The sequence below is a fragment of the Eucalyptus grandis genome, chromosome 11 (assembly GCF_016545825.1).
Source record: "Eucalyptus grandis isolate ANBG69807.140 chromosome 11, ASM1654582v1, whole genome shotgun sequence".
Lineage (NCBI taxonomy): Eukaryota > Viridiplantae > Streptophyta > Magnoliopsida > Myrtales > Myrtaceae > Eucalyptus > Eucalyptus grandis.
Window position 1 is genome coordinate 48,942,250 of NC_052622.1, and position 280,780 is coordinate 49,223,029.

At 39.8% G+C, this 280,780-nt stretch overlaps 31 protein-coding genes and 1 long non-coding RNA gene across 41 annotated transcripts; 13 read left to right on the forward strand and 19 right to left on the reverse strand.

Moving 5' to 3' along the window:
• Positions 1-10,141: 10,141 nt before the first annotated feature.
• LOC104426802 lies at positions 10,142-11,108 on the forward strand. Its single transcript, XM_010039964.3, has one exon. It carries the CDS (start codon positions 10,408-10,410, stop codon positions 10,909-10,911), a length of 504 nt encoding a protein of 167 aa, XP_010038266.2. The 5' UTR covers positions 10,142-10,407; the 3' UTR covers positions 10,912-11,108.
• A 1,892-nt stretch (positions 11,109-13,000) lies between these two features.
• LOC104426803 (CTP synthase) lies at positions 13,001-22,310 on the reverse strand. Of its 2 annotated transcripts, XM_010039967.3 has the most exons (23): positions 21,887-22,310; positions 21,301-21,380; positions 21,081-21,167; positions 20,891-20,941; positions 20,683-20,800; positions 20,519-20,575; positions 19,967-20,031; positions 19,765-19,848; positions 18,888-18,938; positions 18,727-18,789; positions 18,599-18,645; positions 17,798-17,867; positions 17,578-17,640; positions 17,060-17,149; positions 16,920-16,958; positions 16,244-16,393; positions 16,089-16,166; positions 15,911-15,996; positions 15,443-15,491; positions 15,274-15,354; positions 14,982-15,075; positions 13,977-14,088; positions 13,001-13,499 (listed from the first exon to the last, which is right to left on the reverse strand). In XM_010039967.3, the coding sequence occupies exons 1-22, from the start codon at positions 22,263-22,265 to the stop codon at positions 14,024-14,026; spliced, it is 1,947 nt and encodes a 648-aa protein (XP_010038269.1). In that variant the 5' UTR covers positions 22,266-22,310; the 3' UTR covers positions 13,001-13,499; positions 13,977-14,023. The 2 variants fall into 2 exon arrangements, with proteins under 2 accessions (XP_010038269.1, XP_039161407.1); XM_039305473.1 differs by lacking the exon at positions 18,888-18,938.
• Positions 22,311-36,239: 13,929 nt separating this feature from the next.
• Positions 36,240-36,707, reverse strand: LOC104427980 (probable calcium-binding protein CML23). Its single transcript, XM_010040985.2, has one exon. It carries the CDS (start codon positions 36,705-36,707, stop codon positions 36,240-36,242), a length of 468 nt encoding a protein of 155 aa, XP_010039287.2.
• A 3,231-nt stretch (positions 36,708-39,938) lies between these two features.
• On the forward strand, positions 39,939-43,638 carry LOC104426805 (putative protein TPRXL). Of its 2 annotated transcripts, XR_005547601.1 has the most exons (4): positions 39,939-40,318; positions 40,712-40,809; positions 41,907-42,671; positions 43,310-43,638. XR_005547601.1 is itself a non-coding variant. In XM_010039969.3 (3 exons), exons 1-3 carry the CDS (start codon positions 40,154-40,156, stop codon positions 42,457-42,459), a joined length of 816 nt encoding a protein of 271 aa, XP_010038271.1. In that variant the 5' UTR covers positions 39,939-40,153; the 3' UTR covers positions 42,460-42,923. The 2 variants fall into 2 exon arrangements, 1 of the variants encoding a protein (XP_010038271.1); XM_010039969.3 differs by lacking the exon at positions 43,310-43,638 and having other exon boundaries at positions 41,907-42,923.
• Positions 43,639-44,109: 471 nt separating this feature from the next.
• On the reverse strand, positions 44,110-48,814 carry LOC104426806 (protein disulfide-isomerase like 2-1). The gene is made up of 11 exons (XM_010039970.3): positions 48,580-48,814; positions 46,894-46,978; positions 46,424-46,521; positions 46,263-46,318; positions 45,813-45,930; positions 45,627-45,654; positions 45,447-45,538; positions 45,190-45,346; positions 44,962-45,086; positions 44,680-44,779; positions 44,110-44,465 (listed from the first exon to the last, which is right to left on the reverse strand). Exons 1-11 carry the CDS (start codon positions 48,729-48,731, stop codon positions 44,400-44,402), a joined length of 1,077 nt encoding a protein of 358 aa, XP_010038272.1. The 5' UTR covers positions 48,732-48,814; the 3' UTR covers positions 44,110-44,399.
• A 1,383-nt stretch (positions 48,815-50,197) lies between these two features.
• LOC104426807 (dnaJ protein ERDJ3B) lies at positions 50,198-54,801 on the forward strand. Its single transcript, XM_010039972.3, has 10 exons — positions 50,198-50,558; positions 50,692-50,840; positions 50,960-51,092; positions 51,724-51,838; positions 52,411-52,527; positions 52,772-52,858; positions 53,683-53,742; positions 53,818-53,895; positions 53,973-54,044; positions 54,163-54,801. The coding sequence occupies exons 1-10, from the start codon at positions 50,488-50,490 to the stop codon at positions 54,319-54,321; spliced, it is 1,041 nt and encodes a 346-aa protein (XP_010038274.1). The 5' UTR covers positions 50,198-50,487; the 3' UTR covers positions 54,322-54,801.
• A 1,102-nt stretch (positions 54,802-55,903) lies between these two features.
• Positions 55,904-58,407, reverse strand: LOC104426808 (transmembrane protein 205). Its single transcript, XM_010039973.3, has 3 exons — positions 58,091-58,407; positions 56,984-57,203; positions 55,904-56,445 (listed from the first exon to the last, which is right to left on the reverse strand). Exons 1-3 carry the CDS (start codon positions 58,294-58,296, stop codon positions 56,230-56,232), a joined length of 642 nt encoding a protein of 213 aa, XP_010038275.2. The 5' UTR covers positions 58,297-58,407; the 3' UTR covers positions 55,904-56,229.
• Positions 58,408-63,184: 4,777 nt separating this feature from the next.
• LOC104426809 (transmembrane protein 205) lies at positions 63,185-68,853 on the reverse strand. The gene is made up of 3 exons (XM_010039974.3): positions 68,534-68,853; positions 63,978-64,197; positions 63,185-63,684 (listed from the first exon to the last, which is right to left on the reverse strand). The coding sequence occupies exons 1-3, from the start codon at positions 68,737-68,739 to the stop codon at positions 63,469-63,471; spliced, it is 642 nt and encodes a 213-aa protein (XP_010038276.2). The 5' UTR covers positions 68,740-68,853; the 3' UTR covers positions 63,185-63,468.
• Positions 68,854-75,681: 6,828 nt separating this feature from the next.
• LOC104426810 (transmembrane protein 205) lies at positions 75,682-77,987 on the reverse strand. The gene is made up of 3 exons (XM_010039975.3): positions 77,526-77,987; positions 76,598-76,817; positions 75,682-76,087 (listed from the first exon to the last, which is right to left on the reverse strand). Exons 1-3 carry the CDS (start codon positions 77,729-77,731, stop codon positions 75,884-75,886), a joined length of 630 nt encoding a protein of 209 aa, XP_010038277.1. The 5' UTR covers positions 77,732-77,987; the 3' UTR covers positions 75,682-75,883.
• Positions 77,988-84,993: 7,006 nt separating this feature from the next.
• Positions 84,994-86,619, reverse strand: LOC120289479. Of its 2 annotated transcripts, XR_005547490.1 has the most exons (3): positions 86,249-86,614; positions 85,326-86,067; positions 84,994-85,226 (listed from the first exon to the last, which is right to left on the reverse strand). It is a non-coding gene; the product is annotated as an uncharacterized LOC120289479 (long non-coding RNA). The 2 variants fall into 2 exon arrangements; XR_005547489.1 differs by having other exon boundaries at positions 84,994-86,067; positions 86,249-86,619.
• A 6,376-nt stretch (positions 86,620-92,995) lies between these two features.
• Positions 92,996-100,814, forward strand: LOC104426812 (BRCT domain-containing protein At4g02110). Its single transcript, XM_010039976.3, has 10 exons — positions 92,996-93,334; positions 93,450-93,539; positions 93,698-93,802; positions 94,800-94,901; positions 95,048-95,132; positions 95,695-95,764; positions 95,906-95,950; positions 96,828-99,146; positions 99,562-99,778; positions 99,953-100,814. Exons 1-10 carry the CDS (start codon positions 93,251-93,253, stop codon positions 100,514-100,516), a joined length of 3,681 nt encoding a protein of 1,226 aa, XP_010038278.2. The 5' UTR covers positions 92,996-93,250; the 3' UTR covers positions 100,517-100,814.
• A 1,644-nt stretch (positions 100,815-102,458) lies between these two features.
• Positions 102,459-105,535, reverse strand: LOC104426813. 2 transcript variants are annotated; one of them, XM_039304971.1, is made up of 4 exons: positions 105,328-105,535; positions 104,985-105,240; positions 104,344-104,750; positions 102,459-103,973 (listed from the first exon to the last, which is right to left on the reverse strand). In XM_039304971.1, the coding sequence occupies exons 2-4, from the start codon at positions 105,126-105,128 to the stop codon at positions 102,719-102,721; spliced, it is 1,806 nt and encodes a 601-aa protein (XP_039160905.1). In that variant the 5' UTR covers positions 105,129-105,240; positions 105,328-105,535; the 3' UTR covers positions 102,459-102,718. The 2 variants fall into 2 exon arrangements, with proteins under 2 accessions (XP_039160905.1, XP_010038279.2); XM_010039977.3 differs by having other exon boundaries at positions 104,985-105,535.
• A 7,652-nt stretch (positions 105,536-113,187) lies between these two features.
• On the reverse strand, positions 113,188-114,335 carry LOC104426815. The gene has a single exon (XM_010039978.3). It carries the CDS (start codon positions 114,115-114,117, stop codon positions 113,419-113,421), a length of 699 nt encoding a protein of 232 aa, XP_010038280.2. The 5' UTR covers positions 114,118-114,335; the 3' UTR covers positions 113,188-113,418.
• An 8,584-nt stretch (positions 114,336-122,919) lies between these two features.
• LOC104426816 (GTP-binding protein SAR1A) lies at positions 122,920-125,831 on the reverse strand. Its single transcript, XM_010039979.3, has 3 exons — positions 125,456-125,831; positions 125,084-125,215; positions 122,920-123,598 (listed from the first exon to the last, which is right to left on the reverse strand). Exons 1-3 carry the CDS (start codon positions 125,582-125,584, stop codon positions 123,278-123,280), a joined length of 582 nt encoding a protein of 193 aa, XP_010038281.1. The 5' UTR covers positions 125,585-125,831; the 3' UTR covers positions 122,920-123,277.
• A 375-nt stretch (positions 125,832-126,206) lies between these two features.
• Positions 126,207-136,859, reverse strand: LOC104426818 (DNA mismatch repair protein MSH6). The gene is made up of 20 exons (XM_010039982.3): positions 135,845-136,859; positions 135,160-135,271; positions 134,755-134,857; positions 134,566-134,619; positions 134,422-134,496; positions 134,208-134,276; positions 134,032-134,115; positions 133,360-133,563; positions 131,871-132,548; positions 131,048-131,139; positions 130,770-130,948; positions 130,497-130,699; positions 130,300-130,401; positions 128,744-128,906; positions 128,254-128,543; positions 128,052-128,189; positions 127,657-127,736; positions 127,416-127,515; positions 127,135-127,264; positions 126,207-126,785 (listed from the first exon to the last, which is right to left on the reverse strand). The coding sequence occupies exons 1-20, from the start codon at positions 136,659-136,661 to the stop codon at positions 126,541-126,543; spliced, it is 3,918 nt and encodes a 1,305-aa protein (XP_010038284.2). The 5' UTR covers positions 136,662-136,859; the 3' UTR covers positions 126,207-126,540.
• Positions 136,860-137,922: 1,063 nt separating this feature from the next.
• On the forward strand, positions 137,923-140,510 carry LOC104426819 (pentatricopeptide repeat-containing protein At3g62470, mitochondrial). Its single transcript, XM_010039983.3, has one exon. It carries the CDS (start codon positions 138,154-138,156, stop codon positions 140,092-140,094), a length of 1,941 nt encoding a protein of 646 aa, XP_010038285.2. The 5' UTR covers positions 137,923-138,153; the 3' UTR covers positions 140,095-140,510.
• A 2,290-nt stretch (positions 140,511-142,800) lies between these two features.
• On the forward strand, positions 142,801-144,101 carry LOC104426820 (bZIP transcription factor 53). Its single transcript, XM_010039984.3, has one exon. The coding sequence runs from the start codon at positions 143,397-143,399 to the stop codon at positions 143,829-143,831; it is 435 nt and encodes a 144-aa protein (XP_010038286.1). The 5' UTR covers positions 142,801-143,396; the 3' UTR covers positions 143,832-144,101.
• A 1,304-nt stretch (positions 144,102-145,405) lies between these two features.
• On the reverse strand, positions 145,406-146,027 carry LOC104426821 (calvin cycle protein CP12-1, chloroplastic). The gene has a single exon (XM_010039985.3). The coding sequence runs from the start codon at positions 145,963-145,965 to the stop codon at positions 145,582-145,584; it is 384 nt and encodes a 127-aa protein (XP_010038287.1). The 5' UTR covers positions 145,966-146,027; the 3' UTR covers positions 145,406-145,581.
• A 1,865-nt stretch (positions 146,028-147,892) lies between these two features.
• Positions 147,893-150,218, reverse strand: LOC104426822 (cytochrome c oxidase subunit 5C-2). Its single transcript, XM_010039986.3, has 2 exons — positions 150,087-150,218; positions 147,893-148,379 (listed from the first exon to the last, which is right to left on the reverse strand). Exon 2 carries the CDS (start codon positions 148,363-148,365, stop codon positions 148,174-148,176), a length of 192 nt encoding a protein of 63 aa, XP_010038288.1. The 5' UTR covers positions 148,366-148,379; positions 150,087-150,218; the 3' UTR covers positions 147,893-148,173.
• A 4,680-nt stretch (positions 150,219-154,898) lies between these two features.
• Positions 154,899-158,634, forward strand: LOC104426823 (protein trichome birefringence-like 6). The gene is made up of 5 exons (XM_010039987.3): positions 154,899-155,985; positions 156,155-156,347; positions 156,433-156,623; positions 157,832-157,990; positions 158,090-158,634. The coding sequence occupies exons 1-5, from the start codon at positions 155,243-155,245 to the stop codon at positions 158,412-158,414; spliced, it is 1,611 nt and encodes a 536-aa protein (XP_010038289.2). The 5' UTR covers positions 154,899-155,242; the 3' UTR covers positions 158,415-158,634.
• A 204-nt stretch (positions 158,635-158,838) lies between these two features.
• LOC104426824 lies at positions 158,839-160,006 on the reverse strand. The gene has a single exon (XM_010039988.3). The coding sequence runs from the start codon at positions 159,855-159,857 to the stop codon at positions 158,922-158,924; it is 936 nt and encodes a 311-aa protein (XP_010038290.2). The 5' UTR covers positions 159,858-160,006; the 3' UTR covers positions 158,839-158,921.
• A 1,104-nt stretch (positions 160,007-161,110) lies between these two features.
• Positions 161,111-164,756, reverse strand: LOC104426826. 3 transcript variants are annotated; one of them, XM_010039990.3, is made up of 7 exons: positions 164,326-164,756; positions 162,919-163,593; positions 162,132-162,771; positions 161,933-162,033; positions 161,753-161,842; positions 161,524-161,651; positions 161,111-161,432 (listed from the first exon to the last, which is right to left on the reverse strand). In XM_010039990.3, the coding sequence occupies exons 2-7, from the start codon at positions 163,558-163,560 to the stop codon at positions 161,288-161,290; spliced, it is 1,746 nt and encodes a 581-aa protein (XP_010038292.1). In that variant the 5' UTR covers positions 163,561-163,593; positions 164,326-164,756; the 3' UTR covers positions 161,111-161,287. The 3 variants fall into 3 exon arrangements, with proteins under 3 accessions (XP_010038292.1, XP_010038291.1, XP_010038293.1); XM_010039989.3 differs by having other exon boundaries at positions 162,919-163,596; XM_010039991.3 differs by having other exon boundaries at positions 162,132-162,768; positions 162,919-163,596; positions 164,326-164,754.
• Positions 164,757-167,197: 2,441 nt separating this feature from the next.
• Positions 167,198-173,454, reverse strand: LOC104426827 (proline-rich receptor-like protein kinase PERK3). Its single transcript, XM_010039993.3, has 8 exons — positions 173,028-173,454; positions 171,643-172,074; positions 171,013-171,384; positions 170,181-170,402; positions 169,008-169,379; positions 168,661-168,904; positions 168,430-168,577; positions 167,198-168,048 (listed from the first exon to the last, which is right to left on the reverse strand). The coding sequence occupies exons 1-8, from the start codon at positions 173,056-173,058 to the stop codon at positions 167,671-167,673; spliced, it is 2,199 nt and encodes a 732-aa protein (XP_010038295.1). The 5' UTR covers positions 173,059-173,454; the 3' UTR covers positions 167,198-167,670.
• A 9,551-nt stretch (positions 173,455-183,005) lies between these two features.
• LOC104426828 lies at positions 183,006-188,579 on the reverse strand. Its single transcript, XM_010039994.3, has 8 exons — positions 188,113-188,579; positions 187,960-188,027; positions 187,268-187,334; positions 186,950-187,104; positions 186,755-186,825; positions 184,448-184,516; positions 184,005-184,105; positions 183,006-183,448 (listed from the first exon to the last, which is right to left on the reverse strand). Exons 1-8 carry the CDS (start codon positions 188,392-188,394, stop codon positions 183,149-183,151), a joined length of 1,113 nt encoding a protein of 370 aa, XP_010038296.1. The 5' UTR covers positions 188,395-188,579; the 3' UTR covers positions 183,006-183,148.
• A 3,486-nt stretch (positions 188,580-192,065) lies between these two features.
• LOC104426829 (stachyose synthase) lies at positions 192,066-195,741 on the forward strand. The gene is made up of 4 exons (XM_010039995.3): positions 192,066-193,877; positions 193,967-194,144; positions 194,265-194,632; positions 194,974-195,741. Exons 1-4 carry the CDS (start codon positions 192,408-192,410, stop codon positions 195,550-195,552), a joined length of 2,595 nt encoding a protein of 864 aa, XP_010038297.2. The 5' UTR covers positions 192,066-192,407; the 3' UTR covers positions 195,553-195,741.
• Positions 195,742-196,498: 757 nt separating this feature from the next.
• Positions 196,499-201,692, forward strand: LOC104426830. Of its 3 annotated transcripts, none has more exons than XM_039304806.1 (7): positions 196,499-196,668; positions 197,528-197,849; positions 198,567-199,014; positions 199,380-199,678; positions 200,454-200,816; positions 201,071-201,121; positions 201,262-201,692. In XM_039304806.1, exons 1-5 carry the CDS (start codon positions 196,505-196,507, stop codon positions 200,790-200,792), a joined length of 1,572 nt encoding a protein of 523 aa, XP_039160740.1. In that variant the 5' UTR covers positions 196,499-196,504; the 3' UTR covers positions 200,793-200,816; positions 201,071-201,121; positions 201,262-201,692. The 3 variants fall into 3 exon arrangements, with proteins under 3 accessions (XP_039160740.1, XP_039160739.1, XP_039160741.1); XM_039304805.1 differs by having other exon boundaries at positions 201,281-201,692; XM_039304807.1 differs by having other exon boundaries at positions 201,312-201,692.
• Positions 201,693-205,089: 3,397 nt separating this feature from the next.
• Positions 205,090-209,037, forward strand: LOC104426831. The gene is made up of 4 exons (XM_010039998.3): positions 205,090-205,250; positions 205,622-206,682; positions 207,756-207,862; positions 208,565-209,037. Exons 2-4 carry the CDS (start codon positions 206,115-206,117, stop codon positions 208,586-208,588), a joined length of 699 nt encoding a protein of 232 aa, XP_010038300.1. The 5' UTR covers positions 205,090-205,250; positions 205,622-206,114; the 3' UTR covers positions 208,589-209,037.
• Positions 209,038-212,365: 3,328 nt separating this feature from the next.
• On the forward strand, positions 212,366-229,836 carry LOC104426832 (cleavage stimulation factor subunit 77). Its single transcript, XM_010039999.3, has 23 exons — positions 212,366-212,579; positions 212,669-212,746; positions 212,851-212,913; positions 214,045-214,154; positions 216,670-216,770; positions 217,087-217,148; positions 217,247-217,387; positions 217,512-217,640; positions 219,056-219,102; positions 219,689-219,752; positions 219,984-220,104; positions 220,641-220,699; positions 220,785-220,853; positions 221,337-221,477; positions 221,872-221,936; positions 223,755-223,851; positions 224,275-224,334; positions 225,170-225,322; positions 226,246-226,312; positions 226,399-226,500; positions 226,989-227,162; positions 228,485-228,697; positions 229,385-229,836. Exons 1-23 carry the CDS (start codon positions 212,538-212,540, stop codon positions 229,543-229,545), a joined length of 2,319 nt encoding a protein of 772 aa, XP_010038301.2. The 5' UTR covers positions 212,366-212,537; the 3' UTR covers positions 229,546-229,836.
• Positions 229,837-236,230: 6,394 nt separating this feature from the next.
• LOC104427981 (probable glycerol-3-phosphate acyltransferase 3) lies at positions 236,231-238,942 on the forward strand. Its single transcript, XM_010040986.3, has 2 exons — positions 236,231-237,230; positions 237,929-238,942. The coding sequence occupies exons 1-2, from the start codon at positions 236,502-236,504 to the stop codon at positions 238,862-238,864; spliced, it is 1,665 nt and encodes a 554-aa protein (XP_010039288.1). The 5' UTR covers positions 236,231-236,501; the 3' UTR covers positions 238,865-238,942.
• A 3,328-nt stretch (positions 238,943-242,270) lies between these two features.
• LOC104426835 lies at positions 242,271-244,100 on the reverse strand. The gene is made up of 5 exons (XM_039304902.1): positions 243,693-244,100; positions 243,485-243,606; positions 243,157-243,345; positions 242,955-243,006; positions 242,271-242,819 (listed from the first exon to the last, which is right to left on the reverse strand). Exons 1-5 carry the CDS (start codon positions 243,993-243,995, stop codon positions 242,703-242,705), a joined length of 783 nt encoding a protein of 260 aa, XP_039160836.1. The 5' UTR covers positions 243,996-244,100; the 3' UTR covers positions 242,271-242,702.
• Positions 244,101-244,907: 807 nt separating this feature from the next.
• Positions 244,908-250,462, reverse strand: LOC104426834 (SWR1-complex protein 4). 2 transcript variants are annotated; one of them, XM_010040000.3, is made up of 16 exons: positions 250,112-250,461; positions 249,904-249,990; positions 249,410-249,475; positions 249,263-249,322; positions 249,044-249,100; positions 248,747-248,876; positions 248,603-248,667; positions 248,387-248,479; positions 248,221-248,268; positions 247,807-247,977; positions 247,530-247,640; positions 247,062-247,157; positions 246,475-246,546; positions 246,250-246,307; positions 246,061-246,095; positions 244,908-245,954 (listed from the first exon to the last, which is right to left on the reverse strand). In XM_010040000.3, the coding sequence occupies exons 1-16, from the start codon at positions 250,223-250,225 to the stop codon at positions 245,874-245,876; spliced, it is 1,344 nt and encodes a 447-aa protein (XP_010038302.1). In that variant the 5' UTR covers positions 250,226-250,461; the 3' UTR covers positions 244,908-245,873. The 2 variants fall into 2 exon arrangements, with proteins under 2 accessions (XP_010038302.1, XP_010038303.1); XM_010040001.3 differs by lacking the exon at positions 249,044-249,100 and having other exon boundaries at positions 250,112-250,462.
• A 19,842-nt stretch (positions 250,463-270,304) lies between these two features.
• On the forward strand, positions 270,305-274,304 carry LOC104426836 (gibberellin 2-beta-dioxygenase 2). Its single transcript, XM_010040004.3, has 3 exons — positions 270,305-270,906; positions 273,161-273,548; positions 273,681-274,304. Exons 1-3 carry the CDS (start codon positions 270,527-270,529, stop codon positions 273,951-273,953), a joined length of 1,041 nt encoding a protein of 346 aa, XP_010038306.2. The 5' UTR covers positions 270,305-270,526; the 3' UTR covers positions 273,954-274,304.
• Positions 274,305-280,780: the final 6,476 nt, after the last annotated feature.

Sequence of the window (280,780 nt, forward strand, 5' to 3'; positions counted from 1 at the left end):
TGCTTTCGTGAACCTTACAAACTAAGCTCTTGGGGACTATTTGAGACCATATAGAGCATTTTTAAGTCGACACACCTAATTGTTTCCAAAATCCTTATCAAAACCTAGCGGAGGCTCCATAAAGACTTCCTCCTCCAAAGCTCCATTCTTCACATCAAATTGTTGCAAAGACTAACCAAAATTAGCTGCAAGAGAAAGTAATATCTGTACTGTATTCATTTTGCTACTGGTGCGAAGGTCTCTTGATAATCCACCCCATATGTTTGGGTATATGTCGCGACCAAATTTTCAGATGAACCACCTAGGGTTTGGCTAATGGATTGTTAAGCCTAGATAACTTGGGCTCTCCCAAGCCCATACTAATTCGCGACTTAGGTTCAAGTTCTTAACATGCAATTGATTTTCAATTAGGAGTCACCACTAATCTATTCTATTTTTGGTGGGTTGATTAGAAACCTAAGTAAAGTAACGGGAGATTTACTTTACTTCTACAAACCAGAGATTTATTCGTTCGGGGACTTGGTTACGCTAGATTTCTCTAACACCCTTTCGATACCTTTCTCTTTTATTTTGAAAAATGTTTGGCAATCAACTTGAATTGATTTTAATTTACCTCCCTAACATGTGAGGTTATTATACGGGTACGCAAACCATCAATTTAACATCCATAAAAAAAAAAAGCAATAAATAAATTGTAAACTTACCTCGTAGCAACGAAAACATCTGCAATATTAGCTCAAAATTCACATCAAAAGTCATAGATATGATTTCTAATTAGCCCACAATTTCTTTTTATTTTCATTTAATTAATGAGAATCATGTTTTATGCAATGTAATATAATTAAATGACCTAATTCTAATGACAGACGATTTCTAATTAAATAGACCTAGCAACAATCACTAAATGACATGCATTTCATGAATCTAATTCTAAATGGCATGCAAAGACATTTTATTTATTTATTTATTTTTAAAAGAATGCAATCTATCCTAGGAATTGAAACTAATTTATCCTAAGACATTTTTTATATTTTTTTATGAAAATTCGTAATTAAAATCACTAAAACTAAAGATCTAACTAAAGTGAAAACTAAAGGAAATGTTATCTATTCTAAATACCTTCTAAACATGCATTTAAAAGAAAAATCTATCTAACCTATCATGCAATCAATTCTAACCTACATGGAATGCAAATGCAATCTTTTTTCTTTTTTTTTGTATTTTCGGGATAAATAAAGCAGTTAAAAGATAAGCACCAAATCATCCACCGTCATCAAAGATATTATCCATCGTTCAAATTTGGAAACGATATCTAATCAAACTTGATTATTTCGCTAATAAAATCGATAAATTGATCTTAAGCCTTAAAGATCAAGATATCAATTTTATTCTCGCGTGATTAATTACTCCATCTAAAGCCTTATAGATAGAATAAAAAATCCGTGTGCGGTTGCGAATTAGGTAATAAATCCTAATCGGAAATAGGTTCATGATTCAAATATGCATGTAAGATTATTTTTTTTTTTTTTAGCAAGATGCACGTGAGATATTGAAAAGCATGTATTAGGCAATAAAATATCCAAACTAAATTTAGATAAAATAATTACCTAATTTCGCAAATAATGCTATCAAATTTGAATCGAACGGAATATGCTCAAGAGGTGACAGTGGTGCATGGTAGTGCTTGGCTAGATGCTCCACGGCGGTGTGGTTGGCGGGGGTGCTTGGCAACGTATCATCTATTCTTCCCTCAAAATCTGTAGCCGCCACCCTTCCAACCTCTTCTCGGTCTACTCGCCAGAAACTATTCTTTTGCTTGCATAAAATTATAACACCTGTAATGTTATTAGCAAATCTGGAAAAACACCTAAAAGAATAAAAATCCACCGAAATTCTTATGACTCCTCTTTGACCGTAGACTTCGGGGCGAGTGGTGATGTCCAGAGAGCACACTTGCGCATGAGTTGTCTTTTGTGGATGAGCCTGGTCAACCATAAACTCCACTGTCCCTCTGCTACGTCCACATATATGTGTCCGTGTCTTGTAGAATGCAAAAGCGGAGAAGACGTCAATATGGTGATGATCAAAATGTGGAATCATTCATGAGACTATGCTTAAATAAATAAACAAAAGACATATGGCGAGATTTTAATCAAAGAAGAAGCCAAGCGTGAATCGCGTATCCCGTTCTGCATGTGTCGTGTTCCCTTCACGTCTCTGTGCTGAGTGGGGTTTCATCAGGAAGCAGCAAGCGTCTCAGGGGAAAATTGCTGGCGCCAATGTGCTTGGTTCGTCTCAAGGAACACCAAGCTTTGTCAATGGGGGTTAGATCAGATCGGATTTCGCCGAGGAGGGATGCGGCAGCTCTTCGCGTTGTTGATGTTGTGGGAGTTCGGAATCAAAACATACGTCTTCCACTTGAAGCGGCTTTGAAACTGGCATGTGGCAGCAACAAGGGCACAGCAGCAATCGTGGGGAGAATGATGGCTAATCCAAATATTGGTTTCCAAACTTGAATCTACAAACATTGGCTTGCGGATCAAAATCGGGGCTCAGCGTGGTAGTGCACGGCTTGCGGTCTACGCTATCGGCAATGGCGGGCGTCTCGGCACAGTGCCACGGATGGCGTTGGGAAGCAGCGTAGTCACCGAACAGGGGGGTCGGAACGGCAGCGATGCAGGGCTTTCTTGGTGCAAGAAGTTGTTGTCTCCGTTGGTCAACGTGAGTGCCTCAATGAATCTTGAGGTGCTCCCTGCCTCTCACGATTTTCAATGAGCCAACCCTGCACCTCACAAATTTTCCTCCTCCATTCTCTCTCTATTCACGTATGTTCATGCTTTTCTCAGGTTTGTGGCCGTGTCTCAATTTTTGGCGGGCCCCTTTAAACCCTACGCGAAAAACCTTTTTATAGGCCAAAGATTAGGGTTTTAATTTTCTTTTCAAATCAGCATCTGCGAATATTTCTTTTTCGCACACAATATCACTTTTTTATTTTCCACATCTCCTGATTTTATCACCTAAAGATAAAATTGCAACCCGATTTTATTAAATTCCAAAAATCTACCGTAATGTCATTTCAAATCTCCATTTAAGTAATTCTTGTCATTAAAAGAAAACGAGCTCGGGCCAATTTACTTACTTTGTGGGCTTAGTCCGGCCTACCAAATCAAAACTTAGAACCACTAATTCAAATCCATTCACCGCCGATCCAATAAAATGCAAAAAATATAAATTAAAAAAAATGCACTTGAATCCATATGCAATTAATATTTTTTCAGGGATGGAGAGAATTGATCAATTTTGTCTTTATCAAAAAAATCCCACCCTTTATCTTCATATAGCATCTTTATCCAGCTTCAAATCACATCAGTTTTGACCAACTATCAAATTTGGAAATGTTGATTGCACACGATTTAGTATGATAAATGGCTAAATTGAAGAGTATGTGCATCTCACCGAGCGGCACATAAAAGGCACAAAAGTAGCTCTAATGACAAAGCATACATGTGCGATCAAAAAAAAAAAAAAAACAAAGCATACATGCATGTGTCACGGGTCGATTGATTATGATCGATCGAAACACCGTGTGGCCTTAGGATTATCAATCCTAAGTCAGCCTTACGCACACGCTCAAACGCAAGAGTCGAACGGGCAAAGAGAGTGTACATTCACTTGTGAACGAACTAATTACAATGATGGAGAGGGATCCCTATTTATACAAATGCGGGTCACATCTCAGCCGTTGATCGTCCCTCCGATCTAACAGTCCATTTTGAATTCATATCATGATTACAGGGCTACACGGCAGGCTACTCGATGGTTGTACACGGCAAGCCTTTGGGAAGACCATGGGCGTGTATCAGAAGCAAGATCGGGGTTTGCAGGTCCGTCTGACACGAGAGCAGCTGAACGGTCACGGGCTGCTCATGGGCTGGTCAAGCCTTGTTCACAGGTCACTCATGGGTCGTGCATGGGCCTTTGCTCATACCGCTCATGGGTTGATCGTGGGTCGGTCGTGGGCTGCTCTTGGGTAACCCTTTGTGCGTGACACGGCCGATCATGGATGGTCTTGAATCATGCTCCATCTGTGGGCCATGTCACATGCATGTTAAAAAGTTTAAAAGATAAACATGTACTACTCTAAGAGGAGCGAATGGGGTAATGGCGACAGTGGTGAAGATGATAATAGGTGATGAGCATAAGAGGGTTCGTGCCATCATCCATGACGAGCTTGGATGTGAAGCCCATTCCCGTGTATGCCCTTTGCACCATCACCATTGCCTAGAATGGCATCGCATCAAGTTTCGCTATTAGTTTTATATTCTCTCTCCATCTCGAGCTATGTTGATATGAGGCCTAACGTAGGAGGAAACAGAAAGATTTTAATTAGTATCCACCCTCATAACATTATTTTGCTTTAAGACCAATTTTCTGCTAAAACAACATATTAAATATTTGGACATAAAACTTGAGGTGCCATCTTGTCGTTGTTATTATCTTATCAAGTGCTTAAGAACATCACATCAAGTTGTCAAACCGCCAAAAACATAAATAAAAGAACACTGCACATGGATCATCAAATCAGAGAGAGCTAACTTAGGGAAGATCTATTAGCTTAACTCCACATAAAATACCAGCATTACCATAATAGACACATAGATCATGAGAAAATAAAAGCAAATTGACACAATCATCATCTTCATCATGCTGTTAGGTAATTCAGGGAGCTCAATTCACTAACTCCACACCCATTGCCAACAGTTTCAATAATAGTACGCACTACATCACCTTCGTTGGAAAAAGGAAAAGTAGATTAATGAGTCAAACTGTGGAAGAGGCAAATTGTTGCAACCTAATCTCGGGTGCATTACCTAGGGTTTGGCTAATGGACTACTAAATCTAGACTTAGCTCGGACTCTCCCAAACCCATACCAATTCACGACTTAGGTTCAAGTTTTTAGCATGCAAATGAATTTTATCTAGGAGTCGCCACTAATTTATTTTTGGTGGGTTAATAGTAATAGGAAATTTACTTTACTTCTACGAACCAGAGATTGTAAGTTCGGAGACTTAATTATACTAGATTTCTTTAACGTCCTTTCAGTACATTTTCTCTTTTATTCCAAAAAAAAAATGTTTTGCAGGCAGCTTAGATTGATTTTAAGCTAATTCATTAACATACAATGAGGTGATCATATGAATGTGCAACCATTATTGAACACTCAACTAATCAAATAAATTGAACCAAAAGAATTAAACGCACCAATGCAAGATATCATTTTTTGGATTTCTCTTATTTAATGAAACCTAATTTATGTGCAATGCAGTGCAATGATGTATGAAAATATATCTATACTAACACAACATGCAACGTGCAACCTAATAGGCAAATTATATGTCATGCGATGTTATTCACGTGACTAAAGCTAATGATGGGCAAATATTAATGCAACTATCCTAGTATACCACACATTTAAATGATCCTAAACATGCAATAACTAAATGATGTGTAAAGGATTACTAATTTTACATGACACATGCATGATATTTTTTGTGCTTTCTTTTTTAATTTGAAATTAAAATTACCTAATAATTAAAGAAAATGAAATCTAACATCCTAAAGCAATGTTTTTGGCACTTTTATTTATTAAAGCTAGCATTCAAGATATCGATCAAGATTCAAATAAAAGATTACGATATTGAAAAAAATAATTTGTGTCTCATGTCTTAGATTAATGGATATCGTAATCTTGATAAGGCACTTACTCAGAATCAAACATAATAAAAAAAATGATCCGTTGTCTCACGGCTCAAATTATAGATTATCGCAATCTTAGACAACGCAATTATCCAATAATAAGTCGAAATAATTTTTAAAAAAAATGATCCAATATCTTTACTGATCAAATTAGTAATGAAATCAACTTTATCAATTAGTCCCAATTGGATATGCCTAATATTAGGTGTCAGATAATAATCAATCCCGATTTGAGGAATGAAATATTCTAATTGAATTGGATAAAGATTGTTACCTAATTCGAACACGTGTAATCTGGATTTGAATCAGATCTGGTCACGGTTTGTGGATGATGCTCGGGGTATCACTGCAAGGAAGAATTACGAAGCTTAGTGTTATCTATTCTTGCTCTAAAAGATCCGCACGTTCCCCAACTCTTCACGATCTCCTTCAAAAAAAAATGTCATTTTGCATGCATTAAAGGAAGATCACAAAACCCGAAATATTATTGTCAAGTTTGGACAAAATCCAAAAGAAAACAAATCCACCTCTTGGACTTGTGACTTTGACCAAAGATCTGCCCCTTCTTGCTCACGGCAACGTTGGTTTTTGCAAGACGGGGCACGCCAAGGAACCTGCAAAACAGAGTAGTTCGAGTACGACGAGGATGACGGCCCGTGATCTTTTGCTGCTGTGATGCGTTGTCCGTGACTGGGTTCAACGGGGGCCAATGCCCAAGCTGCTTGGCTCGTCACCGCCACAACCATGGGGACGGAAGGAGATTGGCCCAGTGAACAGCGACAAAACTCGTGGGACTTTCAGCGTGACGGACAGCGAGCAACCCAGTGACTGACGTACGGCAGTGATCTGGAGCTGTGGTGATCAAGCTTGGATTGATTGGGGTCAAAGCTCGCTGCTGGCGAGGAACCAAGCTGCAGCGTGCAGTTTGCACCGAGCCTTCACGGCTGAGGATGGTGGGAAGGCGTTGTGAAGCGAGACCCGAGCGAGTCACGTGTTTTCCTCTCTCTTTTACGATGCCGTGGGTCCCCTTCAATGGACGCCCTCTCTCTCTCTCAATCTCAATATGTGCAGTCCTACTTTCCTCTCTCCTTCTTTTCACGCTCTTTCTCTCCATGGTGGCTCTCTTTATCAATTGCATGGACCTTTTTAGCCTCTTTGTTCACTCTCACTTTCATGAGCACTCTCTACAGAAGCTTCCCCTCACGATTTTTCCCTCAATTCAGTGTATGGCCATGTATTCAATCTTGAGTGGCCCCCTCGGACAAGAAGAGACTCCCTTTTTATATGCAAAATAAAGAGGTCCATAAGGAAAGAAACAAAATTTCTTTCCTCTCTCCAATATTGCACGAGTAATGCTACATCTCCTTTCCTATATTTTGTTTCCCTCCTAAACTAATTGCATGCGGATTTCTTATGCATTTCTTTCCCTGTGTTATACTTTTTTGAGTATCACCGAATATATTCCTCTCACATGTAATATTCTTTCTTATTATTTCAATATATCTTCCGAAACCTTCCATTCTACTGCAAAATATATTATATTACATGAATATATGAAAGATTTACCAAATATATCAAATCATCATTCCTCATACGTCAATTTTCGGTCATTAGAGAATAGCAGGCTTGGGCCAATTTCCTCTCACCACGGGCTTAATCCAACTCGTCTAATTAAAGTTTAGAACCATCAAATTAAACTCATCCATCACTAGTCCAATGCAAATGCAATAAAAAAAAATGCTCCTACAACTATATGTTATGCAAATTAATTCTAATAGTTTTGTTTTGGGGTTAAAATTAATCCCTAATTTTAAATGCAATAAGTGAATGATTGGATTACCAAAATTTAGGTGTCAACACGAATAAAGATCACCTGATTCAGATAAGAATTAGTCTTGACTTTGCAATTCAAAAGATGGCAAAAAAGCTATCTAGTCGTCAATCGAGGGGTCATCAAATGATGCAATTGATATCTTTTCTTAGTGTCATGAGTATTCAAAAACTAAACTGTCCTTATTTATGCTAACTCGGAATTTAAGATAAAAATGCCAATGACATAGCAGTAAAATTGCACACTTAAAAAAGATCCTTTTTACTTAATATGCACATTCCCTTGTACACTTAAGCGTCACTAATGTAAAAGACTATATTGTATTTCTCAAATCATATAGACCTGAAACACTTATATATTCAATGAACCGATTATATTTATATTTCTCAAATTGTATAGACTACATTTTATTTCTCAAATCAAAACGACCTGAAACAATTGTGGAAAATCAAATTTAAAATATTTTGGATTTTATATTCAACGGGCCTTATTAACGAGAAGTACCTTGTTATATATAATACCCACTTTTATTAATATGTCTTTCCAAGAGTTAATTAATACAAGGCATTTGTCTATGTGAGACCCTTGTGGTAAAGCTCGGAGGGATAGCTATATTGATTGGCCCTCCCCAACCTTTTCACATACAAATAGAAATGCTTAAGATAAGGATAGCAAGAGTACCACAACTATGACATTCCCAATAAATCATCCAACATGGATTTTTTTATTAATTTTTCATTTTGATGTGTATTTTTTAATTTTTTATTTATTGTTTGCTTCAGCACTAACGAAGCCACATAGGATGACCTATATCCACATTGGATTTTTTGATGAGACAAATCATTAATGACACTAAAATGAGAAATTTTTCAAAATTATAGCATTCAAGTGAGCGAAAAAAAAAAAATATGGTACTCTAACGAACGCTATATGAAAAGTTAGGACATTTGCGCTATACTTACCCTTGTTTAGCATATTTAGAAGTCTTCAATATTCAATGCACTGATTACATATGTCACAAGGATGATTGGTACATTACAGCTAATGAGAACGCTTTGGAAGGAAATCCATTTTCAGCCCGCTGTCAATGATATGAAAGATACTTTTGTCTTAAAAGTAAGGAGTCATGGCAAGTCACCTTTAAATTTGCGTATCAAATTGTTTCCGTGTTGAAAGCTTTTGGAAGATGTTTTGTCGCGTTTCAGTGGGAACATTAAGGTGAAAGTAAGGAGTGATGGCAAGTCACTTTTAAATTTGCGTATCAAATTGTTTCCGTGTTGAAAGCTTCTGGAAGATGTTTTGTCGCGTTTCAGTGGGAACATTAAGGTGAAAACATAAGTGACATGCCAAACCCAAAGCAAACGAAGCTTCCGAAGCTTGACCCAGAGTGTTTACTTCCATACATGTTGTAAAATTCAATACCGTACAGGCGTGGTCCAGTGTATGCACTCGGACCTCAAATGATATCAATACAGATGGATCCTGATATAGAACAACGGGCAAATACTTAAATGGAAAATTCAAACATAAAAAAGGCGGACAATCTCATAAATAAAAAAGGATTGCAGAATCTTTGAAGTTACAAACAGGCTACACCAATTAGGATAATGTTAGATCTCAAATTTATGTGTTTTCCTTGATTTCCCAACCATCAAAGATTTTGGATGTATTTTGCAGATTTTCAAGACACGATTTGAAGACTTTATCCTTTATCAATATTTTTCCGTAATCTTGTTTTATGATTTTAGTTATTTAATTATTTTCCTAAAGGGTGACCTACCTATTAATAGTCACCCAAGACAATGTAAACTCACTTTATTATTCAGAATAAATATCGTCTTTTGATCATTTTTCTAAGCATATCTTTTTCCACGTCTAATCCCCAAGTGCTGTGTGCACATCGATCCATCACATTAGCCATAGAATTCAAATGACCCAATCACATGTTAAAATTAGCCACCCAAACACAACAAAATAAAGAGTATAAGCAAAAAAGAAAATCGAGATATAGGATTATCGCAATTTGAACTTAAATTAGAATTACATCCAATAGAGAATTCCATTATAATTAGCACTATGTACATCTATGTTACAACCCTTAGTTACAAGAAATAGAGATTATAAATACATGTATATATATATGTATATATATGTATATATATGCAAAAACTCAAAGTACCAATAAAATATGAGCTCAAATTATAAAAGTCCTATGTCGAGTCGGGGACGCTGTCCCAACCCCATCGACAAGCGCTAGACCCTCGCCGGCTCTTCAGAGAGCGGGACCCTCTACCTCCTTATCAAAGGGAGTACAAGACACAGCTCAACATCACATAAGTTCCTGTTGCCCAGACCAGAGTGAAGTAAAACGAGACACCAGTCTCTCCTGAAAATCAGGCAAGCCTCACACGATTTCACAGCTAATGATGTGAGAAAACTCAAGGTAACTCCAGGGGATGGGGTCCAGGCTTAGGGAAAAACGTGGGAGGCCACTGCCAGTATGGTAAACTCCAGCTTCTAAATCCGCGTAATGCCGCGTTCGCTTCCTTGACTTTCAAGGTCATTATATAACAACGGCATCGCACGCCTGCCATTTCCCAAGATGAAAAGATCAAAAGAAGCTAACACCTGCTCTTTCGTCTCGCAACTCCACTCGTCGCTACGGCTACCACGGATACTTCCCCATCTCCTCCTTCCCATCTCGCATTTGCTTGTGTAGGCCTTTGCCGAGAGAGCATCTTCTCCGCCGTTGGGCTTGCGCCCGCTTGCGATTCGCCAATCCTCACCGTCTCCGTAGCACGTGGTCCGCCCAGCTCTGATGTGGCCGAGGAGAGGCGGCGTGTTCAGGCGGCTCCTCGCGGTCAAGTTCCGTCTCACCGTGGCTAGATTCGTCGAGAGCATCGGCAGCAGGTGCGGCTACCGCAGCTCGATGCCTCTCCGCTACGGGGAGCGCGAGCTCTCGTTCGACGAGACTCCGGTCTTCCGCGTCAAGATGCACCGTCCCGGAGGATCCACGAGGTCCCGCTTCCGCCTCCCTCGCATCCCCTGCATCAGGCCGGACGTCGATTTCGAGCACGGCTTCTTCGTAGGCGACTGGGAGAGGAAGAGCCTGGTTGCCGTCGGAGACGGAGGAGAATGCGTGTACAGTGAGAAGGCGACGGGATTGTCCGAAGAAGAAGAAGAAGAAGGAGAAGGAGGAGGAGGAGGAGGGATTGATGAGAGGGCAGAGGAGTTCATAGCGAAGTTCCATGAGCAGATGAAGCTGCAGAGGCAGGTTTCGTACTTACAGTACACTGAGATGCTCAACAGAGCCACGAGCTGAATCAATAGTCCCCAATCTCTCTCTGTCTCGACAGTAATAATTTCCCACTCCGCACCTCGGTTGCAGGACACTTATGTAGACACTGGAGCTTCAACGCATATTGATTATCGAGTTTGAATATTCACGATTTTTCCTTTTCCTCGTTTACGTCAATGTATTTAATTTCCGATTTTCAACTATCCATCCTTATGTGCTTATTATTTAATCATACCATACATTATGTTATTAAATATAAGGAAATTCCAAATAATAATCCGAAGTACTCTCATTTTCTCAATAAATACCATATTTTATTTTAAATAAGAGTTTAAATTGACTATGTCAGTCTTAAAAAGATTTGATCTCACTCACTGATTAAGGGCATTTTCGTCATTTTAAATATCTTTTCATTCTTTTTTTTCTTTCTATAAAAGATACAAACTCAAAACAAAAAATGCTAAGCCCAAAAAAAGAAACACACAACTATCTCCTAAGGCCACCGCCCCATCAATTAACAATGGCCGGCAAGGTTGCCAATACTCCGGCGAGAGCTTGGCCCTCCTCCCAAAATTGCGAGAGGGTTCACCCTGAGCAAGGGTTTTGCGCCGGTGATGGGGCAGTGCCTACCCTCCCACCTATATTTTTGCTTTCTATAAGAAAAAAACACTTTCGTCTTTTTTAAATTTTTAATATAATTAAAATTGTCTTTAGATGAAGCTACCCTTAATCAACGAAAATATTTAGTAGACCAACGAGCTAATGATGTCAAGCCCTTATTTAAAACAACCATAACAATTTTAAACCCTTATTTGATAAAATGAGGTCATTTCGAACCATTATAAAACAACGTTTACTTCAAAACTTTATTTAAGAAAATAATGACACTTCAAATTCTTATTTGAAATTTTTCCTTAGATACATATCATGTACCGATGTCACATATCATGTTAACATGATATCACCAAATCAATCGTATCATCCATGTTTTAAAATTCATAAACTTTAAAATTCATAAACTTTGCAATTATCATGTCATTGAAATGAAAAGCTTATCGACTAAGTAATACCCGCTTCAACGTGACATCCATTACATGAATAGAAGAAATACTCTCGAGATGCATACCCAAGGCAAGTCCTAGGCTACCTTGGGCTTTCAGCATTCTCGGAAGGAAGCCTCATGTCTATTGTTCATCGTCTTCTTCTCCAGCGGCGTGATTGATCAGAGACGAGCTTGAGAGGCCAACGAGGTCACAGTTGAGATCGGTGAGATCGCAGCGATCATCACCGGCGAGTCGCACAACCCGGCGAGTCGCAGCGACCGCTCGCGAGTCCCAGCAACCACCCGCAAGTTGCGTTGCCGCGACCCAGCTTTGGGTCACGCAACCTCAAGCGCAACCTAGATCTAGGTCGCAGGTCGCCAGAGGTCACATGACCTCGCGACGACCGACGCGACCCAAATCCGGTCGCTGTAAGGTCACACGACCTTTGACGACCAGATCTAGGTCGCACTGGTCATCGCGAGGTCTTGCAACCTCCGACGGACCCTGATCTGGTTGCCGCAACCCTCGCCGAACTACCTTCTACCAAACAACTTGCATCAAACTGCCTGCCCTTCATCGAACCGCCAACTCCTTGCTACTTGTTCTTAACTAGCCAACTTTTTTTTTTAATAACAAAAATCTTTTGCAAATATAATTCTTCCAAATACCATTTTACTCAAAAATACTTCGCAATGAACTTTTACAATATAATTTACCAAACACAATTTACATTTTAAAAAAACACCTCTAACTCAATGGCGTTTGCATTTCTCCAAAACTTTCCCCAAAGCCTTTTCAAATGCACCCTAGGAAACCAATATGGGCTTCCGTACAATTTTTGACGAACTGTGTTACATTTTTTTCTGCCACACGGGTGATGAGACTTCCCTTCGATATCAACTTCACTCGACCCGAGGAATTTCACTTCATGCATTATGTAGAAAGCATCAAAGGGAATTTGGTACTAAAAAGAATCTGATGCGCACCCATGGTGCGTCCGATTGCAGATCAGAAGTTCAATACGTGGGCAATGATCTGATATGAATGTATGTGAGGACACAGTAGAAATCTTAAGCATGGAATCAACACCTGATAAGAAAAGGGAAAATGCATCAAAACAAAGAATTTGCCGAGAAAAGAAGCTCACATGGATTGCATCCACAGCAATGCCTCTGTAATGTTCATACTCTATTTGCCAGGACCTAAAAACAGTCATCACTCCGCATTTCTCCAACAAAATCTACATACTGCCTAAGTTCCGGCCATTACTTCTCTTACAATCACACAAATTATGCAGAAAGTGCTAAACTCACATAGTCCCGGCATTTTAGCATCCACTGAATTTCAGTGTCTAAATCTCCACAACATTTTGATTTAACAGTAAGATCTGGGCTGAGAACCCAACTGAGGCAACTATGGAGCACTTTGATGTGACAAACTCACATAGTTAAATAGGTTTCCCCAGCTTGAGCTACAAAATTGTGGGTTGAATATCTCCTTGATGTTCGCTGCTGCTGGTCCAAGAACCATTAAAGCCACATTCTACAATGAGGTATTGTATTCGACATCCTATCCAGGACAAGACCAACGTTTAGGATTTCTAAATGAAAATGAAATGCAACATTAGTAAAGAGCAAATATTTTTGGGCAAACAAACACAGCAACCAGAGCATGCAAAAGACTTCAGCTCCACGCATCTTTTATGAAATTTTAGAATCTAAATCAAGCCAAAATCTGTCCAACATCAATTTGTGAACAAGATCTAGATAAGGACAATATACCAAATAGTCAAGATGAATGCAAATGCCACAACCCATTAAGGGTAAGAGAGGCATTCTCATAGCAATCAAAAGATGTGCCATGTTACTACAAGAAGCAATTAAGCAGACGCAAACAATGTGAGGATCAGATATGATCTGCATGACCATTCAAAATCTTAAACTTAGCCAAAGAGATGCATGCATGACTACAAAGCCCATTCAACTGGACAAAGCCAAAATTTTCTTCTATATGGTGAATACCTCAACAATTTTACTAATTGCCTACCTCATAAAAAACTTTTGGGTGTTCAGGCATGGGGACCAACAGATGGATCAATTTCCATTTTGCTGTCGGCTGAGATATGCTTTCAACTGCCCAGTTGCCGCCAAGATAAATCCTGAGTCACAGAGTAACAGAAGTAAAGATCCATTGTCCCAGCAAAGCACTAGGAACATGCGTAAGATATTATTCAATTCAAAACCTGCAAACAAAATCAGACAGCCCAGCTTTCAACAAACTCAAAAATATACTTTCGAGACTATTCAGGTGGTTCTGCCCATTTTGCTCTAGCAACAACAAATCCACACACATTGCATTCTAACCTATACAACTTTCTGAAAGACAGATAAAGTGTTGAAAAAGGTCCGACTTATAACAACTATAGTGGCATACTGCTCAAATCCCAAACTCTTAGTTATGACTACATACATTCAGTATCTGCATGAATTATAACTCCTACTAATAATGAAGTCTCAAGTCAACTTCTTTTATTACTTTCCTCAACAATAAGTCTCTTAGAAAGAATAGAAAATGCAGCTAATTTCTTATATAAATTGAACTAGATAAAGAAAAATAGATAATCGGTTGATGAGAATAATCAACACATAAGTAAACAATACATTAAACCAGATTAAAGCCAAGTCAATCTTTACCCTGAAAATCAAGCCAAACAAGATTTATACAAACCAAGAGAGAGAAAAAAGTGCATTAAGTGGCTAAGAAATTCAATCATCACTCATGAATTCCCAAAATTTTTATTTCTTTAAGACATACTATCGATCGCAAGCCCATGCATAGCATGGTATGCTGCTAGTGAAACAAATGAACCTTGAACCTATCCACACAAAAAGCAAGTCGTAGAATGTATATAAGTAAAGAACAGCCACAGGTCCTGATTCTTCATTGTTCTTCAGTAGATAACAAGAATGCAGCTGAAAACTTATATGCTAAATAGTTCCCAATGAGAACAAGGGAATTTTTTTTATTAAAATGCTTGCTCATTCAAGATACCTAGAAATAGAGCTGAGGGCCTCCCAGGTCGTGACTTAAATTCAGGGTGGAACTGGACACCTACATAAAATTGATGAGTTGGAAGCTCCAAAATCTGCACGCAAAAACCAAGTAAAACTGTTCATTTTACAGTCTCCAAACCAAGCCCACTCTAACAAGAGATCTTAAGAAAATGAATTTAAGATTCTCTAAATGCCAAAAAAATCCTAGCTCCAACAAAAAGCAATTCATATGTCGAAAAGCCAGAGATGAGACATCCTTTAACAAATATATCATTTGGCATAAAACTCACCTCCATTCTTCTACCCGTTTCGTCCCTCCCAACAAATTTTAATCCAGCTTCTTCTAGAATTCCAATCACATCAGGGTTTACCTGCATCATTCCATGATCATCACAAAAGTAACTTTATATCTTCATGACATTTCAATTATTGCAAATTCAACACTAGCTTCCAGCTAACCTCATATCTATGTCGGTGTCTTTCATCAACATATTCTGAGTTGCAATACCTATAAATAAGCAAGCAAAATTGCAAAAACATGAGACAATCCCATTTACAACCTTATAACACTTCAAATAACAGTCTACCATTCTGCCATTATTCGCAAATCACTAGGAAGGCCAAATACCAATGATTACCCAGTATTTCAATATTGACCATCATATTTAGCAAAAATTGCACTTTTAATATCAATCCCAATGCCTCAGCTTCTAGAAACTAAACATCAATGTCTAAGCCTCAACTCAAGCGACCCAAAGAAATGTTCTCTGGATGTTTACTAGACAGAATGCTTGATCTTTTTTCTTCTAGAAATTCAGTCCCCAGCTCCCGCAATTTCAAGATGCATAATAGCTCTTTTTCCACTTGAAGACCACATGGGCAAATAGTACCACAGACGAAGATAAAGTGGAAAAATGTATCACGTACAGGTTTGAAGTGATGCAATCTGGTGTCTGGAACAATGTTCTACGGGAACCCAGTCTCATGGTACTTCCCATGTGCGTTCTTGATCCCTACATGCACATAACAGCATATTAGGACCACAGACCAAATGCCACACTTGCACAATCTTTGTTAGAATTAAAATGAAAAAATAAAGCCACACCTCAGGCATGAAAATTACAACAGCATTGGGCGTCTCAGCATCAAACTCTGTGCTGTTTGCTGTATCCAAGCCCAGAACCTAAATAAGAGACAAACATTAGTAAAAATCTGTATGCACACAAGAAGGGATGATCAAGGCTAAAATAATGTACTTACAGATCTGGCAAACTCAATAACAGAAATTTGCATGCCCAAACAAATCCCAAGATAAGGGACATTATTTTCCCTTGCGTACTTAGCAGCTAATATCATTCCTCTCACACCACGATCTCCAAATCCACCTGGAACTATGACACATGATGCATTCTGCACATTTATGCAAAAAAGGACATACAGGTATTATTTATTCAGTCTACAGAAGAAAATGTGCCTTGCCTCAGCAAAACATCAATAGCATTCAATTGACTTAATAGTCACATGATAATAAAATGACGGGTTCTTGTATAAAGCCATAAGCAATTTGCTGAAAGACTTCTAACTACCAGACCTAATAAGCCATATCAACATAGAGAGAGAAAAATGACCCCAAAAAAAAAAGTCTGTAACTGAAAATCATGGTGATATCAACATTATCACTGCAGAAAAAGCCAGGAAGTTTCTCTGCAACAAAGAGTTTTTTCTATTATTTCAGCTGCACTGCAAGCACACGAAATGCCTTTTGTTATATAATAGCATGCGCCTCTGTCATGAGAGCACACACTAAAAGTTGAAAGAAAAAAACATTAGCTCTTCATCCATTGGAATGGCAATAATGTTCATGTGACGCTAGTGAAAAATTCCACAACGGACGGACAGAGAGAGAACAAGTTTGACAAGAGCTAGTGATTAATACCTTCAGAGTTTCCCATGCTGCTGCATGCGCTTGCGGCGTCTGCATCAAGCAATAGCACATAAGGAAGACAAATACCATAGAGAAACATTTGGAGAGACCCTTCATCATTGTAATTTTGAATGGAGATATATAGTACAAACCAATTTTGCACTATCCTCTTCAAGGTCAGAAGCTGCAATCCAATCAATCAATGGCTTCATAGAACAAGCAATGCAAGCATGCAACAGGGCCTGTAAACAAATTAGCATGGAAGATTGATTAAATCCCAGATGTTATTAAGACTCTAAATTGGTAGTGGTTATAGTTTTGACCGCTTGAAGCAAAAAATAAAAAGTTGAATAGATATATTCTGCTTAGGGATTAACCTCCTTCCAACCTTTAACCAAAAAGTAAAAGGTTGAATAGATTTTTTCTGCTTAGGGATTAACCTCCTTCCAACCTTTTTTATGTTCAAAATGAAACCATGACCATTATTATTAAATTTGTAACTGTATATAAGGGTTCAACATGCGTACCTAAAAGTTTGCAAAATGAAAATCAGGCCACCACATTATGGGATATTTTTTATACATGTCAAAGGCATCCAAATTAATTAAGAGTCAGTTTCAGATATTATCATCTTAGTGAACCAAATAAGTCACAGAAATTGAAATCACACCTTCACTACGGAAAGATATGAATCTGTCAGGCCAACATATTTTCCAACTAATGCAATCCTCACCTGCACATTTCAGTATTTTCTGATCTCAGAATCTCCCAAATAGAAATACCAAACAGATCTGAGAGTCTAGCTCTAACCACTAATTAGTCAAATTAACTGGCATGACTGATAGCATAAAATTCAGACAGAGATTCCATAAAGAAACTATAATACTAACTGAATTGGTGAGATTATCAAAATTTTCGGCTCTCCTCGTCCAATCTTGCAAATTCGGAGGGCTAGCAAGGCTGAATACACAGTTCAAAAAAGCTGTTAATAAGGTCATCAATAAATTGATATATCTGGATGAGAATTCTATGGCTATCAATGATACTAGAATTAGCACCTGAAGAACAAGACAGTAAAGACTGACCGATGAGTTCAGACTATGAAAATCTAGCACATTAATGCGTATATCGGTGGTGGGAAAAAAGAGACAGGAGACAAGATAGCTAGTTAGTCCAGGGGTCTAGAGAAAACAAAAATGAAAAATGAGTCCGTTCCAATAAGACAAATCTTTTGCCTGGCACCAGAAATGATCAAGAGCAATGCACTCGTCATGTTACACCTTCGACTTTCTATATAGACAGCATATCCATCCATCCAAAACTAAAAGTACCCTTATTATTGAGATGACAACACACTTCTTGTGTTATTAGAAGTGTCAGAGGAAAAGATTCCCCAGCTCAGACAATTTCATAATAAAAAGATGTCTATTAGCATTCCTATGCGCTCTAAAACAAAAACAAAAAAACAAAAAAAAAAAAAAAAGAAGAAAAAGAAAGAAATAAAATTACATGAGGCAAAATAAACTTAATTGGCTTAAAATACATGAACAAGCCGCCTTCACACACATCCCACCACCCCCCAACCCACACACACACACACACACACACAAGTCTTTGGCAGATTTAAAGTGAATATGGCTCTATGCCAAAGTATCATGCTTATCAGGTTGACTATTTCGAAAGGAACTCACCTAACCAAGCCTAGCTGATTCAGGACTGAGATATGAGCATTTTGGTTCTACAAACAAGACAGAGATGATAAGGAGACTTCAAAAGATATTTGCTAAAACTCAGAAAAATCAATAGCATCTGAACCCACCCTAAGTAAAAGAGGAACGTGCCAGATGTTAGGAACATCATGGATGTTGAGAATATTACCAATCTGAAAAAGATCAAATTGCACATAAAAGCTTAGTATTAACAGAGGTGCTCAATGGGCCAAATTAAGAAAACCTACAAAAACAAGAATGAACCAGTTACCGGAACATGACAAAACTGTGAAAGCTTCTCCTTTGTATTTTCCAGTAAGGGCTACAATATGGAGGGTGAGACATGATTCAACATTGACTCAAATTAAGCAACTCATGAATTGTTGCTCATGTATATGCTAGAAAAGCTGTGAGACAACCATAAAATCTCTTTGAAGTACCAACATTTGTGGCATTAGTATAATGTTCCAATGAGTACAACAGCAATAAACCAGTCTTATCCCACTAAGTGGGCTCCGCAATATGAATCCTAATACGTCATTGTACTCAATCATGTACTAAATCCTCCTTAAGCTCTAAATGCCCCATACTTTCCATATCATCCTTTTTCATGTCCTTTTAGGTCTTTCCATGCCCCTTCTAACCAGTGTTTCCATCCCCTGCTCATATCTCCTCACTAGGTGTCTGAAGGTCCTTCTCTAACATGACTAAACTATCTCAAACGACCTTCTCTCATCTTATCCTCAATGGATGCAACACAGCTACCTTGTTCCAGATAGACTCATTTCTAGTCATATCTTTTCTTGTTTGTCCATGCATCCAACATAGCATTCTCATCTATGCCACTGTCATGAACTCTGGCTCAAAATGGCTTGTGGTAGCAAAGGATATTAAGGCCAAATAATTATCCCATCGAAACAATTATTCTATTTGCTCCCGATATATATTTTGACAAAATTCACTAAAGACATTCATGCAACATCTGTACCACACCAAAATCATGAACTAATGCAGAAGTGAGTCCAATAAAGGAGCAAATGACAACAAAGAGAATCTGCATGCAGCCTCTAGATCCAGAAGAAATAAATCTTTGACCAAAACATTTCACTGAGTAATATCGCAGTGTTTTACATATGAAAATCTTATACCTGAGCAGAGCGGCAAGCTAGAAGATGAGGAGTCAAGCCTAGAGCCCTCAATTCTCTGACGCTATGTTGTGTTGGCTTTGTTTTCTGAGAGAGGGAGAGGGAGAGAGAGAGGATCCCATACTCTGAGTCAATGAAAAATTTAGAAAGACGTTGAAATTCTTTAGATCCGGTGGGATTAAAATTAGGTGAAAGAAATGTGTACTTGCTCTCCCACAACACCTAGCACTGGTATCAGGCTCACGTGGATAAGGCAGAAGTTATCTGGGCCTGAAGAAATTGAAGATTAACATCAGAAAGCTCTCCATGTTTCAGAATGATGAAATAAGGAAAACATAAAAGCATCACGGCACAGGCAAGAACACATTAGAAGCAGCTTGTCTAACCTAGGAATACAACGACACTAGTTGAGTTATGAAATGCACAAATGTCTTAATTTCATCATTTTGTGGGCATCATATGCACATGCTTCCACAAGTGATACATTGACCCACCAAGTAAAATGCAGATATCATACCATAAAAATGCTAAGTATTCAACTGTATAAAAAGAGGATGACTGTCTGTCAGATCACAGCATGGATAATGTATGGTCCAAACTGTATCGAATTAAGTACAATGAACAACCATAATAATAATAATAATAATAATAATAATAATAATAATAATAATTAGCAAAAAAAAGAAATGCCATGAACAGATAGGGAGATAACATCATCCTAACTCCTTAAAGCAGATTGAGAAGTCAAAGAGTATACCAACTGAAAAGGATAATTGTCGCAGAGCCTCAATAAATGGCATGGATTCGATGTCGCCTGGGCAAAGCACGTCTATCAGCTCTACCCCAGAAAGGGAAAATTGTAATGCATAATAAACAAGGTCTTTTTGGGGAAAAAGAACTTTATCCTCTTTTGACTCTTACCTACAGTCCCTCCTAGCTCTATAACACAAACATCGGCAGGGCCTTCTTTTCCATCCACAGGAATAGTAGAGACAGATTGAATCCAATTCTTAATTGCATCCGTCACATGTGGAACCACCTAGAGAAATGTAGACATGTGAAGAGCCTAACTCTGAGTCTGTAATCTCATGTCAGAAAGCAGACAAGTCATTTAGACCACAGGGATTACCTGGACCGTCTTTCCAAGGTAATCACCTCTCCTTTCCTTCTCAAGGACAGACTGATAAAAAGTGGGGATGTATCAATATATCATAAGCATAACATAATTTCACATATACATGAAAAAAATACAATATGGAGAAGCAGAACTACAGTAAGTCACTGTAGATATTAAACAAGAACAAAGAAAATTAGAACACCTGATATATTTTTCCCGTGGTGATGTTGTTGTCCTTGGTGAGAGTTATATCTAGGAATCTTTCATAGTTTCCCAAATCCAGATCAACCTAATAAAAGAAGGCAAGTTGCAAAGGCATAAAATGGCATATTACAACATACTATTGAGAAAACAAACAATCTCAGACAACGGTCTTTCGCCAAAGAAAATTGAAGTACAGAGTAAATGAACATTCATGCAACCTCTCCACCATCATCGAGGACAAAAACCTCCCCATGCTCAAAGGGAGACATTGTACCAGCATCCGTGTTCAAATATGGATCTGCAAGTCATGAAATTGTCAAAAACAATTGAGTCTATAAGGTATGAAAAGGGGAACAAAACTAACAATAACAATACCCAGTAAAGCCAAAAAAATTTGTCAGAAGGTGCTGTCTGCATCAGCACGGTGGCATACTCTGTCTAATCTAAAACAAGTGAGATAAACCAAGGAAAAAAAGCAACCTCTTTCTTAACTTAAAACAAAATAAAAAGAGGTTCTTTAAGACCAAAAAACTTCACTGCTACTCATGAACGACAACAAGCAATCAACCAAAGCACCAGCTTTCCTTCTTCCTGTGGTATCGAGAACTCACTCTCTCTCTCCCCCTCTCTGTCACTCTCTCCCTGAAAACATTTCGCTCACCACAAACCAAAGTAGGCAGCACGACCAAAACATCGGCGGCGACCCAACCCAAACACCCAGCCGACTAAAGAAGCAACCCAAAAGAATTACAGAACTGCTCATCAAAGACGATGCTCAGCAAGCATCATCGCGCGCTCGCGGACCTATTTTGATGGAGGTGACGCGGAGGCCGCAAGCCTTGAGCACGACCCCGATGCTGCTCGCCGTCACGCCCTTCCCGAGGCCGCTGACGACCCCGCCGGTCACGAGCACGTACTTCATCCTCCTCTCCTCCCTCGCCGCCGCTTCCCCGCCCCGAACCGAAGCCCGACCGATCGTCGTAGTCGCCGCCATCGCCGCCGCCCGCTCGTGCTGCGCGCAAGGAGTTCGACGAAATGCGCGAGCGGGAAATGGAGGGCGGAGAGGGACGAAGGAGGCGGGACGCGCCTTGTGGAGCGAGAACGTGACGCGACGCTGCGGGGGAGGGGTCCGGGGGAGGAGCGAGGAAGCCCTCGGAATCGAGAGAAATTTCAACCGTGCCATTGGTAAAATTCTCGGCAGGAGAGAGCCGGGGACGACCGGTCGAAGATTGAAATGTCAAAAGTTGGTGCGCTTTTCATTTAGTTTATATGCGGGCGGGGCGGCCTTTTTTTCAAACACGTCTTGTCGTCTCTTTAATATTTACGAGTAGGGTTAAGCATGGGAAGGACATATTTAGAACTTCACGCATGAACGATGGTGACCGGACGCAAGTCGTTTGACGCGTGCGATGCTTATGTCGACTGGGGAATACGACGTGCGTTAGCTTTTCTTGAGGACCCGGTCTAAAGGGTGGATTCTTGGAAGTGGCCTTGAAAAGCACACGACGAGAGGTTGTCTGTTCCAACACTAAGAAAGGTCCAACCCAAAAAAAAAAAAAATAATAATTACAAACTTCGACAATTATGAAATTTAATTATGAATTGTTTCAAGATTTGTATATCACAGAATATTCTTTTCTTTTGGCCAAAAAGTTCACAACATTTGACATAAGAATAATGTCAAAATGCGTGCACCCTAAGATTTTAAGTAAGTCAAAAGTGAAGATTTGTCTAGATATATGCCTTTAAGCTTTAGTTCGTTTACTTAGATTTATTAATTTAAATCTAGGCTAAGTGAGTGGATTAAGATTCTCAATCCCATGTATGCTCTCGGTCAATACTTCACTTCAGGTTTTTCCTAACAGTTGATGCACTTTTAGAATAGATTTCTTTCACGCAAATTAGTGACTAAAATGATTGAGGTATTGAATAGCAGCAAAAACAGAAGTAGAAGATCATTTGATTCAAGTTGATGTGTTCACTGAAGCCGCCAAAGGTACGATGAGGGATAACTTTCTAATACCACAAGCTATCCGTCGATACGTGTGTCTAAGAAACCCAAACACAAAGACCCACGATCAAACCTTGAGCAATGAGATTCCCTAACGCTAGTAGTTTGCTCAAGCTTTCTGAGTAGGATTTGAAGTCAAATGAAAGTTTGACAGAAAAAAGAGTCAAAGAAAATGGATTAGCTTCTTTTTGTTTTTCCCCCTAGAAACATAATTAGTCATTATAAAGGAAACACAATAAATAAATACGTTCCTATTAGAGTTATATTCTACGAAAATGGAAATTACACATTGAAAATACATTGGCAACTAGCAGTACCAGACATGTATATTAAATGAATTCGTGACATCAGTTATGGCTTTAATAAAATTTGTTTGGAACACATGGAATCGGTCATCGAAGATATGATGCTCCGGGGATAGCGAAAGTGGCATTATCCTCCGCTTATTCCTCAGATGAAAGCTTTTGCGCTTGCTTTTTATAACTTTGATCTCCTCCATCCTTTCAGATCAATTTTTAATTTATCACGTACAATCGCATCTTTTGTCATAATCACTCTATAAAATTCTAGTCCTGTGGGTTGTTTACACGTGTCAGGTAGCTTGAGGAAACAATAGTTAGTGTTGAACACAGGCACTTTTAAAACCAAACAGACGTAAAAAAAAAAATTATGTGGAGGAATTGACAAGGTAATTACCATTTTGTTAGATAGTTTTGGAAGAAAAAAATAATATCAACAAAAATTTGGCAGCTACATATTAAATGGGCCGATTTCCGGACTCTCAATTGCACTTGTTTTCTATAAGAAATACGATGCTTTTATTTTTTTTTATACTTGCTTGATAAAAATGATTAATTGTTCAGAACTCACGGACTTTAACTCCATAATATAGTAATTCCAATACTCTGCAAATTTATAGACTCCTCCGCCCAACTTTAGCAACGTTGTTGTACGAATAACTTCCGAACCTTGAGAAGATATAGATGATGGCCTCGAACTTTAACACTTTTCCAATTTGAAAAGTTACAAATTCCTCCCCTCGACTTTAGCATTGTTGCATAGTAACCCTCTAACTTTGAGAGATACAAATTAGGCCACGGGTTAGATTTTTGTGATAATCACTTGTTTTTCTATCTACAAAGCCGTTGAGTGTAGATTAAAAAATAGATTAGACTCATTTTTTTTCAAAACAAAAATCGCCAATCTAAACCCTAGTTTAGCTGCCTCATTCTCAAGGCTACAACAAGGGACACTAGATGTCTATTTAGAGTGACTCTATTATTTTGTTTAGATGTAATGAATAAGTTGGTTGAGAAAGGGGAATTGGGTGACGGCGGGGTGGGGATGTTTAATTTTAGATGTAAGGTTTAACTTTCGCGACTTACAAAGAAGTAAAGAAAAGTCTAAGAGATGGAAGAGTTGGAATAGGATAGATTAAAAAAAAAAAATGTAGGCACCTGGCAAAATAAAAGCCAATGTAGGCAATTTCAGCTATTTCATGTTTGTATGTCCATAAGTGGCTTTATTATTTTTCGGGAAATGAGAGGGTGACCATGCTGTTACTTGTAGGAGAGTAACGGTAGATTATACACCACATATTTTCCCAAGGCAACCGGGTAACTTGGAAGGCCATTCTTCCAACTTGGAAGGGGGAGGTGAAGGATTCAAATCCCCATCTTCTCAGGGGGGATTGGAGTGGGGACGATTTCATTTCAGGAGTAGATTTCGACTCCCACGCCCTGCAATGAGGCGGGGCAAAAGTCTGAGAGTGAGTGTTAGAATAGGATTAGAGTAGGACCAACCAAAAAAAAAAAAAAAAACTTGGTAACTTGGGCTCCATTTGGTAATGTTCAAATTTTTCTACCTTTTGGTTCTTTTATTCCCTAGGATAGAAAAAGAATATAAATCTATTTGATAAGGTCGGTTAATTTTTCTATTCCTCGGAATAAAAAAATGGACAAAGAATAGATTTGGAATAAAAAGAAATAAAAAAAATGATTTCTTGTTCCTAAGAACAATTTCTAAAAATAAGTTTCTTTCCTTTTTTTTTTCTTTTCTTCTTCTTCCTCTTCTAATCAATCGCTAGAGCCTTGCTACCCGCCACCATCGGTTGCCGCCACCTCTACTCATCACCATTTGTCATTGCTACCCAACGACCAACCAGAGGAGGAAGAAGAAGAAGAGAGGGAAAAAATAATATATATATATATATATATATTAAAAATTAAAATAAATTCTACATCATACAAAATTTTGTGGGTCATACCAAATGCATTTTTATTCTTTTTTATTTTTGGAATAGAAACCCTGTACAGTTACCAAACGAGCTATTTTACTTAAAAACTCTTATAGGAAATAAAAATATTAAAAAAAAAACTATTTCTAAAAAGAATTTGTTTCCGAAAATAAAAATGTTATCAAACGCACTCTTATTTAACCAGTTCTCCAGATTTTTCGTAATAATATTTATGTAATATTGGGAATTTTTTTATGTCCAATGATTATATTTAGGTTATAAGGCTAAGGACAATGTAGCTTAAAAATTATGTGGACACGTAGAAATAGTAATTTAGTTGTAAATTTAGTGAGGCGCGGAGAATGACTTTTCAACAAATGTAATCATCTTGAGTCCGACATTTTGAATGAGATTGATAAATGTTGATGTGTGCTTTAATAGTAGAATAGATTAATTAACTTACCGTCAACTTAGTTGTTAATGAGTAGCATTATTGGTTTAAAATCTAGTTAATTAGAGATAATGGTTAATTAATTTCATTAATGGTGCCGAAGGTAGGAGAATTATGTTTTCATTATGGTTATTTTAAAAATTCTTTTGGTTGAGACACCTAACACATCACGTGTCTTTTCAAGAATAAGTGCATAGCCATGCATCATCTTCAAAATTCAAACTTTAGCACTCATTTTGACACCTACCCTGAAGTCGACAACTCATTCCTCCACTTGGCCATAAGCCAAGTGAAATCATGCCACATATAGCCACTTGTCATTGTATCGTTTCATGCATGCCCAAGTGTCCTCCCAAGAAGAGGTTTCATGTCTAAGCTTGACACCTTAAATTTGAGCCATAATTTATTCTCAAATGAGTCATTATTTCTTGCAACTTCTTTGGCCACATATAAGATGGAATATTGTAAGTAAGACAACTCCCATAATCATCACTATATTTTGGTTAGTCATCGCCGTTACATGTAAACTCCATGACACTTGTTTATCTCTCAAGTTTAGACATGCCACATGGAAGAAGGAAGAGCCAACATCCTTGTCACGACCAAATTTTCGTTTTGAACTACCTAAAATTTGGCTAATGGATTGTTAAGCCTAGACCTAACTCAGGCTCACCCCATAAGAGCTGCGGCAGCACTCTCCTTTGCTCTGCTCTGAACACACTCTCTCCAAGTGAAGCTCTGAATTATGGCCGCTCTCTCATTTTCTTATTCTCCTCTTGGCTCTCATCTCTCAATGTGTTGTGGCCCCCCCGAAACCCTACACGTATTAATCTATTTATAGGCCACGAATTAGGATTTTTAATTTTCCAAAACCATATCCACAAAAATTTCTTTTTCAAACGCAATCTTTGCTTTTGAATTGAAATCTCATAAAGATAAATTCATAAAATCTCCCCAAAGATAACAACTTTGGCCAATTTGCTCTTTTCGTGAGCTTAGCCCGACTCATCAAATTAAAGTTTCTGAAGCATCAATTTTAACCCATCCATCACCGGCCCAATGTAAATGCAAATTAAAAATAAATGCACTTAAAAATATATGCAATTAACTAATTTTTTTGGGATAAAATTAACCCATTAACCACCGCCTTGGTGGCCGCGATGGTTTGGGCTCTCTCCCCCTCACGAAGGGGAGGAGTTCGAATCCTCTTACGATCGCTTGGGGTCTTAAGTGGGACACCGAAGGTGGTGGGTCCTCCCGCTTACGTGTTCCCCCAGGTTTACTCGCCAGTTGCCGACTGTACGGAGTTCCTAGGTCACAAAAAAAAAAAAAGCAACCCCTTAATTTTTTAATGCAATAAATAGTTAAACGGGTCATCAAAATTTATGTGTCAACAGCTGCCCATTTTTGAAGGTAAGCTCGCAAAGGTTGCCTTTAAAGATAAATTGAGACCTAAATTTTGATCATGCACATACAATGAATAATTTTTTGTTGGAACATGAATTCCATTTTTTAATGAAATTTATATGATGCATGGAAACACTAATGCAAATGCATGTCGCGAAAGAAAGGAACATACCTATAGTTACTTACCAATCAGTGCGGTAGAACATCTTAAGGTACATGATAAATCCCCATTTACTCTGCAAGTACCTAACTCTCACTCGAGTTCCTTGAAGAGTCTAACAGGTAATAAATTGAGACATCAAGACTAAGAAAAACATTCACATCCAAAGTGAAATGTTCAACGAAAAGAATTGAGACATCCAGATCCAAACTGAGATGTTAAGATTTGTGCTCGAAATACCTAGATCTAGACTAAGGTATAACGAGAAAGGTCAAAAAACATTCGCATCCAGAGTGAAATGTTTAGACAAAAATAAATTAAGACATCCAGATCCAAACTAAGATGTCAAAGGAACCTACTTGGAATAACTTACCTTCAAGGAGGGTAGAATAATTCGAGATAGTTGATGTTACATGTCCAGGACCCGTACCATTCTACAGTCGCCCGGAATAGTAATATGGCTTTGCAAAGAGACTGCTTTCCCAGGACCCGTACCATTTTACGGTCACTCAGTATTATAGTGTCTGGTTGTGTCTAGGACCTGTACTATTCTACAGTCGCCTAAACGGAGATTCATTTTCCAGGACCCGTACCATTCTACAGTCGCCTAAACGGGGATTCACTTTCCAGAACTCATATCATTCTACGGTCACTTGAATAAGGAATAGATGTTGTCGAGGAACTATACCATTCTACGGTCGCCTTGATAGAAAATTGATTTTTTAGGACCCATACCATTTTACGGTTGCCTGAATGGGGAAATTGTTTTTCCAGGATCCATACCATTTTACAGTCGCCTATTAGAGCAATAAATGTTATTTAGGACCCGTACCATTCTACGGTCGTCTAAACGGAGATTTTGCTTGGCTAGGACCCGAACCATTCTTCGGTTGCCCAACGTTGCAACACAGATCATCTGACCAGGACCCGAACCATTCTTCGATCGCCTTAATCAGACTAAATCTAGAGAAAAATCTTTAGGAGACAACTTAATCAAGTGTCGGTGTAAAGGACTCTAGGCTACGAAAACACGCCAGGTTAATAAAAGAAAAGCAAGCTACAGAAGCACGCCGATTCAACAAAAGAGACTCTGGGCTACAAAAGCACGCCAGGTTAATAAAAGAAAATCGAGCTATAGAAGCACGCCGGTTCGACAAAAGAGACTCTGGGCTACGAAAACACGCCCAAGTCAATCATGAGAGACATCGGGCTACAAAAGCACGCCGAGTCGATGAAATGGACTTTGGGCTACGAAAGCACGCCAGGTCAATATAAAGGACACCGGGCTACAGAAGCACACCAGGTCGATAAAGAGGGACTCTGGGCTACAAAAGCACGCCGGGTCAATATAAGTTGACAGCTTGATCGAGTCAAGTGTCGATGCACTTGAGAGAGAATACTTGTGCAATGATAAATATTTAGAGTATGGGTAGAGATATACTTACCTTGTGATATCTCTGATTCTTTGGGATATGTCTTCTAGAATTTAGATGTCCTGTGGAGGTCTTTCACCTATTGGTAGAAATAAACTTTGGAACATCAAGGATGCACCTTGGATGTTCGTGAAGGTTTCTCATCTTCTAATATCATGAGGCATTCTGAAAGGAACCTAAATGTCAGGAGCTCTTGGGTCTTTGAGAAAACATTATCTGTCAGACATGATTATAGCAAAAACTGATATGCATTCATCAAAGAGGTAGACAATTCGAGCTACTCTAGAATGCACATTTCAAAGTTCAATGGGTTTTCTTCAATTCAATCAAGGTTTATGCATAATGACTTTACTATATTTGCATCACCCAAATTTTCACATGAAAGAATTGTTGTTCAAGACAATGGCATGGATTTTTTAAGAATGCTAAATGAGAGACTTTCAGTTAGAAATGACTTTTACTCACTCTAATTCAAAATGGGTATTTTATAAGAATCACTCAATCTCACCATCATCATATTGGCAATGGTCTGAGTATTCTCGCAAGCGGTACGACCTTACCAATCTGAGAGGTCTTTAATAAGGACCGTAATAAGGGCTTGGCCAATGGTTTAACAATTGGACTCTTTGAGTCAAGGCTATTGAAAGAACAGCTTCGCAATCATCTCCGAGTTTACAAGTTAAGAACCCTACAAAATGAGAAAGAAATAATCTTACTCGCACTTTTTCGAGCGATGCTTATAAACATATGAATTACCATGTTAATTTAAGTGCCTTAATCTGAAGAGACTTTGTAAGGGACGTAACATAGGCCAGGTTCATGGGTTGAGAAACGAAATGATCATTAAGCTCAAAATATGTGTGAATGGTGAGAGTCGATGATCATCTTGGTATTGCCACCAATTTTCTTTTTCATCATCGGTGATTGTCTTCATGAAATGTCCCATTGATTGTAAAAACTCAACATTTTAGTTTTTTTAGTATTGCTCCATCGAGATTCAATTCTTGCAATTGACAGTCACCTTATCTTGACTCTCTTTTTTCATCTATTGGCATTGGCCTTGCTTTTACCAGGCACACCGCTTTTTCATGCCCTTAGTTCTTATTAATTTTTTTTCACTTTTTTTCATGGGCATTGGCCTTGCTTTTACCAAGCACACTGCTTTTTCATGCCCCTTAGTTCTATTTTGATTTCTATGCATGTGTCAAGCAATTACACTTTGAATGACATTCAAACTTTCAAAGGTCTTCATCCACATTTTGCCTTGCCCCGGTATGGGAGATGATCACCAATTGGGTTTGAAGAAATGAAATTTCAAGCTCAAGTGGGTTATGCAAAGGATATAACTGTATATAATAGAGAAAGAAATGCTCTTCATCATCCTAAGGCACTTAAATTACCACATAAATTTAATGTAATAGCACGACTTGAAGATTGATGTAAGTGAAAGTAAGAAAATTTCTTTTCATTTTCATCACCTCATGATGCCATCTTACCTCCCATTTGCTCCAATGTGAGGTGGTTCTTGACAGGGGTAATTTGAAAGAATCTCCACAAGTGTATAAAGCTTAAAAGGAGTTAACCAATGGATCTCCTATAGTGTTTAAGATAGAGAAATGAATTGCCCCTCATCATTTTAGTCATCGTACCTTTCACGAGAGAACTCTTTACCTTACAGATATGAAACTTCCTACACTCATCTCACAAGTGTATAAATAAGAGATTGTGTTTAGGATAAGGGTTACATTTCATCATCCTGATACGTCTCATGCAACATGCTCAATCCATTTGGATTGTCCATCCTGACAAATCTCTACATGAAATTGGTGAGTTAAGTAGGCAAAATCACTATGAAAATTCTCTTTTTCAAAAGGGTTCAGCAACTTTAAACATGAAAAGCTTTTGTGACTTCAAACAAACAATTTACTACACTCAAAAATGCTCTTATAAGTATGAAAAACATGATTTCAAGCATTCATTCAAGGAATTGTCCCACGAAGGGACTGTCTCAGCAATGGGTGTCCTTGGATTGCTCCTATCGAAAGGGAACAAACACACAAATTGATCAATCGAGGATGAAAATCCAATCTTGCTTTTGCCCCTGCACAAAACAACGTGCATGAATAGGATACTATGCAACATCAAAGAAAATTCAAATTGCACAACCATTTTGGCTCGGAAGATTTTGTCTCAGTCATGTCACTACTAGAATTTATAGTGCCCCCAATCCGTCATCCGCAAGGAAAAGAATTAAACGTCATCTCCCAAAATTATTTATGTTCAACGATGAGATGTACCTCTTTCACCAAAGATGGAAGATCCTCTTTTAACTTGCCCCTCATTTAATGGGCAAGAATGAAAATTCCGTCAAGCACGAAAGTGGAACACACTTTGTTTGGCTCTTCAAGATGGATATTTCAAGTAGTATTGAGATGTGACCGACATTAATTCTTTAGAAACTTGTTAAGTAACGGTTGAACCAAAAGCAGCCCGATGTGTCTTTTTTAGATGCTTTCTTATCAGGTCAAGAAAGTAATGCTCTGAAACATGAAGTAAATGAGTCAGAAAATTAAACAAGGCTAACCTAATGCATGCTTTTGGAAATAGCTTGAAAAATGTTTTTTTTTAATTCTGTTTTTTTTGGAATTTTTTGGATGAGAAAGCATGAAGAAACCCAGTCCTCAGAATTCTCCTTTGATGATATTTTCTTTTCATTGTTGGATATCGTCACCAGACCAGTTTGATGTACCTCATAATGTCCTCAAAAAAAAATTGTAGTTTTATTGATATCTATCAATCAAATTACATTTATTGGAATGAAAAATGTGATATTGAAACCAATCCCTGAGAAGGATAAAAATTCCCATGCAGGGGAAGGTGCGATTGAGCATGCCCCTAATTAAATAAGGAAATCAAACTACTTAAGACCATGTGCTTGAGTTATTCACCCTCCTTGGTCTTGTCCTTGGTCTTGTGATGCAAACCCTCCACATCAGACATTTTTCCTTTCAGATATGTCGCTAGTCTCTTCATGCCGGCATCAAATTCGGCTACCTTAGGAAAATGAGATGGTTCAAAAGTTATTTTGGTTCTCTTCTTCGAGTCACAATTTCTCACTCATTTTGATCCGTCATCTTAGCTCTCGAACGTGTACGGCGGGATAGCTCCATAATCACCTATTCAAATGAACGGAAACATGTAAGCATGAGGTGTAAATAGAGAGAGCCAGTCCATGACAGCAATCTACTATTTTTTCACTTTTCCTTTTTTGTCACGAAAAGTCCACACATGAACAGAATTTCCTAAAAATGAACGAGGAAAATAAAGACATAGGACGCCCTAGCAAGGATGAAGTTTCCTAAACATGAACTAGGAAATGCCAAAATTTGAATCTCCCTAATAAAAACAATAAAGACATGAGTTGAAAACAAATTCTCCAATTTTTTTTGTTATTTTCCAAATGATTTATTGCATGGCAATTTCCTCATTTAATTTCTAATTGACGAAGAAGTTAAATTAATGATTGACCTAAATTATCATGGACCGACCAAAAGCACTACAAAATAAATTGCATGGTATAGGGATAGAAGACTTACTTCATCAAGGAAAATTGACGGCAACCACATAGACAAGCATATGAAATGTGGGGTTTGATTTCTACTCTAGACAGGCTTAGCAAAGTGAAGTTAAGAGGGTGGGATGACTAGCTGCAACCTCGCATACTAAGTCAAGTCCTCCTAACTTCGGCTCAGTCAAGAATGATGCCCCATTGCGACGCAGTCTCGTGGGCAAGGTAAACACTCTTGACACCAAGAAAGAAACTTTCGGGATTGAGTTGGGCCTACTACACGGCCTAGCGATCGAAGTCGTATACAACTTAATACCATCCTAAATATTCTAGTGCAGCCCAGATCCGACGGCAGGTTATGTGTGCAAAAGTGTAGTGCTAACTGCAAGGCATGCGCAATAGTTTATATCAAGCAGCACTTCATATATGAAAGTAAACCATACATTCCTACACTTCTCTACAAAACAAAAGTTAGCAAACACTTCCCCTTATACCTCCCATCCTACAAGCACATTTAACACCTTAAATGTTAGGGCGTACTTGGGATCATCGCTGCCAAACAAAAACATCTTTCAAAAGAAAAGAAAAATTGGCCTAAATCCACTAAGAGTTTTAACTCAAGTCCCCAGTGGAGTCACCAAACTGTCGTGACCAAATTTTAGAATTTTTGAGGTGAACCACCTAAAATTTGGCTAATGGATTGTTAAGCCTAGACCTAACTCGAGCTCTCCCCGTAAGAGCTGCGGCAATACTCTCCTTTCCTCTGCTCTAAACACACTCTCTCCAAGTGAAGCTTTGAATTATGGCTGCTCTCTCCTTTTCTTATTCTCCTCTTGGCTCTCGTCTCTCAATGTGTTGTGGCCCCCCCGAAACCCTACGCATATTAATCTACTTATAGGCCACAGATTATGGTTTTTAATTTTCCAAAACCATATCCACAAAAATTTCTTTTCCAAACGTAATCTTTGCTTTTGAATTGAAATCTCATAAAGATAAATCCGTAAAATCTCCCCAAGGATAAGGACTTTGGCTAATTTGCTCTTTTCGTGGGCTTAGCCCAACTCATCAAATTGAAGTTTCTGAAGCATCAATTTGAACCCATCCGTCACCAGCCCAATGTAAATGCAAATTAAAAATAAATGCACATAAAACTATATGCTATACAATTAACTATTTTTTTAGATATAAAATTAACCCCTTAATTTTTTAATGCAATAAATGACTAAACGGGTCGCCAAAATTTAGGTGTCAACAATCCTTAAGCACTACACTAAACAAAACACCCTCTTAACCTTGGAAGGAAGGTTAGACTCAAAGTTTACTCAACTGTATTATGCTATCTTCCATCTTTAGAAGTAAATGCTTTTTGGGATCCTACTTTTTGTGAATCAAGAGGTGGTCATGACCCTTACTTGTTCACATTTGTTGGAGGTAAGTGAAGTTTTTAGGCACTAAATTGGTTCAATCTCCTTAAAAATTTATCTTGATTGATTGGTTGTGGGGTGAAACTTTGATGTGTATGTTATGGGTATAGTAATTGTTAAATAGTCTTAATTATCTCATGCATGTTTAAATGAGTGTGATCGATTACCTGAATTTGTGTTAAAATGATAAGTGAAAATGTTGAGTCTATTCATTTTGTTTCGTTCTTAATTTGTGTTAAAATGATAAGTGAAAATTTTGAGTCTATTCGTTTTGTTTCGTTCTGCTAATCAAAATATATCCATTCTATTAGTCAAAATCTATTCATTGTGCTTCATTCTACTAGTCAAACTCTGATAATTCTACTATATTTGCATTGATAACCTCTTGAATGTTTGTTCTATTTCGTCTTGCCACAATTTAGGGGTTGCATGACAAACTGCAATTTCTGTTTTAGAAACAATTTTTCTATTACAAACTTATTTATGGAATAGAAATCCGTTTGATAAACATATTTCATTTTTCTATTTCCGAAATAGATTCTCGTTCCAGAAATAGGTTTGTAATAGAAATCAGAAATAAAAATTTTATACTTCTCTATTTATGAAATATAAATGAGAAATAAAAATTCTTCTCATCGTTCGTCAACCGGTCCTTCATCCGTCGCCGTCGACCACCATCCGTCGATTGCCCGCCGCCGCTACCAATCGCCGACAAGAAAAAATGTTGTGTCGTTATTCAACGATAATTTTTTCTTAGAAACTCTTCTAGAAAAATAGAAAAATCTATTTCTCTTCCACAACCTATTTCTTGAACATAATGGTTATCATTCACCCCCTTATTTAGCCAAAACATGTTCATTCTATTTCGTTATGCTAGTTAGAATTTGTTCGTTTGTTCTACCAAAATTTAAAGTCAAAATCTATTCATTCATTCTACTAAAAATTATTGCGTTAAAATGTGTTCGTTCTACTAGAATTTCACTAAGTCTGAGTCTGTCAATTAATTTGTTCTTTTATTTTATCAATTTTATTGAGTCCGAATGTAACCATTTGATTGTCCAAATTTTAACAACTAGAATATGTTCACTATACATCATATTTCTCTAAGTTTGATCGTGTCTTCTTATACGATCAAATTTTACTGAAGTCTGGACCTATTTTTTTATACAATCATATTTTTCTGGATCTAGACATGTTTATTCATACAATCAAATTTTACTGAAGTCTTAACATATTTCTTTGTACAATCAAATTTTGCTAAGTGTAGAAGTGTTTATTTATACAATCATATTTTATTGAGTTTGAACATTTTCAATTATACGATCAAATTTTACTAAATTTGAATGCATCCATTTTATCCAATCAAATTCTTATTGAATCTAAGCACATTTACATTTTGAGTATGAATATATACTTATTTACTCAGCCTAAGTATGACTACTTCTTCAATTCAATTTGCCTTTTGGGTCAAGTTTTTCTTTAAAAGACGGATTGCCGAATAATAAATTCACATTCTAAGTATAATCACAAGTTGTTTCTTACCCAATTATGTGACTAATGGATTTCATTTCTTTGAGAAACATGTGATAAAGTAAGCAAATGGGTATGAGTGTTGGTGCATGTATATGTCTGCTTGTCTTTACAAAATAGAATAAGCATGCTAATATGATGTGCACATTAAAATGTATGATAAGGAAGAATGTGAGATAAGCTTATAATCCTCATCCTGAACTTATGTGATTATAAAAAGTGCAAGGTAAGGTTATGCATGTAAGGTGGTTATGTACTAGAGGTTAATTGTTGTAATGGTTGTTTATTTCATTGTTGATGCAAAAAAGATCAATGTTAATATGTGCATTGTGCATGAAAATAATGTGTTGCCATTACCCATATAATGGTGTGTGACGATACTCCATGGTAAAAGTCTGCGGATGCCTTAATGATTAGGATGCCTCGGGAAGTCTTTTGAGATGCATCGTAAGTCGAGATGCCTTAGCAGTTGGGATGCCCTATGGTGGAAGTTTGCAAGATGCTCCATGAGTCGAGATGCTCTGGGAGAGTTCAAGAGAAGTGAATTAATAAAATGTATTACCACGTGTAGAACCGACCATTTAAATTGGTTATTTGTGTGAAACATGACGTGCCATATGCAAGAGTCTGGATGGTTATTGGATGATGATTTTCATGATGTGCCATATGCAAGAATCCCTAATCAAAGTAAAAAAAAATTAATAACATTCATATCAAATTGGCAACTAAACCCAAATATATTTCCATCTCTTTAATTTTAGAACCCATTATGGGTGCTTTGGGAAATAATACTTGATCCATTAACGATTCATTTAAACAAATATGGGTTCATAAATGGGTTGTGTACCCATTTTGACACCTCTAATCATGACTAAAAGAATCGACTGAAGAAGAAGAAATCGGACGGAAAAGGGCTTCACTCCACGTCCATGCATCATCACTTGTTAAAAATCTTGGCCTTGAAGTCGTCGAAATCGATTTGGCCGTCCCCATCCCTGTCGGCGGTGAGAATCATCGCCTGGCAATCTCTCATTGAGCAGCGCTGCCCAAACTTCCTCATCAGCGCCTGCAGCTCCTCTGCCGAGATCAGCCCGTCCTTGTCGAGGTCGTAAAAGTTGAACGTCTCCCTGAGCTGCTCCTCCTCGCTGCGGCCTTCAATCGGCTCCCACGTGAGGAACTCGGCAAACTCGTGGACGTCGATGAAGCCATCCCCGTTCCTATCGATCTCCGAAAACTTGTGCGTCGCCTCCTCATGGGTGGCCGTCGTCCGGCCAAGCTCACTCAGTGCTTGCCACACCTCGTCGTAGGAGATCTTGCCGTCACTGTTCGCATCGTACATGTTGAAGACTCGCCTCACCTCATCCATGGTCTTCGGAAATGAACTTGAGCCGCCACTTTGTGCCATTGTTGAGAATAGTAGGGAGCGTCGCTTTCTTCTTGTGAATATCTGGTGTTTTATGTAATGTCTTGTGTTTTTTATATATAGGAAGAGGCTTTTAAAGCTATTAAAAGTCGTATTCTTTCCCGATCAAATTTTGATCAGAACAGCAAAGACCAATGGTAAAAAATCTCTTTTTGAAATCTTCTACACTAAAAGTCGTATTAATTCCTGAATCAAATTTGATCATGATGATAAAGAGCGACAAGTATTTGAAGAAATTTCTATTTTTGTCAAAATTAGCCGGATAATTAAATTGGCATAAATGTAAGAGATTTAAGACTTATTGACGCTACAAAAATAAATTTAGAATTGACCATTTATACTATTGGATGACGGTTTTCATGGTAAATGAAAATGGAAAAGTAAAGACTACTCATGTTTTTATCGCACTTACTGCATTGGTATGCATTCTCTTTGCATGTACTAAAGGAAGAGGTAAAATAATTTTTATAACTTAAAACTAGAGATTTCATTTACTAGGTTTTAGGTCATCCACTACTTTTCAGTTTATATGATGGTCACCAGAATATGACGACGGAAGGGATGAGGTGATACACAAGACCATAAATCCCTGAGTCAAATGGTGGCTCATTTATGAAATGGGATGGAAGTAGAGACTCTTGCCTAGGACTTTTGTATTTTATATTTGCTTAAATGATGTGGTAAAATTGTATTACTGTTTTTTATATACTGAAAATAATATATATATTTACTCGTATTATTTCTTGTATAGGGGTTTGGGTTGAGAAAAGTTTTATCGAGCTTCCGCATGCTATTATAATAATATACAAAACGGACACATGTTGCGTGTAACGATTTGAATGGTCACGCTAGCCCACCGAGTGGGAATTCTTATATTAAAAAAAAAAAAAAAATCAGCCAAAATAAAAATAAGGGAATAAAAAAGAAACTTATTAACATTATCGGTATTAGATTTTTCACATTAAGTACCAAAAAAAAAATATTTAAACATTTTTATTTCAAGAGAAAAAAAATTCGTATTATTGTTAGAAACGGCACCTATACGAAACATTTTTCACACTTGTCATTTTTCTAATCAATAACTTGCTCGTTTTAACAAGAAAATAGCAACAATAAATTTGCAGCCCAAGTTGAAAGACCTAGGGCTAGTGAATCAAGTTATTTTTTTCTCCCAAACCAAAAGTTAGCATTCGAAATTGTTGATTATAGGGATAGAAAACTTACTGATGGATTATTTTACCCTTGAAGTAATCCATGAATTTTTAGATCATTTAAAAGTGAGAATATTTTTTTTTCATGTACGTAATTCACACATATCTTTTTTGTGGGATTTGGTTGGAAGCATTACAAGGGAAAACATTTTTAATGACATCAAATAGAGCTATAAAACATTTGGTTGGACAAAACTAGAAAGATGGAGGAATAAATTGTGACATTATTCCTTAAATAAAATAAAAACACCAAAACCCTCCCTCCCACAATTCTCCAATCCGGTTGTGCACCTTTCACAAAGTGAAAATTTTGGTCAACATGTAATTGTTAGAAATTCAGCATGACGGTACCATGATGCTAGCAGGACTTATATTTCAAATGCTCACAATTCGTAGCCTACTTGGGCTTCTAGTGAACCGTCTATCTAGATGAGGTGTTCATGCGTTGATCCCGAAAACTAGAAATTAAAGTCGACCCAATAATATCGACATAATCTTAAGATAATCTATCTTGAAACAAATCATAAAAATCTAAATCGACGGTTCAACCTCATAAATCAAGACAAATCCTTTTGGCCCAACTTGATCACTAGTGACCACGGACTTATGATGATTAGCCATGAATCGGAACCATCAAGTTGGTGGCTTGAGTTAAATCAAGAGATTTTGCTGGCCCCCTAATTTAAGCCCGAGGGATAATGTCAACCTTAATTCTAATTAAGGAACGCCATGAAAATGAATCAAAGTTCAGGGTGTATTTGTTTGAGTAAAGAAACTTTCCATAAATTAGTTTTTTGGGTATTTACTCATTTGATCAATTGATAGAAAAGTGAACGAAAATATGCATTTTGAAAATTGGAAAAATGAATTTTATAATTAAAAAGGAGAAAATATTTTTAAAAAAAATCTTTAGAGAAAATGTCACAAATGATCCATGAACTTTCATCTAATGTTCAATTTCATCATTAAATTTTCAATTTACTCAATTTAGTCCATAAACTTTCATTTAATGTTCCATCTAGTTTCTAACTATTTGAAAATTGACCAATTTCCCATTTTTTATACCAAACTGTTTTTTTATAAATAAATAAAAATACCAAACTGGGTTTTTTTTTGTCAAAAAATACCACATTTATGCAAAGTAATAAAAGTCGATATTTATTTCCTTTCTCCATATTAAAAACAAATGGAAAAATGGACAGTAATAATAAACAAAGATAAATCTTACATTTTTATTTCTTTTTTGTATATGCAAATTACTTGAATAATGTATAAAAAGCCCATCAATCCATTTTTTTTATGGACTTCACTAAAAGGAAAAATCAATTGATGGGCTTTTTGTACATTATTCAAGTAATTTGCGTATACAAAAAAAAAATCAAAATGCAATATTCACCTTTATTTATTATTACTGTCATTTTTTCCATTTGTTTTTAATATAGAGAAAGAAAAGAAATATTGACCTTTATTGCTTTACATAAATATGATATTTTTTTGACAAAAAAACCATGTTTGTTTTTTATTTATAAAGAAAAACAGTGGTAAAAAAAAAGAAATTGGTTAATTTTCAAATAGGTAGGGACTAGATGGAACATTAGATGAAAGTTTATGGATCAAATTGAGCAAATCGAAAGCTTATGGATGAAATTAAACATTAGATGAAAGTTCATGGACCATTTTGACATTTTTCTTTTTCTTTATTGTCTTTTTTTTTTTTTTTCTGAAGAGTTGTGAGTTTTGTTTGAAGTTAGGTGGACCATCTATTGGAAAATGAACCACTTGAACCGGAAATCACCTCGAACAACTAATTTAGTCAAGTTTCCAGAGGTGTCAATTTAGTTTCATTTAAGACAATTCGATTCACAATTCTAAAATATAACTGAATCAAACCAATTAAATTTATTTATTTATTTATTTATTTCTTCAAAAAAATTGTTTGTTCATAATATAAGACATCAAATAGTGGAAAAAAATTAATGGATTCCATCAAACCAGACCGGACGTCCGACATTCGAGGTTCGAACTTGCGCTCGACTTCAAAACGCCTCTCGGCAGCTACACTTTTACCCTCTCCAGCGGCGTCCTGGCGCGAACGAATACGCGACGCCGCGAAAATTCTACGGGTCTTGCTCCAAAAAAGCCAGATTCCACTCTTTCATCCGTGAGCGAGGCTCTCTCCAATTTCGATCGAGCGAGATAAACTTCCGCCGGAAAAGCATGGCTTCGAACTCGAACAATGCGAGCTCGGCTTCTCCGTCGACCTCCACGTCGACGCCGTCGACGCCGCCGGTGGCGGCATCGTCGGGCGGGAAGCGCGGTAGAGACCCCGACGACGAGGTTTACCTCGACAACATGTACTCCCACAAGCGCTACCTCAGCGAGGTTTTTGTCTCTCGCCCTCATTTCCTTCTTCTTCTGTTCCCTCGTTCTCTGTAAAAAGTTTTGCGATAGTCGTCGAATCGATTCCGCTTTAAACGAAATGCCTGTGTTCATCGTCGATGTCCCTGTATCTAATTTGGTTGTGTTCGAGGCGAATTTCTTGGAATGGAAATTGCAAAAATTTTCACTTGGGTCTTTGACTCGTGTCGATTACTATAATGATTTGATGTAGTTTCCAGAAGCGGAAGTGAGTAGGAACGATGTGCATGGCTCGTTGACTTTTACTTCTTCCGTAAATTCCATTGTCTAATGGGTTTAGTAGGATTTACAGGAAGCTTGGAACTGGTGATTTTCCCAGCACTCGACTGTTGAGAGATGTCTTGATTTTTGGTGCAGATGATGGCTTCCAGCTTAAATGGATTAACCGTCGGGGACACCCTTGGCGAAAACTATATGGATTCTCCTGCTAGATCTGAAAGCATGTTTTATTTTAGGTAAATTCATTGGGTTTTTTTTTTTTTTTTCCTATGCATTTTGAATTTTGGGGTTTAGGGCACCCTCATCAAGTAACCATAAAAAGGGGCAGCCTGGTGCAGGAAGCTCCCGCGATAAGCGGGGTCTGGGGAAGGGTCAGACCACTCAGGGTCTAAGGTACTCAGGCTTACCTTGCAATTTTTGCAAGAGGCTGTTTCCACGAACTGAACTCATGACCTCCAGGTCGCACAGTGAGAACTTTTCTGTTGCATCCTGATCAAGTAATCATGCTTCAGCTAAATCATCCTCAGTTAGGCTCATAACTGAGAAGATGAGCATCATGGTGGTTTCTGGGATCCAGATCATTCTTTCATTTTGGAGGGTTTTGAGATTCAAATCAGTCTAATTTTGCTAAGTCTTCCTAGCATGATTAGTGGGTATGTTTTTATAGTGCTGTCTGCATTTGGAAGAATTAACTGATGGCAGTGGTTGCTTCTTGCTGGTTGCCAGGCAGTTGTTTGGACTGCAGTGTAGGAGGCAGGTGTTGGAGGTTGTGATTGTGGTGGAGGCAAACGCATTTTGTGTTAAATGCCTGGAGGTGGCATAGGATGTGGAGTGATAAGTTACACAAGTTATGAGAAATGGTTTCCGGCATTAAAGAATAGGGAAAGAAACTATTGGAATTTAAATATGCATATTCCATTAACCAAGAAAACACATACCTGTGGACAAACCCATATATTGCGCATGAAAAGTGCTTCAAACATACTTCCATCAGGTGCTCAAGGACATTCATGAAAAGGTGTCTTTGAAGCATCTCTTGTTTCCTCAAAGTGATAATTATCATCTTGTAGTTGATGGAGAGGACTAGAATGTCACTCCTTTACTGGTTTGAGATTATGTTTATGTGGTTTGTGTCTTTACGCGGTGTTTATGTGGTTGTTGGATGGCTCCTTGCATCGGTTAACTGGATTTCAAGTTTAAATTTAATACATCATCATAGAATGCTATTTGCAAGTTAATCAAATTTACACGTTGAATTTGGCTTCTTCCCCTTCCTCCACGCCTTTCTATGTTTTTCTGGCGAATATTTTATGTGAAACACATTTTATTTCAGGGATGACATGTCCTCACAATATTCACCAATGTCAGAAGATTCCGATGACTCCCGATTTTGTGAAATTCCGGTAAATGCTTGTTCATCCCAGTCTGACAGCCTCCCAACTAGTCCAGTTTCTCCTTACAGATGTCAAAGACCATTTGGTGGTCCATCATCTGCTACTCCTGCCACATCATCCCCTTCGTATAGTCATAACCTTGTGGCACCCACATCATCACAGACCCGCCAACGAGGCTCAGATTCCGAGGGCCGGTTCCCCTCGTCTCCCAGCGACATATGCCACTCAGCTGACTTAAGAAGAGCTGCACTCCTTCGCTCCGTGCAGATGAGAACACAACCTGCTCCCAACTGTCCATATGAATCACCGTTTGCTCCAGGGCAAGAGGCTGTGCCTAATATGGAATCCGAGGATGTGAAATCTCTATCTGATGAAAAAGACTATCACATAGAGGAGTGTCCTTCAAGTGTTGCCTCTTCTTCTGATTTCAACGAAGAAAAAACCTGCAGAACACTGAATTCAAGCGCTGGAAGGATTGAATCTGGGATATAGAAGCTGGGGGCATGAATTAAAGAGGCAGAGTTAACGTTGTTTTGGAGATCTATATGGGCAAATTATTTGAATATGGTGAGAGCATGTGGTGCAATGGCATCCCCATGAGATACATGATGAGTCATGCAGCACACACAACTTCAAGAAGTTTTTAGCTATCTATGGGTTTATGCCGATTTTTGAGGGGTCGACTCACTGATGGTTTTTTCCTGGTATGACTCTGCCTTTCTCATGTGATCTGTGGACAGGAATCATTAGGCAGAAGTTCCTTATCATGTATTGAGATTGATAGCTGATCTCCACCGCAATGTAGCTAGTGAGTTGGCATGATTTCCTGGATTGAGAGCATGGTTCATCCATGCGTCTTTCATTCTGTTCGGTTTGTAAGGCAACTTTTGATCATCTTCTCTTCCATGTCATGAGCTTTTTGAACTTTTAAAATAGATCTTGAGAGGAATGTCACACGGTCATCTCTTAATATTTAGTGCAGTATCTCTTCGGTAGAACAGATGCCAGCAAGAAGAAAGAGAATCTCCTCTACATTCCCCCACAGCAAAACCGTTGCTATGTTTGTTTTTGTTGTTAAATCGTCGCTTTTAATTAATGTCAACCTACCTTATGACCCTTTGCCTCTTTAGACAAGTATGTACGCTTTGTTGGCATCTAATATATATTGGGAATGGAGGTGAGTCCGTAAGCTACTGCCATTTGGTCATTTCATCTTACTTAAAACTCTCTTGAACTTTCAACAAAAACTTCTGCAGATCCATGTAGGGTCGGGATAAATTGTTCTGGCATGGAACAGGACGTAAGGTTTGTCTGACGACATCTTTTGCTAATCTTGTTGCAGACGGTTGCACTAGGCCGGGAGTTGGATATTCATGGTTACGGGTGTCTGACAGGAAGTCTTGGGAAATTTTACTTTGCAAGTTACTGAAGCGATAACAAGGACATCACAAGAGCCTAATTGAAGAAATTTCAATCCGACGATGGACGAGAAGTAAAGCCTTTAAACAAGTGCATAATTAAAGAGAAGTGCAATTTCGTATGAGCGGATGCCTTCACAATACTTTGTTAAAGAGTGTTCTCGAAGCGTGTAGTAAGTAATTAAATAGGTGAACTCTATAATTGTCGGTACAGTGACATTTCTCAAGATATTGAAAATCAATGCTGTGGAAATTGAATCTTTACTCACCAAACATCCCTAACAAATGTCTCTGAAAAATAACATGACCTTCGGTGTGCGTCGGAAGACCTTTAACAATCACTATCGGTTATCTGAAACACCATGTAGAATGCGGATTGACCATTTATAATTACGAAAGGTTATTGGGCCACATGGCAAAACAATATCCAAGCGCCATGCCACGTGGCAAGCACAGAGCTGAAGAAAAGCGTCACGTGACCAGCATAAAAGTGAACATTGTCTCAACTCCAATTTTGATGGTATGTGATAGACCATCGAATGTCAACCTAGCACTTCACCTATGTGAACATGAAGGTATCATTCCGACTAATCAAGATCTGATATCTTCTTGCTGACAATCTAGAGTTGGCCAAATATCTATCCATACAGGAGTGCTGCTTATAAGAGGACAGCGCCCAGATTTGAGGGCTTCTGAGAACGCCAATCGAAATAGAAAAACAGAATTGGGATTTTGAACTCATCAACTATTTAATACTTCTGTAAACTAAAAAGCCCTGTCAATACATCCGTTACAGAAAAGCTGAAGATTGTTCCGGCAAAAATCGATATATTATTGCTAAGTTAAGGATCTGAAGGGAGTTTCCTCACTAACCAAGTACTCTAGTAACATGAGGCCTATGCCCACTATCACAGCACATCAAATCAAGCAGGAGTGTGATAAGGCGAGGCCAAATCATTGCAGAAGGACAGTCAGATGCCGCATCCTTATGTGAGTTTTGCGACACCTTGAAGCTCAAGCAAATGCTGACAGTATATTCTTCTTGAGGGTGAACTCGTCCGCCTTGGCAGCACTGATTGACTGCGAAAAATAGAGCGGAAAAAAAAATGTAGAACAGTTTAGTGTGGACGGGTGCGTGAAATGGTAATGTACAACTCTTATATCATTAGTCTTTTTGTTAAAAAGACTTCGTTGGGAAAACAATACACTGCTTAAGGTAAACTGTAAGACACTAGGAACTCGATACTGAGAATTTCAAATTTACTACGTTGTCCTTCATTTATGCAAATGATACCTTCTCAAGCATTCGCTGAAGCCGCTCAGTTTCTTTCTTGGCATAATCAGCACCCTTATCCATACAGCTTTTAGCAGCCTTCAAATAGATCTTCCCATATCTGTGTCGAAGGCAGAGATAAAACCAAACGTTTAAGGGGTTCATTTCTAGGAAACATAACATCGTGACTTAACAGACTAAAGGAATCCGTAGTTAATTTCCGGAATATATCCACTTTACCATTGATAAAGAAGTAAGAAGAAAAAAAAGAAAGTTACTAGGGATTTAGGTCAAAATGACTACCTTGCGCCAGAGCCCTCAAGCTTCTCAGCCTCCTCTTCAATCTTGGAAAAGACTGCTTTCTTCTCCTCACCAGTAGCAGCCACAAACTCCTTCACCAAGGCATCTAGACTGGCAACTATCCCAGCCTGTTGAAAAGAAGAATAATCGATAAAGTCTTTAATAAGAAACAAAGATCGAGACAAACCGAATTTCTTATCAAATCGTCAATATCTGAGTAAATTAACTGACTTTTGAAGTGAGTTCTCCCTTCCCATCCCTACTGGTTCCACATTTTTCATTGATGAAGTTGACAAAATCATCCAAATCCCTTCCACCATCATATTCTTCACCATCTTTGTTGTTCTTCGGAAAGAACTTCAATGTAGGAAAACCACTCACACCATACCTACAACATACCATGAGCATTTAACAATGGATTCTCTGAGTTTTGACATGAATGTGTTTAACATTAGATGAACATGATTACCAGACTATTATGTACTCACTTTTCACCTAGATCTTTGTACTTGTCAGCATCCAAATTCGCAATAACTACACCATCTTCTGATTTGAATGCTGCAGCTACTTTTTCATAAGTCTGCAAGACACCAGAAAGTTGGATTACTCAAGCAAATGCTAAAAACTCATGCTGATACATATACTGTTTATGAAGCATTTTAACTTACAGGAGCAAGAGCTTTACAGTGGCCACACCTGAATGAAGGTATGGACACTTAATTAGCACCACTTGACAAAAAATTGCCAGAATGAATAGAAACTTTTTGGTAGGGAAACTATTAAGACATATGCCCATGCTAAGGAGATTTTAGAAGCATGAGCATATAAAACTAACAGCACAAAGTCATGCTTACCATGGTGCATAGAATTCCACCAAAACATCTTTTGTTTTGTCCAACACAATCTCATTGAAGTTGTCAGATGTTAGTACAGCTACACTGGATGGTACTGCAGCTATCTTAACATTGGTCCCTGCGCACAATTATTTTTTAGGGGCATTCTAGTTGAGATTTCACGAGGGAAAATCAAACGACACAAGTTTCACAGTAATTGTGACTGCAACTAATAATGTCAACTCCCTAATATCGACCATTTCCAGAGCAAGTTCTATAGTAACAGCATGAGAGAACACCCCAATAGTGCATAGGTAAATAGACAAGCTATCGTTAAGAGAAAAATCACAAATAGAAGTTACAGACATTGTCTCCAGAATCCAGAATTAAGTTATCCATGTCCAGCAAACACAAAAACACTGCACAATCTTGCATTTTGATCAAGATGAATTATACAAAAAAGATGCGCACCTCCTTCATTGTTCACAAACTCAGCTAGTGCCTCTGCAGTCCGTGGTCCTTCATACCTAACAACATTGGAGAAACCAAATAATGTTAGCATTTTGAAAGTCATCCATTATCAGAGGTTCACAAAGGTAGGAAGTTTTCGATTAAGATGACAAATGTCTCACTTTTTGGGCTCCAAGGAACCTTTCGGGAACCACTGAATTGTGGGATATCCAGATACGCCATATTTGCTGCATACACTTTTGTGTTCGTCACAGTCCACCTATGCAGAATCAACTTCCAATGAGTCAGCTAAGTATTTCATGGGAGATAATCAAAGCATGTTTTTCCATATGATCATTAACCATCAAACAGAGAAAAGGATCTTCACCAGATTAGATTTCCACAATTTCAATTGAAAAAGAAAAACTGGAAATTGTATGCTCCCTGTGATCTAGAGGTGAAGCACTAAAGATTGAAGGAGGTAAAGTGAAATTCCAAGTCCCATCTCCCCCCACTCCAAAACCAAAACCAGAAAAGGAAGGAAAGAAAGCAAGTCTAATTGATGCAGAAACATGCTAGTGCTACTAGGAAGAATAACTTGAAGCAGAATATTGATTATAAGCCACACGGGAATATACAAATTGAAGCTTACCTTTCCTATCAAGATAGACTTCGCTTTCTTAAAGCTAGATCCCAATTTCTCGTACTCTGGAGCGAGCTTTTTACAATGACCACACCTGTAAAAGTAAAACAGAGATACAACTGATGAGTCAAAGCTAAATGTGACATCTAGACTCTTTGGTATAAAGAATCTGATCTTGAACCAGAAAGAAGTATCTCATTCACATGCCTCCTCACAGCATGCTAGGGATTCCAAGTTATAGGCTTGGTAAGCCCTTTCCCACATCATTATCATGCATTGTTTAGATTTTCCAATCGTACATTTATTAAACAACTGTAGTTGTTGAACAATATACAATCAAGAATCTTTCTATAAAATGGCAATATCTTCTAGATAATACGATTAACTGTGTGATTCATTAGCTTTGAGAGCAACAGCAAAAGCTTGAAGGCACGACTTTGTTGCCGTATCGGGAATGTTTTAATTACTTTGAGATATTGAAGCAAATACATGAATAAAGATGACAATATGAACTGTGTCAATTTAGTTACGAACATAAAATGTTCTACATAGGATCAACCCTAGTCTGGAGAAAGCATGTACAAGAATTGCAGCATAAGTCGCTTAAAACTTTCCATGCCCCCATGGCTAAGAATTATCATAATGTGAGGGAGACAAATACAAAGACTAATCTTCACAATGATGGGGAAAAGCTCAGCTAAAATTTAAACATGTACGCTGCATTCAAACAACCAAGACGAGTTTATCACGACATTGCTTTATCGACCCATCCTTCTATCTCCAGCATCAGCCTTATATGATTCCCCCTATTTCATGTCATTCCTATTCCCCTTAATTCAAAACTGCTACTAGTACAATTGAATACATTATGATGAGCGTAATCCTGATTCTACATATTCATATCCTTTTCCACAACAGAAGATATCATGCAAATTGTGATCCGCTGACAGGTTTTCTCTAGTTTTCTATTATATGCCCGTTATCTATTACCCAAAAATATTAATGGCTTGTTTTAAGGTTCCATTTCGCTGGTTTAATACACCTGCAAAACTTTACATAGGATGCTCACAGGTTGCATTTAAGTTTTAATTATTAGAGCGAGTGCACTCATTTCGACCAAACTCCTTTACTCGCCAGTGATATCAGTAAGATCTAAATGCCTGAATATCGATAGGATATCTCCAAGATATCTTATTCTTCTCGACTTGTTCCAGCTGTTGGAAGATGCAAGGAAATCTAAAAGAAGAGTAAAAGCATGTAGCACAGAAAAATCAAGTACAGAAATACACCGCTACTTCCGAAGCGAACTTGCAGAATTTCGAGCCACGGCAGAAGCTAAAAGATCAGCAAATGCGCCAGATAAACCTTATCAAAATCTAAATCCAAAGCACGAAAATGAATCGTAAGCAAACAACTACCGCATCAGAACCAATCGCAACACTCAGCAACACTATCTGCTGGAGAACACAACATCGTACAGCTCCACACAAACAAAAGTTCACTAAAATCCGGACACGATGCGAACGCGAAGCAGGTGATCCTACAATAGATCTAGCAGCCGATCATATGGCGATCCACGCGTTCGCTAAAACCCGATCGCTTCATCAGACGAGCTCACACCGAACCAAACCGGTTCGAAAAACAAACGGAGCCGCGAAAATCAGTCAGATTACAGAGGACAGATTTCGACAGTACCAAGGGGCGTAGAACTCGACGAGAGCTGCCCTATCTTGGCCGACTTCCTTATCGAAGTTCTCCTCCGTCAGCACGAGGACGTCGTCGGCGAAGGCCGACACCAACAGCAGCGCCAGAGCGGCGGCGCCGATCCAGATCTGAGAACTCGCCATTGTCCTTTGACTGTGCCTGGGTTTCGCTCTTTGATTTCTCTTCTGTCTTGAGCTTGAAGACGGCCCAGATGGAGAGAACTTATATAAATATCAGCGTATTCCGCCCCTTTTCAGATTATTTTATTTATTAGGTGGTGGCGTATTTTGTAAATTACACATGGTGGGGGCGGTTGCGTACGCCGCTCCAAAGGGCTCCGGCCTAGAGCTTCGGTGGCTGAGCCGTCCGATCTCGTTCCGGTATCATCGTGCGGAAGTGAGCTTGACGTGGCGCGTCAGCAGTGTCGTCTTCGAGGGGTCCTCGCGGCGTTGGTCCTATGATCTAACGGTGGATGCTTCGGTAATTATCTGGTGAGGTTGATCGGTGACGCGGAACCGATTACGTGGCCGTCTGTGATAGGATGGAACTGGGGTTCGGGAAGACGGGACAGAAATCGGGTCAGCGTTTAGCAATCCCGTTCATACAACCCTCTCGTTCTTCCGGGGACGGCGAGAAGCGATCGGCGCGAGATGACTTCTCTAGGCCTTTTTATAAGTGTCTCGAACCCGGCAGACACGTTCATTTGAATCATAATTATTCGGTTGGACCGGTAAGTATAGAAGTCTATTAACTTGATCGACGTATTGAAAATCAGAAACTAAATATATAAATTAGTCAAAAATCTAAATACAATCCGATTTCAAATTTATAATCTTGTTAAAGATAGTGCAGACTCTTTATCATCCGATTATCATGCTTAATACTTGCCTTCAAACTTTACTCATCCACATTAAAAGATAACAAGTGAAATGCTTAAGTCATTTTTTACCTTTGGTTCAAACCTTTTTTATTAACAATTTACGTTAATGTTGTCTCTGATTTCTAGATGGTTAGGTATACAATGGAATTCACTTGTGATTGAGTAATCTTATAGTTTTTTTCGACAAGAAAAACTCTCGTAAAATGTTATCCCAAAAAAAGTCAATAACATATAACAATCAAACTCAATTAGCGTTGATGAGTTATGTAAAGTTACGAATTTGTATTTTTTAAAGTGCCACATTATTTCTCTCTAGGTCTAATGTGAAAATGTACATTTATTCCGTGAAAGATTCATTAATGATCTGTCGTATTGATTTTCAAAATGAATTAATAAAAAAGTATTTTGGTCCAAGAAATATTGAAATACAAATGATCACGTGCAATTTTTCAAAAGCGAAAGGATACAGGCGCGGCAACAGCTTTTAAATTAATCATAAATCATTATTTTCTGATTTTCCACGAAACCAAATCATCCGTTGCCTTGGGCCAGGGTGCCACCGTGCCGAGGACGGCGGACTCACCCCTGTGACTTCGCAAACAAATAGCGGAGCAAAGCGTGGCGCTACCCACGTGGCGAACTTCCATTGGCCCAAACACCCAGGGCCTCGCTCCCATTGGTCATCTCCATCAGAAACACGTAGCGAAGCATAAAGTGTCGCCCCTCCGTCGTGAAGAGCTCGCCAGTCAAAGTCGCCTGGTCGATACGGGGGGTCGTTTTAACCGTCTTCCACAAGCGCTCCCTTCGATTTCATCCGAGCCTTTTCCGCGACCGAGCGAGCGATCGAGGGAGCACGAAGGAGACGCGCATTGCCGCTCGTGTCCTCCTCCTCGAACCCTAACTCCCCGATCGGCCTGCAACATCGAGGCGAGAATCGCCGCAGGATCTCCGACGTCCGGCGGGGCCTCGACGGAATCCGCGACCGGAGAGATCCGAGCTCGCTCTCTCTCTCTCTCTCCATGGCGAATCCGGGGCACAAGCTCTTGTTCCTGCTCTGCGCCCTGTGCAGCGCCGCGATCGCCATCGCAGGGTACGCATCTCGACTCTTCGTGATTTTTAGCTTCCGGCCGATACGATGCGTAGGCTGGAGTAGCAACGATGCGGACGACGCGTTTCTCTGTTTATGCTCGTGGAGATCACTGAGTGTCGGGGCGTGTTTGCAGACAGAGTTACTACGACATGTTGCAAGTGCCGAAGGGCGCGTCGGACGAGCAGATCAAGCGGGCGTACCGGAAGCTGGCATTGAAGTACCATCCCGACAAGAACCCGGGCAACGAGGAGGCTAATAAGAAGTTCGCCGACATCAACAATGGTAAGGCCTTTTAGGTCACGATCGTTTTTTGATTGCGAGGTCGATTGTGGATTCGAGGAGGTTGTCTTTACGTGTCGTTTGTGTTCGTTTGTTACTGACTTTCTGATTCGATGGATCAGCGTATGAGGTGTTGTCCGACGGCGAGAAGAGGGGCATTTATGACAGGTATGGAGAGGAGGGCCTCAAACAGCATGCGGCTAGCGGCGGCAGAGGCGGAGGAATGGGAATGAACATTCAAGACATATTCGAATCGTAAGTTGTGTCCTTTGTTGTTGAATTGAATAGGCAAGTGGTGAAAGAAAAAGGCATGGAGGACCTCTATTGAGGTCTGGGACTGCAGAGGTCGAATTTGTTGGACCTTTTAGGTTTGCTCAGGAAGACGATTCAGCTTCCTGCTTTCTGTTTCATTAGGACTCGAGGATGGGTAGGCACAATGCTTTTATTCAGTGTTTCATTCCTCAGCCAAGAAAACTTCTATGAACCATAGTTATCAGCATGGCTGTTATGATTTTGTATGTAGCGATTAGTATAAGTTGGGAACTTCTCTGTAACACCCTTCGATTAAATCCGATATTGTCCACACTGCCTGTCTGAGCAGTTTTGTCCTCACATCAGTTGGAAGCTGTAGATGGTCACCACCTTGTGCAGACACTTCGAATGCTCCTTTTAGGGGCTTAGCCTAAGTGGACTGGGTCTAGGTCAAGTCATCGCATCGTCTGTTTGCTGAAAAGCAGAATTGCATCCTATCCTTTAAATTATTTCAGATTATAGATAGGTTTGTATTGTGAGGAAGTCTTTAATAGTCAGTGCCCTTTACTATAGCTTAAAACATGGTCAGTAGGTTCATCTTTCTAGGATTTCTTACTAGCTTATGATACTCCAGGATGTTTGGTGGCGGAGGACGCGGGGAAGAGGAAGAGCAAATTCCAAAAGGCGATGATGTGATTGTTGAGTTGGATGCGACACTGGAAGATTTGTACATGGGAGGTTCATTAAAGGTACTAAGTTCGTCTGCAATGTGGGATTTGTCAAATTGTATTTGGAGTTAATTATCTTTTGTGCATGCATAGTTGGTGTGCATAGCGCTTCAATTCAATTATTGGCCTGATTTATGAATATTATCTTTGGAGCATGAATACTTATGTTGCGTGAACTCTATCTCCAATGTTCCATCTCTGTTTCCTCATAACCAATCTTCTGTTTTGTTTCTTTCTTCTCTTTCCAAACTAGGCAAATACATGTGTCAATTCACTCTTCTTTGTCCATTTCCAACTTATCCTTTTCCCAATTGTTGCATTGTCTACATACCTAATCTTCTGAGCAGAATCTGATGTCAATCATGATAAAAATTAAATTGCATGTATGCCCTTTTGGATAAAATCTCCTTAAATGGTAAATAACCTGAACATTTATGAAGTGAAATGGATTATCTTATACCTTGTAGTTCAAGTCTTCACTTTTTCCCCTTTCTTACTTTGTTGCAGTGAGTCATGAGCTAATTTAGTCTTTAACGTGGTGTTTTGGTTAAACATATGCTTTGCTTATGCTTTGTTCCGGTGATTACCACCAGGTTTGGAGGGAGAAAAACGTTATCAAGCCAGCTCCAGGAAAGAGACAATGTAACTGTAGGAATGAGGTTTATCACAGGCAAATAGGTCCAGGGATGTTCCAGCAGATGACAGAACAGGTATATTGTTGCTCTGATAATTTTGTGGAACAACAGACATATTGATAGTATGTCAAGTTGAAGCTCTGCCAAAATGTGACTCTTGGTACCTCTTTAATACAGATTTCATGCGTGCATCAGCAGCAGCATGTTCCTTTCTTTATTTTTAGTCTTTGCTCTCATTGCTCGTGGAACTATAAAATTACCCCATTTAGCATTAGACATTGGGGGATGCTAATTTTGATAATCTCTGTTTTTCTTTCAGGTATGCGAGCAATGCCAAAATATCAAGTATGAACGAGAAGGATATTTTCTCACTGTCGATATCGAGAAGGGGATGCAAGACGGACAAGTAAGCTTTTATTAGTTCCCTTCCGTTTTCTTGATTGACTTGATAACCTTTTCTTTTTTTTTTTAAACTTCATAACTTAGTATTAAACTTATCTGTTGGTAGTTGCCATCCTTAGTGCCTTCCATGCAAAAGACCACTTGCTACATGTTCATGGAAATTTTGTCAGAGAAACTGAAATTGTTAGCTATAATAGGTGCTATGGTGCTGCTCAGTGATCTTCTTGATGTGGCAACCTTCCACATGAAATAGATTGGTGTTGCTATAGGGTTATCTGGAATAAGAATTTCTTATGAAACTTGCATCAGCAAGTATATTTGATGGGACCTTTTCTTTGCACACTTATTAGGGTTGGGAACATTTTATTGATGTGCATTTTTTCATGCATTTTGTGGCATTGATACTTCTCTGGCATTTGATAGATTTTTATTGATGTGCATTTTTTTCATGTTTCTTGTGGCATTGATACTTCTCTGGCACTTGATAAATTATTATATTTGATGGGACCTTTTCTTTGCACACTTACTAGGGTTGGGAACGTTTTTTCATGCATTTTGTGGCATTGATACTTCTCTGGCATTTGATAGATTTTTATATGTTATTATCTCTAACTGTCTGTGTAGTTTTTTCCAGATGCCTTTACGTGCCATAAGTAATACAAGCTATCACACTTTCGTTACTCACATTGGTCATTAACATGCCCTCCTGATCACTTGCGTTTTGAACCAAAAGACATAGATTATGATTGCAATTTTATTGTTTACCCTTTTCTTATCCTGTTTCATGTCATTAGGTTTTTAAATTTACTTTTGGATGCTTTTTGATAGGAAGTGAATTTTTTTGAAGACGGGGAACCAAAGATTGATGGAGAAGCTGGAGATTTGAAGGTGTGTCTTTAGCTTTAGTTGTAAATATTAGGCAGTTGTTTACTATAACCTAAGCTTACCGCCTGTCTCTGTCAGTTCCGCATACGAACAGCTCCGCACGACCACTTCAGGAGGGAAGGCAATGACTTGCACACAACAGTCACGATAACATTGGTAAATATTGCTCAGTATCTGGATTTTTTTTTTTTTTTTTGGTTGAGGGTTGGCTTCTTAAATGTTATGTTCTGCAGGTTCAAGCTCTTGTTGGTTTCGAGAAAACCATTAAGCACTTGGATGAACATTTGGTTGACATTAGCTCAAAGGTAAGCAAGACGGTGAAGCTATTTCCATCATTTGCTGAAGCTCTTCTTTTTTTCTTCATCAATTTTGGCCGAAGTAATAATTGGAATGCACTTCTGTTTTAAAATTTTGCCACATCAGGGGATTACTAAGCCCAAGCAAGTGAGGAAGTTCAAAGGGGAAGGAATGCCATTGTACTTTAGTACGAAAAAAGGAGATCTATATGTCACTTTTGAGGTCCTATTTCCCACTTCTCTAACAGAAGATCAGAAATCAAAGATCAAGGCTGTTTTAGGCTAGGGTACAGACTTATCAGGGCTCTAAGGCGTTTTGTTACTGTAACTTGACAGAGATTATTGAAAGTTGAGGAAACATCAGAAATTTTCCCCCTCTCTTTCACCTCTGTTTTTTTAGCTTTATAGGACTAGCAATTAGATAGTTTATGTCAGAAAGATGTCTCCACCCGCCACCGGTGGAAGCAAGCTAGCCCCTATGTTGGTTGCCCCTTGATCCTTTCTCTAAAAGTTGTTGGTCATTTTTCAAGCCCAGCAAGAAAAGGCGCCTAACACTGTAATTCAACTGGAGTACTGCAACTTGGGCTCTTTGCACTTTTGAGCGCCGTCGTATGCTCGGTCAAGCTATAGAATTTGTCTTTCTTGTTACGATTAAATTTGAGATGACCGACTGGCTAATTAGAAGCATCGCTATGATGGATATTTGTTCTGATATTACTTGGAAGGATGGGTGCTGTGATATTACTTGAAAGGTCGGTTTGCACAAGTCTTGGCATCCGTGTGGACAGCACAACCCTTTGCGTACTTGGAGTCGATCTGTCTGATCAGTGTGTTCGTGTACAGTAGTACTTACACTAGTGGATGGGATCATGCTGATGGTGTTTTTATTCAAACAATATAGGCAAAGTTCAATCATCGTAAGAAGCTTGACTGAGTGACGATGTGGTTTTTCATACATCTGGGTGTGCTCGACTAAGTGCCTGTTCGTCCAAAGTAATGCTTGGCCATTAGACGCCCACCTTGCTTGCTTCTGGCACGATAATGATCATCAGCCTAAAAGAGTAATTGTGCTGTTCAAATCATCTTCTCACGTTCCATGAACCATTTCTCAAGTACACACTCCAGGAAACGTGAAAGAGTAATCCTCCCATCTATACAAGCATAAGGTTCGGTCTTTTCTAAGCAAAGGTCGGCTCCTAGCATATTACAATTTAGAAAGAGGAGAAGAATACTCGTTACCACATGGACTCACCTCGTTTGTGGGGCAACAAGCTTCATCTCGATCAGTAACAAGCTTCATCTCTATCAGTCAGAAACCAGCCTACGAACGAACTTGCTAGCCCATGAAACTTTTTCAGGATCCTCGACTTCAACAACACGAGACTTTCATCTCTGGAAACAGCATACTCTCGACCCACGCACCATTGGCATTAAACACGTAGGGATACGCATAGCAAAAGAGCCATCGTTTTGCACAATGAAAGGATATCCAAGACTCAAACTTACTGCACTAATGACCCCGCTCCGAGGCAGCACTAACCTTGTCATGATGTTGCAGAATTTTAGTCATGGTGTTCATATTAATTAGAAGACCCAAGAAGGGGCTTTTAAGGATCTATTCAATTGATATAATGATGTACGAACTCAATGCAAGGGTAAATCCCTATAATGTCACGCAGTCAAGAAAACACAAGCCCAATTTCTTTTCTGTAAAATAGTAAACATATGTTCAATTGCAAGACATCATTTTCCCATAACAAGGCAACACAGCACCAAGAAACAGAACTTTTTGAGTCACCAAATGTGGTTTTTCAGTCCCAAAAGCCAAAATTTAGGACAAATTGGAACCATTAACTATTAAATACCAAGAAACAGAACTTTTTAAGTCATCTTTCCAATGACGATTTACTACAGAAAGGTACATGAAAAACCGTTGCTGCAGTAAATTTTGCCCAAGGCTATATGCATAACAACAAAGCCAGAAGTCAACTTTCTATTTGCAAAGGGAAAACTCAGCCACAGCTGAGGCAGTATGTGACCTTTATTCACGTGACATTATGTCCCTCTGTGCAGAACTCGATAGTACATTCAGGAAACTATCAGGACATCCTTCCTAGAGAAAGCAACGACAATAACTAGCTTTAACAATAATATGACCAGAACCGCCATTTTGCTGAGATGGATATACTTTGCTTCACAAATTTATCTTACTAGCCAAGTACCACGAGTGAATGGCAAGGCTACCAAAGGCCATTATATTAGCAAGAGATGACAAGCCATGAATCATCCCAAACTTCTTGTTCATGGCAGCCAATTTTGGATTGACCTTAGCAACTTCTACGTTCTTGGACCATCCAACCTCATTCCCAATGTTCTCCTCTTTCTCCACTTTGTGTCTTTGTTTCATCATCTATTCCACAGTTAATACAGCCAAATGAGATCACAGAAAAGATCAACGTCACTGATAAAACGAAATATAGAACATAAACATCAATTACCCCTGCACATGAGAGGAGATACGTTTACCAAGTCCATATTAATTTCATAGAACTTTTAGGAGCAAAAAATATTCAAGTTTTTATGCTCCTTAAAAAAGAAAAGCCGCTAGATGCAGCTAACTTCGTATCTTTCCCAAAGAAATGTCAATTAAAGCAAACTTTCATCCATGAGTTGTGCACTTTGCAAAAAGACTTGCAACAAAATTTTTCTCATAAACCAAAAATTAGCTACTTCAGTTTTCAATTTGAGGAGATGAATGATCCTTGAACATGAGATTCGAGTGAATATCACACATTCCTCTCGGAATTTCTCAGCAACTTAAAGAAGAGCAGGAAAGCATGTTTGGTGAAAATCTTGCCCGTGAATGCTCTACTTCTTTTACAGAAAGTTAAAACTAACGGAGACATTTCAACAGTAAAAGATAAATGGGGATCTATCAAGTTACCCACCTCAATGGTCATGGGGGTGAAGACAAACAAATTCGTGAGGTTGAAAGCAAAGGCAGAGAGAAGAAACCCTAGCTGGTACTTCTCTGTTGAGGATGATGACTTCCATGGATGTAGGTATCCAAATGAAGCCACTGACATGGCACAGCACACTCCAACCATCGTGAAATATGCAGGAAACATCTTGCTTTGCAAATTACCAAACTGGTGTCTCGGAAGATTTCTGCTTTCAAAGAAAGACATCAGCTAATGCATCTTGAACATTTTGCTTTTCCCAGTTGATGTCATAAACTTCATGATGTTTCTCAAGAATCATGCGCAGAAATGCAAAGTATGAAACGAACTACAAAAAAACTTTGCAGTCATCACAGGAATTTTTCCATTTACTAATCTCTCAAGAAGGCTGGAGGGGACCAAGCTGCCGGAGCCCTCCCATACGCAGTTCAACTTGATTTCTACGTCGATTATGCTGTCGTACCAAGTTAACCCAAAAGCTTTGTGATAATACAAATTTTCCATTCTCCCATCCCCGAGAAAACCAAAATCCAAGGACCACCGTTGGCTGTTACTATGATCATAAGACTGACACTCAAAACAGCCCAGACGCAAGTTCAGTTCCTAGCGACGATGATGCTGAAAGAAAGAATCACGGAAATGGCTAAAGGAAAATATATTTTATCCACTTGGCAACCCAGGCATCTTATGCAAACGAAGAAGACATCATCGAGCCAACGATTCTATCAATTTCAACGACCCCAGAACACGCGACCCCGTGACTACTGTTGTTATCTTCAGAATCAGAAGGACTCGATCACGAAATTCCAGAGTTCAAACAGCCACGAACACATCACTCCTCACATATATCGCCAAATAAAATATGTAGAAATGTCGATGATAAATCCTCAGCCGGCGGGACACAATTCCACGAATTAGTTCGATTAAGCCAACATCTACCGTCGGGAACGTCCAAGGAAACCCAAGTGCTGTCGATTCGATCTCCCCTAGGTTTCCGATTACTTTTTTCTCGCGTGACTACTCGGAACACATCGAAGTCTCCGCCGGCCGGAAGCACGAAACGACGAGGGGAAAAGGGCAACGGCGACGACTTACTTGAACATGATGATGCCGCCGATGAAGGTGACCCAGAGGGCGGCGCCCCAGGCGGTGGCGAAGCCGAGCAGGTGGGCCAGCTTCAAGAGCGTCGCCGCCGTGGGGGACTTGGGGCCGTCGGAGGTCGACCCGAAAGTCTCCGGCGAGAAGATGACCCCGACGGCCAGGAAGGCCACCGCCGCCAGGAATCGCGTCAGCCACCCCATCTCTCTTCTCTCTCTTTCTGTACGAATTAGGGAGGAGGAGAACCGAGAAGATGGAGGAAGAGCGACCGGTGACTGTGGCTGTGGTATTTTCCTTTATAAAAACTCTCCACCAAACACCTCCTCGCCCGTACCGGAGAGCCGTGATTTTTTGACTTTGATTGCATGAAATTTAGTCGGTCAAAAGAGCAGACGGGGAATCAATTTTTTAGTCTTCTTCCTTCTTTTTTTTTTTTTTTTTTTTTGCCCTTTTGCCGACTGTTAAAAATAAAGGGATTATCGTTTATTTATCAATCTATGTGACCGTGAACTTTACGAATTGGCACATTGCTTTCTCTTTTCCCTGCGAAATGGTCTCCGAAAGCTAACTTCTAGACTCGTTGATCATGCAAGTCCGCCGTTTACGTGACTCTTAGGGTGTGCATGATAAAATTTATATTTATATTTTTTGTTTCTCTCTCGTTCCTTAAAATAAATTTGAACATAAATGCTTTGATAACACAATTTAATTTTTTTTTCTGAAACAGATTTATATTCCAAAAATAGATTTGAAAAAAATCAAAAATTAAAAGTTTTAACTTAAAAATAGAAATTGATTTCTAATCAATTTCTGTTTCAGAAATTTTATTACGGATATCCTTAATAATCTCTTGAAATGAATGAAATAAAATATGATAAATATCATAATTTTCATACGATGTGCTAATGTTTTTTTTTATCACTCGAGTGTCATGATTATAAAAAAATATTTACTTGAATATTGTACCTTTTAGAAAATATTCACTCAAATGTTGAAAATCTAATGTAACGTGACACTCATGGTGAATGTTTTTAAAAAGTTTTGATACTAAAGTAGATTGATTGAAAAAGTTATGCGACACTTAAATGGTAAAAAAAAAAAGGTCATGATCGTACAAAAATTATGATACTTATAATATCATTTTTCCCTCTTGAAATAGTTTCAAGATACTATGTATTTTAGATGATGACAAACGCACGTCGACTCTGTATACCACTCAATCAACCATAGAAGTCATCATTCGACTTAAAAGAATCTTATCAATTGTGGTGTAATTGTAACACAATTGTATCTTTTATTGATGTGAGATAATTGATGATCCAAATCCACTAAATTTATGTCTAGTGAACAGAGTGAGATGTGCGCAATTGGGTATGAATAAATTGTCCATGACGATTTGCATGTGATTATATATTTGATGTGGTGATCTAACCATAAGGTACAGGGTTTCGTTTTTTTTATGGTTAGGTACTAATAAATGTGAAAATGCAAGTGTCTATCTGTAGCCCGGCGCAATTAATTTCTCGCATGACGAAAAGGATGACGACTTCGCGACAATGGCACGAGAATAGATTGCCTGACTTATTGAGCAAGCAAGCAATTTTGATAGCAACGAGTCAAGTTGACCCCCACGAAACCGTGGGCTGTCTGGCTCATGAGGCGTGCAAAAAACTCATGTTCTAATGATTTTTGACAATAGTTAATAAACTTTATCACGTCGATGGAAGAAACAAAATCTTTTACCATCATCACCAAGTTAAATAGGTCTCGAAAAATGCCACGTATGTATCTCATGTAAATAAAGCACCTGAGAATAATATTCCTATAATCAATTATGCCCTCGTCGCGTCGTAATTAGTCTTCCGGTTCTTGCTTATTATCTCTTCGACTCACGATAATGACCAAGGCCTTGAAAAATTCGTGGTCCTAAAACCGTCGGCGCATCTGTTCAAAAAAAAACAAACCGCCGGCGCAAACCAAGAGCAGAAAAAAGGTTAAAGTAAAATAGAAATTCAAATCACGAGTGTCTAGGAGTCAAAGGCCAAAAGTTTTTTTTTTCTTTTTTCCAGAATATATAATGTCATTTGCTAAAATTTTAGTCATTATTATTAAAAATTCAAAACACGTGAATCACGAGATTTTGATACAACCGGAAAGCAAAAATCAATTCAAATACCTAATTTTCCGGTTTTCCTTCTTTTACTTTACACACTTCGAGTTTGGCTAGGAAGCTCGTTTTAGCTACTTCCATTAAACAACTGGGCCCATCCAACATGTATTTGGGAACTATCTCTGATACAATGCACTTGACTAAATATGTGATACACGCGTTCTTATCTAGTAAATGATTAATTGACCTGAAATATGATATCCTAATCAATTGATCAATTGAGAAGAACACATTTGTCACGTTTTGAAGTGAATGTATTACACAAAAGAATGATAGACCAGTGAATCTGAAATAAAGAATGCCTGTTGTCCTTTTGAGTATGCAAGTTTAAAAGTTGGCAATTTTTCCAAAAAATAGAATAAATGAGACAATACCTAATACGTGGTCCAAAAGTCCACAACTATGTCATTTGTTTAAAACATAATTAGACGGACCTAATACGTACATCTCTAATAATATGAGCCGCTGTTGTTGATAAATTTCATATTAAGTGGCCTAAATATGCTTGCAGTCCATGTATAAGAAGACATGCATCATTTTCATGACTTGGGTTCGTTTCTTTATCAGGAAAACTGTACTAGAGGTTCTTTAACTATTGCAATTGTTCAATTAGGTATCTCAATTTTCTTTTTCCAAATAGATCTTGAAATTATATATATTTATCTATTTAAGTTAGTCCTTTAGTTAAAAGGAAAAGACTACCAAAAATTCCAAATTTTGCCTAAAATGACAAATTTACCCCAAACTTTTTTTGTGACATAAAAAATCCCGAACTTTGCCAATCATGACACATTTACCCAAAACTTTTTTTTGTGACACAAAAAAACTCTAAACTTCTATCCATGTGACACATTTATCCTAAACTACAGAACATTTTGGTCTTTTTACTTTTTAAAATTGTTTTATTTTTTCTTCTTCTTCTCTCTTCCCTCCACCAGCCATGGCTTGGGTGAGAGCAGCCCTCGGCTGGGTTAGGTGAGGGCACCCCTTGCCTAACGCCAGTGAGGGCGGCCCTCACTCGAGTACGGCGAGGGGTGCCCTTGCCAGGCCCTCGTCGGCATCGGGCGAGGGCCTCCCTCCCCGGATTTGGCAAGGGCACCCCTTGTAAGCCTTCACCGACGCACGCGAGGGCGATCCTCGTCGGCGTCAAGCAAGGACAACCCTCGCCAAATCGGGTGAGGCCACCCCTCACCCGACGTCAACAAGGGCACGCCTCGCCCTTGGCGGGGTTAGACGAGGGGTGCCCTCACCAAATCGAGGGCCGCCCTTGCCCAACGTTGGCTTCCCTCCGCCATGGCCGGATGAGAAAAGAAGAAGAAAAAAAAAAGAAAAAAAGAAAGAAAGGAAAAACAGAAAAAATAAGACGAAAATGTTTTTGATGGGGTAAATATGTCATAGTTTGCAAAATTTGAGATTTTTTAAGTCGTAAAAAAGTTTGGGGTGAATTTATCATTTTGGATAAAGTTTGGGGTTTTTGGTGGTTTTTATCCTTAGTTAAACAAGGAAAAGGAAATTGCTGACATGAACTAACAAGCTAAAGTTACATTAGCGTTGATTTGGTAATTGTGCTATTGGACTGAATATTTGAAAATGGAAAAGAAAAAAAAAAAAAAACCAAACCTGAGAGATAAAGAGAGAGGAAGAGGTGGGAAAGCGGTGGCCACGACGCTAAGGGAGCATTTGGTAATGCTCCCCGGAATACATGTTTATATTCTTTTGTTCTCCGGGATAAAAATATACATAAACGTGTTTGATAATTTTTTTTAATTTCAGGAACAAATTGTTTTTGGGAATAAATTTGGAACATAAATAAAAAATAAAAACAAAATTGTTTCTTGTTCTCGGAAATAACTCAATAAATAATAAACAAGTTTTTGTTTCTTTCTTTTCTTCCTCTTTTTTTTTTCTCTCTCTTCCTCTCTTCTTCCCCTAGTCGGTCGCCGGCCTCAGCTAGACGAGGTCTGGTGACCTCGCCAGCCACCGGTGAGAGCACCCCGAGCCTCACCCAACCATCGCAAGGTCGGTGTCCCCTAGGAAACTCCGACCTCATGGTGGCTGGCAAGGCTCTGTCACTAGCCGACCATGGCCAAGGTCGGTGGCTGACTAAGAGGGAGGGGAAGAAAAATAAATAAGAAAAAAATATAATAAATTATTAATAAATCAAAAGAAATTCTAAGTCACAAAAATATTTGGAGTTGTTGTACCAAATGTAATTATATTCCGAAAACAGAAATTTTATATAGTTATCAAACGTCTTAGAAATTACTCCCGGAAATAGAAGTAGAAAAAAAGTATTTACCAAAAGAAATTGATTCCGGAGTAAAAATGTTACCAAACGTGCTTTAAAGTGTCGGAAATACGTCTAAGTCCCCACACGAACCAGACTTGAAGGATCATGTAATCTCATAAGCCGGCAACGACAAAATAGGGCAGAAGAGGGGGCAGCAACGTCATTTGAAGAAGCCTGTGGTGGCGGCCATCGTCGTCCGTGCCAAAGGCGGTTGGTGGCGAGCGCTTGAAGGTTAAAAGAAATTAGCGTGAAATGCTTAGAGTGATCGAGAACCAACCCCCAAAAAAAGGACAGGAGCTTAGACACTCCATTTTCTTTCATTTCTCAAATAAAGCCTTGGATAACTAGAAAGATTCAAGTGAAGTTTTGAAAGAATCATTAAAAAATCGAACTAATTATTTCCTCTGCAAACACTTCGCCATCCCAATCTCGCCCTCCTTCAGTGCTCCGTTGTCCACTTCGCTCTTATCGGCTTCGATCCCGACGTCCAACGAATCGTACTAGAATTTGTTCCATTTTCTTTTGATAGTGTTTACTCGGATAAATAACCAATTCATTGTTATCAACATGACATGAATTCGAGTCAGAACTTGACTCGAGGAGGGGCATTTCACGATATATGTCCTATTACTTTCATGTAACACTGTAAACATATGTTCAACTGGAAGACATCATTTTCCCTAACAAGCCAACATAGAAACAAAACTTCTTGAGTCACCTTTCTATTGTCTATTTACAGCAGAAAGGTACACCAAGAACCGTTGCTGCGGTGAACTTTGCACAAGGCTATACGCATAGTAAGAAAGCCAGAAGTCAACTCTGTTTATTAGGACATCCTTCCCAGAGAAAGCATCAACAGTTATCTTACAATAATATGACCAGAACCGACATTTTGCGAGAGGGATATACTTTGCTTCACAAATTTATCTTACTAGCCAAGTACCATGAGTGCATGGTAAGGCTACCAAAGGCCATTATGTTAGCAAGAGATGACAAGCCATGAATCATCCCAAACTTCTTGTTCATGGCAGCCAATTTTGGATTGACCTTCGCAACCTCTTGGTTCTTGGACCATCCGATCTCATTCCCAATGTTCTCTTCTTTCTCCACTTTGTGTCTTTGTTTCATCATCTATTCCACAGTTAAATACAGCCAAATGAAATCACAGAAAATATCAGAATCACTGATAAAAAGAAAATACAGAACAAAAACATCAATTAGCCCCTGCACATGTGAGAGGAGATTCGTTTATCAAATCCATATTAACTTCATAGGAATTTTAGGAGCATAAAATATTCTACTTTTTATGCCGTGTTAAAAAAAGAAGAAGTTAGAACTGATAGAGAAGCTCTACTTCTTTTACATAAAACTGATAGGGACCTTATGACGGTAAAAGGTAAATGGGGATCTGTCAAGTTACCCACCTCAATGGTCATGGGACTGAAGACGAACAAATTCGTGAGATTGAAAGCAAAGGCAGAGAGAAGAAACCCTAGCTGGTACTTCTCTGTTGTGGATGATGACTTCCATGGATGTAGATATCCGAATGAAGCCACTGAAATGGCACAGCACACTGCAACCATCGTGAAATATGCAGGAAACATCTTGCTTTGCAAATTACCAAATTGGTGTCTCGGAAGATTCCTGCTTTCAAAGAAAGATATCAGCTAACGCATCTTTTACATTTTGCTTTTACCAGTTGATGTCACATGCTTCATGATGTTTCCCAAGAAAAATCATGTGCAGAAATGCAAAGGATGAACTGAACTACAAAAAACCTTCTAAGTCATAAAAGGAACTTTTCCATTTACTAATCTCTCGAGAAGGTTGGAGGGGACAATGCCACTGGTGCCCTCCCATAAGTGGTTCAACTTGATTTCTAGGTGAAGGTCAAATCAAGGACTATCGTTACTTCTCTGATGTGGGTTATATTAATTAATATTATAATTATTGTTTTACGGGATTATTCTAATAAGGTAAGATAAAATGTTTCTTAATTAGTTTAATATGAGTTGACTAGTATGGACCGAATAAAGTCCAGCCTATGATGAGAGGGCCTGTGGCATAAAACTCTATAAATAATACTCAAGTTTCTCATATAATTCTGATACATAAAAATATCCTCATATATGGAGCATTTATTGAATGTTAAGGGTGAGGGGTGGTCTCATTGAACCAGTGATACAAAAGACAATATAAGAGAAGCACTTGAACTCTGGATTGTTGCTATTTCGCATCAAGAGCGATGAATTCCAAAACAGATGTGTAAATCTTTTCACTTGTTTTTATGTGTTCTTGATTATAACTATGGAGATCTTGGGTATGCTTTTGTAGCTTACATGTAGCATTAGAGCTCCAATCCATAGCCTAGAACTCGAATGTACAAATTTGGCTATTTTTCAGAATTTTTTGTTAGGTGAAAATTAATTTTGATCACATAGAAAGTAAAAGTCCATCAAGATGAACATTTTGAGTGATCGCATACCACCAGGGGACGCTGCATGTGTGGCCACGTGCGTAACTTAGCCCAGCGTGTGCACTATAGGTGTTGCATGCGCTCGGGTGGAGTCTTACCAAGGCTGATGTCATCATGACGTCAACGATGCTAGGACATGGGTTGACTCGACCCAAACCTAATTGATCACACTCGGGATTTGACCCAACTTGGTTAACCATTGACCAGACCGATTAACTAGTGGGATCAGTCCTATCTGGTTGGATCAGCGGTGCAACCAATTCAAATACATTATGCATGAATTACACGCATCACGCATTCCGATAGCTTTTACGGGCGCATCCAAGCTCTGATTAGGGTGTTCTCATATTGAGATATTTTACATTGCGGTGTATTTATATTGCATTTTTGATACTTTTAAGGATATGAAAATACACACAAATCCCTAAATACGTGTATTTTTTAGGGTATTTTTACGTATTTTCCTGTATTTCTCTATGGTTTCGGAAATACAATCACAAGCTTATATCTATAAAGAATGTGTAGAGCATGATTTATTAAGGTTTAGTACGTATCAATGAAAGAAGTAATGTAATTAGCATGACATGTGATTTTAGTGACAAATTGCATTGCACTTGTTATCAAGTCTAAAATTACATGTATATGGTGAATATGAAACATAAAGTTTATAACTATGGTATGAGAGAGTTTCAATGAATCAATCAGGTTGTGATCGCTAAAGTAGCACATTTGATTGAGTTTGAGAAATATGGGTCTCATATTGTGGTGGGATGTTTCTTATTTTAATGCGTGGTTATATTTCTAAATGAGATGATTATGTATTAGTTCATGAAAGGATACATGTATAGCATATGGTTAATGAGTGATCAATCCTAATGGTTCATACACCCAAAAGTGGTGAATTCATGTATTATACCCAAATGTGTTTATATGATAATGTATATAACTCTCAGGATATGTACTTATACGATTTTGAGTTACACGGTACTTATATGATGCTAATTGTATATTTTAGTCACTTACTCTAGTAAATGGCAACTCCATTAGGATTTTATTAGTTAAAATATTAAGAAATGGAAAGAGGATTTTTTGCTTGGAAAAAGAGGTAGATGAGATGAAATTTATTTTTCAATACTCTATGTAACGGATATCTTGCTAACGAGCAATAATATTAAATTACTGCATGAGATAAAGAAAATATTGTCAAAGAATTTTGACATGAAAAACCTTGGTGATGTATCTATTGTTCTTGGCATTGAGATCATAAGGACTATTCTCGCCATATATTGGATTTATTTTATAGGGCATACGTTGATCATTCTTTGGAAAGATTCAGCATGCAGAGGAATTGTTGTTGTCATTAAGGGTGATAAACTAAATTTCTCACAATGTCCTTATTCAAATTTTGAGAAACCCCAAATAAAGAATGTACATTTGCTAGTGCACTTGGAAGTATCATATATGTTCAAGTTTGCAATAGACTAGATATCATTTTTGCGACAGGACTTTTAGGTAGATATCAATCAATTCCATGACACAATCACTGGGTTACTGTCAAGAAAATTTTGGAGTACTTAAATATGACGAGATTATATATTGATTTATAGACATATTCAACACTTGCAGCTAGTAGGATATACAAACACAAACTTTGCTTGCTATCAAGGTGATATGAAGTCAATAACAAGATAAATCTTTATGTTGGCTGAATGTGTGGTATCACGGAAAAGCAAGAAATGGAAATCTATGTCATCGTCTAGCATGCAAGCGAAGTTTATAGCATACTTTTCGGCTACTACTCAAGTTATTTAGATTCGGAACTCAGTAGGGAGTTGACCGTATTTGATTTTGTGGATAAACTCATACAATTGTATTGAGACAATACTTTTGCAATATGTTTATCAACAATGACAAAGATCTCAAGGGTCCAAGTAAATGGCGGTCAAGTTTTTTACCATAAAGAAAACAGTTCAGAATAGTGACATCACAATAGATTATATTTCCATATAGACTAACTAAAGGCCTTCGCCCAAATGTGATGGAACAACATGTCATTAGCATAGGCTTAGGAATATCATGGGATGCTATTGTTTAGTAAGAGTTGTTTTGCTTTTGCTCTTATAATGTTTACATCTATGTTTGTTATCTATCAATTCTTTTGCATTCAATAACGTGTTTATGAATGCATTGTTAGCATGTTGAATACATATTAATGAAAATATTAAGGTATTGTGTAAACCTTGAGTAAAGGCTAGGGACATCTAATTATTAGCCTTAAGTATATGTAGATTCAATGGAACCATAAAAATATTCTCTAATGATACATCAAGTTTTGTGATACTTTAAAGAAAGAGAATATTGACTCACAAAGGGGATGGTACATACGGTATTATTTTCTATAATATGCTATTTATTTGCCATACTACCATACTGAATTCACATCAATAGAATTCAAAGCACTTGTGATCATGAAAGGTCCATGTGCATATATGTAGTTACTACCATAATTCGGTATTTGAGACTTTATGGGATTGAATTGACTGTTAAAAATTATCTATAGACTAATATAGAGGTGCGCACATATAGTAAAGTTTCATTTAATATAACTCAAGTGAAAGAATATAAGAGTTTTTCTATTGTGGGATATATTAATTAATATTGTAATTTACCGTTTTATGATATTGATCTATTAAGATTTCTTAATTAGTCTAATATAGGACTGGTTAATATGAACCAAGTAAAAACCAACCTCTAATGAGAGAGCTTGTGGCTTTAAAAGCTCTATAAATATTGCTTAAATCTCTCTTCTAATCCTAATACACAGAAATATTCATAAGGAGCATTTACTAAATGCTAAAGATGAGAGGCATTCTCATTGAGCAAGTGATAGAGAGCAATAGAAGAGAAGCATTTGAGCTTTTGGATCGTCGCTATTCCAAGTCAAAAACGATGGATTCCAAATCATATACCTAAATCTCTTTACTCGTTTGTATGCATTACTTGACATAAGACTAACACTCAAAATGGACGAGACGCGAGTTCAGTTCCTAACAGTGACGATGCTAAAAGAAAGAATCACAGAAATGCCTAAAGGAAAAGAAGACATTCTCGAGCTAATGATTCTATCAATTTCAACGACTCTCGGAACCCACGACCCCGTGACTGCTGTTGCTTCTCTCCATTCTTATCTTCAGATTCAGAAGGACTCGATCACGAAATTCCAGAGTTCAACCAGCCATGAACATATTACTTCTCATATATATTACCAAATAAAATATGTAGTATTTCGATATTAAAACCTCAGCCCGCATGACACAATCCCTCAAATTTATTCAATTAAGCTAACATCTTCCGTCGCGAATGTCCAAGGAACCCAGGTGCGTCGATTTGATCTCCCTAGGTTTCCGATTACTTTTCTCGTGTACCCACTTCGAACACCTCGAAGTCTCCGACAGTTGGAAGCACAAAAAAACAACGACAACAGCAAAAGCAAAGACAACTTACTTGAACATGATGATGCCGCCGATGAAGGTGACCCAAGGAGCGGCGCCCCAGGCGGTGGCGAAGCCGAGTAGATGGCCCAGCTTCAAGATCATCGCTGCCTTCGGGAACTTCGGGCCGTCGGAGCTCAATCCGAAAGTGTCCGGCAAGAAAATGACCCCGCCGGTCAAGAAAGCCACCGCCGCTAGGAATCGCGTCAGCCACCCCATCTCTCTCTCTCTCTCTCTCTGCGCTAGCGGAAGCGCAATTGGGGAAGGAGAAGCAAGAAGATGGAGAGGAGCGACAGGTACCACCTCCTCGCCGGTGCCATGGTGGCTCGGAGTGGGGGAGTTAAGAGCTGTGACTTTTCAACTTGATTCCATGAATTAAAAAAAATTATCCCTTTCGCCGATTGTTAAACATAAAGGGATTATCATTTATTTCTTCAATTTATCTATGCCTGCGACACTTTACCTATCGCTTTTTTTTATTTATTTTCCCCTGTGAAATGGTCCCCGAAAGCTACTTCTAGCCTGGACCCCAATTTCATTGAACACGTCAGTCCACTGTTTACGCAACTCTTGATAATATATTGACATGAAGAATCATATTATAAACGCCATACGAAAGTCATTTGAATACTACAATTTTTTTTTTCAATTAGTTTAATGTCATGACTTCTGAAAAATATTCATTTAAGTGCCATGATTTTCAAAAAAATATTCATCCAAGTGTTGGGAGCATGGCATGGTACTTGGAATGCACGTTCTTAAAAAGTTATGCTACTTAAATGATCGATTGAAAAAGTTATGTGACACTCAAGTGACTGAAAAATAATTATGGTGCTTGTGATGCATTTTCCCCTCTTGAAATGGTCTCTCGATTTTATGTATTTCATATCAAGACAAATGCACGTTGGCTTTGTATAATGCTCAACCAATCATACGAGTTATCATTTGTACTCAAACTCATCAAATTTCTATAATTTGAACACAGTTGTATCTTTTGTTGATATGAGATAACTGATGATCGTGATCCCACCAAATTTATGTCCGGTGAAGAAAGTGAGATACTCATAATCGGGTATAGATAAATTGTCAATAGTGATTTGCATGCAATTATATATTTCATATCATGATCTAATAATAAAGTATTGCACGTGATTTTATATTTGATATCACAATCTAATATATTTATGGTTAGCTCCTAATTCATTAAGAAATGAAAGCGTGTATCAATAGATCATGGCATGATTTGTTTCGCGCATGACGAAGAAGATGACCAGTTCGTGACAATAGCACGAGTCTGATAACAATGAGTTAAGTTGACCCCACAAATTTTATGGGTTGGCAATTGACAAATTGCATAAATCTCGTGTATTCTTTTCACGTCGATTTAAATTTTTATGACGTTGATGGGAAAAAAAATTACAAAAGAGACATATTTGTTTAGCTTCACCGAGTTTAATAAATCTCGAAAAATGTAATGTATATATCTAATGTAAATAAAGCAGGTGAGAATAATGTTTCTATAATCAATTATGTCCTCGTCGTGTGGTAATAAATCCTCCAGTTCTTGCTTTTCTCTTCGACTCAATATATTGACCGAGGCCTTGAAAATTTCGTGGTCCTACAATTATCGGCGCAAGCCAAGAGTGGAAAAAAAGGGAATGTAAAATACAAATTCAAATCACAAGTATCTAGGAGTCGAAAGCCAAAAATTATTTTTCCACGATTTAAAATATCATTTATTTTTTTGTTAGTTCTACTTTACTCCTATTTTAATTTCATACTTTTTAATAAGGTGTGGAAATCAAAATCCATACATAAAACTTAATCGTCTCCACCCTAACTCTCCATTTCAATGTACTACGAAGGTTGAAGTGGTTAACATCATTTGAGTATGAATAATTATAAAAGATTATATGTTAGCTTGTCTGTCAACATTTATATGTTGTGAAATTTCAGGCATTTTTATTAAAAAAATCAGAATACATGAATCATAAGATTTTGTTGCAAGGGAAAGCAAAAATCAATTCAAAAACCTAATTTTTCGGTCTTCCTTTTTTGAAGTTTTACTTCACACTCTTCTAATTTGGCTATCAAGCTCGTTTTAGCTAATTTCATTAAATAATTGGGCACGTCCAAAATATTTTTGGGAACTACAATACACTTGACTAAATAAATGATACACATGTTCATAATGGTAAACGACATATTGACCTGAAATATTGATTCTCTAACCAATTGATAAATTCAGAAGAACACATTTGTGAACGTTTCACGCGAGAATGATAGATGAGAGATTCCGAAAGAAAGAATATCCAACACCGGTGTCAATAGCTATTGTCCTTCGCGTACGCAAGTCTAAAACGCGATGATCTTTCCTAAAGTGAAATGAATGAGCCGATACCTAATATGTTGTCCAGTGGTCCACAACCATGTCATTTGTTCAAAATATAATTAGACGGACCTAATACGCACATCTCTACCAATACGAGCCGCTAATTTTGATGAATTTCATTTTAAGTGGGCTACATATGCTTGCGTTCCATGTCTAAGGCTCCCCCGCTCACCTCCCCCTTCTATGTTTGGTGGCGCGGAAAATAATTTCCATAAAGACGTTTTCCCGGATTTTTCTGGCTTTCGTTTATGAAAAATGAGTTCTTTAGAGAAAATATTTTCCATGAAAGAAAAAAAAAAGTCTTCAAAATTAAGGAAAATGTTTTCCACTTTTGAAAAGTGACAAACATTTTTCTCATTTGATCTTTCTTATTTCACACCTCTACAAATCCTCACTTCCTCCTCCCTTTCTTTTTTTCTTTTCTTTTTTTGTTCGAATTATGTTTTAATTTTCTTTTTCTTTTTTAATTCGAATTATTTTTAATTTCTTTTTTTTTCTTTGTTTCCCATTTTCTTCTTTCTTGGCTAGTCGTCAGTCATTGCTAGGCGAATCTTGAACTCGTTGATCTCAAACTCGCGCTCTACACTTTTGCTTATCATTTTCTTTATTTATTCTACTCTGCACTTTTGCTTATCATTTTCTTTATTTATTACACCCTGCAGTTGTACATTACTCAAGCAAAGGGCTCTACATGCTTTAGTTCTTTTTTCTTTTGTTTATTAGAATAAAAAAGACATAAAGGGAGAACAGGCCACTCAACTGGAAGATTCTAATGAGGGTTGTACATGCTTTGCTTATTTTCTCTTTTGCTTCTTTTTAAAATCCATACAAACATTTTTTAGAGTAGATGAACATTTGGCGACAATGAGGAAACAAAGATATGAAGTAAGTTTGCTTGGATTTAAAGGCAAGTTCATATTTGGTGAATTTATAAGTCGGTAAGTGATGCATGCCTAAGTGGTGAAGTCTTAAAAATATTTTCCTTACAGAATACTGGAAAATATTTTCCAAAATATTTTTAGGTTTTAGCCTAACACTAGAAAATATTGTCATTTTCCTGGAAAATGACTTTTGGGAAAATATTTTCCGTAAATGACCCATTTTCTATGAAACGAACAAATCCTAAGAGACGCATAATTTTCGTGACTTGGGTTCATATCTTTATCAGGAAAACTCTTGACCATTGCAAACTATTCGATTAGGTATCTCGATTTTTTTTTAATTGTTTTCAATTGGATCTCAAAACTATGCATATGTTTAAGTTAGTCCTTTAGTTCAAAAAGGAAAAGGAGATGTTGACGTGAACTAACATGCTAGTGTCACAACCTGATAAATCGATACGATCAACGAAGGCTGTTATTGATCCGTGAATGAGCAACCTCGATCTATCTCCTAAAGTCCTAAGTTTTCTTGAGTGTTCTAGAGTATTTCTAGAGATGGAAGATATGATAATTGTATACAATTGTAATAAATATGGGTAGATGATAGTTGGGGAGATGTAATCTCCACTTTCAGATCTAAAGAATTTACAAGTACAGTTCTTGTATATATAGAGGCTCCCTCTCCCTTAATTTGTATCTAAAGTTAAATACAAGGAAAAGTGCTAAAAAGTCTTAAACTTTTTATATTTGTGTCAATTTAGTCTTAAACATTTTTTTGGTGCCAATTAAATCCTAAACTTTTTTACGTTGTGCCAATTTAGTCCTTTATGGCCAATTTTGGTCGGATTTTGCTGACTGGACGCCGGCCGGCTGACGTGGCTTTATCGGCGTTGACGTGGACAACTTTTAATAATATCTTAATATTTTAGATTTCTTTGCGACCGGCCGGAGGAAGAAGGAGGAGAAGGAAAAAAGAGAAAAAAATATTAAATATTATTGAAAGTTGTCCATATCAACGCCGATAAGGCCATGTCAGCCGGCCGGTGTCCAATCAGCAAAATCCGGCCAAAATTGATCAAAATGACTGAATTGACACAACGTAAAAAGGTTTAGGACTTAATTGGCATCCAAAAACAGTTTAGGACTAAATTGGCACAAATGCAAAAGGTTTAGGACTTTTTTAGCACTTTTCCCGTTAAATACATGAGCTTTTTCCTAGAGTTTCTCAAGTCAAAATTCCTAAGGCCGAGAGAAGAAGGGTAGGAAGGTGGTGGCAGCAACGCTAAACGCTAAAAGAAATGAGCAATTATGAAATGTCCGAAATGTGCAAGAATGAACAAAAAGGGGAAACAAAGGAGTATAGAACCTATTTTCCTTCGTTTCCCAAACAAAACCTTAAATGACTGGAAAGATTCACGTGAAGTTTTCAAAGAATCTTTGAAATTGAACTAATTTTTTTAATCCGTGCTTAGATTAATTTTTCTGACTTTTGATTTTTTTTTTTAAATTTGGTATACCCTTTGTCTTTTAATAAAAATGAGATGTTTAACAATTCAAGTAATGACAGGCAAAACTGTCTGTAACAGGAATTCTGGAATTTAACATATCTTTATTCATTTTTCATTTTAAAGAGGAGGTGACGATGGTAGTAAGTAATAACACGGAATAAAGACCATTATAAGCCTACATACTTTGCCTTGCACGTGTGATTGACCCTATTACCCTCTTCGCTGTTGCGCTCTCTTTCTCTGCGAGCTTCTCTCACCATCGTCGTCCTCGTCCATTACAGGAATCCTCGTTTCTTCCATTTCCTCTGCAACCGCTTCACCATCCCAATCTATCTCGTCCTATGCCTTTGTTCGCAATCGACGCATGCTGTCACTATCGATGTTTCGTCAGCCTAAGTCCACCATAAAAGGAGGTTTTATTGAGAGTACAAAGCTTGGAAGCTCCTCTCCCTCGATGCCATTCCATGACACCCGCTTCACTCTTGTCACTTCGATCCCGATGTTCGATAAATTGTACTTGAATTTGTTTCGAATTCATTTGGCAGTGTTTACACCAAAAAATAACCAATTCATTATAATCGGCATTGATATTATTTATAGTATGGTTAATACCACGAAAAATCTAATTTAGGTATACTCACGACAAAATTACCCTAAACTAAAGTTTAAATTGGTATATTTATGACAAATTTACCATATATTAGTTTTTTTAAAAAATTTTACTTCCAAATTCTAAATTGAATAATGCGTGATAATTAACAAGTATACCATTTTTGGGTTTTATACTCTATTTGTTATATGTATACTAGTTTGTAGTTTTTTCGTGATATTAATCCAATTTAACGAAAACTAACATATGGCAAATATATCATAAATGTACTAATTTTGGATTTTTTATGATTAAAAAAATTAGTTTGTGGTAAATTGATGAGCCGGTTTAAGATTTTTTATAGTAAAAAAATTATTGGGATAAATTTACCAATTTAGAATTTTTCATGATATTAACTCATTCAAGTAAGCACATGACTCGTTTCAAGATCTATCCGATTAATGTAATGATATACAAACTCAATGCAAGAGCAATTCCCTAAAATGTCATGCAATCAAGAAAACAAGTCCTATTTCTTTTGAGTAACACAATAAACATATGCTCGACCGCAAGTAGACCTGTTAAACGAGTGGGTCAGGTTGGGTTTGGATCGGGTCATAAATGGTCCGACCCAAATCGACTCATTTAACTCGTATGACCCATTTATTGTAATGTAAAATTTTTGACCTATATCCAACCCGACCTATACTCGACCTACTTAACTAAACTTAAAAATACTTATTTCTTTTATATATATATATATATATATTTATAAATATATATATATATATATAAAATGATATTGCTAAAATAGTTTTATACAACACAAATTTAATGGACAATTTTTATAATTTTTAGAATAATTATTTTAAAAAATCGAATTTTAATTATTTTTATTTTTTTAAAATTAAATTTTTATTAATTTTATTTTTTAAGAATATAATTTTCTTTTTTTCTTTTTTGTTCTTCTTCTTCTTTGGCCCGCCGTCGGCCATGACGACAGCCGGCGACCAGCCATAGGCAAGCCTCGACCGGATTGCCGATGCCGGCGAGCTCATGGCTCGCCAGATCCATTGAGCTTGAGCTCGCCCGTCGCCGAATCGGCAAGGCTCGAGCCTCGCTCGATGCCGGCGAAGTTCGAGTCTTGCCGGATCTGCGAGGCTCAAGCTCGCTCGACCTCGGCGAGTTCGAGTCTCGCCAAACGTTAACGAGGCCTCGCCGCAAGAGGCTTGAGCCTCGCCGGGCGTTGGCGAGGCCTCCGCCTCACTTGATCCGGTGAGTTCAAGGCTCGCCTAGCCGTCGCCAGCCATTGTCGTGCCAACTACAAGAATGAGGAGGAAGAAAGAAAAAAGAAAAAAGAAAAAAAATTATAATAAAAATAATTATAATTTCGATTTTTATAAAAAAAATATTTTTGTAAAGTTAAAGAGGGAAGAGAGAGATTGTGAGGTTTTGGTTAAAAGTGGGTTCTAAATCTAACCCACTTAAGATCCACCCATCTTAAGTCTTTGATTGTTAAACCCATTTAACTACTTTTTTTCAAAAACTAAATGACCCATATATGACCCATTTATGATTTAAATGGGTCATATACGGGTCTAAGATCCATTTTGCCACCTCTAACTGCAAGACATCATTTTCCATAACAAGGCAACATAGCACCATGAAACTAAACTTTTCGAGTCATCTTTCTAATGTCGATTTACTGCAGAAAGGTACCCTAAGAACCGCTGCTGCAGCAAACTTTGCACAAGGCTATATGCATAATTAAAAATCCGGAAGTCAACTCTCTATTTGCAAATGGAAAACTCAGCCATAGCCGAGGCAGTGTGTGAGCTTTATCCAAGTGACAATATGTGCGTCTGTGCAGAACTCAATAGTACATTCAGCAAATCATTAGGACACCCTTCCCCAGAAAAAGCATCAACAATTTACTTGCTTCTGCAATAATATGACCGGAACCAACATTTTGCCGAGAGCGGTATGCTTGGCTTCACAAATTTATCTTATTAGCCAAGTACCATGAGTGCATGGCAAGGCTACTAAAAGCCAGTATATTAGCAAGAGACGACAAGCCGTGATATATCCCAAACTTCTTCCTCGCGGCAGCCAAGTTTGAATCAACCTTCGCGATTTCTTTGCTCTTGGACCGTGCAATCTCATCTTCTTTCTCCAATCTGTGTCTTTGTTTCATCCTCTGATCCGCATTAACACAGCCATATGAGATCACAGAAAAGATCAATGCCGTTGATAAAACGAAATATAAAACAAAAACATCAATTAGCCCTTGCACATGAGAAGAGATACGTTTGCTGAGTGCATATATACTTCATAGAACTTACAGAAACAGAAAATATTCGACCTTTAATGCTGCATAAAAAGCAGCTAAATGCGGCTAGCTTGATTTCCTTTCCAAGAAAGTGCCAATTAGACCAACGAGTTGTGAACTGACCTTACAAAAGACTTGCAGTGGAGTTTTGTCATGGACCAAAAATTAGCTACTTCAGTTTTCAATTGCGGGAGCTGAATGATCCTTGAACATGAGTTCAAACTCAGAATTTCTCAGCAAATAAGTGAACAGCAGGAAATCATGAAATCAAGGTCAGTGAAAATCTTGCCCACAGAAGCTCCACTCTTTTACAGAAAGTTAAAACTGATGGATAATTTAGAGAGTAAAAGCTAAATGGGAATCTCTCAAGTTACCCACCTTAATGGTCACGGGAGTGAAGACAAACAAATTTGTGAGGTTGAAAGCAAAGGCAGATAGCAGAAACCCTAGCTGGTACTTCTCTTTTGTGGATGATGACTTCCATGGATGTAGATATCCGAACGAAGCCACAGAAATGGCACAGCACACTGCAAGCATCGTGAAATATGCAGGAAGCATCTTGCTTTGCAAATTACCAAACTGGCGTCTCTGAACATTCCTGCTTTCAAAGAAAGATATCAGCTAACGCATCCGGAACATTTTGCTTTTACCAGTTAATGTCACATGCCTCAAGATGTTTCGCGAGAAAAATCATGCTCATGCAAAGTATGAACTGGATAACAAAAATCCTTTACGGGCATCGCAGGAATTTTTCCGTTTACTAATCTCTCGAGAAGTCTGGAGGGGACCATGCCGCCGCTGCCCTCCCATAAACAGTTCAGCCTAATTTAAATGTTGATTTTGCTCTTGTTCCAAGTTAAACCCAAAGCTTTGTGACAATATAAGGTTGCTATTTCACAACCCCTAGAAAACCAAATCCAAGGACCACCGTTGCTTGGCACCATGATAAGACTGACACTTGAAACGGATGAGATGCGAGTTCAGTTCCTAAAGATGATGACGCAAAAAGAAAGAGTCACGGGAAAATGATTGTTTATCCACTCGGCTACTCAGGCATCTTATGTGAAAAAAGACATTCTCGAGCCAATAATTCTATCAATTCCAACGTCTCCAAAAAGGGTCTGCTACTGTTGTAGTTTCTATCTGTTGTTGTCTTCAAAATCAGGACTCAATCATGCAATGAGCCATTAATTACATCACTCTCTATATATCACCATATAACAGGTGGCATGTCAATTTTGAAAAATCAGCCGGCTTGGAACCCATCGAAGTTCCCGACAAGTAGAAGCACGAAACGTCATCTTACTTGAACATTATGACGATGCCGATGAAGGTGACCCAGAGAGCGGCACCCCAGGCAGTGGCGAAGCCGAGGAGATGGGCCAGCTTGAAGATCGCTGTTCCCGTTGAAGACTTCTGGTCATCGGAGCTTGATTCAAAAATCTCCGGTGAGAATTTAACTCCGACGGCCAACGAAGCCACCACCGCTAGGAATCGCATCAACCACCCCATCTTTTGAGTGTCGGTGTAATTGGAGAGGAGAACCAGAACATCAAACGAGAGGGACGAGTCTCTGTGATGTTATCTTTGCCGCACTTCTCATGGAAGATGCACCTGTCACCGAGAAAAGCATCCTTCCTTCGCTTCTCACTGAGAAAAGAACAAGTTCAAGGCGCCTTAGCACCGATGGACCGGTGAGAAAAGTATCTTCAATTGTTCTTCCTTTTGAATGAAGTTTTCCCATCATCTTGACCTGCAAGAATTTTAATTTTTTGGGTCAAGCACTAGGTCTCTAACTTCAACGGCCTCAAAAGAACCAGATCCCAATCATCAAATCATCGAAAAACAACGGACCATATTGAGCTATACTGGATTTGGCAAAGGAAAAAAGCATTTGTTCACAAAAATGTCTATCTTACGTTACTCCAAATTGAGAAATACAAGACGATGGAAAACATGAAAACCAGTTCTCCGGGACAAAAAATTTAGCAAATGCATATTCTCATGAACTTTATATGTGAAAAGCACCCCCCCTGTTAGAGAATCAAGATCAGAAGCCAAGTCTGCAATATTGAGAAGTCAATCACAGGAGGTGAAGTCCTCGACAATTATAGATGTGGATCACCAGAAGGCAGTCAAGAAGCAAAAAGAGCTGAAGAAATTGATAACTCATGGATAATGAGTTTCATCAACGGTGGAGATCATACGGATGTCAAAGACACGGATTACCAAAGTCTCAAGATTGCTGCGGATTACCAAAGTCTCAAGATTGCTGTTCTGTTTTGCTTAGCTGTAAAGTTTGTTAGCGAAAGTTAGTTAGTTCGTTTTTCTAGTTGTTAGTCCTCTCGTTTTCCGCATATATACGGAGAGGTATTGTAATCGGTTGATGACTATGGAGAACATCTTCTTTTGTTCGGAAAGTTTTGGCTGTATTCTTCAATCTTCTTTTGTTCAATTGAATGGAAATACTGAATCGAAAACTTCTTCACGAGATCATCTTTTGTCATTCTTCATCTTCATCTTCGTATTCTTGATTCTATAAGTTCTCATGGTATCGGAAGCGGGAAGATCAACTGCGTCGAATAGAATCTATCAAGTAACCGAGATCGTGAATCAAGCCGGAAGAAGTAGACGAACACCGAAGCCCTCTCGGTTCAAGGTAAACACATACGGTTTAGAGCTCATAAGCACTACTTGTTATCATCTTCTTCAAAGAATCATATTAATGGCGATTAGAACTCCAAAATATCCTTTTCCGATACATGTGAATATCACAAACTTCGTCACAATCAAACTTGCTGAGGACAACTTCTTATTGTGGCAAGCTCGGATCAAAGGTTTTTGAAAAGCCAAGATTTATTTGGTTTTGTTAATGGAGATATTCCTTCACCCTCTCGAATGCTGCAAACGAGAGGATGAAGGTTGTGAAACCGATCTTATTAATCCCGAGTATACTGACTGGATTAGAACAGATCGTTGATTTCATCATGGATCTCTGGAGCTGTTCTTGAAAATATTTTGAGCCTAATCATTGGATTAGAAACATCACTGAAGTATGGCAAACTCTTCGAAAAGGTTTACACGAAATCAATTGCTAGAGAGTTTGAATTAAGGGGGAAACTGCAAACATGTCATAAGCATGAACAAACCCTTGCTGATTATCTCGGGAATATAAATCCATATGTGATCGCTTGAATGCAATAGGCAAACTGTGGATGATATAACCAAGATGTTTGGTGTATTGGAAGGTTTAGGTCCGAGTATGAGAACTTTCGGACAACCATATATTGTTTAAAGCCTCGGCCCAGAGTATGATGAGGTTATTGCTCAATTAGAAAGGTTTGAATTGAGACTCAAAAACTTTTCTAGGAGTCGGTTCAACCCGAATTTGGCGTATTTTGGACAAAGACAGTTTCGGTTCGGTCTAAAGATGCCACAAATGAAAACTACTTTTCTCAAGCTTCGGATTTATATCCGAAAGAGGAGGATACGAGAGGTGGTCGAAGCTATGGTCGTGGCGTAACCGGTAACAATAGGGGTCGTGGTTTTGAGAGATATCGGAATTCGGAACGAGATATCTTCAGTCCGGGGCAAGGAAATCAACACCCTAGACAGAGAAATGTTATCCCTACAACAAACCAAGGGTTTAGGCCCTATACTACTTACTCACGAGGTACCAAAATGTCAAGACTTATCCTTCGCAAACTCAAGTAAAAATTTGCAGAATGAAAAAGAAACAAGTAGCATTCGACTAGAGTGTCAAATATGTAAAAAGTCTGGACATGATGCTCTTCGCTGCTGGTATCGGTTTGACAATTCTTATCAAACAGAAGATATTCCAGCAGCCTTGACAGCAATGCATATTGAAGACTCAACAGGCAGTGAGTGGTATCCTGACTCTGGAGCTACAGCTCACATTAGTGCGATCTGGTATGCTCCATACTTTTTCTAAATATCAAGGACATGATCTTTGTTATGATAGGCAATGGATCATGTTTACCCGTAACTCACATTGGCAACACTGGCTCAAAACAAAGAACAATACATTACCTCTTAACGATGTTCTAATTGTCCCAGAGATAAAGAAGAACCTCCTTTCAGGTATCTAAACTCACGAGATGACTTCCCTTGTTCTTTTATTTTTGACAAAACTGGTGTTTATGTAAAGGACAACAATACCAACACAAGCTGTGAAGCTCGGAAGGAAAATTAGGGGTCTTTATCAAGCTAATCCACAAACCACAGAAGCCTTCTTTACTCGGCGACAAAAGACAGTCGGTGAAGACATATGGCATCAGCGTTTGGCTCATACAAATGCTCAAGTAGTTAAGCATCTACAAAAACGAAGCTTATACAATTTGCTTCTTCATCTCAAGTTGTTTGCGGCGGCTGTCAAATAGCCAAAAGTTCAGCTCTATCATTTCCTTTTTCGGATTCTCGTATCAAGTTCCCCATTAGAAAGAATTCATTGTGACATATGGGGACCATCACCATCTGTTCCTTTCAAAAGTTTAGATATTATGTGATTTTTGTTGACAATTTTTCTCGATATTGCTTTGGCTATATCCCATGAAGTTGAAATCTGAGTTTTATGATATATTTGTTCAATTTCAGAAGCTAGTTGAACGACAAAAGTATAATCATCGATTAAAATCTTCCGAGTGATGGAGGTGGAGAGTTCGTAAGCTTTAGATTTCAAAAATTTCTGAGTCATCATGGAATAAGACAGTTCATATCATGTCCTCACACTCCATAACAGAATGGAGTCTCGAAAGAAAGCATCGACACATCGTTGAACTTGGATTAGCTATGCTCTATCACTCAAAAGTTCCACTTTGAGATTTTGGGTGGATGCATTTGTGACGGCTAATTACATCATCAACATTCTTCCCACACCAAAGTTGCGAGATGAACACACCCTATAGCAAACTTCATCATAGACAGCCAAGGTATGATCATTTAAGAGTATTTGGCTGTGCATGCTATCCTTGCTTAAGACCATATGCAAGTCATAAACTTGATCCTCGATCTCTTCCCTGTATCTTCTTGGGTTATAGCACTCAGACAAAAGGGTATCGATGTTTGGTCCCAACTAATAATCGTGTATACATCGGTAGGCACGTTGTCTTTGATGAGTATTCCTATCCTTTTACAAAGAAGCCGATCAATGAATATGGACATTATACAAACTTATACAAACTATGGAGTGAAGGCCTACATTTCCTTGAGTCATCAAGCACCGAGTCACCAGCTACTAGATCCACTCATCGATCGGCCACACACACCCGGATCCATCCCGATTTCCATGATTGCTGTACCTATCATCCTTGTCACTGAGACAAAGAATCTCGGATCATTTCCTCAAGGAATATGCAAGATGAGACAATGACGAAGGACAATTTATAGATGTTTGTGCCTCAACATTATTCTATTTCTCAAGAACAAAATACTACCAGTTCCTTATCTTCACACAATGATCTACGAGCTGAAGGAAGTTCTAATGAAAGGCACTCCAACTCCAATTCCATTCTGTCATCCTCTCAAGGTACAAGTAATACTCATCATATGCAAACTCGACTAAAGTCTGGAATTCAAAACCAAATCCAAAGTATGCTTATTTAGCTGATTATCCGTTCCTATGGAACCAAAGTCTATCAAGTCGGCTTTAGCTAATCAAGCCCGGTATAGGGCTATGAAAGAAGAGATGGATGCACTTGCTGAAAATCAAACATGGACATTGATTCCTAGAACTAACCGGATGCATGTAATAGGCTGCAGATGGGTCTATAAGACCAAACTCACACCAAATGGCAGCGGTCTTGACGGACTCAAAGCTCGTCTAGTCGCCAAAGGCTTTCACCAAGAAGAAGGACTAGACTTCACCGAGACTTTCCAATCCGGTTGTGAAACACACAACAATTCGAATAGTGTTATCTCTTGCTATGATAAGACACTTTGGCCAATACACCAGCTTGATGTTAAGAATGCTTTTCTTCATGGAGATTTGAACGAGACAAAGTGTACATGGAACAGCCACCCGCTTTATCAGTCCTCATCGGCCAAACCATGTCTGTTTACTCCACAAGTCTCTATATGGTCTTCGACAAGCACCAAGAGCTTGGTTTGATAAATTCAGCAAGTTTTTAATCGAAAATGGTTTCTTACGCAGCACACCGATCCATCATTATTTGTTCTACATACAAATTCACATACGTTCTCTTGCTCCTATATGTTGATGATATCATCTTGACTGGGAGTTCACCACATCTCTTAACGATCTTATTCGAAACTTAGTCTTCGTTTCATATGAAAGATCTTGGGTATCTTCACTATTTTTTGGGTATTGAGGCCAAACGAACTTCTGAGACTCTCTTTCGTGTCAAACTAAATATGCTATTGACTTGTTGAAACGAGCTTATATGGCCGATTTTGTAAACCAGTCTCAACACCTCTGCCTCTTCGATCAATCTCCATGGGCGACACTTGCAAATCTACTTACGGATCCTATGGAATACGAAGCTTGGTTGGTGCTCTTCAATACTTAACCATTACTCGACCGAGATCGGCATTTGCTACTAATCTTCTCTGTCAAAAGATGCAACAGCCTACCGTTGGAGATTTCCATCGATTAAAAAGAGTACTTAGATATGTCAAAGGTACTATACATCTTGGAATCTATCTCCATTCTCAAAGTTAAGTACATCTCTATGGTTTCTCGATGCGGATTGGGCTGGTTGTCCAACAACACGACGTTCCACAACAGGTTTTTGCACGTTTCTTGGATCCAATCTACTATCCTGGTCGGCCAAGAAGCAACCTCATTTCTAGATCTTCAAGCTGACGGAGTATCGTGCACTTGCTTCGACCACGGCTGAACTCACTGGATCACATTTGTGCTACGAGATATAGGGATTTCTCTTCAGCCACCTACTAATATATATTGTGACAACAGATCAGCAATTTCTCTCACAGCCAATCCAATATTACATGCTCGAACCAAGCACATTGAAGTTGATTTTCACTTTGTTCGTGAGAAAGTCTCTTCTGGATCTATTCGTGTTCAGTATATCTCTACTCATCTTCAATTAGCTGATATATTTACTAAATCTCTATCTCGCTTGTCTCATCTTACTCTCCGAACCAAATTGGGAATGACATCTTTCACCCTTCCCAATTTGAGGGGGAATGTTAGAGAATCAAGATCGAAGCCAAGTCTCGCAATATTGAGAAGTCAATCACGGGAGGTGAAGTCCTCGACAATTATAGATGTGGATCACCAGAAGGCGGTCAAGAAGCAAAAAGAGCTGAAGAAATTGATAACTCATGGATAATGAGTTTCATCAACGGTGGAGATCATACGGATGTCAAAGACACGGATTACCAAAGTCTCAAGATTGCTGCGGATTACCAAAGTCTCAAGATTGCTGTTCTGTTTTGCTTAGCTGTAAAGTTTGTTAGCGAAAGTTAGTTAGTTCGTTTTTCTAGTTGTTAGTCCTCTGTTTTCCGCATATATACGAGAGAGGTATTGTAATCGGTTGATGACTATGGAGAACATCTTCTTTTGTTCGAAAGTTTTGGCGTATTCTTCAATCTTCTTTTGTTCAATTGAATGGAAATACGAGAATCGAAAACTTCTTCACGAGATCATCTACTGTCATTCTTCATCTTCATCTTCGTATTCTTGATTCTATAAGTTCTCACCCCCCAAAAAAAAAAAAAAAAAAAGGAACTCGCTAGGAAAGACCTCGTTGAACAAATCAGCCCGAAGATGGTCCTTTGCAAACCCAACCAATTGGATCATAATATTTAAGACCAACTTTGGATCCACGATTGATTTTAATAGCTCAATCAGTGAAATGCTACCCAGTGATTGAAATTCATATGGGAGTGAATCTTCACTAATAGTTTGATTAAACGAGAATTAATATTTCACTAATGCCAAATCAAATGTATCTCCTTTTTGGATGATTGTGACAAGGATGGATGTTACACACCATTAGATCGAAGAGTATATTGGAGGGATTCTTGTATAAATAGGTGCACTCCCCTTATTTGTATCATCCAACATTCAAACAATATAATATATTCCTTTTCAAGGCTTCTCTCTAAACTCTAAACATCCCTCTCTCTACAATATAGTTGAGCGAGTAATTGATCCTACGATCCGATTAAGCAAGTAATCAATCATTGGGAAGGCTTACTTGGGCATCCAAACAAGAGGCGATAAGCAAGTAATCGATCATTGGGGGAAGACTTACTTAGTCGTCCAAGCAAGAGGCGATCACGGTCTATGATCTCGAGTATGAGCTCATGTGACACACCTGCCCGACTTGTACAAGTATGTTCTAGGTTTGCCTATGAGGTAGAGCTATGACTTTTTAACTTATTGAGTGAATAGTCAATTTGCCAAATTTTATCCCCTTTGTCCGCGGTTAAAAATAAGGGCATTATTTATTTATTTATTTATTTATTTATTTGTACTTTTGTTTTCTCGCCCTAAAAAAATCCATTCTCCGAGAGAACTCTGAGCCTCGACCCAACATTGACTATGTGAGTCCGACCTGGACAAACATGTTCTCGAAATGATCTCATTATGATGTATGTATTTCAAATGAAGACAAAAGCACGTCAGCTTCTTTACCATTCAACCAGCCATACGAGGCATGCAAAAACGTTGGAGATATGCGAGGATCAAGCTGAAGATTATGACCAATCAATCCAAGATTACAGGAGATTATATTTGATTAATTATGTCAATCTGTGATTGGATTTGATTTGATGTATATTCTCTTTCTTTTCATTAATTAGATATTCAATGTATTATAAATAGGGACTTATACAATGTAAATGAACACAGAAGAATACGTAAGAAATTACAAGTATTCTCTTATTCTTGGCCTATTTTTCCAACTCTGACATGGTATCAGAGCCACCCTCTCCAACCTAGCTTCCGCAATTCTACGAATTGCCTCTGTCCTCTTTCTGTTTTGCTTTTGCAAATCAAATCCTGCAAAACAAATAAGCCAATAGTAGAAATTCACCATTAGACATATCATTGCCAAGAACACCGAAGGAAACACTCCAGTAGAAGAAACCCCAGATTCACCTCAAAGCAGAATTCAGCCTTGGTTGACTCAACTGAAGAGGCGCATTCCACGACCCAAAACACTGCTAATCCAGTTCTTGCTCCAGCAAACGTTTCCGGCCTAGCCCAATGGCCACCAGTCCCGTGATTCCCTTTTTAGGGCCCATTGGGAATTGGGCCAAATCAGCCAGGGGCTTCATACGGCACATCTGAAGAAGGTTTTCGAGTTCTGGAGCCCAGCCCACTGAAGGAGGTTAGATTCCTCATAATGCTAGGATAGGCCAGGTGGGCTCAGGCCCAGGACCTGAATCCTATTCGTCGGATCAGGGAGCAAATCCCTACTTGAACATGGGACCCAGGTTTCTGCCCTTTGTCGTTCCAGTTATCAGCGACCGACCCAAGCCTAGCGACCCACTTTACACATCGCTGGACGACAGCCCCGAGCTACGGCTCATCTCCTTACAGCTCATCGGACCAGAAAATTATAATACGTGGGCTCAAGATCTATGGCGAGCGTTGGTGACAAACGACAAAGACGAGTTCATCAACAGAACTGTGGCCTTCCCGTCTGACGAGCGCTTGCAACGACATTGGTGCAGATGCAACCAGCTTGTGTGAACGTGGATCAGTAATTCTTGGCTCTCGAGGTGGCCATCGAACTTCCACCAACTAAGATTCGAAAACGATATGGGATAACATCTGCAAGATGTACGGAAAACTTGACTGGGCTAAGATCTTCTCGCTCACCCAAGCCGCGTCTGAACTGAAACAAGGAAATCAGTTCGTTACAACGTGTTTCAGCTGGCTTTCAGCCCTCTGGAATGAACTCAAAGCTACTGAGGAGAAGCTTGAGGGACTGAAAGAAACGCTTTGACAATATCGGGCCGTACGAGAAAGGGAAAAGGCAACTCGGTTCTTACTAATCTTAAATGAAAGCTACTCACATTTCAGGTCGCAAATACTTGCAATGGAGTCACCGCCACCGCTCAGGCGGATCTACCAATTGGCGGTCCAAGAGGAGTGCCAGAGGATGGCAGCGGTTGGGCATGGACGAATCGGAGATGGAGTCGCCTTCGTTGCCCTCGAATATGGGTTTTCACCGATCAGCAACTCCTCACCAACATTCACCACCCTTGGATTTGCCCTCTCACCGATCGGCGACTCCTCACATGCTCTCTCTCCGGTCGAATAGTCCTTCGGGTTCCATGGAGAGAACCCCCCACGAGTGGTTGCAAGAATGAAAGAAGAAGAAAGGAACCCTACCTTTTTTCAGATGGACGACTCAATCCACATTTCGGATCTGACAGCTATTATTCAGCTATGGTTTCAGTTGAATCCAATGGCTCCCAACATGGCATGATGGCATCTTCTTTTAAGGGATCCTATGGTCCTCGTAATGCCACATCATCCCTGAAGGAAAATACTAAAGGAAAAGGGAAATTGTATTGCAACTATTGCAAACGCCCTCATCACATGGTGGAAACATGTTGGAAATTGCACGATAAACCCAAGAAGAAGGGAAAGAAGGAATCTTCGGCTAATCAAGTCACTAGGCACAATATCAATTAGTCAATTACTCAAAATCAGTATCAGCAAATCATGAGGACCATGAAATAGCTGGAAATATCTAATAATAGGGCAGGTTTCTCAGGTACTTCACATTGTCTCAACTCTATTTCTCATGATGCATGGATAATTGATTCAAGTGCTAGTGATCACATTATTTGTAATGAAAGTTTCTTTTCCCATACCCATAAATATATTTTCCCCGTCACAATGAAACTTCCAAACGGAAATACTACAAATGTCACAAAAATAGGGACAGTAAATCTTAGTCCTTCCATTACCCTTCGAAATGTGATTTATATCCCTCGGTTTGAATTCAATCTTATCTCGAGTATCAAAGGCCTGTGAGGATAATTCATGCTGCATCATCTTCAATTTCGACACTTGTTTTTTTCAAGCCCTTTCGACTGGCAAACTAATGGACTTGGATAGTCTTTCACAAGGATTGTATTTTTGGACAAATTTTCCCAAATTTTTTTATTTATCATGTATTTCCGTGAATAAAAAATAATTGTGTAACATTGTTGCCAATGATAAAGTTATAATTTCTCATTGACATTTTGGTCACTGTGCTTTCTCTCCACATCCTCAATGTAATGTTTGTCATCTTGCAAAGCAATCACATGCCCCCTTTTTCCACGAGCAAATCTCGAACTAAAGATAATTTCTCTTTAATTCATGTAGACATTTGGGGGCCCTATCATATTCCACATCGTGATGGGTCTCGTTTCTTTCTCACTAATGTAGATGATCATTCTTGTGCTACATGGGTCTTTCTTATGCAGTCAAAGAGTCAAGCCCTTTCTTACTTAAAAGATTTCTTCACTTTAATGAAAAATCAGTTTGGAAAATCTATTCAACTTATTCGAACATATAATGAGAAAGAATTTTCTAGTCATGACTGTCCTCTCATGGAATTCTACATGAAAGTACATGCACGTATACGCCTCAATAAAATGGGGTTGTTGAGTGTAAACACCGCCATCTTTTGAAAGCCGCATGTGCCCTTAAATTTCAAGCTTTCATTCTTGAGACTTTCTGGGGAGATTATATGGTCATAGCAGCTTACCTGATCAATCGCATGCCAACTAAGGTTCTCAATGGATGCACACCTTTTCAAGTTCTATTTGGAAAGAAGCCTGAAGTTAATCACTTGAAATTTTTTGGCTATTTATGTTATGTTACTGCCTTGGGTTATCATAACAAGATGAGTCCTCGAGCTAGACGATGCATTTTTATGGGATATCCAACTTTCCAAGAAGGTTATTGTGTCTTTGAACCATCGATGGGTAACTTTTTCATAAGTAGAGACATCGTTTTCCATGAAGACATTTTTCCTTTTCAGGATGAGGCATCTTCAAGTGAACCTCCAAGCTTAAATCAACATAACATAAATTTTATATTTGAGGAAGATTTATCGCCTAATTCCCACTCTATGTGTGTGTGTGTGTGTGTGTCCCGACTTTTTCTCCAGTGATCGAAACCAATGCAGTTTCTCCATCTACCCTAGAGTACTTAGCTACAGAGTCTACAGTGCCAATTGAAGAGAAATTTGATTCAGAACAATTGTCTTCTCAGTCTATTTCTAAAATATCATCTTCTACACCTGATCGTATTCCTCCACGACGATCAAGAAGGATCACTCGTCTCCCCACTTGGACAAAGGACTATGTTTGTGTGTCTATCAACTCATCAAGTACCCCATATCCTACCTTCTCTTATGTCTCGTTTGATCACTTGTCTATGGAGCATGCTACATCAGTTGTATCTCAGAGGAAATAGAGCCATCATCCTATGATGTGGCTGCTCGTGATCCACGATGACAGAAGGCTATGGAAGCTGAATTGCATGCCTTGATAGAGAATCACACATGGGATATAGTTCCATTACATGTTGATCGTAAACCAATTGGCTACAAATGGGTATATAAGATCAAGTACAAGGCTGATGGTTATGTTGAACGCTATAAGGCTCACTTAGTGGTAAAAGCCTTTACGCAATGTGAAGATTTTGACTACCACGAGACATTCTCTCCGATTGCGAAGGATGTCACTATTTGTTCCTTCCTTTCCGTTGCTTCTCTTCGAGACTAGGAACTACATCAAATGGATGTCCATAATGCTTTTCTTCATGGAGATCTTGATGAGAAAATATATATGGATCTTCCATCGGGATTACGGCGACAGGGGGAGTTTGGAGTGTGTCGTCTCCGTAAGTCCCTTTATAGGCTCAAGCAAGCTTCTTGTCAATGGTATGCAAAGTTTACTTCAGCTCTTATAGCCATTGGTTTCAAGCAATCCAAGCATGATTATGCCCTATTATCTTGGACAAAAGGTACGTCTTCAATCTACCTGATGATATATGTTGATAACATACTTATTATGAGGAACGATGAATTGGGCATAAAGAAACTTAAGGAATATTTGCAATCTAGCTTTCGTATTAAAGATTTAGGACCTCCCAAGTATTTCCTTGGTATTGGGATTGCTTGTTCAGAACTAGGAATCTCTCTTAGTCAACGGAAATTTGTGCTAGAGATCATATTAAAAGCCGGCTTATGAGGATGTAAACCGGTGTCATTCCTATCAATCAGAACATCAAGTTGACTACCGTTGACTACAACACTAGATCATCTTGTAAGATCAACGACCCTCTGCTTGAAGATCCATCCCGCTATCCAAGGCTCGTAGGGAAACTTATATATCTCACTATAACTAGGCCAAACATATGTTATGCTGTACAAACACTTGGTCAATTTATGCATAACCCAAAGGAATCTCACATGAATGCAGTCTTGAAGGTTATAAAATATTTGAAGAGATGTCCAGGTCTTGGAATACTCCTCTCTCAAGATTTCAATTTAGAAATGGCTGATTATTGTGACACAGATTATGCCACATGCCCCATGAGTTGAAGATCAATCACTGGTTTTTGTATTAAGTTGGGAAAGTCATTGCTTTCGTGGAAGATGAAAGAAGCAATCAATTGTATCACTATTATCCACTAAAGCTGAATATCGAGCTATAGCTAAAACCATTTGTGAAATAGTTTGGATACAAGGCTTGCTTTTAGATCTTGGGATACAAGTCAAAAGGCCAACGAACTTATATTGTGACAATGATGCAGCACTCAAACTTGCAGCAAATCCCATTTTTCATGAGAGAATGAAACACATTGAAGTAGATTGCCACTAGACTCGAGACAAGATCCAAGAAGGAGTAATCAAGACAGATGGAATTTGAACCACAAAACAGCCTGCTGATATTTTTACCAAACCATTATGTCAAATACAACACGCATATCTACTAAGCAAACTGGACGTCTTGGATAAATATCAGCCACCAACTTAAGAGGGAGTATTGGAGATATGCAAGGATCAAGCTAAAGATTATGATTGATCAATCCATGATTACAAGAGATTATTTTTGATTAATTATGTCAATCTGTGATTGGATTTGATTTGATGTATCTTTTCTTTCTTTTCCTTAGGTAGATATTCAATGTATTATAAATAGGGGCTTATACAATGTAAATGTACATAGAAGAATACATAAGAAATTACAAGTATTCTCTTATTCTTGGCCTATTTTTCCAACTTTGACAACAAAAAAAATAGAAAGAAAAATGTTAGACGAGGGTCTGTAGGGTGCCGCCTCATCCCACGATCGTCGAGAAGAGTCAATAGGGCCTCGGAATTGGCTTGCAGAGTTGCCAATGGCTGTCCATTTTCACCGACATGATGCTCGCCCAAATCTACTGGAGGATCATCGTCCTCTCCAGATGTTATCCGACCAATTTTGGCTTGAAATTGCCCACACAAACATTGTCTATTCTAAATGGCATGATCAGCATTAGCGCAATTTTTTTTAATAATAATTATTTTGGTTAATTATTTTGGTTCTTTGGGTGAGGGCCAACAAACCCTCACCAATAAATAGTGAGGGCTATAATCTTTAATATCAATTGGGGAGGGCTACCTCGCTAACAAAAAATAATAAAAAGTGCATTTTTTAGTTATATAAATTATTTATGTTAGCGTCGGCACGCATATAGGACAGGCGACGTTTATATTATCGATTTCTGATTAAAATTGGCGGAAAGGACACATGGTAAAAATGTTTATGATTAAATAGACATAATTGAAATGTTTAATACTGAATTAGTGCAATTGTAATAGATTTAATGATTTTTTTTGTACATTTTCTCAATGTAAGAGTCAATCTATGCATCTAATTTTTCCGATTTTCCTTTTATGATATTTTACTTTAGATCTCGTTTTAGCTAGTTTTATCCAATAATTGGGCCCAATACAACGTGTTTTGGGAACCATTGCGTGCTACGGTTGTCGCCATTCCACCCGGCCTAAGTCCATCGTAAGCGGAGGTTCCTTTTCGAGGGTACGATGTTCGCAAGCGCCTCTCCCTCGAAGCTGTTCCACGGGGTCCGCTTCGTTCTTCCGGCTTCGATCCTGATGTTTGACGAGATGTACTATAACTTGTCCGGTTGGGAGAGCGTGTGCTCGTTTCTGCAATCGAGTCTAATTCATTATTTGACATATTTCCTTCGATTGGTTTTGAACGTGTAGGTTTTGTCGAAGCCTGTCGATGGCGGTGGGGTTGATGCCGATGGATACGGTCTGAATTGCAGTCACGTGATTGTTGACAAAAATTGCTTACATGAGTTTGTCTCTGCATTTCTTAAATGAAACAATTTTTTTTTTTTTTATATTGGTTCTACTTTATTTTTATTCAATCTCTCACTCTTAAATGGAAGCGTGTGCTTTTATCGCCGAGTGTAAGATTTTAATGGGCTTGTTTAAAGATATCATACTAGTACATTGTGCTAGGGAAGCCAATTTTGTAGTGGATCGGGTCGCTAAAGCCCAACGTCATAAGATTTTACGAGGTAATTGGATTTTTAAATCTCCTCAAATCTTATAGAATATTTTATAAACCCATCTTTCTTATCATTTAGTTGTTACTCATAAGTAACAAAGGCTAGTTTTTTCGACAAAAAAAAAATGATATTTGAGAATTCGAGTAATGACATGTAAATATGCTTAAATTTTTTTTTTTACATCTCTGAAATTTAAAATAATTTTTGCTCAATTTTTAAATCAAAGAGAAATGGTGCATTTGTGTTTGTGTTTTTGTTCAAAAATTGTTTGGAACAGAAATAAAAAATTATTTATGTTCCGAAGAACAATTTTGACCAAAAACACATTTGGTAAATTTGTTCCGAAATAAAAAATGAATAGAAACACATTTGGTAAATTTATATTCTTTTTTTGTTTCTTTTAATTTTTTAATATTTTTATTTTATTTTTCATTATTTTTTTTTTCTTTTTTCTTTTTTGGCGGTCGCCGAGCCATGCCGAGGCCGCGATTGGCCAATGAGGGCGGCCTCACTCGCCACGGCGAGGCTCGCCGGCCCCCGGTGAGGCTCGGCCACGCCTTGGTTGGGCGAGCTCGGGCTCGCCCAAATCCGGCGAGGCCGAGTGTCACCGGTGTGGGCGAGGCTCGGCCTGCGGCCACCGCCAAGCGACGCCGAACCTCGCGGTGGCCCGGGCGACGCTCGAGACTCACCACCGGATCTGGCGAGCTCAAGCTCACCTAGCTGGGTGAGCCAAGCCGCCTGGAAGAAAAAAAAAAGCCGAAGAAAAGAAAGGAGAGAGAATTTGTTCTTCAACGTTTCTAAAACAAAAAAAACAACTTTTTTTTTTTTATTTCCGTTGTAAAGAAGAAAAAATAGATTTTAAATAAAAACACAAACAAACACGTTTTTGTTTTTTTTTTGTTTTTGAAACAAAAAAAAAAATTTTTGTTTATAAACAAAAAAATTTTTGCTTATAAACAGAAAAAAATAAACACAATCATGCACGCAAAGCGACAGTCGTAACTCGCAAGCAATTAACGGGGATGAAAGACACTGAAACGGATGCAGCACGTGCCCACCGATGTCCGCCTCGCCCGTGTCCCAATTGAGCGCACGTACGTGGCGCCTAACACGTGCGGAGATGCAAAATTTTTCCCTCTCGCTCCCGCCACGAAAGTAAAATCAAACGAAAATAAGAAAAAAGAAGTGGAAAAACCCAAAAGATTTTCCCTCCATCCTCTCTCTCTCTCTCTCTGTCTCTCTCTAGAACAACAGTTCACACTTTCCGCTATTGCTCTCTCTCTTCCTCCGCAAGCTTCTCCTTCCCTCACCACCGTCGTCCTCCGTCCACCGTCCACCGTCCACCGTCCATTACAAGAACCCTCGTTTCCTTTCCTCCAATTTCCTCTGCAAACGCTTCGCCTCCTCTCTTGCCCGACGCCTTCAGGGCCTACTTTTTTCGCCGTTTCGTCGGGACCTGAATCCGCCGCCGTGAGAGGAGGACGATGCTCGAAAGCGCCTCTCCTTCGAAGCCCTTCGACGGCGTCCGCTTCGTTCTGCTCGGCTTCGATCCCAACGTTCGACAAGATGTACTGAAATTTGTCCTCTTTTTTTTTTTTTTTGTCTCTTTTGGTAGTGAGAGCTTGTTCGTTTGGCATTTTCTGCGAATGAGTCTGATTCGCTGTTTGACGAATGAAATTGTAGGTTTTGTTGAAGCTTGTTGATGGCGGCGGGGTTGACGCGGGTGGATACGGTCCGAATTGCAGTCATTTGATCGTTGATAGAATTGTTTACGTGAGTTTCTTTCATCTCCGCGTTTGCTTTTCACCTTTTTTTTTTTTTTTTTTTTTTTTTTTTTTTTTATTAATCTAAATCCGGAGTCTCGTCTTGGATTCGTTTAATCAGCAATTTGTTCTGATACTTCATGTTCAAACTCATATGCCGACCAATAGGATGATCCCGCGTGTGTCGCTGCTCAGAAAGATGGCAAGGTAGTCGTCACTGGCTTGTGGGTCGATCACAGCTATGACATCGGAATGCCTGTTGATGCTTCATCGGTACGATGCTGTATTTTATTGTTCTGATTTTGGTATCTTCAATTCTTTTTTGATTTGATTGATTGTATAAGTCCATCATCGCTATTAGGATTATGTTTGGCTGTCATTCGGATCACATGTATGCTAGTGGCGCATACTTTGCTTTCAGCTTATTCATGACTCAGAACAGACTTGTCTTAACAAACCCTCTAATGTCTAGTGAATTTCTTTTTGGCCATTCAACCTCACAGAATATGCAAATCTCAAAGTACTTTAAATGATCCTAGATAAACTAGCTGATTTGCCCAGTTTGGGGACCACTGCCATTAGCCAAGTCTTGTCTTGCTAAGCTGGAATAAGTTTGTGGTCTGTGATGTTAGTCAGATGTTGATTTGACAATCCTTTTGTGTAGACTGCAGTAAGCAGTTTCTCTGGAGACCGAAATGTTCTGTAGTGCTTAACTGTCCTTTCCGCTAGGATTTGTATGAACTACCTGGAAAAATTCCAGTTCTTAGGTGCCATGTCCGGAGATGGTTAAAGTTACTATCTCCTCCATGTAATATTCTTATTCTCTTTTTATGCCGGGTCAGTAGTAGTAATTTAGACAGCACGTGAGGGTCAATGGGCTTGGTTTGATTTCAGGATGGTTGTATAGGAGAATGTTGCTACTAATGATATTCATAAATGCGATAGTTTCACTCAATCCTTTATTGGCAAACATTTCTCCGTTTCCCCTGTCTAATCATTCAACTCCCAAATTATTCTTTCATTACAACAAAATATAAAATTAATCGTGATTAATTGTCAATTTAATTTCATCCCTTGACTCATAATTTTTCTGACCTTCAGAAATTAGTCACACCAAACGTAGCTGGAATCCTGTTTTAGAAGAAACCCTTCAAACGTATTTCTACCTTTGAAATGAAACCTACAATCATAATGGCTTGTTCATCATGCTTTTCATACAATTTTCTTGCTCATCTTCTCAATGCTTGCTATGCAACTTGCTTGTAAACAGATTATGTACAGGCCTCTGAAAGATTTGAATGGAATACCTGGTGCTGAAGGTCTAATCATGTGCTTAACTGGTTATCAACGGCAAGATCGAGATGACATAATGGTAAAGGTCATTCTTAGGGATTTAAGTACCAAGTGGGTTTTTTTATTGTACACTTTTATTTCTCTGCCAAAGTATAAATATGTGCCATAAAAAGTGGTTTGGTTATCATTGAAGTGCTTCATTTTTAATCTTTGCCATCTTTCCAGACAATGGTTGGGTTAATGGGAGCACAATTTTCTAAACCCCTGGTGGCAAACAAAGTTACCCACCTTATCTGCTACAAGTTTGAGGGTATGCAATAGCTTTCACTTAAGCTAATTCTGTGTGCCCCATTTATCTGTCTCTATAATGTTTTAACAACAATTTGGGTTGTTGTGCAATTTATGTTTTTTGTTCTAGATTTTGTTTTCTGAATTTGGTTTTTTCTATCTGAACTGTATACAATTTTGGAGGATGAGATGGAAGAATTATTGCTTAATCACAATGCTCTTCTTAGTAATAGTTCTCTATTGATTATTAGCCAACACTGACCAAACTCCTCCCTGACAGTCACACTCCTAGCAGGGAGTAATTGACTTGAACACTAGAGATGGTTGTCTTCAGCATATCTACGTATGCTGTCAGTCCTCGAAATCTCTTAAATGGAGTTGTGGCTTCTTAGAATGAATAGTGAATAATAATTGTGCTAGCATAAGAAAGTTGCTTTTGCAGTTGTCCGCATCTTATGTTCACATAGGCAGGGAAAATAATGGTTAATCATGGATCTCACTATGGCTGATCAGATCTTTCTTATGTTGCATTCAAAGCTTCTCCATCTTATGCACTGAATAATCCAGTGGTCTCTTTCATACAGGGGAGAAGTATGAGCTTGCCAAGAAAATAATGACAATAAAGCTTGTTAATCATCGTTGGTTAGAGGATTGGTATGTTAAAATTTCTGTTCTGCTAAAATTCCATGGCATGACATATCATTGGTATTAACTATTAATGAGCACATACCAAGTAAAGTGTTAGTATACCTTTTGATGAATCCTAGTACACACTCTAATTCCCTCCTTTTGCAGTTTAAGGGACTGGGAAATTCTTCCAGAAGATAACTATAGCAAGAGGTGAGATACTTGAATTTCCTTTCTTGTAGAAAACCGAGTTTAATTGATTATAGCCCATGCTTATACACTAGTATAAATCTTATGTGGATATGCTTCTTGAGAGAAGCTTGCATTGGTTGGAAAATATCTAGATACTTTTTTTCCCCTTTTGTCATTTTTTTTTTTTATCATTTCAATTCTCTGTTTCCACTTACTCTATTATGCAAGGAAAGGAGTGTGCTTGTTTGTTGTTCCATTTGCAAGTGATAAAATGTATAACTAGTACATGATCCATGTTTTTCCCACTAAAGATGTATTTTTCCTTTTTTCCCGGGGGGAAGGGAGTTGGGTCACCAACGAGTCAGTTGTGGTCAAAAGAGTTTAGACATGCCCCTCCTTTCTGGTTGGACTATTGGCGAACTTGACCTTTTATTATGTATTGCGGAAACGCTGCTATGCTCATGCATCACTTGACTTCAATTTGGGACAAACGCAGAGGAATAATTAAGAAACTCTGGTTCAATGACTGAATCTGATGTTTTTGTTAAAAAAACAACTAAGAGAAGATAAAGAAAGGAGCAACAGGAAGCAACAGTTTCGAGAGAATGAGACTAGTTTATATGGTTAGCACATTTTCTCTCTTTTCCTTAACTTCCCACTTACTGTTGCCTTACCAGGGTGGCAATGCCTTTTTTTTTCCCTTCTCATTTTGGCTTTCAATCCAAAAATTTCCACTCTTTTCTCTACAACTATTTTTAACTTGCCTTGGCTGTGTCTAACTTTAAATTCTTATGTGAATATACTAGAGACAAATAATGTGTACTTTTGTGTTCTATGAAATATGTAACTGAGTTTGGCATATACATATTTAATATTCTGTGATCACTTGTCATTACAGTGGCTATGAGTTGGAAATGGTGGCAGAAGCTAAAGATTCTGAAGAAGAGGCTGAAGAAAAGCAACCTAGGGAAAATGCTGAACATAGGAGTCCTTCTAATTCGAAAGTTGGGATCTCTAGCTCCTCTGTGCCTTTGTCTGCAGCTAAGTCATCAAAAGCACCCACAGGTTTAAATGAAATGGAAGGTCAATCAACTAGTGCTAAGTACTTGTCATGTACTCCAACTAAGGTGGCAGAAAGCCTGTCAGTCAGGAATGACCTTAATCATCTTCCAATATCCATTTCTCATCATGTAAGTCCTTTACAAACTGCAACTTCTGGTAGTCTAACTGAAGTGAAACAGAAAACTCCTGCGTCGAGCAGGAGCAAGGAACCATGTGCTTCCAGAAGCATTGAGGCATCTGAGCTTGATGCTGAGCATAGTGCTTTGAGTTACTCAAGGAAAGCTCCAAGGAGAACCTCATTTCCTCCACAAGCTGTAGAGGGATCAGCTGATGCAAATTCTTCTCTCAGAATACGTCCACGCAAATTAGATGGTGATATTGAAAACTCATCCTTCAAAGCCAAAGACAGGGATGGCGTTGGTTCTACTTGTATCTACACTCCTTCACAAAATCTGGAGGCACACTGTGAAGAGTCAAAAGGTACAGTTGCCCAAAAGAGGCCTGACGTTTCCCCGTCCCAAACGAGTTATTATGAAAAGCCATGCATCTCAGGGAGCCCTTTAACAGGTAGTAAAACTGAAGGATCCGAGGTAAGAGGATTGATTGATCATCATGGGGGAGCTCATGATCTTTTATATCCAAGAAATGGTGCCCATTATACAAATGAAACTGCTGATGTTAATATGGTGGAGAATAAATCTATATGCATTTCAACGAACAAGTCCAACAGGTCTAATGAAGAATCAGCAGCATGTCAGTTGCCTTTCGCAAATATTGTCAACTTTGATATGGAGAGAGATAAGAATGATGATGACAAGATAACTCAGACATCTTCTGGTGGACCGGGAAAGCTTGCCTCAATTAGCCTGACTGCCGTTGGACAAATTAATGTTGAAGAGCCTAGACATCAACCAGGGGAAGTTGGCAAGCAACCTTGGCTACAACCTGCTAAGATTTCGACCCCCACAAACCAGGCAATGGATGTTGAAGAGCCCTCTAAACCTACAAAATGTGATGCCCCCGAGAGTAACGGTGATAAAAATACTAAAACGCAGTCGCAGAAGAAGGTGGCTAAAAGAAAGACTTTGGGTTCTAAGACCAAGGTCAGTAAATCTGCAGACACAAAAGGCTCAATATGCCCAAGCAAGGCAGCTTCCTCAACTGATGCAAAGAGCTCTTCAAATGGCAGGGAAAGTACAGTTATTTCTGACAAATCTCCTGGCAATCACAGTGATATGGCTCATGCACAAAATGGTATTGCATCATTGGTGGGGGCGAAGGATATTATGCAAGCTGAGGATGGCATTAAGGATATTATGGATGAGGATACTGAGGCCCCTGAGGACAAGGATGATTGTGCTTTGGAGGAAGCAATAAATAAAGGAAATCCTGATGAATATCAGTTGATACAAAAAGAAGACGTGCATATGGAGGAGACTTCGAATTGTTTGGTGAAGGAAACAAATATCTCTAGTGATCACATGCCTGATGATGCTACTAAATCTAAAGGAGGTTCAAGCAAAGAAAAATCACTAAGGACCTATGGCAAAACTTATGGGCTAAAAAAGCCAAATTCGAGGGCAGCAATAGAAGGCAAAATTATTAAAGGAACTAAAAGTTCTACTGGTAAGAAGCGAAAGACAGTCCCTGATGATAATGGGAAACCGGGATGCAATGTTGGCTTGGATGGGGGAGCGTCATCTCTTCTGCATGAGGACCGAAGGGTGGAAGAGCACAATGGATTTGCATGTTCTTCAGGCACAGCGAAACCAAACAGATTTGAGAGCTCCACTGAAGTAGAGAAGGAGAACCAACCAGTTCTGAATGCGGACCATGGTATTAGTCAGGGCAAATTACAAAATCAGAAAGCCTCTGATAAATCAGGCAGAATGAATTGGCAAAATGATGAAGAGGCTAAAAAAAACTGTGGAAACTCAGTATTAGCAGAAACTCTCAACGGAAGAAGAACGGAACCTGCGTGGTTTATACTGAGTGGACATAGGCAAAAGAGGAAAGAATTTCAACAAGTTGTTCGACGTCTCAGAGGGAGATTATGTGCAAATTCCCATAAATGGTCATACCAGGCAACGCACTTCATATCTCCAGATCCTGTGCGCAGGACTGAGAAGTTTTTTGCAGCTGCTGCTTCTGGAAGGTGTTACTCTCTGCATGGCCTGCTCATTGCATTTTTCCTGCCGATGTTAGAATTCTTCGGCAGCTTTATTATAAGTATATCGCTAAGAAAATGAACAATTATGGCAAATATTAATTACACACATTACGAGAAAGTCGGTACATTACAGATTGTAACCATTTTTTAACTAGTAACGAAAAAGTGAGTCGGGGCACTTCTTAACTGAATTCCTTCTCTTATTTACGACCTGTCTAGAAGTTCACTTAACAAAGCGGAACCTTTCCTTTAATGGACAAGGACTAATCTCTCTAAGTATATGTCCATCTTATCTCTGGGCTCTGGGTTTTTCTGTCTTGCTGGGGCATGGCACTTTCCGGAGCATGTTCTTCATGATGAGAAGCCTGTTGTCTCATTTTGTTTTGTTTTTTGGGTGCAGGTGGATTCTGAAGCCTGAATATCTGACTGCTAGTAGTGAGGCAGGAAAGTTTCTGGCTGAGGACCCTTATGAATGGCACAAAAACGGCCTTAGCCAAGATGGTGCAATTAACTTTGAGGCTCCAAGAAAATGGCGGCTCTTAAGGGAGAGGACAGGACATGGTGCCTTCTATGACATGCGTATAATAATTTATGGCGAATGTATCACACCACCTCTGGTACGTTTCCTCCTATGCCAATGAGAACATCACATCACTTACAGCGTCTGACTTTTGGCACACAATAACTGTTAAAAGAAAGCTTTACGGCTTAGTTATCCATGATGTTTCATATAGTGGGACCTTTGAAAATTCCTATTTCTTATAGTGATGCTCTTGAATCTTACTGACCAGGACACACTGAAGCGTGTTGTGAAGGCTGGGGATGGGGCTATTCTAGCAACTTCTCCACCTTATGATCGGTTCCTTAACACCAGAGTTGACTTCGCCATCATCAGTCCTGGGATGCCACGAGTGGATGTGTGGGTCCAGGAATTCCTGAAGCATGAGATACCATGCATTGCGGCAGACTACCTAGTTGAGTACGTGTGCAAACCAGGATACTCACTCGAGAAGCATGTGTTGTACGGCACACATGCCTGGGCAGAGAAGTCGTTTTCCCGACTGCAGTCAAAGGCAAAAGAGGTGGTGAACTTAGCACCGCCAGACAATGGTGGAAGTGATATACGTTGCCAAGCTTGTGGTTCTTGTGATAGAGGGGAGGTGATGCTCATCTGTGGTGATGAGAGCGGTTCAGTTGGTTGTGGGATAGGCACTCATATTGATTGCTGTGATCCTCCACTCAAAGCTGTTCCAGAAGAGGATTGGCTTTGTCCAAGGTGTATCCAAAGTACAAAGAAAACCACAAAATCTGCTCCAAAAAGGAAACGTGGAACAGCGTCATCAAGGTGCAAGTGATCAATTTATGTTATGTTAAGACTCTGATCGTGTCAAGGTGGGAAATCTGTAAATTTTTGGGGGGTACGGGATAAAGGTAGAAATGCCAGGTTTAACATATTACTCCTAATAAGTTGCTTGATTCAAGTGCACCCCAGTTTTAACTGTAGTCATGTAGCGGAGAGAGTGACTACTCTTTTCTAGACTTGCTTGTTGATAGTCATGAAAGTCAGTCGCGGATTTGTTCCTTCACCGGCAATCTGTAATCCTGCAGCTTATTGCTGCATTAACCTGTGAAATGATCATTTATTCCCATGCATTTCTTGTGCTTTGAATGACTATCCATGTTTGTTTCTCTAAAGCAAGGATCTATTGTTAGTGCCAGTTACAAGTTGGAACAACGTCATAATTGTAGTCTTTTCTCCATTTAGAAATCGAGAAGGATCCAATTCAAGAAAGTTGGAAACTCAATGAAGAAAATTTGTTGGAATTAGTGACTCTCTCGATAAAAAGTTACCGATAGAAATTACTCATCCTCTTAGTTCTTCCTCTCATGTTTCTCTTCCAACGTCACTCTTTTCCTCGGTAGTCAGTAGGTGCCGATTGATAGAACCCGGAGTTCATCGGCTAGAAATGAAATCCATGGCTAAGAAGCTTGTCCTTCAAGACGTTTGTTCTTTGCCTCAAGTCCTCAGTCCTTAGCACAGGCCCCGCTTTTGGCCACAAGTCCCTCTCCAATTTCAGCATCTCTAAACAAAATGTCTTCTCTATCATTGTGTCCTCATCCTCACATCTGCATTGGTTGTGCGAAAATGGAAATGTATTGCAGAAGATTGCGTCGGTCTTTTCTTTACCCCATTTGAGAATATATAATCTTGATGCGACTAGCCATGCTTAATTGTTTATGCACGTTGATGATGACCGGCGAACAGATCGGCCTACCCGCCCAAGTGAACCCACCTCTTGTTTTGCCAGAAGAGAATAAAACGTGCTTCAATAATCGTCAAGAAAAGGAGAGATTGCTGAATAATGAATACGACATTTGGTAAACTAAGCATTTGATTATCTCGTCAACCGAATAATTAGTTGGGAAGCGTACAGTCTGTTTCCTGCCAGAAGTCACATGCAAATTAGATCGTTTTCACAAGGAGATTCCTCTTTCCCCTTGACACCAAATTGACGCGCCCATGGAAAATATTTGAAATGTTGCAACGTCGTTTTTGCCCAATCTTAGGAACTAAGCTTTGCTCTTGCGGGCAGGAGTAGCTTTTGGACAAGACGTTGTCATCACTGGGGTTGCTGAATGCTAGCGATGGTACACGTCAATCTTGTAAAATGGAGTTCCACAAGATCGCAGTAGGACTTCGCTTCAACATTGCTCACGTATAAAGCAACGACAATTTCCTCGTGTCTTTGATTTGATTCCCTTCCGTTCCTTTGATTGATGTGTTGACATGGGCATAATGAGCTGAGTGCTTTACTGTAATCGCACAAAAAGTTCTTAAATTGCGCTCGTGAAGAGCACACCTCTCGATGAAATCAATTCTTACTGGATGCACCGAGCTCGTGTGCACTTGGCACATTCGAGCAATTAGATTCGGGATTTGATTGAGATCCACACGATCTGAAGGCTCTCATGCATTTCACTCGGGCAACACCAATCAATGTCTACAGTGTAAACCCACTGGCGACTCTGCAAAGCGAGCCTTTAGCCATTGTCAGTATACGGCGAGAAATGGCAAGTTTGAGCAAGCGAAGAAGCAATAAATGAAATCTAGAGGAATGTCAGATATGCTTGGGTGAACAAACCGGGCAAAAAATCGATTAAATGCTGGCAGATCGGACATTGGAGGGAAACCAAACAAAGTTACCTTTCTTCTGCAATCTTCCTGCCATCAAACTGACAATGATCTCCATCAGACCAGCTATCATCTATGCTGGGTTGCTTTCGTTCAAACAGTAATTGACCATTGAATGACCTACCATATCATCAGCTTGAATCCATAAATGAAACTGACAAACGACATTAAAGACGGGAGAAGGGAAGTGGGTAGTATTGAATGATGAACATCTCTGTACAAGGTAGGGGGAAGGATAGAAAGAGGAAGGTGCAAAATTTTCCAGTAGTCCTACGATGCCCCATTTGTACAAAGAAATTTTGAACCAGAATTGCCCAGCGGGCGACATCGATAGAACTATACATAAGCTAATCTTGTAACATTATCAGCAGCTCAATGCAGAATATTTCACTGGAAGTGGACGGTTGAACCCAACTTGAGACAACAAACTTCCCACCGCAGCCAAATCGCGGCAAAACACTCCTTGATATACTGATGCATCAGTAGATGTTTTTCCTTTGGCACGGCTTGAGTCGATCTCAACAGGGGCCGGATTTTCCAATGGTGTTGGGATGGCGATTGGGTTGGGTTTTGTCTCTGGTTTGGCCTCATGGCATTGTTTTGCTTGAATTGATGCCTGTTCTGCTTGCAGTGCAGCTGCAATCTTCTTTCTCTGTTTCTCCGCTTCTTCCTCTTCTGTGATTGTAGCCTTCACGCTAGCATAACCCTTCTGCAGCAGTCTATACAGCAACACAGCTGAGACCTTTGCGCGGTCCTTGACTGAATCCAGATTGAAATCATCAACAAACTCGCACCGGTCCAAGAAATCTATAGCCCTATCAGGCTTGTGTCTCAGAGAAAGTAACAAATATGCTCTCTCCAGTTCAGACCTCGAACAACCCCGCCTTAACCCAATCAAAGAATAGTAGTCTACGTTTCCAGTCTCACCCGAAGCTACCCTTCGCTTCAACTCTTGGATTTTTGTTGTAAGAAGACACAGCTTGCCCGGAATTTCAGCATAACGCACATTGTACTGTTTCCAAGCAGGGCCTGGGAGTTTCCTGTTGCGCAGGATTGTGTTGTATAGAAGTTTCAAGTGTTCCAGGTCATGCAGACAATCCGGTAAGCACCTTATCGTTTCTAGCAGGGAAGCTCTGGTGTCCAGGGCCTGAACACAAGTGTTGTCAAGTGCAAGTGTCCGATTACAATCAGCAATGGATTCTGCAATCCTTCCAGCCGAGCGGTAAGCAGAGGCACGGTACAGGTAGCACTGAGCTAGGAATCCCTGAGGAGCCCCATATTTTCCATCGATGATTTTGGTAAAGTGGCGTATGGCCTCAGAGTAGAGGCCAGCATCGAGAGCGGCAAGAGCAGCTGCACTGCGGCGAAGGAGGAATTTCACGCGGCTCAGGAGTTGGTTAATGGAGTCTAATGCCGATTCAGTCGGACGCGGGTTGGCCTTCTTTGCAGTGATCGTTTCACTAAAGCTGGGCAAATCAGGAAAAGAGAAGCTGTCGTCGGACCAGCACACGCTCTCGCGTCGGAATGCATCAGTAGCCAAGCGTTTTCCTGTTTGCAGAAGTACCAGGGAGTCCTCCATTAGGCCCAAATGGCAGCATGCTTTACCCAGAACCAAGTACCTGCACAAGATGAGGGTGTGAACAATAAGCCGCTAATGATGAAGCACACCATCATACAAGCAAAGTTAATCTATCTCCAAAGTCCAAACATTGATCGACCAGGACAATCGGATAAGCCGGCTCGAGAGTCAATTCCATTCAAACCTCTCTTCCTAAGTTAGCAAAAGCATTCCTTTGTCAAACTTGAAAGAACCTGGTCGCTAATTCGAACCAACTTACCACAATTATCAATTCCAACAAACAGAAAAAAAGTAAATTTTTACTACGAAGATAGTATATTTTCGTCAAAACGACAATCTCGGACAACCACTCCAGATACAGACGACCACAGTTTTGACGAAAACGAAACAAAACAAACAAGAACCAGTACCTCCATTGACCTTCCTTATCGCAACTTTTACTCAGCCCAGCCAAGACTTTCTTCTTCAAATCCGAGACGGAGAAGCACTTGAAACTCGGATCCCGGCTCGGCGAATCGGAGGAGCCCGAGAGGAGCTTGGCTTGCTCCTTGGACAGCTGCTGCGAGGAGCCATCGGACGCGACGGAACCGGAGTCGTCGCCCGCCATCTTGAGGCTGGGAATGTAGTCCTGCAGCATGTCGGCGACGTCCTTGAACCGCCTGAGGAAGAGCAGCGACCTCGCCTTGAGCTCGAGCGCGAGCTCGAAGCGCGGCGACAGGGCCAATGCCGAATCCAAGAGGCTTATCGCCGAAGCAACCTCGCTCCTCTCTCGAGTGGCGATGAGGTTTCTAGCATCTCGAATGCACTTGTCCACAATCTACAGACAAAAAACAGAACGAGAAGTAAAAGATCAAGCCCGCATTCATCGCGATTCTTCAACTAGCGAAATGCATGTTTCGGAATCGGCGCGAGGAAACGCGACTTTCCGGTGCTCGCGAACTCAGAGAAATCCTATCGACGCATCGCATGAATCGCCGCAAGCGAAAGCGCTGATGCCGAGAAGTGAGAACAGAGACGGAGGCGATCGATCCGTCGATTCGCCTCTTCTTACCTTGCGGTTGCTGAGCCACCAGGGCTTCCTCTCGCCGCCGCCGCCGCCGCCGCCGCCGCCGCCCAAGTAAGGAGGAGCCGCCACGAGCGCCGCTCTGCTGCTAGCTCCGCCCCTGCACGAGCCGTAGGAGGAGCGATCGGCCATGGGGGGGGAAGGAACGCCCGACTCCCTCCTCCTCCTCGCCGCCGATGGACACGCACTCTCTCTCTATCTCTCTCTCAAGAATCCATGCACAAGCACCCTCGTCTCCGCGCCGCTGGAGAGAATGAACAGAGCACTAATGAATGCGCGCTAGAAAGAGAGACGGAGCAGGCGATTTGAAACGAGAGCTGATTTTCCGAACATAAATGAGAGAGCGGAAATGGCGATGGCGATGGCGAGAGGAGAGAGAGAGAAAGTGACAGCTTCGGTCTCTCAGAGTCTCAAGGTCAGAGAAGAGAGAGAAATCTTTTTTGATCGATCCTGCAACTTCATAGCTGGCAACACACCATAGATTCTCTCTCTCTCTCTCTCTCTCTCTCTAGAAAGGATGCAGGGGGCAGGGGTTAGGGGCTTATTGTAAAGCGTGGGTGGCTCGAGTCCATAGTAATACGTGGAGGGAGGAGAGAAAAGGTGGTGGCGGTGGGGTGACCGGGAATAGCCGGTGGGAGACATTATTGACCGTACGTGACGCGACCGGCGGCTCGTCACGGGTTCTCCCTCTCGGCTTTGGAGAAAACAAGGGGATCGTTGGTTCGACCCACGGGGCACCAAATCTGGACACGAGACCGCGAAATTTCGCCTCCAAAGTCAAAAAGAGTGTGGGGGTGGTGTTGGTGGTTGTCCCTTGTAATTGCGAATCAACTCCCTTTTTTTAAGGGTCACTGAGATAAAGGTTAGACCAATCCCCATCTCGAAATTTATTTTATCTTTATTCTTTTACGACGGTAAAAATAAATATAACAAAATTTGAAACATTATTTAATTTAAATAACAGAGATTAGTTATATGTGAATCTCTATTTGTCGGTATTTGCATTGTTTGAGATTTAGTCCGGATGATTCTTACGTTATTTCTCTCGGATGCAATCTAATATATTAAAATTTAACTTCTCTTTTCATTTCGAATCTCTTCTCCTCCCGTTCTCACTCAGTCCTTTCATATCGTACTAAAGGGGTCATATGTCTTGATGCTTGCTTGAGGCAATGCGTTCTATCTATACAGCCTTTCGATTACATGGTTTCAATTCAGACGATTTAGGCTCTATCCTAACTTCTATAGCCGACCACCACATCTCAAACGAAAACCCCTTCTCTCTCTCTCTCTCCACATCATGCCGATCAGGAGAACCACATCGATGGCATCGCCAGACGACGATTGAACGTGAGGACAGACCAAGACATGGTCAAGAACCGGAATCGCGCCGCATTAGAGTGTCGCTCACGCTACGGCGTTCCTTGCAAAAATCCCCAAAAAAAAAAGGAAAGACAAGAGCCCAGCTGCTGCGGCTTCGTTTTCTTCCCTTTACGGTTCCGCTTTTCGAGCTCCTCCCCCCCAGCCGTCCCCCTCATTAAATGAAGTGCACATGAATTTGGCGCTGGCCCTCGTTACCAAAAGCGTCGTCGTAAGAAAGCCCTCGTTTTCGCGGGTCCCGCGGAGGCGAAACGGGGACGCGACGGGGCTGCCTTTCGTAATGGACAAGCGTCGCCTTACCACGGTCCCCCCACCTTATGCCGCTGACGTGGCATTCTCTCGTGGTCGGGCCCACGCCGGGGGGAGGGAGCGGGAGGACAACCTGTACGTACGTCCAAAGCTTAGCTCGGGATAGAACGGAAGGAAAAGTTAATTCGTTCGCGCTTTGCATCGTAACATTTTCGGCAAGACAGGAAACACGTTTGCTGTATTCGTTGTGCATGTGCCGGTATCGGATGCTATCCGGTACCGCATTAGGTTGCGTGATCGGTTCTGATTCTCTTAACCCCCGGGCCGAGGCTATCGTGACCATTGATGGCGAGGGGGGTCGCTCCGAGCACATGTCAATAAGAGTGTTTCGATGGTTTGTAGGCTCGAAACATGTGAGTTTCCCCGAATAATGGCGACCTACTTCGCAAGCAAAGGCTCCTGGGACACAAGTTTTGGCACTCGCACAGCTAAGAAGAGCGAAGGTTGTAGAAATGGAGGGTCCCCTTGTTTGTTCTTCCTTTTGACAATGAGGGCTCTCGTGCCCGATCATGATGCAGCACACAAGTTTAGAGGGTCCACTTTGTTCTTGTTACGGCCTCTTGGGAACAACCTCTTACAACACAACATGACTCTCTCTCTCTCTCTCTCTCTCTCTCGCAAAAGCACTGTTGTAGATTCCTGCATTCATGTGGGAGATGGAACTTTATTCACTTGATCTCCATCCTCACCACATATGAAGTTTTTGCTCCACTGAAATTATTCTTTCCTGCTTTAACTCTTCATCTTTTTGGCATGGAAAAAGGGGGGAAAACAGAAAAAGAAAAAACACTAAAGTGGGTTGTGAGAGATTCTTGTGTAGATGGCATCTTTGCAATCGTGTCCTTCAGCTTTTAAGTTGGGAATTTAGTCCGTCTCTCTCAAACATAAAAATCGATGCATTGCTCTAGAGCAGAAGATGAGTTATGGCGTACATATAATACGACGAGATCGTGAATATTGCATAGTTTGGCACTCATTCATACCGTTCCGACATACAGTGATGGGAAATTCGACTAGCTCGATGTACTTTGATGTGATTTGCTAAGCCAACGCCAATCTCATTGCTTTTTTCTCTTGTTGATGATAACAAAGGACCAAAGATAAGGAATGATATCATGAAGGCTCCGATACAATTGGGGCACTTTGAATTTATTATAGAAAAAAGATGAACAATTTTACAATAATTTGCAGGAATCTCTGGACTGCACAAAGACACATGACATGTCTGAGCCTCCTGGTATGTAGGAATGGACCATTTTCTTTTTTTCCACAGGCTCATCAGCATCATCATCTCCCACTTATCCAAAAGGACGAATAATACAGACCCTCTCATTGGTACACAGGAGTTGATACAAAGCCTATGATTGATGCTGTTCTACTTATTTCAACTCCTATTTTGTTCCCATGCCATAATTGTCAACAATAATTCGTATGGTTGGGCAGGCTACTTTGATGATTTTAGGAGCATCAATTATTTTTCTCAGGTAGAATGAGCATTCAATTAGAGTAGTCATTCGAACCTTTCGCTCCCCAGTTCTTCCAAAGAGGAGAGGTGTCATTATGATAATGGTTTCTTAATACATGCCAAATCTGCTCCAATTTGTGAATGCATTGCGTGCCTGTTTAGAAAGAGTGCAAAATAATCTTATGAGCTCATGATAAAAGTTTGAACTATATTATAAGACCGTTCATCATCAATGAACCGGAAAAGAATTTCTAACTCATATTGAAAAGAAAATAAGTATATAAGGTTGGATTTTTAACCGTTTCAAGAGTTTTTTCTTTTTTCAATTTGGGTACTGCTAAATGAAAAAATTATTCATGTTTATGCCTATTTCCGAGGTAAGGCATGAATAATCGTGTTGGATTAACTAACTATATTTTCTGGAGCGGAATAGAAAATATCAAACGATGGTTGCCGCTGACTTATACTCATTGATGAGCTGGTCACTTGAATTATCATAATGAAACTGGCTTAGTTGGTAGGAGACATCCTACATTCTAGCACCTAGATTCAAGCTGTAATTAGGGTTCAAATCATCTCATTATCACATACATGCCTATGCCTTAGGAAGTAATTGAAGGGCATAACCTATACAAGAGAATATATAGCAAGATTCGTACACTTCTTAATCACCTCCCTACCCCACGAATTTAATGATAAAATGAGAACTAAAATCTTATACAAGGCTCTTTGCCGGCATTCCCCCACATTCCATTCTTTTAGGGTTTCTCTTTCTTTTTTTATTTTTACAAATGATAGCCCTTTTGAATTTGCACTTAAGTTGCCAGGGTGGATCATAGGCTCATAGCACCAAATAAAAAATTTGGAATTGTCATCAGCATTGCATAATTGCTTTGCTAATATCTTGGCAGAATTAGGGATGATGCTCAACTTGGGATTTGAAATATTCTATTAAAAACTAAGTGATGCTCATCCCAAAGGGAGCATTTTGGGCTGTGAAATCCCAAAGATTCCCTATTCAAACGTCGCAGTTAACATGTAATAAAGAATTTTAAAAAATGATTTTTTTTTATTTTTTAAATCTTGTGGAGTTCCAAGGTTACAACCCAATCATGTGTCGCTTTATCCTATTCCCATTGGAGCACTCCATGAAAACCTCTACAACACTCAGAAAGACAGAGGAGCAGTTAGGCGCACGTGCCGTGGATGCCACGGCACGTGGGTTGCTGATAGGCTTTGAAAGCTAAGAGTACTAGGCTTTATGGGCTCCAAATGGTCCCCCTCCCCAAAAAGGATCCAGCTTGCTTGAGCTGGTTATGAATTGAAGGTTGGATTTGATGGGGGAGAACGTTGCCATTTTGATGCAACCATCGGTCTAATAGAAGAGTAGTACGCTAAATTTGGGTTGACCCAAGTTTAGAGGTTCAAATTTTTAGGGAAAAAATGAGATTCTCCAACTCGGTACAATAGTATAGATCATATGACTTGAGGTCGAACTTCTACAAACTCGCAGTAATATTTCATTTACTTATTTTGCTTTCAACTTATTTGTCGGATGTGTTTATGATCATAACACGATTGTTCTAATGTCCAATCTAAAAACTTTAAGTTAGTATTGAATGGAGATTGCATGTATATAAAAAGTATATAAATGGAGTGAATCCATCCTTGAAACAGCTTGTATGTAAAGAGTATATAAATGGAGGAGAACCCATACTCGAAAAAGGCATATCTTAGGTCTAATACCATATTAGAAAACCCAATAAAAAAACTTAAGATAACATATGAAGGGAAAAAGAGTATATAAATCTTATTGTCATGTGGCGATGCAATATATTTCAACAATGACCTAGATTTCACATGAAGTTGAGAGTGACCCATTTTCATTGAAAATTTATGTCGTCTAACATTGTAGGATTTCTACCAATGATGGATGGAATTGAAGGGTAATAACAGTTGAGGAGTACAAAGTGATTTTAATCAACTCTAATCATCTTTCATTCTTTTCACCTTTATTTCTCCCTTCGTAGTTAGGTGATTATGAACCTGAGCAGATCCTTCGAAAGCGCATGGGAGAAATAGGGGGAAAGAACCCCAAAGAGCTAGAATTCCCCGCTATCTTTCGTATTCCTTCCTACTCAAAAAGAAAAATAATGGGTGATAACTTGGGGTGTGAGGTATTCAAGCACTAATACGTTAAAATAAGGAATGAGCTTAGCTAGGCTCTTGGTTATAGGACAATCATAGGCAGCCCTTGTAAGTGGAAGAGCTCCGTGGTAGGAGGAAGCTGGCAAAAGTTATCATCAACTTGACATTTTGTTTTCTCATGATACTATGAGAGTTGCAACGAAAACAAGAAGATATGACATCACGAGAAAAGTAATCATATGGGAAAAACAAAAGTGCATTGTAGGAAAAAAAGAAGAAGAATTATCAGCCCATAAGACCTCTGAAAAATGTATAAAAAACCTCATTATGAAAGTATATTTAATTTATCTTCTTCTTCTTTTAAATGAGGCAATTAATGCGCTCGAAAACCAATATCACTACTTCTCTAGATGTGACTAAAGCTATTTTTCTCCCAAAATTTCCACTGAATACAAAAAAAATCGCGGGATAATTCCACCTCCATCAAAAGCTTTTTGTTTTTTCTTTTCCTCGCCTTTCTTTCTTATTGCAAGGAAATTCCGCGACGGGACAAAAAAAAATCTTAGCAAAATTCATAAAGTCAACTCTCGGATCGTGAATGACGGAGGGTCATGATTGAAAGAGGGAGGATCGCTGATGATCATTCCCACTCATGAAACCTATCAAGAGGTCGTGGAAATCGCTGGGCTCTTGAGGATCGGTTGATGGTCGATGAATGTGATCGCATAATTGCAAAAAAAAAAAAAAAAAATGAAGATAAAGAAGAAAAAGATGAAGCTTATCACATTATCACGTGAATATATCTAATGCGATGTTGACTTTTGCCGTGCAAAATCCAACGCAATCCTATAGTTTTCTTTGCTGTGAGCCTGACCCTTCATCATTTGATTTTTTTTTTCCTTTTTTGGATATTCGAATAAAATAAAATTATTATCACTAAACAATTTTAAATTGGTACCCCATGACATATTCACGGGCGGGAAATTAGTTTCTAGATATTTTCATGCCAATAGCTTTCGCGATTCAATGACAGTTTAGTATTTACCACATGATTTTATGTAAAACATGTGTTTGTTTTGATAAAAAGTAAAGATACAGATAAAATCAAAAGCAATGCTGTGGCAATGCTGTGGATATAAGAAAAAAAAACAAATTGTAATAAAGCGACAAACATTAAATGACTTTTTCGATGAGCTAGATGTATCATGGCGTCGATTTATAGTTTGTCACTTCATTTTGTAAATAAAATAAGTCGAGAGCTCGTCGCGGATGGCTTGATAGCTTGGCCCATTGTTCTAGAGCCCATTACTCTTTTCTCTTATTCGGCGAACAAGACGAGAATACCACCAATTCAATATGGGCCTAGCGATTATGGTTTCACCTTGAAAGTTGGTCTTAGGGCGAGAATTTTAGTAACTAATTTAGTGCTGGATATATCTTAAGAAAGTTTACAATCTAAACAGAACATGATTAAAGTAAATCCCGCCGTTAAGGCATGAAGTCGACTCGGGATTTCGATCTCTAGTGACACTTAATTGAGTTTGGTTGCTCGTGTTCAACTTGGTTAGGTGCTTGGCAATTCTGCCGTGTCTTTGACAAAAAATGGATCAAAATCTCTAGTCCTAACGATCATCTGTAACCGTTAACACTAGATTGCTCGGAAAATTACTGTAATTACGGGTAAATTTACGTCTACACATATATTGAAATTTACTTTACACTAGAGATCTGTTTGTGTGATCACTTTGATGCATTGGTTGGTTGGTAAAATTTTTGCTTATTGCTTATTGTGGGAGGACGCTGAAGAGGTCGAGGAGTTCCTAATCACTAACCGGTTGAAAAATTACTAGGCCTCTTGAAAAATTATTAACGAAATATCATTACTCATGCGAAAAAGTCACATGATCTAGAGATTCATTTAAGGCCGGGGTAAGTTTTAGAGGCTTAGAGATTCTGAAGCAACATCGATAAAGATATAGCACTAGAGCATCTTCATGGGTGCGATCAAGGCATACGATGCATGACTCGAATCGTGCATAAAATTAAGCTATACTCAAATGATAGGAAAATTACCCACTTTGTCCTAAACCTATTGCACAAATGCCAAATTATTCTTAAAATTTTCAATTGCGACTTGTTTGTAGTTTTAATATAATCTTTTTGATTACTTTTCTCGTGAAATTACTAACCAACGGTCCAGTCGTCACTAACCATCTTACTTAGTACATCACAATGCAATTCCCAGCGAAATTTACCCGGAAGGATTATATTGAAATTTCATTAAAAAGTTTACGGGTAGATTGACCAAATAAAAAAGTTCTTGACTAAATTGATATATGTACAATAAAATTATGAATGGTTTGTTGGACAATCTTCCCCTCATAATGGTTGCAACAGGGATTGCAATCGTTACTCTGAGTAAGTTATGTTATGGTTAGAAAATGGAATCTGTCGCATCCAAACCAAGTTCGATCATTTTGCCAACTGTTTAGGGTGAGCTTTCAGAGTAATTCATTCCACTTCGACGAAGCTAATGGGAATGGGACTACTAGGATCGTTGGGTCAACACATCTCTTACGTCCGAACCCCATCATGCATCACGTCATCATCTGGCACTGGCACGATGAATAGAAAATTGTGCGTGTCAAATTGTCAAAGCGAAACACCTAACCCGTTTCTCATTTTCTATCAACTCCAATAATTATTGATTTCTTACGTGTTTTACTTTAACTTCAGACCAACTATAGTGGGAAAATGACATAACGTTCATCTTTATATTTTGTAATTTCTGATCTTCAGGGCTCCAGAAATTATTGCTTATACTAATTTCATCAGATGAAACAACTTATTACTAGCTTGATATCTAGTTCAAATCACTGGACTTAAGCATTCTCTTAGGATCATTTGCGGGCTTATGTAATTACCAAGATTATACATGACAACATCGATCGTTGCTATGAGCACCCGGGACAGAATCTCATGCTTGAAAAGCTTAAGAGATGCTCGGATGTTGTGAGAAAAAGATCACATGTGAGGATAATAAGGTAATCAAACTACAAAAATAGATACATGCGTTGTCTATCATTTGTTGATGATGATGCTATTACGCATAATACACGGCTAATTGCTTTTCAATGATTTCCCACGTTGAAACAAGAAGTGAGGGGGGGCCTTCTTCACCTCCTCCACCTTCTTCTCCATGATGGCCTCCAAGCTTGGTCTCCAAGCCTTCCCTGAGACCTGCCTGCTCATCATCACCATGTCGTTACTGTTCTCCAACATGATCTCCCTGAACTCCTGCACGTGCCTCTCCTCCGAACGTGCCTCCTTCTCCTCCTTCAACGAAACAGCTCTACTCTCTGCCGCCGGCAATCTCCTCTCGCCGCTCGTGTGGTCTTTAGCATCAGCACACACCCTTGCTAGCACCGGCATGAAGGCCGCCTTCGGCTTCGAGTTGAAAGGACGCATCCGGAGGGCTGAGTTAGCCATCATGAGGAAGCGGCGCGATTCCTCGGCTGATAACGGGGGCAGCTTGTTGCCACTGCCGTTGTCGCGGTGGCTGCGCCTTTGTAGTTGTTTGTTCATCATGGGAAGCATGATATAGAGTTTCCTGGCCTCGATCTTCTTGTCAGCCGGTAGCGCGGTCAGTCGACGGGTCCCATCGACGGCGGAGCGGAACTCCACCACCACATGCTGCGGGTGGTCCAGCATCAGCTCAGCCACCGTCGGTGGGTCGTCAAACTCCCGGGTCGAGCCGTCATATAGGAGGACTATTGAAGTGGGTCTAGCTTGATGGCGGATTGATGCATAGTTGCCCATGAGAAATGGAAAGAAAAAGAAGAAACAAGAAGATTAGATTGTGAGTTTAGAAGAGAGAGCTGAGGTTTATAAGATTGATGGTGATGAATTATATGGAACATGTATAGGAGGTGCTTGTTGGTTGAACAGCTCCAATCGTGCAGAGGCAATAATATAGAATAATTGCGCGACCTCTGTTAATCAGCTTAATGATGACGACGAAATTAGGGTCGATTGGTTGAGTTGAACACTCTCTCCACTTAATATTCTAATCCCTTTGGAAATTGTCCTTTCCAATGCGGTTTTCAGGGGACTGGTTCGTGTGAGAATTCAAACGTCACGTCCGAGAATTCCACAATAACGAGACGTGTGACTTCGGATCGAACATTGAGGCAGCAAGTCCCTGCGTGCCCATTCAAGTCTGTAATTTAGAACCTATCAGTAATCATCTTATTTAGTCTATATTTATGTTATTTTGTTTTCCGAAACGGAAAATTGATACAACTAATTTCTTCTATATCCGGAATAGAAAAGTGATTGGAGACAGAAATAGAAAAAAAAAAAATTGAACAGAAATTATTTTTGGGAACGGAAAAATTATCAAACGCACACTTAGCAAATCGAACTGATTTTGATGTCTGAGCTAGCTTAAGAGACAAATTGGAGTCGACCAATCAAATATATATCACGGGCAAGAAGAACATGGATTGAAACATGAGCAAGACCTTCCCAAGTTCACATGCCAAATACCTTCGTTCTTAAACATCGGTTCGCGCTCGAGAGAAAGAAATTCATAGAATGGACAAGCTAACGGTCTCCGCCTTGCCACGGTTGGACAATGTCCCGAATCGTTGTTCGAAAGAGGGGTTTGATTATTTAAGTCGGTGGCATCTCGCGTAAACATGGGAGAACTGCAACGGTTAGTTATAGGATGGCGATGGGCTGATGGCCATCCATCCCAACTACCAATAACGACGGTGGCGCTAAGTACCGTATGGAGGATGCACTTGACGAGATTTGTACGGTTTGGAAGCCGTTGAACAATTCTAACAATAAGCGATCAGCGAAGGTCAGCTATGCATATAGGCCTCTTAGGGGAGAAAATATTCTGTGGTTTCTTTTTATTACATTAGGGTGAGTTTGATTCAATTTTATAAATGAGCCATTGTTGAAAAGCAAAATGCAAATGTTTTTGAACTAAAACCCTTTGAGGATATGCAAATTATATTTAGTATAAAAATCCTTTGTAAAGCTACTTTGGCTAATGTTTGGCAAAATCTTTTTGCAAAGGATTTGTGGGTAAAAATACTTCGTCGAGTCTGGCGAAGGACTAAGGCCGCCGACAAGCCGGATCTCGCGCTGAAGGTCATTGCCCAAGGTCATGCGAACCTTGGCGAGGGTTACGTAACCCTAGGCATCGTGACCCAAGCAAGTCAACCAGGGTCACATGACCTTAGGCCTCGTCACCTAGGGTAGCATGACCCCAAGCAGCCGTCATCAAGGTCATGTAACCTCAAGCAACGGTTGTGCTAGGTCGCGTGACCTAGCGTGACCGTTGCCTAGGGTCACATGACCCAAATGACCAATTGAGTTCAGGCAACCCTAGGCGACGAGACCTGTGGTCATATTGTGACATCTCAACAGCATCACATACTAAGCGCTAGCGAAAACTATATAATTTATTATATTGATATGACATAATTTATTCAATTATCGCACTGTAGTATTCCGATTGACCTAATTGGTTAGCATGTATAACATTGATATTTTATGATCCGGAATTGTTCTAACATACGATCTTCCCGTATCAATCCGGAAATGTATGCTATCACCCCATATCGTGTGATCGGTGGTACATCCATACTAACGATCCGAAAAATAGAAAGGAATGAGCAATACCCAGTAAATAAATAATAAGACCCTAACTAGACAATCCATTGTCGCCGAAGAAAGCAAGATAACATAGCCAAATAGCTCATACCTACAAAGGCAAAATCATCACAAGTATAACTAAATGAACACTAAGATGTCACTTGATTAATCACTTCTTGTCAAAAATAACAAGTGTGCATGCATGCCTTTTTGCTCCTAACCAGATCTAAGATGAGATGCAACAACATTAGGCGAACTCAAACGCCCAATGAAATTATATTATAGTGTGTATATCAAATCCACCCTCGATCGGTTTATCCACCAGAACACAAGCCGACCCAATCGAGTCACTTTTGGAATCCCACATCCGGACTTCCACGACATTGCTATCATAGGCATCTCACTTTGAGGCATGCCGCTATCACACAACTAAGATATCCTATGATTACACAACAGGGACATCTTACTCTGACGCATCCTAGTATCTCACAACCAAGGCATCCCTTATCACACATAGGGGTATCTCAACTCCGAGGCATCTCGATATCTTACGCAACCGAGGCATCCAAGATTATCCAACACGGGCATCCCACTCTCCGAGGCATCATTGGTATCTCGGTACCAATGGAAATCTCTTACTCATTCAACTCACACATTTCACACATCACACCTTTGAATTATATCACACAACAACATGCATATAATCTCAAGAGCATATGATCACTTCAAATAGCACTCAACATTCACACAAAATTTTGTTCAAGCCATACTCATTGCACACATTGACCACAATTAGGGTCTGCATGGTAAACTTCCCCAGCCCAAAAATTTCTATTCTTCTCTTCCCCAGAACAAAAAAAGAATAGAAACCCGTTTGATAACGGCAAGTTAATTTTTTGTTCCCGGGAACAAAATGTTAGCCCGGGAATGGTTTTGGAATAGAAATGAGAAGTAAAAAAGTTGATTATTGTTCCTGGAACAAGTTTAAGAAATAAGTGAATTTTTTTTTTTTTTATTCTTCTCTTGCTAACCGCCATTGACCGCCGTTGACCACCACCCGCCGTCGTGCTCGCCGCCGCCGGCCGACCGCCCGCCAGGTCGGCTGGTCCCGCGCCGCCGACCGCCGCCGCTCCGCCGCCACCCGCCGGCGCCGCCGCCGACGACCGCCGCCCTGGTCGCCGGAGGCCGATCGCCGCCGGCCACTGGCTGTCACTACCGGACGCCGCCGCCACCGCGCCGCCGCCGGGAGGCCGACCAACCGTCGCCACCGCCGGCCGCCGTCACCGACGGACGCCGCCGGTTGCCGACCGACCGCCGCCACCGCCGGCCGCCGGAGGCCGACCGATCGTCGCCACCGCCGGCCGCCGCCGCCGCGTCGGCCGCCGATCGCCAGCCCCTGTCACCGGACGCCGCGGTTGCCGACCGACCGCCGCCGCTGTCACGCCGGGACGACGCCGGGGGCGCCGCGCCAGAGGCCGACCAGACCGTTGCCGCGGCCACCGCCGGTTGCCGGAGGCCGACCGATCACCGCCGCTGCCGCACGCCGCCGCCCGGCCAAGCGCCGCCGCCGACTCCCGCCGCCGATCGGCGGCGCTCGGCGGCGGCGACGTGCGGCGGCGGCGGCGTCCGGTGGTGGCCACGGATACCGGAAAAAAATAAAACACAAATAAATATAAAAATAAACTGTTTTTTACCAAACGCATTTCTATTCTTTTTCTATTTCTAGAGTAAAAATTTTGTGTAGTTATCAAACGGGTTTTTTTACATAGAAATTGTTCCCCAGAATAGAAATAGAAAAGAACTATTTCTGAAAAAAAATTGTTCCCCAGCCAAGAAATGTTCTCATGCGCACCCTTAGTAACCATATTATGACCACACTTCGATTACGAAAGAGACATACTCATACACAAACTAGCTACTATTAAAAGACCATTAGACTTTGTATATGCCATAAAAATCACGTAGAAGAGGTATACCATCTATTGTTCAATCTCAGATCAAGACAGAATATAGGTTGACATGAGCAATTTTAATTATAGAAGCAGAAAGTGCATCAAATCTTGTCAAAAAAATTACAAAATTTTAATATGTTATAGAAGAGACTAGATTAGCATTTTCCATAAAGAAACATAAGCCTATTTCTCATTGTATAAGGAGCAGTAACATAGGGTGCGTTTGGTAACGTTTTTGTTCAAAAATTGTTCTAAGGAATTCTATTTCTGTTCCGGGGAACAATTTTTTAACAAAAGAACGTGTTTGATAACTGCACAAAATTTATGTTTCTGGAATAAAAAAAAAATAGAAACATGTATTGTAAACTTGTATAATTTTTTGTTTCTTTTAATATTTTAATATTTTTATTTTATTTTTCCTTTTTCTTTTTTTTTTCTCTTTAGCCGGTTGTCGGCCATAGCGATGGCCAGCGATCGGCAAGGCGACGTCCGGCAAGCTCACCGAAGCCTCACCAAGCCAAGGTGAGGCCCAACGAGCTCACCGGAGGCCAGCCTAGCCCTGGTGAGCCTCGCCGATGGCTTGGCGAGATCACCGCTAGCCAGGCGAGCCTCGTCAGGCCACCGGCAAGGCTCGACCTCACCCAGGCAACGCAAGGTCGACCTCGCCCTAGCCTAGCAAGGCCCGGCCTCGCACCAGTTGGAGAGGCCGAGCCTTACCAGGGGCCGGCGAAGCTTTGGCATGGTCGCCGGCCATGGCTGAGGCTGGCGACCAGCCAAAGAAAAAAGAGAAAAAAAATAAATAAGTTTTGTGTTTTTATTCTTTTGTTTCTTCAAAAAGTGTTCCTGGGAACAAGAAACAAGTTTTTCTAGTTTCTACTCTTGGGAACAAACGCGTTTCTATTCTTTTTTTGTTCCCCGGAACAAAAAAACGGAAATTATGTTCCGGGGAACAAAAAGAACACAAATAAACAGGCCCTTACTATATAGACCCCTAAATTCTAGGGGTGAGCATGGTCCGGGTGGGTGGTTCCCAACCTAGAATCGAGAACCGCCCGCTAAAGACCGGTTCCGAAAAATTGGAACCGAGATCCACCCATTTGTTGCATGAATCCACCCGGGAACCGGACCGGCGGTCCGGTTTTTAGCCCCACAGAAGAGTTCAAAGACATCATAGCTAGGTATTCACACTTTGGCAAGAATTAGCATTCCAATAAATCATATACGAAAGGAGACTGCAAAAGGTCATATGAAACCGAAAATTATGTGATGGATTACCTCAATCCACAACAGTCCTTGTTGTATGCCAATATAAGTTAATAGCAAGAAGCATGAGGTGAAAGAATCTAGAAAAGATTGCTTGCTCATCCAAAACATGACCCAAAAAAAAAAAAAAAAAAAGGACTGCAGGGAAGATTGCTTGCTCATCCACAACGTGATAGGATTGCAGAACTCTCAAAGCTGCAGTGTAATCTTGTAATTCACTATAAACTATAACACCATTAGCAATTGAAAAGAGCCACACATCCATACACACCTTCAGCACAAGACAAAATGAAATCTTGCATCGAATATTTGAGCTGTAAATCACTGTGGAACTACTTCCTATCTAAAAGCATCAAATTGGCATACCTTGCCATCATATTCCTTCTAGAGAGAACCTCTAGTGCAATGTATGCTAGAGTTCCAACTGTCGATTTGGGTCTTGTATTCTGGAGTTCCAACTGTTTGATGGCATTGGTCGTCGCGACTGTAGGGGATGCGACGGCGTCACGGGTCACTGCTGGGTGGAGCAGAGGCTGTGGCGGCGCCGCGAGGGGGCGCAAGCAGCGCAGAGGAGCAGCCGCGTGCGGCGGGACGCCGAAATGGCCAGGATCGCGCGGAGGGGCGGCGGAGCAGCAACTGAGGTGCAACGACCGGTTCGGGATCTACTGGCATTGATCGTCGCGGCTGTAGGGGCTGCAACGACGTCGTGGGTCACTACTGGGCGGATTAGAGGCTGTGGCGGCCGGCACGAGGGGGTGGACAGCAGTGGCGGCGGTGTCAACGCTCGAGAAGGAATCGAGGAAGAGACAGAGAAGAGAGACAAAGAAGAGAGACAGTCACAAAACCGAAGAAGTCGAAGACAGAGGAGAGAAGTCACGCTCGGTTAGGGTTTGTTTTGTTTTAGTAATATTTTAATATTAAAAATTAATCGTTCGGTCCGGGGCGAGCGGGCGGGCGGGTGGATCCGCCCATGGAACCGGGAACCGGACTAGCACCCACCGGTTCCCATAAATTGGAACCGGGAATCGGACCGATTCCCTCAAGAACCGCCGGTTCCGGGCGGTTCCGGTCTGGTTCCAGGCAATCCAGGCGGTTCCTGGGTATTTTGCACACCCCTAGTAAATTTCGTAATAACATTCTAACTTACCCACCTATTGAAGAAAATTCATTTCAATATTTGAATCTCGACCGTTTGTTCTCAAATTTTGATATGTTGTTCCTAAAAATGTATCCTACAACTTGGGTTTAAAGTCCAACTACATCTAAAAGAATACTGAAAATTCATAGAACAACCTAAGGTTTTGTTAGTTTTTCCAAGTCAGTTTGCTATTTTAAGGAAAAGGATATTCACACCAGTTAATTCCCATAAGAAAACTCCAGTAACTAGTACGTTGAAGCTTAAAATCATTGGTGTACTCTTAAGAAAATTAGTTATTTCCATCGACTACAAATTTAAACCCAAAAGTGACGTATAGGCTAGTAATTACTGCCCATATCTCTACTGGACAGAGCATCTTGAGCTCTTGTCTCCATCTATGGCTACCACAGGTTGTTTAATGGGCCTACAACTCCTTTTAGAACCTCAACACCGCACCCACAGAGCCCAAAAATGATCTCAACAACTTGTAGACTTCATGCAACTAACCTAGTGTCCAACCCGAGTCTCTACCATCTCGAACAACACAGCCCCCACACGCATGGTTTTTCATTCATTTGAGCCCCCGACCATCACATGCAAAGATCAATGACTCCATTTGAGCACTCATCTAGCCTATTCCGGCCCAAAATAGAAGCATCAAGACTCAATTATCCACTAGCTAGCATGCTCCACACGTTTCCTTGACAAACAACAGATAACTTTGAGTTTAGGATCTCATCATTTTCTTACATGTGGTTCAGCTTTGCTGGCGGCTCACTGCTCTTCGTGGATCCACTTTTGAGCTCGCACAAGAAGAAGAAGCTGAAGGCATGGAGCTCTAGTTCTACTCACGTCGTGGAAGAAGGGAAAAAAAAAAACTGAGAGAATAGAGAGAGAGATGGGTCAGCTCTTGGGGAAGGGAGGGGCATATGTTCTGAGGGAGTTTAAATATGAGTGTAAAATCTAGTTTTAAATTCCAAGAAGAGATATTATTTAGAAGAAATGATGATATCTCCTCTGAAGGCTTCGGATTGAGAGAAACCGAGATAGAAGATGAAGGTTGCGGCTCCATGCATGCATTCTTCTTCATGGTTGACACTTGGCGCTCGAGGAGAGTTAGAATTAAGTTCTAATCCATGTTGCTAGTTAATCAATTTGTTTCTAACGTTATTCGCTTAATTTCGTTCCAAACCCACAAATTTTTCGGTCCATTGCTAACTATATGGATATATGAGTTCGTATGAATCGAACTAATGCATTTACATCTCGACGCTAATCTACCATCATAAATAAGGAATAATCTTGAGGAAAAATATGAAAGTTAGTGTTCAATAACAAAATTACAATCACTTATTGATTTTAATAAAATCATAATTAAATCTCTCAAAAGGTTAATTTGAAGTGCTCAGGCCCAAATACCTGTCTCTGGCCCACCAAGCTCATTCCACAGCATTTCATGGCCCACTAGGCCTAATTTACAATATTAACAAATCCGACTCTTGGCCCGTTCTAGACCAGCCCAAGTCCATAGCTCATCTTTTGGCCTATCGAGCCCGTGCAACCCACTAACTCCTTAAGCCCAGAATTTTCTCATGGCCCAATTGGGCTTGTCATATGGCCCGCTTAAAACTAATCCAAGCCCATAACGGTTTAATTATACTTACAGGATCGAAAAATTCAGGATGTCACACACGTAACCCAAGCGACAGCTGCTTGGGTTGCAATGCCTAAAGTCGCACAACCTAAGTGGCCGTCATGCGACCTTGCTGGCTCGATCTAGCCTTGTCGACCCTCATCTGCCACCCTCGCTCAAAGAAGATGAACAGTAATGAGGGGAGAAAACTAAAGAATTAAAGAATTGGTGAAAGTAATTTTAGAAGAAAAAACTAATTTAGTATTGAGCTTTCAGCTTTCCCAATACCAATATTTTTGGTCCATTTGGGAAAACTTACCAAACAACCTAGCATTACCAAACTTACCAAACAACCTACCAAACAACCTAGCCATTTGGGAAAACTAAACCAAATGCACACTAAAACTAATTTGCACTATTAGACCAAAAAATCCTCATTTGCAGTGGTTCTCGTGATCGCAAGTCTCCAAATGCAGAGAGTCCGAATTATTATCAGATCCTATGACTGCATAAGATGAACTCTGCACGATCATCGTTGTTTATCCAAGCTAGGCGCGTAACCAAACTCTCCCACATATTAACCACCTAAATGTGATCGTTGAAGCCAATTTTCGGAAGGGATACAGGTCAGATTTGGTACCTGATATACGACTCGTCTGGACCCCATGGCCAAGTCAAATTCAGGTAACGAGAAATGAACCTGCATTGAATCCCCAATCACGGCCATTTAATCCACAAGGCATTGGCGCCACACATATACAAGGCATGGAAAGAACTTGAAACAAGTTTTAAGTCTTCTGTGTTGAGACCGTACATTGGATTTCATACCTATCCAACAAATCATCATGCCTTCATCGACCTTGATGCAATTTAAAAAAAAAAACAGCAGTAGTGTACATTCTGCCCATTGTTCTAAATGAACCAGCAAAGCTTCGCCAGTTAATCGACACGAAGGGCAATGGAGATAAATGAACCCTACAACTTCCATCCAAAGCTAATTGCAGTTCATTCAGTTAACAAAAGCTACCAGAAAGTAGAGTCTGTTTCTGCATTGAGACATATCATGATTGAAAAGGTTGATTCCCTATTTTCCGGCTTCCCTATATGAATTCTAGGATTTGATGGCAAACCTATAAGGAAGCTAGAGAATCACAGAATGAGTAGCCAGAGAACCAACGTAAATTCACCTTCCAGACATATCCATGACAAGGTACATCCAGCTTAAAACTGACTTAAGAGTATAACAGGGATGAATATATTTATGTCATAGTGTGATCAAACTGGGGTTGTTTGAGAACAAGAGCGCCTCGTCCAAACTATCCTCTACTTGATGTATTGAGAAACCCACTTGAAACCATCTCCATACCCCATTTTGCGGACAATGCTGCACATGAATACTTCCAGTGGGCGAACATTTGAGTCCACAAGGTTTACCTTTCCCTTGCCAGTAGTGAAGTTGGTCAGGCCAAGGTGATATCGCAGCTCATCCTCCGAGGCAGCATAAGGTATGTCTATCTTATTTCCCAATACGAGAAATGGGACATTGGCTAGGGCTTCATCAGAAAGAAGCGCATCTAATTCCTTCTTAGACTCTGCAAACCTCTCCTTGTCATAGGCATCCACAAGGTAAACCACAGCATCCACCTGCATAATGCATAAATTAATCACATAACAAAAGCACTGGGATTGTCATGTAAGGAGAAAAATAAAAGTACACAGGTTTTTGCCAGATGGAAAAGTACACACAAGTTGAACATGTCAAAGAAACAAGAAAATGATTGTAAGATCAAGAAGACCTTTTGTCTGTTTATTCTGCAGAAAGTCAGACAAACTTCATCATCCCTCCACCAATTTCAAGATTCCAAATCCATCCGTAGCATAGAACAAAGAACATTGTTACCCCATGTACTTGAGCAGTGAAAAACCCAAACCCATGCAAGAGCACATTTTATATGCTATTGTCTTGCCGCTCAAGTAATATTCCTAAGTGCGATGTCATTTGTCCAAATTCCCTGACACAGCAACAATGCCCAGTGACAAAACCTACTCCAATGAGAGTTTAATGACTCGATCATTTCTTACAATGAGGAAGCCCACCTTAATAGATAAAGCACCATCAACGAGAGTTTAATGAATCAATCATTTTCTTACAATTAGGAAGTCGACCTCAATAGATAAACCCCTATCCAATAAAGTACCTCTCTAACCATATGGACCCAGTAAGATGCCAGCCAAAACCAACACATTATTGGCGGTTGAATGTCTAAGGAAGCAAACCCATGTTGTGCACCTAATTCACAAATGAATGCCCGTTCCATAACCGCTAAATAGTTAACTGGTCAAAAGGAGACAATTTCGGGTTAATGCCTTGCATGATTACACCATCTCACTCAAGAGAAAAGGAGTTTTTGTCTTCTGACTTAATAACTTCTGGTCGCTACATTTGGTAAGTCATTCCTCATCCAAATGAGCTTTATGCACCCATTATTTCCCGGCACCAGATATTGTCCACTCACCATCACCTAATCTTGCATGCTTATAATTGGTTCCCAGTCTGCACAACAGTAATTGCCTTCTGTCTGGTGAAAGAGAGAAGATGTTCCCAGGACTACCAGGATACAGATATTATCCACCATAAGGTCTAGGGCTGCGGACAACAAAAGAAGGGGGTGCTCATCTTCAATGAAGACCAGTGTGTCTACTTTAGAAAGTTACAAAAGGCATCATCAAACACACGTCAAAGGGATTTCACAGTAGCAATCCACGGAGACACAAGTCATGCAAAAGTTAAACAAGGACAAAATTCATGATAGGATATGCAATGCCAAGCAGAAACAACCATTCAAAGGCACTTCATGTTCTTGCATTGAGAGCATCATCCAAGAAATATTCAGAAGAAAACTACGCAAATAGTAGTAATATCACCCACAATAACCACGTCAATGATATTTCCATTTCACATCCAAAGGCAGTGGCCACGGACAACACGAAATTGCAGGTTGTTCGGGCCAGGCTTATGATAGCAAATACAAGTAAACATCAGTTGATGAATGTATCGCAGCAATAAAAGGTGAGCCCAACAGGGAAAAGAAGTGCAAAACGAACTCTCAACTCGCATCCAGGGTGTACCTTGGCATAATAGTCTTTCCACACTCTGCGAGCAATCTGATGGCCTCCCAGATCAAAAGCTTTGAACTTGATTTTCCCGATGCTCAGCTCTTCCGACGTCGGGTACTGGGTGGGCTGGTGCTGAACCAATCTCTAGAATTCCAACAACAATCAAAAAAAGCAACCCCCAATCAATAACCGAGGCGAAAAACCCAAAAACCCTGGTCATCGATTCCCACCCCCAGCACACCCTAGAGTCACTCGCCTAAAAATGATCCTATTCTGCTTATTTCAGAAATCATAACGATCATCATTACGAATCTACAAGTCGACAAAAAAGGCAGAACGGGAGGCGATTGAGTTGCAAGGGAATTGGGGAAGCGGGAAGGGAACCTCATCTTTGAGCATGTGGAGCAGCGTGGTCTTCCCGGCATTATCGAGCCCTAGGAACAATATCTTGGCCTCCTTCTGCCAAAGACCGAGCGAGGCCAGGACGCCATAGAACCAATCCACCAGAAACATGGCCCCGACGCTCGCACGGTTCTTTTCTCCAAGGGAGGAGAGAGAGAGAGAGAAGAGAGAGAAGCGAACCAGATCGTCTACCTCGAAGCAGACGCCGATGGGATTCACGCCGCCAGTTCGGCGACGGAATTTAATAGATACCAAAATTGTAACGAATTAAGAATAAATAAAAATAATAAATTGCAGTGAAAATTAGGACCCTATGAGCAGTGACGGTGACCATGCATTTCCTTCGGGCAGAGAGAGCGAGAGAGAGAGAAGAATAATTTTGGGAATATGGAGGAATTTCCCCGTCGTTGGATCTGGTCGTTCTAGTGGGCCCATAGTGGGCCGATGGGCCTGGAGTGTCAATTGGGCTTTGACTCTTGTTGACGTTTCCCTTTCGGCCCATCACGGTTCTGATCTCGGAGGAGTATAAGCGATGGCTGATGATGATTTATCCCTTGAAGAATGCTATGTACAGGTAATGACTAATGAGAATGGATTCCGAGTTCGATTGCACATCTCTCAATAGGCTAATTCGTTTCAAGGAGTTACAGACTCTTCCTGGTTCAACGATAAGGGAGACTCAGTAATTTAATTTCTTCCGCGGACTTTCCGAAAATGTAATGTGTTCAGTTCATCTCCGAAAATCACAAACAATTCCATAAGCCGTTAGCATCAATGTTCCACATTTGCATTGTACATTCTGTGGTACAGAAGCAATCAACCTCGATACATCCTGTCGTGTACATCCATCCATCCGCAGACTACATAAAACTTCTTCCACAAGGCAAGCTATACATTGCTCATTCGATGCACTGGGAAGTCAAATCCCAATGCCCGTAAATGCCTCCATAAAAATCTTGAGAGCTCCTTGCCAACTAATAAATTTACAATCGAGGCACGAGATATCCTAGAACTACCAAAACTTGAACCAGAAGTTCCGTGGCACGACTATTTTTGCCTCATCACAGTTACCGTATGAGTAATTTTGCCACGCGTTGCAGCTTCACAAAGGAATCGATGAACTTGGCATCAGATGATTCGGCATCAACCGATCGCGCAACAAGTTCCATCAATTTTTGCATAAAAAGCACCATCTCATCTTCTGAATATTGGGTGCCCAAATGCTGTGGAGATTCCTTTGTGTGCCGACCGTAAGAATGCTCAAATTTTCTTGATCGTGAAGCTGCTTTTTGAAGGATGCATTCAGGAAGTCCTGCAAATAAGCAGAGTCTAAGAACCAGTACAGATACTCCAAAAGCTATAAGATCATGAGCAACATTCACTGAAAATGCCAGTAACAAGAACGAGAAAAAGGACAAAGTGGCACGAGTACTCGATGCTAGCTTGACCTTAGTGCATTGACTGCACGAAGAAGTGGGCCTTCAGGCCAAAAAGATGCACATTACAGTGCCAACCGTAATTTTGTACCAAAGCGATCAAATCTTACAAATACAGTCAGAAGGCGAGACTAAATATTCATTTGGGCAATACGATGCCGCTGTAAGTTTTGAAATTAACTAGAAGAACTCAAAACACTAACAAAGGATGGTAGAGTAACTTACCAGCTAAGCGCGCCACATTGACTCCATAGCTTTTGGGGCATGGACCAGGTGTCAATCTATAAAGAAACGTGACCTCTTCCATGCCATCAGCTCCATCTCCCACTTGGCACGCCATATGACAAAGGGAAACCTGGACAAAACACCAGAGGGCAATATACAAAAAATGACATGAATGATCAGCAAAAGAATTGAAAATTTTCAACCTTGAAAGGAACCCTTATTGTCACTTCTATACAGTACCATAATTATTAACTAAATCAACCATTAAAGAGAAGACATACCCCAGGATCATTCCTATAGTTCACAGCTAAATGGTGATAATGAGTAGAAAACATTCCTAGGCAGTGCACCTTGTGGACGAAATGGTCCAAGACAGATTCCCTGCATGCCAATACAACAGGAGAACAACACGAATCTGGTCAACATATTTAAACACATATCTCAACTACACCAACCATAAGTGTGAAAGAGGAAAAACATGGAAGTAACAATAACCCTCTTGAGGGACATGTTGACACTTACGCAATGGCCTGTCCATCTGAGGTCGAGGTCCCGCGTCCCAGTTCATCCAATGCCACCAACGAATTGCAGGTTGCCGATGACTGCAGACAAGTCAAGATACATAAGCTTCAAAATATATTTGCACAGTTCTTTTCTTATCATAACATTTATTATTTGGGCAGCAGAATGCAGTTGAGTCAGCTGAAAGACAGAATTATCTAGAAATATAGTGAAATGTGCACTAACAAAAAATTAGTCATGCAATGAAAGTCATGAAGCAAGATAACGAAATTATTACACACACAGACCCAATGTCAAGTACATACTGAAATTAAAATATCGTAGCATACATCTTATATAAGAGTAACATGCAACTAGAATCAGAAACAATATGAGTTCTCTCTCAAAAGTCATACCAGCATGGATGCAGTCTCGGAGAGCTCAGTTAAAAATGTACTTTGCCCTGCCATTATATGATCCTTGGCACCCATACGGACAAAAATTCGATCCACAGGTGACAGTTGAAAACTCTCTGCAGGTACATCTGCTCCAATCTGCCAAAAACCCTCTCAGATATAGAAATATGAAACCCTTAAACGTAAAAGCACAGAAATCTACCTGTGCCAAAATCACAGCCAAGCAAACTTGTCGGAGCAACGTTGACTTTCCACCCATGTTAGGACCAGTGAGAAGGATAAAGCTAGCATTAGCAGAACCACCAATACTGACATCATTGGGGACAAAGGTACCTTTGCCCAAGGAATCACTTCTAAGCATAGGATGCCCTAAGCCCTCAGCAGATAAGCATGGTTCTTTACTAGAATCAGAAGAGACTTTGAAAACTGGACGGCATGCTGGTCCCTCATAATAGTCGGTTGCAATTGCTAAACTGATCAGAACATCCATCTCTGCAAACATGCAACAACCAATTTCAACATCGCTCCACAAGTATCCGTAGAAAAATGAAATGACACATTTCATTGCGCCTCCCTTTCAAAATCACAAAAATGACCTTGATTGGAGAAAGTTTTATAAAACAAAATTTTGTAGATGAGGAATATATGCAACACAAATCAAATATCCTCAAAGCAAATTAGTATCTATAAACCTGCAGTTGAAGAAATTAGTTGCCTCCACTTGTCTTGATGCTCACAGAAGCGTCTAATTAGTCTATGCAAAATACTCTTCAGTGCAGACTCCTTTTCAGATTCAGCTTGTGAGAGCTCGCTTACAAGCTTCTTAATTTTGGGGGTCCAATATCTAAAGAAACCCTGCATGTTCCAAAGAGTCGGGCAAACCATTTGACAAACATTAGTCAACCAAACACATGAAATGTACAGTACGGTACAGTATACCAAACAGAAAAACATATAGATAGTCAAATTACCTGCAGCACACAATAGAAATGTAGACGTTCCAGTGTTCTAAGTCTTGATGTCATTTATTGGGATTAGCAATTCATACTATGCAAATCACGTTCACCTACTCTTTCGCAAAAATCTAGAGTCTAGGGAGTCATCCTTTGCTATAGTTGAAATTTCACTCTTTAAGTTTTTCAGTTTTTGATAGGTGAAAAAAAATCATTGATATTTCTTGAGGTCCAATTTCACTCACAATTTTTCTTCCTTTCATAGGTGAAAATAGTACTCTTTTTCAAGGTGAAACGTCACTCTTGTTAGTAATTAGGACCAAAAAAGACCGGCATAGATGGATTACGCACTGGAACAGATTGTCATATTGCAGCTTCCTGTTTGTGAGAGGCTTGTGAGGTTTAATCATCTTACTTTCAAGAGACAAACTATACTGTCGAGGCACTTTAAAGATGAACTAGAGTAGTATCTAGGATTGTTCAAAAAAAAAAAAAAAAAAGGAATGAAGGAGGTAAAACTTAAATTCTACCATACTACATCCTTTAAGATCTTATATTATGGTGACCTCAATGCAAAAATGAGTCCTCCTTTATTGGAGGGAGGTGACAATGGCCTACCGAGAGAGAGAGAGGAGGGGGGTGGGGGGAGTGGAGTGTATGCTTTTGGAAAATAAATTGACAGTATATCCTAGAACTTTGACCTCAACTCGGGCATGATAAAGTGCACTATGCTGAAAATAAAATTTTTATTGCTTGTTGTTAGAGAAGAAACCCTTCATCAACCAGTGCAAGCAATCACTTGGTAAGTGCCGTAGTATTACAAGGAAGCACAACTGGCAATTTGTGTTCACATGTCATAGTCAGGTTCTGTTATCATGTCAAGTCATGTCATTAGAAAGCACTGTATTTTTGTTAATTATACTACAAAAGTTATGTGCATTAATTGTGTAACTATTGGATTTACCATACAATCATGTATAGAAGTGTTAATTCGTGTCAGAAATTGCCAGCCCCATCTTTATACCAGATTTAGTGAGCTATATTTCCTATTCCAGCTATCTAGAACTTGTTAATGAATCTTAAATTCAAAGTGTGTTTGATTCAATGTTACAATTCACACCTCAAACACCTTCCCTGTTCACAATGTGAGATTCTAGCCAAAATGAAATCACTTCCTCAAAGTCAGGACCTTATAATTCCTGACCTGTGATTATAAAATTCTTCATTCTATTATTCCCCAGCATGTACATAAAACAAACAAAAGCTCAGCATGCTCAGCAACAAAGGCTTGTTACCTTCTTAGATGAACGCAGTTCATAATCAGCAGGAACTTTTCCACGTAAACTTTCGGGCACTTCAAGTAGGTATGACTCTTTCCCAATATTGACATAAGTTATCTGCATTCAAACATTGAAGAAAAGTTTGTCTTTTTTCATTCAACCTATGAGGTAGACTAAATGAAACTGATTCTAAAAGTGCTCCAGATTCTTACTGAAGACTCCCCAAGTAATTTCCTCTGCTCTTTGAGGTGTTTCATCAAATTAGACTCAATTTCCTTGATTTTATTACAGGCAGAGTCATACTCCAGGTCAACTCCTTCACGAGGTATGATTCGTCCTGAATTACTGGCTTCAACCCAATCAAATGCATCCTTAAAATGCCTCAGAATTGAACTGACCTCTGGGAGACCCTTCCCTGCATAAAGATTAACAGATGAGATGCCAAAAAAAGATTTGTAATAAAATGAGAATCTTCAAGCTGGTACCAGGTGTTAACAAATGAACCAGTTGTCTTGACTCAGTGTTTTCCAATATAACACCAAGAGAAGAAAATGCCTCCACCAATAATTCAAAACCACGTAAAGCCGATATAAATTCTTGCAGCTGTTTTTTTGCTGCATCTTCATAGAGAATTACTTTATTTGCATTTCTTCCACAAGCTTCACTGCAAAAGGACATGAAAACAATTCATATAAGAAATGGAAGTCCCGCAGATCCAAAGTAATTCAAGTTAAAATGTGCGACCACATCATCTGAACTGTACCTGCTAGAGAAAATGCGCGCAAGCAAGCGCTCCATGTCTGGAAGCCTCAATAACACTTTCCGAAAATCCAGTATAAAAGATTGATTTTCTCCCTGCAGCATATAAGCAGTTAGAACCAATAAAATTCCACTCAGGTCCAACTTAACCCACGTGATATAAACAAGAGACAAAAGTAATCCCTTCTATATATGCATGAAAGGCACCTGCCCTGTATAAATGAAAAGGCAGCCATGGTAATTTCACCCCTTCCAATCCAGTCAATATCAGAAACATACAACATAAATCTAAGTAATGAATGACTTATTATATGACAAAAAAGCGAAGAAACTGTTACCAATTTGCTAATTGTAGACAAGTGGCAAATCAACATTTACTACTTCAAAGAATTGCTCCTTTTTTTTAATTATTAATTAATTCTTTTCTTATCATCTATGTTTATCTATTTATTTATGATTACTTTTGGGGGTTTGGTGGGAGGGGACAAGGGAGAGAGAACATAGTAGAAAAGGTTCATCCTAAAGAAAGTCTCATAAGATGCAGTCCTCCATAGAAGTGGGTCAGATAAAACGTGAAAACATTGGCATAATAGTTGTCAACCAAGAAACAAAGATTCCAAAGAAGCAAAAGATGTCCCTGAGTAAGCAAATCGGTTTGGAACAAGGAGAACTAAGTAAGCAGCCAAACAAAGATGTCCAGGGCAACTTAATCCTTCATAACAGGTAAAGGGGGAAAAACGTAATTCTCATACATAAAAAAGTGAAGATTACCACAATTTTGTAATTTGTAAAGGGATCAAACACCAATGCCGGTATCAAGAGCTTACCTTAAGATCTGCTATGGCATCTTGGCGCTCTTTAATTGCTTCCGGATGATACAAAGGTCTTGCTAGCCATGTTTTAAGAAGTCTCTTGCCAAATGCAGTCACACAGTGGTCCAGCTGTGCATAAAGTGTCCCTGAAGATCCTCCATTTCTGCCATTCTCAAAAACCTCAAGGTTCTCCAATGCAGCAGCATCAAGAATCATATGCTTTTGAGCAACATCACTGAATCCAGAACATGAAAGTGACTCGAAATTTGCAAATTTAAGCAATGTCTCATCCAGGAAAGCTTGTTTCAGGTAATAAATGGCACCTCCGAGGGCTGACAATGCAAGATTATGATTCTCACCAGAATTCACCAGCTCAGACAAAAATTCTGGGAGGTTGTCCAAGCCATCATCTTTTAAATGAGAAGCAGCAGTCTCAGTATCTGTTTCATCTGAACTTACAGAAGATGATCGACCATTGATACTCTTATAAATGGTCCTTAGTTGATGAACTGTCTTCTCTGCATCCCAAAATTCTAAGACCGGAACCAATTCATTCACCAAAGGATTTCGTGTATGAGTCAGTAAAACCCTCTCAGTTTCAGCACTTAACCCTTTAGTGGGTTTAACAATTTCTACTGGGCGTAGTTCAGATAGCAGACAGCATAAAGCACTGCATTCTGAATCATCTCTGAACTGAAAAGAGAAGCAGATGAATCACGCATCAAACCACAGCACAATTCTACACCATACTGGGATATATGACGTATCTAGCAAGACTACAGATAGCCAATACTCTATTGAATGGTCATAGCAACTTCATGCATAAAGAACTACTCCTTCAGGTAAAGTCAGCAACAATGGTAGGTTGGCTCTTAGGCCTAAAACCCCACTCGTCAATTATTGTTTTGACAAATCCCTTCCAAAATATAATTAATGAACCAAAGAGATCAAACAAGCAGAAGATACGAGTCCCCAAAAGATTGTGTCAAATCAATGAACCCTGCTTCTGGAGGTAATGATCATTCATGGGAACTTAAAATCCGAAGCTGACATGATATATAAAGTGGGTGGAAAGATTCTGGATTGGTTAACAACGTCACTAAAGCTTAAATGACCAATTTCTTTTTCTATATTAAGATACCATTTATCGTAAGGCATCATGCAGCGCCAAACCCTTTCAAATTATTGTTCACTTTTCCTGATTAAAACTCAAAGAATAACTACAAGAGATCTTCCGTGCCATTCCTCTTTGCCCATGTACATGGGATAAAGCAAGAGGTTGGGTCACAGTGGTGAAAAGAGGAATTATGAGCAGACAGCAGCTAATTATCATTCTCATACACTAATTTCATAAATAAACTTTCATTAAAATACAAGCACAAACGGCCATGCCAGTAGCCATCCATTTCCTGTACATATTCCGTGCTGGCAAAGGCTTAAGGAATATCTGCACGGAGAAACCATCACTAGAGGAACAATAAAAGTTAAAGCAAAAGGAGCCAACCTGACCAAGAGTAATCCTGCTAGTAGCAGCATCCACCAAACACACACCAAGAGTCCGCTCTGCCTTTTGGTCTTTTTGGTCTGCAACGGTTTGACAGCTTTCAGTCACTGCCATAAGATAAGAAGCTTCGGGATTTGCTGAAAGCATTTCACCATCAGTCAGAGTTCCTTTCGTGATCACCGCACATATTTCGCGTTTTACGACCTGTAAACAAGTGAACAGACCATCATTCATCAAACTGTGACAGTTTCCATGGTTTGTTTCACATCAAGTAACCTAGCAAGATCTCAAATAAGGAAACGCTTCCTTAATGAACTAACCGCCCAATAAAATGCACCCATACAAGAACAAAGCACGCTTGCTTTGACTGATGCAGTTATCATCTTAACAGGGAACTCTATAGCAAACTATTTAATCTTGTAAAGAAACATGACATTATACTGAAGGCATTTATATAAAACTATTCATGCTCACAAGTCAAAGTAATTAACCACAGTATAAGGTCAGTATAAGGTTATACTTGAACATCTTTATCAGTGAATAAAAAGCAGGCGCCAATTAGGAGCTCAAATAACTATATGTTGAACCTCTTCGTAGATGAGACGAGATAATTTAACAAACACTAGCCAAAGGAAAAAACAGAATGCATTATTTTGGTAGCAGACATGCAACCTTATCTTTTGAACCCTTTTCCTTCCGACGAAGCTCAAGTTGTTCGGGTGTTTCCGTCTGCTCCACAACGAGAACTCGATAACCCTGCTTAGCCACAGAACTTTAGGTAAAAATCATCGTCGAACGACTTAATCACCAGAAACTTCAACAATAAACTATATGCAGAATAAAGAAACCTTTCTGGCCAATTTCTCCACATTCATAGAGAAGTTCTTTTCTGGAAATCCACAGTGCGGTTGCTCGCCCTGATTCAGTAGTTTGCTCAATATCAGATATAGAATTACTGGAAAATAACCAACAAACCAAAATGAAACATCCATTCAAAAAGCGAAGGCAGGCAGGACAGCAATACAATAAGTCTACAAGGAATGAGTACATAATAATCTCTACCTTCATGTACTGTAAATCAAGCTCTTTGGCTCCCACATGTGCATCCATTTCGAAAAGCTCATAAAATTTTCCCATCTGCTCCAGCAAAGAGAATGTTCACTTTCTGATAATACTGCTAACTGTGATAATTAAAGGCATGCATACCTTGAAAAATAAGACTTTGTCCATATGCTTCGACTTAAATTCCCACCATTGCCTCTGCATGATTACCAGGCATATAATCAAAAAGAAAACATGGAAGTATGGTAAAAGAATGCTGACTTTAAAAATAAAAAAAATAAAAAGTACGGTAAAAGAACGTGGACCAGCTCCTACGTGCAACACATGATATACCTGGCCACCTGATAAACTCTTGAGGAAATCTGGAGGCAAATAAAGAGTCCTTGGATCAAAATCTGTATCCCCTGGTCGTCTTCTTTTTGCATCCCTCCGTTCTCTATTTCAAGGTCAAAATGAGTCAAGACAGCATTTATAATAACTGAAGTTTAAACTCCATAAAGGAAAGGTGCAGAGAGATTTCACATCATTGTGATGAATCATTTTCTATTTTTTCAGACTTGCACCCATAGGATTTCATCCATGGATACCTCATCGACAAAAAACAACCTAAAGATGGAATGCCTCAAATACCACCCTCAACAAAAGCTCTTTCTAGCTTCCGATCACATCTAATACAGAAAAAAGGTAATGCATTGATAGACTTTAAAAAAGGAGTTCTAGCAATGAACTAAGACTTACGGTCCAAGAAAGTGCAGCTTTTCAGCTTCCCGGCTACTAAACCTTTCTGAAGCATCAGTTGGCAAGGAAGAACCAAGACCATCCGTGGTTTTCTGGGCCGGGATTGAGCATGCTGGAATTAAAAACGAATGCTACATAAGTACTATATCTGATAATCGGCATGTATGGATACCTAACTCCAAGCCTAGCGGCTTGTTATAGGTAGTGATTATGTTAACCAATAAGACCATCATAGTTCCCGATTGCATCAACTAGTAACAGAACAGGCAAAACCCGCAACATGGTCAAGAGAAAGACTAGAATAGAAGCAGTGAGATCCATGACAGGTAAATACAAATCAATCTGAAAAACACCATCACCATGAACAACCAAAAAATTAAAAATTTAACACACAAGGGCTCTTGCTGCTGTAATCGAGACACTCAAATGGATAGGAAGAAGAGTTAAAACATCCGAAGACTTAATAGAACCAGGTGGTCAAGGTTTGCCAAGCCAAATAACAAGATTAGTCTTTTAAAGCTGGAAAAGAATATTGTTGCCATGCATTGAAATATATGATCTCTAGGGACGGTTCATGTCTCTATCTGTTCAATTACACAAGTTCTACAAACCCTCCACGAACACTATCGCCCATGAGAATGGAACTAGAGCAGCAACCTTGAAGTCAACTCAATTCCATACTTACCATTGAACTTATTTCCTGAAACCACCACCGAACCTTTAGACCCCTCGTCGCGAACACCACTACCACTCTTATTCTTCTTAACAGACCCCGACTCGCTTCCTTTGCTAGCCTTCCTCTTCTTCGTGCGAGACTTACCACTGCTCTCTTCGTCATCATCCTCCTCATCGACGAACTCCGCCTCCATATCCTCATCCCCAGCATCGTCCTCCACCGCCTCCTTCTCAGCGCTTTTCCCCCAATCCTCATCGCTCGAATCATCCTCCCAATCCTTACCGCCCTCGTCACTCTCCACATCCTCCACTACCTTCTCCGACACCGCACTGCCCCCGCGCCGCAACCGCTTGAACTTCTTCACGCCCTCCTCGATCCACTCGATCTTCTCCTTCCCCAAATCCAGCAGCTCCTCCTCGGCATCGTCGTACCGGACCCGGTGCTTGCCGCTCCCCTCGTCGAATCGCTCGACGCGGCCCTCGTACCAGGCCCCGTCCAGCGGCCAGTACACCCTGACCCTCCGACGCAGGACTTCTAGGCCGTAGGGCTTCGGGGCGGCGGGGGCGGGGGCCGAGGGGACGACGAGGGGCGTCTTCTTCCGGGGCTTGGATTGGACGGGGGAGGGAGTGGCGGGGCTAGGGCTAGAGGCGGGGCTGTCGTCATCGGGATCGGAGCAGGGCTTGCGGGGGTTAGGGTTCCGGCGCTTCCGGAGAGGAGAGGGAGCGGAGGAGGCGGCGGCGGGTTTGGAGGAGAAGAAGGAAGTGATCTGGAACTGCTTGTTCACGAGCGGCGATCGGCCGTTGCTCTGGCGGCGAGATGGCGCCATGTTAGAGAGAGAGAGAGTTTGAGTTGAGCTACGTCGATCTCTGCAGTTTACAAAGGAAGAGAAAAAGGAAGGGGTGAGGGAGAGAGAGAATGTCGTGGCGGGAATTTGGCGGAGAGTTCCCGGGAAATGTCGCCGGTGCGGATTGGGGTGTTGGCGGGAACTCGAGCTGATGATGCGCGTTGGGAAGGCGTCCCCCGTCCATCGATCCCGACAACATCTGTTTTTCTTTAAATTTTTTTTGCTAACTAAGACGATAATAATTACTAAGAAGTCACTTTTCCAATTCGAGCCCGAGTCTGACTGCCCTGGGGGAGGTGGGAAGTTTAATTGAGTCGGGGTTTGAGACATTTATTTTTAGGTGTGGAATTTGATTTCCATACTTTAGAAAGAGGTAAGATAAAAAAACCTAAAAAATAATTAGAGTAGGACAAATAAAATAGAATAAAAAAACTCCCTCTCATGGAAAAGGAAGATGTTTAGATAATTACCTTCAATTATATTTAATGTTGTTACAGCGATAAAGCACATTTATTAAATTATTTCTTTAAAATTTTCATTATGTACTTGCTTTTTTTCATTGCACTATGTAAGTCCCAGATTGGACCCAAATTCCATTGCCTCTTTATTAGTAATGACATGAATCGGACTTAATATTGTATTTGGACTTACTCATTGCTGTTATTTATGTAACATCATTCAAGAGATCGCAAAGACAATAAACCACACTCAAGTTTTTTTAATTGTATTGACTAACTTTACTTTCAATTGAGGACACGTGTTACTCAACAAAATGGACTCCTTTAGTTTATTTATATATATACACAAATAGTTTTATGTGACTTCCATTGATATCATTGTTCACAAATAATGTATATAAATTATTTCTTACTTTTGACTAGTTTAATTTTTTGAAAAAAGTGGATATTAGAGTACAATCATGAATTTCAATGCTTGCTATAATTTAGTGCATGGAATAAATTATACATTAGAATATATATCTAAGTGCTTGTCCTCATTGCAAATAACTTAAAAGAACTCACTTAAAAATTTCAGGAGCAAGAAGTGAAATGTATTGTTATATTGGGATTTTAGTGCACTTGAAAACTTTTTAAATCGAGCAATTTCACAACTTTAAATATTCTCGATTTTCTGGTGATGTGGAACTCCAATCAATGATTTTAAAAAATCGAACATTTTTATCCAAGAAGTATGTCCAGTGAGTGTCTCCAAACGCCTCATCAAGTCATAGGTATCTTTGCTAAAAGCAACCTGTCGAAACCTTTTCCAATCTCGCTTCTCTGGTCAGTGTCCGCGAGCAGCCACCGAGCGGTGAGCACCAACCGACCCACCACCAGCACCGCCGGCCCACCAGGGCCGCCGCCGCCACCCACCTCCACTCGAGACGTCTTCCTAACTCTCCCCCCCTCGCTCCTCCTGCTTCAACCACACTCCTCTTTGCTCCTCAGCTCTCCCAACCATTAATGGCAGCCCCATGCGTCGCGCTCTGAGAAAACCCCTCGCCCCACTTCGGCTTCCGCAGCTCCGATTCTTTTCTCCGATCCGCGACCTCCATGGCTCCGTCCTCAGCGGACTCGCCGCGGACCCGTGCGTTTTCCATAGCGGACGACGACGGCGGCCGGGACGGGACCCGGAAGGAGGACGGCTACGCCGAGAGCAAGCTGGTGGTGCTCCTCTGCCCGTGTCTCTTCTGCGTCGTCCTGCTGCTCATCATACTCTCCGTCTTCCTCACCGTCAAGTTCCGCCTCTTCTGCCACACCCCTCTGGGTTCGCTCATTTACAAGAAGAAATGCCATTGACGGCCTCGACGGCGCTCTCCAGGGCCGTCAATCTCGCGGGCTCGCCGCGTGTAGGTGCCTCCTGCTGTAGGGAATTCTGTAGCGTCGAGGGTAGGGGTGCTGATTCCGAGGAAGAAGAAGGCGATGATGGTGATGACGATAGCGAGGGAGATGGCGTTCGGAATGGAGGTGCTGGGGGGGAGACTCGGGCGGATCGGGCCGAGGTGGATCGTGTATGCAAGGTGATCGACGAATTGTTCGCGCTGGATCGGAACATGGAGGCGGTGTTGGACGAATGCGGAGTCGTTTTGAGTCATGATCTGGTGGTCGACGTGCTGAAGCGGTTCCGTCATGCTAGAAAACCGGCGTTCCGGTTCTTCTGCTGGGCGGGGCAGAGGCCCGGTTTCGCTCATGATTCAAGAACTTACAACACGATGATGGACATTCTTGGAAAGACGAGGCAGTTTGAGACTATGGTGTCTCTGCTCGAGGAAATGGGGACCAAGGGGCTTTTGACGATGGAGACGTTTATGATCGCAATAAAGGCTTTTGCTGCTTCTAAAGAGAGGAAGAAGGCTGTTGGGATGTTTGAGCTTATGAAAAAGTATAAGTATAAAGTGGGTGTCGATACTATTAATTGTTTACTTGATGCCCTAGGTCGGGCAAAGCTCGGAAAGGAGGCGCAGCTGCTTTTCGAGAAGTTGGAGGAGAGATTCACACCGAATTTGAGCACTTACACAGTCTTGCTTAATGGTTGGTGCAAGGTTAGAAATTTGATGGAGGCAGGGAGAGTGTGGAATGAGATGATTGATAAAGGATTTACGCCCGATGTCATTGCTCATAACACAATGCTTGAAGGGCTTTTGAGGAGCAAGAAGAGATCGGATGCAATTAAGCTTTTCGAGGTCATGAAGGCCAAGGGACCATTGCCGAACGTGCGAAGTTATACGATTATGGTTCGAGACCTTTGTAAGCAAGGTAAGATGAAAGAAGCCATTGAGTACTTTGACGAGATGGTAAATAAGGGGTGTCGGCCGGATGCTCCCATCTACACATGTTTGATCACAGGGTTCGGGAACCAGAAGAGGATGGATATGGTGTTTGGATTGTTGAAGGAGATGAAGGAAAAGGGTTGTCCACCGGTTGGGAGGACTTATAACGCTTTAATTAAATTGATGACCAGTCAGAAAATGCCGGATGATGCAGTCAGGATATATAAGAAGATGGTTCAGAGTGGCATTGAGCCAACAATCCATACTTATAACATGATGATGAAATCCTTCTTCATTACCAGAAATTACGAGATGGGTCATGCAGTGTGGGATGAAATGGGCCAAAAAGGCTGTTGCCCTGATGACAATTCTTATACTGTGTTCATTGGGGGGCTTATAAGTCAGGGAAGATCGGAAGAGGCTTGTAGATACTTGGAGGAAATGCTAGAGAAAGGAATGAAAGCTCCTCAACTCGATTATAACAAGTTTGCAGCAGATTTCTCCAGAGCTGGGAAGCCTGATATTCTTGCCGAATTGGCTAAAAAGATGAAGTTTTCTGGCAAGTTTGAAGTTGCTAATGTCTTTGCAAGGTGGGCTGAGATGATGAATAAGAGGATCAAGAGAAGAGACCCTGTTAAAATCTGATGGCTTTGTCCCTGGGTAAGCCAAATTCTAGGGCGTGGCTGATCTTAACAAGAAGTGTGAAGAATTTTCTGTTTGCTTCCTTTTCCAAGCTTGAGTTTCATGCTAGAGGCAGCAGACTGCCTTATTGTTTCGTATTGTATCACTGTGCATGTAAATCGCTGATTCCTTTATTTGGCAGGAAAGTGTCCATTTTTCTTTGTTTCCTAGTTGCATGATCTCATACAGTCTGCAGCAAGGTAGCATGGATAATTCCTCTGCTATACTTGCTTCGCTCCAGATTCTGACCAATGCGCTTTGTCTTTGATAGTCTGGTATTTTCTTCTGGGATTGTCTGATATGTTGGAGCAATCGCTGGATATGCATTAATCTTTCTGGAGGAGTGAAACCTGCCACGAGTCTTAATGGTTTTGTCCAAACTTGCCGCTAGATTAATTGAAAGTCGAAGTTCTTTACGATGGGATTCTACAACTCATCAGTCCGTCTTGCCCGTTTTGTTTCCTTTCCAGTAGTTTGTATTCAGTAGCATGTTAATGTTGGAAGTCCATCAAACCTGGACCATCTTCAACTTTTGCTTTGCTATATTTCGGGAGGAATTTATGATGCGGATGCAGTAGCACTTTCCAGTGATCCTGACCTTGTAAATGTAGAGTGTAGGATCTCTTCACAGCTCAGAACTTTCGATTCCAATTTAAGGACAGGCATTTTTGGCAGAGCGATGAAGCACCTCCAGTGCGAATTTCCGCTACTTGCAGTTATACTAAAATGCTCCCAAAACTCGGGTAAGCTCATTGAAGAACTTTTGGTTAGAGCTCGCTCAAATCTTTCCATTTGCCATTTGGTGGATGTGAGATGCTGTTGCTAGAAGAAGTGGACGCAGTTTGGATAATGGGAATGACAGTGACAGTGACAGTGCATTGGGGACTTTTTATCGCGGATCTAATAGCATCTACATTTATTACTGCTATTTTCTAAAATATTTGGTTCTAGATAAATAATTACTTACACTTGACACTGCCCCTGAAAATTGTCACCATTTTCATTGATAATGAACAAAATAAATGACTACCTTTCACCAGCTGCATATGTATGCAAGATATTGATACTTTGAAAGAGTTTGCCAGGTCATCGAGTTACGAAATATTTGAATTATTGATAGATCAAACAAAATTTATCTGACACTTAACCTGCTCATAGGCTTGAGCGGGCGTGGGCTAGGATTTGCTTAAGTCCGACCTTTAGAGGTCTTGCCGAGTCATGAACTTGTGGGTCAGGGCAAGTGCCCGTGCTCACCTATTGGAAAAACTACAATAAAGTCATATAAAATCCCACATATCAATATTTATTTATTCGGCAAAACAATTAGATATTCTGTGTTGTGTATGAGAATTGCAATTTTATTTTTAAAAAATCAAAATTAAAAGATAGGATTTACCTTAAATGATGACAAATTTAAAATTTGTATGAGTAGGGAGACGAGAGAAATTTTTTAAAATTATGTGGCATTGTCTTCACCACATTTTCTTCATTTTAAAATTAGGGTACAAGTCCCAGTAAACGTGTTTAGCCAAGGGCCGATATTTTGACCGGTAAGTATTTTTTTTTTTTTTTTGGACAGGAGGAACCAGCTTGCACCAGCAGTGCGCCATAAACCCCCCGGCGACGCTAGCGGGGAAACCACCATCCCGACGTCACGCTTAAGTCACCATGTAGTAGCTAGGACCGCCTCCTTGCTTTGCAGGGGATTCGAACCTTGGCCTCCACCGGGGAGGTCCAAGGCCCTACCATCCACGCCACCTTGGTCGGTGGTTTTGACTGGTAAGTATTGATTGGCAGGAATGTCCAAAAACAACAGCCTTAAAGAAAGAGGACACCGACGACTGCGTACAAGCAAATTGTAACGTGCGAGTAACACGTTTTTGGTCCAAGACACGTGTTTGCCTTTGATTACTCTATCGCCTCCCTTAACTAACAAATCCGCTTTATTTACCAAGAGAATAAATGTTTGATAAAATCTCATAAATTCTCACCGGAACCAAAATATACTCTTTTTCCTTTTTTTTCCCCGAAAAATTAGAGGCTCGCGTTAAAAAAAATATAAGGAAAGATATCATTGGAAACCATCTCCAAATAGGTTAATACTATAAAACGCCCTAAATTAATATACATACAATAAATTAATCTTAAATTAATTTTATGATTATGAAAAATATTAAATCGATATATATAAAAAATTTATCTCAAATTAAATCCTCAAATTTATAAATTTATAACAAATTTATCCGACAAAAAATCTCAAATAAGAACAAACGGAGATTAAAATCCTGACTAAATTTGGGATAAATTTATCAAATTTGTACAAGTTAGGATATTTCACGCTATTAACTCTCTCAAAAAATACCTACCAAAAAAAAAAAACTCTCTCAAAAATGGCAATTATCTTTTTTAAAAGGATAAAAAGAAGTGCGGAGTGCTTTGAAAGGAAGGAACAGTTGTCGCTTAGCTAGCTATTGCCTATTACACCGACAGCACAACTTCGCAACAAGAAAAATGAGAAAAAAAAAAAAAAGCAACCGGTATTTAAATAATCAGGAAAATGAGCTGGAAAAAGCGCTTTCCCCTTTTGATTATTCAAATCGAACGGGCCAATCACAGCCCACCACTTCCCTTATAAAAGCCGGCTCTCCAAGCCCTGCCCCCATCTCCTTTCGCTCGCGTCTCTTTCGCTCCTGCTTCGTCTCCCTCGAAGAGCTAAGTATTCTCCTCTTCTTCTTCTTCTTCTTGGTTTTCTCCTTTCGTTTTTTTCTCCGTTTTCTCGTTTTCTTCCTTAGCGCGTCCTTCGTTAGGGTTTCGATTCCGCTGTCGTGTCGATCGCTTGTCCGATTCGCGTTCTCGATCGATCGGAATCCAGGTCTCGCGCGGGATAATCGGTTGCCGATCGCTTGATCGGGAGCTGCCGGTTCCTTTTCTTCCCGATTCGGATTTTCGAGGGATTCTTCCAGGATCCGCGCCAATGTCCCTAGGGTTCTTCCCGTGGGAAATCCACTTATAGCGTCCTCCGTTTTATGAGCTGCTCCATCCTGATGCGTCGCGTCCGCATCCTCCATTCCTTCTCCGTCGTGTTCCTCTACTGGTTCTACGTCTTTTCATGAACTCGCCTTCCCCCCGCCCGTGAATCTCCCCCCGCCCCAGGTCCCAGTGTTCGGGAAACGCCCCGGAACCTTGCGAATTTTTGTAGATACTAGTGGTTGAAGTCGGTCTTTTAGAACGCTTTTAAAGCGATTGAATTCGAGGAGAGAAGGAGGATGGCTTCGTCGCAACCAACGAGCTCGGGATCGGAATGCAACCAGCGGCCAGTGGCTGTCGATGAAAGGAAGAGGAAGAGGATGGAGTCGAACCGCGAGTCCGCTAGGCGGTCGCGGATGAGGAAGCAGAAGCAAGTCGGGGACTTGTTGGGCCAAGTGAGTGAGCTGCAAAATGCCAACAGTCAGATAGCGCAGGGTATCAACGCCACCACTCAGAAGTATGCGGAGATCGAAAATGCCAATAATGTACTGCGGGCGCAGCTGATGGAATTGACCGATAGGCTGCGGTCCTTGAATTCAGTGCTTCAGGTCGTGGAGGTGGTTAGCGGGCTCGCGATCGATATACCCGAGATACCTGATCCGCTTATGAACCCATGGCAGCTGCCCTGCCCGATGCAGCCAATTACGGCATCTGCCGACATGTTGCAGCTGTGAGCATCAGATTGGAAGTGCAAAAGTTGGGGCTGATTCTTTTGGAGTTCCCTTCTGGGGGGATGGTAGATCCATAGCCATTTGCTGCTTTTGTTTTTCTTGTCAATTCCGTTCTCTTTCTTGAAGTTGGAACTCCAATATCTGTATGCGTCTGTCTAGATGGACTGGCGCTTTTATGTCTGCTTGACATTGTACTTGGCTGTTCTTGCTTGTTACTTATGGGATGTTCCTGTTCTTGATGGTTTTCAACAAGTTTATGCTTCTCTCTCTCCACTTAGTCAAAAGCCATCTCTTATGCTTATGGTGAGATTTGGCTTGGGAAAGTTAATGTTTCGACTCGGTCTATCGTTGAAATGTGACACAGTGCAAAATTCATATGAGTTCTATATTCTTTTCAGGCGGTTGTTTATGAGTGGAATATGATTTGAAATTTGATTTGTGAGTATTGAGTAAGTCTAAGAAAGAAATATGACTTGGCCGTATGTGTCTCGTACCAGTCGGTGAATGTGGTCATGATACCAAACTGAAATGTTAAGAGGTACAATTCGGATGTCTGATACTTTTCCACATTATGCCGCACATTTCCTTAGTCAGTGACTACAAGTTCACAAGTTGCTATCCGCACGAAATGAAAAATGAACTCATTTCCTCTGCCTTTGTTGTTGTAGTGTAATTTTTTAGCTGAATGTTGTCATCTAAGCCGATGCGCGAGGCTCGATACGCCTCTCAAATCAAAACGTGGTTCGAACTCTTTCCAGTTACCCACCTCTTCCAGGGTTGCTTTAAAGGGAAAACGGTGCTTGTGCTTCTCAAATTTTCCTGCGCATTGCTTAAGCACACCATGTGTTTTAGATTTGTGTTGAACTGTCCCCTCAATTGGAGATAAGAGTTGCTTGGATATGATGATTATATTGGGTGGACAAGGACACGTAAATGCCTAACAAAATCTTTCTCATGAAGTCGTAGATAGAACCGTCGATTAAAAGCATTGATCTTCACATGAATTGATTGAATATGTCACTCGGAGTTCTTGTGGCTGCGAGTTTTAGTCCAGAGGCCTAGAAAGGTCAGCAGTGGGTTTCGGAAAATGCTAGAAGCGCTCGAGCAATTCTCTGGAAGAAATTTGGTTGTTTCAGTACAGATATTTCGATAACTCTCGCATAATTGTGTCATCCATATTCAAGATTATGCAGTTGATATCCACTCAAACACTCAGCAGGTATGATAAGAGTACATGCAAATCCGAATGAGTTCTAATTTCGTCGGAACACGATAATTTGTGCTTGGAGACGAGTGAATAAATCTCTGGTCTGAGGGGCAAGTCTCGATATTTCCAAGCTCCAGACCAATCTCTTCCGTCCTATGGCCAAATTCCTCTACTTTATATTCTACGAGAAATCTTTGTTTCGCTGGTGGATGGTATCTACATGTACGTTTATCTACGAAGCTTCTCCAAAAGATTGTATCTAACAGAACATTTGTCCAAAAGATTGTAGCCAGTTCAGAGTTGTTTAATATTAGCAGTTTTTCACATGCTTGCAAGTTCCAACTAGACATAAAGAGGAGACGTAGGCATGCTATAGAAGAATACGCATATTCATTAGCAAGTTTTCAGGCTGTCACTAATAAATTCCAGCGGTGCAAGGTACCATCTGATGAAAGTACAACCAGGTGTTCCTATTCTCACGGCATAAACACTAGAACTGAAATTTAATCATATTAAGGACGTGGCGAGGACTATAGCGAAAAGATATCAATCTTCGTATGTGCGGCACTCGGCGGTCTCTGGGTTGTCCTTGCAGTAAGCCTCTAGGGGATCCGAAGCCGCCTTCTTGTCCCTGAGGTGGCTTGCCGTCGCGCTCAGCTCCTCCACCTCGTCCCACGCGGCCACACACTCGCCACTCACGGGGTTGTCGCTGCACGCCTCTTCCGCTCCCTTTATGCTCTCGGCCACCTTATCCTCTATTTTATCCGGGGCAGAGGAAACGACCACCATGCGCCGGCGAGCTGCGAGCTGGCAGGACCTCCTCCATGGATAATTCAGCTGCGGCGAGGCAGAGGCAGACAGCTTCTGCGGCTCGGCCGACTTGGGCACGGCTCTCGGGGTCGAGAGGCTAATGCTTGATATCGTTGCCATCTCGGAACGGAGTAGATGTGTTCTTGATGTACTATTGTGCTATGGTATGGGGAGATGGGGCACGCATTGTGTATATAAATAGATGGGAGATGCCATGGTATTGTGAGGTCACACTTCTTATCAGGTTACAACCAGTGGTAGCACTCCACGTGGAAATTTCACAGCAGATATTTTACATTTTTTTTGGCGCTAAGAGAACTATTTTTGTAATCTTAAAAAAACAAAATGGACGGTGAAGATTCGCATCTTCCCCGGTCCTTCGTGGATCTATACAAGACTTTCAAGTTACGTTTGGTCGTCCGGATTTCTAATCGGAATAGAACTGGATAGGATATGATATGAAATCCTGAGATTTTTTTATATCCTGTCTATTGTTTGGTGAATCCCAATATTAAAGTCAGATATATTTACATTATATCATGTACATTTTTTTGATATAAACAAAGATATTATTATAAATTAACCTAAATGTTTATAAATGGAGAAAGTAAAAATATCTTGTAACACCATTCCTTAATTTATTTTTATTTTATTTTTCCTCTTTTTATATTATTTTTTATATTATTTCTTTTTTTCCCCTTTCATCATTTTTTGATAAAATTTTATCAAATAGTAAACTGTATTAACATATCTAAAATATATAATAAATATAAATGCTTAATTTATAGATTGAATGTTTATTATAAGATAGAATTAAAGTTGAATATATAGATTAAAATAGAATTAATTAAAAATAAATTTGTATTTTCTTATTTTAAATTTCTTAATTAGAATTCAAATATTATTTATATTGAAATATAATTTCAATTTTATTAATTTAATAAGTTTGTTATTCGAGAAAAATAACTTTCCTATTATGAATATTATAAATCATATCTACCTTTATCCCACCACCCCCATAAGATAATTTTATCTTTAGAAATCATATCCACATTTATCTCACCTCTCCCATGGGATAATTTTATCCTGTCTATATCCCCTTATATCCGACTTTATTATGTCCTGAACGAGCACCAATCATAGAATAAGATAAATTGTATCTTATCACGAATTTTATTCCGACTTGAACCTCGTTGTTTAGTTTTAACAAGAGACTTGGGATTGTAATTGTCAAACCATAACTTCCGGAGAGAATCCATCACCCTCACCATCACAGTAAAAGGCCCGCGACAGATCATCTCACATCCCTCTCCGTGGAAAACAATTGCGAACTTGAGGAAAACGCTGTTACCTTCCTTGATATTTTAAGATACGATCTGATGCGTCAACGACCGAACAAGAGATTCAAAATCTACACCAGAATATGCCAAACTCAAGGTTTTGTCATCCAGCCGAGGTCGGCGTCACGTACGCTTCAAGGGTCGTTGATATTTTCTAGCAAAATTTTGGAAGCCTTCACCACGTCTCCTTTTAACAGCCAGACGCTGATCAGAAATATCAACCCGTCCGTAACACGTCTTCAGATTCTAAGAGAGACAGATTCCACAAGACTACCTAGTTTCTGGCCGTCCAAGTTTTCTGACAGATGACCAGAAAAACAAAACAAAACAAAACAAAACAAAAAGATTAAAGAGTTTTTCGAGCATACGCAATCGGACTCACTAGAAGATCCCCGTATTCTCCAGACCATACTAGCATAAACTGCTCGGTGAAAATAAATGAGAAAATTGAGTTTCAAACGTGATTCACAATCTGACATTGCGTATAGGGCGGAAGTGGAGACATCAATGACACAGTATGCCGTTACATACTCGATACAAAAGTGATAATGGACTCAACATGGCCTGACAAGCCCTCCCACACATTGGGTTCAGACCAAGAGTAAAGCGGGACTCTGCATGCTGTAAGCAGAGACTGAGAGACAGTTTAGTTAATCTAATTATTGGACCAACCGCAAAATTAATTATCTTCAGCAACATGATTGTGCTCCAGTCCAAGTTGATCAGCTGAATTACTCGAGCTCAAAACCATGGGAAATATAATCAAGTTAATGACATCTCAAACTTACAGAACCACATACCCACAGTAGTTTGAAACCAGAAAACTAGAATGACTTTCCAATAACAGAAGGGTCTGTATGTCAAAACATGATATTTATTCTTCAGCCAACCAAGTAAATCTCATGGTCAAGAGACAATTTAAGGGAAAAAAACAGATGGACAGGTTATTCCTGAACTTGTCCATCAGAGGACGGGAGATGACTAATGCTTACTCTTCTGCAACAACACTGATCTCACCCTTCTCCAAAAGATCATAAAATGCCCTCACTTTCCTCTGCTCATTCCAGTGATGCATTTTCCAGACACCGCCAGCAGCCAGTCCGAGGGTGATACCAATCAAGATCTCCTTGACGACACTTGGTCCTTTCAATGTGGCATGAGCGATTTTATGGCCAGCCATTCTTCCACAACGATCTGGAACTTGCAAGAGCAGTGATCAGAAAACATCACCTCTTTTAACTAGTTATCTTCATTTTCAATTATAATGCCAGAGTGTAGAAATATAAGTGTGCATATATGATTGCAACACGCCAAGTGTTTACATACTTGTTGCCATCATTTTCTCTAGAACCCACCTTAACTTCTAATTGCTCAATGGCTAATGAAAAATGTAAATCCAGCATAGCTTTATTTTCCCCATACTTCAGTAATTTGACACAACAACCAATTTAGATCATCTACTTTAGTATATTGAAAAAGAAAAAAGATTGCATGAAGGGAACGCTGGAAGGTAATTAACTAGGTTCCAGGCACACCACTCAAGACAAGATCAACTTAACTTGATGGATAAAGTGTACAGATGTTCATTAAAAAGGAAAACAGATGAGATTAAGAAACTCTGTAAATGTTCTTTAACCTCATCACCATGCGCCCAACGCAAAATACAATGCACTCTTTGCCCTCACCTAGACTTCTTCCAGAAGATAATCGCTAGAACTTTCTCTAAAAAATTGGAGATGAATCCACACAACCTGCTCCAACTACTCTAAGGAGTATGTACTTGTACAAGAAAAGCAAAATGAAAGATGCAACGTACAAACCAATCAATCAAAAAATTTTACTGAATGCAGAATTCAAGTGTACCGCGTGAAATAGATTTAAGTGTAAATATCGGGCGAGCCCATATATAGGGGTCTAAAGAAAAGGACAACTGGTAAATCATCACCGAGAGAGAGACGGAGAGACAGAGAGAGATTAGTTTTCTGTGGTAACATTTGAGATTGGAGATACAAAGTCTACATTAAAGCAAAACTTTTTTCTTGTGCATCAACTTAATATCCACAATTGAAAACCAAACCACCAAACAAATGACAAATTGAAGTAAACGTCTGCTTTGGATTGCGAATTTTTTTGGTTCAGTTTGGATTTGATTTTTCCAAACCCATAAGTTCAGTCGAGGTTGAAATACTCCAAACTGAACTACCAGACAACCCTACACACAATCAAATAAGAAAGAACTAAAGAACAACGTGAGTTGGCGATGAAAACTGCTGCTCACGGAGAACACATGTACTTTGATTGACCAATAAGAACTTCTTAAATAATTTCAAAAAATCAAGTTTAGATTCTCATTGACTGAATGACCCAAACGAAATCTGCCCTGTTGCTCATCCTATAAACAATTAGCAGCGACATCTGCAATGCAATTTAATCTCTACATTATCTTCCATCGAGGTTCCTATCATCTCCACGATGCCCGCCCCATGTGGTGTGTACATGGACGAGCGAGAGAGAGAGGGAGAAATGAGAGATCGGGAATTGCCCCACGGAGATGGCCACTGAAGAAATCAAATCAGGGCAGGGAGACACAATATTCACTACTTCCTCTATTTCAGACGGAGCCCCGGATCATCTCCCTCGACCTTACAGAGCGAACGGATAGATCAACACGCGCTTGCAACACAACAAATTCGAGCTGACGCGCAATCGAAAATCCCGGCTACCCCATCGACCCCCATCCGCACACTCGCATCGCAACGAAAGCACGCACGGAATTCGCGCGACTAGAGCCGAACGATGAATGAATCCGAAGAACGTGATATTCATGCACGAAATCAACTCGAAATGACAATCCGGAAGGTCGAAAGCTGAGCGAAATCGAAGATCCGGATTAGGGTTTACCTCGTGAGGAGACGACGGAGTCTACTTTTTCCTGCAGCTGAATGCGTGTGAGAGAGCGAGAGAGAGAAGGAGAGAGGCTAAGACGAGGACAAGGAATTAAAAAAATTATGGGTGGGCTTCTTCAATGGGCTGGCCTTCTGATCAGATGGGCCCACTTTCCTTCTCAGTGGTATACGAGAACAAGGCCCATTTCTCAATCGCTCAAGAGAGGGAGAGGGGAGAGACTTTGGATTGATGGGCGAGGAGAGAGAGAGAGAGAGAGCATTTGATATGAATGGTTCCAGAACTTTAATTCCGATATATAATGTAGCCCGAGTTTTTAATTTGTTTAATACTATCCCTTGAGTTATTGGTACATGTTCAATCAATTTGAAAATGTTCAATGCCATCATTTCATCAATTTATTTTAATGAAATCCGTTGATGTAGTTTCCAATCGTTAAATTTGAACGATGCACCAAAAAAGAGTGACATGTGGATTATATAAATAAGATATCCATGCTAAATCAAGATATAATAATTCATGTCGTTAAATAATAACAGACATTTTAATGTCATAATCTTTTTTTTTTCCTTTTCTAAGGTAGATGAATAATTAGATAGACATGTTAGCTCGTTAGTTTTTAAAAAATCCAACAACAATATATAATAATCTACATTATCATAAAATATCCGATTTGTTGTCAAAGCAAACGGAAAAACTATATTAAACATTTGCTAATAGTTCATAAGTTATATTAAGTAAATTAAAAATTTAAAGACAACATTACATATTGAACTAAAGTTTATGAACTGTTTATATCATTTTCTCTTTATTTTAGGGCGATTGACAATTTATTGTCCTAATCAAACGATCAACAATCAATAACCGATGATAAGGCTAATTCTCGTGATCGGTAATCTGATGGATCATGAAGTAAAAAAGACCTCGGATTCTATTATTTCATCTTCCTTTTCTCTCTCTTTATTCCATTGAAGAAGCCCACCATTCTTGCTAGTACTCGATGGCTTTCGACACTTTACGCGCAGTAATGAGGGAGAATCGTGGTGCGTTTCTTACAAGGATTGCTTTCCAAAGCCTCAATCGCGTCATCTTGACTTGACGTACACGGAACTTTTATTACTGGGACTTGACGTCGCGTGATTAGCTTGTCCTCAGAACCATGGTCATACGTAGTGGTGATGGTGGCGGGAGCGTGGAACCACTTGGTTGGAGAGAGAGAGAGAGAGAGAGAGAGATGCCAACCCCATTATACCGCAACTACTACGACTAGTTCTGAAAAGTACAAACTTTTTGAGCCAACGCTAATAGGCAAATCCACCGACTCAAAATCGATTTATATTAGGGATGGACCCCTCCTTGACATGAGGAGATAAAATTGAATATCGGTGTGGCATATTCATCAGAAAATTGCTATATCCTTCGTCACTGTTTTAGATCATAATGTTTGTAAAGTTGGAGGCATGATCACGAGACAACCTTCAATGGTCGCTTTACGGTCGAAGGGACAGACTTTTCCCTCAGGCTTAGATGACTCACTCCGACGGATGGGAACTCTACAGTCTTAAAAGCATAGCTAAAAACACCAACCTTGAAGAGACCCTTCTCCATCGACACGAAGTTGGTTGAATGAAGGATATTGAGTTCTTGGTTGGTCTCCATCCATCGTTGCTATAACTTGAACTCGACATAATGCAAATTTCGAGCTTCTCATATATTAGTCAAATGGGATATTTTGCAGCGAATTGACTCCTTCATTGAGATCGTTGTAGCCCCTTGATGGAGACGAGACTTTGATGAAAGGATAATTATATAAATAATTTTTGAACTTTGGTCCAATATTTAATGCCGCTCTTGCATTCTTAATTTGCTCAATGTTTTTGTAGACTTTAGCCCAATGTGCTGTCGTATCTCAATATTTAATTTCTTCGATTTGATCCCTAAACTTTTAATAATATGCAAATTAGTTCATAATTTATATGAAAACATCCAATATTATCTTTTTATTAATTCAAGTTCGGGGACAATATCGTATATTTTCATATATAATCCAATAACTAAATTGAATACATATCAAAAGTTCTAAAATTATTTTGAACAAATTAAAAATTTGGAATGATATTACACATTAGCCAAGGATCACATTAAACATATTAAAAGTCTATAAACGACATTATATATTTTGTCAAAGTTTAGAGATTATCTATGTCATTTTTCTTGGTTTGCACTATTTCCATCCATTTTTGGCTCTTAACACCCCTTTTCACGTTGAACTATATTATCTTTTGCAAATTCCACTCTCAGACTTAAAATTATTTATTGCCCTTTTCTTCTTCTTCTTCTTCTTCTTCTTCTTTTTTCAATTCTACTAAAAGATAAAATTACCCATATCCCTTTCAAACAACTTTTTTTTCACTCTAGTCACTTCTTCCACACCTACTACATTCAACAGTTCATTCATGTCCATCTTCTTCCGAACTTATTCTTCATTGTTGTAGTATAAGCAAGCACTAATCATATATCAAATTAAGGAAATGTTAATTCTATTTGCAAATTGTTTTCTTTATTTCCTAGATTATTCTTATGATCATGAACTTTTCAACTTCATTATTATGGTTAATGTATGCATTATACACAATTTATTCATTTATTCATTATATTATTTTTTGTAGTGCATTTACTATGGAAGACAATATTATTTTTGCTTAAATGTGTCTGTTAATGATGAAACTATGAACGAAGAACAAAAATTAATCATGTCAACAAGTTCACTTGAAACATTTTTTTGGTTGAAATTCATCTGAAACTTCACCTGGTAATTTTCTAATGCAAGAGGATACTTTTAGTGGTGTGCGGGCACATCTTCTTACTCAATGTTATGTTATCTCTATAAAAAAAAGTCAGAGAGAGACAAGTATGTCCTTCTTGGTGGGAAAAGTGTAAAAAAAGTCATAAACTTTTTACATTTGTGCTAATTTAGTCCTAAACATTTTTACGTTGTACCAATTTAGTCATTTCCGGCTAATTTTGACCGGATTTGGCTAATTGGACGCCGATTTGCTGACATGACTTGATCAGCGCTAACGTTGACAATTTTTAATAATATTTTAATTTTTAATTTTTTCTTTTTTTCTTCTCATTTTCTTCCTCCAGCCGGTCGCCAGACCTCGACAATCGACCAAAGGCAACAGTCGGCGAGGTCGAGGTCGACCTCACCAGCCACCTCGCCAGTGGCCGCAAGGGCAACCTCGCGCTGGGCAGCGAGGCTCGCCCTTGAGGCCTGGGCAGTGAGGGCGAGCCTCACCGCCTAGGCCAAAGGCAACAGTCGGCGAGGTCGAGGTCGACCTCACCAGCCACCTCGCCAGTGGCCGCAAGGGCAACCTCGCGCTGGGCAGCGAGGCTCACCCTTGAGGCCTGGGCAGTGAGGGCGAGCCTCACCGCCTAGCGTGAGGTCGCCCTCGCTCAACCTCCTTGGCCGTCGCCTCTGGCCAGTTGCCGAGGTTTGGCGATCGGTTGGAGGAAGAAGAGGAGGAAAAAAAAAGAAAAAAAAAAGAAAAAAAAAGAAAAATATTAAAATTTTATTAAATTTTATTTATGTTAGTACCAATTAGGCCACGTTAGTCGACCGGCATTCAGTCAGCAAAATTCGGCCAAAATTTGCCGAAATGACTAAATTGGTATAACGTAAAAAGGTTTAGAACTTAATTGACAAAAAAAAAATGTTTATGACTAAATTGGCATAAATGCAAAAGATTTAAGACTTTTTTGGTACTTTTCCCCTTCTTGGTTGTGATAGGGGAGGTAATTATAGTATTCCTATTGAATGTTAGAGAAGAAATATTAGATCTCCTTTGATTGACTATCCTTTTGAAGTTTGTTGCTATAAACAGAAGAATGGATCAAGATTACCTAAAATATTTAATTATCATGTAATAGATAATTAAAATTATCACTATCAGATTCGCTAAATAAAATGAAAATTGAATAGTTAAAATACATAGATTACAACATAATGATACATACTAAAGTTATAATAAAACGAAATGCCTACACTAAATCCTAGTAGGAAAAAAGAAATATACAACTCATTAACACGATAATTAGCTTGTTTTGGCGAAATAATTAGTTAGCTATCTACGAAATATATATATTTTTAAAAGAGGTACACGAATTTTGTTTCAAATGGAGAAAGAAAATGAAAAAAGACCTAAAAAGAAGAAAAGAAAGAAAACAATAATCTTAAATCAAGAGTAGGCCCATATTCCACCTTAATAAATGTTGTCTGAGAGGAGTTTAGGTAGTCATGTCTAGAATAACATTGAAAAAAATTTAAAAATGAACAAAAAAAGTAAGAAATAATCTTAAATCAAGAACGAGACATATAATGGATAATATGATCAATTCAACGGGAAATGTGAATATAATCAATTTAACAGAAAATGAGTGTGAGGAGTCAATTAGGGATGGAAATAATGCGAGCTTTTTTTTATTTTATTTTTTTGACAAATGAAAGTTAACGACTTTATTCATGAGATTTGAAACACAAAGGGACAAAGATCTCGGCAGCTTGGCCGGCAGCTTGGCCGGCTGCGTGGCCGAGAGCGTCATGTGCTGTTCCGTTTTTCATGGGATTGATTTTAAAACCTAGATCCTAGCCAACATTTTATAAAGAAAAACGCAGCTGGGGTCGATTTTCTGTTGAAATCCTGGGCTAAATAGAATCCCTCGAAAACTGACAGCATCTCAGCCTCAGGATCAGGCCCATCCTCATCTTCATCACCGGTACCAACCCCCATTAAGCACCAGTTCCCACTCCCTCGCTCTCGCCCGCACATCATCTTCCATTCATTCCTCTGTTCTTTTAAGATATCCTGTAACATCTTCCCACCTTTCCCAATTACATAACATTACTCGATCCACTTCGACAGCAGGCCTTCACATGCACGTGTGTCCACGTCCACTGCACCAAGACCAAAAATTCACGACCAATCCTGTTCTCCCTCCTGTCTTTGACTTCCATCCAAAGCATAGCATCCCCATCCCAGCCCTCCCTCAACACAAACATTGAAAAAAATTTAAAAGTACTAGAGAGAGAAAAGGGGGGAGAGACTGAGAAACCCCTGGCAACAGTGAGGGTAGCAGACTAGCAGTAGCACATGGAGAGGCAGAGGAGTTTCTCTGTCAAGTCCTCTAAACTCCTGATCTTTTCCCTCACCGTCTCTTCCTCACTCGTCTTCTTCACCTTCTTCTCCGTCTGGGCCTTCAAGATCACTCCTCCCGCCCGCCCAGAAACCCACCTCCACTTCAACTTAACCGCCGTCTCTCTCGCCAGAAACCCCTTGACTGTTCAGAAACTGACCGGATTTAGTGGGAATTCGTCGGCAGTCGGCGCGAAAGGTTCGATTTTGATCGATGCCCATCTTGAGAAGCCCCACGATGCTTCTAGAAATGCATCTGGGTATCTGGAATTCTCAGCTCCGAGGGAGATTCAGAATGATGGAAGTGACTCCGAAGTGCCGGCCGACCAAGACACTGCGTTCGAAGCACTCTCTGAGAATGACGATGCTTCGGGTGGTCAAGAAATCGAAGCGGCAGACTCAAATGAGAGCACTGATCCAGAGCAAGTTGTAGTGGCGATAAGTGAAGGAATCGAAGAGGGGAGAGAGGAAGCGACAGCATCGCAGCAAGAGGAAGGTTTAGTCAGTGTGGCGATTGAAGGAGAGAGTTCAGGAGGTTGTGAATTGACGAGAGGGAAGTGGGTGTACGACGAGAGCTATCCTCTTTACACGAATGCTTCCTGCCCTTTCATAGACGAAGGTTTCGATTGCGAGGGAAATGGAAGACCAGACAAAGACCACGCGAAGTGGAGATGGCAACCGCAGGGTTGTGACTTTCCAAGGTGCTACTTTTTCTGTGTTTTTGTTTGTTTGTTTATTTTCTGTTTTTGGTTTGTGGAATTTTCCGAATCAGTTGGGATGAATGAGCCCCGTTTATGCATTTGCAATTTAGACAACATAACAGATGAGACGTAATTTCGATTCTTTTTTTCTATTTTTGGGTCATATCAGGTTTAATGCGACGACCATGCTGGAATTATTAAGAGGGAAGAGGCTAGTATTTGTTGGGGATTCAATAAACAGGAACCAGTGGGAATCCATGCTGTGCCTGTTGATGGGAGGAGTTCGAGATCCGAAGAGGGTTTATGAGACCCGTGGACGGAAAATCACCAAAGAGAAGGGGAATTATAGTTTCAGATTTGTGGTAATTATTCCAACAAAATAAATTTATTTTTTATTATGCTTTGTTTTCTGTGTGAATTGATGAATTGCTGCGTTTTTTCTTGCAGGATTATAAATGCACAGTTGAATTCTATGTGACTCATTTTTTGGTCCATGAGAGCAAGGCACGGCTTGGGAAGAAGAGGATAAAAACTTTGCGGATTGACACGATGGATCGTGGCACATCCAGATGGAGAGGAGCCGATGTTTTGGTCTTCAACACTGCCCATTGGTGGTCCCATTACAAAACAAAAGCCGGGTGAGTACTTGGATGAGGACTTCTTGATTTGTCATGCAAATTCACTTTTGAGCATTCAATTTGTCAAGTGCTGTGTATACCCAGTGGAGAACGCCTAAATTGTAGGCAAAGTGCGATAGAATAATGAGTTTATCCTATATTGCAAATCAGATCTCATAACACTGTCTCTGGGGATAATTTGAAGTGCCTGTAGCATCGAGAATCTGGCCTGTCTTGATCAGGTCTTGGCAAATTTTTAATTATGTTTGAATCTCAAGTGGTGGTAACTATTAGGATTAAAACTACAAGAATATGTGGAACTAGAAGTAGAGATGGTGGACTTTCCTTTTTTATGCAGTCAATTCAACATCACATGAACAATGAATAAAATTGATCTTGACTTCAGAGGCTTGTTTTTGTGGTCTACATTCTTGTGTGCCATTTCATAGATAGATCTCTGGGGAGAAGAATTAATATACTGTTGACTATTTAATCAGAAAAAGTTGGCTGAATACGTGTCAATAAAGATTATTTATTTTCACATATCCATCTTAGTTGCTTTCCTGCAAAATTATGTAATGGGGACCAAATCATGATGTTAATCCTCTCCTCCTGATGGGACCATCCTTGCCAAATTATAGACATGCTGAGATCTTTCTTCTATGTAACTTTATTATAGAGGAAATATGAAACAATATCCATTGTATACTTTCCGTTTGCTGTTGGAAATCTTTATCTACCTCTTCAATGTTCATCATTACATTCTGGGCAATGAGAAGTCAGTTATGAAACCAGAAGTGGAGGAAATTGGGTGACTAGGTTGCTCATCCATGTCTTGACCTGAGCAAAAAGGTCAGTTTATCCAAGGATGAGCTGTTTTGAGTGCATGGTCAAGTAGGAGTTCTTGGCATTGTTCTGCTGTTATGTGCATTCGCATGGTGCTTTTCCACCAAGTGTGTAGTCTATGGGAGAACATGAACTCATTGACAAAGCCACAGTGAAACTGCTTACAAGCCGATATTACTGCCTTCGCATCAATACTTCCGTGTCCTCTTCTGTTACTACAAGAACTGGCAGAAAGACGAAGGGCCATTACCACAAACTACTTACTTTCTTATTAAGTGTGCATTTTCAGAAAATGGATGACATGTAGTTGAACTACAGTATTTCCTAATTTGGGTACTGAGATTTTGTGGCAAATTTTCTGATGACCACTTGCATCATTCTAGGATCAATTACTACCAAGAGGGGCGTCAAGTCCTTCCCCAGCTTGATGTTTCAACAGCCTTCAGGAAAGCTTTAATGACCTGGGCATCTTGGGTTGATAGGCACATCAATCCAGCCAAAACACAGGTCTTCTTTCGAAGTTCGGCACCTTCTCATTTCAGGTTTGCCTTCGGTGCCACAAACCTTAAAATTTACGGAAAACATATGAAATCCTAGCCTCGCATTTGTTGCTAATTGATATGATAATCCATGGAACATAGGGGAGGTCAGTGGAACTCAGGGGGGCATTGCCAAGAAGCAACCCGACCTCTTAATACTTCCTCAATTAACTGGTATTCGGAGAAGAATGCTATCCTTGAGGATGTTATGAGGCATATGAAAACTCCTGTAACGTTATTGAACATAAGTGGTCTGTCTGCGTACAGAATAGATGGCCATCCATCTATTTATGGAGGACGAATGAGGAAAGGACGCTCTTCCAACATACAGGACTGCAGTCATTGGTGTCTGCCTGGTGTTCCAGATACGTGGAACGAACTTCTGTATATGCATTTGCAAACTAAACTCCGTCATAGTGTCCAGTAAATGTATATTCGCTCAATTTTTCTTAGTTGCTTTTTGGTTTTTTCTCAAGTATAATCTCATTATTTTGTTTTTCAATTGATCTTCCTAATTTCGTGTTTGTTCACTTCCCCATGGGCCTTTATCTTTGTTGTAAGTGATTGGATTACGGCTAGGAAACAGGTGGAACTTAGGGTGAAAATGAAGGGATCATATTCTTTTTGGAAATTATTTTGCGAGTGAATCATATCTTCACCTTTTGCTTCACTCAGCAACTGATTCTGTGTCGACTTTTGAACCCTACTAGATATTGACTTCGAAGAGGAAATCGTCATCTTGCCGATGCATGAGAGTGGATCATGCTTTGCAGAAGCCACTGGTTTAGGCAGGGCATGCAATCTTTACTTTTGAACATTGTAACCACTAAATGGATAGAAATGATGAGACAGCAAGAAAATTGGATGGATATGTTCAGTTTTGGACATTGCCTTAAGAATCGCACGAGGTCGGGAGGGGGAAAGATCACCGTGACTACAATACATCTATTCGGATGATTTGATCAAGTGGAGTCGAAGAATGATTGAGCTGAACCGGCCATTGATGCTTATCCACTCCATACGAACTGGGTCCGGGTCCAGGTCCTGGAAAGTATATGCTGTCGTCGCCAGCGTTCCCTGTGAATCTTCTGGAAAGAGTCAGTCCAAGCCACATGAAGCCCTTGACAATTTTGACCAACCCAATAGTCACAGTCAGGTAATACAACCGCCAAGCCACAAAGTCAGCCGCTCCAATTCCCATCAGAAGCTCCCTCTTCACCTCAGGAACCACCACCAGCGACTCGAGCTCCTCCCTCAGCCTCCACCACCACAGGCCACCAAAGCTTACGGCTGCTGCCGCCCTCTCAGTCCACCTCTCCTCCCTAGGGAACCCAAGAACTGTGTCGTCCACCACCGGCTTCACCACCACCCTGCACCAATTGGCCATGGTCTCATGCAATCCTATAAAGAAAAGGGCCGTACTGAACGAATTCGGCTCAAAGCTAAAGCTCGAGCTGTTGACTGCTCCAGGAACTAAGCTCCCCTTGATACCTAAAAGAATGCAAATCTGAGATGCGCAGAGCAAGACCCAGGCCATGTAAAGGCAGGGCCAGCAGACCGAGCTGGTTGACCTGCCGAAGACATCGACATAACCCGTGAAGCAATGAACAAGAGTGGCAATGCTGAGGGTGCAGAGAAGGGCAAGGAGGAGAGTCGGGTTGGCGTCAAAGAAAAGAGAGAAGAGCAAAGAGATTGGCTCGAGGGCGTGATCCGCAGGGGCAAAGCTGAAGAAGAAGCTGGCACGAAGGAGTCTCGACACGAGAAGGAACGAGAGAGGAAGGAGAAGAGCGAGGAGCGTGGTAGACAAGACGTGAAACGGTTCTCTCAGAAACGCTGCTGGATGCGGGAGCTTCTCCACTCGCCATCCCATCCTTCACAAAATTCGATTTGCATGGAGAGGGAGAGACGAGAGAATGTCTATCCAAATGTTCACCACACCTCCATATAAATATACTCTGGATCGAGGAACATAAATTATAAGTACGTCGTTGCCACGTCTATTTGTTTCAAAAGGGCATGTTCTTGGTGTCCAAGAGGGTTTATCCATCTACCAGAAATTTATTTTCCTCTTATTAATGCGGAAGAACTGATAATAAATGGTGTTCTGAATGGGCGTGGAAGCAAGAAAGGCTTGAGCGGCCTAATCATGCCTTATTTCGCAAAGTCATATAGTCTGTTAATGCCAATTGGGTTGTTTGATTGAAATAGACTCGCAGCCTACCATGAAGAAGCCATTATAAGTCGTCCGTGCAGTCTGTAAACAACATAATTAAAGCCTACTTGCTCAACTTTACTTTTTCAACGTTAGCCTTGGTCACATGCAGTTCAACTTATAGTTAAATGCTGCATTTGCTGCACCACAACTTATAGTCAAATGCTCTTACTGGTCCCATGGACCAAAAATACTGCAAATTGCACTTCTGTTAGAGAATTAATAAATTATTTGGATATTTCTAATGATGCACCAGCTTTACTGCCAGCAAAGAAATTCATTAAAAAAATGTTTCATCGAAATTAAAAAGAAATGAGCAAATTGACGGAACCTAGAGAAGAAATCATACAGAAATCCATCAGGTAGACATAGGATATTTCGTAGGGTGGTCAAGCCTTTCACTGCAAGCCCTCGGTTAAGTAGCTCCATCATGTCATCATAGAGTCAGTGCCGTACAAAGGTCGTAATTGTAGGGGGTTTGTCGTACCTTGGAATTATTTTATCCTTTTTATTATTATTAGTGTTACCATTATTTTGGATGTTATCCGGTTGACAGCTAGAGCAGTAAAGGATTCCGCATTATTGTAATTTCTGAGCGCCGAGAGGTACATTATTGTTCTTTTTTTAATATTTCGTTGCGTTGCGGATGTATTATAGTTGCGAATAAATGTCAATTTGACAAACCGTGTTACCACATCTGGGCTGATGTCTTAAGCCTCTCCATGCAATAGCTTTTCGCTTTCAGATAATCCATGGTTAGAATTTAACTGACAGCATCAGTGCTGGCCAGTCCCCCAAAAAATAAAAAAATAAAAAATCACAGGGTTGGCCGCATGGCCCGACGCACAACAATGACAGGCACGGCCAGGGCCGTTTTTGCCACCCTAAAAACGCAGTCTCAGGAAGACATGTACCAATAAATGAGCTGTGTATTATCAGCAAATTAATACCCGGAGGGGTCTATATGTGTTTCTACATCTGCAAAATCCTTGTCCTCTTGGCAACTCTAGATACAAATTGATATTCACAAAATAGATTGGCAGAGGTATATTGCCGTGCACCATGGCAAAATATGCTGGCAGAGCTCATCAGCATATTGCTCCTGTGAGCTTTTTCTCCTGAACTGCCCGATAACATTGAAGACTGCAGAGAGGAAGCCTCGTCTTTGAGTCCCGATACTTATACGGGTTATTGCACAGTGGCCCAACACAAGTTTCTCGAGGCGGAGGATAACTGCACGTGGAAAACCAGTATATTGTTCAGCACTAGAGAAAGCCCATATAAGCACAAACAAATGTCTGCACTTTCGAGTTGGGAGTTTTACCTGTTACTTTTGGAATCAAATATACTCGGGAAACCCATCTCATTTGGAAATGTAACAACAGTCCCTGTCGGACCCATAACCCACCTAATGGAACTCGATGCACGGACTGATTCATTGGCAGCCCTCTCCTATATGACATAATACTTGTGTAAGAAAAATTCAATCTGTCTTCCAAGAAAGGTCTTAAAACTTGCATCAAAGAAGGTCCACTAATAAACACACAACTAACCTCTGCCAATTCCACCCGACGCTTCTTGATCTTATCTTCCCGTTTCTTCCTGCTGGAATCTTGCCCAAGTATTTTCCTAATAGCCTCAGCCTGTCAAATTCAGCAAGAACGCTATTGCAGATTGCCCACTTAACAACATACCCGGAAACAGAAAAAACACAAAACACCAAGAAACCATACCTCAGACTCTCGTGCAGCCTTTTCATTTTGCAATCTACGTCTCTGTGCAGCCTCAGCCTTTTTAAGTTGTTGCTCGACTTCTGAGAGTTTCTCCTTTTGTTCTACAATTAACAGACGGTGATATAAACACAAAAACACCAGAAGCAATTACAAAAGTTTCAGAAACAATTCTAATTGCATGTACTACGGAAATACTCACTTCTTGCTGGCGCTGGTGGTAATCCATTAGGGTATTCAATTGAACCAGCTGCAACTGAGGCATCTTTACCAGATTGGAGGGCACGTTGACGGGTTGTAAGAGTCATTTCCTTTCTGTTATTATCCATCAAGGTATCCACCGATTCTTTCTTCTGCCTTTTCTTCTTTCTACCTCGAAGTTCACCATCAGATCCAGTTTCATCGTCTTCCTCATAATCCGTATCATCAGAGGTTCTATCTATTCTTGGCTTCTTCTTTCCATCCTTGCTGCCCTTAAACGCACCAAGTCGTTCTATGTCAGACACACTGGCAAGTTTCCGCTGTTTCTTACTTGTTCCTTCATCATCTTCCCTAAAACCCCCACCAATCTTCGAAGTTTTAAGTTTCTCCAGATAACGCAGCTCATCATCTTCATCATCGTTGAATTCACCATCCATTAACCGTTTCTTGGGCACCCGCTTGCTCTTGCGAACAGGTTCAGACTTATCCCCTTGTTTACCAGATGTGTTCCTTCCAGACATTTTCCCCGTCGAAGAGTCTTCTTTCCCAAACCTAAAGCCACCTTTTGAAAAATCTTTCCAAGGAATGCCCTGCAAACCAGTCTTTTTATCTATAGAAGGGGTGCCATCTAAATTTCCCTGCTAAGATCACATTTTAAATAAAAGCGTATCGATCAGAAATATACAGGAAACCGCTAAAGCAACAGCTTTTTTGAAAAATCACCAAATGCGAATACATAAGATACTGCTTCATCTAAGTAGGTAAACATAATTAACAGCTCTAAGTACCTCAAAATTCGGCCTTTGCCTTGGCTTCAAAGAATCTAAAGCTCGCGAACTCTTCACAAGAGACCCACTCTCATGTGTTCCATTAGAGGTGGAAATTGTATGAGTAACACCGCCCACTTTTAGTTTTACTTTCTTAACCTTGTTTTCATTTCCTACTCCATCTATAGTCATTGCTGACTGCCCTGGACCTTGACTTTCACCATTCTTCCCCCCATAATTATCGGGAGCCTTACTAGTACTTTTCCAATTAGCAGGGGCCAGAACACCTTCACTAGATCGCTTGTTACTAAACCCACTTCGTCCAGGCTCATTATTGTAAAATGTATCGAAAGCTTCGTCATCCCTCCTCACCTTCTTCTGCAGTTTCTCAGAATCACCTGCCCCAGAAGAAACACGGATGACACATTGGTTAAGGTTAAACTCCTTTCTCCTGGAATTAGTGTCACCTCCAATATTGTCATCACTGGAGACCTTGCTCGCGTCATCTGAAGCTGGTGCTGAAGACAATGGCGAAAGATCATGACCTTCATGATCTTCATGACCTTCATATGAATCAGGTCGAGGACGGCGAGCTGCTCGGGTCCTCTTCTTCCTCACGGCACTGCCAAGAATATCAAATCGAGTAGCGCCCAATTCCTCCATGAGAGCAAACTATATCAGCAGCAAAATGTGTTCCTACTGAATCACAGGACATAAAATATCATGAATACTAATAACCCATGTAAAAAAGACAGAAGCTGCACAAGAATCAGAGCAATATAAACACGTTGGCATCAGCTAAAGTGACTTGTACAGAAGACAACTAGAAAATTATAAGCAACTTGCCACTGAGAAAATCAACAATAACAATGTCTCGCGAGAAAACCAAGCTCAAGGACCCCACTTGATACTTGCGCTCCCCAAACGGACGCATCAAGACCAGAAAGATGAACCTCCCAGATGCTTTATAGCTATAAGCCCACACAAGTGCACCGGGAGCATGACTCCCAGACTCTCCAGACAAAATACGAAAATTGCACGATGATGCATCAATCAAACAGACCAAGAGAAAAGGCACAGCATCGTTACAGAGAGAGGAAGTAGCATTAGCCAGCATCACGAGTTAAGCAAATTAAGTCCAAAAGAAATCCCAAAAGCTACCCACAAAAATCATTCCCCAAGAAAACCAAGCCAAATCTACATCCAACACAATCAAACGCAAACAAGGCATCGGCAACAATGAGCCACGCAGGGGAGACCAATCACGCCCAAAACAAGAACACACGCATTCACCGATTCACCACACCCAAAGAACCAACCCCAACCGCATCCTACCCAAATTCCCCCAGAATCCTAGAATCCCGCACCAAAACACCCACGCGAAACCAACAAGAAATCAAACCCAAAAGAACTCAGCCAATTCATTACCTCCACGCCCCCGAATTCGCGCCCCGAGCAAATCAGGCCCCGCCGCGCTAGAGAAAGCCGCGAGCCCCGAGGGAGGACCGAGCCGACCCGGGCATCGACGGAAACAGCGAGGCCAGAGGACAAGAGCGGAGAGAGCGAGGGACCGCTGGCGGCGGCGGCGGCGGGAGCGGAGCGCGGCGAGCGGCGAGCGGCGGCGGCGGAGAAGAGGGCTAGGGTTAGGGTTGGAGGAGGCGTGAAGGAATTGGGTCGGACGAAAGACGAAGGAGGTGAGGTAGAGATAGGGAAAGCGAGAGGTCGTGTAATGGTAAAGAAGGAGATGAGGAGGAGAGGCGAGGCGCAAATAACCTTCGTGTCCTCCATATTTTTGCTACTTCCACACCACCCCCCCGACGCCAACCCGAAAAAGAACCGGAGGCCAACACAAAAAAAAAAAAAAAAATGAAAAACCAAAATCTCGTCGTCCGTCTTCCCTTCTCCGGTCCGTCTCTCTCTCTATCTCTCTGTTATTCTCTATCTTTCTCTCTCTTCGGCTTTCCTTTTAATTTCGCGCTCTCTCCTCTCTTTCTCTTTCGCATTCCGCACGCACGCGAGCGTCGTTGATATGGCTGCGAAAAAACGACGGTGGCGCAGGTTAAGGGGGCCCCTGCGCGCCGCGCACGTTAGCGTCGCCCCGCGCGCGCGGGCCCCCCGGGGGCGCGACGCGTGGCGCGTGTCTTTGGACCGGACGTGCATCTCGAGGAAAATTGGTGTTTTTTGAACGGAGGAAAAGTGGGGGGAGGTTTCGCTCCCCGCTTTTTGCAGAGCCGGGACGCGGATTTATTCAGCTTCGATCTTTGGCCGTGTTGGAATGGGGGCAGTACTCTGTTCCCGATCACAGGGGCTCCCCCTCCCCCTTTTTATTAGGTGAGATCAAATGCATGTTTAGTAATTAAGTAATTGTTGATTCTGCAATAATTGGTGCAATTTTAAGAAATGATTGATGTAAACAAAAAACATTTTGTTATTTTTTGTGAGTTATATTAGAAATAGTCGATTATGCTCGTGAGGTTTGTCGTCGCCGATGTTGATTCATCGGCTAGTAGTGACTAATCATTGCAAAGTGGTTCCGGGTCCCCTGGGTCGGTCCTAGTCACCTTAGTCATTCTCACGTGTTTTCTAGACGATATGATTGCGATCGATCGATTATAATAGATCAATTTTCAAATTGCCATTTATGGAATGTTCATCTCTTTCCTAATCAATCTAATGTCATTGCCAATTGGTCTCATTGGCCATTAAACCTACCTAAATAGATCATAAATTCATTTATTAACTCATATATGATAAGTCGAGTTGTTATATGGATTGGTTCTATTGAGCAAATGGGTCATAAATGGGTTCAAACATAATATAAATGTTAAATGGGTCATGAATGTGTTTACAATTTGCTTAAGCCCAACTCACTTCTCTCACTCTCTCGCTTTATCTCGCACTCACTCATTTTGCATTCTCACTTCGGTTTGAATACGAGTTTTCTTGAATTTGATTAAATACGCAAGTGTTTTAGTAATATAGAATGAACCATACATGGATCAATATGTTTGCATTATAAATATATGAGTCAATTTGGATCAAACCATTTATACCTCAATCTGACTTGATTCACTGATTTGATAGATTTACTCATTGCTACTAATGATTCCTTCGTCATGATGCTATCTAGAATTTTTATTAGTGAATTTTCAGGCACATGGGGCGAGTCCTCTTTGATCATTGGTCAGCTTGAAAAGTGAAAGAAAATTGTAACTGAAGTCTTCAAGATGGAATGCCATAATTTTTAAATAGCATGGGTAATTTTAGGTCCTTTTCATCAATGGAACTCAAAATGTACTTTTTCGAAAAGGTTTGACACTTGACCTAACTAATTAAAAAGTTTAGTACTTTATGATATTCTGTATACAAGATTTAGACTTTTTGGTCCACTTTTCTCTTAAAAAACATATTAAGAATCCTTTTCATCTATACATTCCACATAAAAAACTATGACATTACAAATTTTCTTCCTTTTTTCTTTCATTTTTTTTTTAATGAACTCGCAGTATATTGATTCATGTTGATTGTGGCGGGTAACCTCCTAAACAACCTGCTAAGAGGGCCCCGATCCAAACTTTAGAAAGTCTAAAGTGCAACGCAAGCCGAAGGATTCGAACTCTGACCACATGAATGGTATCAAAGCAGCACCACCAGGCACCAACTGCACCCCATGCGGTCGGAGATTGTCCACTTTTTCCTACCAGAAGTCTCGAACGTAATTTCTCCTTCGGCTTAAAGGAAGCGTGACAAGAGTCAAAAGGGGGAAAAAGCCACAATGTCTCGATCGCGCGCCGGCTTTTATCAGGGAACCCGATTTGGAAATATTCGAATGCTATGTCCTCCATCAAGCAATCACGAGACTCGCTTATGATGGTCCTCGCCTATTCCCCAGGACAAAGAATCTCTTTTGGCCAAATTCTATACGAGGTTCAGCCATCACGTCACATTAATTATGTCTCACACTATAAACATTATTAAACATTATCAATGGTGCTCATTAACGAGAGGAGTATCTCGGCAATAAGGCTAGTTCTCAGATAATGTCTGATATCGCCTAGGGTTAGTTAGATATTCTCTCACGGGTTTCTTCTTTCCATCCACCATTGATTTGCTTGCTAGGTCGCGTGATTTATGTGCGATTAGTCCGTTGCTGCCGAAAGCTTGTCGTTCGGGTTATAAGTTTCGCAAACCGAGTCGAATTCATTGGAGGAAAAAGATTGCTTTTACGCCCTTCAAGTTTGCCATCGCTGGTAGAAATGGCTACGCGTCAAAAAGCTCATTCAGCAACTGCAAGAAGGCGAAAAGAGAAAAAGATTCGATCTCGGCCCAGACACGTCCCTGACTTAAATACAATCATCACTCATCACCATCAACAGAGGAACCTAACCAGATCCAGCTAAACGGGAAGCAGAGACAACCCGCAATGAGCTAATGCAAATAAACAGAGGTGCTTGAAAGACAAGCCGAAGAAAGAAGGAAAACGTAAAAGAAACCCTAAAAACTGCAAGAAAAAAAGCTAAAAGGATATATACAAAATTTCATCCAAGTTGAGAACTGCCACTCCAGATGAAGGAACACTTGACAGTGGCAGTTCTCAACATGGGATAACAAACAGCACTCTCTTCCAGTCCCTTTGTTCCCCGTCGCCCAGATAAAAGGAAAAAAATCAAAATCGGAAGAGAAGGAATTCTCCAGCTCATAGGTGTTGGACCAGCTGGGTAATTTTCTGGTTATCTTTTGGGCAGTCAAAACAGTGGCTACTGGATGTCCTGTTCATCTTCCTTCGTGAAGATCTTCCGAATAGACTGCAGTTCTAGAGAGATTGTCGTTGTCGAAAGCACTTAAACCAGAGTAAGGACCAGATGAGAACATCGATGATGTCCCATCTGACTCAAAGGTCGTAGATGACTGCCTAAGGTTGGGTCTGGCATTGGCGGAATTTAGCATTGTGTCCTGATATTCGGTGACGCGCTGCACCATTTTAAGTGATTGGACCACTTCACCCATCGTAGGCCGTTGACTCGCCTCAGGAGCAACACATGCAGCCGCAATTGTGCAAACCCGCACAAAATCTTCCTTTGGGTAGTTGCCACCAAGCTTAGAATCAGCAAGTTCTTCCAGCCGGTCCTTGTCTCTAAGAATTGGCCTTGCCTGAAAGACACACGGTAATTTTGAATTTACAAGTGGAGCACATTTTATGTATGTATATAGTGATAGCACAGACACGTTTGGTGCACAGAATTGAGCAATAGCCAATTAAAAAAGCACTTAAGACTTAGAAACTACATTTGACACGTGAGAATGTGCGAGAGACAGAGAGAGAGTACCTACAGAAGTTCCCCTTTGAAATATAACAATTATAAATGATTTAGGTTCTACTAACAAAGTTAATGAATGAGAACCGTATTCAGTTCTTTTAATTGACAGCACAGACTTAAGTCACCTGCGGAGGAACAAGCTTCTCATCTCATAACTTTGATCACGAGAAGGAGAAAGATCATGCAGACCAATGGAAAAATTAACCATACTAACCCAAGTGACTAGATTCTCCTGTCCAGATGGCTGTGCCATGTCTACAGGCTTCCTTCCAGTCAATAACTCGAGTAGGACCACTCCATAGCTATAAACATCACTCTTCACAAGTAGATGTCCTGTCATTGCATACTCCGGGGCCACATACCTGCAGATTACCGTATTTCCATTTTAGCAATGCTATGCAAAGTATAACACTATTTTCAATTAAGACAACAGAGATATACTGACCCAAATGTGCCCATCACACGAGTAGACAGATAATTTGTCCTCCCTTCAGGTGCCTGTTTGGCCAGGCCAAAATCTGCAACTTTTGCATGAAAGTTGTTCTCAAGCAATATATTGGATGCCTTGAAATCTCGGTGGATCACACAAGGCTGTGAGTCCTCATGTAGGTACGCAAGTCCTCTGGCGGCATCAAGAGCAATCTTCATTCTGGTATCCCAGTCCAAAGGACAGTTCACTCCAAGAGGACCTAAGAAAGAACAGATATATTTTTATCCATTAGGGATAAGATTGATCAGTCATGAAATTGTTGGCAAAAGCCTTAAAAAACAAGAGGGCAATGGAATATTCACCATGAAGCCAGGACTCTAGACTCCCATTTGGTACCAGCTCATAACAAAGCAAGTTTTGTGAAGATTCAGGACTGCTATAGTAACCCACAAGCTTCACAAGATTACGGTGATGCAACCTGCTCAGCATTTCAACCTCAACCAAAAACTCTTTATCACCTTGTTGACCTCCACTAGTGAGTCTCTTGATTGCTACAGCAGTACCATCACTTAAGACACCTTTGAAAACCCTGCCAAACCCCCCCTCTCCAAGTATGCTCTCCCGTGCGAAGTTGTCAGTGGCTTTCTTGAGTTCTTCATATGCAAGAACACGTGTACTTGATGGGTGTGGAAGAGAACCTCCTACTGAATGCGAATCTGGAGTCCTCGGCTTAACTGAGGAAAAAACAGGACATAACTCAGACAGTACTGATTGAAAGAGGTCAGTTATATTAAACAACAGGATCACTCCCCAAATTAATGATCTCAATTCTACACTTGAGAATCTGGCTCAGACACAGTAAACCTCCTTATATTAGCTATATGCAATGTTGTGGATCCGCTTTCTATGTCCCAAAACTCATGGATATGCAGGCAGCCTAATAATGTCATAGCCCAAGTCTTTGTTTCTAATCTAAGTGCTGCCAATTCTGGTCATTCAGTTCGTGCGGTAACATAGTTAATTTACTGAGGTTTGTAATGGTTTGATCTCCGCAGCACTTCAATCCTATGTGAATTGCAGCATCAGTAGATAATTTTGAATGCACCGCACCGTATGCAAGATCAACTGACTAACATATGCAGAAAATACTTGGATGGCATTGTAGTTTTACTGCAAGATGCTCGTGATAAGCATTAGATCCATTCTCAACTTTGTAAATGATGTTCTCAAATCAAGCAAACTTTATTTATCTTAGACCCTCACATTCTCATTTTAAAAAAATAAGAAAATTCCATTCAAAGAATCACAAGAGAATCATTGTATGTAATGGCATCCTGATCCATCTACTATAAGAGACCATTAAAGCAGCAAGCTGAATATTTCAACAAAACCATACAGCAATATACAGTTAAGGATTCCGATTATCTAGCTTCTAAGAATCTAAATTTAAGGATGACGAGCATCTTGTTAGTGTCACCAGCAACTACATGCAATTACAACATAATAGCTGGCATATGCCAGTTCAATAGACGTACCGATATCTGTTGGACTGATTTCCTTAGATGCCTCAGTCTTTCCCCTTTTGGAAGTGCATGCACATATTATAAGCACCATTATAACAATCACCATTGCAATGCCCGCACCAATGCAAATAATAATAACCAAACTTGAATGCTTCGCCCCATCTGAAGGGTTGGATGGTTTAGGAGTAGGTTGATGGGGTTGTGCCACTGGCGGTGATGTTGCAACAATGGGAGCTGCATCATATGTAATGGCAACAGCGTTTAATTAAACAAACACCCCTCATATAGGAAAAGCTTCTCAGGCCTCAACATAAATTGAAGCTGCATCCTCTAGGGTATCATTACAACGATCTACAGAGTTTCTCAAAACTGAATTATTCATCTCTTCTTCGACAAAATAGCATTTAACTACTCCTAAACCATCCAACCCTTCAGAAAGAAATGAATTGTCAAAAACTGAGGCATGCGTTCCAAGTATTTAAGTCAATTCCACAAGAAATATAGATCAGATACATGTACTGGCCTTCCTCAATGTACCGAGACAGTCAGAGACCATAAAACAGTACCTATCCACGTTATTAGGCAATTAGAAGGTTATTTTGCTAAAGAATGTCCTTTGAACTTCTTAACAGGTACCAAAGAACCCGGATACACACAAGTCACTGTTTTAGATTTTCCTTTTACATAATCCCTATGTAACCCTAGACCATACAATGGCGATCAGATTTCAGAAAACTTCCATGATTATCCAAACAGGGAATTGGAGCATTTTCAACTCTCTGATATCTAGAAGGTATATGGAGTTGATACAAACATGAGAACAGATGCCTTGGACGGGGTTTACCTTCAGAAGGTGGAGGTGCCTTGAACCAAGTGATGTTCAGAAGTTTATAATCACCCACCAGCAAAGGGCTTAGATGAACCTGATGTAAAGAGAGGGAAGAGTTGATTGCATATGCATCACTAGCTGAGAAACTCAATCCTGTTTGCGGAGTAATATCCATTGATATATTTAATCTTGTAAAGCCGAGCACATAGAAATTGATCAACTCTATTTGAGAAGCTTGCAAGCCCAGCTGTTTAGCAAAGTCTTGGAGAAAAACCTTCCAGTCGGGATTTTGAGATACATTTAGCAGCAGAAGGTCGAGCTTTATGGGATAAACACAATGGCAATCTTTGCTGTCCCGTTTTAGCACCATGTCGGGTTGGCAACAATCTGTCAAAAACATGGGTGAATGAATATGATAATGTCAATTAGCTCACAATGATGAAAGTCTGAACAGTAGAAGCAAAGGCAAAGAGGACTGGTTGCCGATTTATTTTTGTTTAACCCAACATTACTTTGATGCCATACTGTAATGAGACAATCAACAACCACTCTAGATCTTGCCAATTGTTATCATTTATCAAACCTACCTTTGAGAGACACAATCACTAGATAGCAAAAGGAAAATGCATGGAGGATGCAACGTACTTGAGACATTATGTGAAAGCGGTGGCTCAGCCAATGCGGCTGGAACTGTAGCAGGACTGGATTGAGTTGGGGCAATATCTGCCAGGCTGGCACTTGGAGGCACCAAGCTGCTCCTCTTCATTGATGGCTTGGACAAGCGTGAACTTGTTGGGGGGTGACCAGAAGTTATCAAGGGGTCAGAATGAGGGGGATGACCTGGCGATAAAACAAGTACAGGCGCAGCCTGAGGAGAGATACGTCTCTGCCATTGTCTATGTGGTGACCTCTTGGGAGGGGAAAGATCAGGAATAGCAGGAGTGCTCACTGTGCCACTGGGAGATATCGGTGATGCTTGTACGGAATTGCTGTTTGAATCAGCAAATATGATGGAAATGACAAGACAGGATATGACAATCAGTTTCAGCAATGACTGTTGGATATAAATCCTTTTTCCTGCAATTTTAGAACCACAAGAAGTTGAACTTAACAAAATCCAACACAATAATCATGGAAATAACCTGTGGCTAATTCGCTACAGAATTGTGTTAACTCTTTTCTTTTTCTGGAACAAATTATAGAAAACCTCGCTCCGCCATGCATCAGATTGTATTTTGCCAAGAAGTGACTAACAAAGTGATACTACAACCACATGTCTCTTGTTCATTAGGCAACTTGTAGGATTATTTTTCGATGACGAAGGCCACTGGGACCAGTCGAAACGGCTGTCGCCTTCTAAACTTTTTTAGTAAGTTTCGGCCCATGCAACAAGTGAATGTTTCTGATAACAACACTTCCAATCCAAGTTGACAGAAGTGGGATGATGTGAAAAGACGCATTTGTCTGTTTATGTTCACGACGAAATTGAGTAAGCGATGGATCGAGATTGCTCAAGGACCAAACTCTCAATTAAAAGGCAAAGAGGCTGACGAGAACAAGTGTGGTAGGAACGGATTTCTTCCTTCGGGTCGCTACTCGAGACTCCTGGTGCACGCAGACGCGGATTAGAGGTCTCATATCAACCGGAAAATTCAGAAATTAGTTCAACTCGACTCTCGCACAAACACAAGTTACCTAGCAATCTAAATCGCGTTACCTAATAAAGCTTCTTCTAATAGAACCGAAGGATTCCGTCTGAGAACACGTACACAATCGAAAATGGTGCGAAACTTATCTTCCTACTGAAACTAGCAACTCGCCAGCCTGCTTCCGCCCTCGTTCCTCTGAAGAACTAGAGCAAAATGAAATGCTGGCATCGGAAACCAAAACCAACACGGTCCATTCCCTCTCCTAAGCGAACTCCAATCGCCGAAACACTCAGCATCGAATCAAGCCACTCGAACAGACCGCGGTCTCATCAGAATCAAAGCGACGGGGCGAAACTAAGGAATCGGAGCGATTTCTCTTACCTCCGGCGAAGGACCGCGCGAGCACCGACATCACCGACGGCGTCAGATCTGCGAGATTCCACCAGCGGACGAGATCGCGCGCCGAGCGACGGCGGCGGCAGCAGCGACAGCAACGGCGGCGGCGGCGAACAATCGAGCCCCCCCGAGAAAAGGCAGCACTACGAGCTCGGCCGGAGGTGAATCGAGCAAGGATCCGACGGCGGGAGCAGGACCGCGAGAGCAGAACCGCGGCGGGACTCGCCCGGCGCCGGCATCCCCAGGCGGCCGGGCCGACTCGGCGAGCCACGCGAAGCTCCCGGAGAAGCGGGAGGAAGAGAATGTCGAGCTCCCGGAGCGAGTCGAGAGAGCTGGAAGAACTGTGGTTTATCTTCTGCTACACTTCACCCGTCTTTCGTCGCGAGCGATAGAAGTGAAGAAGAAGGAAGAGGTGCAGCGTTTTGTTTTTGGCTCGTGGATTTTTTTGTTTTTGTGTGTATTTCGGGAAACACGTTTCACTTCGGCTCTCTTTTTATTTTTTACTTTTTTTATTTTCATAATTTTTACTGAATTTTGTTGACTGTATAATATGAAATTATAGATGGCTTGAATATGGAAATTGTGGGCCAGACGATTTCTCTCTAATATACAAATACCCACAAGCAAGATTAGCGTATGAGAATCTTTTGAATCGGTGGTATCATAAATTGAAAACGAGATTATTAGCATATAAATCGAGCGATTAATTTCTCAATATTATCTTTAAACTTTTCTATTAAAGGAGAAGTTAGGGAGTCCTTAAGGCATTCATTACACCTCATTAAATATGTTCGGCAAAATACGAAATTGCTAGCTTGGAGCAATTAGCCTTGTCAAAGTACACTTTTATCATTTTCAAATGTCTCGTTAGCGTTTATACTCTTTTTATTATCAGCTTATGACGTCCCTCAACAAATTCAACCTCTGATGAATTTTATAAATATGTCAGGATTGTTCGGTTTAATAATTATTTTGATTTTTTTATGCCCCGAATTTTCTGCATCTTTGATCAATTCGATGCGTTTAAAATGGGTGCGTGCGTGACCAGGGAAGTTGCATAGCCCCCTAAGGGATGTATTCTCGAGTTATATCCGACCGTAACCTTTTGTTTTTCGTTAATTTCAATATAAAACGCCATGGCACGCAAAAAATTTTAATTTTTAATTTTTTTTTTGCGACGGACATCGCTCCTTGAAGAGCGCTCGCGTGACGCAGCGGGGAATGGGGCGGATTTTCACTTGGGGGTGGGGGCCCACTTAACGGAAAGGTCCAAACCCCAACGGTAACAAATGACACGACGGGAACGGAATCCCATGCGACGACTCGGGCCCCCCGGACGATCCGGACCGTCCATCGGGCGGGGGCTCGCGTGGAATGGCCCTCCATGGAAAGGCGCACAGGGCGGCTTTTCCTCGGCGCGAGGAAGGGGGAAAAGCGTGGGGATGAAAAAGAGGCGGAGAAATCCTTCTTTTTGTCCCTTTTTTTTTTTTTTTTTTTTTTTTTGGGTGGGGGTGCGGGTGGGGCAATGGGGGCAGGGAAGAGAATCTGATCACGATTCGCTATAGGGTCAGGTGCGTTCTGGATCGGGGAGGGGTACGGACCCCATGACCCGATCGGGCTGGAGCGAACCTTTGCACGCCAGCTGACCGACATGCCTTCGAGCGACCGCAATGGCTTGACTCATTGGTCATGTCGTGTTGCTGTGGGTTTTTCAGTCGGCAAATCTGATGAAATCGAGAAAAGGACGTGAGTTGTGTTGCTTTGCTCAAATCGTTATCGTGTCATAAATTATCGCTCTACTAAATCTTATCCTTAAATTTTAGCCATTTCATTGGCTTGAAACATGAGGTCAGCATTGAAATGCCTTGTTTGAATTCATTTGTTTATATTTCTAGATTTATAAATGATAGGATTATTTAATTTGGTTTCAATGTATATCTCTCTATCCAAAATGTAGTTCGTGATCACGTCCAAATAATAATATTCTATTCGACATCATTTTCACTTTTCATATTTAAATTCATTACCATTTGATGGGAACCTTCACTCCTAATTACATAAACTAAATGTAGAGCTTTCTCATTTAAAAATTTATAAGCCTTCTTACCAGCAAGGCCAACTTCCATGGACATCAATTGTCCATAAAAGCGTTCCATGTTTTCTTGCACTCCAAAAGAATGTTTATATATCTCACTAATAGAATCATTCGAGAGAAATCCGACTTGTCGTATCTTATATTAAAGGGTTAATATCTTAAAACACCCCAAACCGATACACATGTGACAAATTTACCCTAAATTATTTTTTTTACCACAAAAAACTCCAAAGACAAATTTACCAAAAACTGGTATACTTGTGATAAATTTACCCTCTGTTAATTTCCGTTAAATTTTACTATCAAATTATTAAGTGAAATAACATGTGAAATTGACTGATATATTAATTTGGGATTTTACGCTTCATTTGTCATAATTTACTATTTTTGTGATTTTTTTGTTGTATTAATCCAATTTAGCATAGGGTATATTAGTCACAAATTCATCAGTTTGGGATTTTTTGTGGTCGAATAAATTAGTTTGGGGTAAATTTATCATAAATGTACTAATTTAGGGTTTTTTTTATAATCAGTCGGGGTAAATTTGTCACAGATGTACCAGTTTAGGGTTTTCATAGTAAAAAAAATAGTTTATGGGTAAATTTGTCACAAATATACCGGTTTTGGGTTTTTCAAGGTATTAAACCTATATTAAATACCTTGATTTTGCACAGTCAAATCATCAACTTTAGTCTTCTAATTGTGTGTATTTAGTTTCTACGTTCCGCCGATTGAGCGGCAAACAAGAGTGGTTTGCCTTCGGATTCAAGAGTCGAGCCTGCTTGGACACGGGCCCGTGAGCAGGGCGGAGCTCCAACCATTACAATCCCAAGCTGCCAAAGACGGGAATCATCAGGAGAGGATTGGTTTGCGGCAGTCAACATCAATTCGATAATGCCATCCTGTGGCGGGGACTGAGCGTCTCGCGGGGACCAAGTTCAACCGTCGGAAGTAGTACTGATAAAAGAAGTATAAATCTAATAGTACAATGGCAACACCGTTCTCTATTGGGAAAATTGTCCATAATATTTCTAGTTTATTGCACTTTTATCAAGTCAATCTTACACATTTTCATATTTTACCAATTGAATTCATTTGTCAATTTTAACCAAAAATTGTTGACTTAGATGCCGGTAATGTTGTGTAAAACAATATGATGATGATAATATTACATGTGTTTTTTTTTTTTTTAATTTTTTTTATCTTTTCCTTTTCTCTTTTTTTCTACCAATTCTGGCAAGGGTCAATGCCGACCACAAGCGAGGCCGGCATCCTGGTCAGTCTTGGAAAAAAAAATAAAGAAAAAAAAATTAAGCATTTTTTTTAAAATAAAAATTGTTTATATCAATGTTGACTATTTCATAGGACAGTCGATATTTATATCAGCGATTTTTAGTTAAAATTGACTAAATGGATTCAATTGCCAAATCATGAAAATATTTACGACTTAATTAGTAAAATTGTTAATTAGTAAAATTGAAAGGTTCATGATGGTTTATGATTTTTTTGAATAATTTTTTTTTTTTGATTTTCTATCTACCCTAGAGCTACTTTTAGAACGGAATAGTCGGTCCAAAGAGATGGTACATTAGGAAAGCACATAGACGACACAGCGGGACCACCAGGACATAATTGAGGGAAGACACCAGCGGCATCTCATGAATTTCGCGTTGCCGTCTTCGTAAGCGACAAGTCTCGTAATGATATGTCCAGAGGTACCCTGTCACAGTTGATAGAGAAGCGCCCGACCCATCATACCCCAATCCACAGAACACCAGAATTGCCGTCTTTGCGCGTGCTCGATTGCACGCTCATGGAATGAAATGGGTAATGTGGTTCTAGGACACCAGCAGCAAATGTAAGAATCAGAATTTTCCTTCGATCGGAACATCCAGGCGGATGAAGATGGTCTCACCGAGTTCGGGATTGAAAAAGGCGTCTATAAGACACTATCAACAGCTCTAAGCAGGACGAATGCTACTGCTGCCAAAGCATTTTGGTTAAGTTCATTGAGCAAAGAAATTTTCGAATGGTTGAACGATGTTGGAGGCTGAGTGAGGAGGTGAAAATGACTTGAGTTCTTCGTCTTCAAAATGACTGAGGTGAAAATGACTGTTGTTCTTTGACTCGGACTGGACCTGATGAGTCCCCGTCTGGTTTCCAGCTCACTTTTCGCTTGCGATCACACTGAGTCTGCAGCATCCATACTGCCACCATGGCTTCAGCTCCCTCCTTCTTGTCTATGTCAGTTGGACTTGCTCAACTGGCGACGATCACAAGGAAACCTGTTATTCTCTGTTCATATGCTGAGTTAATATCCACTTCTACTTATACTTCATGTAAATTCTAGCGGACAATTTGATTGAAACCCTGACAGAATCAATCGCTAATGCTATAGAATTGAGGGTAAATTGAAGGCGATGGTGCAAAATTTGTCACATGCTACAATAATGTTGTCGAATTTTACTTTTCCCACCCCATTATCAACCTGCTCACTTTCCTTATCACTTTCAAAATTTCCTTGCAAAATAATAATAATAATATTGAGCAAATGTAGTCAAATTAGGGAATGATACAATAGAATAGATGGTCAAACTGTCACTGATGGTATAGACAATCAATAATTCAGCAAGATGAAAGATAAAAATACAGTCTCATGTAAACTAATCTCGTTATGTCCCCAGGGTTTTAGTGCACTACTAAGAATGACATAAGCTTTCTTGCTTTTAAGGAAATTAGTAGAATTTAAAATTAAACCGGGTAAGGCAATCATGAATATCGTCACATCTTAGGAATTGTAAATCATTTACCTTCCCATCTAGATGAGATATGATCATATCTGGGTTGGGCCACCATTTTATTTACTTGTCTTCTCTTTTGAAAAATGTTTCCTTTCCTTGTTTGTGGAGCTTCTTTGTCTTTCCTGTGCACGGAACCTCAGAATATCTCCCCTACCCCACCGAAACAAGTCGCTTTCTTTTCTTTTTGGATAGAACAATAAAATCGGATTGAGTAATCAAGTCGGACTTTAAGGCGTGATATCACTTTCTTTAAGGATTTATTTGCCCAACAACGTTGCTAATGGTCACAGGCAAATTTCCTCCAGAATACAACAAAGTTTCAAATGAGAATACTAGATAGCAATTCTATTATTTTTCCAGTATCTCTCATGGGAAACAATTAAAAACAATGACTGTAGTTTCTTTCGAAAAACAATGAAAGAAGATTAGTTTGTTCTCTAAAAACAATGTTATTTATTTTTGTCTTTCGAATAGAGGTAACTTTTCAAAAGATTGCAAAAGAACAAAAGCAACATTTGGGAAATGTTGCAAAATGAACAAGACGTCTCAAAGGTTATATTAAAAAGACATAAAAAAATTCGGAATTAAATAAATAAAAAATAAAAAATAACCATAACTTTTTGTAAATAGTCGCACTGTTTCAACATGACTTTATAATTAATTTTTTATAGAAATAAATCCAAATTTTCAACAAATAAAATTAATGATCGTCGGTTAGTGCCAAATCTCGTCTACATGTGGACTCTCACATCTTTCCAATGTTGGGACAAGGCACCTCTTCATTTGTTATATAAACAAATTACCAACATTACTTATGTTCAGTCGGTGAAGCAAGCCGATTTGACAAATTCGTGTCATCAGTGCAATCGCATTGGTGGTGATAGTGGCGACAGTTGGTGATAGGTGATTGTTATTGCCGACGTAAAGGCATTCTCGATTTCTCAAAGCAAAGAGAGAAATAGAAGATGGCGTCGGCAATCAAGAAGATGGTGGTCTATTGCTTCAACACTCTTGTTGCTCAGCGAGGTAGCTCCTTTGCCTTAAACAGTATTGTAAACGATTATGTTTACAATTTTTTTTTTTAAATTATTCATTTTTCCTCAAACACATGAAGCCTAATTTTTTTTTAATAGAAAATTTTGAAGCTACTAGGAAATTGAGTAGCAGGTTGATAATGGAGACAGAAAAGTAATTTGATGACGCATACAGTATGTGTTTGCTTGAGTGAAAGTATTTTTCGGGAATGAATTTTTTCGGACTTTCATTCGTTTGGTCTACCGAAATTGACTAGTCAACCGAAAACACTTTTCAATCACCGAAAATATCTACATGTCACGGGCCAATACTTTTGGGATCGAGACAAGATTGGGATCATGTGACGACTTAGGGCCCATTTGGTTCAGCTTTAGGGAAATTACTTTGGAAAAATGTAGATATCTTTGAGGTAAAGGGGTTTTCCAACCGTTTGGTAAATTGTAATCTCAAATAATATTAAAAAGTAACTTTAACATAAATACCGTTTGACAAAACTTATATTTGTAATGGGCTTTTGCTATTTTTTTTTTAAATTTTTTTTTAGTCTGAAAAACAAAATTTGGCGGCCAGCTAACCATCGACCAATTGTTGGACGGCTAGATATGGCCACTGGAGGTTGTGACCTCAGGCGATGCAGCCTAGGGGCGACCTCAGGCGACGCTGTTAATCACGGAGGCTGGATATGGCCACTAGATGGCTAGATTTGGCAACCTAAGGTCTAAACCTCAGGTGGCATTGCTTGGTTCAGGCATGCTAGGCGACGCTACCTGGGTTGCAGGTCACGCCACCCCAGGTGGTAGTCATCGGGGATGCGCGACCCCTAGGTGGCGGTGGTGGCTGCTGGAGAAGCCTGACTCTCAAGCGGGGAAGACGAAGATGAATGGGGAAGAAGATGAACAATAATGCAAATGAACAATGAATTTGCATTTCCAAAATGCTGAATGCTCAAAGCAGGTCCGGACCTGCATTGGGCTTTCAACATTTTAAATGTTGATATTTGGCTAATGAGCTTTCAAAAATATTTGCCAAACACAAAATATTTTCCCCGAAGGGCTTTGGGGGCCCAAAGCCCCTTAGGAAAGCTGAACCAAACGGGCCTTACTTAACTTACTCGGATCGTAGATAGAGAAACTTTCTAGAGAGAAGCTCCAAAGAGAATACTTTCTATTGTTGAAGTATTTGAATGGATATAAATGAGGGGAGCGACACCTATTTATATGAGAGTCCCTCTTACTATAATTGTTGATTGCCTTTTAATTTAGCGGTAGAGATCACATCTTTCCATCTACCAATTATCGACATTTATGCTGAGAATGCTCTAAAAGTTGGTGCATTTACTTTATCGCTCTTTTTTGGGAATGTTCCATAAACTAATCTCCGTGCGTTGAAAACCTCAGGATCGTGACATGTGTATAAATTAGAAAGGTGAATTCCTAAATTAAACGAAGTGAAAACACTTTCCAGAACTACTCATCTCAAATTTTTAAATATTATTTATTTATTTATTATCCTTCTCCCTCCACTAGTCATCGGGTCTCATTAATGATCGATGACTAGCCACAAATGTGGGCCAATGAGGCTCAACTTCTCCAAATCTTGGTGAGGTTAAGCTTACCAGATCCCAGCGAGGTCAAGCCTTGCTTGTGGTCTATCGCAGTTGTTGAAGACTGGCAACCTACAGAGGAAAAAGGAAAAAAAAAAAAGAAAAAGAAAAGAGAGAGAGAAGAAAGAAAAAGAATTACTTAAAAAATCCAATTCTTTTTTGCTAGAGATTAAGTCATGAGATTTAAATCAATTTTTAAATGACATACACATCAGAAAATATTTTCGGTCACCTACACTAAATAAAAGAAAATTATCCATTCTTTTGAAAAATGATTTTTCAGGAAGTATTTTTCCTTTACTATGAAATTTTTTTTCCAAACAAACACACCCTGCGCGTGGCTGGTTTGGCTTGACTGTCTCCATTTTATCCTCAGTTTGCTTCGCTTATTGATTCCGCCGCGAAATTACGATGATGCCATGGAAATTGCTAATTTATCCATTCAAGTTCTTCAGCCCAATTCCTTGTTTTTACTTTGCCTAAGGTTTTCTTGAATAATTAAAGTGAAAGATAAGAGAATAGTAGACGTGTAATAGTGTTGAGTAGCGACAATTTACATATACAAAAACTTGACAGGCTTAAACACCTTATAGAGCTCAATACGCTAATTTCAAAAGGTGCAAAGCACAATGTAATGTAAATTCTATTATACTTTAATGTAATTAATTATCTATTATTCTAATAGATTTCACTCTATATTTTGAGGGATCATTCCCTACTAAAGGTGTAGGAATCAAAGTACCTTTACTCTTTGATTAAATGGTAATAACTACGCGAAAGTTGTCTTTTAATTAAATATCTATGATTCTATTACATTTCACTCTATAATTTCACCACGGCCCGTGGAGGAGGAAGGCCGCGGAGGGTGGGGGCAAGGAGGAGGTCACATGTTTGAGCAAGAGCATTGTTTGATTGAGGAACCTACGTGAGAGTGATGGGAGTGATTTAGGAAGGTTTGTTCATGGAGTTTGTCTGCTTCAGAGGGTGATTTCTGTAGAGAAGTTTAAAGCACGAGAGGCGAGCTACCGTTGCCTGACGGCCACGGACATCGATTGACCGGGGAGCCGCAGTTCAAGAGGAGGACGAGGATTGGAGATCGAAACCGAACTGTTGAATTTGATGGTTGGAAAAGATACAGAAAAGATTGCATGCCCAGCTCCAGAACCAAATTTCATAATGAAAAATGTTTAAGAATTCTCACTTATTCAATAGTTGTAAAGTATTATTTACACTCAAGTGAAAGTTTTGTGGCGAAATTATGTAATGTATTGTAAATATAAAATGAAAAAAGAAAGGCTTAATGCCCATATTGCCAATTCACCTCTCCCAATTATTTTCGAGATATTTGTGTAAATTTCTACATAGGAATTATGAGTCTTGACTCTTGAATTCATGATCCTTATACTGGTCATAAGTTTCTCAATGATGAAAATTAAGTAACGACAAATTAATAGTTTTTAGACAAGTGCCATAATATTTACGTCTATCTAATTCCTCACCTTCATAAGATTAGTCAATAGGAATTACATTTGCATCTAATGACAATTATTAATTTCTAAATAAAAAATTAGCTTTTTATTTTTCTTAGGGATAAGTATATTATAAGTCTTAAAACTCATCACGAATGTGCAATTAAGTCATAAAACTAACAAAAAGTACAATTAAGTTCCAAAACTGGTCAAATTTGTGCAAAAGATATTGCTCAACCTCTTGAAGCTCTGCGTCCTCTCTTTTTTCTCTAAGTTTTGCATATTCTAGTGCTAACTTAGGCATCATAGATCCAATCCAAATATGAAGGCCAGACATCCCGACCTGTTTATTGTGATGCAGATCAATCCTAGGGCAAGACCTTCTGCCGAGTCCGTGATTCCCATTCCAGTCATTAACAGTCTAGATGCGCGGAAATTGTTTAATTTCTCGGCCATCGTCTGGTAGCATGCCTCGAAACTGTATATTCTCAAAGCCCGTGGAGGGTGTCTCCGTCTAGATGCTCGTTTAATCTCTGATGTATGAATCTGTGTTTCTGAGTTTAAGAAGGGGTAGGGGCGGGATCAAAATGGGGTGGGCCTGAACCAGATGGGCCGGCGGATTTTCCTTTCAATAATGGAAGCGCGGCCAGAAACGTGAAGAGACCGACCGGTCAGGCCCGGCAAGGTCCGGCAATCCCTTAGCCAAGCGAAAGCCACGCTTGGTTTTGATTGATGTGAAGTTAAATGGGAGTCCCACATGCCCATCTATTACCACGGGTTGTCGACAAAATTGACAGGAGAATCCCAGTGCATCAATTCCTCGAAAGTCGAGTTCCAGTGCACTGTCGAATGAAATCAAAGCTCTGTGATGGGGGCGGGACGATAAGGACTTTTGAATTCACAAAGGAAGGAATAAAGCAGTGAAAAGCTGCACCACCATGAGGTGGCCGGGGACGCCGCTAAAAGGGAGGACACAACCCAACAAGCCATCTCAATTTAATAAAAATGACAGAGAAAGCACTAGCAAAAGTTGAGCTACAGGAAGTGGTACTGATCTAAGAAGTACAAACTAATAGTACAGTGCCAGGACCGTTTCTATGACCCTACCCTAGAGCTACTTCCATAGGTTTATATTGAACACTCCTGGGTCTAAAGACACGGTACATCACGAAGACAGATAGACACAACGAGACCACCGACAACAATAGAGAGAAGGCTGTAGTGGCATCCCATGAACCTGGTGATGCTGTCTTCGTAAGGGACGAGCCTCCTAAGGATATGTCCAGAGGTACCCAGTCACAGTTGATGGAGAAGTGCCCTGACCCATGCCATGGGTTCCCATTGACTGGATACCAAAATGCCACTGACATCTTGCTTGACTCACCTATAGTGAACTGGGCATCCTGCACGAGTCAGGTATGTCGAGTTATATAATATCTTCATTGTTATAGAGCATGCTCACAATTCTTGCACAATTATCGAATGAAATAGCTGATGTGGCAATAGGACACTAAGAGATCAAAAAATCAAATATTCCTTGGACAGTAACGCCCAGTAGGTATACTGTCATGCAGATAAAGATGGTCTCAGTAAGTTCAGCGACAAAGAGAGGCCTCCAATACACTTCAAAAGCTTTCAGCACAAGGCAAATCAAACACTAGAGCTGCTGAGCATTTTACAAAGTTGAATGAGCCAGAAAATTTTGAGGTATCATACAAGCAGATGTTCTGCATATCAAATATGAAAGATTCAAAGTACCTAACAGCTATAAACTATAGCAATTGACAGAGAAGTAGTCAACTGATACCAGCTTTAGTACAGGACTAACAAATTTTTGAAAGAGTCTCACTTGCTAAATGAATCTCATCGTAATAACAAAGAATTTTATGATCTACTCATGATGCATAGTGTCAGCATATTGCAGTAACATAACATTTGAATCAACAATCAGTTTCTAACCTGTTGTATGCGATCCATAGTTCGCAAAGGCCTAGAGAATTCAAAGTAATAAGTGCCCTTCTGACCATCTGAAGCATATGGACTGTCTTCCTCCACAAAACCTGAGAGATAATTCCAGCCATGCTAAACATGAGAAAGTATAGTGCATAGGCTCGTCTCTGACAATACATAAAGGGGAACTTTCAAAAGCCTACGCTGGTTTTCATCAGCTTTAAGCTTGACCAATAAAAAGTCACAGTGGACTGGTGCCTCAGTTTCATCTCTGTGTCTAGAACTAGAACTTCCCAACTCTACACAACCTCAGCTCTAGATGCCTTCCATCTTAGTTAGGCAATACAGAGTAGCTTGGGGCCAATTGAGATTGGAAAGCTTGGTTTAAGCAGTGGAAGAAAGTTGGGGGAGGTATATGCAACTGAATACAAAAATAGAAATCAGGGAACTACCTGAGTGAACAGTGAAGCTGCTATGCCACCATGCTCCATTCCAGTTATTCTGTGCACTGGTGTCATTCCCTGACAGAAACCAGTCCAAAAGTCAGGTGTTAGCAACCTAACCTCTTCTTATATTAAAAAATTAAAGATTGGCATGTTCATTAGTCTCGTCCTACTGTTTCATACTATTTGGTGGGAAGGAGGGACAAATGGACCAAGAAGCAAAGTGGGGAGTAACTTCGGTCAAGTACATAAAGCAGGGATGGCAGGAAAATTTCCCAGTTGCACTAAAAAAAGGAAAAAATTCCCTTAGGGCACTCATGAAAAGTTACATATTAACATGCCATTAGATATGAATTGACAAGAGATCATTGAATTATCTGGTATCCTTTTTGGACACCCTCCCCCCTTCCCCCAGGTTTCTTTAGTCACCTATCCAAACAAGTGAGTAGCTCTATTAGATTTATCAAAAAAGTAATGCTTCAGCTATATGCATTAGCATTACGCACCACTTCTCTTAAAGAAATGGAGAGCACTTGTGTTGCACAATAACAGAGCACCACTCAGTTTAGAGTACTAATTCACGAAAGCCACCCTTACTTAACCATTTTTTACTGAATTTCTTTTAGTTTTGGTACATGCAAGGAAATGGTAAAAGAAGGCCAATTTATCTACAGTTAGCGTAGGAATTGAGTGGAAGAACTAAGCACTTAAACACAGATTGGAAGCTACAAGAACATTGGATAACACTGAAGTTAATGGACTCATGCTAGTTTATTCATGAATCTTTGTGCAAAGAATCACATGGAACTGCCACCATGGTAAATTGGAGAAAACTAGAGATTCTTTACCTCAGTGGTGCAGTTCTATCCACTGCATACTTGAAGAAAGGTACAAATGTAACAAAATCCAACTCAACATCATTTGCTGGAGATAAAGTACCTCAGAACTTATCCTTGTAGCAATAGCAATGATTTATCAGTCACTGCCTTCGAACAGAAGCCCTCACATACCACACACAACTTTTATGATTTTTTCCCTGCCTTCCCCAATATGCGCTATGAGTTATTTATAGACGCAGTTTCCATTGAGAATGTCAGCTACGGCACAATGGAAGCAGCAATTATGGAAAACTGATCTATCACCTACACTCAGTTGCTCTTTGCTCCTGTAATAATGAGCTTAACAGGAGTATCTAGGGTAACATTCCCATTCTGCCAATGCTATAGTGGCAAAAGATGAAGATCCAGAACAAACATGGGAAATTAGTATTACGGAGGAAAACTTAGGAATTATTTAATTTTATATACATTGTGGACCCAGTTCCTAACAGTTCGAATTTCGAGAGACACGATATGTAACACATGATATCGGGAACCCAAGTTGGGAGTCTAAATCCTAATAGAGCCCCCCTTTTTGTGTTTTTCTATTTCTTATCATCGTCATTCTGTTTTCCTACCTGCCATCCACATCATTGTTAGATGCAGTTACATCCACATCTTGTATTTCACGTAAAAATCCAACTTACAAATGAAGGGGAGTAATAAGAATATGCTCATAGATATCGTGAACCCATTTCTTAACAGCTTAAGCTTTTGAAAATGGTTTGTCTAACTTAGTCCAACATTTCTTTAACTCTGTCAAATACAAAGTACTGAGACTGAAAATTCAATGACCAAAAGAAGCAATAAAAAAAAGTGGAGGCTATGGCCCAACTTAAAAAGAATTAGATAAACAAGGAACCAAAAAACAGGTGATCGTGGTCTCTTGATTGCAAAAGAATGAAGTTTATGAATAGAATACAAGCGGATGATGAAGTGGAGCAGCACACATCTGGTATCTCGTGCAATCGCAAAATTCTTTTAAGTTAAAGGGTACAGTCCATAAGACAATAATGTAATCCACTGATTATAAGAAAAGATTGCACGATCATATACCATAAGGTCATGGTTTGAAAAAGATGCGGAAGATTTGGAGGTTGGGTCAAGCGGTTCACCCAAGAAAAGATGGCGGAAATGGGCACATGTGAAGAAAAGTCACGTGGCTCCGAAAAGAGGGCAAGAGAAATTCGTTTGAGACGGCATTCATGGGATGCCCTAATGAGAATATGCAACTTGGTGACAGCCAGACGTAAGTTGTGTAGAAGAACTAAAACTGCATAAATGCAGTATTTGAAGAGAGATCTTCAGTTTATTGGAATTTGCAATCAAATAAAGTACAATGGCTACAAAGCATCCATGCAGGTAAAACCAAAGTTACGGCGGTAGTTCTTAGTATCAGGAACTAAATGGAATGTGAGCTGCAAAATTGATGACATACCTGTAGGACCAGTTCCATCAATGTATCTACAATGTGGGCTCCAACCATAAAGATCAACAAGATGGCCAAATCTGTTGACAGCAAGCGAATGATTTCATACAACAGCAGCAACTATCTATTGGTTCACAAGAATAAAACAATGGAATATGTGGCACATCTATGAAGGTCAAAATATAATAAGTTGCAGCACGTCACCTGTCACCACCATTTCCTTCTCTATTGTCTATTGGATTTCCACCATAAAGTCGCCCAGGAATGGCATTCCCAATTGAAAAGTGCATGATGTCAACTTCATGGCCTTTGCATGTTTTGTTTGTGCACGCATCAGGTCCTACCTTACACCCTCCCATCTAGTTAAATCATAAACATATGTAGATTAAGTTCCAAAGGAAGCCGCACTCCTGAGTATAACTAACATCCAAAGACGATGCAAAAACTACGAAAATTTAAATCATATACATCAGGGAAGGGCTAATAAAAGTAGGAAGCTTCAATAAAAGTAACAACAATTACATTATGATAGGAGGCACTTTCACCAATTTGGAACATTAGAGAAACTGAGGGGCATTTGGTGTTCTCCCTGCATTGCCAAAAGGAAAATCAAGTCAATCCTTCCATGACAGGACTTCAGTGAAAAGAAAAAAATGTGTAATCTCATTCTGGAAAACACCCTTTGTCTGGGTAATATTTGTGAGATTGATGCTAACTGATCTGAAGGATTAAACAGTTAAATGAACAAGTGTAAATACTCAACTTCCACACATCAGTCTTAAGCAAAAGCCTAGCTAGCGCATAGGAGACAGCTTTAGAGCATTTAGATATTAACCACTCATCAATTAACATTTTAAGTGTTTAGATAAGTTGGCTTAGGATCTGTATTCAACAGTAAATAACAGGCGAACAGATACATGGAGCAGCCAAAATCTAAGCAAAAAAAAAAAAATAAAGGACTGTACCTAAGCTCGCCGAAGAGAATGCATCACAACAAGTTTGGCAATCTTTTGTATTACCTAATCATATATCCAGTGGTGTCAACAAAAGTAAAGCTCGGATTCCCACTAACTTGCGAGATTTGACACCATCACTAAAGATGTGAATCGACGAACAAAACAGTAACTCCGAAAAAGGGAAGAAAAGGGAAAGGACGTCACCAGCACCACTCAACATAACTACTTGCTTTGAGATTGCATCAAATTGAAGCTCACCCTTTGGAGTAAGCATAGTTCCCATCCACCTGCAACAAGAAGAACACGCTACTCCCATCGTGCGCAGCCTGCCACGGCCATCCGAACAAGCCTCGTCAGCCCACCAAAATACAACGGCCAAACGCCGCACAAAGTCCAGAGAGAAGTACCCACCTTGACGGTCATCTTCCCGCCGCCGTACTCCTTGTCCTCATCCGGGTCGAGCGCCGGGAGCAAGGAGAACTCGGACCCCTCGACGTCCTTCCAATCGTCGCCGTGCCCGTCCAGGGTGATGGCGCCCGGCCTGAAGGCGGCCTCGATCAGGACCTCCGAGTCGGACTCGCAGCTCCACTCGCCCGATTCCTGGTGCGAGCCGACTCGGGCGATCGGCGAAAGGGAGAGGAGGAGGAGGAGGAGAGGGAGGAGGAGAGCGGCGGCGGGAGAGATTCGAGGCATTGCGACGCGAGCGAAGGGATCTCGGATCGAGGGATCGAGGGATCAGGCGCCGCGATGCATTCCTGGGTTGCCCGCAACCTGTTTGGCGAAATGCCGCCAGCTAAGGTTGACAGTGTGATTGTTGGGGGTCTTGGTCTTCGTCGTGAAGATGAACAGAAGTGAGGGACATGCTCGACAAGGAACATGTTCTCCTCCTTCGCTTGAATATTTGACTATTCTATGTTTTTTTTCTTTTCTTTTCCTTCGGTTGAATATTCAATTTTGGAGTTACGTCCATGGAATTGACATTTTATTACTATTAATTTGTAAATATTGGGTTTGAATTGCCATTTCTTTGACAATCAAGTAATAACTAATCCAGATTTAGCTGCATAGCCAAAATTTTCGATAGAATCTAAAGTTTATCGATAACTATTCTATTTTAAATGCATAAAATTTTTTAAGGTGCATTATATACTTGCCAAGATTTTTCTTTTAAGGTAAAAGGAGAGGAGTGATTAGTCGTAGCAAGCCTCTTTTAAGTATAATCTTAGAAGTATAACTATCGCCCGTGAATTCGAAGCATGGCAAGCCTATGATGCTTCGAACTCATGGCCCTAAAGAAAGATAGTAGGCCTCTTCACCACCCACGCCTAGGCTTCCACACTCCATGATGATACTTCACTAGTCGAGTTACTGACAAAGAGATAGTACAAAAAGAAAAGTTGACTGATGAATAGTTAGATTTCATGACTCATGACGTAGGAGAACATATCGGCACATGATTTGGTCGTGAGAAGAATCAATCTTGATCCTTGCTCTATCCATCTTCCGAAGCTCCAAACTCCTAGATCAAGTCAAAATGTCTTGATTCGTTTTCTCTTTGGGAAAATGCTATGCTTCATTACTTCTTGGTGTTAATTGAATCTAGTTTGCCCTAATTTACCTTCTTTCAAGATGTCGGATAAGACTATATTCAATCTTCTTTAACATTTTTATTATAATTTGGAATAAACTATCACTAGATTAGTTCTCACATATGTACACAAGTATCCACTCCTCTGTTCATGTATAATATAATTGATTCTACTCGCACGAGAGTATCTATTTTTGACTTGTAACTGCTCGGAATAAATGGTACGATTTGGATGTAAAATTTATCGAATCTGGGCAAGGACTTTAGATCACTTAACCATCCCTCAGAGGTTGACTACATTCCATTCTTGGAGAAGGTTCCGCGATCCTACCTTTAGACATCCTGCATAATTTTAGATATCATTAATACAAATAAATCCATAAAATTACAATCTCTTATATTCAAAATAGGAGAGAGAGGGAGCCTTTGACCACCTTTATTTTGGGAGTGGGTTCTGGAATTCCATGGACAGCAGCCACTCCTGAATCTTCCAACTTCTTTTCTCAGGCCGATCATGTCTTCCATTAGTGGACCATCACCTCGTTTATTAGTTCAAACCGGACGGTGTTTAAGGTCGGTCAGCCCAATACTAAGAAATGTCTTCCGACAGAAAGAAGGTGCTTGGAGATGCTTTGTATCTTCGTGCCACTTGTTCTCTATCTAGAAATGTAAATGCCCTTGTTAAACGTCAAAGCATTATAAAAAGGAAAAGTGAATGTAACTAATCCCCTTGGACCCCGCTTGGAGATCATTCTCGCATGTTTGAGGTTTAATTTTGTTGTTTGACTATTGACTCTGAAAAAATCACATCTGTTTCACAAGGATCCACAATAACCAGACCTCTACACCGGTGATTTTCAAAGAAAATTTAACGGGAGGACTACATTGAAATTATGCACAAAAATTTAGGACTATATTAATAAAATTTAAAATTATAAAGTTGAATAGACGTTCATATGATAAATTTAGCATTAATTGGATAATGTTATCCCGTGAGCCCACATTAAGATCACACTAAAAAGGTGATCCAAGGTCAAAAGCCTTTGCCTTGGGACTAAAGTATTTTTCTTTTTTCCACCTTTTTTTTTTTTTGTAGGTAGCTGCCGACACCGAATCTAGTAAATTAGGAATGATTTTGAGTCATGTAAATCCAAGCATTAGTACAAACACGAGAATGTCGTACAAAATTAGTTATACAAAAAAAAAAAGTGATGTTATGGGATTTTTCTTAGGTGTTTGACCATGATTTATACGTTTAAAAACATACTCTTACAATTTATCACATTTTTAGAATTGGTGTTCATTGTACTCTGAACTATGTGAAGTCTTTTAATATCAAAATGAATTTGCTTATAAGTTAATTAGATAACTTTATATCTTATTGTTGGGAGTGTGCAGCAAAAGTTCAATATCTAAGCTAAAAATGCTTTTAAGCATCATTTAGATCGAGAAAGTCCGGTCCGATCGAAGAATCTAAGGTAAAGGGATTAAGAAATAAAGGCAGGAAAAAACGTAGAATCAAAGTAAAAGTGATTCTCCTTTTTATTGTGAGCAATCCTGGGTGAGTTACAATTTTCCTTTTTCCTTTCCATATATATATATAATTTTTTTTTTGATTAAGCAAGTACTTGTACAAATGATAATTATGTTACGAGAAAACCGTCAAGGGGGAGCCTAAGTTTGAGTTTATCAATATATTCAGTTGTATTCACCTTTATTCAAAATTTAAATCAATGATTTATGAGCAAATCAAGAGATATTAATTACTCAACACTACACCACTTCTCTGATGTGGGGCTTCTTTAATACAATTCATATTGTATTACACTCGTAAGATCAAGTGTTTGCCTCTTATTACAATCAAACTTTTTGAGAATTGAATGTTCTTCCTATAAAAGGTTGCCCCTCAGCCTATGTTCCAAGTTTTGCAAAGTCCTTCTAGTATCAACATGAATACAACTATGCGTAAATTAGAAGATTTAGAAGGTCCAAAGCTCACAAGAGTATTTGACCACGGAGAAGCTGAACTTTCTTACAATCTTCTTCCCTTAGAATGGATTATGACACTCAACTTGTGCTTCGATTTTGTGGAATTTAGTTAGAATTGAATAAGTATAATTATAAATGACTGAGATGATTTTAAAGTGCTAAGACTAAATTTGTTTAATGGAAAATGAATGATTTGAAAAATATTTTTTTTAAAACAATTGCTTACATCTTTTACAAAAAACAAATGAATGAAAAATATTATTATCACTTACGAAAATGTTTAGATACAAATTGTTATGTGTTAATGAAAATATTTTGCATCAACTAATTATTTCAAATGATCATTTTAACAAAAAGCTTTTCCAAATTATTATTTTTTATTTACGAGCAAACGGAGCCTAAACCTCAGAAGATTTTTTCTTTTTTCCATCTCATACATTTGCCCTCTACAATCGGACGAGGGGTGTGAAACTTTGAAGCGCGCAAGCAAATCGATTATTGAACGTGGCAAAAGGGGTTACTGAGGAATTGTGATCTCACCCTCAGAACTCTCTAGTCCTCTTCCAACGATATCACCTGGCAGCCTTGATCTAGTTTCATATTAAAGAAGCTTTGATCTATTATGGTCATCCATTCTCTAATCTTCTAAAAGTTTCTCTTGGGCGTGTTCAAGAACCTTCGTTATGATGTCATTGCCACCAATAGGATCGCCGTACTAAAGAGAAGCTTAAACTATGTGTGCTCTCAATTTTCTTTCCAATCAAATTTTCCTTCGAAAAGTCACGCCCATGGTAAGAACCAGAACACAAACAACCTGTCACCAGACTAATTTATAGGTGCTGGGTTTGTTGCTTTATCTATAAGTCGACAAGATTAAGAAAGAAGAGCCCGGAAGTATCCAAATTTGTTGGATACCCACTCGACTCTGTTGTTTTTTTCTTTAATTCCCCCTCTAAAAATGCTTTGGCCAGAGCATTCCATTTGTATAAATAGATGTGCCGTGGCTTGCCATTTCTTCCTGTGAAGAGTGTAAGAGTACCAAACTATTTGCTAGGCATTAATTGTGTTTAAGAGTTTGTCGCATTTACTTGAGCAACCTCTCGTTTTCTCAGCTTTTGTTCCTTTTTTCATGGCGCCTCCCAATGAGCCGGTCAATCCAATCTTCAACTTCTGCAAATCCCCCAGAGTCAAACATCACGTTCATTTGTCTCGTGGGAAGCTGAGTGTCAAGGGAGTGCCAATCCTCTCTGATGTCCCGAGCAATGTGACTTTCACTCCCTTCTCATCTCTCTGTGAACCTTCGAAGTCTGATGCACCACCGACCTTGCTTCAGTATGTCCAGTCCGTCTCGCACCGAGGCGGCTTCTTGGGCTTCGCCAAGGATGACCCATCGGACAGGTTGATGAACTCTCTGGGGAGGTTCAGTGGGAGAGACTTCTTGAGCATCTTCAGGTTCAAAACATGGTGGTCCACCATGTGGGTGGGAAGTTCTGGGTCTGATCTGCAAATGGAGACTCAATGGGTGCTCCTGGATGTACCTGAGGTTGATTCTTATGCAGTGATCCTGCCCATCGTGGAAGGGAGCTTTCGGTCCGCACTTCATCCTGGGAGTGATGGGCACGTCATGATTTGCGCAGAGAGCGGTTGTAGCCAAGTAAGAACATCGTCTTTCGATGCAATCGCTTATGTTCATGTGTCCAGGAATCCGTATACCTTGATGAGAGAGGCCTATAGTGCTCTCAGGGTTCATCTCAACACATTCAGGCTATTGGAAGAGAAAGCTGTCCCTTCCATTGCAGATAAATTTGGTTGGTGCACTTGGGATGCTTTTCATTTGGCAGTTGAACCTGTTGGTGTTTGGCATGGAGTGAAGGATTTCGCGGAGGGCGGCATTTCCCCGAGATTCCTAATCATCGATGATGGGTGGCAGAGCATCAACTTGGACGGGCAGGACCCGAGCAAGGATGCGAAGAACCTCATCCTGGGCGGGACCCAAATGACTGCCCGCCTTCACCGGCTTGACGAAGGGGAAAAGTTTAGGAAGTACGAAGGGGGAACCATGTTAGGCCCCGACGCTCCCGCTTTCGACCCTAGGAAACCAAAGATGGTGATCTCAAAGGCCATCGAGCTCGAGCGTGCTGAGAAGGATCTGAACGCTGCAGGGCGAGATGGAGCCACTGATTTGTCGGAGCTTGAGTCGAGGATTGAGAAGTTGAGACGAGAACTCGATGAAATTGTTGGAGACGAGGGACAGAATGAGGTTATTAAAGGAGAGGGTAAAGGGGAAAGCTTTGGCATGAGAGCTTTCACTAGGGACCTGAGGCAAAAGTTCAAAGGGTTGGATGATATATATGTTTGGCATGCTCTTTGTGGTGCTTGGGGTGGAGTGAGGCCAGGATCAACTCATCTCAACTCAAAGGTGACTCCTTGCAAGCTTTCTCCTGGACTCAGTGGGACGATGGATGACTTGGCCGTGGACAAGATCGTCGAAGGAGGGATTGGTCTTGTCCACCCCTCCCAAGCCAATGATTTCTATGACTCCATGCACTCTTACCTCGCTAGTGTCGGCATCACCGGAGTGAAAGTTGATGTCATTCATGTAAGTTGTCCCTCTGTCAATATCAAGATTGGAATTTGCAGTTCAAGATTCTCATCACTCTCTTTGACTTTTAAGCATTCTAAATGCAGACTCTTGAGTATGTGTCCGAAGACTATGGAGGGAGGGTTGAGCTTGCAAAGGCTTATTACAAGGGACTGTCAAATTCCGTCACAAAGAACTTCAAGGGAAGTGGGGTCATATCCAGCATGCAACAGTGCAACGACTTCTTCCTCCTTGGGACTAGACAGATATCCATGGGAAGAGTAGGTAATACCAGCCAAACTTGTCACTGGCCTCTGTCAAACTCTGGACCTTTCCAAGAATTCGTTCGAAAAATCGTCAAAGGCGAGAATGCAGAAACTTGATTTCGAAGGTTCTAATGTGTAGGGGACGACTTTTGGTTTCAAGATCCGAATGGTGATCCGATGGGAGTCTATTGGTTGCAAGGAGTTCATATGATTCATTGTGCATATAACAGCCTCTGGATGGGCCAAATCATGCAGCCTGACTGGGACATGTTCCAAACGGACCACCTGTGCGCTGAATTCCATGCCGGCTCGAGGGCCATCTGTGGAGGGCCGATCTATGTCAGCGACTCGGTCGGGCGTCACAACTTTGGCCTCTTGCGGAAGCTCGTGTTCCCGGATGGGACCATCCCCAAGTGCCAGCACTTCGCCCTCCCGACCAGAGACTGCCTCTTCAAGAACCCTCTCTTTGATAACAAGACCGTCCTCAAACTTTGGAACGTCAATAAGGTAACGTCCCCAGTCTGTCCGATAAATCTAGCCGAGGCAGCATCAGATTAATCAGACCCACGGTCACGTAGTTAGAATCAAACTTTTTAATTTTATTTCGAGCGAGGGACGTGATACGTTCCATAATGTTCTGGACAAGAGTAGTCCATGTGTCTATTTATCTTCTAGAACTCCAACCACAGATCCCCAATTTGGCTGGTCACTCATATCTGGTAGCTTCTTAACAGATGGTCAACCCAACTTAGAACTCCAACAACCGGAATGTGCATCAACTTAAGCATTTGCTAAGGCGCTAAATGACAATTTGTTTCCTTTCTTTTTCCTCGGAAATGCTGTTGCAGTACGGTGGAGTGATTGGCGCGTTCAACTGTCAAGGAGCTGGCTGGGACCCGAAGGAGCGGAGGATCAAGGGCCATCCAGAATGCTACAAGGCAGTTTCCGGTTCCGTTCATGTGACGGAGGTCGAATGGGACCAAAACGATGAGGCGGCCCGAATGGGCGGGGCTGAAGAATACGCGGTATGCATGAGCCGAGCCGAAAGGCTCCTCCTGACGACCCGAGAGTCGGACCCAATCCCAGTGACCCTGGACCCATCCTCCTTCGAGATCTTCAGCTTCGTGCCCGTCGTGAACCTTGGACCCGTCAAGTTCGCCCCGATCGGTGTGGCCGACATGCTCAACAGCGGAGGGACGGTTCAAGAAGTGGGGTGGGAAGATTGCACGAGTGGGATTAGGGTCAGTGTCAGGATCAAGGGCCGAGGTCGGTTCCTGGCCTACTCGAGCGGGTCGCCGAGAAGCTGTCGTTTGAACGGCGAGGAAGTCGGGTTTGAGTGGTCCGTTGATGGCACATTGGCCTTGAGCGTTCCTTGGGTTGAAGCGGCTGGTGGCATTTCTGATGTAATTTTTCTATTTTCACATTGATTTTAATTTTTCATGTCCGGCCTTTTTCATGTTTATTGTTTTTTTTTTTTTTTTTTTTGTGTGACAGTGTACTGAGATTGAAGTGTTCGTTCATGTGCTGGTTGTAAAATGGAATTTTTTCTGTTTTTTGGTCAAAGTTGTAAAATGGAATTGATAACAGGAAAATGTGCCAATTGCTGGATTTCGTGACTTCGCTCTCGTCTTTCATGGGAATATTGTAGATGCGTAATCGAATGGTAAGCGATGAATTACCATGTACAAATAGTTACCTCTCTAAAACTCTGAAAAATATTCGATTGCATTTCGAACCCTTTCGCACTTATTATTGTTTCCATTTGCTAGTTAATCAAGATGACCAACTTAGCTCTTCCTTAAAACATAATTTTACAAAGAAAGTGATAATAAATTGAAATCGAAGACCGGCATCTCCATAATTCATTTTTACCATCTCAATTGGAAGCAACTAATTGACTGAGCAGCAAAAAAGAGGGGAAGCAAATCCTTTCGAAGATCAACATACAATATGATCCATGAAATTTTGGTACGTATTCAATTTAATCTCCAAATTATATCGAAATGTTCAATATTATCCATAATTTTGAATTAATGAAAGGAATGATTATATTAAACATATATTAAAAATTTATGGATCACATTATATATGAGTTAAAATTCAAGAGTTATGTTAATAAATAAAAAATTTATGGATCATATTAAACATTAGGTCAAAGTCGAGGGGTCATTTGCATCGTTACCCCCTCACTTATTCTTCCTCTGTCCACATAATGACTCAAGAAAGGGGAAATTTCATACCGTATCCTCGGGGTCGGGGGGGAGGGAAAAGAAAGAAAAAAAAAAAAAGGGACAATCGTGGATTCCCACGTGATTCCGCGGAAATACGGGGGCGTTCCTGTAATTTGGGATAAATTCAATCGATGAGGGGGAGGATGGGATGTCCAGAAGCAGAACGGGATTAGCAATAAAGAAAAATAGAGGAGAAGACGAGGACCAGTCGAAACACCAGTGTCCTCGTCCGAAACCAGAAGTACCAGCAGAGGCGCTAGGGTTCGTTTTTCCCTCCACTCGCCGCTCAAACGCATTCGTTCGCCTCTCCAGGTGACGATTCCTGCTCGACCCCATCTTCTTCTCCTTCGCCATTACCGTCGCTTAGGTCTCGCTGCCGCGATCGGTTCCCCTCTCCCTCGCGACGACCGATTTCTCGACGTTCTCGTTCCGGTCGCTCGCGAGTGAGCTTCGTCCGCGATTGCGCGCGTCCATTTCTAGCCCGCGCTCCGGGGCGCCTCGGGCGGCGTCGCGATGAGCGAGAGAGGTCGTTTCGGAGAATGCGCGTGGGTCTGGGTCAGTCGTGTCGTAGGGGTCGCGGCGCGGTGAGGCGATTGGATTAGCGAAGAGCGCTTCGAGATCGTCGTAGGTTTATGCCTCTCTCCTCCGCAAGCTTTATCTCTGCCCGTTGTCGCTAGTAGCTCCATTTCTCGAACGGTTCTGCAGTTGATGGCGCGTTAGTTTTTCGATTGAGAAGTCGCTTCGCTATATGTGTATGTTGTCGCGGTCCGGCTTGTCTGATAGCGTCGAGGTATAGCATTGCGGATGCTTAATGAGGATGCCTTGAATGGCTGCGCTACTCCTGGAGTAGCTCGAAATCCCTCTGTTTTTCATCTTTGGGATTCACAAGAGAGAACCTTGGAAGTTTTAGGATATCTGGTGCCCATAAGGTTGAGAGTAAATTCTTTATTGGCTAGAAGTCTGCATTATTGCTTCTTATTCTAGCAATATAGTAACTTGATGGTATCGGGAGTAGTTGTTGGTGAAGTGTTTTGATAACAAGGTTTACCCTTCTGGTCAGAATTATTGCGTCAAGAGTAGTTTTTTCTTTATCAGCCGTTTTTGATGTCTCGCCCCTGTTTTTCTTATTGTTTCTCACAAGCAATGAATGGTTTTTTGGTTGATTATGCAGGAAAGTAATCATTGCCGTCATGTCTACCAGATCAGATTCTGATATAGATGATGATTTTCGTGACCTTTACAAAGAGTACACGGGTCCCCCAGGATCTACTACAGTCAATGCACAGGATAGAGCAAAAACGACCAAAAGGCCTCATTCTGGTTCTGACGAGGAAGATGAACCTCGTGACCCTAATACAGTTCCAACTGACTTTACTAGCCGCGAAGCAAAGGTTTGGGAAGCTAAGTCAAAAGCTACTGAGAGGAACTGGAAGAAGAAGAAAGAAGAAGAGATGATTTGTAAAATATGTGGCGAATCTGGTCATTTTACTCAGGTCTTGTTTATTCTTATACGGATCTTTTTAGCTGTGATTTTACCCGATTCTCGCTTGGTGCATATACTGGTCTTTCTTAGTGAATGTGCGATATGTAACAGGATAGATGTTTTGGAAAAAGTATATGTATGAATACACAATTGCAATTCTTGCAGTAGAGTTTAGGTTTGTCTGGTTATTCATTGAGTTGTCTACCTGAAGGTTCAATTCTTCCTGGCTGTTATCGTTTGCATTGATGTGGATTTGCAGCCAGCCAACTTCCTTCTAGGTTCAGTGATGGAATTGATATTTTGACTAGGACTCATATATGATTTGTGTTGATAATTCAATTTTGATTGATGTTGGACTGTTTGTATGGAAATGTATCTTTTTAAGTTATTTTCAAACAGCTTCCCATGATTTCGACCTTGAGGTAGAAGGACAAGGGTATATGCTCATGCATGTGTGCAAAGAGGGCTTGCCACTATAGGAGAATGCAATTTTCGATACTTTAGGTGTACTTATAAGTGTTAATAGAGTTTTGTTTTTTGGTTGGACTTAATAGAGTTAATTTCCTCCCATATTTTAAAGTCCTTTTAATTTGCACCACCTCTTCAATCCACATGACCAGCTACTTCCCACTAACATTTCCCCCTTCTCCAGGATCTTATAGTCCTTAATGTTCTTTTAAAACTAAGTTTCATGATCGGGACTTATGTTGCCTTTCTTGTTTACCAGGGGTGTCCCTCTACTCTAGGAGCCAACCGCAAGTCCCAAGATTTTTTCCAGAGAGTTCCTGCGAGAGACAGTCGTGTGCAAGCACTATTTACAGACAGAGTGATACAGAAGATTGAGAAGGACACTGGCTGCAAAATCAAGATGGATGAAAAGTTCTTGATTGTTAGTGGCAAAGACAGATTAATCTTGACCAAAGGAATTGATGCCGTGCATGAGATGATTAAAGAGGATGGTGATCAGAAGGGCTCTTCTAGTTCTCGCATGTCCAGATCTAGGTCACCAGCGTGCAGCCCTGTGGGTGAACGGCCAAGGCAGTCTCAATCCCAGAGGTCTCATCATGGTCCACCTAGTGCAACGCACTTCCAACAGAGGTTTAGTAGGCAGGAAAAGGTTGTTGAAGATCGTGTTCGTGATGATCTGAAAAAAATTTCGAGGGGTTCTCCGCAAGGTAGGCAAAGTGCAGGATGTGTCTCTGACATTGTAGAGAGCTGGTATAACCTTCTCATAGAATGTTAGGCCCACAAACACTTTATCCATCTGGATGAAGTTATTTTTGGATTTTTTTGTAGTGGCGCTTGTTGCTTATGCTTGTCTGCAGCAAGAGGTAAGTTCTTAAGTTCAAGCATTTTACGCCTGATTCTGAAGTATCTTGTCATGGATCAGTCTGAAACGGAAGTTCTTAGAGAAAGAATCTTCAGTCTTCGTTGACTCAGATGGTTCGCCTTTATCAATAACTTCATAATTTATGATTGAAGCTACCATCTTGAATAGCACCTCGTATCAAGTGCTTAACACGCTCTTCCTTTCGTGAAGCTTATGGTAATGATAGGGCTAGAGATCATTCGAGCCGTTCAAAATCTCCAGCACGTCCCCCATACAAAGGCAACTCATATAGCTCTTATGAGGGTCGTAATCAGAACATGGGTGCTTATAGGACTGATGGTTGGGATAGTGAGAGAAGGGCATCAGATATGCAATCTGGAAGTCAGCTTGAATTGCCTTCCCGTCCACAGACATTGGAAGAATTAGAGTTGGAATATAAGAGGGAGGCCATGGATCTCATGAGAATTCGAGATAAGGAAGAAGATGAAGAGAATTATAAACATCGTGAGGTAAGTACTAAGAAGCGCGTCTCATGATAATGCTTTGGATAATGCCAAGCTACTCAAATATGTCAGAGTTTGGCACACAATCTGCACACTGTGTGCTTAAAGCAAGAAAAAGCATAATAACGTTTGGGGCTATCTAAAACGACTCCACTCGATTAGAGCTGGTTGATGGCTGTGAGCTTTCCGGAAGGAAATTTATTGAACACCACCTTTAGTTCTTTTGACTTGTCAACATAATCTTTTTCTCTTTATGTTGGGAAAAGAAAAGAGTTATACCTGATTCTTTTGGCTCTTCCAATATGATTGATGTCCATTTACTTGCTGAAGGGTATGACTGGTTCTTCTTAGAGTTGGGAGCTGTGTGGTGGAAGCTTTCTCTGTACAAACTTGAGGGTTTTCCTTTAGAAAATTTAGCTTGCAAAAATTTATTTTGGGTCATTTCAGCCTTTGTGTCTCCCTTTTCTGATTATTACTTGGTACTCTTAGATGGCAGTTGACCTGACTCTGTACTTGACAGATATGCATAACAAGGTATTTATGAGCATCGATGACACCATTAGAACCTTCATTAGTGTCTTTTGTCTTCCTTAAAGTTGTCTTCTGTCCTGCTATAACGTGCAACATGTTTCTGGCTTGATGCTATCTCCACTTATGAATGAATTGCTATACGTTATAGGTTCCTTTTTTAATCCTTGACACATTATTACTGCTATTTATGGCTGTTAACATTCTCCTTCAATCATAATTTATATTTTCGTTTTGGTTCTACGGCTTTAAGGCTATACGGGAAATAAGGGAGAGTTATTTGAAGAAAGTAGCTATCTTGAGGGGTATGCACGCAAAACAGTGGGAAGAATTTCTCCAGTTTGATGCCCAAAAGCATCAGCAACAGGCACGCCAGCAAATGCCTGGACCTGGTTTTGGCGGTTATAAGCAGCAAGGTTATTCTGACTTTGATGGCTCAGTCAATCCTCAATATGCCGGAGGGGGTATACCTGTTGAATCAAGGAATATTTATCCAAATCAGATGGAAACTTATCCTTCGAGGCTTCAAGGTGCCTATGGTGACTTTCAGCGTCAAAGACAAGGTTATGGAAAAACTTATACGCGTTATTAATCTTGCTTGCCTGGAATATACTGGGTGAGTTGTCTTTCTAATTTAGCTAGATTTATGCTCGGTTCCTTTTAAATCTTCAGTCCACTGCATCTGATACGTTTGGAGCAGTGGTGATAGGCTAGAATACCTTTAGTGGTAGGGAATCATCTTATACAAAATGATCTGTAGTCAACGGAATAAATGAGCAAGAGATATTAGTTTATGGGTGTTATTTTTTGGATCTTTGAGATCTCTTCTTTTTTAGTAGTTCGTTTTAAAATTTGATTACAAAATTTCAGGGTCTGCATCCTGGTTGCATAGGTTTGGGGCGCAATGGAGCTTTTGTTTAGGTGAGTATGTCATGTTTCTAGACTAAATTGGAGAACTGTTCGGCCGATTTATTGTCTTGGCAATCTTTATTTCAATGTTTGGTTGTTGAACTTGGTCTTTTGTAAAGGAATGAATGCTTTCAAGCATGTATTTGATGCAGTAATGCTTGATGGTAACAGGACTTTTGAATGCTTCTGAATTTTATGCCAGTGGCGGACGATATCTGACAAAGTGTATTGCCATAGAAGTACAGCATGTCATTTGATGCATATTGAGAGGAGGGTAGGGATGGAGGTTGGTGGAGCAGCAAAGCAAGTTACAGGTTTCGAGATGCAGTGTTCATTGACTGTCAATTTTTATTTGTTCAGTGCTGTCTACAAAGTTGAAGGTACTGTCTAATTTACTTTAATTTCACTCAGCCATCAGTTGTCTGTGAATCTGCTCTAGTGGTGCCAGGCTGTTTGTGGGAAAGTTATTATTTGTATCAAATGTAATTAGACTGTTCAGTAATTACTCTCTGCCCCTCCTGTTTGTGCACTTGGTGCCTCTGTGCGCTGGTCAAAAAATAAAGGAAAGCTAGGTTTGCCCTTACCATTTGTGTGATTACATGGTGTCAACTATGAGATATGGCCTTAATATAATCGTATATACAGTGAGGGGATCTTAGGTGAAACTACCGATGCTTAGGTTTGGACTAATGGTGCTATACCTTCTAAATTGTACCTTGGATCAGAATTGGTGGGTTCCCAAATTTTGTGGTCTGTACATATTTTACCCAAGAATTCCTAGACTTTAGAGGGTGACATTAAAGTGTTGGGAGTGCCAACCAGAGAGTACTTGTTATTTGTGCATGAAATGGATCTTCTACATTATGTGAGGCAAATGAGGTGTGCACCATCCCCAGGAGATTATGTTGACTCTATATTGTGAGGGTCTGGTCCCATTTCTTGCATCGAGAAATGGTGGGTTGTCTATTGTAGTCTGGATTCTAATTCACCGAAGCGGGGGTCTTTGTTCTGTTCTTTTTTTGAGTCGGATATCGGTTCAATCAACGAGGAGATGCGGCATGTATAAGTTTGTTGACTTCTCTGACCCAAGTTTGGTCACCATTTCCTTGTGCTGCATCGCTTGGTCAGATTCACTTCAAAGGAGAATTTGCAGACTGATGTCGCTACCAGTTGTCCTTGTTAGCTTCACCCGGCCACTTCATATGATATTGGGATTAAATTCCTTGCCAAGCGTTTTGGGCTTCTGGAATTTTAAATGCATTCCATCTGTGATAATTCGTTGAGAGGATAAATGATGGTATACTTGGATCGATATCGGTTGGACGCTTTCAACAAATGGGAGGGGTTTTCTTCGATCATCATTGACGTCGAAGGAAAGTTCGGTTCCTCACTGCTCCAGGGGTGTTTGCAATTCCGTTTGAGGTCAATGATGATCAGATGGGTCCGGCATGCCTCAAAAGCGGTCGATTGCTATTCCTCATGCGCGGAGGAACCCGAAAAATTAACTTGACGTTGGCCAGTTGATACTCAATGCTTAAGTCGCTTGAGGTCCAAAGTCCGATTCAATGAATGATGATTTTTTGAGATTATGTTAAAAGGGAGAAATTATTGTGACCTTTTAAATTATGATGTGGATGCTTATTTGTTCAATTTGTTTGGCGGAAAATAGATAATTTGAAAAATATTTTTCAGCAAATGATTTGTTTATATCTTTTGTAACAAAGAATAGATGAAAAATATTTTCATCGTGATTAAATATAAACTTTTATTGATTATAAAGAAAATCTTTTTGTTGACTATTTTAAGTGATACAAATGAATGTTTTTCAAAAATATTTTTAAAAAATACTTATTTTTCATGTAATAAATGGGGTCTTCTATCTAATAATGTGCAATCTAATTATAAACACCACCTAATCACAGTGACTGCTTCTTCTTTCCGGATAAAAAAGGGGGTAAAAACTAAATTGCAATAGTGGTCGAATGTTAGCCGACCCTTGAACCATCTTATGTTTGATACTTTCATTAACCACAAGTGATCCATAGGGTGCGCTCAATCAAAATATCTAGTACCTCATCAATGTTATGCCTGGGCTTACACGAACGATGGATGTTATATAGTCTTAGGGTGCGTTTGGGAACGCTTTTGGGAAAAGTCCTTAGCAAAATGCAAAGACCTTTGAGTTTAATGTATTTTCCAAAATGCAAAGTGTGTTTGGTAAAATTGTAGTTTGAAAGCCCATTTGAAGTATCTTTGAGCAAAATGGTGTTTGGAGAAATTATATTTGTAAATTGCTTTGGTGATAAAAAAAAAAATTATCAAAAGAAAAATAAATAAAAAATTGACCTGGAAGGGCGGATGGCGGGAAGGGCAAGTGGCCGCCGGACGTCAGCGAAGACCACTGGCGAGGGTCGCCGGACGTCGGGCGACCATTGAAGACCACCGGCGAGGGTCGCCGGACGTCGGGCGACCACTGAAGACCATCACAGAGGGTCACCGGACGTCGGGCGACCACTGAAAACCATCGGCGAGGGTCTCCGGACGTCGGGCGACCCCGCCACGACCCGATCCGGGGCGGCGGGTCCTCGCGACCTTGCGGCCCCGGATCGGGTCGCGGCGGGTCACGCGACCGCGCCGCCCGGATCTGGTCGCGGCGAGGTCGCGCGACCTCCGGCAACCGCCGTGACCAAGATCCGGGGCGGCGAGGTCGCGGAGAACCTCGCCGCCCTCGGATCCGGGTCGCGGCAAGGTCGGCGACCCAAACCTCGCCGCGACCCACGATCGCCGCGACCTAGACGGGCGGCGGTCGCACCACTCCCGGCGACGGTCGCACGGGCCACCGCAACCATGCCGAGCCGTCGGCGGCCACTCACTCACGGCTTCGAGGAGCACGTCGTCGGCCTTCACGGAGAAGAAGATGAACAAAGTACAACAACGAGGGCAAAACCGGAAAAATAAGAGTAGGCGAGGATATTTTGGAAGAAAATAAAAAAAAGTGAACAGTGTCGGCTTGTATGCGAGAAAAGTTGAAAGCCCAAGGCACCCCTTCACTTGCCTTGGGCTTTCAGCCTTGGGAAGGCCAGCTTTGGCCTAATGGAAATTCCAAGATTGTTTCCAAACACCCTAGCTTTAGCCCAAGTGTCTTTAAAGCCCAAAGTCCCTTGCAAAGCTGATTCCAAACGCACCCTTAGTGATGGACTGCACCTTTCGAATCCATCTATTTATATTTTCTTATCTGGCTAATCTTTAATCTAGAAAGAGTAAGCTAATTCGGTGCTTTTTATAAAATATTCGTTATCCTAACCAAACTGATAAGTCTAGTTTGGTTTTGGTTTGGGTTTTTCTTTTCTTTTTTAAATATTATTCTGTTATTGATTTATTGGTTTGGTTTCGGTTTGTAACTTTGGAAACTAATAAAATTGAACCAAACTAGTAAGTTTAATATATAAATTCATTTTCCCTTGACTTATAAAATTTAAAGTTTAGCATAGTCAAGCAGGTTCTTCCTATCTTAGATTCCTTTATGAAATTAAACGAAAGATTCCTACTTCTCGCGTTGACCATTATTGATTGATCTTACCAAAGAGTTATTTTATTTTATTTTATGATCTTCTGTGTTTTTCATTATTGATTGATCTTCTGTGATTGTATTTCCTTTTTATTCAATAAACGGGAGCAAATAGGTCTCCAATACGCATATGATGCCAAGAAAACAGTAATCTTGCGTATGATAACAGGGCAGGCAGAAAGCCGATGCCAGAGACCCGGGCGCAAAACGACGGCGAAAGTAGCCGTTGCCGGCTCGCGAAACGACACGACGCTCCACCAACTACCCTTTTTGCCTTCGTCAACGGAAGCAAAAAACGACAAGCCCCGGTCGGTCTAATCTCAATGTTTTTTTCTTTTTTCTTTTTTCCTTCTTTTAACGTTCATTTCAGAATTATTTATTTATTTATTTTTGGCCTGAGCAGGTTCCGTGGATTTTTCATTTTTTTCCATATTTAGAAAAGTAATCGGTTACGTTCAGCATATTCGTTTTTGATCGTAATGTAATCTGACTCCCAGAACAAATTCTCCGTTCAGGATAATCTCTGCAATGCGAATCGCTCTCCAATTTAGGGCTGATCGAGCTGATCGAAAGGTACGATCATGCATTGATAGCTTTTCTTTTTTTTCTTTTTTTTCTTTTGTCGCTTTTTGGTCGTAATTTAGTACACGCCTTCCAATGTTCAGCTGGAATTCGACGAGGACGTAGATGTTTCGTTCGTGTTTTTTTTTTTCCCCTCTTTTTTTAGCTGTTCTGATCTCGGGAATCCGAAGTGGCGACGTGGGTTTCTTAATCCTGTCGATTGTCTGTTCAAGCTTTGGGTGGAGGAAGCCATGGCGATTTTGGGAGCTGCATTGTCGTTTTGGAGAAGCTTTGAGTTTTAGATTAGCAGCTTGATTCTATGCTCTGCAATGGGTTTTGATGTTTGTTGACGTCCGTTTGTTTTTTCGTTTTGAGACATGCAGAATGAAATGCGCTGCCAAGTGAGTTTGACTCTCTGAAATCATTGGTTGGGGTGCGTGTTTCTTGCTCTTTCGCTTCGGATTTGCGTTGGTAATGCGGCTTGTGTGCTGGTGGCCCATCTGAGATTGTCAGGATGAGCGAGGTTTCGGGTTAGGCGTGGGCGGATTTCGATGTGCTGATGATGAGATCATGGGACTTTGTGCTGGTATTTGGTGGTTGACATGTTATAGTTGCAGCTGGTTTTCAAATTTTGGATGATGCGGTCTTTCTCCCCTCATCAGTGAAGTTCTGATTTTGTGAAATAAATGTGGTGAGTATCTTGAGCTAACTCACGGAATGGGACGTGCTGGCCTTTTGGGAACGATTTCCTTCCATGTGAGTTGGAAATAACTAGAAACTATTTCGATATTCTTGCATGTCAAGGTTTCTAGTGAAATTAGTAGCTTCAGTTATCAGGAAGGTTGAAAGAGAAGTACCGTGAAACAAAACGCTGTAATGGATAAGTTAGAATTGAGAGATAGCGAGCCGGAAATCGATCTTGAAAGCGGTGGGGGCACCAGTGAAGAAGATGGAAGTACAGAACTTGCTTCGGTAAAAAATTCACGAACGAACAAGCGTCTCAAAAGGTCTTTGGGTGGGAGCTTAAGTATAGACAGATCAATCAAAAGCAAGCCAGAATGCAGTGTAGAATTGTGCAGCACTTCTTCTGTTGTTGAGGTTCCAAATGAGAATCTAGAAGTGTTGGTGGACAGGAAATCAAGAGAAAGTGGCCAAGAAAATGTTCCCTTCCTGGACAAGAAATATGTGAAGGAAAAACGACACACCACAAATTCAAGAAAACCTCCCAAGCCACCAAGACCACCAAAAGGTCCGGCTTTAGATGCTGCTGACCAGAAGTTTGTCAAGGACATTGCAGAGGTGGCTATGAGAAAGCGCACACGAATCGAGCGGATAAAAGCTCTGAGGAAGAATAAAGCAGCCAATTTATCTGCATCGTCTTCAAGCAGCAGCCTCACTGCCATGATAATTACTCTTCTTTTCTTTGTAATCATTGTCTTTCAAGGTACGAAAACACCGAAACTACCCACATTAGTTAATAACAACGCCGCACCGCCCCCCGGGTAATCAGTCAGAGGTTTATTTTATTTTGGGGGAGAGTGGGGTTGGGGTGGGGTGGGCAGTGATAAGTAAGTCCAAACAGTTAAGTCTACATGTCAGTTTAGACTCTTATTATTCCCCAATATCTATTAAGTATCGCTGGTATGAGGATGGATGTATTTGTTTTGTTGACTATTTCTTGTCAAATGAACATTGCATAAGTCTTCATACAAAAATTACTAATTTAGTGGTCTAAATAATTTATAACTTTGTTATTAAAGACTTATTTTGTGCCGGTGGGGGAATAATACCAGATCATTTGGTCATTAGGGACCACATTTGGTCATTAAGGACCAGACCATATGACTTGGAGATTTTCAAAAATCACTTGGAACCTTTTTGCCCCACCATGGATCCATTGTCAAGGATGTCTTCCATTGTGTATAGAATGGATGTTTCATGTGCCAACAAGCAAACAAGAATAAGGAATGCTTCTCTTGAGTATTTTAAATTTGGAATGCTACTTATGCATATATGGTGCAGGATACATGAGCCTGTAGGTGCTTTCAGTAGATTATATTGTGAGATAATGAAACTAAAAGCATGTCAGAACAACCTCCTCCTCGTACCATAGGAGCAAAACATATATTCTTTTTCTGATTGCTAAGTTCCTTTTATGGTGATGGTCATCTTGTTGAATTATGTTGGTTATTAAAAGTGCAATAATTGTTCTTAGGAAGAAAACAGTTTTCATATTCGACTGTATAATCCTTGAAACTATCGTCTGCTTTTTAATTGTCACTACATGTCTTCTACCTGACCCGCTAAATTGTAAAAGTAACATGCTCATGTTCCCAGTCATTGTCTTGCTTGTCTTGCTCAATATTGCCCCTGGCGCACTTTAAGTTTTCGAGACACTCGCTGACCGAACATCTTCTTAATTGTCCTTTTTCTCTGCTTTGAATACCATTCATCTGGATGCAATACTTCATATGTAAGGGCAAATGCAATAATACTGTTTTGAACATCCACTTGCAGGAATACGCTCCAAGAGCATAGTTGGCTTCCAGGATTCCCCTGAGCCAGCACTTACCACCAATGAAGAGCTGATGTCAGTTCAACATAATAATAACCTGGCTTCCCATGTAAGTACTGCCCATAATTCAGACTTCTGTTGGTAGAATGAGTGCTAGACTGCCTGCTATTGGCATTGAAAGTGTTCTTGACAAGAGAAAGTATCTTCCTATTGATAAACGACAATTGTAAAATCTGTTGTAATGACGGTTTTGCACATGAAGAGGAATTCTCTTCTAAGTTCTGAGGGCCACTTTAGCTAAATGATGACAGTGCTAGCTGAGAGAGGGTGAGTCTGACATCAACTTGGAACTCCGTTTTCAGCATTGTCAAGTTGACAGTGTCTGCGTTGACATTGGTGTTGATGATATGACGACATTAGTGGTGGTGGTGTTGGAGGTGGCCCTGTAATTGCAGTGTTGGTGATGCTGGGGGTGAGAATAGTGGTGGCAGGACTGTAGGTGCCGATGACGGTGGAACAACAGTGGTTACATTAGTGGGCAGAGTCCTCTGACCAGTTAGATGCAGTAGGTGGTTTAAGTATAATTCTCCTGTTGATTGAGAATACATCTATTGATCAGCTTTTATTTACAGTCTCTGAGAGAAAAAGAGTTCAACATGTCTTTTCCAAGTATTCTAAAACTATAATTTTCAGGAAACTCTTCTGAAAAGCAAAGTTAGAACAGTTTCGAATTGTCTTCTTACTTCAAACATATGTCTAGGAAAACTTTGTCTGTGTTTCTGACATCGACTTCTCTCTTATGCGGATTCAGTTTGGCAGACGGACACGATTCTAGTTCGATCTCCGGAGAGGGAGGTAAATGTGTGGAATGACTACATTATTTGTAAATGTCAGTTCCATGTGACTTTCGCTGGGAAGAATGTCATTTGTACTGATGTACCAATGAAATAGAGGCATGGATCAATTACCAAGATTCGAAGGGGAAAAGATCCGAGAAACGGGCAGGCAGGATCAGAAGTTGTTTGGTCACTATGATGGAAGTAGGATTCTAACGCCAGCTTGGTTAGAGTTTACAGATAACAGGATTGTACAAATGCCTAGGATTCAACAAAGCTGCTATTGAGTGCAAGTTTTTGGTGCCCTGATCTTTTGCACATTTGGCCTTCCTCTTTATATTTATTACCTATTACCAAAAAAAAAAAAAAAAAAAACAAAGCTGCTATTATAAGGGTTAAGTGCACATTTCGAAATTCAAAGGGATGTGCTGCAATTTTTTCCTTAAAATCTGTGGCGTCGGAGCAATTTAAGCTTTGTCCATTATTTTTCTGGATGAGGATTTTCAGAATTTGGAAGTCTAAACTCATCCTACAATAGCAACAATGCGATGTATGATTATTAATGGCTCGACTAGTTTTCAGCTGGCTCCGGAAGTATGTACATCAAGATGGTTTCAACATGCGTTAGTTTGCTCCATGATATTCCAGGCGTCTAGCCAACCTGGCAAGTCGATGTGGAGTTGTGTAAAACTGTAAATTCCTTTGTTGTTTCACAGGGCTTTTAGTGACGCAGAGTCAAACTCTATTGTTATGTTCTTTTAATTTGCAAGTTTCCTTCTCACAGCACTATCTATCCCTCACTGTGTTTACTGTTTTGGAGAGTAAAGCTGAAGGCAACATGCAACATTTAAGGAATAGGACATTTTAACCTTTACAGTTCCCTTCGTTTGACTGGGGGTGAATTATCATTCGATTTATGGGAAAATTACACAAAACACCTCTAAACTTTGAAATTTGGGAGTAGTATACATTTGCTCCCAAACCGTTTCACGACCCCAAACTTTGAAGTATCTTCGTTGCGTATTGCACATGACTTTAAAGGGTAAAAATATATCTTCGTATTTGTTTTTTCAAGGAATTCTCTCCTTCATCGTTAATTGCTGTAAAAAAGAAAAAAGAAAAAAAGATAATGGGATGATAGTAAATTATCTAGAATAGTGATAATAGAAACAATAAATATCAATAATAATATTGACAAAGGACAATAAATATATATCACATTTAATCGAATTGAGGTACTTTAAGAAAAAGAATAACTACAAACTAAATAAAAAGGGAAAAAGCCCCAGTGACAAAAATTGGTTAATCATTATGTACATGTAAAGGGTAATGCAGGCAAAAAATGATTGATTTAGAAAAGTATTCTTAAATATTTTAAAAGGAAGTGATTTCCTCATCTCATGAAATGAAATAATTGAAATGCAATCTGAGTTTTTATTATTATTATAAAAAAACAGTTTTTACTGATTAATAATTTTTTCATTTATTAACCATTTCAAAAGAATAACAAGTATCCAATTTTACTTATATGACCATTTCCTTTTTACCTAATCGTGTTTCTTTTTTATTAGAATATCTCATCATTTCAGTTAATATTTTCATCAATTTTTAGTAATCTTTGTTTTAATATGTTATTGACATAATTTTTTCTAATATTATTAGATTAGTTAATTTATTGTTCTCCATTGTCTTATTATTTTTTTTTTACACAAAAATCAAAGGCAAAAGAGAGATTTCTATATAAAAAAATTTATTAGACGAAGATATAGTTTTACCCCTTCAAAGTCATGTGCATTATATATGCTGACGGCAATTATTATGGAGGGTTAATGGCCATTTACCCCTTCAAAGTCATGTGCATTATATATGCTAATGGAAATTATAATGGAAGGTTAATGACCATAATAAAATGAATGTTTGAGGAGTAAGATGTAACATATGAGATTTTGGGAGCAGACATGTAGTACTCCTAAGTTCGGGAGAATTTTGTGTAATTTCTCCTAAATCTTAGTTAACTTTTAATTTGGTGGCTCGAGTTTTATTTTAACTAATGGGTCACTCAATTTAGGTTGGACTTTCAGCAGGGCCATTTTGGCGTGATGGATGCGCATGTTAACAATATTTGTAGCTTGATCGAAAAAAAAAAAACGAAAAAAAAAAGACTTTTGTAGCTTTATCTATCTAAAATAGCATGATGGACGTACATGATCCATTAACTTTCGTCTAGGGTTACTCAACTTTACATGACTCTCATTATAATTGCCCAGTTTAATGTAATTTATATTGAAAGTCACTCCGCTTTATTTTAAGGATGTGATTGTTTTGTAAAAAATAATTGATTTGTAAAATATTTTCTCAAAAATAAATGCCCGCATTGTTTATAAAAATGTACAAATCAAAAATTTTTCACATAGATATTGAAATATAAATTGTAATCAACAATTAATTATTTAGCAACATACGGCTAGTTGATCGACCTGATTACGGAACTAACATGTCGAGGTCATGCTGCGCCTCAATGGACCCAAATGGTCGAGCCCAAAAGCAAGACTATTTAATGCCAAGCACGGGTCGACTAATTTGTGCATGGTTCTTTTTTTTTTCTTTTTATTATCATAATAAACAAGCCTAGACAACAAGTTAGACCACAATCCAGGGAACCAGCCCAATTCAAGTCCGTTCAATGATCGTATTTTTCATGTGTAGTCAGAGGTTGAATTTTAGGCGTGATACAAATTTCGATACACCATATGCACATGCATAATTCTATATAGCTAATATTGATGGCTTTAATTAGGAATTACTGAAGACTTTTTTAAAAATTGTGTAAGATCGAGAGTTTGAGGTTGACATTAGATATTAATAGTCTATTATGACCGAACAAGTCTTTACAATTAATGTGACGCGCAGTTGTGGATTGTCAATGGAAGATTTTCGTATAAACTGCCTAAAATACTTTGCCTATAAAACACGAGTTAAAGCTGCGTTCGAATATATTATACGCATCTACTTTTCCCCTCAAAAGAGTAGTCCTAGATACTTTTAATTGAATTGCCGAAAATGAAGATGCCACATGGCATACACTGGAATTAATTGCAATGGACTTTTCAATCAGATTTGGCACACTTAATGGGTGGTCTTAATTTTACAATTTCATGAGACTTCGGATTAGATTCGACAAAAAAAAGTTAAGTTTTCATTGAAAAACAATATAAAAATTTGTTTTGTTGCTAAAACATTATTTTTTTTTATCGATCTCATTCTATTATTACTCTAACTCTCATTCTTAGATTTCTATTATGTGTCCATGCAAAGCGTAGTAATATAAATATCATTTCCATCTCAACTCCTCGAGAATGTAGATATTTGAACTGCTCACTTCTTTTTTCTCATGTGAAAAATGTGACTATTAAAGTAAACACAATAGTTTCATTAAAACAAATCACAAGCATCTAATTTGGACATTTCTAAAAGTATGAACATCAAAAGTGTAATTGTTTTTAGGAATTTCGACACGTAGACCCTTCGTTATGAGTTGCTGTTGTGACTCGGTGTATACCATCAAAAAGATAAGTTGGGGAACGAATGTGCATAAAATATGGTACAGTGGAGGGACCAGAACTGAATTTACGTGGCGATTCGAGGGCCGGTTTTGCGATCACCACCTTTCCTTTTTTGACATCCAAAAGCAAGCACCGAGCCGGTCCGGTCCGGTCCGGTCCGGTCCGGTCCAGGGCCGATCCGATCGGGCCCGGCGTCGCTAAACCGACTCTCCCCTCGCCCGGCCGCCGTTCAGGGCGTCGCACAGCTCGCTGCTCGCGGCTCGCGCCTCCCGTTCGAATTCCTCCCCCGAAATCCCTAAAATCTCCGACGATCGAAGGAGTCCGGCTGCTCAATCCCTCCCGATCGTCTCTTCCCGATCAGCGGCGTATTCAATCGGGGCCCTCCATGGCGTCGGCGGAGACTCCCGCCTCCGTTCCGGAATCGACGGTAAGTCCGTGCGATTCTTCGGTGCTGTTCCGCCTTCGAGCTCGGCCGATCGCTTTTCTTGGGTCGAACTGTTTTGATTGGTTTCGCAGGACAAGGCGGCGGCGGCGGCGGACGCGGTCGACAAGTACAACGTCCAGGCGGCGGAGGCCTTGGCGAGCGAGGCACTGGTACGGCGCTTCGATCTCTCCCCCGCGTTCTTTACTGTAATCTACCTTGATTGGATTGATTTTTTTTTTTTTTTCTGAGAGTTCGCACCCCCCTGGAATTTCAGCATCTGCCCATCGCGGACGCCGCGCCTATGTACGAGCAGCTCCTGGCAGTGTTTCCGACCGCCGTGAGTTTTCTTAAATCCCGTGCTGATTTTGTCGCGTTTCTGCACATGAGTTATGCGCAGGTTGCCGAGTTTACGCGTTGTTTCGAATTCGAACGTGCTTTGCAATATACATGCGGAGTTGGTGCCATGCTACTAGAAGTTGTCTTGCTTTCGGTTCTTGCTGCTTGGACTACTTTTCTCCATGATAATAGTAGATAAAGGATACTCGGTGCATTCTGTCTAGGCAATTGTTGTTGCATAATATCAAATTAGCTTTTGTTGTCCGAGGCAGTTTATTCCTTTTCTTATGTTTTTGGGTTTTGCAAGGATGGGGTGGTCAGTGGTGAAAGAGCATTGTACCTCTTAGTTGCTTTAAGAATGTAAGCAAGTGTACTTGCTGATTCTGGGGTTTATCTTTTTCATTTAGTGCTGGTTGTGAACTAATTTGATTCTTTTTTTTATCTCTTTATTATATGTGGTTTTTTTTCTGGTATTTGTTAGAGGTGCTTTGGGTTTTATTTGTGTCATGCTGCAGATGCATGAGATGTTATGAATAACTTGGCAGGTTTTGATTATTCTAAGTCGCTAGAGGTGGAGTTTGCCGAGCTAAGTGATGTAAATATTTTCGGTTTCCTGGTTGTCCTGATAGTTTGTCAAGTACAATACCAGAAAGAACCTACTGTTTCCTGGCTCCTTTTTCATATGGCTTCTTTCCGGGAATAATATCCTCTTTATATCTTAGGTGGGTGCAGATTGTTTAAGATGCCATAATTAGGGCTGATATTGCTTTGTGCGATTTCGATAAAGAAATTGACCATCTTGTGATCAATAGGATTATGATGATGCTTTCTATAAGATTCATGAATCTTAGAATTTCTTTGTAGGTGCAAACTTGTATGAGTTGACACTTTCTTCTATTTCTGATGCTGTATCGTTGGTATGACTGTGGGAACTTGCATTTGGGTAAAACAGTTGTCATGGTCTTCATAATCTACTTTTTAATGTGGTTGGGCATCGTGAGGTGATTGTATTGATGTCGTAGGTAGAGCCTCTTTTGCAAAAACAAGTTTGTTTGTTTCTTTCGGGTGCTGTCTCATCAGAGTTTTGTGGAGGAAGTGACCAATCCATCTGCCTTTGCCCTCCCTTCTGCAGGCAAAATTCTGGAAGCAATATGTAGAGGCTCTCATGACTGTGAACAATGATGATGCTACTAAACAGATATTTAGCCGGTGTTTGCTGAGTTGTCTCCATGTTCCTCTCTGGTACTCCTCTCTCTCTCTCTCTCTCTCTTGTCTAGCATTGGTTAGTCAAGACGTAGGTGCACATTTTAAGCACTCATATTGTGAATGCCTAGATCTTGATTCTTATATTGGTTATTTGTCCTAAGAACTGATTTGATTGCTCAACCTTCAAATTATTACATTATGGGTTCTCTCATATTGATTCAATAATGCATCACCAAAAGGCACTTATTTGTTTGATCTCTCAGGGAATAATCCTAAGTGGGGGCTTTGATACCAAATTGATGCGGTTGGAGAGGTAAAAGATAGCAACTAGAACAAGAACCAGGCTAGAATTGAGATGAACGGAAGCTGGAACAAAACAGTTGTAATCTAGGGCTGATAGAAGCTGATGATGTTTATTGAATCAAAAAAAGTAACAATAAAGTGATATGAAAGGCTATTTTATGCTAGGGTTATAGACGTAAGACAGCATCAACTCTTGATCTGGCATAATAACTGTTAATCTAAACCATTGGAACTCATTAAAAGTCACATGACCGGCACTAACTGTTTATTAACCTAACAACACAATGAAAAACAAAATAAAAGGAGAAACACTTAAACACTTAAAATTACTAAATAGTAATTTAGTAATTACTCCTCCATCATGATACATCGGAACTGTACAAGATGTTACTAAGAGATGTTGGGTCAATAATTGATTTTGTAATTACTGCTCAATCTGAGGGTTTAACTAAAAGCTATATTTGGCAATTTTTTGTGAAGCAAGAGAACTTTGATTGTTGTGATGATGTGGTACGAATATCAATGATGATTGAGAGGGATTCACCACATCTCATGATTTACATGTCAAGACTTGAGATTGGGTTTTCTCCAACCAAAGAAGAAGGATGTTGACCAAGAAGGATAATCTGGATAAAAAGTAGCTAGTGAATGATTGTATAAGGCAGGTATGGAAGCTACATGAATTTTTGGAGAGGAGATAAAGAAGTTTGATTTAGAGAATCTGAGATCATGCTGAAGAGGTCTTCCCAATCAAGCTTGATCCTTTCCAACCTGTGGGGGAATGATGTAGGAGCATTATATTATTTAGTAATTTTAAGTGTTGTTTCCATTTAGTCTTTTATTATGTAATTCGGTCAATAAACGGTCATGTGCCAATCATGTGACGTTTAATGAGGTCCATTAGAAGTTGTTATCTCAATTCAAGGTTAGAGATAGTCTTTTGTCTGTGACCCTAGCTTAAATAGGCATTCAGTCATAGTGCCATTATTTTATCTCATTCAATAAGCATCATCACTCTTTATATATACTAAAATTTCTAGATTCTGTGCCAGCTTCAAATCTTCTCAAATCTAGCCTTATTTTTGGCTCATTTTGCCTTCTTTTACTTCTCCAACTGCTTCAATTGGTATCAAAGCCCCCTGTTATGGTTTTCCTGCTTCAGAATATCTTCGTGTATCTTGTATTCTTGTGTATTTGTAACAAAGAACATGATGGAGAAGGAATTGGTAAACATCTTTAGTGCTAGAGAAAGCAGCTTCAAATGTGAATATGAGCTAGTAGCCGCATGTTACATCAGAGATTTTTTTCCCTTGTTTTTTTAACTTTGCTTCTTTGCTTTCCTTAAATAGAAGGTAAAACGATGCATGGAATTGCCTCAAGTTGCTTGATTGTCCAAGTATGTTGAATATCTTGAACATAAAACTCACGCAAGAAGAAATCAGTCATTAGAAATAAGAATTACTGTGGAGAACATTGTGGCCAAGCTTGTCCAAATGACAGGTGAGTTGGGTGGCCCTTGACCCACATGCCCATGAACTAGGTCTGTTAGGCAGGATAGGCATGCTGATTCTTGGGACTGAGTTGTTAAGTCTGTCCTATGTAGGATCAATGGGGTTTTTTGGAGTATTGGGTCCTGAGATTAGAGATCAGGGACATTGAGACCCTAGAAATCTAGAAATGTACATTTTAGTTGTAAATAGATGTTCGATGGACCTTAGTGGTCCTGTAAATCTCTATTGATTGGGATCAGAACCCATAAGGATCCTAAAATTAGGACTTACATAAGGTCAAAATGGTTCTTTCGTTTTAAAACCGGTGATTATGAGAGGGTAAGGATAGGATTGGATATCAACAAAGATGTGCATTTTTTGCAAGAAAAATAAATACCTTTGGGACTTTGAAAGGTTAATAGTGCAGGTTGCTTGATCTACATTATCACTTGTGTGATTGAAATATGTAAATCTTAGGTTGCTTGATCTACATTATCACTTGTGTGATTGAAATATGTAAATCTTATGTAATTGGGATAATGTTTTGTTTCTCTGGCACAAACTTCTTGAAATGTTTTACTTTGATCTGGATGCCTTCATCACTCCCCAAGAGAAGTCAAGAAGTCATTGAACTTTTAGTTGCGTTATCATAACATGCTTTAATGTTCAATGTTTAAGAATTGTTACGCTGTCTTTCTTTACATGATGAAAGGTCAGGAGTTTACAGTTCTTGCCTTTCCTAATATCCTCATTTGTAGGCGGTGCTACATTCGTTTCATTCGAAAGGTCAACGAGAAGAAAGGTGTTGAGGGTCATGAAGAGACTAGGAAAGCATTTGATTTTATGCTTAGTTATGTAGGTGCGTCATCTCCTTTAAGCCTTTTGGTACGATGTATTGTAGCATCTATTTGAATTTTTTTGGAAATTTTTCATCTTCACTTTTCAAACAGATGAGCTGCTAGCATATGTTCAAGATAGGGGATTGGCTAACAGGATTAACAAGTAAAAGATTGAATATATATGTCCCTATTTTACCGGAGAGGTCTATTTGCGATTTTAGGCATTGATTACTTACTGGCTCGGGTGTGTAAATTTAGGATTAGTGTGCATCTTATCACGATTTTCATGAGGAAGAATTCAGGTAAGCTAATGACATGTGTTGCATGTTTTACCAGGTTCTGACATAGCATCTGGGCCAGTCTGGATGGATTACATAACATTTTTGAAGTCACTGCCGGTGCTGCAATACTCTCTTTTTCTTTTACACCTTGGTTTTGAAAGGGGTTTACCATGTGGATGTTTTCCTTTGTCCTTAGCATGAGATGTCCTTTGCAGGCTCTAAATGCAGTGGAGGAGTCACAACGGATGACTGCTGTGCGCAAAGCATATCAAAAAGCTATTGTCACTCCTACCCATCATGTTGAACAACTTTGGAGAGACTATGAAAACTTTGAGAACTCCGTCAGTCGTCAGTTGGTAATACTTTGCTTATAAGATGGAAAAGTAATAGTTCCTTTTTGATTGCTCACAGAAGTATGTGTCAGATGTATCTTTTGATGGTCGAGAATTTCACAGGAAGATGTATATTATGATTTACCAGGCCAAGGGACTCGTATCTGAATACCAACCAAAGTATAATAGTGCAAGGGCCGTTTACAAGGAAAGGAAGAAATATGTTGATGAAATTGATTGGAATATGCTTGCAGTTCCACCCACTGGGTTGAGTAAGGTAATTATCTCCTATTTACTAAATGAACCTTGCAGTTTTGACTTGTATGAAGTAAAAAGATTCCAGGTCTTGTTGGACACGTTTCTCAAGTTGATTGGTGTTAGAAGTAAGAAGGGTAATTAGAAGCAAGAAGGGTAAATGGGTCTTTTCCACTTTTAGGGTTTATTTTGATGTATATATATTAAACTTTATTGAATAATACAATGTACGTTTTCCTCATCGGTTGCAACTGTGTCATACCCATTTCTTTAGTACATTCTGGATTGGGAAAAGGCTCCCTCTCACCTGATAATAACTTGACGTTCGGAACCATTGGATTAGCAACAGGCTTTAAATTAAGTAATCTGGTTTCCTATAAGATATTCAATGGACAATTTCTTTGAAAAAAATAAATGACATGCTCAAACGAAGCGACCTCAATCCTGAGATAGTACAGTCTTTGGAGTTAAACTGTGAATACAGATGAGCCTTCAAATGAGTAATGCCAACTGCATCATCTCCAGTGATAACAACATTATTGACATATACACTAGAAGTATACATTTCCCCCCTTAATATATGTAAAATACAGAATGATCTGAATGAGTGTGACCAAATCCCAGAAGTACGGAACTGAATCGACATCTAGATTGAAGGGTGAACTACTTCCTATTTCTGGCAAGCAGGCTGAATATTGCAAGTTTGATAGGTTGAAGGGTGCTTTACTTAGCTATAACTTCCTGTGGACTTACTTGACGTGTTCTTTCTTTGGACTTGCATGCAGACTGTTCCCATTTTTAGAGGGAATTTTGTGTGGAATTTCTGGAGCAATATTGAGGCATGTGACAAAAAGTTAAACAGAGATGAGTTGCGAGGCTGATAACTACAAACTCACAAGAGAAAGATTTGTTTGGAAAAAAATCTTCATATGCTGACCTTAACTGAATTCTAGTTGTGCTCTTTGTTTTTTAGATTCATGGTGGACCTATTATGTGATATTCTTGCTATCAAGTAGAAAAATTTCCTGCAAAAGTGAGTTATGCTTCAGATGGGTTAAAATCTGGTTAGCAAAGTTAAAATGAATTTATGTGTCCCACTGGAAGATTAGGTGAGGTTTAGTGTGCTTTAGTTTAGATGAAATAGTCGTTTCGCAGAACATTTCATAGCTGCAGATTTGGCAGCATGCATTTCTATGGGGCTTAGTAACTATAGAATTATTTTTAAAGTGCTTTCTGTAATTTTCAGAATTAGTATTAGCTAGCACCATTACTTGCAGCTATCTGAAAAGTATAGTAACATATTGTCCTCTTGTTGAATTTTCTTGTTTCGTAACACGAACTCTCCTATCGATTTACTAGTTTTCTTTTCTTGGATTGAGTTTTTCTCTAATTTAGTTAATATGAGTGATTTTTAGTTTAATTCTGCTTTTCTTTCAGGAAGAATCACAGTGGATGGCATGGAAAAGGCTTTTAGCCTTTGAAAAGTGAGTAATTCTTCCTCAGAGCCCTTGTCTTGTATATTGTCCTGTCTGAATTTTTTGTCATTGAATTTGCTCTAGATTACCATGGTTGCACAACCAAGAACGCTTTAAGTTCATGCAGTTGCCACAGAAAAACATGGAGACTAGATAACTAGCCGTTGTTGGTGAAGATTTATGTGATGCATCCTTCAATAGCTATTATGAGCTTAGAGTGTGGTATCGTTTTTCGTCTGAATGTGATCTGGATGCTCATTCTTCGAACTTCTGTAAGACCTTTTGAGTATTGATCCAAAGGTGCACATATTTTTAGCCAAGTTCAACTCCATGGGGATTAAATGCACTGAAAGCAAGGACTTCTGTTATGTTGTACTGTTGGCAAATTGAAGCAACCTTGTTGACACACCTCTCATTTAATTTTTATTTCATTTGTATGCTATTTGGATAAAAAATAGCACTTACATTAGCATAAACTAAAGCTATTGTCCACTATTATTGGTATGGACATCAGGTAAACTGGTTACTGCATATTTTGTCAATTTTTAAATATGAGCAATCTGCATCTATTTAATCAGAAGTTATATTATTGCAGGGTGAATCCTCAGAGAATAGACACCGTATCTGCCAACAAGCGCATTGTACTCACTTATGAGCAGGTATAGGCTGATATCTTTTAGTGCATCCAGCTTCTGATTTTGTTTTTTATATCCTTCTGCTGAATGTTTTATCTAATTCTCTTGAGAATATATTTCGGATGAGTCTTGATTATGATTGTCATGCTTTCGGCAAACCATGGCAGTGTTCTGAAGGTGGTTTGCTGACCCCTTTTCCAGTTGCAGTCAATTATGTTAAAAAATTGATGGCTTGTTCATTCTGTTTGATTCCAGTGTTTAATGTATCTATACCATTATCCTGATATATGGCATGATTATGCGACATGGCATGCAAAAAGTGGTTCCATGGAGGCTGCTATTAAAGTATTTCAGCGAGCATTGAAGGCTCTTCCTGGTAAATTTGATTCTTGTTTCCATGTGAAGGAACTGCTTGATAATCTCTATTTCTCTGCACTTTTTTGTTGCTTCTGCTTTCTATTATTATAAAAAAAGGAAGTTTGTTTTTGGTGTGTAAGAGAGAGATAATCAAAAAATAAATAAAAAAAGTGCAACTTGCTGAAGCCTGCTGATTATGCTTATAGCATTTGCTTTTCACTGTGAGGTTGAACTGGAAATTATTTAAATCGGCTTATCAAAGCATGATTCTAAATTAAAAAGGGGCGTCGTTGTCTTTTTACCCATACTTCTCTCATAAACAAAAATGCCCATAACTTTATTGCTTTTCCCTGGAATTGACAAGGATCTGGTCCAATAACAATAGAAAGCAAAGCCAAGACAAGTATGACATGGCCCAATTTAAAGTTGTCACATTGTTAAAAGCTGAAAATACCCTTCACTTTCCTTTTGATGTTTGGCTTGTAGCTGAGGTTTTCTTCACCTCGCAATTGCATACAGAAGTTTAAGATTATTATCTATACATTTTACTAACAGAATCTGAGCTACTGAGGTATGCATATGCTGAGCTGGAGGAATCCCGCGGAGCAGTTCAGGTTTAGATGATGAATATTGTTTTCGTTTCTTGAAGGTCCATATTTTTCTCTGTCATCTCTAACTATTATGTCTTTTTTCATGAAGGCGGCGAAGAAAGTGTATGAAAGCCTTTTAACAGATGGCACTCATAATGCTTCTCTAGCACATATACAAGTAAGTGATTTCACCAATCTTGTGCATGTATTTTTGGGTTGGAAAGATGTAATAGGTGTGATTAAATCGCAGATCTTGAAAAGACGTCAGCCTACTGTAAACAGTATTAATTAATCTGGATACTTGAGCACAATTACTGGGGAGTGGTGATTATATGTCCAATTTTTTGGGCTGCAGTCTGCTGGTCCAGGCTGCTTTTATTGGTGCCACTAGTCCAGACATGAAATTGTTTTATGTCATGATGTCATACATCGTGAGTAATCACATGAAGCTTCAAAACGTGCTTAATGTTCCTCCTTTGTGATTATTGTCCTACAGTTTGTTGCATGGTTTTGGTCACTACCTCCGGCAATTTTTACATATATATTGTGGTTTTGTGCTTGCGACGCACTGTGTTCGGCATATATACTGTGGATTTTTACAATAAGAATGTGTATGAGGCACAAACTGTGTGTTTGAGATTAAATTGTGTATAACTTGCAGTATATCCGCTTTTTGAGAAGGACGGAAGGAGTTGAAGCTGCTCGCAAGTACTTTCTAGATGCTCGTCAATCACCGAATTGTACATATCATGTTTATGTCGCTTATGCTAAGATGGCCCTCTGTCTTGACAAAGAACCCAAGGTTGAACTCTCCTTCATGATGTTTTGTATCGAAGTTTCTGGTATCTGTTGTCTGAGCTTACTTTACATCAAGACAAAATGAGATGTCTGCTGAAATGATGCTCAAGTTTCTCCTTTGTGGGTTTATAGTAGGCCTAATCCTTTGTGATTAATAGTCCTCGTGGACTTAAGTTTCAATTCAATGCATCATAGTGTATATTTGTAATTTAGCTCTTGCTCCATACTACCATGTTTGATATGCACCATTCCTTTCTTTATGTGCTGAGTGTTGTTACTGGTATCATTCCCCGAATCCCTTCATTTTCATTTCAGTAATCAAGAAGATGTGATAACTTATAATTATCTTAATACAACATACTGCAGGTCCAAATTTATCATTTCTGTCATTTATTCAGGTAGCACACAATGTCTTTGAAGCTGGAATGAAAAGATTTATGCAAGAACCTGCATACATTCTCGAGTGAGTTCAACTCTCTGAGCTTGCAAACTTTGGATAATCATGCATTGGCCATTTCATTATGAATATGATGGTTTTTTGGTGTGCTTGATGAAGCTTCATGTCAAATAATGCAAATGATAGACTACACTTAGCTCAAAGGTAGCCTGGGTACAGCTTTCCTCTGTAGCATACATCTTGCAATATGGGGTGTCCTACATTTTTACATGCTTATGGTCTACTATTTCCCCCGTTTGAGTTTCAACTGATTCTTTCTTTGCTTAGGAGCAAGTAGAATCTTGTTTATGAGCTTTTCAGGTGATGTAGCTATCATGCTTGATCATAAAATTATTAAGATATAAGCCATGTTCGAAAGGATAGAAAAATAGATTATCTCTTGCTTTATTACAATGGGAAAGCTGAATAATATGAAGAGATAGGGGTAGTCTGGCATATTGTTGTATGTTCAACATCATGAGCTTGAGATTATAGGAAGATGAACAAATTTTGGCAGGACATCTGCCTATATTTAACCCAAAATCAATAAAAATGTAACTTCTGTGCTATTTATCTTGCTTTGATGAGGCTCCAAGATGGTGCAGCCTGATGTGATTTGTTTATGTAAGTTTATGTAGTAGGTTATCATCTGAACTATAGAAATCATTTATATATCGCTATTTAACCCAAAATCAATAAAAATGTAACTTCTGTGCTATTTATCTTGCTTTGATGAGGCTCCAAGATGGTGCAGCCTGATGTGATTTGTTTATGTAAGTTTATGTAGTAGGTTATCATCTGAACTATAGAAATCATTTATATATCGCTACATCCACTATACCAAGAGGCCAAAGTGTGAAACCAACTTCTCTGAACAAGGGTACTCCCTCTTTTAAGCTCTTCTTTTTTCTTCTTTCCAAGCAAACCAATAGTTGTATGGTGCATCACAAAAATGCAACTTCCTTCTTCTTAACTCTGTCACCCCATCTGACGATAGCTTCCATCTTGCACAAGAACACCTATTGACCACAGTGTCTCCTATAGGGAGGTGATTAAGGTTATGTTGCATTCCTAGATAGCCACCTCCACGAAGAAATCCACTCTCATATGGACTGCCTTCCAGTCTGTTTAGTGACAGAAGGGATTTTAAAGAGATGTAACGAAGAAAGATGAAGATTATGCATGTTGGCCTTGTTCTTCAATAAAAATTTGTCTGATAGCACCTTTGAACTAATTGATTGGCTATTTAAATCCCATTCTAGCACTAATCTCATCCATACATGAAGCTGGGAGACTTACTTTGGTCGGATTTCTCTGTGGAGAGGAGATATTGACAAATTCACTTTTCTGTGAGATCTCTCCATTTGTGAGCTGAACCATGTATAGATGGACTCTCTTGTATAATATTGGGACTTTGGCCAAAGGTGACATTAAGAAAGGACCTCTTTAACCTTCCAACCCATCTGTCATGTTTTAAGTTATTATCAATGGTTGCCACTAGCATTGACATTCAAAGGCTGTCCTTTTTAGCCATAACTTCCCGGGAGCCATTTGGTTACAAGGTTCCGCTTGAAAACCTGCATTGATGAGGGATCAGGGTTCAGCCAAATGCTGGCCACCCCTTGCCAATGCCAAACATTTGGATCATGTCTTTGTTCCTCTTTTTGTCAATTAACTAGCGTGACATGCCTCTCTAATCAAGTGGTATCAGATTTAAGCAGATTGAATCTCTGCCCTCCAACAAGAACTCTTTTGGAGAGTTTCCCGTCTTATTATTTAGATTTTTATTTTGCTGATTCCACTCCGTCCTTTCTGTCCATAATAAGAATATCTCTACCTTTACAGATATGCAGATTTCTTGTCTCGCATGAATGACGATAAGAACATCCGTGCTTTATTTGAGCGTGCATTAAGCTCACTGCCAGCTGAGGCATCTGCTGAGGTATGATTCTTTATCTGCGAGGAACAAAGAAAAGGAATAAGTGATATCCCATCTGATCAAGGAAATAAAACACAATTAGGTTGTCAGTGGATATCATTGTTAGTGGAAGATCAATGTAGCAGTGACAAGTTAGGTAGAATTGTTCGTTGACGATCTAATAACAGTCTTTATGCTTCTACCGTTTAGTTATCCAAACATGTTAACTTTTCATCCTTGTGACCTAGCTTAAGAAGACTAGGTTAAGAAAGCTTCCATTTATCACATGGTTCCCTTAGAAAATTGCTTCTGAAGCTTAAGAAGGCATAGTATGTGAATCCTGCATAGACATGTCTGACACTGCAGTACTGTTATGAGACTACTTGTGTTTCATCCATATATTATCTTTTAGGTTTGCTCTTCAATATCATTTCCTTGCTTTGCTAGGTATGGAAAAGATTTGTCCAGTTTGAGCAAACTTATGGAGATCTTGCTAGTGTTTTGAAGGTAAATCTGATTGACTGTCTAACTCCTCCCCTTCTTTTACCCTTTTCCTCTTGAACAATGGACTGGCACGATCATGGACTGCTGTCTCCCTTTGTCAACTGTGCGTGCTTTCCCAAACACAACTAGGGAATTTTTCATCATTGATGGTTCTGTTCACTTACTATAATTTGGTTGCTTATAGTTCTCCTATCCATTTCCTCTTGTTGGTCCAACTGTGTGCATTAGATCATTTTGTAGAACCTTTTTATGGATCTGAACATACTATTACATTTCATCACCTTAATAAGTTGGGGTAAATTATTTGGCAATTTCTCTGTACCGGCATAATGATAATCCTGTGTATGACGCTCTTAGTTGCATCTTCCTTGACCATGTTTGTGTATTTGGGGAAGCACTTGCACTTGTCAAAGGGACCAACGTCTTGGCACATAGTGTAAAGAAGTCAGAACTTTTCAAGCACGGTTTTTGTTAATGTGAGCAAGCATTTGAATTTCTAAGAAAAGAAAGGAAGCTGTCTTATATTTTTTGGCTGAAGTTGTCTCATGGTTGAATACAAACAAATTTCTGCATTATTTTCAAAAGGAACCTTTGCCAAAATCCTTGACACAATTATCCTGTGGGGAAAATCTACAAATTCTTTTTAATTGCTGCACGAACTCTTTTATGTCCTAACTTGAAGCCTTAAAGTGGGCCTCAGGTGAGTTTGTTGTATTGTTTGCATAGATAGCTATATCTGGTAATTTTGGTGAATGATGCTGGATTAAATCCTACAGATTGTAACATATGCTACTTTAACTGCTGGAATATTGATTTTCAAGCATCTTGGCCTGCATAGGTTGAACAAAGAAGAAAAGAGGCGCTCTTTGGAACAGTAGAAGATGGAGGATCAGTGTTAGAAGGTTCATTACAAGACGTTGTGTCACGGTATACTTTCATGGATCTTTGGCCGTGCTCTTCTCGGGATTTGGATCATTTGTCACGGCAGGAGGTATCTTTAGCTTGAATTCCTTTTGGATAGCTTTACGTAGTGAATGTTTTTCTTTTTTCTCATCTTCATTTGTTTCTTTCTACCCTTATTGCAATGTCACTGCTTTCAAAAAGATATCACAATTGCAATAAATTTCTTTCTAGTCCTCGCAAGTAACCTTTTTAAATTTTTCATTCTTTCAGAAAACTTGGAGTGTTTGGGGAAACTAATTAAAAGTACCTGTTTAGTATGCCTTCAAATTTTGATTCCCATAAAGAGAATCAAGAAGCATTATAAATCATTTTAAACATCAATTCTGTTTGTTTGTTAAGTGTTAAATGCTAAACAAAAGTGCAATAATAAACACAAGAAGAAATTATAGGTTTTAAGTAAAATGCAGAAGCACCATAATTACCCTAAGTATTTGTAGAAGTGATTGTTTAAACAATGATACCCTAAAATCTTCCGCAAGATGGAAGGTGCCAACATGACTGGTTATATTCCTGTTTCATTGCTCGGCTATTCTTTTCCCTATCTGTTAATAATGTCTCACTACTAGGTCGTGAGTAGCGACCACTGCTGATGATCATGTTGATGTTTGCTAAGGATAACTTTACAAAGTTCCAAGTATATTACACTGCCTGTGCTGGTCAGCTAGTAATTTCCTATATTCTGCGATCCTTTCAAATTATAACTGAAAGCATAATGTTATACTTGGTGAGAGTGGTATCAAATTGTTTTGCTGAGATTCACCTTTCATGAAAGGTTATTACTAGGTTTTAAGACATTTTCAAAGTGGCTTTGGGAATTGCTATCTTAAGAATGTCTCAATATGGATATAACCTGACTTTATAAGGATGGTTAAGGTGATTGATGGTTGAAGTAGCTGTAGATGACTTTATGTCAATGCATAGTTTACTAATCAAAAAATATATTCTGTTCAGTGGCTATCTAAAAACATCAGTAAGAAATTAGAGAAGCCAGCTCTGCCCAGTGGACCTGGATTTGTTGGTAATTGAAACTGATCTTGTTCTCTGATTCAGTTCCATTTTCATTTGTTTGCTTGGGGGTTTATCTTCATGTCCATCTTCTTTTAGATAGGGGATCGTCCGGCCTGACAAGCACTTCAAATGGATCTGCGGATATTATACATCCTAACACATCTCTTATGGTGATCTATGACCCAAGACAAAAACCTGGTAAGGAGTGTTAGTATATCGTTGCGACTAAGTTTTGGATTTTGGTTATGAAAGCACAAATTAAGGTGTTAACCTTAGAATTCACAGTTGCAAATGATGTTGCTGCTACCGGCTTGTAGAGAATAATTTTCTATAGCATGTGGATCTCCTTTATGCATTTCTATGAGCATATAAACTCAAATATGATAATCAGATCATGTAAATTTACATACAATGTCTGTGTGTGTATGTGCAGTGGCAGTTGCTTTCTCTTAAATTATTCAATTTATGTAGAACAGTCAACTAAGTTGGAGGTTAATTACTACTACATGAAATGATTGCGGCCGATATTCGAATGGCTTTGAGCACACTAGACCTCAGCTTGGACCTGTGTGGTGCAAAATTGCGAGTATTTTGTAGGTGGTAGTGTTGCTTCTCCCTGGAATATGAACTTTGTGAATGCAAGCTGGTTCTGCTTTTGCTTAGTGCTTGATTTTATATTGTCATAGGGACAACAATCCTTCCGAGTTCCGTGGGTCCTGGAGTTTCTGTTCCTTCTAGCAACTTGCCAAACCCCATTGTGGGGAGTGCAGTTGGCAGTTCAACCAGTGCCCTTGATGACATATTGAAAGTGACTCCACCTGCATTGGTGGCATTTTTAGCAAACTTGCCTACCGTGGAAGGTGAGCTTTCAACTTAATTCCGGTTGTCTGTTTCTTGCAACACTTTATCCTTATTATTCTCATGTTCCTAGGAAATAGATCCTTAGCCTTAGCAGCTACTTTGCATCTTCAATTGGAGATAAAGTCGATAGCCTTATGTGTTATGGGACAGTTATAATTGCTGTTATCCTTTCTTAATCTGTTGTCCTGTTTGAGTTAATGCTTTTGTAAATGTGACCTTTCCTTGAACCATTGCTTTCATTTGTTAGTTTCTGTGAAGAGTATCATAGCTTTGCGTGGGTTTATATAGATTGGGAAAGATTAGGTGGGAACTACCGGTAGTAACGAACTTGCAAACCTGTTTGTATTCTCAGTTGGGATATATTGGATATACTTGGAGAAGCTGTGTCGACTTGCTAGTTAAATTTGTGAGAGACAGGTAGTAAGCAAATTGAACAAAAGATTGAAAACCGGTTATCTTTTCACAATCTTCATTTCTTACATACATGTTGATTAATGGTCAGTGGTGGTTCTCTGTAATGACTGCTTTTGTTGATGGTTTTTTGGATGACATATGTTTTGCAGTGTTTTCATTGGGGACTTTGAGTATACTGTGGTGGCTTGTTTTAACTTTAGTTAATTTTGATGGAATGAGTCAAAGTATCCAAAGAAGACAAGGATAAGTAAAAGAATTAGATTTTTATATGGAGAGCTTTGGTCGATACAAATCTAATTGTATGTAGAATGTGATTAGCATGTGTTTTATCAGTAATAGTCAGAAAGATGGAAGATTTGTGAGTACAATGGTATTTATAGGAAGATGGAAGGTTGAGGCTTAGAGAATTAGAGTCAGCTCATAAGAATGAAAAATACAGGTATAATCACTTTTCCTTTTACTGCACTTCTTTTTATTGGAGGTGTCAAGAATGTGAGTTGACATCATCTTCTGCAGTCAGTTCTCATGCATTTATCAGTAACAGTCAGAAAGATAGTAGATTTGTGAGTACAATGGTATTGATAGGAAGACAGAAGGTTGAGGCTTATAGAATTTGAGCAAGCTCATAAGAATGAAAAATACAGGTGTAATCACTTTTCCTTTTACTGCGCGCCCTTACTTTTTATTGGAGGTGTCAAGAATGTTAGTTGACATTATCTTCCACAGTCAGTTCTCATTTTTAAACTATTTAAAATTGTAATTGGTAGCAGAGGGCAACCTTTATGTCATCCTTTTTTCAGATAGTTTTGCTATAAGGCAGACTCATTTAGGTATTTCTGACATCTTTCTGCTGGAAACTCTGTGATGGAGCTTGGATATAATTTAATGGAGCAATCTTGTTCTCCAGGACCAACACCGGATGTGGATATCGTACTATCTATATGTCTGCAAAGCAATATACCTGCTGGGCAGATGGGGAAATCTGGGACTATGACAAAGCAATCGGTCCCAGTTCATGCTCCCAGTGTAAGTGAGTTGTCTGGTTCAAGCAAGTCCCGTCCTATGCCAAGTGGTTCCTCTTACAAACAAACAGGGGACAGGCAATCTGGAAAAAGGAAAGGTGTGGATCATAAGTCTCTCAGCTTCTTCATGATTGTTCTGGCATTTTTGTGGCTATATGATGTTGCAGGTCTAAGCCATGTGTCTGACTGTAGAGTATTGAAATATTGTGTTGGACAATGTCCTATAAGGATTGTCTAACCTCCTCTAGGCAAAGTTTACTTTGCTCTTTATATGCATATAAATTGCTGTCGGATACCAATGTTTTACCAATTTTAACTCCTGAGCATAACTCTATCAGAAGATTAACTGTTATGCACTTCCACATCAGAAGAAGACAATCTTCTGGACCTAGGGATGTGGTCAAACTTCACTGGGTTAATGCTTAAAATTTGAAAAACTGCAACAGTTGCACATTCGTCCATGTTATTTAGATAGCACTTCTCATAAAACTGCATGCATGGCGGCACACATATCATACATTTGTGGATACAGTGTGGCTAACAGCTTGCAGGAGGTTATAGCACCATCATTCTAAATGATTGAGAAAAATCTGTCAAAACTAAAACACTAATATGGGAGATGTCATATATCAGTATTCTCCTTTGACGTGACTTTGACATGTGTGTACTGCATTTGCGAGAAGAATCACAATAGATGGTCATTTTTTACTTTATCCTTTTATTGTTCCTGAACTGTAGCAAGAGTTTCTTGTGGCATTGACGAAAATGCTTTTAATGAATGTTAGGGCAAGACGACGATGATAGTGTGACTGTTCAGAGCCAACCACTCCCAAGAGATGTTTTTAGGATACGACAGATTCAGAAGGCTCGAGTTACTTCTTCACAAACGGGTTCCACATCTTATGGGAGTGCATTCTCAGGAGATCTCTCTGGTAGCACCGGCTGAAAGTACTGTTGCTTTGATTGTTTTGTGTAAAATTTATTGACTGTCTTTTATCTGGGTTTTTAGATGGAGACTATTTAAGTAGCTTAAAGCCTCTGGTCTTTTCCAGCTTGTTAATGGTAATTAGATTTTAATTTAGTGATGACAGCCTTTTCTAATGCGTTCCCAGCTTGAGGCTTATTTGCTGTAAATCCACTTTTGGCTGTTGATCTTGTTCCACACTGAAACTGAGATTTTGATTTTTTGTATAATGAGATTGACTGGAGTTCATACAAATTGTGGTAGTTCTTTTTATTGTTATGTGTCACTGCTCTTATGTTTCAATTTCATGGCACTTAGCTCTTGTTTCATATTCTCAAGTAACGATTGGGCATAGTGTTTTGGCGTCTTTACAATTAGTAGGCTAAGGAAATGATCATGACCGGCCAGTGATGTTGACTTGAGGTATAGGGTAAAATTCCTGGTGCAATCAGGAATCTATTTTAGTAGTCATTGTTTTTGGAATGCCGTGATGATTAAGTCAGTTATCCAAGGCTCGTTAACTGATGTCGAAGACGGACTATAGTACTTGTGCGCTCTCATTATTTGATGCGACGATGAAGAGCTATTGGCTGAGAAAAAACACTGAACAAGATCGTTAAACCAGGTTTTCCAGCAAGCTATAATTGACATGGGCTTCTTTGGTCAGGTGACCTCACTGTGAGGTGAAGTGGTTCAATTCAGCAGGAGGAAAAGTATAAAAAAAAAAGGTAAAGTTGATCTCTATTTCATCTAAACCTTGTTTTCCGTAGGGAAATGAAATTTCACAAGAGACTCTGATCTCAATGGACAAAACTGAACCTTACGTGGGACGATATAGGCGGGCGCCAAACCATTGACTTTCCCACAAAAAACCCTTGGGAGACCCATCATTCTTCCGTTCATACACACGTTCAACGTGGGCAGGCACCAAACCATTGACTTACAGCAAAAAACATTATTGCATCCATCGTTCTTCCTTTCATACATACGTTAGGTCGACCATGATCGTGGAGAAGTACATCAAGATACGGTGCTTCAAGTCGGTGTCAAAAATAAAAAAGAAAAAAAGTTGGGAGGTGATTGACTTTTTGGTCTTGTTTCCGTGTACGTATGTATATCTTTTCCTTTCCTCCCATGCCCATTCCTGGAATTTATGATCTGAGTGGAATGACTTATCTTGTGGGTATCATCCTCTTCCTTATTCTTCCTGTTTGGTGCATATTCTCACAAGCCCATCTCTATTTTGCCATTACATTTGAGTTCTGATTTCATGGCACATGGCAGGTAAAACGCTTCTTAGAATCGAAGTCCTCGTTATCAAAATCTAAATCTACTCTTTGTGGGTAGTGTCGAGACGCACGTCAAAGCTATTTACTTCTTATTGCCGAGAGATTATGTTCTCTAAAAAAGGAATTTGACGCATTGTCAAAAGCTAAATTTGCATAAATTATTTTATTTAGAGAGGTTATGTGAACCTAAATGTAGATCACAAAGCATTTATTTAATCTACTAAACTAGTTAAAGCCCTGAAAGCATTTCATGTTGGATGAGATAAAAGATTTTTCTTTCCTCCAACCCGTCAATCGGATCGAAACTAAACATGGAAAAAGAATAGAAAAGAAATCTCTTATTCTTCTCCTATTTACATGTATATGTTTGCATGAATTAAATGCTCACCTTCCGGCCAAAAAAGAGATAAATTGCCTATCGCTTTCAGATTGACAGGTGCTTTCTCTATCTTGTCGTCTTTAGAGGCCAATGAGCTGGGAAATGCGAATCCCAGTCCAAATTCAATCTCCAAACTCATCGAGTAGTCAAGCAATAAGGCTCCTACCATATCGTTATTGATCTCATGCACGTTACTTTACGCGGACACGACAACCCACGAGTCGGATGATCCGCGTGCAGTTTGCTGCACTAGGCCCCCCTTCGATGCATGATTAACGATCCTGGCCATCTCCAGTCCCCACGCATCACAGAAACAATTCGTGCTGTCATTGTATTTATTGACTTTGCAATCCATTTTGCCATTAATCTGGCGCGTCCCAAGTTTGTATCTGATTTCCGGCAGGTAAATGAAAGTTTTGTTTTTGGAATCGATAGTGTAGATCAATCATTTCTGCGAGGTAGGACCTGCTGGCAATCTTCGCATCTCTAAGTTCCAATTAGTTTAGGAATGGGTAATGTGCAATATCCTTTAGCCAGTAGCAAACTAGGGTCGCGATTGAATAGTACTTGCCGTTCAACAAGTATATATGGAAGTATATATATATCTTCCCAAAAGAAAACATTCATCAAAAGGAGTTTTTAAGATTTCAATACAAAGTCGATTCCTATCATGTCACTCCATGTAATTTGTCAATTCCACCACGTAACCAACTAATAATCGTAGCTGTAATGAGTAAATGAATCTTCCCTCCAGAGTATTTCCATTTTGCTGCATCACAAGACCAAAGCCAAGGGTGCCCGATTTTCTATCCCTGCCATCCCCATTAATTTAGACTCGATTCGAGATTCATGATCGAATTGTCTGTGAAACCCCACGGACTCAACGGAATCTAGAGAAACGATCGGAAGGCATGATACACAGGAATTCACACCGATGAATGCCGCAGATGCAGATCAATTTCGACCAATGTGTTCATGCTCTTGTCGAGCCAAAAGAGGAAAAACGAAGCACGTTGGTTGGGGCAGGACAGAATTTACATGGAGACGTTCTTCCCCCAATTGGGTAATGAAATGATATCGGTGTTCGACCAGGGCTCCAAGCAAGACGGCTAGCTATGCACTCAGCCTCTAACCCACGCCCATTTAATTGGTCAAGCTCGACCTTATCCGCTGCGACGTCTGGGTCATGTTCCAGTTTTGTCGAAACAAAGAACAGTCTCGAAGCTGCAAAATGGGGGAAAAGACAATATATATATAGTATTTTTGGTGGTTCTGTGACAAATGGACTGTTACTTTCAAGGTAATTGAACGTGGTGGTGGGAGGAGAATTGACTGTTTTGATAGTTGGAAGGCAGCTGGCTCTCGCCGCCTCCAAACTGTCTCGTTCCACGGCTAGAGCTTTCATAAACAGCGTACTGCAACCGAAAGCCGAGTGTTTCCACCGAGCTTGCCAAGTTGCAACAAAGAGACTCTGCTATCCATCTTTGAGCATACGTTTGTCTTAGCTCTGTTGATACCTAAATTTTGACAATCCGATCATTCACTTATTGCATTAAAAATTAGAGATTAATTTTTAACCCATAAACAAAAATATTAGAATTAAATTACATAACATATAGTTTTAGGAGCATTTTTTTTTATTGCAATTACATTGGACTAGTGATGAATGGATTTGACTTGATGGTTCTAAACTTTAATTAGACGAGTTGGATTAAGCCCATGGTGAGAGGAAATTGGCTATTTTCTGATGACTGAAAATTGACTTATGAGGAATGACGATTTTATATATTCAGTAAATCTTTCATATATTCATGCAATATACACAGATATATTTCGCGGCAGAATGGAAATTTCGGAAGAAATGTTAAAATAATAAGAGGGAATATTGCACGTGAGAGGAATATTTTTGGTGATACTAAAAAAGTATCAACACGGGAAAGAAATGCATAAGAAATTCGCATGCAATTGGTCTACGAGGGAAATAAAATATAGGAAAGGAGATGTAGCATGCTTGTTCAATATTGGAGAAGGGAAAGAAATTGTGTTTCTTTCCTTGCTGGGCCTTTTTATTTTGAATATATCTCTTCTTGTCCAGTCCAGGGGGGGTCCGCAATTCTATTCTAAAAGCACTTTGAGCGATACACGCCAGAAGAAGAGAGAAAAGGGAGACGGCGGTTTTGTCTTCTTTAGATGGTCCCATTGGGAGCTAAGAGGGAAAATAGTGAAGTTCCTCTGGCAATTGCACATGGTCTTCACATGGTTTTTCCACATGCCATTATCCTCACCATGTCGTTGGTTTAGCCCCACGTGAATTTTTCTTGCTGCAGGTTTTCTTAAGTCAAATTGTAGTCCAATCTCGACGCTGCCTTTAATGTTTGTTAGCAACTTCCGCGGTGATTAATTGCCATCACAGGCAAAATTTCTTAGACGATTACCCGGCTTCTAAATGACCAGTAGCTTCCAACTACCAAAAGCAATTGCTCCGGAATCCCCAACCGTAGAATCCCACGTGCTGAGCTGCAACTCTTACGAGCCGCTTGTGATCCACTGCGAGACCACCGGTTGTCCTTGCTGTCCTTGACCATCCCAACCGTGGAATCCTACGTGCTGAGCTGCAACTCTTATGGGCTGCTTGTGATCCACCGCGAGACAACCGGTTGTCCTTGACCATCGTGTGATTGTGTCACACCGAGCCTCCAACACCCCCACTCACGGTATATAAGTAGTCAATGAGTCCTCCTTGGCTGTGAACACGCCACCGATACTCGCTAACGCATTGTTGCCGCTTGCCGCCATTTGTTGCTCCTCACCGTCGAGGAACCGGTCACGATTTTGGTCCGATTGCGTTGCAAGCAAATTTGGAAAGAATATCCTCGACTTAAGTAAGATGCACATCTCTAGTATATTTGCATATTTTACTGCCTAATATATGTCTATTAATATCTAACATGCATATCTATGAGTGATAGACATATCTCCCAATTAAGATTTATTTCCTAATTCGCAACCGCATATAATCTTTGATTTCACCTATAAGGTTTTAGATGGAATTATTGATTCCGCGGGAATATTTAAAATTGATATTTTGATCTTTAAGACTTAAGACCAACTAATCATTTTTATTTGCGAAATTTCAAGTTGGTTGGATATTATTTTCTTATTAAAATTGATTGGATGATATATGATCTTGAGTGATTTGGTGCTTATCTTACTTTAATTGCTTTATTTATCCCAAAAATACAAAAAAGAAAAAGAAAAAAGATTGCATTTGCATATCATGTACATTAGAATTGATTTCCTAGATATAATTGCATGATAGAATAATTAGATACATTTCTAATTATATTAGAATGCATGTTTAGATGATATCTAGGTTATATATAAGGATTAAATTTCATGTCGAGATAAATTTCTAAGTTAAGATAGGATTCAGATTAGTCTATTTTCTAACTTAAAAAAGATAATATCTCATTTTAGTTAGATTTTTATTATTAGTAATTTTTAATTGCGAATCTTTATAACAAAATAAAAAATATCATGCGCATGTCATATAGAATTAGGTTCATGAAATGCATGTCATTTAGTTTTTGTTGCTAGATCCATATAATTAGAAATTGCTTGTCATTAGAATTAGGCCATTTAATTAAATTGCATGACATATACCTTAAATTTCATTAAACAAGAGAAAATCCTAAAAAATTGAGTGACTGCGTGTTAATTAGAAATCATATGTAGGGTTGTTGATGTGAACTATGAGGTAAGTCTCATAATTTATTTATTGTTTTTTTTTTAATTTTGTCGGTGTTAAATTGGTAGTTTGCGCACCCGCATAATCACCTTAAATTAAAATCAATTCAAGCTACCTGCAAAACATTTTTTCAAAATAAAAGAGAAATGTATTGAAATGACATTAGAAAAATTTAGCGTGATCAAGTTCCCGAACTCACAATCTCTAGTTCATAGGAGTAAAGTAAATTTCCCGTTATTTTACTCGGGTTTTTAATCGACCCACCAAAAATAGATTAGTGACAACTCATAATTGAAAAATTATTTGCATGTTAAGAACTTGAACATAAGTGAATTGGTATGGGCTTGGGAGAGCTCGAGCTAAGTTTAGGCTTAGTAATCAATTAGCCAAACCCTAGGTGGTTCACCCGAAGTTAGGTCGCAACAAACTCTAAAATCATGTGAATTTCATTTGTAGTTGTCAAGATTGAAAGTTTAACATTGTATCGTGAGCATACCCACTCAATTTATTGGGGGATAGAAAATTCACGAGATATTATTATTTACCAAGTTCTAATGCAAAGGTACAGCAATGAGGTACTTGGTCCTTCCCATCACGAGGAGAAGCGGAAGGTTTCAATTTTGATTTCTATCTTCAACTCCTTGTCCTCGTGTTTTCTCCAATGATCTATCGTAAATATACTTTTGGCTTTGTAATTAATTTGGTGTGGTTGGTATGAGAATTGTCATTTTCGAATTTGATCGCGATTAGTAGTGTTGCCGACTATGATGCATTCCTTTTTCCTAACCCATTTTACGCATGAGGTACGAGTCGGCTGTACATTTCTAAATACTGCAACACTCATCATTTGGAAACTCGGTGTGAAAATTTCAATAGTTTACTACCTTCTATGGACAACCGTGTCAGTACCAAACTTGGCGTCCAATTTGCATGCTTTTGAAGAAACTTAGGCATCGATTAACGTCAGGAGGAATGGGCCTATTGTATCCGAGACACTCATCTTTAAGCATCCGCCGGTCGGTGACGTTTCATCGGAGTGTGGGAAAAGCAAGTCGACCAAGACATATACATTTTCTTTTTGAATTTCAGAACGCAATGTGATTTCAATCCGCCGGTTCATTAGCTTGCTTCTGTATGTTAGCTGGGCAATGAATGCGGCAGAATACTTTCACACGTCACGGGGAGCGTATATAACCATAGACCAATTGACCACCATCTGCAAACTTGATATAGAAATGGGAGCTAGTTGATATTTGCATCCCGACAGGCTAGGCCAATAAATACGGGCCATTGTAGGTCATAACTACGAAAACGCAAGGAAACATCCAAGGAGCTGGCAAATGGAGGAACTCCTTGAAAAGAAAAAAGAAAAAGAAAATAGAGGGTAATGTAATAATTTTCTCACAGAGAAAAGGTTATCTCCATATCAAACCTTTTTGTATATGAAGCGTCTTGCCCTTCAGACACCAAAACACAAAATTTCTCACTTTAGCAACTTTGATGTTATCATAGAGCCCAAAAAATGTTCCCTGAAGTCTTCTTCTTCAAGTCTCTCGCATTCTTCCTCTATCAACTAATCCTGGGGAAGCTCACGACAACTAGAATCCTCAACCGCAGTGGAGGTAACGTCGGCGCGCATGCGAATTTTATTAAGTACCAGAGATTACATTCTCTTGCTCACAGACAAGACCTACACGACCAAACCATCGTGTTTGACGTCGAAGGAGCTTTGCTAAGGTCCTGCTCTTTGTTCCCTTACTTCATGCTCGTGGCCTTCGAAGCAGGGGGCCTCATGAGGGCGCTATTGCTTCTCATGACATACCCATTTTTAGGGTTTTGTGATGCTGAGCTAGGGTTGGAGATAATGGTCATGGTTTGCTTCTTTGGGTTAAAAAAAGAAAGTTTCAGGGTGGGGAGTGCTGTTTTGCCGAAGTTCTTGCTTGAGGATGTGGGTTTGGAAGGGTTTGAGATGGTGAGGAAGAGAGGAGGAAAGAGAGTGGGAGTGAGTGGGCTTCCCCAAGTGATGGTTGAGAGCTTCTTGAGGGATTATTTGGAGGTTGACATGGTGGTCGGGAGGGAGCTTAAGGTGGTGTGTGGGTATTATGTGGGGCTTATGGAGAGGAGGAGGCGGAGTGTGGTTGATGAGTTGGAGGAGATGTTTGGGAAGGAAACTTCTTCACTATGTGGTCTCATCGGCATTAACAGCTACAAGAAGTCCCTCCAACATGATCCTTTGTTCTCAAGATGCAAGGTGAGTGGTGAAAGAGTTCTCTCTCTCTCTCTCTCTCTCAACCCCGCGGTGGTGCTTGTTGTCGTCTCGCATAGCTTCCCCTATCTCAATTTGAAAAGATCTGAAGACACGATCACCACTTCTATATGATTATCATAAATAAGAGATCACTTGGATATTGCTATAGTTCAAGGTGACAAATAACATCTAAGCAGTGGCATGATCGCCTCTCTCCTCCTTGCTCATTGATTAGTCTTTCGTAGTGGTCATTAGATCACATGGTATTTTCATATAACTCTATCATCACCGTTCCTTTAAAATCAATTCCATCAAAGTTGTTATGAATCATGGAATTTTTTATATCTATAAAGTTGCATGGACAAAATCTATCTAATTAGCAATATATGCCATTGCCAGTTCATCTTCTTGAAATTCTCTTTTCATATACCAAAGGCGTGAAACTATTCACAAAATGCAACTGTATATGTTTCACACAAATTTGTCAGTGCTAAGACATATACCATTTCACATGTTCCATCACTTTCTCTCGCATTAATATTTCCATGTTGTCATCACACAAGCAAATTGTCATACTTTCTAAAAACTCGCCAATAAGTACGGTGCTTATGCACATCCAAGGACCTGGGTATACTTTTTTGTCCATACGTGCATAGATTATAGTCTAATGCCAAGTCTTCTTTTGCTTTCCTTTTCCACAGGAACTATACCTAGTGAGCAAATCAGACGATAGAACCTGGCATCACCTCCCAAGAGAAAACGACCCAAAGCCACTCATCTTCCATGATGGAAGATTAGCCCTAAAACCCACCCCAATCACAGCCTTAGCCATCTTCATATGGCTCCCATTTGGCATCTGTCTTGCCCTCTTGAGAGCCATCATTGGCATATTCCTACCCTTTAATCTCTCCACCGCACTCCTAGCCTTCTCTGGTCTCCACTTCACAGTATCACTCCCCACAACCCTAAACAAGACCAACACCAACATTGACAACAATCATACTAAACCTAAAAGGACCAAAGGCCTTCTCTATGTTTGCAACCACAGGACACTCCTAGACCCTCTCTACCTCTCATTCAGCCTCAAGAGGAACTTCACTGCCGTCACCTACAGCCTCAGCTGGGTGTCAGAGATCTTGTCCCCGATCAAGACGGTGCGTTTGACACGCAACCGGGACAAAGATGCGGCAACGATGGAGAAGCTTCTTCAACAAGGTGACCTGGTCATTTGCCCAGAGGGGACCACGTGCCGAGAGCCCTTTCTGCTCCGGTTCAGCCCATTGTTCTCGGAGATGAGCAACGAGGTAATCCCCGTGGCACTCGAAGCGCATGTCGGCATGTTCTATGGCACGACCGCGGGCGGGCTCAAGTGCTTTGACCCACTCTTCTTTTTCATGAACCCAAACCCAAGGTACCGCCTAAAGTTGCTTGAGAAAATGGTGCTTTCTTCTGGGGTTTGCAATAATTATGCTAATAGTGAATGTCATGAGAGTGAGAAGACGATAAGGTTTGACAGGGCAAATTATGTGCAAAAGGAGATTGGCAAGGCTTTGGGGTTTGAGTGCACAAGGCTCACAAGGAAGGATAAGTACTTGATCTTGGCCGGTAATGAAGGGATTGCTAGCAATAGAAATTGATAAAAGAAAGACCAAAAAAAAAGAAATTAAAGTTTTATACTATTATCCTTTTTAATGACCCCACTATTATAATTTTCTCTCTCTCTCTCTCTCTCTCTCTCTCTCTCTCTCTCTCTATATATATATATATATTTTTTTTTGGGGTGATTTGTGATGTTGGATTGATGATGCTACCAGATAGGTATTTGGTGAGGTGTTTGTATATGACAATAAAAAAAAGATTAAGGTTTTATGGGATGTTTATTTGCTCATCACAGTATGATATATGGTTCAAGTGATAATAGAAGGACTCTTAGGAGTCATGACACGGAATAACTGTCGCATGACTAAACTAGTGAAGTTTCCTGACTAAACTCGTGACATTGCTACCGCTAAAGTTTTTTTTTTTTAATTTGCGGCAGACATTTTCTAGAAACATTGGTTGCACATCTAAACATGAATACAACAAATTTTGGAAATTGAAGCATGATACCTTGGATTCGGTCGGTCGCTATATAGCTTTTTGTCCGAGAAATAACCGTCTCTTTTAGGATAAGTTAAAGATAAGATGACTCACTGCTAGAGATGGATTTGCATATACACAGCTAGTCATTGCTCACCAAACACTTTGATCTTTATTTAATTTCCTTTTGGCCACCTACTGATGAGCTAATGTTGGAGTCGCCATAACCAGAAATTAAGGTTGCTTCTGACCATCCAGATTTCTTTTATTAAAAAACACAGGCTTAAAACTGCTTTGAAATGTTTTCCTCGATGCATCCAGAAATAAGACAAGAATATTGACACGTTTTGTTTTTCCTAACTCATCCATGTATGAAAGGGTAAAATGCCACAAACCCATTGCAGACGGAAGACAATATATTCCGAATTTAGGTATAATTACATTCGGATTGCCGAAATTGACTAACTGATCAACCTGCTTGACTGGTTATAAGGATGATAACATAAATCCACTGATGTCCGCTGTTGATCTTGGACGAGGATATTGTGCATAATAGGACATTGATCAGAATCAACTTCTTGAATTAACAGAACTGCTACATGAGCAGGACCATGTAGTACTGGATAATCTATTTCTTCAGTAAAGTAAAATAAGCACTTCAAACGCTTGCCAGTAAGCATGATTCTAGTTAGAGTAATGTCAAACCCCCGGTCCTATCCCTCACAAACCGCATTCAGATGGTATGGGATCACGTTTGGGTACCACAACCCCAATGTCCAAAACGCTTATGACCACGAGTGAATGGTAGGTGTCAATCATCGCTGATGATGCTATGCCATACCATTTGAGTGTGCTTGTGGTATTTGTTGAGTTTAGTCTTCAATTGATGATATTTCTACTGAGATGGATGCATTAGGTCCTCCGTATATCATGAATTGTCAATTTCAGATGCCGCATGAAGACCTGAATGGCGTGTGGGTGCGTAAAACATTCCCCTAACTTAAGACTCGAAAATCAGCTTGTCATGAGATGTGGCTGGACCAAAGCGATAAGCCAGTGTAGTTCAACTCTATAAGCTTCATACTCGATATCACAGGCAAAGGTTCACACTACTGGGAAAAGACATTTGAAGTTCCCATAGAGCCAATAATTTCCTTTCCGACTAGTCAATCATTATAAAATAGGAATATGCCACTCCATTGGCGTCGGGTTCTTTCGTTTACTTGTTCGGTTCTTGCTTGTTGCTTAATTGGCCAAGCGAGTCTGACTAAACTAGAAGTTATGGGGATTGTCGATCAAATACTAGCCGTACTAGAGGTCCTTACAAAGATTTATAACGTTAACAGGTCTACTGCAATAGAATTTTGATCTTATAACATTTGTCGAATTCAAAATGAACATCCTCTTGACCTTGACAGGTCGCTAACACCCTGTAGTCCATCTTTTCTGCGAGTTGTCTCTGAGTCTGCGAAGTGCGAGTGCATGAAAGGCGGATCAAAGGATCTTTACTATGTTCAGGCTATTAAGTATAGGTCATCGAGTCCGCATAATCAGCGGTCACGATCAAGTAGGTTTTGCCGATGTATAGACTCGATGCCTCATACGGAGGACGTACATTGCAGACTGTTGGTAAAATCTGTGGGATCATTGTCCCAATCACCAACCGATCAGCCTGAAATAATTGGATCCACTTGAGTCCAGAGTGTGCTTCTACAAGAGAGAGGATCAATTGCCCCAACTCTCTCTCTCTCTCTCACATACACACACACACACACACACAGACAAACATGGTTACTGTCTGGCCTCATCTATTCACCTTCAAAAACAATGCGCAGCATTGCATGCTCTGCTTCACTTGTATGACCCCACCGGTGCATGAACTTTTTTATGTTTCATCCCAGATTCAGTATTGTTTTGGAATTTGTTCGACTATGTTGGTAACAAGAAAGGTGGTGTCGACCGGGATGTACTATACCATCAAGTGGATGTTGCTTTCACATTTCGACATTCAACATGTTTTTTTTTCCTGCTGGCAGAAGGATACAATCTAGGGTTTTAATTCTCGAGACTCTTCCGCAAGTAAAATGGGATTTTTGAGTCTATTAGGGGACAAAAAGCACATTCGACAAGCAATCTAATGAGTCACGACATTGGTTTGATAATGATTGAGTTTGCAGCCTAAATTAGCTAAAAGCCTAGTGATAGTATTCAAATGAAAGTCATACCGAGTAATTTTTTTAAGAAAGTTGAGAATCCCATTGAGCTAAAACAAAGTTCAAATACAACATTGTTCATCACGTGAGAGTTTAAAGACTATTGATATCATGACTCCATTAGATTTCACATAATATCAGATACGCATTGCAACTGTACTTCGGATTTGAATTATTTTGGTTGCTGAACCTGCTAATGGTTCTCACTTGTGACGTATACACCTGTAAACTCTTAAATATCAAAGCCACTAGAAGATAATAGGATTTATATTCTTCAGAAAATATACCATAAATCATCCTTAAGTCTCTCTTATCCAACTTTTTGCAACTAGTACTATGGAAATATGCGCTTTGCACCCTTTTCAGAAAAACTGCACTCCACACCTTTAAGTCTTAACAAACTATAGTAAATATAGGATGCCTTCTGAAACACTAAAAGGTTTAGGGTTTTAAAATGGGGGAAACCTTATGAGGATCTTTGTAATCTTTTGCGTTCTGTACTTCAACACACTTCATGATGATAATGATGCGATGATGAAAGCTTGATGCATGCCAACCTAATGTAGGCAGATGAAAGAGCAATTAAAACCAACTAAAGGAAACTTGCAATTGGGTGAAAAGAGAATGTGCCAAAGAACAATGTGACGATTCAAACTCGCAATCTTGCTACTAGACAATGTGGATACTTATACAGCCATGGTGTCTCTATGTTAGAAATCTTTAACCATTAGGCAAAGATCATATAACAAAGTTAAAGAATTCAGCTGACATGTAAATCAGTTTACTTGTATATTGTCCATGAACCAACAATTCAGAACACACATAACATGAGCAAAATCGGCCCCCCGTAATTATTAGACAATCCTCTGCTCTGTAGCTTATGGCAGTCATTGATACAAAGTAACAAATCTCACCTAATTAAGTCTTAAGAGATCACTATGTTCAGGAATTAAAAAACCACGTGAACAAAATAGAACAAGATTCACTTCATTCAACGCCTGAATTTATAGAGCTTATTCAATATAAAGAAGTAAATTATACTCTTCTCAGATCAGCGCTCCAAGTCCTCATGGCTTTTGGGAAATGGCCTTAACCAACCCACCAAAAGCTGAAGTCTGTTGGTTCAGTTGGCATAATCAAATGTTCTCTTTGATACTTGTGAGTGAAGAAAAATGCATTTCCTCTAGGAAGACTTGTCCTCCGAATAACAAGAAGAAATCACAGACCTCAACCAACGGGACAGATTCACCAGAAATGGTGTGTAAACGAAGTAGCAAGTGATTGTCCAAGTCACTAACCCCTGCAATTCAAAGTGTGCAGAAACAACATAGAAGTAAAACCAGACACCTCTCTGTTATTGTTGTCATTCGTTCATTTATGTTTTCATTGGTCATATTTGCAGATAGCAAGTGAAAGGGGGTGTCTAAAAGATTACCTGACCAAGGATTTCAACATTTGCTTGTGGGTAATACCAGAGGTTAAAGAACCTGAGAGAGATTTAGCCAAGAAAAACACTAATCAATGCGCAATCATTTTAGAATATCATTAATTTTCTCCGTTAAGGGTAACAAGTAAAGCATGCAAAATAAATTAAACCATTCCAACATATGATATGAATCGAACTAAAGGACCATTACTTCATGAGAGGAATCTCAGCCAATGGGCAGGCAAGACCAACAACGCAAGCCAAGGCAAAACCAAACCAACTTCTGTCCAGTAATAACCACATTAACTCAGCCATTGCAAACAGAATGTAGGCCTCAATGTTGGCTGCCACTCCAGCTTTGTACAGTTCGGCGCTCAATTCAATGAAACCCACCAGTGCTCTGAATCGATCGACATCATGAAAGAAACCCCCCATCAGAAACCGCTCCAGTCATCAATCATCAGGTCAGGAACAACAATATTTCTTCTCCCCTTATATCTTGGAAAAATTTGAAATCCAATTTTGGGGTGGATACTCACATCAGTGAAGCAACTGTTTTCTCCAAACTCCCTTGTGAAGAACCCTTTGAAGAAGTTCTCTCATCCAAGTACAGTTGAAGCAACCCAACAGTGCAATAGAACAACCCCAGCAATGGAGGGACCTAAAATTACAAACCCCCAAAGTCATAACTTCAAAATCTATTGAGTGGAGTGTAGAGCAAAGCATAAAAGATTGGGCCTTTTTTACCCAGATGTTTGTGTGGAGAGGGCCGAGATCGATTGACCCATTTTCGTAGACGACGAGATTGACCCGCGAGTGGAGTCCATCGATGAGAGTACCCAGAAAGAAGCCTGACCCGAAGAGGGAGAGCGAGAGCGGCCTAGCGATGCTGAGTTTGCTTCCGGTCGCGGCGCTTTGTCGGTCTTCGTTCAAGGTGCAGCGAGTTCTGGGGACAAAATATCTGACATTCTGCAGCTGAGTACGAGGAGCGTAAGAGAGAGAGTGAGACAGAGGGCAGCAGGCGGGACCAACAGCGATGAGAGATTGCATATTGGCGATGGACCAAACAGCAGCACCTCGGGATGTTTTAAGACGTACGAATCCTTTTTTCCAGGCTTTCTCCGTCAGCCATGGAAATGTACCTTTTTTTCTTTTTTAGTACAATCGCCGACTTAACTAAATGATGTGACGAGCGCCAATGAGATCATCTACGCATATGGAACCCTACCTATAAATTTGCCAAGAGCTCGCTGCATCGTTGTACGAAGAATTTATGTTTTCACTTAGATTGAACATAATAGTTCGTTCCTTAATACTAATGGAGCAATGACAATGGGCCCGTTTAGTTCAACTTCGGAGAAATAGCTTTGTATTTCTTTAAGTATCTTTAGAAGAATTAACATTTGATGAAGACAAGAGTGTTTGAATATTTTCATTTTTGTGTATTTTGCAAAGTACCTTTGAGGTGAAAAGAAAAAAAAGAAAAGAAGAGGAGATGCTGAAATAGAAGGTGAAACAGTCGGGAGGCAATTGGAGCTTGTGGTTGTGGTGGGGGAGGCGGTTGGTGGCCGTGGTGGTGGGGAGGCGGCAGGTTGCGTGACCCAGTGCCACCGCCTGAGGTTGCGTAGGTCTTACTACCCAACAGCCTGAGGCCGCTCGTGACCTAACTGCTGAGGTTGCCGGCCTCCTGGGCCCAATGACCTAGGTGAATGCCTGAGGTTGCGTGGCCTCAAGCGACATCACCTGAGGCCATGTGACCCAGGTGACGGCGGTGCGTGGGTCACGTGACTCACACGATGCCCGAGGTTGCCTGAGGTTAGGCGACCCTTCTCAGTGACCAAATCTGGTCGGTGAAACCCGCGGCTGAGCTTCACTAGTAGAGCAATAAGTCCAAGGAGGAAGACGATAAACAGTAATTTTTTAGGGTAAAAGAGAAAAACGCAGTTATTAGTGAGACCAATATTGGAAGGAAAAAAAAAATCATTAAACTCCTATTTAGAATTCTGAAAATGCTAAAAGTCCAAAGCAAGTCTCTACCTACTTTAGGCTTTCAACATTCCAAATACAAGTCTCTACCTACTTTGAGCTTTCAACATTCCAAATGCTAATATTGGGCAAATGACACCTCAAAATCCTGAACCAAATACTTAACATTTTTCCCAAGGGGCTTTGAAAAGCCTATTGGGAATGCTGAACCAAACAGGGAATAATATGGCATGGCTGTGGATACGAAAATTTTTCCTACAAGGATAGATCCTGCATTTGACGGATATTAGCCAACTTTCAATCAGCTTCTTTTATCACTCCAAATGCCACCATCACGATGTAAGCTTACTATAGAAGAAACCATCCGGAGTCCACATTAATTGGGTCGACAGGGCCTCACAAAATGCTTGATTGGGAACCAATCAGATGATCTGATTCGGACCAGCAAAGTTTACGCGCATCTTCTACGTATATATATCTGTTCCTCCATTTCGAGATCCCCTCTACTTTGAAGCAAAAAGCAGCAGGCATTTCTTAATGTTAAAAAGGCTTCTTCGCCTTTTTAAATTGAAGCCTCCTTCATCTCTTCCAGAGAAAAAGTATGCTAATGGGAGAAACCCCTCATCCACAGAAGATCAACACATGGTCACTATATATACATAATGTCAGCAGCTAAGGACGCAGGATTTTCACGCTCGGGATGGGCACCTGGACATTAATGAGTAATTGTCATGCGTAACCGTCTCATTCCAGGAAAAGCTCAGCATTGGTGTAAGCTTCTGCTCAACTCCAAATATGACAAAAAGAAGCAATCCTGAGGGAGTTGCATCTGCCTTTCGTGCTTAATTGTTGACCAAGCATCTGGGGAAGCATAAATTTTGTGTCAAATCATCACGCCACAAGCCACTGTTACCAATAGCCCAAGACTCAATCATCCCACAACTATATGTCAGAAGCCTTCATCTTGCGAGGCCTTTTAGATTGAGATGGGGATTGTGCAGCTTCTGATGTTCTTCCAGGTGCCTGAAGATGCCAAATTTATTATAAAAGAGAAAAGAATTATGACATTAGGCACTAGATGTTGTACAAGAACGAGTACATCTTTAACTCAATGGAAGAACCTGGTTACCTTGCGTTTCTGGTCCCTTTTGCCAAATCTATCACCTGCAATTCGTTCATGTATCTGAATTCAATCATTTCAAGCCACAGATCTAGGGTTCACTTGCAGAGGTTGATCTCAGGAGACTAGTAATAGGAAACAACAAAAGGTTCCACAAATTGAAAAATTTGAAAATTGACAATAACCACCAATAGATACCTCCAAAACCAAGAGGGTCCGGCATAAATGGTCGATCCTGGTCCCCACGTGGCGCGCGCTGTTATCAAGAGAGACATTTGACTTTAAATGACATAAAAAAACTAGAAAATGGTATTTTAGTGGGATATAGAATACAGACTAGAACAATACTAGCAAATGCAAAGCAATGATTGCAGCGGCTCAACTGCATCTAATCCCAGTCCGCTGAAGTATTGAAATACTGACCTTTGGGGTGCCTGGTGTTTCTGAGTAAGGACTGTCTTGAAAAGATGTACCTTCTGCTTCCTTATATTGAAGCTGAAATTCGAGAGTGGGCAAATGCATTAATAAAAGAGTCAAATTTTTAATTTTCCAACTCAACAAATCTAATTATTCTTCATCCATGTTCCTCTCGTGTAATTTCCTTATTGAACGTTAAGGAAAATGAGCCATTAAAATACTTCATTGCTGCACAGGCATGTTTTCTTCATTTCATCAAAACACAGATAATCTTATGGTTGGTGAGCAACCAGGCACTATTAGCAGGCATAACAGGCAAATTCAAATTGCAATTACTGCCAGAAACTAAATAACAGCTACACCAGGCCATCAGGGTTGCTTGTATTAACTTAAATGTCGTGAGAGCAGATGATACACGAATTTGATGACAAAATATGCAAATGTCATTTTTACTGAGATATAAACAAAAATGCAAGACCTTTTGATTGAAAGAAAATCTAAAAGCTTAGAGATACGTAGTCTGCTCGAAATATTAAGAAATCAAAAGATTAAGACAAATAGACGAACATAATTATGGTTACGCAAGAAATTACCTGCTTCTGAAGATTTAGAAGAGTCAATATCTCTTTCCTTAATTCAAGATGCTCTGCACAAACAGCTTTGGTTGGAACTTTTGGTTTCAAATTCACCTGAAAGGTAGAGGGAATTGAAATAATCATACCCAAAAAAGAAAAAAAAAAAAAGTAAAATCATGCACACTCCATTGACAGTAACGCATTAGCTGAATTTCCCATCAATTAAAAGAAAAATGAATACTGAAAATAGAAAGAATGTGTGAAACTACTAAAGCTTAAAAATTTTACTACCAAGTCACAGGAAAATTAAAATCTAGCAAAGGCTTAACTGCGAAAGAAAAATGAATAAAAAAATATTCAAATAACATAGAGCAGGAAGTACCTCTTTTTAAATCCTTATAAGGAATTATGTGATAACAAATACATAAAATTCCCTAGCCAAGAAAGGAACCTGAAACTGTTTTGTGAAAGAGGAAATAAACATACCCCAAGTTCTTGCAATGTTTGCTCAACCCGCTTAATTGTCCGAAGTCCAGCAGATGCACTTGCAGCTTGCACCATTTGATCAAGAGCATATGTTCTCAGGTACACACGGAGCTGAAATTTATTCAGAAAGTTGTGGAAAGGAGTTAAAAATTTAATACTGGAAATAGTGTCTAAAGTGAACCACACACTGGGGCAAACTTACAAATATCATGGGAAAACAAATAAAAGGATCTTTTAAGGGGAAAAGAAGGTCATCTTAAATGCAAACAATGCCTACCATGCGAAGAGAAGCAAGAGTAGACGCATTGTCTGCCATTAATGTTGATGATGCAGCGATAGCAGAGGAAGGCATGGCAGTTGAAGGAGTTACAGCGTCACCAGTGATAGCCCTCTGACTATTGTCTGGACCAATATTTGCCACTGCAGGCAACTCAGATTCTTCAGGGCCCTGGAAATGAAGAAAAGACTTAAGAACTGCAACCTCCAGCAACTAGAAACATCAACAAAATATTGCACAATCACAATATCAGAATCAGAGTAAGAATAGATACTCCTCCGGATACCAGAGCTGTGTTATTCATGAAGTTCATTGTTATTCATGATGTTCATTCTTTCTGAAGAGTTATAATGTCCTCTTTCTGAAAACACAAAGCAAAACTAAAAAGATAAGAAATTTGGCACAAAGAACTACCTTAGCAGCCATCCGTGACTCTGTTATCCTTTTCGCTTCAGCCAACACCTAAGAAAAACAGCAAATAAATGAGAAACAAAAAAAAAGGGTTGATATTTGCTCATCAATTAATGTACCAGCCAAGAACTACTTGATTCTTCTTTCGAAAGGCATAGTAATTAAGGACCTCAGTGTCTTTTCTCTCTTGCTGTTTTGTTTGAGAGAGGACCATTGACAAGGCACGTTTGCGCTCTACTTCCTGTGATATATTGTAAGGCTCCTGTGCCATGTGGAAACAGATGAGCATGACAATCATGTAACTTGAGTACAAAGTGGACTCAGGAAAATGCCCTATTTGACTATCTGAAATATAAATATAGGTGCTTCATTCTTCATCACCAACCTTTACAAGAGGGTGACCGGTGATATCTGCAGGAGGAGCTCTAGCACTCAGAAGAGCACGAGATACTGACCATATGCAGCAGAATAAGAAATTAGAAAGTCAACGTGAACAAACCTTCACTCAACCTCAAAAACACACACATACCACTATAATAGCGATCCTTCAGTTCCTCCACCGTGCGAGATGAGGGAAACCTGTCAGCTATCACGATAAAGCGGAGATCAAACCTTTCACACAAGTCAAACAATTGATCTGTCTCTTCTTTGGTCCATGCCTGAAAACAGGTAGAACAACTCGGTCAGGAAGGGAGAATTTGAAAAGCTAGCCAACAGATAAAGTCATGTGCAACAAGCATCAAGTTTATTCTCTTCCAACGAAAAAAACAAAAAGTAACTGTATCTATTCCTAGGTTACAAAGACAACACTTGGAATGATACCTACAGGATCAGTCAAGTACTTCTCATACTCCTCATCGGTGTACTTAATAATGTTGGCAGACTGCATCACATCAAAAACAGAACAAACTCAAACCAATGAACAACTAAATCATAACCATGAAGAGACAGATTGATAAACTTTCACTTTAACATAGGCACATAAACAAAGAACCTCCTCTCACCAGAGAACATACAGAAAAGTAACAACCAACATGCGCGTTACCTTGTTGTATTTGGCAAAAGCATAATCACCAGTTGGCGGAACACCATTCACGACTCTGACCTGCAGATTTTGAAGAAACAGGGCAGCTTTTACTGCTAACAACAACTCGATATAAGGTTCTCAACTGTGCAAGGCAGGAAAACTTACCCAATGGAAGAGCTGCAAGTCATCCTTTCTAGCAGAATTTGTGAAAGGTAGCCACTGCCAAGTAACCTGAACAAAAAGGGCAGAATTCTCTGAACTGATTTTTATACAAAAGATTACACATGAAATAAGCCTGGAACTCAAAATAACAAATAGAATGATTGGTCGTTCTATTCTACAGAGCAATGGGTAATATGTGGATTAACTGAAAGTGTCATCTACATTCCAGAACGCTCCTTCATTTGGGAGAGCAGCCCATGCTTTTACTACAAAATCTCTAAATCGACTAACCCGTCATTTTTTATATCCTACTGAGAGTGTTAACATCATGATTCATGACACAAACTAAGATAGGTAAATAAAACTCTGCCCTTTAACCAATACTCAAGTACAAACGCTATCAGACCTAGAATCCTATAACTACTCTAGACCTAATCATGAACTTAAACCCCAAACCCAACCTCACTACACTACCTTAAAACTGAAACCCAACGAACCTTCTCATCCGAAGGAGGCCGCCGTTTCAATTGCGAAACATCGACTGACGGCATGAGAGGCGCCAAGCCGCCGGTAAGCGCATACACCTACAAAATTTTCAGCAGATTCATAAACCCACCGTAGCTGAAATTCACAAACATACGAGCACAGCAACGTTCGAGGACAACAGAGAAAACAGAGAACAGGCGGACCGAAACGACCGATCACCTCCCGCGAAATGCCATCGGGCTTTCTCTGAGGCTCCTTGGGAGGCCGGGACTTCTTCTCTTGGGGGATCGGGAGCTGATTCTTGGGCAGTCCCAGGATGTCCTTGGCGTCCATCTACGAAACCCTAGACCGGATTCTTCGGGATCCTCGGAGGTTGGATTGGGTCCGGTCAGGGCATTCTCGATCAATTTTCGAATCGCAGAAGCTCGAAGCTCGAAGCTTTTCCCCCGGGCGTCTGATCTGGGAAGAAGAAGGGAGCGAACTGGAGAAGTTAGGGCTCCTTTCGAGCGCGAAAGTTTGGACGTTGGAGCAGCAGGGTGATCAGTCTGTCTGTGCTGGGGTGATCCCGTCACGGGTAGGTGACGAAAGGAAAATCTCACTCGCGTCTTCCAAGCAAATATAAACAATAATAATAATTTATGCGATAATTACATTGAAAATCCTAAAATTTATCATGAAAATATAATTCAATCTTAATTTTTTAAAAATGTAATTAAATCTTAAAAATTGTCACGAAAGTTCAATCGAGTCTTAAAAATTTTAAAATGTCTAATCAAGTCCTAAAAATTATCGTGAAAGTGAAATCGAATCATAAAACTTTCGAAAAATGCAATTAATAAAATGACTTAGATTTGACCAATTTGATAAGTGTTAATACTTTATTACACTTTTGAAATTTTTAAGATTTAGTTTTTTTTTTAAGGTTGTAGAACTCAATTACATTTTCATGACAAATTTTAGGATTTTCGATACACTTATCCCTAAATTTATTTAGACCAAAGAAAAGATTAATTTATGATTTACACATAAAGAGTCATCTACATCTATATCTATAATTCTTCATCTACACGATATATAGAGCCAGCTTTCCAAAGTTTTGTGTTCACTTTTTAGATGACCAAACAAATCTCCATATTTAAAAAAAAAACTAAATATGACAAATATCATAAATAATAAAAAGTCATATATATGATAGTTATGTAATAAATCTCTTTACTTTTATGACTTTCTTAGCAAAGTAATCTTTGAGCTATTGTGAAAATAACATTTTGTTATAAATTACAAATTCTTATAGGAGTGAATTATACAACAATTTGTAATTATTTATTATTTTATTTTTTATAATCCTGAATTGATTGTTATTCTCATAATATATTAGAAAAACTATCACCCGATCATTTGTTACTTTTATGGAGCTTGTAACTTCCAAATTTACATCCATATGCTCTTGCCAAAAATCATCAAATTCCCCTTTGAACTAGGCATGTATGTATATAACGTTGCAAAGAATCTAGTTGGCATCGGGCCCCTAAATTACCATCACACCCTTGCATAAAATACACAAGTCATTCGTACCGAATCTAGTGAAGGGTAGTGGTGAATTTTGCAATTCTACTTTTTTTTTTTTTTAGTTGGATGCAATTCTATTTAGAAGTGAGCGGTTCTAGGTGGAATTTGAAACCTACTCATTAAAATAGGTTACTCATTTTTTGGAATTTGGAGTTTAAACATAGAATTTACCATGTCACAGGTTCCCAAGTTCTAAGGCCAGTTCTAGGATTTACCCAAATTTCACTTGTATTATTAATTGAATGTTTGTAGTGAATTATTATATTTAATAATCATCATTTGCTGCTAAAAGTTATTGACCATAACTTATATTTATATACATGAAAAATATGAAACAATAATAAAATAAAAGTCTTGATTATAAAATGAAAATCCAGACTAGTGATACCATATTATATACCGATCATCAAACGCCATGTAATATCGCATAATTGTATAAAGAAATAGATCAAGAAAAATACAATAACTTATTTTAGATTTTAAGTTATAGGTCATACTGAGCTAGAATTTGGAACCTATCTATCAAAATAGGTTTTTCAATTTTTGGAATCTGGAACCAATCATAATTTTAGGTTATATCCCGAAATCATGCTTTACCTCTAATTCTGCCGTTGACAATCCCATAATTTTAGAGCAATTGTGGTTGAGGAAAAAAAAATAGAAAATTGAGGAAACAGTAAGCTCCGCGGTTTCCATCCTTCACTTAATGGAGCAACCACCCGCTTCTAACTCTTCATAGCTTAATATTATATATTTGATCGATTTTTATATTCAATTGTACACGCTCACGTAAAGTTTACTCATTACTATCGAGAATCCAACAAACGAAATTAGTGATAGATCATAATAACAGAGAGAGAGAGAGAGCCACAATCTACGAAAGGGTCTTCACGCTAGGAGTAGAAAAGAGACCGCTGGATACTAGTAAATAGTTGTGGAGGAGCTCCTCTTCGGTGGAATGTATAGTCATTGCCAGGAGTGCCACATCACAATAATCCATACACAGTGCATACTTTATATTAGTTGGGCCATAGATTACCAAAAGTCAAGTATGATAACAACAGAATAAAATGTGCGTTTGGAAAAGACTTTCCTAAAGCCTCTTGGGCTTTAAAAGTCCTTAACCAAATGCAAGTATGTTTTTTGAAAATTTTTGGAAAGATGCAATTGCACTTCCAGAAGTCTCTAAAGACCTTGACATAAGGCAGGTCCTAAGGTCTTTCGAGTTTTGAGTATTTCCAGAATGTAAATACATTAATTAGGCCAAACGCATTAGCTTGATTTATGAGGTTTTGGAGCAGGAGTGCCCGTTGACAACCCCCTCGTGCCTTCAACAAGGCCCATTCCAACCACAACCTAAAAGGGTCTGAACTTGAGCGGATCATCGTATTCATTTGAGAAAAAGATTAGTCAAGAGTATCCGAAAAGAGTCTCGAATACCCCCATTAGACTCCAAATAAAAGAGATGAAGATATGATCTGCATAATGCACTAAAACTTGGGCTAAGGTGTGATCCGAACGAGTTAGTGCGTAGGATTGGGAAGGTGGAAACCAAGCCCCGGCCGAACTACCAGAATTGGCCCAGACCTAGTCAACCAGTTCGGTCCGGCCCGATTCGGGCCTAGCCCGTTGTCGCACATATATCACACTTCAGAAAATTTTCAACACTCGATTGCCTACCAATTAACGCGATAATACCTATACAAGTTATAAAAACATCTTTAATCTACGGCCCCACCTCTCTCCACCCCCCCCTTCCGGCGGAGTTCGACGTGGTATAACTTACGAATCGGGTGGACTTACGGATAGCATGGATACGATACGAGAAAGTTCTCTCGAAGGCCAACATCGCAATTCTAGAAGACGGAGGCATCCGAGTCCATTCTCAGCCTAAAAAATCCACTCCTTTCCGGCGTGGTTCTCGTCACGTTCTGATTAAAAACCCCGACTACGCATCGTTTTTGGCCTGCTTAAAGTACGACTGTTTCCGACTGTTAGTAGGGTTTACTATGTTTGCGGAGACTTAACACAGTTCGCTTTATTGCTGTCATTACTTTTTAAGTTGCGAATTATGTTCGAGCTGGTCGGGCCGCTTGTGTATGTAGCTATTCGGTCAAACGATACCTTGCTGAAATGGGGGACAGACAGAAGGAGGCGACATGTTTAGTTGGAGTCGAGAAGCGAGCTTCCCCTTTTCAAAGCACCACCAGATTAATAAGGTTAATCGACAAGACTTTATTAGGTGAACTCTCATAAAGCTATAAAGCTTCCGTTTATCATTGCGGAGTCTAACCCTAGTCTTTGGCCTGTAGCCCGACCGAGAACTGCCCCTGAAAAATGTATACGACTTGTTCTAAGCCGCGCATAAGTGTCGTCGCGACTTGCCCTTTCTTTTTCCAAGTCTCGGGATATCTAGCGGAGCGCCCATGTTGTCGGTAAGATAAATCAAGTGTTGTCGGTAAGATAAATCAAGTTTCTCGAGGAAATTAAAAGGCTTCACGAGTGTTGAGGGCCGAGCGATACAGTGTCCCGATTTCGAGATGCCATGGAGTCTGTTTGGTGAAATTCCGACCTAGTGAAGATTTATACACTGCCCGATTTATGCCTAATGGGTTTCTGCACACATAGTCAGTTTGGAATTACCCTTTGATTCCACAGAAAACTAAGATCTTGACTTCATCAACGTACAAAAAAAGTGGGATACGGTTCTATAAAATATATTGCGTATGATGTATATATGTGTGATATGATAACACAAACTCACAAAGCAGGACTTGCACTCCGAGTGTCAATTGTGTGTGCGTATGTGTGTGCGTATGTGTGTGCGTATACTCCAACACATACAGAAAAAACTGTATATATTTTCATTACAATCTTGACGGGAGCGTTTTGTGTCTAGCACTAGTTTCTTGCTGTCGAATTGTTTAGTATCCATCGTTATCATTTCTTATTTGTTTCTCTTATATTTTTTCAGATACCGAAGGGGCAGGCTCTCTCTCTCCACCACTCCCCAGCATTTGTCGCCTCGGGTCTTATAAAAGTTGCGATAAAAGTCAAGACTTTTCGTTGGACTTTCTCTATGTTCCGACCGTATAAGCACACCCGCAATCATGTCTGAATGATTTGTTTCATATGTCATGTTTTCCACCCGCTATAAGCACAGACATCTTGCTGCTCGATCATTAGCCGCTGTCCTTACCCGTTCATCTCCATCTGCCAAACATTCTTCCTCGTTTCATTCTTTGCTCTTGGGGCCATTTGGCCTAGGGTTTTAATTAAGCGATGATGTCCACTAATCCCCCCCCCTTTTTTTTTTTTTTTATAATATGAAGAGCGGCAATGAGCTGCCTGCAAATGCTTTTCGGCTGTGCTTTGACTCGTGAAAGAAAAAAGGTAGACTAATCAATATGATGTCCCCACTCGTGGGAATACGTTGTCACCACTTTTAGCGTCATGATAATCACGGTTTAAGTAAAATAAAGCTATCTTGTTCCATCAGCTAGGCCATGAGAATAATTTATATAGAACACACTTGAAGCTTTAGAGCGAATACAAACGCGAGTGGCAGCCGAAAACATGAGAATATGCCTCGAGTCTTTTCGCTATTTTATGTCTTGCGATCGACCTGGACGAGTGGACGCTAGTAACTAAGCCCAATAATTTCTCATCTTTCGTCGCTGATGCGAAAGGGAATGCCAGCTCGGTTTCTCGAAGGCATTCGTTGGTCATCCACTCCCTTGGTCGACATAGGTGAATTGGGGGATTTTGAAGTACAATGAGTTGAAACGATAAACAACAAAGAGTAGAATGAGTTGCCGACAATAGTATGAGTCTTCTTTTAACAGTCGTTTAGAGTGTTTCCAAAGGTCATCGTGCCGCGTATCCTTTCTGGTCTCTTACACATGCAACCATATATGACGACGCATAAAGGCGTGCGCGACGTACATTATCTCAATCATCAGTTCGCTTCATCAATAAAAAAGATTACCTAGAAAGATTAAACCTCTCAATTTGACCTATTTAGCCTTATCCTTTTGACAATTTCAAATCTATCTAGTCAATTTCGGTCAAAAATTGCTAGCATGGACACTAATTGCCCTATACCTTATGTGATACGACCGGTGCCGATATGAATAATTTTTTTGAATTTTTTCTTTTTTTATTTCCTTTTTCACCTTTTCTTTTTTCCTTTTCATTTTCCTTTTATTTTTATTTTTAAATTTGGTCGGCCCTCATTGGCATTGGGCAAGGGCATCGTAGCCAGCAAGGGCTTGTGGTCCCTTGCCCGCCTTTTGCCACGAGGGCATGGTAACCCTTGCCCAGATCCAAAGAGGGCCAACTGGAACCTCCACTAGCCATCATTGAGGCCACGAACTAGTGGAGGGAAATAAGAGAAAAAGAAAAAAAAAAAAAAAAAATTGTCCACATTAGCGCCATTGGTGCCATGTAGGACAGTCGGCATTTATGTTAGCGATTTTCCAAAAATTGGCTGGATTGACAAATTGACAAAAAGTTGAGAATTAAATTAGTCAAATTGGAAGATTTAGAACTAAATTAGTACAACTACAATAAGCTTAAATCTTTTGTGGTAATCTCTCCCTTTCTTCAATGGTTAAGCTTAAAGTTGAGCGAGACTTGAGCATCAATTGCAACCCTAAATTTCGGTCGATCTTAGCTAGACTGATCTCGCGTGTGGGTAAGCCTCCCCTACTATAGTCACTTTATATAGCGCGAGTCTAGGCTGAAATTATTTGCGGAGATCAAATAAAGTCTGGAGACAAAACTAGCTTTGAGTGGACTACGGATTCCAGCTAGCTATGCCTCAAAATAGAGACATTTGGTCGTGCAAGTGCCATTATCCGAAGAGGTTGACTTGAACGTAAGATCATGGGAATGGCCATATGGAGGTCATTTCAATTGTGCCGACGTTCCCACTTTGAGGTGCGTGAGGCCAAACATAGATGTGAGCGCAATGAGCATAGAGGATTTGACATCGCTCGTTCAATGAATTGGCTTTGATTCCTCCTTCTTGGTGGATACTCCTATAGATTCCTTCTTCTTTGCGGATAAATTAAAGGACTTTTCTTTGGTCCATTGCCGGTCTAAAGAATTCTTTACACGTTCGATATTGATGCGCAGCATGCAAATAAAAATAATGTTGTCTGACGATGTGGATCTCAATAGAATTTCCTTAATCACCCGCATGTGAATTCATACTACATGGGAAAAATCCTAACAAACAACACACTAGGTATATCTCCTCACTAAGTAACCCTAATGATCTCTCTCAATGGTTCATTTGTCCTCGAAAGTATTGACTGTGTTTGTCCGAGTGAGGATGATGTTTCGTGAATGACACTCATAATTAATCAAGCGTTCGCTATTTGTCTTATGCATATCTTTTTGGTTTTCGTGTATATCTGTGCACGCGCGCATCTTGAGAGAGAGATTTGCTTCCTTAGGATATGCTCTAGCTACTCTACGAAATTAAGACAAATCATAAAGTGGCTGTTTGCTTTCAACGCGATTTAGGAAAGGTCCAACCTAGGAAATTCTTTGACTACTCCTCTTCCTTCTTTTCGAGAAAGACTGTAGTACTCCGGTGATGCATGATTGAGTTACAATATATTGTAAAGTCCCATTCCCTTCACAAGCTAAGCTAGGTCATTACAATTATCAAAGGCGATAATTTCAACGATAGTTTCCTTATTAATATGTCATTGTTTTTCTCGGAATTGCTGTCCTTATCAGCATCGTCAATAGCGTCGCCATCCACACGCTCATCATCCATTATTCTAAAGCTCGTGTCTCCACAAGAATCGCCAAGTTGCGAGGGTTTTTGCAGAGATGAACAGACGAAACATCATCCTCACTTGGACAACCATGACCGAAGCATATATTTCAATCCCGGATTCGATGCATTGATTGATGGTGATGTTCTTGTAAAGGCGCGAGTTTCGCTGCGGCTAGACAGATAGTTGTGCCCGGTACTAGGGTTAAGACAAGGGTTTGCACGCCATCGCGTGATGCTTTGATTCATTAGGATGCTCTTGTTTTGTTTTATCGAGCCATTTGATGACGGGTTACAACCTCGGGACAAATGGAGGTTTGATTGGAAGCCGAAGGCCTTAGTTTTTTCGTTGCTGACTTGGTCAAATTAAATGGAGCTGTCGTGTTTTTTAAAGTTGTTGACTTTGTGGGAAGTGGAGAGAAACCCAATGACGCAATGAATGCTGCCAGCAAATCGAAATGTAAATATATATTTTCTTTTGTACATAATAAACCGGATTTTTATTAGGCATGTTTGGTATGTGAGAATGAAGCACTTGGAAGATAAAAGGAATCCGGATGAATTAAGAAATTGTAGGAATTAATTTGAAAACTACTACATTAGGTGACACATCAAAATTGGAATGCGACAGTTTGTATCTATTCATGAGATAGTAACACAAATGGTTTAAGGTTTCGTTCAAATTCTGTCTAAAACGAGGTAAAGGCACTGGTCTATCAATTAAAGAAGAAGAATCTTGAGATATCAATCAAAATTCAATCAAAATCACAAATTGATTATTGGAGATGCTAGAATTAAGGGATTGACAACCACTATATCATTATTATTTTCCATTGTTATATTGTTTCCTTGACAAAGAGTAACATTTGTAATATCTATATATAATGAAAATCATCAAGAATTAAACAATTTTGTTCTTCTATGATATCAAAGCAAATTTCTTTGAAGAAAATCGATCCTTAATCATGGCTTCCACCAATCCTAAGTATCCATACCCTTCATCTTTGAAAATTAGCAATTTTGTGTTACTAAAACTGACACAAACAAATTGTTTTTGTGGAGAGCCCAGATGCTTGCACTAATTGAAAGTCAAGATCCGGTAGGATTCATTGATGGCGACTACTAGATGTTGAGTCCAACAATAGTCACCCCCTTTGATTTCGAAAAAGAAGTTAATGCCTTTATGGAGTAGGTTAGATTGCCTTCTATGAGAATGGATCATTGTGACGCTCTCCAAAGAAGTTCTTGCTCAAGTAGTAGACTTAAAGACATCTGCTAAGGTGTAGTTAGCTTTACGAAAAATTTTCAATTTTTTTTGCAAATCAAAAAATGTCATAGAGATAATTTTTCATGTCTTCAAGAATATCTTGGTGCTTTTCAAAAATATTTTAATGAGTTATTTGCTATTGAATGTCCTCTTAGGACAAGAAAAAGTGTCTCTTTGCTTTAAATGGCTTATATGATCAATATGATTCATTCATAACCTCAATGTTAAAGCCTCCAATGTTGGTATTCTCTAACTTGATTTCACAATTGCAAAGCTTTGAGATTCGGCTCACAGATAAAAGTTCCCATGTAATTCAACACGGGACAACTTTATTTGATCAAAGAAGTAATTTTAAGAGCAGCAAAAAGGAAAAACAATTCCATCATTCCAACAACAATTATTTTTCTTCCCATGGAAGAGGATTTTCTCACAATGGTCCAATAATGAAAAATTCTCGGGCTAATTTTATGCATTCACAAGGTCACAAGCCAAAATTCAATCAAAGCAAGACCGAGAAGCTTGTGAAAGGAACGGACAAAGTCGTTTCTGTCAAATAGTAAGAAGCTAGGACATGTTGCTTTAGATTGCTTTAATTGGTTTAATCAATCTGTCCTCCCATCAGAAGTGCCAAAGGCATTTGCTACACTTACTATTGGAGATAATCAAGATTCAAAATGGTTCATTGATATTGGAACTTCAAATTACACGACTGGAGATGAAGGTAACCTTTTTGACTTACATTTGTATATTGGTAAAAAGAGTATAATGGTTGGAAATGGTGATCCGTTTAAAAATTTCCCATATCAGTGATGCGTAGACCAATTTAGGCCAAAAGAGCATTGACTTAAAGAATGTTCTACTAGTTTCTTAGATGAAAAAGAATTTATTATCAGTGAGCCAATTGACAACTATCCTTTAAATTTTGAGTTCTCTGCTATTGGTTTTGTGATGAAGGATGGAAAACGGGAGATGTTTTGACAGTTAGAAACCGTGAAGGTGATTTATATGCTTGAAGGCGTCAAAAGAAGCACTATTTTCAAATCGGTTGAGGAAAGCTTATGAAAGTGTTCGGCATCAAAGCTTGAGACATCCCCACAATCAGGGACAATCTCTCATTTGCAAAATGAAGGCGATGTTACTATTATTGCTTGGAATAAACCTACTCATATGTGGTATTTTTTAAATGGGTCGAGCATCTAGACTTCCTTTTCTGCATTTGAAATCTAGTACTACTAAGCTTTTTGAAAAGTTCCATTGTGTTTTGTGGGGAAAGGCTCCAATAATCTCATTTCAAAGGTTTCAATATTATGTTTGCTTTGTGGATTATATGCGATAAACGTGGTTATTTCCATTATAGCAAAAATATGACTTTTATGCATGTTTTCTCAATTTTGAGAAATATTTGGAAAGCCAATTTGAAGGGTATATTAAAATCTTTCAATTTGATGGTGGAGGAGAGTTCAATCGAGCAAATTTCTTACTTCATTTGCAAAAGAATGGCATTATTAATCAAGTATCTTGCCCAAATACTCTAGAGCATAATGGAGTTACTGAGCGAAAACATAGGCACATATATGAAATTAGCTTTACTATGCTTCATTGAAGTGGAATTCCTAAAACATATTGGGTCAAGGCTTTCAAATGACAGTTTTTCTCTTGAAAAGGCTTCCCACAAGGGCCATGAAATCACCATATGAATTCTTATTGGGCAAAAAACCAAATTATAGTTCTTTAAGAGTGTTTGGTTGTAGGTGCTTTCCTTACCTTAGGGACTACATAAAAAATAAGTTCGACGCTTGATCATTACCATGCGTGTTTCTTAGCTATGGTGATCGCCATAAGGGATATTGATGTCTCTATTCTCCAACTGGCCGAATTTATGTATCACGACATGTCGTTTTTGATGAAACTATATTTCCTTATCATGTGTCCAGTTCATTATTTCAAGATCAAAGTGATAAAGCGAGGACATTTGAATTTATACGTTGGCCAAATCAAGACATGATGACGTCGGACTCAGAACTTTCACCTTTGTATTTGCACAAGGTGCGTTCTCTGATCAATCACATGATGACTTATTCAATTTTGCTACCCGTGATACTTCTCATGAAGATAATGTTGATTGAGCTAAATCACATGTTCGCCAAGATCATGTTGAATTTGGTGACTCATCAAGTGCTTCGCTTAATTCTCCATGCAATTTGGCAAATGAAGATTCCTCTATGGATGTTCTTACCGATTCTTCAATAGCACGTTCACCCACTCCAAATCATTCAATGATTGCTCGAGCAAGTGCTGGTATTGTAAAGCCTAATCCAAAATATGTCAATTTACATATGACGGATTCTATACCGAAGAAGCCAAACAATGTATGCTCTGCTTTGAAACATCTAGGGTGGCTGGTAGCAATGAAAGAGAAGCTCAAGGCACTGCATCGCAATAAAACTTGGACTCTTGTTCCACGTCCTTCAAATACTAATATTGTGGGATGTAGATGGGTTTTTAAGTCTGAGTTAAAGGCTAATGGTACATAAGAAATATTGAAAGCAAGATTGGTTGCTAAGCGATATACTCAAGTATACTCAAGTAGCATGATTAGATTTCCTTGAGACTTTATCGCTAGTTATTTGACTAGGAAATATAAGAACGATCCTCACCACTGTTACTATTAGAGGTTGGTCCATCAAACAATTAGACATTAGAAATGCCTTCTTACATGGTTTTCTATCGCAGCTTGTTTGTATGGAGTGGCTGCCAGGTTTTGAGGACAAAAATCATCCATTTCATGTTTGCAAACTGGAGAGAGTTTTGTATGGCCTTAAGCAAGCACCAAAAGCATGGTTTGATCCTTTTAGCTCATTTCTTTTGGCATCCGGTTTATTTTGCAGCACTGCGGATCCTTCTTTGTTCATTAATTAGATCATGCCATTCTAGCTCTGCTTTTGTATGTAGATGACATGATTTGTGCAAGTGATGATCCAAAATTGCTGGATGGGTTCATCTCTATATCGAGTAGCAAATTTGCAATGGCAAATATGGGGTCGTTGCACTATTTTCTAGAGGTGGAGGTTAGTATATTCTTCAGTGGCCTTTATTTATGCCAACAACAATATGCTTTGTCAATTCTTAAACGTTCACAAATGGAGGGCTGCAAGCCGGTTTCCACACGTATGGCTATTAGTTCTCATTATAATATGGATGCAAGACTATTTTCGGATCTATCGCTATACTGAAGTATTGTTGGAGCTCTTCAATATCTCATGATTACAAGGTCGGATATTTCATATTTAGTCAATTTTGTTTGTCAATTCATGCATCAACCTACCATGAGTCATTTTCAAATTGTGAAGTGCATTTTGTGTTATGTCAAAGGCGCAACAAATCGAGGCATACAAATCTTATCTAAGCCAACTTTGGACATGTATGCATTTTATGATACGGATTGGGTAGGTTGTCACTTGACTTGATGATCAACTACTAGATTTTGTACTTTTTTAGGTAGCAACTATATATCATGGAGTGTTCTTACCAAAAAAAAAAAAAAAAAAAACTATATATCGTGGAGTGTTAAGAAGCAACGAACAAATGCTCGATCTAGTGCCGAGGTAGAGTATTGTGCAATGGCATCAATAGCTACAAAGTTTACGTAGATATGATTCCTTTCGAGAGATTTGGGTATTCATCTCTCTGGTTCACCAATATCATGTTGTGATAAAATTAGTGCACTTTATATGTCGATTAATCTAGTGCTCCATGCAAGAACTAAACATATCGAATTAAATTATCATCACATGCGAGAAAAAGTGGCTTTTGGAACACTCGTGACTAAGTATGTTCCATTTGTTCGTCAAATTATTGATCTCTTCATGAAACCATTGACTAGAAATGCATTTGGAAACTTAAATCGCAAATTGGGAATCTAGGATTTTCCTATTCCCAATTTGAAGGGGGAGTAAAGGCACAAGTTTATCAATCAAGGAAGAAGAATTTGGATATATCAATTAGGGTTAATACCTTGAAAAACCCCAAACTGGTACGCTTGTGACAAATTTACCCCAAATTATTTTTTTGACCACCAAAAACCCCAAACTAGTATACCTTTGACAAATTTACCCTAAACTGGTACACTTGTGACAAATTTATCCTTTGTTAGTTTTCGTTGAATTTTATTATCAAATTATTAAGTTAAATGACACGTGATAATTGACCGGTATACCAATTTATGATTTTACGCTCCGTTGTCATAGTTTACAATTTTTGCGATTTTTTTTGTGGTATTAATCCAATTTAGCATAGGGTATATTTGTCACAAATTTACTAGTTTGGGGTTTTTTTGCAGTTGAATAAATTAATTTGGGGTAAATTTGTCATAAATGTACCAGTTTAGGGTTTTTTTTTTTTTTATAGTCAATCGAGGTAAATTTGTCACAGGTATACCAATTTGGGGTTTTTCATGGTAAAAAAAAATAGTTTTGGGTAAGTTTATCGCAAGTGTACCAGTTTGGGGTTTTTCAGGGTATTAATCCTACCATTAAAATCCAATCAAAATCATAAGTTGATTCTTGGAGATGCTAAAATCAAGGGATTGACAACTCTTGTAATATAATGGTCTCTTCTTTTATTATTTTCCATTGTTATATTGTTTTATTACGAAATGTAACATTTGTAATATCTATATATAATGGAAATCATCTCAAAAATTATACGTTGAGATCAAGAATCAAACACTTTTGTTCTTTTACCTAGAACCTAGCCATCAAAACAAGTTCCTTAATTTGTGAAACCTGAAACCTACTTTGTATACCTAGGAACCTAGAACTTATCTTTTCACAAGTTTTAGAGTTTACCTGTACTTTTAATTGAATTATTGCAGTAAATCATCACTTCTATTGACCACAATTTACTTCAATCCACTTATCACAACTCATAAACACACATAGGTTATAAAATATTAATAAAGTTAAAGTCTCAATCATGGATATCACTGGAAATGAAAGCTTAGTCTAATGGTTTCATATTATACATTTAACATTGGACGCCATGGAGTACCGTAAGATGGCATGAAGATATAAAATAAGAAAAACATAAAGACTTGTTATAGGTTCTAGGTTCTTGTGGAAAATCTAGAATTTACCTGTTGAAACAGGTTCCAAATTTTTGGAACCTAAAGCCTACTCTGTATATCCTAGAACTTGGAATCAAACTGGTTCCCACTAGTCCAATTCTCAAGTTCCCAGTTCTATCTTGGAACCATGTTCACTTCTACTAAATTTTAGAGCAATGTGCAAAGAAATTCCTGAACTTTTAATTTGTGTGATTTGATCCCTGAACTTTTGTTTAATTTGATCTCTGAACTTTTGTCCAAATGTGCATGTCGTCATTGGACATTTAATTTGTTCATTGTGATTTATGAACTATTGGTTATTGTTCCATATGATCCCTAAATTAATGGTAGATATTAATCTAGTCTTTATGTTTGCTCAAACAATAAATTATGTCATTTGATGACATTGATGATTATATATTGAGTTGGATTTTTGAAAATGATGAGTTAGCATATTTGTCCTTTTGTCCATCTACTTTAGAAAAGGAAAGAAACAAATTAGGGACTTCTTCCACATGGAATTTTTTTACCCTCTTTGTTTCGAGATGGATATTTTATGTGGACAATTCATGTGTAATTTTATTTTTTTAATCCACTGTTCAAACTTAACAAATTGGAAGCCATGGAAAGATTCTGTTAACTTGAATTATCATAAGAATGACATTAATTTGATATTAGTCTAGAGATTAATTTAAGTTTTTACCAATAGTTTAGGAACTCTATTGAACAAATTAAAATTTCTTGTACAACATCATGTTGAGCAAATTCAAAATTTAGGGACAGCATTGAATGTTGGACCATTATTCAAAGACTATTTGTGTTGATTTTGCTTTATTATATATAATTGTAAATCTAGTAAGCCTAATTATCTTATCCAAATTTTTCTATAAAAAATTTACCAAATCCTACACTCAACCAACATTCCCATTGATTCTCGCTCGTTCGACCTCCTGCATGGTAATTTATTATAGAAATGCAACAAATTTCATTCCCGATTTTTTCTCGACTTTCCCACGTAACAATTCGCCAAACAGTATCAAGCTATTGAATTGGTTCTTCAATTCCAATTGGCTATTACAAGGGTTTCATTCTCGATATCCAAATATGTCCTCATTAGATTAGTTCGATTCATTGCCTCTATAACGAATAATTCACACAGTTACCTTTAGATAGTTTACATTAAACGGGATTACATGATTCCAAAAAAGAAAACTTTCTAGAAAAGTTTAAAACATAAGAATTCGACAACTCAATGATGCAATGGAGAACGACGAAAGAGCGCAAGAGATAACAGCTGGGACGACACGGTCATTCATGGTGACAGCTTATGGCCTCCAAGTGGCGCCACCTGGCCTGCTAGGAAGATTTCAGACCCCCACCTTAATTTGTCACTTAATAATTTGGTAATCAAGTGAATGATCGCGTCATTGCTTAATTCATCAAATTGTATCTTCCTAAGCCGGTCTTGTTCTCGAAAGATAATCCCAATGTGCTGCCAATCTCGAAATTGCCCAACCAATTCTAGACCTATTGCATAAATATTAATTTAGTTATGAATTTTTAAATTTTATCAATTTTATCAATTTAGCCCTAGACATTCATGTGATATTCAAACTTTTATTCCCGTCAATTTTCGTCATAAATTGCCAATGTGTGCCATGTAGGATAGCCATTGATAACTAGATCCTCATGTTAGCAATTTACAGCAAAAATCGACTTGAAAGGCTTCATTATTGGTGCAAAAGTTTGAAACTAAATTGATCCAATAAAAAAATCAAATTGAATTGACATATATACAATAGGTTTATGATTAATTGAGTAATTTTTCCTGTACAATTATAATTGCCCCTAACTTAACATCGTTTTTTGCATCGTAGGTTTGTGCTAGGTTAACAAAAGCATGGCATGATTCGTTATTGAATTTTCGAATGAAAAGCAGCCTTTTTTTTTGGGTTGAAAAAAGATTTATATTTATGACTCAAAAAGATACATGAGAAGTATATAGATTTTCATGATAAAGTAAATTGAAGCAGATCAAAGGCCAAAACATTACAAAACAAAGCCAAATCTAGAAAAGGAGGATCAACATAGTATCGGCAGGGTTAAGCACACACTTGTTCCAAAAGGACGGATCCGTTAAGCAAAACAATTGGTGGCCGATCATCGGATCTTGTATCGTCATCAGTGATTAGTGATGAGTACACGCTGGGAATTCCTTCTCCTATAACTACGACGTTGCCATTTGGTAGTGCGCACTCAGTTTCAGCTTCCTCTACACCATTGCCATACAGAGACAACTAATATAGATTGAATAAATACAAATCTAACCTTTGGAAGAGTCAATGTTCATAGTTTAGCAAGGCGCCAGAACTCTAGTGATTGGAGGTAGATGACCTATATACGGACAGAGTATGAGGTATCGAATCCCTGAAAACATTATTAAACTCTTAGATCTAAAGTGGGAGAGAAGAACTCCTAGATCTAAAACTAGGTTTGGAGAGTTCAAACTCTCAAATTTAGAACTAGATTGGAAGAGCAGAGCTCCCAAATCTAGATCGGGAGAGAAATAAGAGAAAACATACAAAAAAGACAAAAAAAAATCGAAACAAATGGAGGGGAGGGTGAGATTAGCTCAAACCCTCTCATGGCTGAAGTGTGTAGAAGACAATAAAAAGAGGAGAGAGAAAAAGAGATTTCGGCTTGTTGGAGAATTCTTTTGCCCGGTAGCTTATCTAAAAGCAGCCTTGAAAAGCTTATAATATTATATTCGGTATTGGACTCTAGATAGGTTAATAACCTTCTAGAGAAAGATCGTCGATAGCTGTAAACCAGTCGCGAATTGATGCCACTTCGTTATGTCCTCCCTTTATTGAAGTAAAAAAAGGCCCATCGATTAGAGGTGTTGAATTCTAACCCTTTACCAAATTAATCATAAACAAAGCATAAATATTATAATATTTGGACCATATCTTATCCAAATTACAATTTAGAAGAACTAAGGATGGCCTATTAGGTTATCGTGTCTCACGGTTGTGACATTAAAGTGGAAAAATCTATCCGAGTAACAAAATATATTGATTGATTTGACTTTCATACAATCAAATCTAAATAATCACGTGCTTTAGGATATCAATTTTGGCACTTACATTGCATCTTTTCCATCTCCCAAGTATTTTAAGACTCCAAGATTTGTGCGAATACGTTGGACTTTCACCGTCATTAAACAAACGAAATCTTAAGCCGTCCATGTTTCTGTGAGATTCTCCACCTCCATGATAATAGTAACTCTCGGAGTAATCATGTAAGTTGCAATAACTTTCTCTTCCTGTTGCGAGCTTATTGCATTTTACACGTGTTCTCACTCTCAGCTCAAACGGATCGACGTGCTTTACTCCGATCGAACTAACCCTAACACATGTTCAGATCAAGACCGACTGTTGCACCCATCATCCCAAGGTTAGAATGGATAAAACCCCGATGAGGGTTGAACCTGATATGACTCGACCCTCGTGTAATCTGCTCCTTCACCTATGCCTTGATTCGAATCTGATCCTGATCCTAATTTTTGCGAGAAGATTTACACCCCCAGCTGTATCAAATATGCCACATTTCAAAAGGAAAGAAAGGGAAAAGATATAGTTAAAGCAAGTCAGCCTCAATCACTCTTAAATTCAGTCAAGCCCCTCAGTAATATATACATGTTCTATGAATCAACCTTAGTGCCCGTACAATAGCATTAATCAATCTTTTAGCCCATACACGCATCAACTCACCCTCGAGGTTTATAGATAGGATTGATGCTGGTCAATAATCACCGTTCGGCGTATGCACGTGGGGCTGGTTGACTCCATGCATAGATTAGCATCGCCTCCCACATGCTGTCTTAGAAAGAGCGGCCAATCGAGATCAAATTAATATTTTCGTTTGGATGGAGTCCACATAGCCGCTAAGCATATTCCAATTAAATTTCAACCGGCTCCAAACTTGTTTAAGAAGGGGAAAACATATTAAAAAGGGGATATCTTAAATTAGGAGAATGATTTGGGGTCAATTTTTCCGAACGAGAAATTCTGGTGGATTAAGGTCACGGGGCGCCCGGCCTGGTGGCGGGGATCAATGACAAGATTCGATTGCGACACATCCGACGGATTCACACTGGGCCCTTCCTTTAGGAAAAAGCAAAATTAGGGTGGATAAAACTCTTGGGGCAAAGTAATTTTCAATTTATGATATTTCATTTCCAACTTTCAGAGCAAAATATATGTAGCTTTAAGGTCTAGGCAGTTGCCAAGCAAAATTAAGTTAAAAATCTCTAGAGATTGGCCGTCACTCCCATTCCCAGCATTAGTTTAACTGTCAAATTATTCATCGCCGGTCAAGTCCTGCTAATTTAGGTCAAGATAAAGAAGCTGAAAAGTTTGAGTCGAATTTTCCAAGTCATATTGATTACATTGATGTATTGTGCATGTCAACGGTTCGAGTATAATCCCAATTGATTTGACTAATCCTCCCTAGTTGCCAACTTATGTAGGAAACTTCTTTTCAACTAACTTGAAAGGAGCATCACATGCACTTCGTCAATGGGCATTCAATGTCGTTCACCATGAAAAAGAAAAGAAAGAATAAATAGTCAGAAATGACGACTTTAGTTTGTATGGAGGTATTTCAATTCCATGATCGTTGTAAGTCAAATCAATTTTGGAATCAACTAACTAAATCTTAATTTGACCGGAATCCACCTTTTATCTCGAAACCGCGTCATTTTCACTCAAGCACCACCGCAACATTTCACTAGGAAATTGAATGGGTTCCTGCCGGAAAGTGCTTCAATTGTACGAGATAAAAGGCATAGTACACATTTGACAATGATTAACATCGGAATTCCCTTGCCCGACTAGGGAAAAAGAAAAACAAACACCCTACAACCGATATCCCTCGTAATATATTTCGCCAAGCATCAATCTACAAAAGAAATTCAAAATCCATCACAAACATAAAGACGTTGATCGATTCCATATACTCTCCACATTAGCCACGATCGGTTTCTCCCATCATGTCGCTCGACTAAACGTACTACGAAAAAAAAGAAAAGAAGATAAAATTTCCCCCCACAATTCCCCCGTCGGCCACATGAGATGGGCGAATATTCCATTTGTCTCATCGCTTTGTCGAATCGTGGCGGAGGTCGTTCGTTCACACGTGAAGCCGGGGTCGTTCAGCCGATCAGCCGAACGCGAACCCGATCAATCGCGCGAGCTCATTGGCCGCAGTTGCCCCCGCTCGTGGGCAGCTGCGTGCTGCGCTCCACGTGTGGCTCGGACCGGGTCTCATAAATTTGAAAAATTCCTTCCCCTATCGCGGTGACAGAAAATGTCCGGAACGACACGATCCGACAGCTCCTGCGAATAACAATTCCGGCACTTTAGCTGGTCGCGGGACTTGGTGCTTCGATTTGCGTCCAAAAGGCTGGTCGGAATCTGGAATCTTACAGTCGATGGAGCGCACGAGAGAGTATTAAATGTCGTTAATCGTGCTTAGTTACGTGTTCAACCCCGCTAACTACGCAGGAGGACACTAGGGGAACAGTTAATGAATTCTTTATGCGTGATTATTTGACTAATTACGACGGGGTCCCGAGGAGAAGAGATGGTTTCCCTCCATATGTCTATTATTACGGAGGACGAAATAGGTCAAACGGCGTTGCTTTGTTTAATTGCATTTCCCATTAAACAACGATGTTCGATGGAGTCTCATTTGCCGTGTTCATCTCGAATTTTCGGCGAAATTGAGAGCTGTGGATTTCACGGCGATTCTTTCTTTGCCTTGCTAAGGGCACGATGTGACGTGCCACACGAGGTGCTGACCAAGGGATTTGATCACTAGTGACGACTTGCCTTGTCTTGCACTCATGAAGCATCTCTGATCAAAGGACCATCATATGTAACTTAACGTCATGTAGCAACCTCCGACGAAACTCGTGTAACATACAGGCTTATTAGAAGGAAACCACAGTCCTATAAAAGCCGGCTAGTCAAATTTAGGGGTATCAACTTCCGACATCAAATATATGACACAACTTAACTCTAAGTTGGTACGGATTGACAATATTTAATTATTTTTCATGAAAATACATCGTTAACTACATTGAAATATTTCTGTAACATCACAAAATAATATAGATGTCTTACATAAACATGAATTGTGAGCTTAATTAGGAGAGAGAGAGAGAGAGAGAGAGAGAGAGAGCTGTAAATAAGTAGGGGGGAGGGAGTCAAAGGGTTGAAAAAGTCAACAGACGCGTAACGCGAATATGAATATGAGGGGTGGGGGAAGGAACCGGACGCGCTTTCGGAAGGCGTCCCATTCAGTCGCCGTGGGGGGACAAACAGCCGTTAATGCTAATGACTCTCCGGCTCGGCCCCGCCACGCGCCTCTCTCCGAGCGTGCTTCCTCCCCTTCCCCCATCGATACGGCGTCGTTTTCACCAACCCTCGTTTGTTTTTTTTTTTCCTCATTTCTTTTGGACTGTCAATGTTATCGATATTTGCCAAGTCCACGTCCGCTGTGGTCACCCCCCTCTCTCTCTCGCTCTATATTTCCCCATAGCAAAAAAAGAAATTTAATTTAATTGTCAAATTATTAGAGACCTGCGTTTAGAATCTTCTCTCTCCCTCTCTAGAGCATTATAAATATATATATGGAGTGTTATCAACTTACCTATGATCATCATACCCTCCAAAGTTCAAGGTTCAAATTCTCCCTGCTTCTTCCATTTCAACTTCCTGGCTCTCCACCATACCTCCCCTAGATTTCTCCCCTACAGTTCAGCTCATCACTTTTGAACTAGAGAGAGAGAGAGAGAGAGAGAGAGAGAGAGAGAGAGAGAGAGAGAGAGAGACAGAAATGGTGATGCCGTCTCCTAGCCCGATTCGGACCAAGAAAACCTGGGCGGTCGGGATCCCGACCGTCGACCTCTCCCTCGGTCGGCCTGAGCTGTCCGAGCTGATCCTGAGGGCCAGCGAGGAATATGGCTTCTTCAAGGTCACGAACCACGGCGTGTCGCAGAGGGCGGTCTCGAGGCTGGAAGAGGAAGTGGTCGAGTTCTTCGAGAAGCCCGCGCCGGAGAAGCAGCGGGCGGGGCCGGCCAGCCCGTTCGGATACGGATGCAAGAACATTGGGCCCAATGGCGACATGGGCGAGCTCGAGTATCTCCTCCTCCATTCGGATCCCATCTCCATTGCCGAGAGATCCAAAACCATCTGCGGCGACCCGGGCAATTTCAGGTACGTGAAACGAAATCGATCCCTTCCTGTTTCTTTTCACCGCCCCTCGGATGAGCAGTGAACATGCATTCGCGTGTCCTTTCTCTGTTGTCTTCTTTGACTCTTAAGAATGATTAAGAATTACAAGAGCGTGAAAAGGCGTAGGGGAGTGTTGGAGAAGAAAGGGTTTTCGATCCATTTCCTCGGCCCGGGACTCTCCCTCGTGTCGCGACGCATTCGGATTCGTTTCCCTTGTAGTTTTGCTCGGGCGTTCATTTCGTCAAACTGCATGAACATGATGTGTTTAGGGAATAGCTCGTCTCGAGAAGAGAGAGAGAGAGAGAGAGAGAGAGAGAGAGAGGAGAAAACTTGTTCTCGCGACTGTTTGATGAAATGGGATAGGGAGATTTTTCTTGGGTTTTTCCGATTTGTTGTTTAATGAAAGGACGGTGTGATGCTTGAGAACGACATGTTTTGTTTACAACGAGGGGAACGAGAAAAATGCAATTAATCAATCGACGGATAGGAAAATGTCATTGTAAGGCGGAATTTTCTTTGGTCCACAAGTCACAACTAATCGATTCTTGTTTAGTTTTAAGAAGTGCGATGATGTCAACTTGATAATTTTATTATATATATATATATGTGTGTGTTTATATTATTTGTGTAGTAGTTGTCTTCTGTTCTCGAAACTCGGTTACGTGATACCTGAAAGGAGAAATATTTTTTTATTATTTAATATTATTTTCTCAAGGCTCTTTAAATTAGTTGGACACCACTCTTTCCATGGTCCAACCCAGAAAAACATGTAACTTTCTTCTTGCTTTTTTTTTCCCTCATAAATGTTTCGTTTGATTCTCTCTCTCTCTCTCTATCTCTAATTTGCTTAACTGGCCATCCTATGAAAGTGCCTTTTGATGCCGCAATGCGTGTGATTAAGCACAGTGTCAAATCATAATCCTATTCACAAAGGTCAACTAGCACAAATTTTCGTGGGAGAAGCATGAAATTGCCTAGGACTCTGGGACTTTTGCTTTATAAAATCCAAGGCTGAACCTTAAATTTCAATGACAACACCAATAATGGAAATTTAGGCAAATGAATCACATTTAAACACTCTATAATAATTTTCTATACATTTCGATGTAACGCCATAAATCAATTTCATAAATCATTTTTCTCCATAACTTTGCTTCGCATAAATTCTCGTGTTATGGAAACACACTTTCGCCGCTTTTGGTGGAAGGCGTGCCCAAAAGTTAAATGTGGAACTTATAGCTGTTTGCCCATTCCAATAGCCTTTTTTTTTTTTGCAGAATTTTATCTTTTTGGTTCTTGAAAGAGATGTTTTCCCCCACTATTTTCTATTTTGGCGCTATGTGCTCTCGACTCTCGAAGTCAGAAGTCAGACCCTCTTTTGGTTTACAGGACCTTTCCACGGAACTGCATTTATATTCCCAATCAGTAAAAACCCAAGTTTCAATCCATCATCATTCAAAACACCACCCAAACATGCTGTAGAGAAAGAGATGGAGAGAAGGAGAACAAAAGGTTGTCTCGATCTGAGGTGATAGAATTCATGGAATCCAACCGAAATTGCAACAAAAGCAAGAGAAGAAAAAAAGAAAAAAGAAAAGAACGGCAGAGAAACCACCACTAGAATGATCTGTCGCTTGTCGAGAGATTTAGAAGCGTTCTGATATCGATGCGATATTGCTTTTTCCCCGGCTCTGAGTTGTCTGGAGCGTTGATGTTTGGCCTTGCATGGGGACCCTTGAGATGTACGGACGTTTAACCCTTTTTCCGGGCATATAGGGGACACCGGCCATTAAAGGACCGCATTAGCGTAAAACATTATAAAAACATGGAAAACCTAGCGATGCATGGTACAAAGTCAGACAAGAAATCGATAAATTTCATGTCAAATCGGGGAAAAAGAGGAGACTTTTGCTCTTGAAGCCGGCCAAGTGTCCACACTCTCTTCGCACCAAGTGGCGAGTCTTTTCATGGCGGCCAAAAAAAAAAAAAAAAAAAGGAAAGTAAAAAGGACTTGCGATGACGCATCTTCTCAAAAGGGATGTAGTACCTTCCTTTTTCACCGCCCATCGCTTGGGCGGTGTAAGTCTTCACTGAAATGCGGTTAAAAAAATAGTGCTGATGTATGGCTTGTGCGTTCTAAGGGAAAAAGGTTTGATTTGTTTTGGCACAAGCAATGAGAGCAGAGTTCGATCTAATTTGAATCGAATTGAAGAGTTCATTTTGTCTGCGTGTGCAGTTCTGCGGTGAATAGCTACATAGCTACGGCTCGCGAGCTGACGTGCGAGATACTGGACCTGCTGGCGGAAGGACTGTGGCTCTCGGATAAGTACGCCTTGAGCGGCCTCATCAGAGACCGGCAGAGCGACTCCCTCCTCCGGATCAACCACTATCCTCCGGCCAAGGACGTCAAGAACATCGGCTGGGACCTCTCGACGAGGCTCGACCAGCACTCACGCGGCGGCAACGGGCGGGTTGGGTTCGGGGAGCACTCCGACCCCCAGATCCTGACCCTCCTGTGGTCCAACGACGTGGAAGGCCTCCAGATATGCCTGCCCGACGGCCTGTGGATCCCCGTCCCTCCCGACCCCAACGCGTTCTACGTCATGGTCGGCGACATGCTTCAAGTGAGTCTCCTTACCCGACGCGGATGCGATGATCAAATTCGTTCTAATTTTTCCTTAAGGGCCTAGCTACATGGTTCGAACTTTACTCATTTTTCTTTCCGTGTTTTTCTCCCTATTTCTGCATGGATGAAGGCGCTGACAAATGGGAGGTTGAAGAGCGTGAGGCATCGAGCGATGGCAAACTCGCCAAAGCCAAGGTTGTCGCTGGTGTATTTCGGAGCCCCACCAGTGAATGCTTGGATCTCTCCTTTGCCCGAGCTGGTCTCCCCACGAGCCCCCACTCCCACTCTCTACAGGCCATTCACTTGGGGCGAGTACAAGAAGGCCATGTACTCGCTCCGGCTCAGTGACTCTCGCCTCGACCTCTTCAAGATCCAAAGCAGCAGCAACAAGATCGCTTCATGATCACAGCATTAGTATCATATAAATTAAAAACTCGGTCAACTGCTAGAGGAGCCCACAGCTACAGATCATTAAAGAAGGGCAAAAGAAAGGAGAGATAGGTGGAGAGATGTACATCAGTTAGAGATTTAGTTCAAGGGTGTTTCCTTTTCTTTTTGTTTTTTTTCCTTGGGTAGGATCGATAGGTTTTTACCTTTTCTTCTTTTTATTTTTCATGTATTCATAGTTTAAAGTGCATTTTCATTTTATTTCAATTTGGGGCGGCTTTGTTAAAGTTTTAGCCTGATGAGGATGTTGAATTATTTTTGTACTTAATCACTCTATATGGTATTGACATGCCAAGTTAGCATGCAATCTCTCTCTCTCCCCCTCTCTTTGTCTAAATTATTTACACACGTGCGTGTATATATACATGTATGTATACATTATGATGTACATGTATATTTTATTATTTGATGGAAAAAGGAATCGTTAATTTCCATATTTTTGTCAAGTCGTGTCATACTAGTAGTAAGTAGTTTCATATATATATATAATTCTCGACTTTCTAAATTTTGTTGTAGATATGTCAAATATTTATTGACACCTAATTGAAATAATTAATCTTAGTAACAGTGGACGGAATAAAAATCAGGTGAAATAGAGTGAAAAGTGGAGATGATCAAGAAACCCTCGTTTTTTTCCCTTTCAAAAGTTAATTCGCATGGATCAACCACTCAACGGATTCATCTCTCAAGTCGATTGATGCGCTTGTGCCTCTTTCATCGATCCAATTAGGTATACCAACATAAAAAAGAAAATTATTATAAGACCAGGTCGGTCTTGCAACTTAGGCTTACCTTGATTAGACCCGTTTCATATCTCAATCATTCATGCCTAATCAAGCTCAGCTCAATCTGCCTTTTCCATGATTGACCGGACAAGCTCATCTGCCCCTGAATTGACTTACTAAGGTAGCGACATAAATATGCATGAAACTAGTGGCTCCGATGGCAAACACGAAAAGCTATCTAGGGTTAAATGAACGATAATTTTCACACCAACTAGAGAGATCAATTGATCAGATTGGCCATGGTGGTTTGGTCAACGGGCGTGCGGGTTTAAGATATGCTATTTGGATCAACTGTTAGGTGTGACAATGATGACGACAACTCAAAATAGGCAATGCAACATTTCCAAAGTACCTTGCTTTTTTTAGGTGGATTCTCTCTAACTTTCGTGCTGATAGAGATGAGGCCTAGATCTTATGGTAAGTCGACATCAATGTGTCTCAAGCTTATCACGAACATACATGGGCATATAATCATTTGTAGGGTGAGGAATGAGCACATCTTAATTAGGACTAATTATCCAAATGTTTGACCTTATTATTATTGTCGATTTATTTTAGGAGAAAAGCTAAGCCGTCGTCCACGTCGAGTTGTGTGCTTTACTCAAAAGTGAAGAGTAATGATTTCAAGGGGTAAAGCTTCATGGAGACAATATTTCGAGACAAAATAAAGAAATTTCATGATTTTTTTTTTTAAATTTTGGGTAAGTGAAATTAATCTTTTAATTAAGCTGGGATCAAATCATTTACGTGTTGCTCTCGTTAATGAATTGATTAATTTGATTATAGGCTAGGTCTGTGTGTCCATATTAAGGGCAATTATTATCATTTTTTGTCGGGGGGGAGGTGAGGAGAGCTTAGTGAACTTTAGTCTCATGGATTTTTTTTTTTTATTTTATCACAAACTTTCAAACTTTTTATTTTTCTCCAAGCTATGCCTATTATGATTCGCATGAAGAATATGTACATAATTTGATGAATTAACTAGCCAGATTAGTGCCGTGCGAACTACACATGTGAGTTTCTTGGCGATTTACATGATGAAGGTCGCAAAGTTACCATACAATTAGTCCTTGGTTTTGAATCTCTTATTTTAATTCACTACACAGACTGAATATTCATTAAAAACATAGATTCCTTCTCTTAGAGGACCTCAAGAAAATGAATGAGTGCGGTGATTTGAATTACTTCTTGAACAAAACATTCATGCTATCCACAATTCCATACGCACGAGGATCGTACAAAATAGAGCTTGGGAACAGGAGAGAGACAAGCTGAGGTTTGAGTAGCGATTTGAGTAACATGAAAGCTTCAAGAAAGACGGTCGATCGAGTCTGATTAGACCATGGTCAACGAGTTGTTCATCAGCTCATCGACCAAGCACACCAGCCACCAAAACTACATCGTTCAAGACTTCACGCAATTGCATGAACCAATTTTCACGTTCACAGACTCACGACATGCACGAACCCTTGATCAACTCGAGTCAACAACCCAAAACCTAACTTAGCACTAGCTAATTAGCCAGTGAGCAATCACCATTTGCCAAATAAGATACCCCATCTGTACTTAAACAATAAACACCATTTAAGCCCCTCAATTTATTAGTGAAGTCTCAAGATAAAGATGGGTGGGTGAAAGATTGAAGAGCATTAGTTTGAAGAAGTTGAAACTTCGTGTGCCTTATAAAGAATGGGAAGGTAGAGGCTCCTTTGGCTTTTATAGATCCTCTCTTTGTGGACGTTCGACTTCAAGCGTGGCGAGTTCAAGCTGATCATATGGCGACCCTAGTTTTGTTGCTCGAAGCATTATGGAGATGCTGCCGCGACACGAGCCTCGACTTTCTTGGCCAAGGAGCAGAGGAGCAGCGTCCTGGTCATTGTGGCGATGGTGTTGGCCGAAAACACCACCAAGCACATGGAAACACGCGAGATTACAACCAGATTTCCTGCGAAACTGTCGGTGAGGAAAAGGTTGCTCAAAGCTGGAAGGTTGGTGACTCTAATGTGTGGCCTTAAGAATAATTATGATGACGGTTCATACTGCTTCGCCTAGCAGCACGACGCTTGTATTGCTCTCCCACAACCCCGTTTTCACGGTTTACTCTTATATATATACTTGGAATACTTGCATCAATTAGCTGTTTCCTCCTTCTAATTCTATGCATAAAAAGTAAGATTTGGAGTCATTCCGACGAGGCGGATCAACTTACCCTGATAATCGGTCAACAGTTTGTAAACAAAACATCGGAGACAACATACAAAGGTGTGGAGTAATTCCGATGAGGTAGCTACCATGTTTATGCCAGAAAATAAAGGTCTCTACCATGTAAATCGCCTCTTTCTTCATGTGCATCTCGTTCTTCTTTTACGGGTTTAGTATTTATGTAGAGTTCACTACAGGATTGGATGGACTCAACTTGGTTCTGTGAAGTAGTGGCTCCGGGTGACTGGCATGAAAAATGGGTGTAATCGAGGAGTTGAGCCGATACGTTTCCAAGCATGAGCTCGACTGAACTATTGCGTATTTGGTGTTCGAAACTTGGCTCCAATTTAATTGAGAATTAAGATTTCTGGTCAAGCTCGCTTGAATAATACATCTAGGTACTTGAGCTCGAATCATTCGACTCATGTGCAACCATTTTATGAAGGAGCTCAATCTTAGAGAGCCTGAAAATTTTTCTTATGTTTTCACAGATACGTGTAGTTATATTATCTAACTTTTATGAGTACTAATTAATTTTGAAATAATAGAAGGAGCTCAAATAGGCTAGCAAGTCTGTTGAGCTAAGTATTGACGAGCCCTGAGCTCGAACTTGATTCATGGATAGCTGAGCTCGACTTGAGATCAAACTAGTCGATCCCAAGTGACGATTTAGTGGAGCCCAAGTTATTCGCGAGTAGCTTAACTTAGTCTCATGCTTAGTACAAAGCTAGAGATTATAATTAGATGCAGCCAAATGCATCTACACAACGCAATCTCATGGAGCCCTCCATATATACACGCCTTCAACATTTCCAATGGATCCACGGCGGGCCGCATGCATTCGACAATACCAAAACACGATCGAGGGTTTTACGGCTCATTGGGCCCGCCTTAAGCCCACCCAATCGAAACTAAAATTTGGGCGTCCCTAGGCAAGCGTATCCGTTTGCGTGCTAGCGACCGTCCACTTAGATATAGTGGAGCCCGCCCACCCTGGATCATCTAATGAAGAAAATACAAGGGCAGGGCACACCCAATTCGGTCTGCCTATTGAGATCAGGTTTAGTAGTAAATTTATCCTGAAACTGGTTTACGAGAACCGCGTAATCATCTTGAGTGTTAGATCAAGCGGGCCTCACTTAGAAGCCTGATACTCCAGGGACGCAACATTAATGCCCATCAAGATGTACCTGGTTAACTTAGTTAGGAGAGGGTTGATCTCTGACTGGCCCAATAAGATGGGCCTCGATTTGGGCTTGAGGGCCACATGTGACCTATGACCCCAATATATAGGAGTCCATGAGGAGAACCATAGGCTAATCGAACCTGCGAATACCATCATTAGACTCCATTTATTTCATAGAAAATAACTTTTTAAAAAAATATTTTCTGGATATTTCGGCATTTGTTTAATAGAAAATGAATTATTTGGAGAAAAGATCTTCCATCAAAGGAAAAAAACTTTTAAAATTGGGAAAAATATTTTCCGCTTTTTAGTAGGGAAAACATTTTCCTCAATCTCTCTTATTTCACACGCCTCCTAACCCCCCTTTTTTTTTTTTTTTTTTAAAATATTTGAATTTTTATTATTCTCTTCTTATTTTCTTTCTTTCTTTATTTTCATTTTTTTTTGGGCTAGTTACCAATCACGCGATAGCCAATGGCAGGCCATAGGCAAACTCGAGCTCGTCGCTCACCGTATTGGCGAGCCTTTCTAAGGCTAGTGAGCTTGAGCTCGCCTCCGTTTCCGTGGCCAACGCCTGACCAAAGAAGGAGGAAAAAAAGAAAAATAATAATAAAAGAAAATAGTATAAAGAAAAATAAAACAAAAATAATTAAAAATTTGATTTTTTTAAAATAAAAAGAAATAAAAAAAGTAAAAGAAAGGAATGCACAGAGGAAAATCATATTAAATTTTTCATACTGAATGGTAAAAAGTATTTTCTAATTCATTTTCAAGTTTTCGTTGAACGTTAGAAATTATTGTCATTTTTCTTGAAAATAGCTTCTTCAAAAATATTTTTCAAAAACATTACATTTTTCGTAAAACAAATGGGCCCTTAATTTGTAGTTTTTTTTTTTTTTTTTTTTGCCTCTATTGACTTGTTTTGTGGTCAAACATGAGTCACTAGTGGAGATTCGAATGTTGTCTATTCCCATGGCATCTTCAACTTATCATGTTTTGAGAAGAATGATATTAGAAATACAAACAATGATTTACAAAATTAAATAAGTGGGGCACATTCAAAATTAAGAAAAGTTCCACCACATTACTTAGTTTAGTAGATCAAATTTTATACTTCGAGCAAAAACGAAAATCAAATTTTGTAAACTAGTCTTGATAAATTCAACATTTCTCTTCCGAGAAACCAGACAAATGAGATATTTAGTTTCTCAAAAAATAAATCATAGAATTATGTATTTGAAAAAGAGAGACATTTTTTTTTTTTAATTTTTTCTTTTTACGTTTTCTCCTCCTTTTTTTTTTCTTTAACTTGTAGCTCTTTGAATTTGACTTTTTTTTTTTAATATCATAACATTCAAATATTAACATGTAGAGCAACTTAGAAGTTCTCTAAAATTTTTAAAATTAATTATGCTTCCATTTTCTAATGATTATTCTTAACCCTATCACTACCTGTTGGGAAATAACCATTTTTTGAATCTAAGGATAGAGACAAAGGCAATGGGTGGTGTAAAACCATCCTTACGCATTCATCATTTGAATTAACGACATGTGTATTTTGAGTTAGTTTAGCAACTAAGATTTTCCATTTGTCAACTATCCAATAGTGAATGTATAAACAATGTAACAAAAAGAGAGAGGTTATTTTGTAATTTACAAACTATAAAAAGGAGTATGCAGTTTCATAAAAGCGTAAGTGGGTTACTAACAACTTATTGAGAATTTAGGTGATCAATAATTTTTTTTAACGATAATTTTTCGACATTACCAACTTTGTTAGAAACCTACCATTATGAAAAAATAAAATCCATTTGTTTTTTGAAAATGAAACTATAAAATTGTACTATCTGAGAAATTTGACGCTTTTGTCCTATACAGTGTCCATATTATGTGAAAATGGAAAAGTGAACCCAAATATCTTTTGCTTTTTGTTACAACATATTATCTTATAAATGTAAACCCTATATAATATTTTATTTTCCTTATATTTGAGTCAGACACAAGTGTGAGAAAGGGTTATGCATAGCTTTGTAGTACATGTTGAGAACGTATTGTAGAAGCCTCATGTTGGGAATTACTGATTCCCCAAAATGGATTCGACACTAAATCGAACCCCTAAAACAAATGCGGAAGACGAGCCCAAGAACAAACATGTATCACCGATCAAAGGCACATCACAGAATCGAGTGTACATTATTATTCACAGATTAAACACCAACGTTAGAGCTTGAGAAAGAATCTTGATCCCGTTCTACAAAGGAGTGTGCTGTTGCTATTAGGGGGAGAAAAATAGAGCGTACTTTTCTTACATTGTTTGGAGGGGGAGAAAACGTTTCATCTGAAGGACGTACATTCCCTCAAAAGGTACGTCATTTTTATTCCTTTCCCTTAAAGCGTCTCTTCCAAGGGACGCAACCCCTCAACGTAACATCTCATCTAAAAGATGCAACCCCTCAACGTAACATCTCATCTAAAAGACGCAACCCCTCAACGCACCCTTTCATCCATCGGCCATAATCTTGCGGGCCGGGTTCTTAAGCCCAACATGGGCGAACGGGCCAACTTAGGCCCATCTATATAAATAAAACCATCATCTCCCACTCGCATATA

Excerpts from the sequence above, each read along its gene's own strand:
- LOC104426802 (XM_010039964.3), top strand. The coding sequence starts at position 10,408 with ATGTGGCCGAGGAGAGGCGGCGTGTTCAGGCGGCTCCTCGCGGTCAAG.
- LOC104426803 (XM_010039967.3), bottom strand. The coding sequence starts at position 22,265 with ATGGCACGGTTGAAATTTCTCTCGATTCCGAGGGCTTCCTCGCTCCTC. Across the intron at positions 20,801-20,890 it reads ACCTTGGAAAGACGGTCCAG|GTGGTTCCACATGTGACGGA; the intron begins GTAATCCCTGTG and ends ACATTTCTCTAG. Across the intron at positions 20,032-20,518 it reads ACAATTATCCTTTTCAGTTG|GCCCAGATAACTTCTGCCTT; the intron begins GTATACTCTTTG and ends CAATTTCTTCAG.
- LOC104427980 (XM_010040985.2), bottom strand. The coding sequence starts at position 36,707 with ATGGCACAAAGTGGCGGCTCAAGTTCATTTCCGAAGACCATGGATGAG.
- LOC104426805 (XM_010039969.3), top strand. The coding sequence starts at position 40,154 with ATGGCTTCGAACTCGAACAATGCGAGCTCGGCTTCTCCGTCGACCTCC. Across the intron at positions 40,319-40,711 it reads ACAAGCGCTACCTCAGCGAG|ATGATGGCTTCCAGCTTAAA; the intron begins GTTTTTGTCTCT and ends TTTTTGGTGCAG. Across the intron at positions 40,810-41,906 it reads GAAAGCATGTTTTATTTTAG|GGATGACATGTCCTCACAAT; the intron begins GTAAATTCATTG and ends ATTTTATTTCAG.
- LOC104426806 (XM_010039970.3), bottom strand. The coding sequence starts at position 48,731 with ATGGCGAGTTCTCAGATCTGGATCGGCGCCGCCGCTCTGGCGCTGCTG. Across the intron at positions 45,347-45,446 it reads TACAAAGATCTAGGTGAAAA|GTATGGTGTGAGTGGTTTTC; the intron begins GTGAGTACATAA and ends GGTATGTTGTAG. Across the intron at positions 45,087-45,189 it reads AGGGAGAACTCACTTCAAAA|GCTGGGATAGTTGCCAGTCT; the intron begins GTCAGTTAATTT and ends TCTTTTCAACAG.
- LOC104426807 (XM_010039972.3), top strand. The coding sequence starts at position 50,488 with ATGGCGAATCCGGGGCACAAGCTCTTGTTCCTGCTCTGCGCCCTGTGC. Across the intron at positions 52,528-52,771 it reads TCCAGCAGATGACAGAACAG|GTATGCGAGCAATGCCAAAA; the intron begins GTATATTGTTGC and ends TTTTTCTTTCAG. Across the intron at positions 53,896-53,972 it reads CAACAGTCACGATAACATTG|GTTCAAGCTCTTGTTGGTTT; the intron begins GTAAATATTGCT and ends TATGTTCTGCAG.
- LOC104426808 (XM_010039973.3), bottom strand. The coding sequence starts at position 58,296 with ATGGGGTGGCTGACGCGATTCCTGGCGGCGGTGGCCTTCCTGGCCGTC. Across the intron at positions 57,204-58,090 it reads GGCGGCATCATCATGTTCAA|AAATCTTCCGAGACACCAGT; the intron begins GTAAGTCGTCGC and ends CTTTGAAAGCAG. Across the intron at positions 56,446-56,983 it reads TCACCCCCATGACCATTGAG|ATGATGAAACAAAGACACAA; the intron begins GTGGGTAACTTG and ends ACTGTGGAATAG.
- LOC104426809 (XM_010039974.3), bottom strand. The coding sequence starts at position 68,739 with ATGGGGTGGCTGACGCGATTCCTAGCGGCGGTGGCTTTCTTGACCGGC. Across the intron at positions 64,198-68,533 it reads GGCGGCATCATCATGTTCAA|GAATCTTCCGAGACACCAAT; the intron begins GTAAGTTGTCTT and ends CTTTGAAAGCAG. Across the intron at positions 63,685-63,977 it reads TCAGTCCCATGACCATTGAG|ATGATGAAACAAAGACACAA; the intron begins GTGGGTAACTTG and ends ACTGTGGAATAG.
- LOC104426810 (XM_010039975.3), bottom strand. The coding sequence starts at position 77,731 with ATGGGGTGGTTGATGCGATTCCTAGCGGTGGTGGCTTCGTTGGCCGTC. Across the intron at positions 76,818-77,525 it reads GGCATCGTCATAATGTTCAA|GAATGTTCAGAGACGCCAGT; the intron begins GTAAGATGACGT and ends CTTTGAAAGCAG. Across the intron at positions 76,088-76,597 it reads TCACTCCCGTGACCATTAAG|AGGATGAAACAAAGACACAG; the intron begins GTGGGTAACTTG and ends AATGCGGATCAG.
- LOC104426812 (XM_010039976.3), top strand. The coding sequence starts at position 93,251 with ATGCTCGAAAGCGCCTCTCCTTCGAAGCCCTTCGACGGCGTCCGCTTC. Across the intron at positions 99,147-99,561 it reads GCAGCTGCTGCTTCTGGAAG|GTGGATTCTGAAGCCTGAAT; the intron begins GTGTTACTCTCT and ends TTTTGGGTGCAG. Across the intron at positions 99,779-99,952 it reads AATGTATCACACCACCTCTG|GACACACTGAAGCGTGTTGT; the intron begins GTACGTTTCCTC and ends CTTACTGACCAG.
- LOC104426813 (XM_039304971.1), bottom strand. The coding sequence starts at position 105,128 with ATGGCCGATCGCTCCTCCTACGGCTCGTGCAGGGGCGGAGCTAGCAGC. Across the intron at positions 104,751-104,984 it reads GGTGGCTCAGCAACCGCAAG|ATTGTGGACAAGTGCATTCG; the intron begins GTAAGAAGAGGC and ends TTTTGTCTGTAG. Across the intron at positions 103,974-104,343 it reads GATAAGGAAGGTCAATGGAG|GTACTTGGTTCTGGGTAAAG; the intron begins GTACTGGTTCTT and ends CATCTTGTGCAG.
- LOC104426815 (XM_010039978.3), bottom strand. The coding sequence starts at position 114,117 with ATGGGCAACTATGCATCAATCCGCCATCAAGCTAGACCCACTTCAATA.
- LOC104426816 (XM_010039979.3), bottom strand. The coding sequence starts at position 125,584 with ATGTTTCTGGTGGATTGGTTCTATGGCGTCCTGGCCTCGCTCGGTCTT. Across the intron at positions 125,216-125,455 it reads TCCACATGCTCAAAGATGAG|AGATTGGTTCAGCACCAGCC; the intron begins GTTCCCTTCCCG and ends TTGGAATTCTAG. Across the intron at positions 123,599-125,083 it reads GGAAAGACTATTATGCCAAG|GTGGATGCTGTGGTTTACCT; the intron begins GTACACCCTGGA and ends TGCATTATGCAG.
- LOC104426818 (XM_010039982.3), bottom strand. The coding sequence starts at position 136,661 with ATGGCGCCATCTCGCCGCCAGAGCAACGGCCGATCGCCGCTCGTGAAC. Across the intron at positions 130,700-130,769 it reads GGTTCATTTGTTAACACCTG|GGAAGGGTCTCCCAGAGGTC; the intron begins GTACCAGCTTGA and ends ATCTTTATGCAG. Across the intron at positions 126,786-127,134 it reads CAATGTGGCGCGCTTAGCTG|GACTTCCTGAATGCATCCTT; the intron begins GTAAGTTACTCT and ends GCTTATTTGCAG.
- LOC104426819 (XM_010039983.3), top strand. The coding sequence starts at position 138,154 with ATGCGTCGCGCTCTGAGAAAACCCCTCGCCCCACTTCGGCTTCCGCAG.
- LOC104426820 (XM_010039984.3), top strand. The coding sequence starts at position 143,397 with ATGGCTTCGTCGCAACCAACGAGCTCGGGATCGGAATGCAACCAGCGG.
- LOC104426821 (XM_010039985.3), bottom strand. The coding sequence starts at position 145,965 with ATGGCAACGATATCAAGCATTAGCCTCTCGACCCCGAGAGCCGTGCCC.
- LOC104426822 (XM_010039986.3), bottom strand. The coding sequence starts at position 148,365 with ATGGCTGGCCATAAAATCGCTCATGCCACATTGAAAGGACCAAGTGTC.
- LOC104426823 (XM_010039987.3), top strand. The coding sequence starts at position 155,243 with ATGGAGAGGCAGAGGAGTTTCTCTGTCAAGTCCTCTAAACTCCTGATC. Across the intron at positions 156,348-156,432 it reads ATTATAGTTTCAGATTTGTG|GATTATAAATGCACAGTTGA; the intron begins GTAATTATTCCA and ends TTTTTCTTGCAG. Across the intron at positions 156,624-157,831 it reads CATTACAAAACAAAAGCCGG|GATCAATTACTACCAAGAGG; the intron begins GTGAGTACTTGG and ends GCATCATTCTAG.
- LOC104426824 (XM_010039988.3), bottom strand. The coding sequence starts at position 159,857 with ATGGGATGGCGAGTGGAGAAGCTCCCGCATCCAGCAGCGTTTCTGAGA.
- LOC104426826 (XM_010039990.3), bottom strand. The coding sequence starts at position 163,560 with ATGGAGGAATTGGGCGCTACTCGATTTGATATTCTTGGCAGTGCCGTG. Across the intron at positions 162,034-162,131 it reads ACCACCAGCGCCAGCAAGAA|AACAAAAGGAGAAACTCTCA; the intron begins GTGAGTATTTCC and ends TGTTAATTGTAG. Across the intron at positions 161,652-161,752 it reads GTCGGGTGGAATTGGCAGAG|GAGAGGGCTGCCAATGAATC; the intron begins GTTAGTTGTGTG and ends TATGTCATATAG.
- LOC104426827 (XM_010039993.3), bottom strand. The coding sequence starts at position 173,058 with ATGTCGGTGCTCGCGCGGTCCTTCGCCGGAG. Across the intron at positions 170,403-171,012 it reads GGCACCTCCACCTTCTGAAG|CTCCCATTGTTGCAACATCA; the intron begins GTAAACCCCGTC and ends CATATGATGCAG. Across the intron at positions 169,380-170,180 it reads AATCAGTCCAACAGATATCG|TTAAGCCGAGGACTCCAGAT; the intron begins GTACGTCTATTG and ends TTTTTTCCTCAG.
- LOC104426828 (XM_010039994.3), bottom strand. The coding sequence starts at position 188,394 with ATGCCTCGAATCTCTCCCGCCGCCGCTCTCCTCCTCCCTCTCCTCCTC. Across the intron at positions 187,335-187,959 it reads AACTATGCTTACTCCAAAGG|GGAGAACACCAAATGCCCCT; the intron begins GTGAGCTTCAAT and ends TTGGCAATGCAG. Across the intron at positions 187,105-187,267 it reads AAAGTGCCTCCTATCATAAT|ATGGGAGGGTGTAAGGTAGG; the intron begins GTAATTGTTGTT and ends TGATTTAACTAG.
- LOC104426829 (XM_010039995.3), top strand. The coding sequence starts at position 192,408 with ATGGCGCCTCCCAATGAGCCGGTCAATCCAATCTTCAACTTCTGCAAA. Across the intron at positions 194,145-194,264 it reads GATATCCATGGGAAGAGTAG|GGGACGACTTTTGGTTTCAA; the intron begins GTAATACCAGCC and ends TCTAATGTGTAG. Across the intron at positions 194,633-194,973 it reads AACTTTGGAACGTCAATAAG|TACGGTGGAGTGATTGGCGC; the intron begins GTAACGTCCCCA and ends ATGCTGTTGCAG.
- LOC104426830 (XM_039304806.1), top strand. The coding sequence starts at position 196,505 with ATGTCCAGAAGCAGAACGGGATTAGCAATAAAGAAAAATAGAGGAGAA. Across the intron at positions 196,669-197,527 it reads GCATTCGTTCGCCTCTCCAG|GAAAGTAATCATTGCCGTCA; the intron begins GTGACGATTCCT and ends TTGATTATGCAG. Across the intron at positions 199,679-200,453 it reads AGAATTATAAACATCGTGAG|GCTATACGGGAAATAAGGGA; the intron begins GTAAGTACTAAG and ends TACGGCTTTAAG.
- LOC104426831 (XM_010039998.3), top strand. The coding sequence starts at position 206,115 with ATGGATAAGTTAGAATTGAGAGATAGCGAGCCGGAAATCGATCTTGAA. Across the intron at positions 206,683-207,755 it reads TGTAATCATTGTCTTTCAAG|GAATACGCTCCAAGAGCATA; the intron begins GTACGAAAACAC and ends ATCCACTTGCAG. Across the intron at positions 207,863-208,564 it reads ATAATAACCTGGCTTCCCAT|TTTGGCAGACGGACACGATT; the intron begins GTAAGTACTGCC and ends ATGCGGATTCAG.
- LOC104426832 (XM_010039999.3), top strand. The coding sequence starts at position 212,538 with ATGGCGTCGGCGGAGACTCCCGCCTCCGTTCCGGAATCGACG. Across the intron at positions 219,753-219,983 it reads TTGTACTCACTTATGAGCAG|TGTTTAATGTATCTATACCA; the intron begins GTATAGGCTGAT and ends GTTTGATTCCAG. Across the intron at positions 225,323-226,245 it reads ATCATTTGTCACGGCAGGAG|TGGCTATCTAAAAACATCAG; the intron begins GTATCTTTAGCT and ends TATTCTGTTCAG.
- LOC104427981 (XM_010040986.3), top strand. The coding sequence starts at position 236,502 with ATGTTCCCTGAAGTCTTCTTCTTCAAGTCTCTCGCATTCTTCCTCTAT. Across the intron at positions 237,231-237,928 it reads CTTTGTTCTCAAGATGCAAG|GAACTATACCTAGTGAGCAA; the intron begins GTGAGTGGTGAA and ends CCTTTTCCACAG.
- LOC104426835 (XM_039304902.1), bottom strand. The coding sequence starts at position 243,995 with ATGCAATCTCTCATCGCTGTTGGTCCCGCCTGCTGCCCTCTGTCTCAC. Across the intron at positions 243,607-243,692 it reads CTCTCCACACAAACATCTGG|GTCCCTCCATTGCTGGGGTT; the intron begins GTAAAAAAGGCC and ends TTGTAATTTTAG. Across the intron at positions 242,820-242,954 it reads ATGTTGAAATCCTTGGTCAG|GGGTTAGTGACTTGGACAAT; the intron begins GTAATCTTTTAG and ends TTTGAATTGCAG.
- LOC104426834 (XM_010040000.3), bottom strand. The coding sequence starts at position 250,225 with ATGGACGCCAAGGACATCCTGGGACTGCCCAAGAATCAGCTCCCGATC. Across the intron at positions 249,476-249,903 it reads GGCCTCCTTCGGATGAGAAG|GTTACTTGGCAGTGGCTACC; the intron begins GTTCGTTGGGTT and ends CTTTTTGTTCAG. Across the intron at positions 247,978-248,220 it reads AGTCACGGATGGCTGCTAAG|GGCCCTGAAGAATCTGAGTT; the intron begins GTAGTTCTTTGT and ends CTTCATTTCCAG.
- LOC104426836 (XM_010040004.3), top strand. The coding sequence starts at position 270,527 with ATGGTGATGCCGTCTCCTAGCCCGATTCGGACCAAGAAAACCTGGGCG. Across the intron at positions 270,907-273,160 it reads GGCGACCCGGGCAATTTCAG|TTCTGCGGTGAATAGCTACA; the intron begins GTACGTGAAACG and ends CTGCGTGTGCAG. Across the intron at positions 273,549-273,680 it reads TGGTCGGCGACATGCTTCAA|GCGCTGACAAATGGGAGGTT; the intron begins GTGAGTCTCCTT and ends GCATGGATGAAG.